Source organism: Erpetoichthys calabaricus, chromosome 16, assembly GCF_900747795.2.
Source record: "Erpetoichthys calabaricus chromosome 16, fErpCal1.3, whole genome shotgun sequence".
Taxonomy (NCBI): domain Eukaryota; kingdom Metazoa; phylum Chordata; class Cladistia; order Polypteriformes; family Polypteridae; genus Erpetoichthys; species Erpetoichthys calabaricus.
The window spans coordinates 99,619,487-99,865,356 of NC_041409.2; the positions used below are offsets into that span (position 1 = coordinate 99,619,487).

Here is a 245,870-nt window from a genome sequence, read left to right on the forward strand (position 1 = left end):
GTAAAGGATTAACACTTAAAAATGTACTTTTAGATTTATTTGATCCTAACCTGTTATTATGAATTTATTTAGTTATTTATGAAACACGTCACTCCCTGAGACTATATTTTATTTCAATAAGAAATATTTATAATAGCCATTTATCCCGACAATCTTTAAACTTAAAATTTATTTCATGCATATAATTCTGAAATTTGTAATTCTAATTAATACACTTAATTCTAAAATATTTAACAATTTACTTTTCTAAAAGTCTGTTTATGATACACATCTATCCTTGATAATTTACAATAATTTTAAAAAATCAAAGTTTATTTGTGCTTCATTTGTATCGCTCAGGGCGGCACGGTGGCGCAGTGGTAGCGCTGCTGCCTCGCAGTAAGGAGACCTGTCTGGGTTCGCTTCCCGGGTCCTCCCTGCGTGGGTTTCCTCCCACAGTCCAAAGACATGCATGTTAGGTGGATTGGCGATTCTAAATTGGCCCTAGTGTGTGCTTGGTGTGTGGGTGTGTTTGTGTGTGTCCTGCGGTGGGTTGGCTCCCTGCCCGGGATTGGTTCCTGCCTTGTGCCCTGTGTTGGCTGGGATTGGCTCCAGCAGACCCCCGTGACCCTGTAGTTAGGATAGAGCGGGTTGGATAATGGATGGATGTATCCCTCATATTGCACTATAGGAACATTTTAGTTTTATTTAATTCACAAAATAAAAAAAAAGTTCATTTATCTATAATTAATATCTATGTCCGATATTGCAAAAACGTGTAAAATTTTACTAAAATGCTATTTTTTGACACACGTCTATCCCTGCCAATTTTCAAAATTAGATTTAAACGTTTACGATTCATTTCTGATATTGTATAATATGAACATTTTAAAATGGACTTTTATTTTCATTTGCATTGACTGTCCACGTCAAACCTATAAAAAAGGACTTTTTACTTATCTGATACAAACCGACCCCTGACTTTGTAAATCACATTAAAATCGTGTCCGCGTGTCCGGTCGTTTCACATTTTCTTCACGATGGCTGCCCAGCCTTCCACCGTCCAGTACACGACGTACAAATGGTGCGCAGCTCTCCCGACATTAAACCTCATCTAAGCGAACTTTGCTCAGGTCAGTCCCTGGTCGTCGGACTTTTTCACGTTGATATTTTATTTCATATTCTGTTGTATTTCAAGTGCAGTCTTCTGCTCGGCTCGTTCTTCTGTTCTTCGTTAAGCCGGCTGCTCTCGCGCGCCCGTCTGGCGCCGCCTTGTGGCTGCGGAGTTTGTTGCAAGCAGCTTCACGCCGCCGAGTCGTTTTTACCTCGAGGTTCTCGCTAGTAATCAGCGGGGATTTTATTTTTTTCTGCATTCAGAAAATGACAGCAATTATTATTTTTCCTTTTTTAAATATGGCTTATTTGTCGCAGCTTTAAAAGTTAAATTTCGTTTGTTTGTTTTCCTTTTTACTTCCATGCAGAAGTTTGGTGATGACGTCAAACATTCGTACCGACTCAAGTTCCGATTGATTTTTGTGCGTCGTCTGTCTGAATTAGAAATCAAAACTGACTTCCATTTCTTAACATTTCAGTTCTCATCGGGAAACTCTGCGATTTTTGCGTTGTGTGGACGACGACTTCTCAGCAAAGACGGAGCCCTTTAAAACAAGCGGCTCCCGAGGCGACCGCTACGAACACACTGAGGACTTGTTAAATAAATAAATGAAATAAAGAAGTAAGTCAAGCCGTCTCCTCTTTGTCACAGAAATCGCCCGGAGTTCGTCCTCTTGGTTTCTGCTGCAGTCCTTCTTGTGCCGCCACTGAGGGGACTTCATTTAACGGTGGGCTTTGCCATCTGCTCCACCGCACGAGTAGTTCATTTGTATTTAAATATCCACGCATGCGCCCACGAACGATAGCGGAGGTCCTGGTTGACCTGGCAGAGCCCGTGCTGGACGATAAAGAGAATGAAATGAATTCATGGCAGATGCCAAGGCAACTGGACTGGCATCCTGACTGGGGCACAAAGAGTGGTCCGGCAGGCTATAATGGAAGGACAGCTTGGAAGGCGCTGCAAACTGGTTGGTGATCCTTAGCCCAGTCAGGGTGAGAAGATAATGAAGGAACTGGGCAAAGATGGACGCCAAATGGCAGTGCACTCCCCACACTGTAGGTGGTAACGCAGAACGTGTAAGTAAAGAGGAGAAACGAAAATATTCTAACAGTGGAGGGCAGGCTGACCACTCAAAGGGGGTCCGGGTGACCCTTCATATTGGCCTTCTTACTGGCTCTGCGTCTATAGCGCCATTCTCACCTATCTGCTTATTTACCGAATATTCCCACAGCTAGAAAACGGACGACATGAGACCGACAGACAGACGGACGTGTATTTGTCCCAAGGGGCAATCAAAACAACCAAGAAGTGCACATAAACGAAGGCGTGCGAGGCGCTATAAAAGGTGCGTGCGTGAAGGACCCCCCAGTCGTGTTTCTGGACACACCTCTGCGCAGAGCCCCCCAAAAGGCCCACGTGTCACCAAACGGCAGGGACAGCGCGGCATTTCCCAACGGCGCCATTCACATCTCACGAGCGTTCCATGAAAACGTTTGGACACCCCGCTCAACTTCTTCGTTCCACTGATGTTTCAAGTAATAATAAAATAAAGAAGTCTGAAGTCCTCCCTCTTCACAGACCGCACTTTGGCTTCCAGTAAAGTCGGCGACGCGCGGAATTAGAAGAACTCGGAGGAGTTGGCGGCGCTTTTGGCCTCGAGGCTCCGCCCCCTGATAACATCCCACGTGTTCTCGCGTTTCTTGCGATAAACTAAGCGGCATTTCAACACGTGAAGACGGCTAAGCACCTAGACTGTATTATGTAGTTTCACCCACTAGAGGGCAGCAGAGCCCACGAGATAAAGACGACTCGCCATTCATTTTCAGTAACAGGAGACGCCGGCAGCCGCTCTCGTCCTCTGAAATCCTCTGCCGAGGACGTGCTGTGGACTGTCGAGGACTCGGATTCTGCGCAGTCACAGGAGGATTTTGAGCTGTCGGAGGAAAGCGACAAGGACAGGGCCGCGGAGAAGCCATTTTGTAAGTTTTATGTGTTTCACAGTCTGGGTAATAAAAAGGACTTTGACCAAACAACAAAAAACATGAAGCCTCCAAAGAGCTGCGATGAGCCGCCTTGATTTTCAGTACATGAAGTTATGTGGTGGACGGCCAAAGCCCTGGCCCGGCTGGGATGCCCCTGTGATTGAAGGATCGGGGGAGAGGCAATACCTCCCCCAGAATACTAGAGGGCAAATCCCCCGGGCTCACAACGGGGCCACGGGGTTGGGGCATAGACGCTCATCCCTGCTGAGGCCTGTGGTCACCACCAGGGGGCACCTGGACGGTTGCTGAGCCCTGCTGGCAGGAGAAGGTCTTGGAGCACTTGTGGGTGCCCTGTAAAAGGGGCACTCCATTCGAGAAGCCAGAGTCAGAAGGAGGTGGGCAAGGAGTGAAGGCGGTAGAGGAAGAGAAGGAGAAGAAGGATAAGAAGAACAAGAAGAAGAGGGGACTGTGTTTTGGTGCTTTTTGTACTGTGCTCTGTAGTGGGGAGTGAAGATAAAGTGCTGCCCCACTTGAAATGAACATGCATGCTGGACAGTAATTGTGCCTGTCTGTGTCGGGTAGGGTGGCTGGTACGCCCTCTGGTGGTCCACAGGTGACGGGGTGGCAAAAGTGTTGAGTGAATATGCTGTGCCAAGGGGGGGGGGCCTAACCCAGCCACGACGACAGCAAACGTTAAAAACGGAATTCTAGGAAAACGTTAACAGACAGTTGCGATGTATTTGATGAAAAAAATGTAAAAAACTTTTAAAAAATGAATGTTAAGGTATCCTTTCATTATGTCTTCCGTTAGTGTGGCTCAGCCCATCACGTGTCGCTCTGGTCAGGAATTGTCTGCTGATAAGCCTCAGAAGTTCTTGGACTCCTCAAACGTTGTGCAACACTGAAGACGACTCCTGCTGGGAGCCTCTCGGTTTTATAGTGGCGGGACCTGAAGGGGCGGAGTCAGCTGCCCTCACTGGGCGGTGGTTCTGGGCTGTGGGTGGAGGAAGAGAGAACATCATCAGCCACAGCGCCCCCTCCTGTCCCAAGGTGGTAGTGCTCACCTGTGACGAGCCCAACAACCGTGGGCTTCACTAAAGAACTGAAAATTCCACAAACCGATGCCTACGAAGCAGGAGAAGACTGCAGAAAGTTCTCAAAGCGTGTCCAGCTAGCCAGGGTGACAATTCAAAAGTGACACTTAAGGGGAATCTTAACTCTCCAGTCACACCATCACCTTCTGGGCTCATCAGAGGTGAGCACTACCACCTCGGGACACGAGGGGGCGCCGAGCCTGACGATGTTCTCTCTTTATGTTGGTGAGGCCAGCAGGGGGCGCTCATCATGTGGTCCCCAATATCCCAGTGACAGGGGACACAGTGCTTTTGAAATGGTGCCGTCCTTCAGATGAAATGTAAAACTGAGGTCCTGACTGCCTGGGCATCCTTCGTATAGAGTAGGGGGTATCCTGATGTCCTGGTCAAACTGCCCACCATTGACTCCCTACTCACCCCCCCTAATTGTCTCCCTTTCTCTCAGCACTTCACCACCTAACAGCTAATGTGTGGTGAGGGTACTGGCACAAACATGGCTGCCATCACATCATCCAGGTGGGTGCTGCACATTGGTGGTGGCTCAGGAGGCTCCTCATTCACTGAAGTGCTATAGAAATGTGAAGACTTATTATTATTAATTATTATTATAATCCACTCAAAGCCTATGCAGTTTCTCCTGCCCCGTTCAGTTTGCTGAATTCGCCTGAAATGCCCCAACATTTCCGTGATTTTCGACCAACTCCCGGTGAGGCGAATTCAGCGGGGTTCACTCATCACTAGAACTGACTCAGTCGGGTGCCCACACAGTTCACATTTATTCTTTATATATTTTTTTCAGTTCATCAAATAAATCACAACCGCACACAAACAGTTTGTTGTTTTAGTGTGCCTGCTGCTTACCAGTTTTCACTCCATATGCAATGTGGCCAGGGATGATGATAAAGATGGAAACATACAAGTGAGGAGAGGGTGATGAGCAGATGGAGAGAGGACTGTGAGAGGCTGATGAATGAAGAGAATGAGACAGAGAAGAGGTTGGATGATGTGGAGATCAGGAAGTGCAACGGATGAGCAAGGAGGACGTAAAGACAGCTATGAAGAGGATGAAGAATGGAAAGGCCGTTGGTCCAGATGACACACCTATGGAAGCATGGAGCAGTTTAGGAGAGATGGCAGTGGAGCTTTTAACCAGATTGTTTAATGGAATCTTGGAAAGTGAGAGGATGATGAGGAGTGGAGAAGAAGTGGACTGGTGGGCCAATATTTAAGAATAAGGGGGATGTGCAGGACTGCAGTAACTACAGGGGGATAAAATTGATGAGCCACAGCATGAAGTTATGGGAGAGAGTAGTGAAAGCTCAGTTAAGAAGTGAGGTGATGATTAGTGAACAGCAGGATGGTTTCATGCCAAGAAAGAGCACCACAGATATGATGTTTGCTCTGAGGATGTTGATGGAGAAGTTTAGAGAAGGCCAGGAGTTGCATTGTGTCTTTGTGGACCTCAAGAAAGCATATGACAGGGTGACTGAGAGGAGCTGTGGTATTGTATGAGGAAGTCAGGAGTGGCAGAGAAGTACATAAGAGTGGTACAGGATATGTACAAGGGAAGTGTGACAGTGGTGAGGTCTGCGGTGGGATTGACGGAGGTGGGATTACATCAGGGATCAGCTCTGAGCCCTTTATTATTTGCAGTGGTGATGGACAGGGTGACAGATGAGATTAGACAGGAGTCACCGTGGACTGTGATGTTTGCTGATGACACTGTGATCTGGAGTGAGAGTAGGGAGCAGGTTGAGGAGACTCTGGAGAGGTGGAGATATGAGAGGAGATGAATGAAGGTGGAAGGAACAAGACAGAATACATGTGTGTGAATGAGAGGGAGGTCAGCGGAATGGTGAGGATGAGGGAGTGGAGTTGGCGAAGGTGGATGAGTTTAAATACTTGGGATCCAACAGTACAGAGTAATGGGGATTGTGGAAGAGAAGTGAAGAAGAGAGTGCAGCCAGGGTGGAGAAGAGTGTCAGGAGTGATTGGTGACAGACTGTTATCAGCAAGAGTGAAAGGGAAGGTCTACAGGATGGTAGTGAGACCAGCTATGTTATATGGGCTGGAGACGGTGGCACAGGAGACACAGCTGGAGGTGGCAGAGTTAAAGATTTGCATTGGGTGTGACGAGGATGTACAGGATTAGAAATGAGGACATTAGAGGGTCAGGTCAAGTTGGACAGTCTGGAGCCGAAGTCAGAGAGGCGAGATTGCTTTGGTTTGGACATGTGCAGAGCAGAGATGAGGGGTATAATGAGAGAAGGGTGCTAAGGATAGAGCTGCCTGGAAAGAGGAAAAGAGGAAGGCCTGAGAGGAGGTTTATGGATGTGGTGAGAGAGGACATGCAGGTGATGGGTGTGACAAAGCAAGATGACGAGGACAAGAAGAGATGGAGAAAGGTGATCTGCTGTGGTGACCCCTAATGGGAGCAGCCAAAAGAAGAAGAAGAAGAATGTAATTTGGCCAGGTGTGTCCAAACGTTTGCATGGCACTGTCATACTGAATAATAAAGGCAGCTCAGGCTGGTAAGGGTTACCGTCAGGCCCACATCGCTTCTTTCCACTCTGTTCCTCCTCCTCCGACTTCCTCCGGGGGTCCTGAGTGAGCTTCAGCTGGTCGTTTCAAGGAGATCCGTGAAGGCCGCGACTGGTTAAGGGGCTAAGAAACAACCAGAGGAGAATTAGACAAACATCTGCAATAGAAGCAGAACTCGAGACCCAGTGAAAGAGGCGAGCCTGGCAACAACAAGACGAGACGTCGACCTCTTAGGATTAATATCTCAAAATCATTTATTTGACTATAATACATAGCATAGGGCCCTAAAATCTGAAGAGTTTGTACATCGTTCTAAATGAGGCAGTTCTTAGTGACAGATTTGTTATAAAAATGAAAAGAAAAAAAAAAAAAAGAAAACCAACATACATGAAGAGTGGGAGAGCAGCTGCAGATTGGGACCCACCATGGACAGACAGAGGGGGCTCAGTGGACGTGAACGAGGACCACAGCGAGGTTCGTCCAAAGTCTCTTTAGAAGCAGCAGCTTTGTACAGCAACGTAAAATGAGAGATGTACCAAATGTAAAAGAAGGGAAAGCAACGAGGCTGTTTTATTGGAACGCGGTGAATTAAGTACACAAGAAATCAATCGTTTAGTACAACAGAGGAACACAGAAAGAAACCGGAATACAAGTTTTACAGGATTATACAGAGAGGCCTACGGAACAGTACCCCACGGTATGTTTATTGCTACATCAGCAACGTTTCAGGGTAACACACAAGCAGACGAAGAAATCCAAAAAGAAGACGTTTCCAGTCCTGGAATAACCCTGATTTCAAAGACATCATTGTGGAGAACAAAATACAAAAAAAAAAAAACAGTGGGAATTATGGGTAAAGAAGAAAAAAAAAAGAACAGTGGGAATTATGGGTAAAGAAAATAAAAGTCAAACAAAACGCGCAACCACGTAACCATTAAAATCACATGTCTGTGCGTATCCCACCACCAAAAACATCTTCCCAGAATGCATTTGGATTTTTAAATAAGCAAACCTGCAGCAACACCTCGACACGCCAAACGTGGCATCAAACAAAGATGAGGAGGAAAAGTCGAGTTAACGTGAACCCCAGGACTTACTGGGACAACCCTGTGGAGCGAGCAGACGGTGCGAAGGTGAGATGGCGCCTTTTTAGACCTCGGACCCCCGCGTAGTAGCAGGGCAGGCCCCACACCCCCTCACCCTCACGGAACTTCGGGTTTGGGAAGAAAAAAAAAAAAAAAAAATCCCCCAAAAGGAGCAAAGACAGCCAAGAAAACAGGCTGCGCCGAGTTTGTAACGTTCACTGCTTCAGCGAAGAGGAGGGCGTCTTAAAAAACAAACCAAAAAGCAGATTCTTAAGTTTCTCTATAAATATGTCATCCACAACAATAAGGAGCTTTAGAAAGTTCCCACAGACAGTTGCCAAGTGATGGACTGAGACTTCATGCAGCAGCAGCAGCCAAACGACATTTTGCAGCCTGCTCTGTTCTCTCCGGCCAACAAGACTTGGGTAGCAGTGTGCAAAGCGACTCCGCGGGATAAATTAGGAAGCACTGCCGGCATGACGGTGCAGCTGCTGTCCAAACAAAAGCTTCTTTTTTATTTTTTGTGTATCTCCCCCCCCCACCCGCCCAAACCACCCCCCCCCCCCCGCACCCCAAACTCTGTGCGACTTCAAATGGTGGGCAGCCATTCTTCAAAATCCACGTCCAGGTTGGAACATTCCCGGCGGCGCGTCTTACTTTATTATACCAAAGGGTCTGCTGGCAGCGGATGAATAAGCTGAGGTTGTAAAGGAGGTGGCAACAATGGCATCAAGGGTTCTACCAAGGGTCCTGAATTGGACATTTGCATGGGTGGGGGTGTGGACACAGTGTTGCACGTTTCGACGATTTCGCCGTTGTAGAAGAAGTACTGGCACTGCTGAATGAAGGACTCGATGACAGACTGATTGAGTTTAGTGGTAGACAACGTGTCCCGGTTTTCAAAGTCGGGTCTCATCAGAGTGGGCCAAAAGCAAATGGAGAGGTTATCCGCCGTCATTAAGTTGGCTTTACTCTGCTGGCTCACCCTGCGGGGAAACAAAAAAGAGAAAGAGGTGAACTACGGGAAGCGAGAGAGAAAAAGAGGAAAGATCACATACAAAAATCAGCAACCCACCATAAGGCAGCCGTCAATCAAACATTCATTTTCCACCATCTTATATGTGAGACCGGGTCACAGGGGCAGCAGCCTTAACAAACAGTGAGGCCCACACATCCCTTTTCCCTCAGCAACACTTGGCAACTCATACTGTGGGGTTGTTCCCAGGCCATCTTGGAGATATAATACTCCCACTGAGCCCAGGGGCTTCTCCCAGCATGTCGTTCCTGTAAAACCTCCACAGTGAGGCATCCCCATCAGATACCCAAAGCACCTCAAAGGGTCAGCAGCTCCACGCCGAGCCTCTCCTGGATGTCTGCACTTCTCACCCTGTCTCTACGGGACAGCCTAGCCGATCTGTGGAGAGAGCTCATTATGACCGCTTGCACCCAAACCTCATGACCATCAACCAGGCTGAAGAAAGCAGCACTGAACTGGCAAACAGCAGACACAGCTTGTTTGGTTTAATTCTGATTTCACGTCAGTACATCTGCAGGCCTTTACCGCTCCACAGTCCTGGTCGTTTGTCTTATATCTGTTAACGTGTTGTCTTTGCTTTTATTGTCAGCCTTGTAAATTTAAAATACACATTTTTATTATTAGGGAAAGTAGCATATCTATATATCTATAAAAACACTGTGTCACATAATTACTTGTGCACTACCCTTGGTATTAATTGAAAGCTTATGACCGACCCGTTCTGATCTTGAAACTCAGAACATTTTAGGTGACGTCGACCTCAGCAGAGAGACTTGCGTTTGTGTGTTTATTATGACAAAAAGAACCAGTGACATGGCAGAAAGAGAAAGAAGAGCGGTGGCATCTGCTGAGTGTCAAGCACATTACTCAAGGCAATTAAGTGACAAAGAACAAGAACGAATATGCGGATGGGACTCTGAAGAACATAAACAAGCAAGAAGTAATCCTGAACACTGCCTGACATGTTTAAGAAATCCAATAAATTTAGATGCCGGCAACCTGGTGGGAACTTTACACTTTATTGTAATAAAGACGCGGACACCACAAGCCCATCCATATTCAAAATCTATCATCAAGTCGAGGTATTGTGTTGATTGCTCATCAAACACCCAACTTTATTACTTTTACATTTTCTGATTAATGACATTGATTCTGCTGTAATTAGTAAACTTGTGAAATTCACAGTTGAAACTAAAATTGGAGGAACGTCAGAGTGGGCTTCTTAGCACACTGTGGTGGAATGAGCCTGTGGCTAAACGTGTTCCACGAGAGGGCGCCTCCTGGAGGGGATTTTTCAAGATGGTGTCCAATTTTGCCACCATTCTCATTTCCACAACCACTTCCAGTGTGTCTGGGGTTCACTCTGTGATGGCGCAGGCCTTCCTGAGAAGTTTGTTCAGGTCATTGTGTTTCTTCTGAGCTCAAGTTACTTCCACAGGAGAACACAATGTAGAATGCCACACAGGCTATTATGGACTGGTAGAACATTTCCAGCAGCTTGCTGCACACGTCAGAAGACCTGAGAATCTCCTCAGCAAGTCCAGTCTGCCGCGGACCCTCTTGTCCAGTGTCACTGTGTTGTCAGACGAGTCCAGTCTGCTGTTTATGTGAACTTTGAAGTTCTTGTAGCTCTGCACCACTTCCACATCCTCTCCCTGAATGGTGGCTGATCTCAGGGGCTGTTTGGCATGCTGAATGTCCACCACCAATCTTGCTGATGCTGGGCTGCAGGTGGTCCTTCCCTGCACCACAAGACAAAGTCCTCCATGACCTTCCTGACTCATCTCCATTATTAATGTAGCCAATGGTGGAAGAAGAAAAAAAAAACTTCTATAGGATGGCAAGGATTGGCACTGTGGTGCGACTTGTGAGATGGGAATGCACGCAGTAGGAATGTGGGACCTTCCAGACCCGGGTACACGTGTGCCCTTCTGGATGACGTTTCATTGTTTCAATCCATTCAGTCTGCCACAGGTGGACTCCAATCAAATTCGAGGAACATCTCAAGGAGAATTAAAGCAAACAGGACCACCTGACCACAGTTTGGATTTGAATACTTCTGGGAAGGAGAAATTTCATTTTGGATTTTCTAATAAATATGCAAACCTTTCTGCAAACACTTGGTCATTATGGGTTACTGAGTGTAGACTGATGCACAAACATGGCAGATGTATCCATTTAAAGCTGATTCGTGTGCAGACGGTGAAGGGGGTCTGCATGTGTTGTATGTGTTCCGGTATTATCTCTGCCACTCCAGATGTGTGTTCCTCAAATACACGTCGACATTTTCTGCTGGCAGTGCGTCATCGTAAAGCACTAAACTGACACTTGTGCTTTTTGCGCATTTAACGATGGTCTTCCTCGGCACCGGTGTTCCGTCTGTGGAGGTGGGCTGAGCAGGTAATCTGTGTGCAGATGTAAGAGATGGCAGCCGAGCCCTAAAGTGACATCCTGCCTCGAGTGAACTGCTGCCTTTCTCAACGGAGCTGAAGCCAGCAGTGGCCACTTTAATGACAGGCTTCGGCCCAAGATGATTACACATGCTAACCAAAATGTTCAAGAAAACATACTTGGTTCAGCTATTTTTAGCACCTTCATTGTTTCCAGGCCAATGTTATGACTTGTAAACACCATTTTAAGTAAGTAATTAACGTTCTTCCTAAAAGATGCACATCTAGCAGAGAAATGTGAATGGGAGACGCCAATCGCCACATTCAGATTCTCATGCTGGAGCTTAAAACAGATGCCCAACAAATGACAGGTTACTGAAGAAAGCTGCAATCCTTCAACCACTAGGTGACACCCTAAGGGCACGAGACCGCCGGATCATGTTCATGGCTGCCCGCCTGCCTGCTGGAGAACAAAACCAAACCTCCTCCAGAAACTTCACATCTGCGACTTTCAGTCACTTCCTTGGGAATGGATGCCTCTCTGCCTCCTCCACATCCTGAAACGACACTTTGTCACATACACTTGTGTTCAGAATAATAGCAATGTGTTTAAAAAAGTGAATAAAGCTCAAAATCCTTATAATAGCTTTTATTTCCATACGCACTAAAGCATTGGGGACTCTTCAAAATCAAAACATGAAGAAAAATTGTATCAAATTTGTGCTATTCCTTTACGGAAAGTGAAGAAAATGGAATGTTAGGCTGTTCAAAAAATAGCAGGGTCCGCATTCTTCTATACAAACTCAGACATTCACTGTATATACTGAAAAATGTTTCAAGATTTGGCTTTCCCTTGAATTGCTGGACTCATATTTCGTTGTTTCTGAGAACGGCTGCACGTCTGTGTTGCATGGAGTCGACCAACTTCTGGCCCCGGGTATTCCAGCCCAGGATGATCGGACTCCATTCCACAACTCTTCTCCATTTCTTGGTTTTGCCTCAGAAACAACACTTTTGATATCACCCCACAAGTTTTCTGTTGGATTAAGGTCCGGGGATTGGGCTGGCCACTCCGTAACGTCAATCTTGTTGGTCTGAAACCAAGATGTTGCTCAGTTACTGGTATGTTTGGGGTCATCATCTTGTTGAAGCCCCCATTTCAAGGGCATTTCCTCTTTGGCATAAGGCAACATGAGCTCTTCAAGGTATTCAAACTGATCCCTGGTATGCGATAAATGGGCCTGACACCATAGGATGAGGAACATCCCCGTATCATGAGTGCTCACGCCACCCTGCTTCACAGAGTACTGTGGCTTGAATTCAGTGTTTGGGGGTCGTCTGCGGTCCCTAGACCCAAAAAGAACAATCTTGCTTTCATCAGTCCACAAAATGTTGCTCCATTTCTCTTTAGTGTGTTCTTTGTAAATTGTAACCTCTTCAGCACACGCGTCTTTTTTCCCCAACAATGGGACTTTGCAGGGGGTTCTTGCCGACAGCTTGGCTTCACACAGGCGTCTTCAAATTCAAACACAGGTATTCACAGTGTCACACACGTGCGCATGGGAGTCAACTAAAGGGTCTAAATGAGAATAATTTCATGCCAGACCAGGGGGTGGCGGAGTGCACTGACCTTTTTCCTCACTTTCCTATAAACTGTTCATGGGAAATTCCTCCTGGCCCTGATGACGTCACTTCCAGTTCTGGACCCTTAGATGACGTCACTTTCGATGAAAAAAACCTATGATCGAAGAGACTTCCGGTTCCGGCCCTTTTGACGACATCACGTCCGGGTCCGAGCCTTTGGAAGAGAACCCTTTTGCTACTGCCCTCGATGACTTCATTTCCCTTTCTGGCCTTTACAGCCGCCATATTTGACTCACCTAATCAGTTCTGTTTTGGACTCCATTCTGAGCACGCCAGTGCTAGCAATTTACTCGTTTGCAGCCATGGAATATTACACAGCTGGCTGCCCCAAACCTTTTCACGACTCTGGTGTCTGTTTATTGTGACAACAGGTAACTTTAGACCACCTTGGATCTTCCTGGAGCTGATCATTGGCACAGTCTTTGCCATTTTGGCTGTTCTTCTATTGATTTGAAAGGCAGTTTTCCATTTTCTTCTTCATCTTTCAGGTTTTGGTTGCCATTTCAATGCATTTGTGATCATTTCAGCTAAGCAGCCTATCATTTTCTGCACTTCTTCATTTGTTTTCCCCTCTCCAGTCAACTTTTTAATCAAAGTACGCCGTTCTTCTGAACAATGTCTGGAACGACCCGTTTAACTCAGATTTTCAGAGAGAGACGCACTCTAAGCAGCATGTACAACATTAGCTGCCTTCCTTCCTTAAATAAGGGCCTAAATTGACACGAATCAATGACCTCACTAATTGGGCTCCACACTGCTGTTATTGTGAATGATTCAATTACACACAATCAGCAGCACATGTCATGACTACTCTACTACACCTACTAGTAAGTTATTTGCCGTGTAGAAATATAATTTTTACCAAAAAGAGTGATCAGGTTAGCGATGTCGGACTGCAATTATTTTGTGTTCAAAAAAAATAACAGTGCGTTTAAGAAAGTGAACTATTTTTCAATTGCTGTTATTTCATATTTCTAATGTAGTAGAAACATTACACGCTCAATTCCAAATCAAAGCACTAACAAATCTGATCAAGTCTGCGTTATTCTTTTACAAGAAGACTAGGAATCTGTTCAAAGAATAGCAGGGTCGCCCTTTTTCTCTTCAAGTTCCTGTGAATGTCTGGGTTTTGCTTCAGAAATGGCCATTTTTAAGGTCACCCCACGGCTTTTCAGTGGGGTTGAGCTGCCCACTCCATTACCTCAATCCTTTTATTTAGTCAGGAACCAAAGTGTCGCTCATGTTAGGTTAGGTTAGGTTTAGGTTTATCCATCCATCCATTTTCCAACCCGCTGAATCCGAACACAGGGTCACGGGGGTCTGCTGGAGCCAATCCCAGCCAACACAGGGCACAAGGCAGGAACCAATCCCGGGCAGGGTGCCAACCCACCACAGGGTTTAGGTTTATTTGTCATATATAGGTTAACACAGGGTCAACATAGTGCTTGGAGGGTCGTCGTCTTGTTGAAATGGCCACTACAGGGGCATATGGCAACATAATCTCTTCAAGTCTTTCAATGTATTCAGACAGATCCAGGATCCCTGGTATATGATAAACAGGCCCAACACCGTAGTGTGAACAACATCCCCTTACCGAGACTTTTGCTTGAATTCAGTACATGGAGATCCTCTAACATTCAGTTAATGACCACAAGGCCTGAAAAGAACAACTTTACTCTCAACATGCCATTTCTCTTTGGGCCAATCAATGTGTTTCTGATTCTGCTCATGCCGTTTTTTCCAACAGTGCTGCTTTATGGGGGCTTCTTGGCTGATAACTTAGCTTCGATCAAATGTCTTCTGACTGTAACGGGTCATTTTAGATCATCTTTGATCTTTCTGGAGGTGATGACTGGCTTCCAGTCTTCAATCTGTTTTAACACGAGTTGCTCGTTTTCTTCTGTGTGTGTTTTGGGGCTTTGTTGCCATTTTAAAGCTTTTGAGATCATTTCAGCTGAGCATCCTATGATTTGCTGCACCTCTTTAAACGTTTTCCCCTCTCCAATTAACTCGTGTCGTTCCTCTGAACAATGTTTGAAAAGGCACATGTTTGTTAGCAATTCAGAAGGGAAGATCTTTTTATCACAATGTGTGAAACATTTGCTTCCCTGACGGCTGTTGTTTTTTTTTTCACAGAATGAATGAATTCTCTAATTTAAGTCCGCACTTATGCTATTATTTTGAAGAATGAATGAGTCAATAACTCTGAACAAGCAGGGTACCTGTCATGACAGTTGGCTCGACTGTTTTTCTACTACACTGCTACATCTATGTACAAGGAAATTATTTGCCGTGCAGAAACATCAGTGCTACTACTAATCCGAGTGCTTCATTAGGTTACTGATGCTTATTCTGGTCTTGTAATTGGGGGGGGGGGGGGGGAAAGAGCCAAACTGGCTGTGAGCAAAGAAATCAGTTTACACAAAAAGAGGAAAATAATGAGCCAGAGCTCTGCCTGATGGGTCCTCGTTAAGATCATTTATGATGAAAACAGAAGGGCATGTGGCAACACGCAAAAAATAAAAAAATGTGTACGGGTGTAACGGCACAGCACACGTGAGTGTAATGATGAGCTGCTGCTATTTAAATAAAGTGACCCCAGGTGTGCAAATGAATGCATCTTAAAGCCGACGTTACACAAGTTCTTATTGGAGGTGTGGCTGCTGGTGAGTAAGGCAGAATCAAGCGCGGGTCACATGCGTGCCGAAAGAAATCTCTCAGTCCAAAAGTTCGTTTTCAAACATTTTGTCAAAATTCAAAGCAAACAGTCCACACAAGAATAACGAAAAATATAAAAAAAAAAAAGTAAGAAAAATGATTTTATTTACTTTAGTTATAAATGCACTAAAAAACAAATTTTTCTTTAACCACAATTTTCGTGGTTGTATGTGACTAAAGAAAATCGTGGGATGCACATCAACTAATTGATTCAAACAATTTGTTTAGCATAGTGGGGAATTACAATGTTGTTGTTGTTTTTTTTTTTGTGCACCAATTCTGAATGAATTTATTTTTGTGCACCAATTCTTGAGTAACAGTGACGCACAGGTGAGAAGAAAGAATAGGCTCTTGAGTTTGGGTTTAGGAATCTCCAGGGGTCTGATAAGTTGTGATCAGTTACAAACTGTGTAATTGTCTTTGCTGTGCCCTGTGGCAGGAGACCCATCTAGGTCTGGATTTCAAACACAATTAAAGTCACCAGCCATTATAATTTTAAGAGTGTCCACATTGGGAATGGATGCAAAAACGTTTCAGATGAAGTCCCTATCATCCATATTGGGTGCGTAGATATTTAATTATATAAAATATATAAATATTTCATTACCCATGACGATCACATATCGCCCTTCAGGATCAGATACTACATCTAATATTACAAATGAGATTCCTCTATCTATAAGAATTCCCACACCTCGAGTTTTCTTTGTAAAGCTGGAATGGAATATTTGGCCAGTTCTGTCTCTGTGCAGCCAAAACTGATCCTTGCTTAATAAGTGGGTCTCCTGTAAAAATACTACTTTAGCGTTTAGATCTGTTAGGTGGGAGAATGCTTTCTTTCTCTTTTATTCGTGATTGAGACCTTTAACATTCCAGCTCACAAAGTTAACTGTTTGGTGATCTTTTGTTGACATTCTGTAGTCTTAATTTAAGTTAGTACATTATTACATAAGACAGCTTTGACTTTTAAGTTCCAATTTTTCCAGGAGTTATTGCCATGAAGCCTATTGTTACATTGGTTCTTACAATTATAAGGATTAAAAGGATAGATAAGAAATAGCTTGCTCTCTTTCTCTCCCCCTCCCCACCCAGTCCCCCTGCCTTCCCATTTTGCCTCCCCAAGTGTGGCTAAACCACACTTCACAAAGTCCCAGTCCTCTGACATACCTACAGCATGGGAAAGGCGCAATATAAATAAAATGTATTATTATTATTATTATTAGACACAGAGCACATCCAAAACACAACTAGCCCCCCAGCAGCAGTGCATGAGGATTAAAATAAAGATATCTATTGATAAAGATATATATCTCCTGACAGTACAGTCTAAATACTATAAGCATAAAATGTAATCTTAAACAGTTTTGAGAGAGTAACCCAGGGAATGATGTTAAACAGTAGACCTGGATAAGCAGATAACGTTTGATAGTAAGCCCTAATACAATAAACCAAGGGTATGATGGTAAACAGTCCACTATGAAGAAAAATAAATTATTTGTAATGAACTGGAAAAGCTTCTTTAAAATTAGGGTTATTATATATATTATTACGTAATATATCTTCTTTGCAGAATGATTTGAAAACTAAAAAAATGTATTTTTTGGTCTCTCTTTTTCTGTTCAGGCTCTTATGGGATTAGCGCTCAGTCAAGTCAAGTTGGGGAGCATGCACTGGTTCAGAGTGTTGCCGCACCCACCACACGACGAAACAACTTGGGATCTTGGTTGGCAACCTCCCAGGCAGACACGCAGACCAGTCCCACCCTCCGGAAATGACCCTCTATCTGCCAGGTGTTACTTGGGCAACCCCTTGGCCTGGTCCAGCCACTCGAGTCCCCAACCATGACGATCCTGTGAGTTGGATCATCCTCGGGGAAACGCGCCACATGGCCGTAATGTCGTAACTGATGCTCCCTCACAATACAGGTCATGTGCCTCATTTGGGACTCCATGAGCAACACAAAGTCAAGCCAGCAGTACCCAAGGATTTTCTGGAGAGAGACAGTACCAAAGGAGTCCAGTCTTCGTCTCAGGTCACTGGATAGCGTCCATGTCTCGCAACCATATAGCAAGACAGGAAGCACCAGGACTCTAAAGACTTGACAACGACAACAGAACGGCAAGTTTACGGCATTACTTCCTCACCATGATCATCAAGGCTACTCCTTCACAAGAGTAAACAAGTAAAGTTGACCCGCGTATTTACCGACTCCACTCACTGCAGAAGGCAAGTGGGGGCAATTGGATGCGTCTCTCACTCGTATGCTCCGATATCGCACTATATTCTCTCTCTGTCATTGTTGTGTGTTCGTTAACTGGAATCGCATAACCATTGATTACAGTGAAATTTGTTACGTAATTGCAACGGTTTTGACGGAATATTGTATTGTCATTGATACTGAACACGTATGCAAAGTTTGAAGAAATTTGCTTTGCCAAATGTGGGTTTAAAATTTGACCCAGACAAGCAAACAGGCAGAGGAGTCAAGTTAAATAATATCGTTTAATTAAAAGGTTGTTACACACGTAGAATAAAAGCCAAAAAAAATTGGAAAAATATCTCTTCTCTAAACTTCGCTTTTCCTGTCAAACTTCAGTTGTTTCTGTATTTAAAGATGCTTTACTTCACCTTCAGTACGCTTAGGGCATACGGCACTGCACGCTCAACAGAGAACATTGTGTTACATTCTATTGGGCATGTTAAAGCCTGGTTTAAAACCATGTGCCCTCCATGCTTTACACACAGCAAGGCAGGTCACTAACTGAGACTGATCTGTAGTCAGAGAGACAAGAAAGTGTTAGAATACACCAATTCAATTCAGGGTGTGGGGGGCTCTAAGAACCTCCCATAGACTATACACTAATATACAGGCAAACACTTAATAGAACTTAATAACTAGTGAATGGCTCTTACAGGAGGGGATGTCAAACGTGACGACTTCAGATGCTGACCTTGTTGCCTGAGGATGTCGAATGACATGACTGCATGACGACTTTCTGGCACAGTTTCACAATTCCGAAGTATCACCCGCTCGCCATTTTTTTCTGACTGAGCTGGGGGTCTGTGTGAAGGGTTTACAGATACGGACAAAATTTCGGCCTTTTCTCCCCATTCTGTCGTGGTACGCAAAACACAAGACATCAGACATACGAGTACCTCTTCTGTTTGTCAGGTCCAAGTCATCCGCATTCCTTATTCCTCGTATTTACATTATACGCATTGCAATTCTGACTGAATGGTCATTGGTTCTCGACTCACACACATACACACACACACACACAGAACCTGCCCCTACGACTTAAGACAAAACCGGACCTGTTTGATTCTGGCGGGTCAAGTCACAGACTGGTTGAATCGAGCGAGTGACTGGGGACGTCTTGCTACACAACTGGTGGTCACGGGAGCTGCCCAAAACCCCACGACTCTGTAAAATTATGTAAATAAAATCGATAATTGAAAGATCCTACTTCTTTCTTATAAGGAACATCAATGGTTCCATCCACTTTATCTTAACTGCCAGAAGTACTTTTTGGCTACCTGTGGCCATGGAACCAAACCCAACATCCTAGCAACTCAAATCAAACTTTGGTTTTGTCTTCAGTCGTAAGGGCAGCTCAAGTGTATGCGAGTGCTGACAACCAATTAGCAACAAAACACATAAAGCATGAAAGAGAAATAAGGAATGACGAGGGTCCAACTGCGGCCTGCAATGCCTGACGAAAGGTCATATAACACCCACAACATCTGTCCTGAAACTCCCTCTGAGTCACATTAGCCTCACACAACCCCGATGGGCATACAACGGGCGTTTCGTGACTGACCTCATAAGTACGGTGAACTGTTGTAAGGAACTCGGCTGTCTTGAATCTCACAAACAGAAGAGAGGCTCGTCTGTCTGATGTTGCGTGTTTTATGTACCACAACAGAATGGAGGGGTGGGATCCAAGGGCTGAGATTGTGTCTCAGCTTGACGCACCTGTAAAGCCTTTGTGGTGGGCACCGACTCTGCGAGGCAGCACGATACTCGGCACGAGCTCATGATGCTTAGAAAATGTAAAACTGTGCTGGAAACTCATCACAGAGGCATCTTAATTTGTCATTGGCTGTGACTTCTAATTGTGTAATCTGACATCCTCAGGGGACTAGATTAGTGAGTGAGGTCGTCAGGTCTGACGCCCCCTTCGAGTAGGAAGTCATGTAATGTGCCACCAGCTTTAGCCAGGGTGCCAACAAGGCCTCTTGCACAACAACTGTCTCTCTTTTTCCGTTGCACACCATGTCCCCCCCTCTGTGTGCAAAAGAACATCTAAGTAGACATCAGGAGAAACCCCATGCGGGCATTCTGCTACAGGGGACATTCATGAGCCATGTGCCAGTCCATTTAAAGTCATCAGTGACCTGTACCTCCACGTCTTTGGGTTGCAGATGTGCAGACATGAGAAGAACATGCAAACTGCACCCAGACAGCAACCTGGAATGTAAACCCAGAACTCCAGGAACTAACAGGCGCCAATGCTGACAGCATTAAGAGTGCCAGCCTGCCAGGCGAGTGTACATGTGATATAAAGATCAATACAAAGGCTCAGAATACAGCGTGGCCTAGAGGTTATGGCTCTGGGCCTAGGACTTCAATTCCCCAAGGCTGTGGGTTCAAATCCTGGTATTAACACAGTGTGACCCTGAACAAATCACTTCACCTGCATGTGAATCCAAGTGAAACACCAAAATCAGCCAAATAAAAATCAGCAAGACGAAAACGGACATAGAAACCTCGGTTTTATGGTCTGAAATACTACGGGAGGTCAACCAGAAGGCAACTCAGCCCACTGTGATCAACGCAATGAGTTCTCAGTAACATCTAGAAGTAAGTCCTTGTTAAGATCAAACAGTTAGACATCTTGTCTTTGCTTTTCATTTGCAGAAGTGTTAGAAATTCCACTTAGTCATTAAAGAGACACATTTATGCTGCATACATTAACACGTGTTGGCAGTGAACTGAACGCACAGCTGTAAACTTGAAGAAATGCACACACACACACGCACACACACACACAGGCATGTGGGTGCATCTTTGTATGGAATTTCAATATCTTGTAGTCACAGTGAACTCTGCTTCGGCAGCTGAATTCAAATGCCCAAAATGCCCAATTATCACATCAATAATTGCATCTATTCTAATACTTTTATTTCTTTTTACATTTGGCATCCACCAGTTACCCTGATATAACCTTCTCCACATGGCTGATGGACACGGTCAACAAAGGGGTTTTTTCAAAAACACAAAGTTAATACTAAATCTGATGCTCTACGCTTCAAACCTTGCTTGTGAACCACTCAATAAAACACAGCAGAACCCCGATGCCCTGAGGTGATGTGGACCGATGCTACAACGGAGAAAATGGACAGCTGTGGCCATTTTGGATTCAGCATTACCAATATAAAACATTTTGGCATGGTATCACTTTTAACACCTTGAAGGTGAGGTACGAGTGAAGTCGTATTTTATTGAGCCCGTCAAGGTGCTCCGTTACAAGAGAACTCGGGAGACCGCCACTATGGACGCCGTCAGCTTGCTGGCGAGATTTGTTGCTGCGTCTCAGTTATTTACTATGGTGCTGCCAACTAGTGGATAGCCATAGACTTTTTTCTTTTTTGGTGTGGCCACAGCTTGCTGAAAATAGTGTTAACAATAGACAGTGTGAGAGTTCTGACCCTTTTGAGACCCTCTCTGATGGGGCGACATGTCGAAATGCGATTGACATGTCCGTCGAGGGCTGCCTGTCCACCACCACAGGTTCACAGCATCAGGAGAGGCAACTGCGAGCTCACTGCCTCCATGCGCAACACGTCTGTCGCCCGATGGGTGATGCAGGGAACGTTATAACTTGGCCACTGACCTGGCCCCGGCCCTGTCTGTGTGTTAGAGTGTTAGCTCCCGCCACAAGAAATAATCTTGCTGTTCCTGTGTCGAGTTGATTAAAGCTGATTTTGTAAAGTACTGGGACTCATCTTTGGGGTGTAAGGCAGCGACTCACACGTCACAACAGTCTGTTGTTATGTTGATGTGAAAAAGACGTAAAGCTGCTGATGGTCTGAAACAACTAGATTTAATGCAAGATGAACATTTTGATGATAAATGGCAGAGACTGTGATAGTGACATTTGATTGGATGATGTGAAACCTGAAGACTCTGAGCCTGATGCAGATCATCATCACAACACTTTCAACTTGTCACAACTGTCAGGACAGCACGACATGGACATTCAGCCACCCACTGAGCACAAATGGACACTAACTTCTAACTATGTTGTGTGCACCAAGCGTGGACAGCGCAAATAAACGCGTTGTATTTAGGGCACGTGTGCTTCAGCGCCCGCACTCTGCGAAGTGCCATACCTTCTAGGACTCTCCTTCATTTATTTATTGCCGCAGTTCACAATACATTTACCTATTTGTGTTGCGTGTCACGTCTGGAGGACACCGGCCATGGCTCATTACCTGTTGTGTAATTTATTTATTTCATTTTGCCTGAAACACTCCTCCACAGTATGAAGCCTGAGCGACAACATTATCAATTCACCTACCTATTCAAGTGAGTGATGACGTATTTAAAAACTTCGTAATTCACAGGTGGGAATTTCTTCACGATTTCCTTGAGTGCCAGCAGTCTCTCCATTTTTTCAGGTATTTCTGCAAAGTGGAAAGAAAAATGAAGAAAAAAAAAATTAAATATCTGCATCATAAAAATCTGACCATGGGCTGCCGACGTTCAAAAATAAGCAGCTGAAGCACACGCCGCACCTCGGGGGGTTAAAACCAATCTGGCCTGCACAAAGAAGCTCACAGGGTGTTGTGTGGCACTGAAAGGCGCTTGATTAAAGTCAGGCCTCCACCAACTGTTAGGATGTGTTTGGAAACATCAGAGAGATAAAGCTGTGAATTTGTAACGCAAAAATGATTTCAAACAGTAAAGGAATGTGATTTACACTTTAGCATCCACTGAGCAAATCACAACACATAAAGCCAGCCTGATCGACTAGGTAAAAAAATCAGGAGTGGTCTCCCCTCGACTTTCTCATAGATCAGATATGGGGATGGATATTTGAGGAGCAACCTGCAAGACAAGGATTATATTCTAATATTCTGTACATTAAAGAACCAGAAAAAAACAAATCAAATCAAATTAATAACATATTGAACAATTATTATAAAAGTAAGTTGAATAAATCGGGTTGTGCAGCTTCATGAATAAACGGTAAAGTACCACTTCTGGTTAGCGGAGATAGCCCAAAAGTTGATAGAAATCTACGTTTTGTACCTCATACTTGTATGCAGAAGTCGGTTGATCTGAGTGAAAGTGTATTCAAGTTATTATGGTTACACACTGTCACACACGTGTGAGTAGGAGGCAGCTAAAGGGCCTGAGTAATGGTAATAAAACATCCAACCAGGGGGCGGCGGAGATTGCCGACGGTCTCTCTCAGTTCCCTACAGATATTTCCTGGTAAATCCTGCATGGCTCCAATCCCTTTGATGATGTCACTTCCGGTCCAGAAGACATCACTTCCAGTGTTAGGCTCTCCATCTTTGTTTCATGTAATCAGTTCTGTTTTAGACTAAGTCTTGTGAACAACTGTTTGAAAATGTACTATATTTGCACCCAGGATACATTATACGGATGGCTGCCCCAAACCAGATAGATAGATAGATAGATAGATAGATAGATAGATAGATAGATAGATAGATAGATAGATAGATAGATAGATAGATAGATAGATAGATAGATAGATAGATAGATAGATAGATAGATAGATAGATAGATAGATAGATACTTTATTAATCCCAAGGGGAAATTCACAAACTCCAGCAGCAGCATACTGATACAAAAAACAATATTAAATTAATGAGTCAGAAAAATGCAGGTAAAAACAGACAATAACTTTGAATAATGTTAACATTTAACCCCCCCGGGTGGAACTGAAGAGTCGCATAGTGTGGGGGAGGAACAATCTCCTCAGTCTGTCAGTGGAGCAGGACGGTGACAGCAGTCTGATTATTTGTGACAATACACACAGACAGACCTAATTTCAAAAATGGTATTTTTGGACTCCGGGAGGTCTAAAACGTTGAGATTCTTCAAAATCTTGAAATCGAATTTTTGGACAATTACAATACTTTCCCTACACTTCGTATAAGAGAAAGTAAAAAAGCAAAGGCCTGCGTGCGCCTGTGTGTTTACAGTCCTTCAAAGCAATCTGATTGGTTCGGTTTGGCGTTGGTGACATGATCAAAAGAGGACGTGCGAATGCGAGACACATGAGGAGAAGAAAAGACGTACGAGGACCACCGAAAGTCGCCTTTGAAATATAAAAGTGGACAGGAGGTGAGCAAGGCGGCTCGAAAATGACAGTCTGAGAAGAAAGGTTTGAGAGATCAGCACCGGGTGAGAGAGTTTCAGACACATGAGGATACCAAGGTAAGGTGCTGAAAGTACGCATAGAATAAATTAAGTAAGTATTTATATTCTCTTACCCTATTACCTGTGGCTAAAAAGAAATAAATGCTTTAAAAACATCAGACTGGCAAAATTAATTTAACTTCCACAATCCATTATTCTGAAGTTTACAAAATGGCACCTCTGCAAAGGACTCTCAAAAAATGTGAGAAACAAAATTTTCTGGTCTGATGAAACCAAAATTGAACAGTTTACTGTCAATTCTGAATGTTACGTCTGCAGGAAACCAGACATGGCTCATCACCTGTGTGATAGCATTCCAAAAGTGAAGCATGGTGGTGGTGGCAGCATCAGGGACTGGGAGACCAGACAGGGTGGAGGGAAAGATGAACAGCTGAAACTTTAGAGGATACCCTTAGAGAAAGCCTCCTCTGAATGCTCTGGACCTCTGACTGGGCCAAAGGTTCACAAAGCAAAGACAACACCAGAGTGGCTTAGGGGACACCTCTGTGAATGTTCAAGAGTGACACAGCCGGCACCCCGACTTGAAGCCAATGACACATCTCTGGAGCTACCTAAAGACAGCCTGCCATCAGCGGTCTCCCCATCCAACCTGACAGAGCTTGAGAGGAGCTGCAGAGTAGAAGGGCTGAGAAATCTCCAAATCCAGGTTGGTGAAGCTCATTGCGTCAGACCCAAGAAGACTCCAGGCTGGAACTGCACTGATGCGATGCCCACTTAATGGGCGCAGTTTGCTTTTGAATTTTCACTTTCACAGTGAAAAAACGACTGCAGCTAATGTTTAACTGCTGCTTATTCTGCAGATCAATGATCACCGGTATCATTGTACTACTCCACCACACTGCACAAACTGGCAAGTCACATACGGCAAGCAAAGTGGGGAGATGAGATGTCACAAGTGAAAATTCACATAAAGTATGAGCACAGCAAATCACTTGCCACAATCATTTCAGACAGACTGACAGATAAACAGACAGGATAGGCACAGAGAGGTAGACAAACAGGAAAGGCACTATATGATAGCTAGACTGACAGACAGATAAGAAAGGGACTAAATAACTGAGATTGATAAATGTGAAAGGCACTATACAATAGACAGACATAAAGATACATGAATACAAAACATGCTATATCACAAGATTATACATACTGTAGCTACGTATGAAAGGCACTATATAAAAGAAAGACAAAGAGATAGACAAATACTTAGATGGGAATGAAAGGCACATTACACATAGGTATGAAAAATGATATACCCAAAATTATAAATATAAAAGGCACTATATAACAGACAGATAGATAGATAGATAGATAGATAGATAGATAGATAGATAGATAGATAGATGGATGAAAGGCACTATATGACAGACAGACAGATAGATAAAAGGCACTATATGACAGACAGACAGATAGATAAAAGGCACTATATAATAGATAGATAGATAGATAGATAGATAGATAGATAGATAGATAGATAGATAGATAGATAGATAGATAGATAGATAGATAGAGTTGTATTTATCCCAAGGGGGAAATTTGGCTTTTTGCAGAAGCTCTTTAAATAAATACACACACCAGAATGGCTATAAAGCAAGAAAATTAAAAACAAAGAATAAAGTTCTGACTTGGTAGTCCCAGTGAGGCTCTATAAAGGTGTATTGCTGTTGGTGTGAAGGACCCCCAGTCGCATTTCTTGACACTCTTTTGTTGAATGGATCGTTGCCTAAAAGTCCCCAGTGTTGGTTTGACACAGATGGGACGTGCAGCATTCTTCATAATGGCACTGAGTTTTGTCTTAGTGCTCTCCTCTTCTACTACTTCCATGGGGACCACAGTGTGTCCCATTAAAGGAGTCTGTCCTTTTAATTAGCTTGATGATTCGGTGGTCCTCTCCTGAAGTGATGTTACCAGCCCAACACACCACACTGGTGATCCCCGAGTTGTAGAAGATGTGAAGGAGGTCACTTCCCACATTAAAGGAGCGCAGTCTCCCAAGGATGACGAGCCTGCCTGCTCTGCCCTGTCTTCTCTAGTTCCTCTGTGTCATCAATGTGGACCCCCCAGGTACTAGCAGAGCACCACCTGCACATCCACTCCCTGAACTCTGACCAGACGTGTCGGCTCTCTGCTGTGGTGAACGTCAGTAAGCAGCTCTTCGGTTTGCTGCTGTTAAGTTGCTGACAATTCTCAAAGTTCTCCCCCCTGACTCCTCTCCCTGTTCTCGTCCCCCTTTATCAACACTCCCCCCCCCCCCCTTTAAGTGCCAAATCATCTGTGAATACCTGCAAGTGACCCGACCTGCTGTTATATTTATAGTCGCAGGTGTCTCCTTTGTTGTTACTCATCTGGATCAAAAAGAAGGCTCTTCAATGGAGTCGCAGTGCATAATAAACGGAGCAAAAAAAACAAGATCTGCAGAAATCATTTTACCAGCATTGTGTAGAAAATTACAGGCCTTCACCCAACTTAAATGAACACCATCATGTCTTTGTGGATTGCAGCATGTAGGTATTACTTTAGAACATGATGACTCCAAAGGAGTAGGGATAAAAGAGACCCTTGTGTTCAGGGAATTGATAATAATAATAAATAAGAAACACTCGACTGTACAGAAATTACAAACCCCGAACATGCAGCCTTAATGATCAGCATTTCCAAAGAAAGAAAAAAAAAATAAGTGGAACTGCTTTCTGAAGTCAAAAGAACGACTTTGTGAATGTCTTTGTAATGTAGTGAGCACTTCACAGCTTCCACAATTCATTTTAAAACAGCAAAGTCCCTCGTGGTGTTTTCACACCAATTCATTTGAATAATTCAGTGACGACTTTAATATCGGAACAGGCGGCGAAATCTCACAGGGTCAGGAACAGCAGCCGCCTCTGAGACAGAGAGAGAGGAGGTCGGGAGCCTGTACCGATACAGCCACCACACCACACCACGGCCCACCTCAGGATCCCAAATTAAGAGCCGAGCGGGTGACGTTGGACACCTCAGCACCACACAAGTTCGACTGGAGTGGAACAGTGCGAGGTTTCTTATGGTGGCTGGAGTGCCAATCTTCACACCAAAGGTTGGAGGACCTGGATGCAGGTTAACAGCTTTGGCTTAGGTGGACCACATTGGTATCCATCTGTGGTCAATTCAGTTGATTGGACTGATCCAGAAAGACACACACCTATCTATCAAAGTTAGAACATCAGAACACTCTAGACGAGGACAGGCTATTCAGCCCAACAAAGCTCGCCACTCCCATCCACTTTTTTCTTCCAAAACAACATCAAGTCGAGTTTTGAAAGTCCCTAAAGTCTTACTGTCTACCACACTACTTGGTAGTTTATTCCAAGTGTCTATCGTTCTGTGTGTAAAGAAAAACTTCCTAATGTTTGAGCAAAATTTACCCTTCACAAGTTTCCAACTGTGTCCCCGTGATCTTGATGAACTCATTTTAAAATAACAGTCTCGACCCACTGGACTAATTCTCTTCATCATTTTAAACACTTCAGTCATGTCTCCTCTTCATCTCTATAAAGGCTCAGCTCTTTTAATCTTTCCTCATCAGTCATCCCCTGTATAGTCCTGGACTCAGCCGAGTCGTTCTTCTCTGGACCACCTCTAGTGCTGCTATGTTCTGTTTGTAGCCTTGAGACCAAAACTGCACCCAGGACTCCAGATGAGGCCTCACCAGTCTTCTTCTATAATACGCTACCGTGGCTGTCCATTTGTCTGTCCAGGATTTTAAATCACCCGTACCTCGCAAACCGTTTGAACTATTGACCTGAAATTTGGTACACATATACTACGTGACGTCTACTGTCCGCTTTCACAGTGATGATTGACCTCCAAGGTTATTCCTCATTTTATTTCTATTGTAGAATCAACTCTCAGCAGTGGCCAGCAGGGCGCCCGTGTGGGCACCGTTCTCATCACTACAACCTTCACCGTCACTTCCCCTACCTCTTCATATCTTAAATCATTCTTGAGGTAGATTGAAGACTTAAGTGTCAACTTACGTGAAAAATTAAGGAAAATATACTAAATAATTGCAACACAAATGCTGACTTAATCGGTTTTAACGTGAAAAGATGCTGACGGGAGAAGAGAAGAAACGGGCCGCTAGGGTGGAGAAGAGAAGAGCTGCATAGGGAGCAACAAACGCATCAACCTCTGAGCAAACGAATGGTAAACGTACAGAGAAAGAGAATGAAAACTAGGAATGCTCAAGTCAAGTGTATTCACTGCACATTATCGTTATAGCAGTGCGCCATTACTGGTGTGTCATAAAGCTCGAGCAGAGCCTCCTGTGACTTGTACTCCACACATCAAGGCGCTATATAACCTGACATTCTGTAGGCCTTCTTAATGGCTTCTGAACACTGCCTGGAAGTCGAGAGCTTACAGTCCACTACGACTCCTAAATCCTTCTCATTAGGTGGACTCTCAATTTTCCGACCGCCCATTGTGTATTCAAACCTAAAAGTTCCTACTATTATTATTTACTTATTTATTTAGTAGACACCTTTATCCAAAGCGACTTACAAATCAAGTAGTCAGCACTTTGCAAACCTGAAGTCCAACCAAAGAAACGAGATCGGAGGTGTGGTACGCAGGACAAAGCAATATTGCAGGTTAAGGGCCTTGCTGAAGGGCCCAGGGCAGCTTACGGGATTCAAACCGGCAACCTTCCAATTGCCAGCACAGATCCCTAGCCTCAGAGCCACCACTTCACCCTCTCTGAGGCAAACAACATAAAAGTCTTCACAATGCCACCCTTAATCAGACTGGGAACCAAAATGTTTTAATACAAACTGACCATTGTGGTCTTCATTCATTTCTTGTGAATTTCCCCTTGGGATTAATAAAGTCTGTCTGTCTGTCTGTCTGTCTTCAAATGTGGAGATGGTTTTCCAGTAGCGTTTCCTTGGACCTGACCGCACGACTAGATGACTAATCCTGAGTAGAAGCATGGAAAGGTAACTTGGACCCTGAAGTACAACGCTGGAAACAGGGACTCAAGAGACTCCAAACTACAAGGGCAAGAAGCCTTTGGAACGACCTGGTCATTAAGTGTCATCTGACCTCCATCTCCATCACAATATGCTTAACCCAAAAACATGCAAACAATTAGAATCGGTCATGTCTTTATTGAACTCTTAAAAAAACTAAATAGAAAAAGCTATCTCTTTTTAAAAGAGGACATCATTCCGTGCCAGGAAACACAAACTCTGCTCAGGAGAGGAGCTGTGAATGCTCCATGAGTTAGGAATCTGACAAAGCGAGCTTCAAGCTGACTCACAATAGGGCTTGAAAAGCGTTGGTTGCCAGTTCTGAACGTTTCTTTCCCCACTTGACTAAAATGGACTTTTATTTTATGTGCGGTTTCAATTCCAGTTGTTTGAATCAATGACTTCCCCCTTTACAGCAACCACTGATTTCTTGTAGAGACCAAAATCACACCAGGAAGACTTCATTGGGCCTTGTTTTTTGACAGCCCCCCAATCCTTGACTCTCAAAGATGACCAGAAACCCCCATAAAAAAAAAAAAAACAATTGTAAGGAAAAACAATGGTAGAAATCTTCTGAAAGGCAATTCAAAGAGAGAACCCCTTCCAGTTAGATTGGGTGTACAAAGGGGGTCACAAAATTGATAAACACAACACAGAACACAAGTAGCCCTCTTCAGAGAGCGAGATGTCCAGTCTGTCATGGCCACCGCAGAAGTTGACTGCATAAATGACTTTTTTCTTGCACTGCACTCCCCACCAAGCGTAGAGGCCCAGAGCACCACGACAACTCCCAAGGGTAAAATGGAAGAATATGTGACAGCACTCACTAAATTCAGAACTACCACGTATGAGGGTACAGATTTGTCAAATACACCAAAAACAAAGAAGAAACGAATGAATATAAATGAAAAAATGGCAACATCTGTACATCAACTAATTTCAGAGCCACAGCGAGATTGTAGAAAAGAGACGAGCCAGACACAGTCAGAGTCCTGGAGACCCCGTCCTAGTAGCCGCATCCCCCCTACTGGCCATTCTACAGCTCTGATGAAAGAAAGGACCCCATAATTCCATGACAGTACTCAGATAAAGGTGTATCTCCACATGCTGTGCTTTATGGGTCTTTTATGACCCGGCTCTAACACCCCTTTTTTAGATGCCCCAGACCCCGATATGGAGTGACAATCTTAACCTGAAGTTCCGACGACCTGAACCTTTACAACTGATCACATTTAGGGTGTTTTTTTATGGGTTCACCAGATGAGACACCTAAGGTGCTTTTACTGATTTTAAAAGTTTGACCTGAAGACATCATATGGGTTAAGAGTAATGGACTCCATTGGCTATTTGTTTCTTCTAAATAATTTCCTCAATTGTTCACTTAGTGTTTTCTTTAGCTCCAAACGTAAAGATTCACAAACAGTCAACTTATGCTCGACATTACCCGGAAGCTCCGATTTTTGTCATCCATTTCTACTAAACATTCATTGCATAATGTCATTTGTACAGTCCTTACTCTCTTAAAGAAATGATAAATATAGAGCATATACAGAATGTCTACTAACCATTAAGCCATTAGCTCAGCCAGTGTGCAGTGCACACAAATGATGAAGACATCTTTCAATTCACCAACCCTCTTCCAGGGATTCTATTAGGCTGACATAAATAAACTCTGCCCTCAGGATGGCGAGGATGTCACATGGATCTTCGTGCAGACTGCTGCCAACACACTCGTCCTGTGCTTAGCTCTTACTGTCTTCTGAGGATGTGGATGTCACTCAACTGTGTCTGGTCACAGGCCACCCGGCTCCAGAACTGAAAGGGGGCCCTCTTTGGTTCAAGTGGTTCAGGGTCAGGTGACCAGTCATCAGCTCCTGCTATCTCACCACACAAGTCCTGTCATTCTTCTTCTCTCCCTCGGGGCCTGCTATGGGTGCTCATTCCTCATGACGGGCTCGATGTGAACTGCATGTTTCCAGAATGCATGATTTAAAGTGCCTGCTGTGTTCAAAGGAATGAACTTCTCAGTAGTTTGAAATCACTTCAGTGTGTTTTGTCCGGTGTGTGAAAACCTCCACTTCTTAGAACAATCTGGACGAGAACAGGCCATTCAGCCCAACAAAGCTCACCAGTCCTATCCACAAGTTGAGTTTTGAAAGTCCCTAAAGTCTTACTGTCCACCACACTACTTGGTCGCGTCTTCCAAGTGTCTATGCTTCTCTGTGTAAATAAAAACTTCCTAATGTTTGTGTGAAATTTACCCTTCACAAGTTTCCAACTGTGTCCCCGTGTTCTTGATGAACTCATTTTCAAGTCACCGTCTCGATCCACTGGATTAATTCCCTATATGACTTTAAACACTTCAGTCAGTTCTCCTCTTCATCTCTGTAAAGGCTCAGCTCTTTTAATCTTTCCTCATAACTCATCCCCTGTAGCTCTGGAATCAGCCCAGTCGCTCTTCTCTGGACCTTCTCTAGTGCTGCTATGTTCTTTTTGTAGCCTGGAGACCCAAACTGCACACAGCAATTAAAACACTGAATGCAGCAGTTTAAGATTGAAATAAGCAATTAAGGTTGGAGAACCTTAACAAGCGAGACCACTAAAATGAAGCATTAAAATGTCACTTAAGCAATATGTGCTTCATCAGCAATAATTGAGTTCTCGTTAAGGAACTGGGTTGGAACAAAAACCTGCACATACTGTGGCACTCCAGGACCGACGTTGCCTACCCCTGTGCTAATCCACCTACCTTGGCATCATCTGTAAACTCAACCAGTTTGTTACTTATATTCCTATCTAAATCATTTATATATTTTAAAAATAGCAGTAGCCCCCACACTGCCCCCTGCTGGTCATAACTTCGGCTAATCCTGATGGTTCCTCACACCATCACCCTCTGCTTCCTGTATCTGAGCCAATTCTGCACCCATCGACACGAATCACCCTGACCTGCCACTTCTTTTAGTTTGATGCCCATCCTCTCATGTGGCACCTTATCAAATGCTTTCTGATGTATCATTTGACTCATCTAGTTATGTAAGACATCAAGCTTTTTGGGGTTTCCCCCCCTATTTTTGGACCCCCTAGTGCCCAAAAACAAACCTTGCTTTTAGGCCATTTTCGGACAACATTTTGTGCAGGAAATGATACCCTTATGTCATCAGCAAAAATGATCACAAGGACGTGAAGTTGTGCAGGCCACATCAACTGATCCCCCTGATGGTATCCAAGGGGTCAAAGTTACTGCTTTACACAAAACTTTGGGGAAAAAATGGGAATAAGTAGTATAAGAATGTGGAGTGTTGATTTATGCTATTTCAAGGTTGCTTGTAATGAATATCATCATATTTTCAATGTTTGTTTCTTATCGGTGGTCCTAGCCCTTTAAGAACCACTCTCAGAAATTGAAAAATGGCCACACATTTTAATATTTCAAATATTTCACGCAACAATCTTATTTATGAAATCAAAAAGTAAAGGTAAGTGTAAAATGATGCAGGAACACCAACATATAGCAATACAAGGCGTCTGCAATGGCTTATGGGTAATTTGAACAGGCACAGTGCAGCGCTCTGCTGTTAGCTGAGTGGAAGCCACAGTCAAATAAACATGGACACTCCCCTGTAGAACAGCACCACTGATGAACAGGGAGATGTCTTTGGGCAGAAGAAGTGAAACCTGCCGAAATTCACCCATGGATGTTGGCTCAGCATGGAAGTGAAAACAGCAGGACTCGACGAAAAGTTTATGAATCGGCAGGAAGGTTTAAAGCGGGAGGAACAAGTGGAACCAACAAAGCTTGATCTGGGTGACCATCAACATCGCGCACACAAGCCCACATCAGCATGGCAAATGCCTTCATCAGAGGTGACTGACGGGTTACGTTATCCGATGCTGCTGCACATTTGGATGTCAGCTATGGATCTGAACACATCATAGTATAAGATAACTTGGGGGTACCGTGAATGTTGTGCAAGATGGCTACCCAAACAGCTTACTGATCTGCTCAAGCCAACACCCTCCTGTGAATTTCAGCAAATTTCACTCCGTCTGCCCAAAGAATGGCATATCGTTCAACAATGGTGCAATCGCTCAGTGCAGCGTCCGTGTTCGTGTGGGCCTTGGGTTCAAACGGCAGAGCAGTGCACTATGGGTGCTCAAACTGCCCATAAGCCATCGCAAATGCATTGCATCAACGTTTATTATCCGTTGTGGTTGCTGCGTACTTTTCAAATTGACTTTACTTTGTGATTTATATCGTATTACTTCTACATCGTGAAGAAAATCATTACATTTCTTATGAACGCCTCAAACTGGGGTGGCATACGCTAATTCAGACTATTTCATTTTTTTTTCTTATTTCAAAGCTAAGACAACCTGGCAATGAAAACCACAAAATCAAGATCTGCGCTGTCACCGACTGTGGCCTGTCAATGGCCTGGTGGTCCTCTCTAGGACAGAAAGGCGCTTTTGCTTTCTAGTATTCAGATTTCAATGAGAACACAACTTTAGGTTATTTTCAGCCACAATATCCTTTCCCGATCTCTTTTCATTATGAATAATTAGATTTGTAGATAATGACATGTCAGACAGCAATTACAGCTAGTCAGGAAAACGCTTTATATATATATATATATATATAATATATATACTGTATATATTTATATATATATGAGCTGCCTGCACTCAAATGGAAGGCAGAAATGGCTAAAAGCTCAAGCACTGATAGAGAAAAATAACCAAAATTCATCACAAGGGTTACAGGAAAATAAAGGGTTAACACCTCGCCGTGTAGCGTCTGCTCAAAAGGCGGGTTTGCCGATCAGCACCGAGTGACCCCGGCAGGGGCCCGCAGTCAGGTGCGCTCAGGTGAACGTCAAGAACAAACAGCAGGTGGGTCTCCATGTCAGCAGGGGGAACTAAAAACCCACCTGCATCGAGGAGGAATTGGAACGTTTTATTTTAGATGGTAGATTTCAAGTGTTACAATCGGTTATGAAACGCGCCGAGGTTTATTGGAACTGATGGTAAGTTTGTCTTTTACATGAACTGCTGCTTGACATGTTACTCTTTCGCGGCTTACTTTGAATTTTTGACAGCCATTGCATGCTCAGCCTACCTGGAAGGGGGGTCTCTCTCTCTCTGAATATTACTTCTATTTTTTTTTCCCTACAAGATTTTTTTTTGGGGGTGGGGGGTTTCTTGTCTTCTTAGGGAGTCAAAGCTGGTTGGCTGTGAAAAGCCCATTGAGGCATTCCTTGTGTGATTCTGGGATATTCAAGAAATACACTGTTGTTGTACACTCACCGGGCACTTTAATAGGTACTCCTTTGCTAGGACCCCCATTTGCCTTCAGAACTGCCGTAATTCTTGGTGGCGTAGATTTAACAAGGTGCTGCAAACATTCCTCAGAGATGTCAGTCCATATCGACGTGATAGCATCACACAGTTGCTGCAGATTTGTCGGCTGCACATCCATGATGCAAATCTCCTGTCCCACCACATCCCAAAGGTGACCTGGTGACTGTGAAGGCTATTTGAGTCCAGTGAAGTCATTGTCATGTTCAAGAAACCGGTTTGTGAGCTTAGTGACATGGCACGTTATCCTGCTGGAAGGAGCCATCAGAAGATGGTGGTCATAAAGGGATGGACATGGTCACCAACAATACTCAGGTAGGCTGTGGCGCTTAAACGATGCTCAATTGGTACTAAGGGACCCAAAGTGTGCCAAGAAAATATCCCCCACACCACCACCAGCCTGAACTGTTGATGCAAGGCAGGATGGATCCAAGCTTTCATGTTGCCAAATTCTGAGCCTATCATCTGAATGTCACAGCAGAAATTGAGACTCATCAGACCAGGCAACGTTTTCCAGACTTTTATTATCCAACTTTGCTGAGCCCATGTGAATTGTAGCCTCAGTCGCCTGTTCTTAGCTGACAGGAGTGTCACCCAGTGTGGTCTCCTGATGCTGTAAGCCCACCTGTTTCAGGGTTTGACATGCTGTGTGTTGTGAGATGCTCACCTCGGTTGTAACAAGTGCTTATTTGAGTTCCTGTTGTCTTTCTATCAGCTTGAACCAGTCTGGCCATTCTCCTCTGACCTCTGGCATCAACAAGGCATTTTCACCCAGAGAACTGCCGCTCAGTTGATATTTTCCCTTTTTCAGACCATTCTCTGTAAACCCTAGAGATGGTTGAGCGTGAAAATCCCAGTAGATCAGCAGTTTCTGAAACACTCAGAGCAGCCCGTCTGGCACGAAGTGGTATGCCACGTTCAAAGTCACTTCAGTCCCCTTTCATCTCCATTCTGATGCTTCAGCAGGTGGTCTTGACGATCTCTAACGAGCCTAAATGCACTGAGTTGGTGCTATGCTGCTATGTGATTGGCTGATTAGATATCTGCATTGTTAAAGAGCTGAACAGGTGTACCTAATGAAGTGGCCGGTGAGTATCTGACATGCATGTTTTTTAATGTTGATCCACAGTTCTATTTGGTGTGTAGTTTTCTTTCACAAAGCTCACTATTTCTGAATAGACTTCTTTTGTGTATTTTTGAGCATTCATTTTCTATAATAGATAAGAACTTCACCCAAGTTCTACTCGAGTTTACATCTCAAAGAGTCGTTTTAGAGAATTGCTATTTTTTTTCAATGATGTCAATTTTAATACTTTTAAAACTTATTTGAAGGCTCGAGCATTGTTTTTATTAAATGGTGGACCTCTGCTACACTGTTACACACAAGCACACAGGAAAGCCGCAAGCCTGCAGTCCTGAAGAAAATACAAACTTTTGAACAATTCTTCAGCCCCTTATTGCTTTATTACTTGTAACATTCTTTTCATGCCCCCAGAAATGCTTCAAACCTCAAATTCCGCTGTTGCCACCACCACAACGCCTCCTGCCTCAGCACACTTGCTAGAATGGGGAAGGCAGAACAGCTAGGTGTCATGGCTGAGGTGTTAAAAGAAGCCACGGCGTGTGGCTGATTAAAACTACGAGATCCAAATCCTGCACGACTAAACCGCAGACCTCAGCCCTGCTTCTGTCTTCTGTACTTTTGTCACGCCACCCACACAACTGATCCAACACTCCAAGGGGAATTCTGCAAAGCGTGTCTACTAAGAATAGCACGGGAATTTTCACAGATCTTTACATGGAAATTATTTTTGTAGCATATCAGACTATTAATGGCACACACACATATTCAAAAGGGGGGCTGCTGCTGCCCAAATGTAATCAGGACCTCACTCCTCACGTAATCGTAAAAAAATCGTTAAAAAACCTTGCAAGGCTTGGAAGGAGACAATACGTGATTTTCTCTGAGACACTTTAACGACCCGCAAGACAAGGCAGTGAGACAAAAGGACAGCTGCTGCACAGGCTTTTAAATGATCGACACGCAGCACGACAGCAGTAAAGACCGCAACGCAGAGGCAAGAACTAAGCTGTCCACTAAAGACATAACGCATCTGATATCACTTTGCCAAAAAACTCACTTTCATTTCAACGGAAAATACTACATTCAAAAAGAAGGCATGCCAATGCTGCGGTGGGTTGGCACCCTGCCCAGGATTGTTTCCTGCCTTGTGCCCTGTGTTGGCTGGGATTGGCTCCAGCAGACCCCCGTGACCCTGTGTTCGGATTCAGCGGGTTGGTCAATGGATGGATGGATGGATGGCATGCCAATGGGATCGCCGTTATCACATATATATATATATATATATATATATATATATATATATACACACACACATTATATATACACACACGCATATTATTTTATATATATATATATATATATATATATATATATATATATATATACATACATACATACATACATACACACACACACACACAAACACATTATATACACACACAAACACACACATTATATATATATATACACACACACACACATTATATATACACACACATATTATTTTATATATATATATATATATATATATATATATATATATATATATATATATATATATATATATATATATATATACATATATATACACACACACACACACATTATATATACACACACACATACTATATTCCTATCCAAGTCATTTATACATATTAAAAATAGCAGCAGCCCCAGCACTAACCCCTCTTAACGTCAGCCAGTTCTTCACACCATCACCCTCTGCTTCCTGTGTCTACACCCATCCACCCTGAGCTCCCACTTGTTTTGTGGCCTTCAGATCCAACATGAACTTTAAGTCACACACACACCAGCCTTCCTGATTGCACATTCAGCTTCCTACCAGTTAGGCTTCTGTCGAAAACAATGGCACTGTTATTATTATCATTTTACTTGTGTGCAGATGTGAGCTTCCGTTTGTTGGGCACCATTTGTACTCATAAGTTGGCTCCGGATAGTAACGTGGCTCTGCCCAGTCCTTCTGGCTGTCACTTGATTCAAACTGCCATCTATGCTTTTCTTTACACCAAACCTGCGCCATACACGACTTACACTAACAGCAGGACATCCACGTGTCACACGGGGAAATATACAAAATCTGTAGGTATGCCGTTTGTAATACCGGTGGTCTCAAACTCCGGTCCTGGAGGGCTTCAGTGGCTGCAGGTTTTCCTTCTAACCCTTTTCTTAATTAGTGACCTGTTTTTGCTGCTATTTAACTCCTTTTCCTTTCATTTTATTTGACTTGCTCTTGAAGACTCAGACCCCTTAATTGTTTCTTTTTCCTTAATTAGCAGCCAAACAATAATGAGATACAAAATGAGCCAAAACAGGACCAGCAAACTGTGACCATCACACAATATCTGAAAATAAAGAAAGGTGAAGGTCTCAGGAATGTTGGTCTGCTCAGGTCACTGGTACTCTTAGAAAAGAGAAGGTCAATAATTTCATAAATGTTTGCTATTTTACAATGAGAGCAGCAACAAGCCATGGAATTAAAGAACAAGTTTAATTAACAATATCAGACAGCGTCTAATTAAGCAACTACTTGGAGTGAAACTGGTTGGAGTTTGAGGCCCTGACTTAGGTGGTCTTCTGTTGGCTCCCTCACTTCACATTTCATTTCTGTTTGGGTGCCATTTAAGGAAAGAAATGAAGCAGTTCAGAGGAACGATGGAGAAAATCAAGGGAACAAATCTTAAAAGAGCAATTCAATTAAAATGAATGGAAAAGGAGTTAATTAGCCACAAAAACTGGTCACTAATTAAGAAAAGGGTTCAAATGAAAACCTGCAGACACTGCGACCCTTCAGTACCAGAGTTGGGGACCCCTGGTTTACACAGGGGGATTTTATAAATACCAGCCAGGCTGCTGTCTGAAGTCTCAAAAAGAAGACATTGTAGAGAATAAGAGGAGGTTTGGTTACCTTTGTGTTTTCATCTATTTATGAATTTACTATTTTTTGATAAAGATATATAAATTTAGGGGAAAAAACAGATTTACTCACAGCTGTGTGATTTTTTTTTTGCCCCCTTATAGATTCTGCTGTTTTAAAAAAAATCCACTTGGGAGCCCAATTTAAGTGCCCTATAAAGAGTAAAGCAGTCGGCAGCTGAATGGAGCCTCAGGAGGGCGTAAGAGAAAGCGGTCGGACACGGGATTGAATTCTGTTACGACTGGCTGGGAGTAGTCAGGAGACGGACTGAAAAATCAGTCCTGTGCAGACCTCCAAAAGGCCACACGCACACGGCAGTGTTGACGTACTTCTGGTGAAATCTCGGCCAGCTCAGTCACGTCCGTTGTCCATACCGCAGTTGTGAGATTTTGTTTAGTGGCCGTTTCAGCATACAGAGAGCTCTACAGCTCAACGTTGTTGTGCACCTTCACGTCGAGCTTCCAGTAAGTACATTTTCAGACATTACCTCCGATGCAGAAACCCGATTGAAACGGAACGCCGCTATCCGAAGAGAGAACTTTAAGGTTATGCTGCCCATACCGGAGTTGAGTTTGTAGCCAGCATTTTAATATAAAAAAAAAAAAAGGAGCCAGGGTCTGAGACGGGGTGGGAGGGCGACAGTTGAAGAAGGGAGCGGTTCCTGTGTTATTTGAGTGGAACAATTTCTCAGTTTGACTTTCAAGATCGGGGATAGAGGATGACACATCAGACGAGGAGGAGGATGATAATATCCTTGAGGACCACAACTACGCTTTAGCTCTGGACCTAGCAGTTGTCGACCTAGTGCTTCATGAACACAGGTCTCTCACAGAGGAGATCCTCCAACAGAGGAAACAAATGGAGACCCCTACAATGAAGCAGTGGTTTGACATTCACCGCTCAGACAGAGACATTTGATTTTTACAAGGTAAGATGCCCAGCAGACACCTGTTATTATGTATTAAGCTTGCATTCATATTCACCTGTCCCTGAATAAAGATTAAAAACTAATTATTGAAACTGTTTTTTTTTTAAAAAAGATGCCTAAAGTAATCACATATTTGACCCATGAAAGTTCTCAGTAGACCATCATGTTTGTAATGCGCCCGGATCTTACTTTAGTAATTGTGGATGTAGCTTGAAACATACAGTTTAGATTGAAGCCCTTCATTGTGACGTTTGGCCCAATGTTTAGATAACGCGACTTGTGTCATTTTTCTATTAGTCTGAGCACGGTGTAAAGCGATCAAATGAAAAAACGCCATAGTTCGTCTGTTTTGATATTAGCACCAGAAGTGCCCTGTACATTGTATTGTATCGAGGATGACTTGTGTTCTGTTCTTTGTGTTGTATTGTATTGACCCCCTTTTCTTTTTGACACCCACTGCATGCCCAACCTACCTAGAAAGGGGTCTCTCTCTGAACTGCCTTTCCCAGGTTTCTTCCACTTCTTCCTTACAAGGGTTTTTTTTTGGGAGTTTTTCCTTGTCTTCTTAGAGAGTTAAGGCTAGGGGTCTGTCAAGAGGCAGGGCCTGTTAAAGCCCATTGCGGTGCTCCTTGTGTGATTTTGGGCTACATAAAACTAAATTGCATTGTCATTGTATTTAGGGGTAATTATTGACTGTGACCTAAATTTTAAATCACATACTAATCAGATTACCAGGACAGCATTTTTTCACTTAAGAAATATAACAAAAGTTAGACCTCTTATAACTTTGTAAGATGCTGAAAAATGAGTTCACGCTTTTGTTTTCAGTCGACTAAATTACTGTAACGCACTCCTCTCAGGACCACCCAAAAAAAGACATCAATCGATTACAACGAGTACAGAATGGAGCTGACAAAATCTTCACTAGGAAAAGAAAATCTGAGCACATCACCCCAGTTTTGATGTCACTACATTGGTTACCTGTGCCATTTAGAATTGACTTTAAAATACTGCTGATGGTTTACAAAGCCTTCAATAATCTGCTCCATCTTATATTTCGGAATGTCTTTCACCTGACACTCCAAATCAAACCTTAGATCTTCAAATAAGCGTCTACTTAGAATTCCAAGACCTAAACTTAAAAGAAGTGGTGAGGTGGGCGGCCTTCTGCTGTTAGGCACCTCAAATCTGGAGTATGACTATACTGATAGAAATTCACCAGGCTGATACGGTGGAGCACTTTAAAAAACTGCTAAAAAACTCATTACTATAACATGGCTTCCACATACAGTAGCTTCGTTTTAGTTTAACCCTGACCTTCTGTATGTGTATTTAATTATCATCGCTATCATTCATGGTGGCTCCACAATCCGTACTAACCCCTCTGCTGTTCTTTTTCCAGTTTTCTGTGATGTGCACAGTGATGTCCCTGCATTGATGGATTAAAGGCCAGATGTCCACATGACCGTCATCATCTAATTCTTCCACATGAAGCCTGAAAACCATGAGGACTGATTGAGATCATTGATGTTAGATAGAATGCCTAGAGGGGGCTGGGTGGTCTTGTGGCCTCGGACCCCCTGCAGATTTTTTTTTTCCTCCAGTACACTGGAGTTTTTTTTGTTTTTTTTTCCTGTCCTCCCTGGCCATCGGACCTTACTTTTATTCTGTGTTACTTAGTATTGCCTAATTTTATTTTTATATTTTGTTCTTTCTTCATCCTGTAAAGCACTTTGAACTACATCACTTGTGTGAAAATATGCTCTAGAAATAAATGTTGCTGTTGTTGTATTGTAATTGTATTATATTGTAAGTGAAACAGCTGGCTGACGTTGAATTCGATAGAGAGTGTACATACAGCCTGAACTTGTCATTGACAAAGACTAATAACTTGTATCAAACACAACACTCATTCTTTAAAAGCAGACTTGAAAGTTTTTCAGATCGAGACTGTTGTCTAAGGACCCTGAAAAGTGAGCTGGACACATAATGAGTGAATAATAAACGAACAATCCAAAGCCTAAACTCGCTGGAAAAACAAACCAAAGCAAATATCTGCCTTCATAAAGGACACACGTCGTAATGCCATTCTTTTAGGTGTTTTTCTTTTTTGACAAAATGGCGGGCCAACACAAACACTCCTTAATCTCAGAAAGCAGATCTGCTGGTGTCGCCTTCATCTTTTAATGGAGCTTCCTCTGGTGTCTTAAGCCTTCCTTACTGTGAAAACCTGCACGATTTATGAAGCAAAGAGGGAAAGGAATTCAATGTGACATAAATCATAAAAACAGAAATGCACACCGTTCATGAATGATGACTGATGAAAAATTGTTAAAAAGCAGCTCAAGAATGTTCAAGGAGCGCACCTGGAGTCAGACTCTGATGCAATTTTAAGTAATAAGCAGTTTAGTAAATTGGGTAGCTCATATTTTAAAAATGTACATTTCAAGTATGTGAAAGCAACCTTAACGTGAACAGGCATGACAAGCCACAACGGTGGTAGAGTAAGAGTTTTGAACTGGGCAGTTCACAATCACAGGGAATATAATAAAAAAGAATATATGTTCTCCGGTCTCCCTGTTTAGCATGCCAGAAACAAACCATTAAAAAATTTCAATCTTCTATTCATCTCCAAGTCCTCTTTTTTTTGTTCGCCTACTTATTAACATCAATAATTTGGTCCTTCAGGTAAGAATAATAATTCTTTACATCTTGCTACTCAAAGTACTTCAGTGAGTGGGGAGCCGCTTGAACCGCCACTAATGTGCAGCACCCACCTGGATGATGCAACGGCAGCCATTTTTGCACCAGTGCACTCACTACACATGAGCTATTAGGTGGTGACCGTGTGTGCCCACCCTGTGATGGACTGGCACCCTTGTCCAGAGTTTGTGCCCCATGCTAACTGGGATAGGCTCCAGCCCCCCACTTGACCCTGGTCTGGATTGAGTGGGTTATTAGACAATAACATGACATTCATGTTAGTCAGTTTGCAGCCGATTTGTTTTACTGTATCTTTGTGTGTGTGCATTATGTCATTTGTAAAGTCTGTTAATGGCGGCGCTCAGTGAAGAGTGCTACACAAAATAAATTTAATCGAATTACATTGAAGAAAAACGTGAAATGATTCAAGATAAACCAGCTGACTTTCAAACATTTTCCAGTCTTTTTGTGAACCCCACATTATATATATATATATATATTTTTTTTTACTTACTAGCTGCTTCCACCAATTCTGGATGAAGGTTGTAGGGAATAAGTGGATCTGGCAGATCAGCGAAGAAAGCTTTAAGGGCCCCTGCGACGGCGTTTACTGCGACATCCATAGACGCAAGATCAACACTGTGGTCTGCAAAACAAAAACAGTAGCCATAAACATTCTCAGAAACAAAATGGACATGCACCATTTAGTAATATCAAATACTGTAGAACGTGTCAAAACACAACCTATACTTAACAATTGGGTTCATTTATATAATAAACTAGCCGTCCCCCGTGGCTCCCCCCGCATAGTAGTGAAACGGGACAGTGAGGAGCGCCCTGCCTGGTTTCTCACTCCTAACATCAGGCTTTCCCCCCTCATCTCGGCTCGCACCCTCTGTCTCGGATTAGCACGAATATATCGCTCCTGCAAGCGAACTATGATTCTTACCGCAATAAGAGAAGTCGCAAAATCAACCGGAATATTTGAGCAAATTCTAGAAAAAAAAAAAACAATCTAAATTCACTAAGCAGGTCTCTCGTTCGTTAGCTAAGCGGAGGTAAGGAACGCCCTGAGGCTGGCGTGTGAGTGAGGAGGGCGCTGCCCCCCACCCCTTGGCCTGCTGCATGTCTCTCAGATTCACGCAAATAAATCGGTACCATAAACAAACTATGATACATAGTGCAATGAGAGAAGTTGCAAAATCAACCGGAATGTTCACACAAATTATAGAAAAAAAAACAGATCTAAATCCGTTAAGTAGTTCTCTCATGAAAAGCGGACAGACAGACGTTGGATTTTATATACTGTATAGAGAGGTTTACATAACGCTGTTCTAGAAACACAAAGAGCTCTACAAAGACAACGGGGAGCCACTTCAAGTGCCATCAAAGGGCAGCATCCACCTGGATGATGGGATGGCAGCCATTCTTGCACTGCTACACTCACCACACATTAGCTATTAGATGGTGAAAGGGTGACAGAGAGATAGACGGGGGTGATTAGGGGGCTGTGATGGGCAGTTTAGTTCAGCCAGGTCATCAGAGAAACAGCCCACTCTTTTCAAAAGATGCCCAGGAATCTTTAATGACCACAGAGAGTCAGGGTTTGGAGTCTCATTCAAAAGATGACACCAAAATGGTCAACACAGTCTCCCTGTCATGGCACTGGGGCATTGGGATACACATAGAGGGCAGGACTAGTGCCCCCCGCAGGGCTCACCTGCACCTCTTCTGGCAGAAATCCAAGTTTTCCTGGTTGATTTCCCATCAAAGAGCTGGCCGGGCACAAACACCTTCAGGATATTCTGAAGTGCAGGGGGTATGGCTGCTGGTTACAAATGTTTAAATGCTCTATGATAGTGTCAAACACCTTTTAATGAAAAGGCGGCTCTGGTGGGAAAAGGAAGTCCTACCTGGAGATGGATCTACAGTGGCTTCAGAAAGCATTGACACCCCCTTCACTTTCTGTACACTTTATTGTCTTCTAGATTTAATGTTAAATGGACACTCAAGCTACACTCAGTTACCCATAATGACAAAGTGACAACATGATTTCAGAAAGGTTTGCAAATTTAGGGTTTTAAACGGAAATCTCTCTCTGCTGCAGCACTTCACATTGTGCTCAGTGCCTCCTGCTTGATTTATCTCTCCTTGAGATGTTTCTATAACTTGATTGGTGTCCACCTTTGGTAAACAGAACTGACTGGACATCATTTAAAGAGGCCCATGTGTACCTGTGTGTAGAGGGTCCCACAATTCTCACTGCATGTCGGGACAAAAACCAAGCAGTGAAGTCCAAGGAACTATCTGTGGAGCAGGACAAGTGGACAAAGCCATATTTAAAGCTTTGAGTGTTCTCTGTAACCATGAAAATGAAGAAACGGAAACGTGGAAGCATCAGGACACTTCCTAGAGTTGGTCAGACTGCATCAGGTTTATAACCAGGATTTTCACGTATTTTGTTACATTCACTTGACCCTCACAACCCTTCTTGGGCCTGCTGCAGAGACGCTTCTCCACAGCCTCATACTGCCACCTCTGTGCTTGGATGGTGTGTTTTTGATAATGTCCAGTGTAACATGGCATTTAGTCTGATGGTGAGAAAGCTCAATCTTCATCTCATCAGACCATGGAATCTTCTTCCAGCTGACTACAGAGATGTCCAGTGTGTTTTCTATCTTTTCCACTATCCTATAAAGCTGTGACTGATGAAGCACAACAGCACAGCTGTCCTCTGCCCAGTCCCTCCAATGTCAGTCACCGCAGCTTGTCACTTCTTCAGAGTTCTCGGAGGTCTCCTCCCTGTCTTGTCTTGTTCAGTTTTTGTGCTCTGGCAGATTTCCAGACTCTTTCCACGTCTTGATGGCTGATTTAACTGGATAATCAAGTGACTTGGACGTTTTCTTCTCTCCGTCCCTGACTTGTCCTTTTCATAGAGTTGATTGAAGTGTTCTTGTGTCTCCAGTGTGTATGTCAGACCACCATACTGAATCACCACTAGCTGGGCCTTCGAGATACAGTCAAGTGAAACCCCAGTATGATCTCTAAAAACTTATTCTGTGACTTCTAAGGCCATCTGGCCACACCAGCAATGACTTAGGGGTGTCACATTAAAGGGGGTGAATTCTAAGGGCAATCGATTATTTGTGTCTTGTACTTGAACTTAATTGAGACCACTGCTGAGTGTCAGTACAGTCAACGCTGGGATTCAATGCTGTGTTACAATAAAATATGAAAAGTTGCTTGGGGAAGAAGACTTTTTACAGGCACCTTAAGTGTTACACATACAGAAAACACCACATGGCACTGATGGGCAGTATGGCGTAGACTGTTGGTTCATATCCCACTACTGACACCATGTGACTGTGAGCAATTCACTTCACCTGCCTGTGCTCCAATCAAATTTTATCTCAAATGTCGTAGGTCACCTTAGACAAAGGCGTCAGCCAACAAACAACATATACATATCTTAAATATAAACGTCTACACATGGAAGTGTGTGTGTCTGTCTGTACGGCCCGGAAGTGCGAGGCTACAGCATGAAGCTCAAAGAGGCGGTAAGGCGGCCCCAAGTTAACAAGTCGGAAGAAGAAAAACGTACAAGGCTACAGAATAAAGTTGAAAGAAAGCAACTCCATCACCAAAGTGAGATCGCTGAGGAAAGACAAGCCGCTGATACATAAGCAAGGTGAGCACATCGGCAAGATGAAACCTCCATGGAGACAGAAGCTCGCTTAGCCGCTGATAGACAAGGGGGGGTGGGGGGGTGTCACGTCCACAAAAACGAAACCGCAGACTCTGCATTTCAATTTTTTTTTTCCTGACGATTTCAATAGTTTCTAGGAGCCCGGACTGCTTACAACACAGGCTTACACAGCTATTATGTGTCTACTCTCTATATATAAAATCCTAAGACTAAAAGTGCAACGATTTTATGTGACGTTTTTATGTAATTTTTTTTGTCACACTTTAAATCGGCTTATTTTAAAACCTACATATACATTTTTGGTATCACTCTTTTCAGAAATTATCGAACTTTAATGTGATGTTGTTAGATTTTCAGATTCTTATTCTGTTTTTAAATTCTAAACTAAAAAATATCAAGAACTCATGCCCCACGAGACGAGACTTTGTGCCAAGAGATTTAAACACGCCCGGGTCCAGAAATAAAAGACAAAGAGTAAGACAGCTGCTGTACAGGCATTTAAATGTTCGAAGCGCCACGCGAGATGAAGATCACGCGGCACAGCAGCAAATCTAGCAGTTGATCGAGCAAAGAGAAGTTTAAAAAAAAAAAAAAAAGTGTGTATTTCCCATTGTATCACCGTTTAAGAGGGGGTCTCAGAGGAGCGACTGCGTCTCCTTGAGGTGCGTTCAGCCCTCCTCTTCACAACGCGAGTGACACGAGACGCGAAGTGGCTGGTGCATAGCGCAGGCCGGAGGGGTTGGCGAGGAAAGTGAGCTGGGTTGAACCACCTAGTATGTGTGTGTGTATATTATATATACACACAGTATATACACATATACACACACATACAGAGGGGCGCTACAGGGCTCTAGTGACTGCAATTCTACCATGGCTCCAGGTGTTGGCGCTGTGCCCTAATGCCCCTCTCTCTGTCTCTCTCTCTCTGCATACTGGTTGATTGATGGATTAGACACCTCTGACATTTCCTCTGGGGTCAGTCCTCCTGGACCCACATCTTCTTGTCAGAAGGGCCCAAAACCAGAAGCTCCACCATCTTGGAATAGTTCTGTCTTGAACTCGCATCTGTAGAGACGACTAGGCAATATTTGTGTTTTTTTTAATCTCACTAGCTCCAGATATACAGGGTGGCTGTCTTGGCAAACCCAAATTTCTATCCTTGTCCTCTCTTTCTGTTACTATATTTATACTGTATGTATATAAAATGCCAAGTGTTGTCTGTCTGTCTGTCACTGTTGGGCCTTAAACTTTGATCTTTTCTTATTCGAGAGCTTATGTTGTAATAGGAATAACACGACCCATGAAATGGACATGTTGGCCACATAATTGGGCTTCAGGTCCTTCTCACAGCAAGAGGCAGTGTGGCGACAGGCATGGCTAAGAGGAAAAGAACATGGGTGACATCTGCTGACAGGGAGGCACATTGCATATGCCAATCAGGCGCATATCAGCTACACACCATGAGTCCACGAGAAGCAACTCAATCTGCGACTTCAGCTCAAAGTCAACCCAAAAGCAGGAGCCGTTTCGCTGAAAACAAACGACACACGATGAGACAGTGGGACAATGCCGGACATACCAAAGCGAGTGGTCAGCTTCAATAGAGAGGCACAGTATAGACGGGAAAAGAAGAAGAACAGCAGCAGCGCCATCTGTTCGGCATTAAGTGCGACATACATAATACAAGTGCTGACAAAGAACGACAACACATTATAATGTCCTCAGATCAAACTACTTACAACACATGTGCAGTATCAACAGCTGTGAGCGTTGCGTGTGTAACGGCAGGCACTTAATACAAGATATGGAATGCAAGGCCGAGAACAACAGAGAGGTGTATGCTGACAGACGAGTGGCACTCTCGACACTTCATGAGCACTACTCAGGAGCGCAAAAGAAAGTCGCACGTGACCAAAGAACTGGAGGTGCGGGCCTCTACCACCACGTGACTGGGCTTCGGGTCTTATGCAAGTCATACACTCTGAACGTAAAAGACCAACATACACACAGTGAGGCCACGAAAAAAGTGGAAATTCTGGGTGTTTTCTAAGACGCATGTAAACTGGCTTTCTTTGAGGGTCAGAGGTCCGAGTGCTTCCTACTATGAAAATACGAAACCAAACAAGAACGAATGTTATAAGCAGTTTAAATACAAACATCACCTTACCAACAGTTAATCAATGGACAAATATCATTGGTTTCCATTTACGTTAATCAGCTTTTTTTTTTGTTTTGCGGTGTGTTTAAACAAATCTTCGTCTTATGTTGCAATTGTGTATTTGGTCATTTGTAAAATGTATACAGTACCTGTATTTTACTGATAACAAATAAAAATACAAAAATAAAGAAATAATAATAATACCTTGGTCAAACTGCTTCTGAATATTGTCCTGATCCGTCTTGTTTCCGCTAACGCGATATAAACCTTCAGCAGACAACCCTAGAGAGAGAAAAGCAAAAACAAAACATCAATTCACAATTAACTTAATTACTTTATAAATTGCTACCATTTTAATCTTGTAGCCTCCATGGTTGTCTTTTTTTTTTTTGAATAAGTACCCCAGGCTCTTCACGAAGCCCCCTGAGTACCCCCTTACTCAGTACACCAGTAGTTTTCTATTCAGTTTTTAAGCTATTGGTTAGTTATCCATTTAGCATACAATTTATTATTTTAATGTAATGCACAGTACTGCACGTCTGAAATGAAAAGGTCCAATTTATAACTGCATTAGCCACATAGGCAGTGCCATTGGACACTCGACAGTAGTGAATCACTCAAGCCAGGCTGACAGCTTGGTGACCTTCGCTCTTCTATCACAACATCCTGGGGTCACTTCCAGCTGAATAAAAGACCTCTTAACACCGTCCTGAAACTCTGATAAGGGTGACTCACTCGGCAGACATCGACACCACTCGGCCACACCAGAGCCGCCCCACCTGCGTCCTTAAAAATAGTGTGGAGTGGCAGACAATGTCGCATTGTATTCGGTATGTGGCACAATCAAGTCGCCACTTCCTGTAAAGCGCACCAACTTGCAAATAAGCTCTTTGCATTTACTGGTAGGAGAGACTGCAAGGTCCTTGGCAGGTGTGCAGGAAGTTTAAGGTCACACATTTAAAAAAGCCAACTAAATTCACATAGAGCTATGTATTTACAAGGTCAGGTTTATTCCATTTTATGTTATTGAGCACAAAGAAGCGTTCAAGGAGCTCTGAATCAGTGGGTGGGGTTTTTACAGTGAGTTGCTGAACACGGCAGAAGCGTGCATTGAAAGAGGAAGAGGACAGCACAGCAGACTTACTTTACGCTGCTGTTTGCTTTCCTTCCAAAATGCCACTGTGGCCTCAATCAGTCTGACAGGTGGGATGTGTCATTAACACCAGTGGGGTACAAATAAAGGGCCTGGGAGAGTTGGGAAAGTAAACAATGTTTATTGTTCTACACTGAACCACAGTGAACTTGTCTGCTTGTGAATTCTTCTGTCGGTTGCTCCTGTTAGGGGTCGCCACAGCAGATCATCTTTTTCCATATCTACCTGTCCTCGTCATCTTGCTCTGTCACACCCATCACCTGCATGTCCTCTCTCAGCACATCCATAAACCTTTGTTTAGGCCTTCCTCTTCTCCTCTTGCCTGGCAGCTCTATCCTTAGCACCCTTCTCTCATTATACCCCTCATCTCTCCTCTGCTCATGTCTAAACCAACGCCATCACGCCTCTCTGACTTTGAGCTGACCCTCTAATGTCCTCATTTCTAATCCTATCCCATCCTAGTCACACCCAATGCAAATCTTAGCATCTATAACTCTGCCACCTCCAGCTCTGTCTCCTGTGCCACCATCTCCAGCCCATATAACAGAGCTGGTATCACTACCGTCCTGTAAAACTTCACTGTCACTCCTGCAGATATCCGTCTGTCACAAATCACTCCTGACACTCTTCTCCACCCACTCCACCCTGCCTGCACTCTCTTCGTCAATTCCCCATTACACTTTATTAATGGCACTGTGCATAGAGGACACAGGAACATTACGATCTCAGGAGATGGACTTGGATCCTTGAGAAGTTAGGGACTCTGCTCTGTTGGACCCTTGAGCAAGGCCCTTAACCTGCAATTGCTGAGATCTTTGAGTAGTGAGAAAAGCGCTATATAAATGCAAAGAATTACTAAGTTCTGTGCTTTTCCACCATTTTGGTTCTCAAACCCTCAGGCAATTCTTTCTTTTGTTCTTTACTCCATGCTCTCAGAGTGGTACACACAGACCCAAAGATTCGATCATTTAAACTGGTTGTAAGTGGGATCTCCATATTGCCAGCACCAGTTACCTGCCACAGTGGATTTTAAATACAAATTAAGGGAGCATCATGTGACTGAAATCTAAATATTTCTTTGTCTCCCAACTGTCCCACCTGAGCCAACCCTCTAATGTTCTCATTTCTAATCCTATCCCATCCTAGTCACACCCAATGTAAATCTTAGCATCTTTAACTCTGTCACCGTCTCCAGCCCATATAACAGAGCTGGCCGCACTACCGTCCTGTAGACCTTCCCTTCCACTCTTGCTGATGACTGATCAACAGAAAAAGACTCTTTAATGTCCAAGAGATAACTGACTTTTGCAATGGGCTCTAAATTAATAACACATTTAAAACACAAAGGAATCGACTGCATTAGCGTTCACCCCCTGCAAGTCTGTGTTGAGCAGATGGCAGCCATGACACCCTCGAGTCGCTGTGTTCACTCCTATAGAAACTCTTCGGGGTTCAAGTTCCACCTGTAACCTTTTTTTTTTTTAACCTGATTCAATTTTGCAGACTAACATCAGTATTTCTAACAGAAAACTTGACGGGGAGCTTACGTATATTTACGGCAAGTCTGACTCACGCGTATGCCACATTTTGGAGAAAGTGGTAAGTGACGACCCCCCTTGAGCAGTCCAGCCAGCCAGATGACGAATTCTTCTCACCGAGCCGTTGACGTGACAAACACATGACACCTCAAAGGTGATGAATATGACGCACAGACCCTGTTTAAGTTCCATTTTTAAAGAGGGCCAATGCTGCGTATTTCCACTGATTTTGTGTCAACCACCTGCTGTCACCTCTCAGGTCAATGGCCGAAAGGCCTGGAATACCTCAGCCAAGCTTCACACCGTCATATCCACTGCACTGGGAAGCCATTAACTCTTTCAGGGCGGGTGTCGACTTATGTTGACGATTGAGGCAGATGTTGGTATTAGTCGACATTCAGGGGTAGAGGGCGGTAGTCAGCTGTAAACGTCGACATGCAATAGCAGACATTTTCTAAAACTGTTGATTTTCTCTTTTCTAAGAGCACTGGGGACCTGAGCAGATCAGCATTCCTGAGACCTTCATCTTTCTTTATTTTCAGATGTTGTGTGATCAAAAATGTTGGTCATGTTTTGCATCTCATTATTGTTTGTCTGCTAATTAAGGAAAAAGCAGTTACTTAGGAGCAAAAACAGGTCACTAATTAAGAAAAGGGGTTAGAATAAAAACCTGCAGCCACTGGGGCCCTCCAGGACTGGAGTTGGGGACCCCTGGGCATCAGAGTGGCAAATATGGTGTCAGACACAGAGGCACAAGCCGCCCGAAACAAGCAGGGGCTGAAGATGGCTGCATTAGAGGCTTGGCAGGGCATCACCAGTGAAGACCCCTCAGCACCTGGTGATGTCTGTGAAGTGCAGGCTTCAAGCAGTCATTCTATGCCAGGCATACAGTATGTGACAAGGTCCCAAATATGACCTGCCACTGCTGTGTCCCAAACATATCGGTGCCCTGACCATACGGGAAAAAGTGTTGTGTGGTTGGAATATGCGCAAGTCCCCTTAAATGAAAGTATGCAGTGTGCACTTTAATCATGATGTCTGAATTGATTGATTACTTTGTCCCAAAAATTGTGGAGGGCCACAGCAAAGGGTCTGAATTCGCCTCCAAGTGAGACATCTCAGTTTGTGATTTTTAATAAATTTGCCAGTCTTTCTGAGAACATGTTTGCATTCTGTCATTATGGGTTATTGAACGTAGATTGTTGGGCAAAAATGACAAATGTATTCATTTAAAATGAAATTACAACACAAAACATGTGCAGAAAGTGAAGGGGATCTGGACCCACTGCATGTTACCACCTCTTATTCATGTCAGATCAGGTACTCCTCACCCACCCGTTACAAAAAAAAAAAGAAAAAGAAAATGACGTGACACTCAAAATAAATAAATAAATAAATAAATAAATAAATAAATAAGCTTCAATGACATGATGGCAGAATTTGCCAATGCAGACAAGCCACACAAAAGCCAGATCAGCCAGCTGCACCATTCAAAGAGAAGCAGTGTGACCCCCACACACAATGTACCACCTGTGCTACCGAAAGGGTCCACAAGGGTAAAGCAGACACAGGCAATGGCACACATCAAAAAGATGCGACATCATTAGAGAAACGGCCCGAGGCGGAGAGGAAACTGGCAGATCAACACAGCTGCCTGGCGCCATGGGCATGGAGCTGAAAACAGCAGCGGCCGAAATCAAACTGCAGCACTACGTCATGTCTGCTGAAAACCGAACGCGGGACGTGCCACATGGGCTCAGGTGCCAGGCTGGTTATTACCAAAAGCTAGCAAAAATCAAGACAACACCTAGAAATAAAGAAAGAAGAGGAACTCATATATATATTATATGGACATAATGAAGATGTTAGAAATAAACTTGAACCATTAGGCTTAAAAGTCAAGACAGAGGTAAAGAATTTAGGGGTAACTATTGACTCTGACCTGAATTTTAAATCACATATTAATCAGATTACTAGGACAGCAGTTTTTCACTTAAGAAATATAACAAAAGTTAGACCTCTTATAACTTTGCAAGATGCTGAGAAATGAGCTCACGTTTTTGTTTTCAGTCGACTAAATTACTGTAACACACTCCTCTCAGGACACCCAAAAAAGACATCAATCGATTACAACAAGTGCAGAATGGAGCTGCCAGAATCTTATCTAGGAAAAGAAAATTCAAGCACATCACCTCAGTCTTGCTACGCTAGCGTTTTACTGTTTATACTTGCATGCGTACTTTACGTAAATTTGGAGGAATCCAGCAGGTGGCAGTGCGAGATATTATCACGGTGAGAACAGGCTCAGCTTCGCTGTATTGTGAATTGCCTGGAACACCCTACAAATTCCGATTACGCCTTACCGCAATATCTCTGAAAAGGATGATTAATGATTAAATCCATCAATCCAGGGATGTGTCCATTACAGCAAGCACTTGGCACGAGGCAGAAACAATGCTTTGACGAGGCATCAGCTAATCGCAAGGTGAATACAAGCACTCACATACACTGGCATCATTTTAGTGTCACCAAATCTGCATATCTTTAGACGGAAACCGGAGCACACTGAGGAAACCCAGCAGAAAAACATGGAAACTCCATACAAATATAATACAATTTATTTTTCTATACCCCAAAATCACACAATGGGCTTTAACAGACCCTGCCTTTAAATAATTCTTTACATTTATATAGCGCTTTTCTCACTACTCAAAGCGCTCAGCAGTTGCAGGTTAAGGGCCTTCCTTGCTCAAGGGCCCAACAGAGCAGAGTCCCTATTGGCATTTACGGAATTCAAACCGGCAACCTTCCGATTGCCAGTGCAGATCCCTAGCCTCAGAGCCACCACTCCGCCTTTTGACAGAAGGGATCAGACTGGAGGAAAGGACCAAAAGGGATGGACAGACAGCCCACTGGGAAAGAAAGATGTTGTGGGAGGTTTTTTATTCCTCCAGCACGCTAGATGGCAGCAGCCCCAGAAGTCCATTATAACCAGAAGCTTGTTTCCCTGCAGCGCCCTCATGTGGCCCCCAGTGACTCCAGCAGGTCTGCTCTACATCTCCCGGCATGCCTTGCAGGTTGCCTACTGGGCATCGACATCCAGGGCTGCCCAGACTTATACGTGGGAGAACTTAAACACGAGTATATATGATAAGTCTACACAATATAGAACATAAAGGGGAAAACAGGGTCACAACACAGGACCCCACACAACTTTTTTTATTTATTAAAACTGGGGTAAAAATACAGTTTTTCCTTTCTTTCTGTTTGTCCGTCTCTCATATAGCACCTTTACTGTCTGTCTATAACTGAACATCTACTATAGTTTCCCAAAAAGCAGTTGGGCCATGGATCAGTATATAAAACAGAGAAAACATGATGGCCCTTTGGGAACTCGAGTGCGCCCCACCACCCCTACAAGCCCATAATGGCCGATGCTTATGCCCCACTCACTGATCAGTCCGGTTAGACTTAAGCAAAATCACAAGCCTGTTAAAATAGGAAAAAAGGTTGAAAACATTGTGAAATGTGACTGACTTCAACTTTAAAAGTCGCGACTGAATGACGTCAGCCCTAAACTGATGCCAACACATTTGTCACTTAGGAATGCGGGCCTATGACCGCTGGGTATTTTCTGGATGTTTGTAATGCTGATTGGAAATTGTCCATTGCCTGGAATTCTTGTCCGGCAGATGTGTGACACTCCCAGCTGTTAACACATGGCACAGATTGCACAAGCAGTCCTGATGACGCGCTGCTCAGAATATTTCCAGCTTATCCTGTTCAGCTGATTTGTTAAAGTCAGAGTTTCATTCTGTTTTCGTTTTCCTCTGCGCTTCCTCACACTACACTGCATGTGGTGCATTCCATCCCATCTGCTAAGACGTGACAAACATAACTCTGCACACACAACCTTCTAACCTTGATTGAACACCCACATGAAACACAGTTCCTTTAGGTCACGTAGGGTATGGGCCAGAACTGTTCTTGAAGGAGAAGAAAGAAAAGGTGTGGAGCAATGAAAAGCTGAGAAGGCTAAAAGTGCTCATTGGTGCTTTAAGGCTTTCCTCTTCCACTAAATCAGGTACATGCAATTTAAATTATAAACAATGATTTACAGAAGCTGATTAATTTCTAAACATACACCATACTGCCAAAAGTATTGGGACGCCTGCCTTTACCCAACACATGAACTTTAATGACGTCCCATTCTTAACACATGGGCTTTAATGTGAGTCGCCCCACCCTTTGCAGCTCTAACAGCTTCAACTCTTCTGGGAAGGCTTTTCCACAAGGTGTAGGAAGGAGTGTGCGTGTTGATGGGAATTTGTGACCAGGAGAGCATCGGTGAGGTCAGGCACTGATGCTGGACGAGAAGGCCTGGCTCACTCGCAGTCTCTACTCGAATTCATCCCAAAGGTGTTCTATCAGGGCTTTGTGCAGGCCAGTCAAGTTCTTCTACACCAAACTCGCTCCTCCATTTCTGTATAGACCTTGCTTTGTGCACTGGTGCCTGCGCAGTCATGTTGCCATCTCACAAACTGTTCCCACAAAGTTGGGAGCATGAAATTGTCCAAAATGACTTTGTATGATGAAGCATTAAGAGTTCCTTTCACTGGAACTAAGGGGCCAAGCCCAACCCCACACCATAATCCCCCCTCCACCGAACTTTCCACTTAGCACAATGTAGTCAGGCGAGTCCCGTTCTCCTGGCCAGACTCATACATCGGATTGTCTGATTTGTCACTCCAGAGGACCCGTCTGCACTGCTCTTGAGTCCAGTGGCAGTGTGGTGGGCTTTACACCAATGCATCCGACACTTTGCATTGCACTTGGTGACGTCAAGCTTGGCTGCAGCTGCTCGGCCATGGAGACCCCATTCATTCCATGAAGCTTTCTCTATACACTGCACTGTTCTTGAGCTTTTGGAGGTCTGTAGCTGTTGACTCTGCAGAAAGTTGGCGACTTCTGCACACCTCAGCATGCGTGGTCCCCGCTCTGTGGCCTACCACTTGGTGGCTGAGTTGCTGTTGCTCCCAATTGCTTCCACTTTGTTGTAATACCGTGGAGTATTTAGTAGAGAGGAAATTTCACGAAAGGACTTATTCCACAGGTGGCGTCCTCTCACGGTGCCACACTTGAATTCACTGAGCTCCTGAGAGTGACCCGTTCTTTTACAAATGTTTGTAGAAGCCGTCTGCATGTCGAGGTGCTCAAGTGGCCATGGAAGTGATTGGAATGCCTGAATTCAATGATTTTGGGGGGGTCCCAATACTTTTGGCAATACAGTGTACATACCTTTAGAAGACTTCAGTGTGGACACACATATAGAACAATCATTAAGCAAACGGTTTGCAAAAACGAATACTTCAAGTTCGCTAAAAATTTCTAGTAATTGTATATGTGTACAGTATATACATTACTCAAATGTGGATAATATACATTCTAGATGGTAGGTGATGTATAATGGATGACATTTGTCTTGCAGCACTGATTTTAAGATAACTGTTATACCATGTCAAACATGGTAGAGGGCGTTTAGCAGGCTCTGTTCAGGTAAGACATGAGTGGAATGGAACGATGGACGGGTAACTTAGTCGTTAACTTCCAGTCAGTTAAAGAGGGAGAGGAAGTCAATGATTATCTTAGAATGGAGGAGGAAGCCCTGGAGAGCCTCTGCCGTCTCTACTGCCCCGGTTGGCTCCACAAGTTCCCCATTTGAGGGCCGCAGAAGACTAGAAGTCTGTCTTCATTTAAGGCCCAGCTACTAGAAAGCAAGAAGCCTTCACATGGGCCGGATGGTCCAGCAAAACAATCAAACCTTCAAACCATTTTGGACCCCAATCCTTTAACTGTCTTCCATTTTAATTTTTATTTATTTTAATCTGGTACATTGAAAATTGTTGGAAAACCTGAGAATACTTTTAAATATAAAACAAAATGTGCAGGGTGGCACAGTGGTGGCACTGCTGCCTCACCCTAAGGAGGCCAGGGTTCATCTCCCAGGTGATCCTTGAGTGGACTGTGTATGTTCTCCCCATCTGTGTGGGATTCCTCCCACAATCCAAAGATAAGCAGGTTGGGTGGTTTTTTGATGCCAAATGGGTCTTTGAGGATTCAAAGTACGCAACCCATCTCCACTTGCCGATGGAGGATTACCATCCTGAGCACATGCAAACAGCTGGTGACTTCCTATCCACACATGCAGTCTGCTGATGTTTCATGAACTTGTATTGGAGATCTGTTTGCTGTCAGTAGCGGCTCTTGGGAGGTAAAAAAGAGGAAAATATACAAGTTGGTATAACCGCAGCCTAGGTAAGACTGAAACAGTAATCTAATTCACAGTTGAATTTGCACAGGACATTTCATTGTTTTACGATAGATGAGCTCACAAATTCACCAGTGCGTTTCAAAGGGAGATTTTGAAATTTTAAAACTGCGTACAGCATGACCTGTTCAAGATAACTCAACGAATTTGAACTGTTTCAACTAATTTCCTTGAAGCATAAGTGTGAACAAAATTGGTTCACAGGGGCCGAAGTTATTTCGTGCAGACAGACGGCTACCGCAATAGGTGCCTTGCACATTACATGCAACACCCAGCCAAAAATAGGTGAATGTGGATGTACGGGTTGGCTCCTGTGCCCTCCCTAATGCTCCAGACACAGCGAGTACAGAGATGATCATTTCTGAGACAAACGTTACCTGGAGTGGGGTGAACATTTCCACAATGAGTTTCATAAATTGTGCTCTACTGCTAATGCACCTAACAATCCCCCCCACCTGAACATAACATTCATCTTCAGCAGAACTACACGACGACTTGAGGCACTGAAGGCCAAATGCTCATTGCTTAAATGCATCTGACTGTGTTGGTTTACAGAAATCCTGACAGCTAATTAAATGTTACGCAACTGAGTGCGGCTCACTTGGAGCTGATCTTCTGTTCACTGCGGACTAAACATTTGTTTCATCTTCAGCTCCCATCTTTTAGCCTGAAGAGAATATGGCTCGACAGAATGTGCTTGCTCATTTGCCTGTGCCAGTGTTGTGAGCCTTATTTTTTTATTTTTTGTTTGGTGGCAGTCGCCCAGTTGAGTCGGATGACTCATCGGCTGTGGAATCTTTTTTAGGTTTGGAGCTGTGACAACAAACCACATTCTTAATCGCTACAGGTCTCTTTTCCTCATTTTTGTGTAGGCAGATTTAAAGTGTGGGTTTTCCAGTGTAGTTCTCATCACCGTGACGCAGTGACAGACTCTCGCTGCTTTCTATACGACGTGCCTTCACTAGAAACGACAAGAACGGTGCGTAGGCTGTGTCTGCAGGGTACGAAGATGTATATTCTCTTAGGAACAAGCACCCCAACTAATTAATCTGACATTCTGAATATGCAAATATTATTAAACCTTAGAATTAAGTGCACGCTTGCAAGCCATTATAAGACGGGATACACGTCTGTAGGCTATGATGATATCAGTGCTTTTACTTAAGAGGCTCCCAGAAGCAAGAAGGGAGCACAGAGCCGACCGTCACAAATGGTGGCAGCGGTGGGATGAGCTGTGACGGTGAGGAACAAAGAGCTGCAGAAGAATCAGCAAGTGGGTTTGGTGCCAGACTGTTTTAAGAACCCACCCACCCGAGCCTGAGGATTATGTTTCAAGATATTGTAAGAGAAGGCCGACAGCTCAGTCCCAGCTGGGACACCCCTGCGATGAAAGGATAAGGGAAGGCAGATTTTCAAGGACACGGCCTCTCCCAAAATGCCAGATGGCAGCTCCCCTGGAGTGTAATGGTGCCCCGGATTCCCACAGGGCATCTTGGGACTTGGAGTTCGGTTGCTCAGCCCTGATGGGTACCGTAGGTGCCGCCAGGAGGAGCTGTGAGAGGACCGGAGGAGTCACGTGGACGGGAGCCCCGAAGTACATTCCGGACTGATTAAAGAATTTTAATTCTTTAAATCCTGACCCAGAAGTGCTGGCAAGTCACACGGACAGAAGAGTAGAAGCACTTCCGGGTCAAGGAATATTTAAAGGACTAGTGGAGACCCAGCAAGTGAGCCAGCCGGAGTTGGGAGGTAGAGAACAGAGCTTGCTGGGAGGTGTAGAGAAGAGATTTGGAGATTTACAGTAAATATTATTGTGTTTATTGGTTTACTCTGCTGGAGGTGCACTATTTATTTAAAGAAAAGAAATTAAACACTTCTTGGTGCTTTTAAAACATGTTGTCAGTGTCTGTGTTGGGTTAAGCGCTGATATAGCGCCATCTAGTGTTACAATATGAACTATTTATTACAGATTTTTTTATTGTCGTTTCAAGTTCTTATTCTTTTAATGTCCTGTTTTTACAAAGGGAGCTTGGGTTTCATTTTATGGGGTTCTTGGTGCGGTGCAGGGCCACCAGTTGCAGTGGGATGGGAGGAGTATGGAGCTCTTGTGGGGGAAGGTGTGAGATAAGTGGTCCGTGGCGTTGTGGAAGATTTAAATAAAAAGGCGTGAACCTGAGAGCATGCAGGCTTGGAATGGGCGTAGGGGTGCGCATGATGGCGCCACGCTGGGGTTAACTATGGTGCCTGGTTGATCACACATTCACAATCAGGTGCCTAATTCATACCTCGGAGTGGGCAGAGCGTCACACCTTGCGTCCAATCACGGTAATGTAAGGAGGAAAGAAAGAAAAAAAGGATTGGAAAGAGAGAACGGAGGTTAAAAGGAGATGAAAGAGAAAGAGAGATGGGAGTGAGAGAGCCAACATGGAACAGAGCGGAGGCAGGAGGTCGGGTGCGAGCATCGGGGCTGAAGAAGGGGCGATTTCCAGGGAGTAGGAGCGGCCCGATATGCGAGGGAATGGTGGCGGGAGACGTGTGCGGCTCGGCACAGTGGCTCATGGTTGTCGAGGGCCTGGCAATGGAAACCCAAGCCAGGAATAGACGGTTAACTGTACCTGTCGGGAGGACGTCTCCTCTGGCTGCAAGAACCCAGTCGGGGTAAGCGGGGGAGACGTCAATTTTAGATGGAACGGTTTTTACTGTCTCAGGGATTTTAACCTCCTTTTTATGAATTTATTTATGGGATTTTTTAATCTCCACAATGGTTTTTATGGATTATTCATTTGTTGAAGAGATGTGATTCACTGCACTATCTGCACTGTTTCTTTTAGGTTTGATTTTAAAATAAAGTACTTGACACCATTTTGCTCCAACCCCTTGCAATATGTGTGTCCTCATTTGCCTGGCTCGTCTCGGTCTGCGACTATTGACAGCTACGGCCTGAAGAAGTTCCCAGAAGTGACAAGAGAGCGTGAAGATGACCCGGAGCATCACAATAGCCGTGCGAAGAATACATTCACACCCTGGGAATTTCTCCCACAAAACTGCCACCATTCCAAATCCTTTGCTCTTCACATTTTTATTTCTATTGTTTGCATTGGAACAAAACAAAAAAAGAGAGAAAACAAACAGTCCACTCTGATGTCATTCCACACAGACCACCAGAAATGGACTGGACACAATTATTAGCTCCCTAAACTTCACAGTCTTCAGATTTCATGATGCCAAGCACACTGACAAGCCACCCATTGCCAGGAGCAGTAAAACAACCCTAACATACCTCTAAACCCCCACCATGTTTGACCGGAGGGGCCGTGTTCTTTACTCTGAAGGCCTCAGTTTGTGTTGTGTAAGCGGTACAAGGATGTGCTTTAGCAAAAAAAAAAAAAAATAAAACTTCTAATTTGGTCTCATTTGTCCACTGGACGTTCTCCCAGAAGGACGCTGGTTTCCTTAGGTACATTTTGGCAAACTCCAGTCTGGCTTTTTTTATGTCTGTGTGTCAGCAGGGGGTCCACCTGGGTCTCTGTTTCATTGAGACGGTGACAGACTCGTAGTGTGAGGTGACACCGTTATACCCCGTGTCTACAGGTCAGCTTGAATTTGTTTGGAAGTTGATTTGGGTTCTTTATCCACCCTTTGCTCAATTTTTCTCTTCCTTCCACGCTACTGTACTTCTTAATGAAGCTGTGATGTGCATAGATGATTTCTTCTTCTGTTGGCTGCTCCTGTTAGGGGCTGCCACAGCAGATCATCTTCTTCCAGATCTTTCTGTCCTCATCATCCTCTTCTGTCACACCCATCACCTGCATGTCCTCTCTCACTCCATCCATAAACCTTCTCTCAGGCCTTCCTCTTCTCCTCTTGCCTGGCAGCTCTATCCTTAGCACCCTTCTCTCATTATACCCCTCATCTCTCCTCTGCACATGTCCAAACCAACGCTATCCTGCCTCTCTGACTTTGTCTCCCAACCTGAGCTGACCCTCTAATGTCCTCATTTCTAATCCTGTCCATCTTCGTCACACTCAATTTAAATCTTAACATCTTTAACTCTGCCACCTCCAGCTCTGTCTCCTATGCCACCGTCTCCAGCCCATATAACATGGCTGGTCTCACTACCGTCCTGTAGACCTTCCCTTTCACTCTTGCTGATACCCGTCTGTCACAAATCACTCCTGACACTCTTCTCCACCCACTCCACTCTGCATGCACTCTCTTCTTCAATCCCTGTCACTCGGTATTAATGACACTGTGCATAGAGGACAATAGGAACATTAAGATCTCAGAAGATGGACTTATAGCCTGGAGAAGTTCTGTGCTTTTCCACCATGTTGGTTCTCAAACCCTTGGACAAATTCTTTCTTCGTTCTTTACTCCATGCTCTCAGTGTGGTACACACAGACACAAAGATTTGGTCATTTAAACTGGTTGCAAGAGGGATTTCCATATTGCCAGCACCAGTTACCTGCCACAGGGGATTTTAAATACAAATTAAGGGAACATCATGTGAGTGAAATCCAAATATTTCTTACGATTTTGAAAAGGTGCCAATACCTGTGCCCAGTCCACTTCTGGAGTTCGGTTTGGAATGACATCAGATTAGACTTTTTTGTGTGTGTGTGCGTGTTGTTCCAGTGCAAACAAAAGAGCAAAGCATTTGGAATGGCAACAGCATTCTGGGAGAGGTGCAGGGGTGCCAAGAGATTTGTCCACAACTGTAAGAACCACAGTGTATTGTCAGTTTGGCTCAAACTCCATTTCCATATTTAAATCAAATGCAAACTTGTCAGAAATTATGCCATCGTGGTGTCTTTACACAGAGTCATTGACTTGTGCCAATTTGTTGTTTCCAGGCGTACGCACTTCTGACACTAAACTCTTAAGATTGTTTATGAGGACTGCTGAGGATGAGCAGCCACCTTCTTTAAGCTTCCTAAATGCACTTTTAACAGACAGCCCCGTCCCCGTCCCCCCCCCCGCCCCACCAAGAGAGGGATTTGCACAGTTTAACGCCTCATCCTTAATGTCGGCTCCAGGCTACGTTATTTGTGTAGTAAGCTAAGCTAAGTGAAGTGAAGGATAGAAAAGCCATTAACATCACCTTTCTGAGCTGCAATTAGCTGGAAAATGGCCTGTTAATTAGAGAGGCAAACAACAGTAACACTGGAGGGGATACGTTACAAATAAAGGCAGATGAATATTCAAGAGAACCAATACACAGAGTCACACCCCTATTTATCTTCCGCAGGCCTCCATTTCATGTTCAGTGGACACGAGATGCAGACATTTGGAGCGCCATGGTCTGAAATGCTAAGTCCGCACGTGTAAAGGACCCGCCATCATTCTTACCCAAACTGTCGCCTGCTCCTGCTAGCGTGGCAAGTCAATGGTGGGGCGCGTTGTGTTTTGTTGTATTTTCACACGTGTAGAGTAGCATTCTGGGCTAAACCCAGGTAACTCAAAGGAATGCCTCCTAAGTACTTCCAGTAAAACCTGTGAGGCTATTGCTGTATTTTTCAATCAAAAAATGAATGATATTAGAAATAACATAGTATATCTCCCCAACACTAAGGATCCTCCTAAGCCCCAGTACTCCGTTACAAACAAATTAAATTCTTTCACCAGGATAGATTTACCTGACTTACATAAAATAATTTCTCAAATGAAACCCTCCACCTGTGCCCTTGACCCAATACCAACAAGTTTTTTCAAAGAAGTATCGGGCGTGCTAATTGATAACATTCTTGACATAGTAAATTCGTCATTAGATACGGGGGTCTTCCCAGACTGTCTTAAGATTGCTGTAGTTAAACCCCTACTTAAGAAAAATAATCTCGACCCCTTTGCTCTTGAAAATTTTAGACCCATCTCTAACCTGCCTTTCTTAAGTAAAATTCTAGAGAAGGCAGTTATTATTATGCAGTTAAATGACCACCTCAATAAACCTGCTATTCGTGATAAATTTCAGTCAGGTTTTAGAACAAATCACAGAACAGAAACTGCACTCGTTAAAGTAGTAAATGACTTGCGGGTAAATGCAGACAGAAGCCATTTATCTGTTCTCATCCGCCTAGATCTGAGTGCCGCATTTGACACCATTGATCATAATATTCTTAGAAATCGCCTTAGTCAATGGGTGGGCCTCTCTGGCAGGGTCTTAAATTGGTTTGAATCTTACCTGGCAGGGAGAAAATTCTTTGTTAGTTGTGGTAATTATAACTCAAAGACCCCTGATATCCTATATGGTGTTCCACAAGGCTCTATCCTGGGTCCGCTGCTCTTCTCAATCTACATGCTTCCATTAGGTCAGATTATCTCAGGGCACAACGTGAGCTACCACAGCTATGCCGATGACACACAGCTGTATTTATCAATAGTGCCTGATGAGCCCGATTCTCTTGATTCACTAACGCAATGTCTTACTTGTATTTCTGAATGGATGAATAGTAACTTTCTAAAGCTAAATAAAGATAAAACTGAAATTTTAGTGATTGGCAATAATGGATACAATGAGGCTATTAGAAACAAACTGGATGCATTAGGATTAAAAGTCAAGATGGAGGTAAAAAGCTTAGGGGTAACTGTTGACTGTAATCTGAATTTTAAATCGCATATTAATCAGATCACTAGGACAGCATTTTTTTCACTTAAGAAACATAGCAAAAGTTAGACCTCTTATATCATTGAAAGATGCTGAGAAATTAGTTCACGCGTTTGTTTTCAGTCGACTAGATTACTATAACGCACTCCTCTCAGGAATACCCAAAAAAGACATAAATCGTTTGCAACTAGTGCAGAATGCAGCTGGTAGCATCCTAACTAGGAAAAGAAAATCCAAGCACATCTCTCCAGTTTAGATGTCACTACACTGGTTACCTGTGTCATTTAGGATTGACTTTAAAATTCTGCTTATGGTTTACAAAGCCTTAAATCATCTCGCTCCATCTTATATATCGGAATGTCTGACACCTTACCAAATCGTAACCTTAGATCCTCAAATGAGTGTCTCCTTAGAATTCCAAGAGCAAAACTTAAAAGAAGTGGTGAGGCGGGCGGGCGCCCTTCTGCTGTTATGCACCTAAAATCTGGAATAGCCTGCCAGTAGGAATTCGCCAGGCTGATACAGTGAAGCACTTCAAATAACTACTGAAAACTTTAACATGGCCTTCTCATAACTTCACTTTAATTTAATCCTGATACTCTGTACATCCAATTCATTATAATAACTATTCATGGTGGATCTAAAATCCGTACTAACCCCTACTCTCTCTTCTGTTTCTTTTTCTGGTTTCTTTGTGGTGGTGGCGCAAAGCACCATGATGTTCCAACACTGATGGATTAAAAGCCAAAAGTCTGCATGACCATCACCATCAAGTCCTTCCGTGAGAACCTTAAACACAAAGAGGACTATTTCATTTATGTTAGGTAGAATGCCCAGAGGGGACTGGGTGGTCTCGTGGCCTGGAACCCCTGCAGATTTTATTTTTTTCTCCAGCCGTCTGTGGAGTTTTTTTTGTAACTCTGTCCTCCCTGGCCATCGGACCTTACTCTTATTCTATGTTAACTAATGTTGTCTTATTTTAATTTCTTATTTTGCCTTATTTTTCTTTTCTTCATTATGTGAAGCACTTTGAGCTACTTTTTTGTATGAAAATGTGCTATATAAATAAATGTTGCTGTTGTTTGGTTAGCACACTTTTATTCTTTTTTTGTTTGCTCCCGTGTCCTGAGGAAGCCTTGACAACTGTGGCAGTATAATGACTTCCTCTTATGGGCGGGTTCAACTGCTTGTTAACCCTTAAACCGCCACGTACTTGGGGGGTTAATGCGCCCCCTGACGCCAAATACTTTTTTTTACAATTCACCAAGAAAAAGTGAAATTTTAATGGAACACATTTTTCTTCATGCAAAGAGTATCACAATTACTGCAACACTGATAACATTTTACACACTGCCAGTGAAGTGTAAAAACTATACACAAAAACTACTGCAACAATCTATTATGATATGTACAAGGTACAAGTGACGCCATTGATGAAATTCAGTAAATCACCGAGCCAACTGCGCTTGAACTGGCTCCACATAAGCACACAGAGGTAAACGCTGATGCCAGCAGGCCAGTCTAGTGCAGCGGCTCAATCCCAGGGATAGTCATGCTGATTCGCTAGGGGGCGCCAGTGGTCACAAGCTGGCTGCTCAACGAATGTACGGCACGGACTGATCAGCTCCGATGTGCTGGCAAGTTCCACTGGGAACCGACGATAGCTGGTTTCAGCGGTTTATGGGATAACACAAATATCTAATCAGCCAATCACATGGCAGCAACTCAATGCATTTCGGCCTGTCAGACAGCATCAAGATGACCTGCTGAAGTTCAAACTGAGCATCAGAATGGAGAAGAAAGGTGACTGAAGTGACTTTGAATGTAGTGTGGTTGTATACATTTGGATTTTTCACTGTTTTTATGGATTATTTATGAACTTTGAGAACTGCACTTTTGGACACAAACTGTTTTGATTTTTTTTTTTTTGTTAATAAAAGCCGTGTTGCACTTTGCACCATCCCGTTGCTTGGAGTGTGTTTTGTCCCCACCTGCCAGATAATCTGGTTACGTTATCAATGATGGCGGGTTCAAGACGCTCCCAAAACTGGAAGGAGGAGCATGGAGCAGGACCCGCACTGTCACAGCCCATCCCTTTATGACCGCAGTGTCCCCATCTTCTGATGGCTCCTTCCGGCAGGATAACGCGCCACTGTCACCAAGCTCAAATCATCTCAAACTGGTTTCTTGCACATGACTGGCCACCACTGTCAGCAGATCTCAATCCCTTAGACATCCCTTTTGGGATGTGGTGGGACGTGAGATTCGCATCATGGATCAAATCTGCAGCAACGGTGTGATGCTAGGACGTCAATGTGGACCAAAATCCCTAAGGAATGTTTCCAGCACCTTGTTGAATGTATGCCATGAAGAATTACGGCAGTTCTGAAGCCAACAGGGGGTCCGACCTGGTACTAACAAGATGTACCTAATAAAGTGGCTGGTTTGTGTATGTTGATGCTGTTGCAGGAGCCAATGCCACACTGGGCCCAAGGCTCAGCTGCTCTCATAAAGTCACCAATTAACTGAACAAGTGTATCTTCATGATGTGGGAGAAACGCTTCGTGCCTTTATACTGACACACAGAGCGCCGTATGAAATCACCATGATGCTTCACCTGGTAAAGACTGCAGCAGATATTTAAGGCCCTCTTCAGAGTGGATCACATCAAAATTCATCTAGCGTTTCCCTTCAATGTGTTCTGCTCAGCGATTTCCACCCGCGTTCTCCCGATGATGCACTCCCGCCTTTGCCGTTTTCACTTCGAGCGCTGTGTCCAAGGCTGTGCTCATTCAGCCGACAACACAAGCCCATTACTCCTAATGCAAGGAGACAGGCGGCGAGCCACGGGCCCCTCCAGCAATGCCAGTGAAGGTGGCTCTGCAGTGCTTTAACAAGCCGGAGTCAATCCACCCTGGAGACCGCACTCGGTGTAACTGCGCCCAGCTGCAGGAGGTGCAAAGACGCTACAAGGAAATCGGTGTCACTCAAGAGAGCGTTCAGTGACGCGCCCTGACAGCCCACCGCTTTACCGACACTCTGATCTAATCCATTATTAGGAGAGCGTATGACCCCGCGAGATACCACGGCCACAGGACGCGAGGAGATTTTACTTTTGCCTCACAAAAAAACTTTGCCAAAATTAAAAAGAACATATTGAAGCGAAGGAATCTCAAAGGACAACACACGTCTGGGGACAACCCGTTAAAAAGTGTGTGGTCGAGAGCGGCGAAACCCTGCGCTCTAAAGGCTCCGCCCACAGGACTTCCTTCTAAAAACCCCGCCCCTCAATTCCTTCGGTATTTGCACTTCAATCTGCCAGGGTGGCAGGGAGAGAGCAAAAAAAAAAAAAAACTGAACAGAAAATACGACGATGAGAGAAAATAAAAAGTTAAGATTACTGTTAATCGTTCAAGAGCTCAGAAACACAAGGGAACTGAAGCTTAATGATCTCCCTGCACGTTGTAATGTGCACACGGCGACCACCACAGCTACTGGGCTCTGTAAGTTACAGAAGAGCCTCCGTCTGCTATGGCACCTTTCTGACACCTTAACTACTGCATCACAGTATGATACAGTGCGCTCCAAAAGGACTGGAATAGCAAGGCCAATGAATTTGCTTTCTGAAGACATTTGTGTGTGTACGGAAGCCGAGAGAGGACGTGCAATATCGTTATTTTTTTATAAATTGTCTCCTCGAGATAACAGACTCATTTTATTGAGATCTTGAGAAAACAAAGTTTGTTTTCTCAAGATTACGGAATAATTTTATCGCAATCTCGAGAAAACAAAACTTAACCTTTGCTCCTGGCATCAGGTTCGCTTAGATCGCGACGCCTATATAGCTGAAGCCTTGCTAACCGTCTTCTTAAATGATGGACACTAACGTCGTTATTTTCTAAACTAAGGCATAAACATATTTCAGCCTGCGTCAGCCCTTGATTGAACAAAAATGTGACGTGCTGATCGAAAGAGGTCTGCTCTTCTGCCCTTTCAAAACAGGACGTGGCTTCAATTAGCTAAACATTAAACGTTAGATACATTCATCCATCCATTATCCATCCTGCTATATCCCAACTACAGGGTCACGGGGGGTCTGCTGGAGCCAATCCCAGCCAACAGAGGGCGCAAGGCAGGAAACAAACCCCGGGCAGGGCGCCAGCCCACCGCAACGTTAGATACAATTATTTCATAATTTCGAGAAAACAAGACCTTTTGTTTTATCAAGATCTCGATAAAATTAGTCTGTTATCTCGAGGAAACAATTAAAAAAAATAATGATATTGCACGTCCTCTCTCGGCTTCTGTAGTGTGTGAGATCAAAAGATGAATATTAGAGAAGAGAGATTCGAGTTTCAAATTTTCTTTCCTGCTATTTCCATCTCGATATGTGAAACAACAGAGAACGGAGCACATTCTGGATTAAACCGCCCAGTCTTTTCAAGCGATCGAAAGTATTGGAACAGAAGGTTTTCAACTAAATTCAAGTCAGAAATACTTTCTAACACCTTGATGATCTGTCACTCGATTAACCGTCAGGCCCAATTAATAAATAAATATTGTGCATGCCAGCGCCTGCCTATTACTGTACTACTACTGCAGTGTGGTAAGCTGCGAGCTCTGTACGCAGTGACGTGTGGTGGGGGTGAGGCATGGACTCCTTCAGACTCAGATTTACAAATATATGAACCCCAGAGAGTCGCTTATTCACTAATCACTTGACAGCCAGCATGCACATCGCCTACTGGTTATGTTTCATATCTCATCAGCATTCTTTACACACACACACGTAAGGCGCATATTCAGCTAAGAAAGAACGTGACATTTATAGTGGAGAGAGAGAGCGGAGAGAGCGCATTTGCTCCTCACCCTCCATGTGTTCTCAATTCGGCGTTGCAATTCCATAATTCATACTCATTCAATACAAATTAAAGTATTGAGTGGTGTACCAAAAAAGCATTCAATTTTGACCGTAATTGAAATATTTAGTTGTTTTTAAAAGCTTTTCATTCTGATGCTTTAATCAATTTTAATACAGAGCGTTCAACAAAAGGATAACAAGAAAAACTAAAGAATATTTTATTTAAGGTCAAAATTTAATTTTTAAATATTGGATTGCTTTTTCTTAGTCTGATTCCATTTTTTATAAAATTGAAGACCGTTTATGATCTAGTCCATGCGCCTATCCTTCACCACGAAAATCTCTGTCACTTTCTTGTAAAAGTCTTCCTTATTTTCCTTTAGTTTTAAAAGTCAGACGGAACAAAAAAATACAAATAAATGGACCGCTGCCATGCACTTGACTTTCTGATGTTGCTAACTTATTGGCACCTCTGCATAAAATAGCAGCAGCAACAAGCACCTGTTGGACTCACATGCGCCCCCTTCAGGGCGGCACGGTACTGTCTGCCTCACCTTCTGCCTTTTCATGTCCGATCAGTAAGACTAAAAATGTCACACACATTCATTAGAGATATTAGCCAGACTGTGGAAGTTTAGGGTGTATAATAGACGTGTCTGCAAACCTTATATTGGCGACATACAGAGAGACAGCGACGGGCATGCACCAACTGTGATGTGAGGGAGAGCGCAGTCCGAGGTGAGGTGAGACTCATCGCTGCTGCCCCTCATGTTTCTCCCGTGTATTTGGACAAGAAATGTGCCAAATCAGCGATTTTGACTATAAAAATGATCAAAATTATTGGAATCACACAGAAAACAAATGTATAGCACAGACCAGTGGACATGTTTATTTGATGTTATCATTATTAGTTTTTTAACATTTCATGACGACCTCCCCTGACCGCACATCCCTGTCTGTATGAAGCGCTAGTGCATAGTGTTCTTTCCCAGCACCACACATCATGCCACATTCTGAAATCACAGTGCCAGTTACATACCTTCAGCTTTAATAGCGTTTTGTAGCTTTTCACTTCTATTGTAATTCATCTACTATACATTTTAATGACCAATAAACCTATGGGTGTGGTGTCGGAATTATCACAAAAAAAAATTGCAATCATTAAACATGTACGAAGTGGCAAACGTGTTTCAAGTGTTGCTTCAATTTACAGAGCACAAAGAACAAGAGTGACCGATATACAGCGTGATGCCGACAAAATCGAAAAAACGTGTCAATTATACTGTTAACGTTCTTCTGCATTGTAATTTTCTTCTTAACTTCTGTTATATTATGTTTTGTCAGCTTGTGATGTGCTGTGTGGGAGCAGAAAGGGTGGAATGAACTCTAAGTGATGGGACTGGGGGAGGGGCGGAGACGTCTGTTAGGTGATGAGTGACAGGAGAAGTCAGGAGGAAAAGGAAGGTGCGGTGGAAGTTTGGAGCAGCGAGTCAGGAGACAACAAGCAGGAGAAAGACACAACAAGAGTGGCAGGAGATAAGCTGATTGGGAGGGAAAGATTTCTTTTGATTGTTTTGGAGTTGTGCTCTGTAACACAGATGAGAGAGGGGACCGTTTGTTATGGAACAAAGAGTCCAAGTAAAACGTACAAAACTCTTACCTCTGAGTTGTACTTGTTTATTAGGCTGATTGTTACAATATTATTTGAATTAATTAATTTTGTTAATACTATATTATAGGTCCCTGCGGTGGGCTGGCGCCCTGCCCGGGGTTTGTTTCCTGCCTTGCGCCCAGTGTTGGCTGGGATTGGCTCCAGCAGACCCCCGTGATCTTGTAGTTAGGATATAGCGGGTTGGATAATGGATGGATGGATATTATAGGTTCTCCCTGTGTGGAGTTTGCATGTTCTCCCCGTGTCTGAGTGGGTTTCCTCCGGGTACTCCGGTTTCCGCCCACAGTCCAAAGACATGCAGGTTAGGTGCATTGGCGATTCTAAAAATTGTTCCTAGTGTGTGCTTGGTGTGTGGGTGAGTACGCCATGCGGTGGGCTGGTGCCCTGCCCGGGGTTTGTCTCCTGCCTTGTGCCCTTTGTAAATACTCGCTTCGCTCGCCAACCCCTTTCCCTCCCGCCAGCACTGTGCACCGTTATGAAGAGGAGAGCTGGACGCACCCCAAGGAGACACGGTCGCTCCTCCGAACCCCCTCTTAAATGGTGATACAATGGGAAACAAAGACAGTTTTATTTAACCTCCTCTTTGCTCGATCAGCTGCTGGCTTGCTGCTGCGTGGTCTGCATTTCGTGCAGTGCTTTGAACGTTTAAAAGCCTGTACAGCAGCTGTCCCTTTGTCTCACTGCCTTGTCTCTCTTGTCCCCCAGACAGCCTCAAACACTCTGCGATCTCTTTTCGCTGTTCCGTTATTTCACCATGTAATATTTTCAGTTTTTTTGCGCTAATGCAATCTTTACTCTCATTTTTTGGAGACTTTCAAATTTTCCTACTTCCATTATCTCTAACCTGCTCTGCATGTGTATCATGGGACTTGCTTCCAAAGGTTGTAAGTATGATGTGACTTGTCCGTCTTGTGGGACATGAAAGTGTCTCTCTTTAAAAGATCACGTCTTGTTGCCAGGAAAAAAGATTTTTTTTTTGTTTTATAATAGAGACACAACTATTCTCTAAACTAGTCTACTGTATATAATTTTTAAAGCATCTGTTCTGTTATCCGTCTTTTCTCCTATCCGTCATGGCCTCGGTCCTGTCCCCTGACAGTAATCACATATCCCCTGCTCGCTCACAACAACTGCATTAAGCCTACGACCCATCGACTCTAGCAAATTTCCTGCTTCTTCATTGGTTGTGCCTTTCCAAGGTTTTCCTTCAGCATCTTTTGGTTGCTGTCGGTCCTGAGGGGTTTCTTCCCTCAGTCTTCTCTTCAGGAGGTGTGCAGTTGGGTTAAGATCTGCGGATTGACTTGGCCAGATCAAAATCTTCCACTTGTTGGCCACAATGCTAAGTGTGGCGTGTGGTGAAACGTGAGAACAGCCCATCGCTTCTAACACCCCCTCCCCACTTCATAACATGGTGGCGACAGCTTAACGTTACATCATGTGGTTGAGTTTCATCATCAGGAACGGAGAGGTTTGTTAAAACAGAGGATCTGCTCCAGTTTCAGATCTGCAAAAAGGGCAGCAATTCGCATTTTATTACGACAACACCCTCCAAAAACAAAGCCAAAGCTGCACTTGAACGGCTTAAAAAGAAGAAGGAGAAACTTCAACAGTCCTGACTGAAATCCCACAGAAGGTGAGACTGCCGAGTATTATCACTGAGCAAATAACATGAAACAATAGGCGCTGTCGTGTAAAGAAGAGTGGCAAAGAGTGAATCAGCAAAATGGGAAAATGGGAAAACAAAACTAAAGACTTGAGGCTCGCAGTAAAATGTCAAAGGCCTAAGTGCTGAACGGGGGGGCAAATGCTTCTCAGGGGCGGGGCTTCACATTACCTTCTGTATCAAGTGAGATTACAGCCAATCAACATTAAAGAATCGTTTTGTTAAGAATGTAAAAAACCCAAATTGAGAGGGAAAGAGAAAGAGAGAAAGAAAAAGAATCCATTCACGTAAATTACTTAGAGCAATTCAAAAAAAGCGCAGCGTCTCCTGAATGCCAGCCATGTACTTATTGACTGATGACAAGAAGATAAACTGATGCTGCTTTTGTGCAGCAGAAAACATTTTTCGTTTCAAAGCGGAGGCGATCGTTATCAGAAGGCGGCTCGAGCACGCGCCAGCAGGGTAATTGGCACTGCGGACTCCTGGCTTTTTTCCATAAATAACGGAACACTCTCCAGTGACTTCGGTACAACAACAGAGTCCAAATGGGGGTGGATGGGGGTCCGGAGGTTTGAGTTACGCCTACCCCAGCAGCACCAGGGTCAGGGCAGAAACAAACCCAGGGTGGCCTCTTACATAAGAAGTTCACTTCAAATGCACAGCCGCAGTGCCTCAGTCTGTCAGCTTACAGAATCCGGAAACCACCTGTAACTGTCGTCTCCAAACGGGTCACAAAACCACAGTGCATCTCTGAGATGAGTGCCAGTCCCTTCTTCAACTTTTTTGTTGTAGCGGGCACTAAATCAGTACTAAAAGAACACACTTTGTATTTCTTTATTGTTAACCACATTGTGAATTGAACAATAAAGTGGGCGACAGCACAAAACTAAACCCAAGCTCTGTAGTCGCAGCTCCTTCACAAGCGCTGCTGTCCTGTTCAGATCTGCACTTTGCAGTACTTCACACTTTCTTTGAGAGTGCAGCCATGACTGCTCCTTAGTAACTCTGTCATTTTACACCGATGAAGACTCAGTTTATTTTGTGACAGACAGACAAGCAGATAAATAGATATGAAAGGAACTATAAGACAAACAGATAGATAGATAGGAAAGGCACTATATAATAGCTAAGACGGGGAGATAGATAAATCAATACAAAAGGCACTATATGATAGACAGACCAACCAACTGATTGGACAGACAGATAATTATGAAAGGAGCCATATGAGAGCTGAATAGAAAGAAGTGAAAGGCACTATATAACAGCTAGCTAGACAGTCAGACAGGAAAGACGCTATATAACAGATAGATACATAGATAGAAACAGGCACTATATGATAGAGTGCCAGACAGACCAACTGACCTTAATTTGCCCCAAAGGGGTAGTTTAGCGTTGTACAGACACTTTAGTAGATAAATATTATTAACAAACAACATCAGCTCCTCTCAAACACACACCAGCATAACTAAAAAGACTTGGCCGTCCCAGTCCCAGTGCCAGTGAGGCACTATACGGGCGTATTGCCATTGGTATAAAGTTGCGTTTCTGTTGACAGTATGATAACCTCTGTGTGCCTACGTGTACCGTCCGTGCCTCTCCTCGGTATTCTGGTGGGTGTGAATGTCTCTTGACCAGCGCTCCCATAAAGCCTGCTTCTCAGAGCCTGTCATTATTTTTGAGGCACATTTCTCACCTCCTGTTGGGTTTTACTCTCACAGTCTTTGAAGGTGACCCACTCAGTGTGTCTCACACTCGCATGTCCTCTTTCGATCGCACCACCGATGCCAAACTGACCAATCAGATTGTGGAGCAGGCAGGACCTGGACACACACACAGACCTCAGTGTTTAATTATACGGTTGACAGAGGTTTAATTCTGCATCTGCTTGCTTGTGTGCAAGTCTTTTGGTTGGCTTTGTATTTACTTCTGCTATTTGGAGAAGACACAATGAACTGAACTAGGTACACGTGACAAAGAAGTTAAATTAAAAATTGAAAAATCAGAACAATATTATTCAAAAATGATAGAATATGTTCAAAAATAAGATATAATCATGCAGCAGCAGAAGGAGGGCAGATATGGGGACAACACACAAGCTCCACACACACCCTGGTCACTGTCCCAACTCAGCACATAAAACAAAAAAAACAATTTAAATTACACACACACATAATGAATCCCCCCCTCCCCCCAGTTCACATTTTGGAGGTCCAAGGGAGGCACAGACCCACCGTCTGCATTCACACAACAAACTGAGTGACCAGTAACCTCCAGGTATCTCCAACAATTGGCCCATGGCTTGTGCTGGGCATGCTGTGCCCATCTGGCCCTTGTCACACACGTCGGTGGTTCGGTTTTAATTAGGATTAGGTGGGCATCACCCTACTGAGCAGCTGCACGTTTCTTTGAGGTGCTTGGAAATCAGAAAACAAACAAATCCCAACTGGACTCATCGATAACACAGACGATGTGTGACTTCAAGTCTCCCTCATCGTGGTGCGGCGGTGCAGACTCTAATCTCGGCCCGCCTCACCTGCTCAGCCTCGGCTAGACGGCAGCACTGAATTTTCATCTTGAATAAATTTTGTTTTTGTCCAGGCAGCGTGTGTGTGTGTGTGTTGTTTCTTTATTTTTGTTGGTGCGCACAGTGTGATAAAACACTGAGTGAGCGATCATAATCACAAAGTAAAATAATATCAAGAGGATAGATCAGCTGCGTAAGGCACCAGTAAAAAATAAGAAAAGAGGAAGAGGAAGGGGGGGCCAAAATAAAACAAGTAGACGTAAAAGAGGGGAAGGAATGGCATCTGGGACACTAATGCTATTACAACAGCTTACATAACAGAGCGCCCCACTACAAAACGCTAACGATATTTGCTGAATGTCAACCGCCCAACAAATGCACCGAACAAAGGCTTGAGCGGACCAAACGCATTAGTGTCATAAGCACAGAATGGCCGTCTGTCAAATGGCCCCAGACCGTTTTTCTCTATTTATAAAATGTACTGAAATGAAAGCATAAGGAAAACCATGGTAACCGTTTTTATTTTTATATATACGATTCTTCAATAGCATAGACAGCAGCACGGACCACCCAATATGGCAACTATCACTCAAAACAAGCAAGTGCAGCGAAAGTACTCGGGGCAAAGGAAATGAACATGGAAGCGCAGGCTCTCTTTACATGTTTTGACATTTCTCACCAGTAGGTTTCCCCATTACTGACTGTGCATCGGGTGTAGTGCCTTTCACCAATGAATTAACTGACAGATTTCAGTGGGCTTCGTTTATGTTATTCACTTTCCAACCACTTTGTTTAAAATAATCTGTGTCTTAATGGGTACTCGCTATATAATTCGTAAGCCATGAATATCCAGTGGGGGGGGGGGGGGGGGGGGGGGGGGGCATGTGACCTCTGGCATTGTTCTGGGCACTCAACTGGACACTTCGACAATCACCATGGCAGTGGGTCGCAGCCAATCTCGGACAACACCTACCACCCACCTCAGTGCTACCAGTGACACTGTCACAGCTGGCCGAATTAAACTGAGTTCAAGCCAATGGTGGGCAAAACAACTAGGCTTTTAGTTATCAGAACATTAGAACACTAGAACACTCTAGACGAGAACAGGCCATTCAGCCCAATAAAGCTCGCCAATCCTATCCACTTATTTCTTTGGTCTGGCCAAATTTTTCACTCTAGCTATACAAAGAAAACCAGAGGTGTGGGAATGTTAATACACAGAACTATCCCATTTGTAGTTCATAGTAGAACAGGACATGCCAACAGACTTAAGTTAATTGGAAAGGCTGGCACTGTTCCGGGCACTCACCTAGACATAGTGGAATAAGAATGATGTTAGCCAAGTTGCTGGCCATGAAGAACATCTCACACGCTCTGTATGACACTCTGGTCAACCAATGATGTCCCTCGATCAAGGCAGATTCTACCATGGTTCTTCCCAACATGGTGAGGGGGTACCATGCTCCCTCTGGTATTGTTCTGGGCACTCACAATCACAGCGGCAGCATCTCAGGTGGATTGTGGCCAACCTTCAGTCAGGTCTCCTCTTCATCTCTGTAAAGGCTCAGCTCTTTTAATCTTTCCTCATAACTCATCCCCTGTAGCCCTGGACTCAGCCGGGTCTATCTTCTCTGGGTGTTTTCTAGAGCTGCTATGTCCTTTTTGTAGCCTGGAGACCCAAACTGCACCCAGGACTCCAGATGAGGCCTCACCAGTGTGTTATAAAGCTTGAGCAGAACCTCCTGTGACTTGTACTCCACACATCAAGGCGCTATATAACCTGACATTCTGTTAGAAGTTGATAGTGATGAGTCCACTACGACTCCTAAATCCTTCTCATAAGGCGGACTCTTGATTTTCCAACCGCCCGTTGTGTATTCAAACCTCACATTTTAACTTCCTATGTGTAATTCTTTACATTTACTGACATTAAATTTCATTGTCCACAAATCTGTCCAAGCCTGTCTGCTATCCAAATTCTTCTGTGATGATATAACGGACTCCAAATTATCTGCTAATCCACCTATCTTGGTATCATCTGCAAACTTCACCAGCTTGTTACTTATATTCCTATCGAAATCATTTATATTTATTGAAAATAGCAGCGGCCCCAGCACTGCCCCCTGCTGGTCACCACTCTTACCACCACCTAATTCTGATGAGGTTCCTTCACACCATCACCCTCTGTTTCCTGTGTCTGAGCCAATTCTACACATCACCTTGAACTGCCACTTCTTTTAATTTGATGCCCACCCTCTCATGTGGCACCTTATCAAATACACTCTGAAAGTCCAGATCAATAATATCATCTGCTCCACTTTGATCGTATCCTTTTGTTGCCTCCTCATTGACCTCCCTCTTCTGATCCCACACTGACTGTTCCTAATAACTCCTGTCCTTGCCCTGTGCTGCTCAATCTTATCCTTAATTATTCCTTCCATTAATTTTCCTGTGATGCATCTTAAGCTTACTGGCCTATAGTTGCTTGGATCTGCCCTGTCACCCTTCTTATATAATGGGATGATATTTGCCATTTTCCAGTCCTCCGGAATCTCTCCAGTGCACAGTGACTTCCTAAAAATATGAGTCAAGAGTTCATATCTGTGTATGATGAATCCACACAGGTGCAAACGGGAACAACTTAGATGGAGAACTGCTGGCTCCTTTTGTCATTTGCATCTTATTGCTAATTAGGGGGATCCCCCCTGCTTGCTTCGCTTGCCCGGACTACACCATGCGCCAGCCATTTCACATCTCTGCCACTCGCATTGTGAAGAGGAGGGCTGAACGCACCCCAAGGAGACACGGTTGCTCCTCTGAAACCCCCCCTTAAATGGTGATACAATAGGAAACAAATCCAGTTTTGCTTTTTACCTCCTCTTTTCTCGATCAGCTGCTGCCGCGCCGTGTGATCTCCATCTCGTGTGACGCTTCAAACATTTAAAAGCCTGTATAGCGAGTTCTTGATATTTTAGTTTGTAATTTAAAAACGGAATAAGAATCTGAAAATCTACCAACATCACATTAAAGTTTGATAAATTCTGAAAAGAATGATACTACACATATATATCTAGGTTTTAAAATAAGCCAGATTTAAAGCATGACAAAAAACGTGACATAAAATCATTGCCCTTTTAGGCTTAGGATTTTATATATATATATATATATATATATATATATATATATATATATATATATATATATATATATATATATATATATATAAATAGAGTAGATAAGGAGCCATTAAAAACAGTGAATGCAGCTATTTAAGACTGAAATAAGCAATGTAAGGGTGGGGAACCTTAACAAGGGAGACCACCAATATGAAGCATCAAAAAGTCACTTGAGTAATAACTGACTTCTCATTAAGAAACTGGGTTGGAACAAAAACTTGCAGCGACTGCGGCCCTTTGTAAGTGCTGGAGGACTCGTATCGAACATCACATTGAGAAATGATAAACTGTATGACACTTCTGCTGCAGTAACTTATGGGGGGTATCCAGGTTTTCATACGAGTTACCCTCACAAATCTGAGACTCCCAGTGAATTTAGGCCCCTGTCAAAACACATCACAGATTAATCAGAACAATGACCACGGAAAAGAATTACCTCCTAACTAATTGAAATTGTGAATCAAGAAAGTATTTGAGCAGACTTTAATAAGATTAATAAGTTGCTATCAAGTCCTATTTCAGTCACGCGCCTTCATCTGGCAAGTACAAGAATCCAAACGCGGCGGCTAAAATGTGCAGCCATTAGCTACAATGAGCAGAGCTTGGAGGGCAGTGTGCTGAAGTGACAGCCCATGGTGGTCCAGTTCAGGCAGTGGTGAAACGCAATTACTGCACTAATTAATCACTGTCAGAGCAATCAGCCTGCGTCTCATCACAATCGCAGAGAAGGCTTCTGTATCATCTCAAAGAGCCATTAGGGATATCAGGCCAGCTTAAATCTTCCTTTCTCTGTGCTACGAATTGCCACGGATTACTTGGCACTCCTGCCTGCCGACATCTCAGGGCATCGGGCACAATTAATGATGGAATCAGACTGGAATTCAAGTAACTATGTGCCTTGGTTGACCAACACAGAAACAAATAACAAAATGGGAACAGCAACAAATAAAAACATGAAAGGAAGTCTGATGGGAGGCTGAAGACCACATAAAGCTTTAGTTTATGCTGAGGATCACCTGCCAGGCTCATTTGAGTGAGGCGATACCTTACCAGGACGAGAGGGGGCGCTGTCACTAACAGTCTCGTCTCCTTTTGTTTCCCTTACAGTGCAAAGAAGACAACCAATCAGGGCTATTAAGACAGAGAAGCCCCGCCCCTTCCAGTCCAGAACTGTATAAAAAGCTGACATCCCCGAAAGGTGGCATCATTTTTATTTTATTTTTTTTAAAACCAGTGCAGAGCTCCCCCAAGCCTGACCCTTCCATTAAAGAGAGTTGTTTCCAGTCTGGGTTTTCGAGGCAGTTGCCCGTAATTTCAGACGCTGCACCCTTGGGTGTTGATTTCGGTTACTGAAATCTGTTTTTGTTCTGAGTCACCTGGCTGACGACTCAGCTCTTCTTTGGGACTGTTGTCAAGTTTGTTTTCCCGATTTAAAAAGGTTTAAGCTTGAAAATGTAAAAAAAAAAAAAAAGACTTTTTTTCATGTCTGACTTTATGTTTTAGTTTTTATTGTTCACAAAAATTAGAAAAAAATGCAAAGATTAAATGAAGAGATTAAGTAGACGTTCACCTACCATAAACCCTATGATGAGCAACCCCACCGCTCCAGGGTCTCGAGCTCAAATTCCAGCTTGGTGTCTGCCTATGTGCGGTTTGCACAGTTTCACCAAGTCACATCGTTTTATTGTGTTATGTGATCACCGGTGACTTGCACCTAAAAACCCGCGTCACATTAGATGACTTTTCCAGTCATTTTCACTTGTGGCCTTCAGTTATTTAAACTAAGTCAGCGGACCTCCCCTGTGAAGTCCATCCATTATCTTAACCCGTAGTACTTGTGATCCAAAGTTTGAGAACATAGGACGCTTCAGAGGTTTTCATGGGTTGTGATCAAACAAACTACCATATATACTCGTGGATAAGTTCTCCCATGGATAAGTCAGGACTTGATTTTACAGTAAAATTTCTAGTATTTTATAATGTCGGTCGTATAAGTCGCATGTGGGAAAACTCCCGCTATTGGTCCAAGAGATGATGATATGCTAACGTCCACCTGAGAGAGTCCACGGAGCACACAGCCTTTTTATTTCTATGTATTGTGCCTACGTGACCACACAGTAATACCCGAACTATTCCGAAGCAACATTTGCACCGTTTTGCGATTTTTGTATCTCACACCCTCGTACACCTTTATCGTAAGAGCATCCCTTATCTACGATGAAGCGTTTGATCAGAAGAAAATACGAAACTGGCTTTAAATTAAACGTTGCTGAAGTAACGAAAGAAATTGGTAACTGCGCTGCTGCAACAAAATTCAATGTGTCTGAGAAACTGGTGCGAGATTGGAGGAGGCAGGAAGATGTTTGTAAGGTTAGTTTCTGGGCATTGGTTGTGCTGGATTTCACATCAGATCCTTCTTTTGGGACCAGGCAAATTTTGAGCCCGTTCTAAAAAGCAGTAAGTTTACCTGCAATATTTAGCCACACAGATCACGTGATCTGGCTTAATCTGCGGGGTGAGCTGAACCCAGCTTCCCTGGGACAGAATTGGCTCGATTTCCATGAGCCCCAATTTACTTTAACAGGATTTGACAGTAATGCTGCTTTCTGGAACAAACCTCTGGTGTACTCCAAATAATGCTATTAAGGGATTAATTGTAAATCCAACACTAATTGACCATCAGCTCTTAGGTATGGCATGGTGTGCACTGCCAGATGATCACTGGGACCACTCGAGGGACCTCTCAATTACAACCTCAGTTAAGGAATGGAATTCAGCTAATCACAAGATGCCTTTCCTTTTTTTTTTTTTTTTTAAAAATCTACGCAAAAGTACGACAATGTGAAACGGCTTGCTGACACAACGATTAACATACCGTATATACTCGTGTTTAAGTTCTCCCATGGATAAATCGGGGCTTGATTTTAACGTATAATTTCTAGTATGTTATAATGTCAGTAGTATAAGTCGAATGCGGAAAACTTCCGCTATTGGTCCAAAAGATTACGATATGCTAACGCCCACCTGAGAGAGGAACCACAGAGCACACAACCTTTTTGTTTTTCTATGTATTGTGCCTACGTGACCACACGGTAATACCGAACTATTCCAAAGTGACGTTTGCGCTGTTTTGTATCTCACACCCTCGTACACCTTTATCGTAAGAGCATCCCTTATCTACGATGGAGCGTTCGATCAGAAGAAAATATGAAGCTGGTTTTAAATTAAATGTCGTTAAAGTAGTGAAAGAAATTGGTAACTGCGCTTCTGCAACAAAATTCGATGAGTCTGAGAAACTGAAACGAGACTGCAGGAGGCAAGATGAGGTTAAAAAAAAAAAATTGGTCTGATTTTATGATCGATTTTTCGGGTTTCAAGACCCGACTTACACACGAGTTTATACAGTACCCAAAATGCAATGTAAAATCCAATAAAGCTAATGGTGGGTCAAAAGTGACCCGAAAGAAATGGCAAGCTGTACAATTTTTTTTAAAAAAGTATAATTTGACGAGAAAAATTCTCAAAGTTTCATCCTGGACAGACTAATCTTAGGGTGGTATTTCTGAGGAGGACTGGAGGAAATCTGACCTGTCAACTTTGTAAACTTTAACAGGGTGTCCACAGAACCTCAGTTCTAAAGTAGGTCTTTCCTAAAGCAGCTTCATCATCCATCGATTAAAGTCACATTTCCTAAATTCCTTCTCCTGCCCCAAAGGAGGGTCACATGACAGTCTCAGAATTGGTCACATAAGGTTTTTACTGGGCGGAGTGGTGGCTCTGAGGTGAGGGATCTGCATTGGCAATCAGAAGGTTGCCGATTCAAATCCCGTAAATGCCAATAGGGACTCTGCTCTGTTGGGCCCTTGAGCAAGGCCCTTAACCTGCAATTGCTAAGCGCTTTGAGTAGTGAGAAAAGTGCTATATAAATGCAAAGAATTATTATTATTATTACATGGACCTGGTTTAGGGTCATCAGGCCCGCACAAGACCCTATTCAGGGATACCAAGTCTAATAATGGACTCCGTTTTTTATTTTGTGTTTTTTTTTAGTTCAGACCACTGTTACAATACATCTGGTTAAGCAGACCCCCCAGATCTTCCGAGTACATTTTTGCAGACACAAACCTTAACAGTCTACTTTTGTTACAAATCCAAACCCAATATTATTATTTCAGACATTAATACCATTTATAAAAGCTGTTTTTAAAAACCACAAAGCTTAAAGCGAAACACAAATCGAGTAGGCTGGCATACGCCGTTGACTAAAAACATCTCAACACACACGTTACAATGCAACCAGACGTGCACTTTCCATAATCCCAAATACCACTTAATGCTTCTGGACATGTCCGATTTTATCGAGATGACAAGTTATACTAATTCAGCAAAAGTGCCTGCGGTCGTTGCTCTAACACATGGAGACGGCGGCTTTCAAGTCAGCACACTGTTGGGAGTAAGAGAAGGTAAGGTAATTGTTGTGCTGACAACACTGAACGATACTCCACTTTATTAAGGAAATAAAGAAATGGCTGATAAAGCAGCTGCTATGAATTATGGGAAATCAAAGGCAATGATCTGCCGCACCATCCAGGATCAGCTCCTGCTTTGTGTCTAAGGCTAACACAATGGGCTCCGTCTTCCTGAGATTATTGCAGGGCTTGACAATGGATGTACAAATAAAAATTATGGGTGTCAAATGCCACTGTACGACTGAAGCTGTGCAATATGCCTGGTGACTTCAGCAAAGAAACACATACACTTCTACTGTCCTGATTGAGATGTCAGGGCTGTGCGTTGGCGACTGTCTCAAGACACGACACACGAAGGATGCATACTAAATGTGCATCAGTACAGCCATGCACACCAGACAGACCTTTCTTACTGTAACCCTAATTCTTCTATTTACATGTTTCTGTTACACGTACACGATTCTAAATGGGGGACACTTAACACACGGGCGATCAACTGGGCAAACACAAGGAGTGCGTCTCAAAGACACTAAAAAGGGCAAGACTGAGTCACAGCCAAATAAAGTTAAGAATCCCTGCCTTAGATGATCACCTCGTTGCCTTAACACCTCACCCTGCGTGCCACCATGCAGATCAGGGTGCCAGTGTATCACAGGACACACCCATAGTCACTCATACCAGGCTGATTTGCAGCCATTAATTAACGTACCCTGCATGTCTGTGTGTGATGTGCAGATCAAGAGAGACAAGGCCTATGACAATGACCATGTCTACAGAGAGAGCACCAGCAGCTGAGGAAAGACCCTCAGGGTACTGCACCTGTGTCCTCGATGGCTACAATCTCACACCTCTGCTTTTAAATCAAGCTGCCATTGCGTATTTGCCAATTTACATCAATCCCTTCCGACGGGTGTCAATGACCTGTTTTCTTGTATGTGATATGCACAGCGACGGGGAGGCCCCGCTACTCACTGAACCTAAAATTATAGAAGGCAGACAACAACAGGATGAAAACAAAGAACATGGCATGGGTTCTGCGGTACCGTTTGAAACTTACACTTCACTGCAAGCTTTAAAGGACAGTGCCAGCCGCATATTTTACTTGCCGAAGCGGCTGAACTCGTGCCTTGCTTTTTCCCCTTTTGTTTTTCTTGCCCCTTTCAAGTCAACTTGTGTTTCAATGTTTTTAGACAAGGAGTCCAAGCAAGACTAACTCGAATTTTCATCACAAGCTCACAAGGCGGCAGATTTAAAGAAGCGGTGCGTGAACCCGGCAACCTGTGCCCGTGTGAAAAATGAAGAGCTGGTCACTCCAGTAGCCGAGGCGCTAAGGGCCACATGATGGTTGCAATGAAGAGGAGGAGTGAGGAGACTGACATGAATCTATTAGCAAATAATCAAAATAAAACCAATCTGTCACTTTTAATTTTTCACTAAATGATATTTTACAGTTCTAAACTTGTCCAGTTTGATGTCATTGTGTGTGTGATTGTGTCTTCTCCTTGTCCAGGACTGGTTTCTAACCTTATGGCCAGTCCTGCCATGACCGTACTCTTGCCTCAGAACATAGAAAAGCAGCGCTGAAAATGGCCGTGTGGATTGATATCAGGTTACACAATGTACTACAGGCCACTTATCCATTTTCCATACCCATTTATTTTGATACTGGGTGGCAGAACAAATCACAGCAGCAAGGGTGTCCTTTACTAAGCTTAATTACTGCCGCCAATCAATACAATTATATAAAGATATATAAAGAGCCGGTCGGAAGGGCTTTGTCATTATGTGCCCTCAGTTAACCCGCAGGCTTCTATCAACATCACACCCACCTGTGACGTCGCTGGTGTGGCTCAAAATAGTCTGCTGCACTCAATCTGCCTCTTTATTTCCACTTATTCATTAAGGGCTGCTTATCTCCTTGTGTAAAAGTTCCTTAGGATGTGGACACTTAACAATGACGTGACTGCGTTTGTGTAAGCCAACTTGGTGGCTCCCAAGGCTGGTGCACACCTGGCACACCCAGTGCTAACTTTCTGTATTCTACTTCTGCAGCGATTCGTGTGTCTGCACCATTAAAACGGGTATATCGTCATATGTGGCTGCAGTACAGAACTGACGTCCTGATTTTTAATTACAAAAGCAAACAACAAAAGAGGCTAAAGTAGAAACTTCAACTCATATAAATAACATAATGGTTATACCAGTGGGCTGCAGGGCAGCCTGGACTGAGGAACACGCTGAGCAGCACAAGGAATGTCAACCCCATATAAATATGGTAATGGTGGCAGAATCAGCAGAAGAAAAAGAACACTGGAGCACCATAACGGACAGGCCGTCTCCTTTACTCTTCACTGCGTACACCTCAGATTATAAACGGAACAGGAGGTCAGGTCACTTGCAGGAAGTCTCAGAGGATTCCGCACTTATGGAGTGTATTAGTGAGGGGGATGAAGCAGAGGAGACGAGTGTTTGTGGGGGGGTGTGTTTAGAGACTTTGAGAATTGTCTACAACTTAACTTCGGCAAAAACTAAGAAATGCTTATTGACTTTCGCCACGTCAAAAAGCCTCTGTGTCCCGTCACTATGTGGTGCACTGCTACAGAATCTTGGGGGTCCAAATCAATGACAGGTTGGACTGGTCTTCTAGCTCGGAGGAGTTATACCTGCATGTCTTTTCTCACCACATCCATAAACCTCCTTTTAGGCCTTCCGCTTCTCTTCTTACCCAGCAGCTCTATCCTTAGCATCCTTCTCTCATTATACCCTCATCTCTCCTCTGCACATGTCCAAACCAACACAATCTCTGACTTTGTCTTTCAACCGTCCAACCTGAGCTGACCCTCTAATGTCCTCATTTCTAATCCTGTCCATCCTCGTCACACCCAATGCAAATCTTAGCATCTTTAACTCTGCCACCTCCAGCTCTGTTTCCTGTGCCACCGTCTCCAGCCCATATAACATAGCTGGTCTCACTACCCTCCTGTAGACCTTCACTGTCACTCTTGCTGATACCTGTCTGTCACCAATCACTCCTGACACTCTTCTCCACCCACTCCACTCTGCCTGCACTCTCTTCTTCACTTCTCTTCCACAATCCCCATTACTCTGTACTGTTGATCCCAAGTATTTAAACTCCTCCACCTTCGCCAACTCTACTCCCCTCATCCTCACCATTCCACTGACCTCCCTCTCATTCACACACATGTATTCTGTCTTGGTGGTCCTACTGACCTTCATTCCTCTCCTCTCATATCTCCACCTCTCCAGGGTCTCCTCAACCTGCACCCTACTCTCGCTACAGAAATTAGGAGCACCAAATTAACAAGCTAATTAAAAGGGCAGGCTCAGTTATGGAACACACTCTGGACCTCCTGGTGGTCGAAGAGGAGAAGAGACTGAAGGCAAACTTGAGTGGCGTTATGTTCAATGCTGCACATCCTCTCTCTGACACATCAACACTGAGGACTTTAATCCAATGAATTATTGAGCAGACACCACTGGGGTCCTTCATACCAACAATATGCCTGTATAGCGCCTCACAGGGACTGGGACTGCCAAGCTAGAAGTTTTCTTTCTTCCTAAATGTTCTTCCTTCTTAATCATTCTGGTGTCTGCGTATTTATTTCTCTATCTATCTATCTATCTATCTATCTAACAGGTTTCTGTAATAAAGGCAAATTTCCACCCGATGACAAATAAAGTTCCACCCGTCTATCGATCTGTCTAATTGGGTATTGATGCACTGTAGGCTGGGAAATGCAGTTCTTGGAGTCGACAATGCAGAAGTGATGCCATTCGTCAACGTCCTTTATTAGCGCAGCTCATCACCAGAGGGGCTGCCACCGCCACTCGCCACTCAATCGCGTCATTTCTCCCGTCTCCGTAAGGCAGGCTGGCCTTTGTAAAATGTGACCTTAAACCGCACGGCACTCAATCAACTGGCCTTCTGTGTTTCCAGTTCAACACCAAGGCCTGCATGCCGCTCAATGCAGACCGCTCGAGCCGAACGTTGCGCTCCGTCAAGCAGAAATCATTATGTTTTGAACGTGTTATTCAATTCCTGCTTTTGTGACTCAAATAAAATTGTGTATTCAGAATTAAGCATCCCCGAGTCTCTTAAAGCGTTCACAACATCGAAAGAATCCGAGCTCCACGGAAGGGCCAGAGTGGACAGAAATCGAACCACAAGATTTTCTTTTCTTTTTTTGTTGTAGCTTTTCCTTCCAGCGTAATCATCTCTTTCTTGGCCTGAAGGGGACTGACAGTCTAAGCTGGATAATGAGGTGCGCCATAGCAACGAGACAGAGCCATGTTGACTGGTCAGTTGCTTCGTCTTCTCCTTCTTAATCCACACAATTTTAATGCACAGAGGGGTTGGGTAGAATGGGGGCTTCCTGGACTCTGGTCAGCAGTTTTGTTTTTTATTTTTACCACTGAATGGTTCACTTCTTTTGTATTACTGAGGCTATTTCTATTTGTCTTTATACAGAATGTCAAACACATTCCTCAAAACACAATTAGTTTTCATATAAACCGTAACGTTTGAATTCACGGTCACATCCTGGTTATGTGAGCTTCAGCAAATTAAAAAATACTGAACCCGGGAGAACAAAATGAAGCGTCAGGTCCCAGGCTGAATGTCCTGCTCTCGCTCAAATTGCTCTGATAGCCTAAATAGATTCTCACAAGTCTGGGGTTGCAGGGGTCATTTATCCCACCCCTGGGTCACCTTTCATGCCAATCATCGCCTTCACATCATGAACACACACGACCCTAACAGACTAAAGCTGATGTCACTTCTAGTCATGGTGTATCTCAGATTTGCCAACCAAAGTCGTCAGACCATCTCAATGTAAATAAATTTAAACAAAATCGCTGCCTACGTCATACTTCGCGATCGCGTGCCAACTGTCCAGCACAGTTAAGTTCACCCCTCTGTCTGACAGCCAATAGTGTGCTGCCTGACAGAGCCGGCACTGTACAAAGGGTTAACAGCTACAGCAACTTCAGCAGCAATCTCTGCACTTTGATTTTCCTTTTTTGCATTCTGTCGTAGTACATAAAACCTGAGACATCAGACAGACGAGCTTCTCTTATAATTTGTGAGGTCCAAAGATGCCCCCAAATCCCGTTTTCCTTGTTCTTTGCCACAAGTCTTTGTATGCAATGCAGTTCCAGATATGCATTCATTAGTGGCCAGCTCTCATGGCCATGGAGACAAAAATCAAACCCTTCGTGGACAAGTTGGAGTGAGTCACTGGACATGTCACATTACTGACTGCCTCTGACCCGATAAGATTATGTAAATCTGAAGCCGTTAAGAAGGCTGACAGAATGTCAGGTTATATAGCGCCTTGATGTGTGGAGTACAAGTCACAGGAGGTTCTGCTGAAGCTTTACAACACACTGGTGAGGCCTTATCTGGAGTCCTGGGTGCAGTGTTGGCTACAAAGAGGACATAGCAGCTCTAGAAAAAAGTAATAGTTGGCAGTCTCCCTAGTCTGCGGCACATGCATGGATACTCGCAGGGCAGGCAGGGAATTGCAGTCCAGTGGGACAGTCTTTTCGAGGTTCTTGGGTGCCACCAGAAGGAGCTGCAGGGGAATGGCTACCCCTACTTCAAGGGACCTCTGTTTCACCCTCCATCAGGCAATGCTCTGGCACCAGAAGTACTCTGGGGTCCGAGATATAAGATGACATCTTACCTGCCACAGGGAATCGGGAGGCAGAGGATGAAGCTAATCGGAGGAGCAGAAAGAATTTATGAATTATCTGTCATTGTGGTACTTTGCTGGGGCTTGACTGTTCTTTAAGGTATTGGGATTAATAAAAGAGACTCTACTTAAACTTTGTTGGGTGTGTTTGTGTCAGGGGTTTGGGGCTCTGTGGTGCCCCCTACTGGCTACAGTGGGCGTAAAGTGCAAAAACTAACCTGTAAAATACTGCAACTCAATGGCAGAATTAGTGAGAGGTAAACAATCCATCATCCTTTTACAGTGGAATGCCAGCTTTAACTTTTGAGTAAGACTTTTTACAAATAAAGTCATTTTATATTTGAATAGTGACGCTCGACCTAGCAGCCCTATTTACATACACCATGACAGTCTCCGTCCGGTGTGAGATTTCATTCATTAGTCATTTACTTTCACTACTAAAGACTATGCAACATACAATGAATGGGGGAAAAAGAAGAACCTTTCAGGATCTTTCAAGTCATCCAGGGTTCAACAAACTCACGACAAACACAGTCCTAAACAGAATAAGGGGCACAAAAAACATCAGGGAAATGAAAAAGAGTGAAGTCTGCTTTTGGGGCGACATGCTGCCAGAAATGGCGCTAGCCTTTTGTGACCCTGGAGAGGACTCGGAAAATGAAGGAATGCGTAAATATTTAGCGCTTAAATCCTCACAAGGGAGCATGAGTTTCTCTGCAGGAATCAATAAATGTCTTTATTTACTGCCAGTAAGTCCAACATCCATGGCGAGCAAACGTATTCATAAATAAGCCACAAATATGCAAAATGACTTGCTTGAGCTTTTCTTTTCCTCTTTGTGCCTTCCAAAAAACCTTTTACTGTAAGTGAGAATAAAATAAAGAAACAAAGAAACAAATACTTTCATAGTGAATTAATAAAATGTCAAGACAGAAGCTACACACTGGCTGTAAGTTACAAGTTCTCTCTTGAGGGAGTGATTTCTGTTAACAAGCACCGAATCATTTTGGGGCTCCTGGCTGTGGACTTCGAACTCAAATGCTGAACACTGACGTGAGAGAACAAAGCACTAAACGAAAATGGAGGAGTAACAGCAGCAAAGGAATGCAGGACTAGCACACTAGACGGTCAAACAACAAAACCTAAGCTTAATTTCCTAAACCTGCGACTACAGAAAAGTATATTCTTCAAGTTGATCTTCTTCTTCTTTGGGCTGCTTCCGTTAGTGATCACCATGGTGGATCATCTTGTTCCATATCCTCCTGTCCTCTCCATCTTGCTCTGTCACACCCACCACCTTCATGTCAACCACATCCATAGACATTCTCTTTGGTCTTCCTCTTCTCTTCTTACCTGGCAGCTCTATCCTTAGCACCCTTCTCTCATTATACCCCTCATCCCTCCTCTGCACATGTCCAAACCAACGCAATATCGCCTCTCTGACTTTGTCTCCCAACTTGAGCTGACCCTCTAATGTCCTAATTTCTAATCCTGTCCATCTTCATCACACCCAATGCAAATCGTAGCATCTTTAACTCTGACACCTCCAGCTCTGTCTCCTGTGCCACCGTCTCCAACCCATATAACATAGCTGGTCGCACTACCGTCCTGTAGGCCTTCCCTGTCACTCTTGCTGATACCCGTCTGTCACAAGTCACTCCTGACATTTTTCTCCACCTACTCCACCCTCCCTACACTCTCTTCTTCATTTCTCTTCCACATTCCCCGTTGTTCTGAACTGTTGATCCCAAGTATTTAAATTCCTCCACTTTCGCCAACTTTCCATAATATTCTTAAAGTTGATGATTTGCATATATTCAAAGAGAATCATGAGCCTATATGAAAGTAAGCCTTATATCTTAGTGCAAGTTATTATCTTCTTTTGGATGCTCCCGTTAGGGGTTGCCACAGCAGATCATCTTCTTCCATCTCTTCCTGTCCTCATCATCTTGTTATGTCACACCCACCACCTGCATGTCCTCTCTCAGCACATCCATAAACCTTCTCTTATGCCTTCCTCTTTTCCTTATACCTGGCAGTTCTATCCTTAGCATCCTTCTCCCAATATACCCCTCATCTCTCCTCTGGACATGTCCAAACCAACACAATCTCGCCCCTCTCTGACTTTGTCTCCCAACCGTCCAACTTGAGCTGACCCTCTAATGTCCTCATTTCTAATCCTATCCATCCTCGTCACACCCAATGCAAATCTTAGCACCTTTAACTCACAAAAAGGCTGGTGCCTTGAGAATTTTTTTATTTTTCTTAGTAAGCTAGAAACCACCAATATTTCATAAGTCAAGGTCAGGTATGTAGAGAGGGGCTGACAGGCAGAACCCCCCCCCAAACCCCCTTCTCTCCAGGTGGTGAACGTGAGCCGACGACTGGAAATAATGGTGGCAGGAACTGGACAGGTACAAGGTGGGGAGAGGGCCTGTCAAGTGACCGTGATGGATAGAACACACTCATTAGGCTGGGAAATACTGGTGGAGCTAATTAAAGGCAGGACCAGCACCATAGGATGCTGGGAGTCAGATGAGGGGGACAAATGAGCTACGTGAGGTAAGAAGTTCTTGATAAGGACTGTAATAAAAGTAAGATGGCCCCACTGCTGATCTGAGTCTGGATGTGCATCAATTCTGCTGCCTGTCCTGAGACTCCGAGTGCTTTCTTTGGGCTAAGGGTGCCCACCTCCGCTTTGACACGGCCCACAATCCACTGGCTCACCTTTAAACGCCAGCGGCACTCATTCTTTGACTTTCCTTTCTCCCTTACTTTGCAGTTACCGTCAACTCCGAGTTCAGTCACACATTTGCTAGAAGGGGCTTTTCACCCCAGCCAGGCCCACAATAGAAACGTTGTAACGAGGTTTCTGTATACCAGGATTGCCAAGTTTGCCCAATAACTGCTTAACGCTAGAATTCCTGAAGCCTAGGAAAAAAACTTGTAATCCTGGCCCACCTTAAATCCCTTCACACCTCCTCATCAGCGTCTTTTGTGTTGAAAATGCGTCGAACAGCAGAAGCAGAAGGCGGCCTGCAATCCCACCCCTCGCCTTGACGGAACTCAGCTCTCCCAGCTCAAGCCAAGGCTCCTGATCTGCGTGTGAGGTGCCTGGAGTTGTGGAGGGTAAATAACACAGCATATCGTTATTTGGAATACATGCATTTCACGTGTGTTCCGTGTCTACAAAGATATGGGTAAGTGCAGGAAATAAATGTGAGAAATGCTGAACACATACCTAAAGCAGAAACTTTTTCCATATTATACTAATAATGACGAGAAGTGTATAATGTGTGAAGACTTAAGTCCAAATATCAAATAAACACGAGCGCTTTTATTCAAGAGTATAACCAAAGTAAAAAATTTACATGTGGCTGTCAATGAGTTAAAAAGTCAACGGAGTTTACACGTATTCTTGAGTGGTGCAGAGGTAAGAACTGCTGCCTTATAACCGAGACCGGGCAGTCTGCGTTTTGAGTAGTGAGCTTCTATTATTATTATTATTATTATTATTATTATTTTGATGATATAATAAAAACATACATTTGATTCGAGTCTGTAACACCCGGTGTAAATTTTGACTACTTGTAAAAGTTAGCACTTGTTTTTGTTTATTATTCAGTTTTATTCTGTCAGTGACGTTCACGTAGTATAATGAACTTGTCGCTCCCTCTCTGAGTTGATGCCATTTATCTCCATTCTTTTCACAAGAGCAGCACTGTGGCCGATACCTGCTCAGAACTGTTTGTTATACCAGCAATCAAAGATACGATGTCCTGTGACCGTTATCAGACTGGACAAAGGCAGAACCATAGCCACAGACAGTTTCTTCTCAGCGCTTTCACCGGCTGATAGACTTCTACACTACAGCGCAACTCTGCTTGGCACCATAAAGTAAAATGGGACTTCCACCCGTAGCTAAAGTCACTTCAGTACGCAAGCAATTCGCCACGCTAATGTTTAGATCTGGCAGTGCCATGCTGATGGTGTATGTGCCCAAAAAGAAGAAACCTTTGATTTCAGTCTGTAACAGCTGGTGTAAAGTTTGGGCACACAATGGTATCACGCGCTGTCAGCAAACAATTTTGCCCAAAGAAAAAATGAAACAGCCCAATGCCTGACACACCTGAAAGTGAAGGGCGGTGTGAAAGCGAGAGGGTTAGGTACATAAAATAGCAAAGCCCGAGTTTGTGGAGGGGATGGCGGTCCCCTTTCTGAGTGATAGAATGGGTATGTACCATCACATGACATGGGACATTGAGAATGGTAAAGAACGTAACACAAGTGCAAATAGAAGGGGAAGGGGTGCCAGATGGATGAAAAATAAGATAAAAATTAATTTTGGTTGAAAAATAGCCCAAAATATCAGTTTTTTTTAAAAAGTAGCTCAATAGACTACAACCTGGCGAAAAACCCATTTTATCCCATGGATGACGATCAAAAACAGCCCAAAAGGGCGAGAAAATCGCAGACCTGGAAACACTGCTGTGGATGAACCTGTGAAAGGGTGATCATCGAGCTTTGAGGGGTAAAAAGTGGGGGGGATGCCCAAATCCACCCCAAGCCGGCCTCCAGCCAGACCCTGACCTCATGTTCCCTATAGGATCAACACTTCAGTATCTGCGGGGACTTTCAAAAGCGTAATCCCGAAGGGTAACAAGAATTGCCCGTCTATGCAGCAACTATTAAATAACCAGATGCACCGAATTTCCTTGTGACGGACCTTTAAGATGTCTGTGATAAACATATAATAAACATTGACGTTGCTTCTTTAGACATAAACTGTCTCTGAATCCGAGTAAAATAAATAAATAAATAAAATAACAACAGAATCTAGTTATCATTGTCTATAAAATAAAGAATGATAAGAGAAAAATTATAAAAAATATTGGCAAAATACGGAAACGCTTTCAGTGGGTAACACAAACAAATACGATTGAAGGATGAGCAGCCTGGCCTAAGGGGGATCGACCGGCTTCCCTGTGCTTCTTCTTCTTCTTTATTGTCAGACACAAGGCAAAGGCTACCTGGGTGTAAAGACGACTTAAGGTGGCAGATGTTCATTACTCACGGCAGATGACAGGACCCATTTTCATGAAATATGCGAGTTAAGTCCAAGTTCCAACACTTAAATCATACAAAAATAAATAAACAAAACTAGAAAGCCACGGCGTAAATTGGGTTTCTGACTTCATGAATGGCCTGGCGTACCCCAGATGATCTTTCTGCTCATTCATCTGGCCTCCTATTTTCTGACTGTGCTTGCGTTTTTTACACTGCCAGCTTAAGAGACACACTGAGGTGCAGCGATCGATTTCCCACTGTGCTCCTGATTAACTGCTTTCTCCTTTTCTAACGTGAAGGCAACAATATCTAATCAGACAGTGAAGACGGATCCACAATTGCAAAAATAAAATCCAATCCCATCACCTCACAAGCTGGCTACTGATAGCTTGGAGAAAGTCAAACACACCGGCAGGTTTCCTGAAGTGCTGAAAATGCCAAGCAAGGGATGAAAATGAAGTCATGTCGTTCTTTACAGATGCAGGTTAGAAGTGCTTCAGCCTCCTGCAGCCCAGAATTTAAGTCTCAATGAGCAGCCTGTGTCACATTAGACGACTTTTCCAAGCCTTCAGTGACATAATCCTAGCCAATTGGAGGCAGTCAGAGGCGATAGCCCAATGTGACATACCCAACGTCAGGCTACGATGAAATCAAACAGGTCTGTTAACATCGTTAGTCTGAGGGGCGGGCTCTTACACGCAGGAGAGCTGACAGACAAATGAACCAATGAAAGCACAATGTGTAGAATGTAGGAACGAGGCAAAAAGAGCACACGTGCTTTGAAAGTCACAAATAGAAGAGACGCTCGCCCATCTCATTGTGTGAATTTTCCCTTGGGATCAATAAAGTATCTCTATCTATCTATCATGCCTCGCACTTTAAATACCATAAGAGAATATTTGAAAGACTTGAGGGGAAAGAATTAATTGATGCTCAGGTCGCTGCAGCTCTTAAACTTATGTAAAATAGGCAGGTCCATCCGGCCACACGCTATTGGCTGTCAGGAAAAGGGGCGGGCACAATTGCACAGGATGATCAGCATTCGGTTGGTAAAGGTGACATGGGCTGCGATTTTCAGTCAGCGACCGCAATCTGATGTGCCTGAGTAGATGAACAAGTGGAAGGGGGGATAGACAGACAGAGGATGAAAGGCACTATATGATAAACAGACAGCCTGGCAGACAGACAAACAGATGTGAAAGGTACAATATACTATAATATAAGTAGATAGAAATGAAAGGCACTATATAATAAGACAGACAGATAGATATGAGAGGCGATAGATAGATAGATAGATAGATAGATAGATAGATAGATAGATAGATAGATAGATAGATAGATATGAAAGGCACTATATGATAGATAGATGGATGGATGAAAGGCACTATATAATAAGACAGACAGATATGAAAGGTACTATATAATAGATGGATGGATTGATGAAAGACACTATAGATAGACAGATAGGAAAGGCACTATATGATTGATAGATAGATGGATGGATGAAAGGCACTATATAATAAGATAGATAGATAGATATGAAAGGTATATATATATATAAGATAGATGGATGGACTGATGAAAGACACTATAGATAGATAGATAGATAGACAGACAGATAGATCTGAAAGGCATATATGATAGATAGATAGATAGATAGATAGATAGATAGATAGATAGATAGATAGATAGATAGATAGATAGATAGATAGATATGAAAAGCACTATATAACAGATAGACAGAAAGATACTTTTTTTGTCCATGTGGATTTTTTATTAGTACAGAAGCTCATTAATAATAATACATTTTAGCTATATAGCACCTTTCCCATGCTCAAGGCATTAGATAATAAATGTAACAAAAGTAAATAAATAAATACACACACGCAGCAGGGTCTCAGAACACCTCTGACATGGCAGTCCCAGTCCCAGCGAGGTGTTGTGCATTAAGCGTGGCTGGCGTGATAACGTGATGCGTATCATTAGGCCACACACTTGAATGGTTCCATAAAAATTCCAGCTGGGCTAAAACAGAACATCTCTTTGTAATTTCTTCAGCAGCAATTGTTCTGTACGGTTATAAAGACGATTGCAGGAAAACATATTTAGTAAAAACTCTATGTGGAAAAAGTGAGTCTAAAGACTGGGGAGCATGGGGAGTTTCAAATGTTACTCACCATTTATACATACAGTGGTGTGAAAAACTATTTGCCCCCTTCCTGATTTCTTATTCTTTTGCATGTTTGTCACACAAAATGTTTCTGATCATCAAACACATTTAACCATTAGTCAAATATAACACAAGTAAACACAAAATGCAGTTTTTAAATGATGGTGTTTATTATTTAGGGAGAAAAAAAATCCAAACCTACATGGCCCTGTGTGAAAAAGTAATTGCCCCCTTGTTAAAAAATAACCTAACTGTGGTGTATCACACCTGAGTTCAATTTCCGTAGCCACCCCCAGGCCTGATTACTGCCACAATCAAGAAATCACTTAAATAGGAGCTGCCTGACACAGAGAAGTAGACCAAAAGCACCTCAAAAGCTAGACATCATGCCAAGATCCAAAGAAATTCAGGAACAAATGAGAACAGAAGTAATTGAGATCTATCAGTCTGGTAAAGGTTATAAAGCCATTTCTAAAGCTTTGGAACTCCAGCGAACCACAGTGAGAGCCATTATCCACAAATGGCAAAAACATGGAACAGTGGTGAACCTTCCCAGGAGTGGCCGGCCGACCAAAATTACCCCAAGAGCGCAGAGACGACTCATCCGAGAGGTCACAAAAGACCCCAGGACAACGTCTAAAGAACTGCAGGCCTCACTTGCCTCAATTAAGGTCAGTGTTCACGACTCCACCATAAGAAAGAGACTGGGCAAAAACGGCCTGCATGGCAGATGTCCAAGACGCAAACCACTGTTAAGCAAAAAGAACATTAGGGCTCGTCTCAATTTTGCTAAGAAACATCTCAATGATTGCCAAGACTTTTGGGAAAATACCTTGTGGACTGATGAATCAAAAGTTGAACTTTTTGGAAGGCAAATGTCCCGTTACATCTGGCGTAAAAGGAACACAGCATTTCAGAAAAAGAACATCATACCAACAGTAAAATATGGTGGTGGTAGTGTGATGGTCTGGGGTTGTTTTGCTGCTTCAGGACCTGGAAGGCTTGCTGTGATAGATGGAACCATGAATTCTACTGTCTACCAAAAAATCCTGAAGGAGAATGTCCGGCCATCTGTTCGTCAACTCAAGCTGAAGCGATCTTGGGTGCTGCAACAGGACAATGACCCAAAACACAGCAGCAAATCCACCTCTGAATGGCTGAAGAAAAACAAAATGAAGACTTTGGAGTGGCCTAGTCAAAGTCCTGACCTGAATCCAATTGAGATGCTATGGCATGACCTTAAAAAGGCGGTTCATGCTAGAAAACCCTCAAATAAAGCTGAATTACAACAATTTTGCAAAGATGAGTGGGTCAAAATTCCTCCAGAGCGCTGTAACAAACTCATTGCAAGTTATCGCAAACGCTTGATTGCAGTTATTGCTGCTAAGGGTGGCCCAACCAGTTATTAGGTTCAGGGGGCAATTACTTTTTCACACAGGGCCATGTAGGTTTGGATTTTTTTCTCTCCCTAAATAATAAAAACCACCATTTACAAACTGCATTTTGTGTTTACTTGTGTTATATTTGACTAATGGTTAAATGTGTTTGATGATCAGAAACATTTTGTGTGACAAACATGCAAAAGAATAAGAAATCAGGAAGGGGGCAAATAGTTTTTCACACCACTGTACGTTGTCATCAAAGAGCAAAGCAAAACAAAACAGCCAGTCCCTTGAGCACAATGAGACCCATCAGTTTATCGAGATCTCTAAACAGGAGGCCAGACAAGGCGTGCGCTCAAGTTATGCAGAATGAGCCTCAGTGCTCGAGTCAAAGCCGCACTCCCTGACAGGTCAGATCAGCAGCCCGCACTTCACACGGCTCGACTATTTGCATTGCTAAGCACAGCTTTGGTGTTTCAGGTTAGACGTCAGAGTAGCCAGCAGTGCCTAAACGATTACACCCTTAATAAGTCACTTTATGAAACACTTATAAAGACATCAGCAGAAATAGCCATCCACATACCGCATGTCGTGTCAACTGAGGCACATTTTAAAGTACTCCATCGTCACTTAGGAAGGTTGAAAATGTCTGATGGGAACTGAAAATTCAAGTGCTTTGTCAATAGCTTGAGGAAAGCAAGCAGGAATCAGGCAGCACAAACATACACAATAGAAAACCACTTAAAAACAAAGGCTAACTCGGATATCAGCGCTAAATGAAGCACCGCAGCAGATGACTGGCTGGTTTGCTTGCGAAAGTAAAGTCATTGAGCAAACATTTAGGTATCAATACAATTATCTAATCAACCAATCATACAGCAGCAGGACAATGCATCAAATCCAGCAGGTCAGGAGCTTCACTTAATATTCACATCAAATACCAGAATGGGACCGTGGAATGATTGCTGGAGCCAGGCAGGCCAGTCCGAGTACTTCTGAAAGTGCTCATCTCCTAGGATTTTGACGCACAACAGTCTTTAGAGTTTAGCCGGAATGGAGTGGAAAAATGAAAAGCATCCAGTAAACGGCAGCTCTGAGAACAGAAGCGCCTTGTCGATGACAGGGGTCAAAGGAGAGTAGGCAGACAGGTCTGAGATGACAGAAAGGCTACGGAAACTTAGAAGACCACTCTGTGCGACTGGGGTGAGCAGAAAAGCATCTGGCAATGCACAACACGTCAAAGCTTGAGGCAGATGGCCTACAATGGCAGAAGACCACGTCAAGATCCTCTCCTGCCAGCCACAAGTAGAAGTGGCACAGGCTCACCTAAACTGGACAGCTGAAGACTGGAACACCATGGCCTGGTCTGATGAATTTCAGTTTCTGCTGAGGCACACAGATGGCAGTCTCCATGCACACAACAATCTAGGTTAATGGTGATGCTGGTGTAAAGGTCAAAGGAATGTTTACTTGGCACACTTTGGGCCATCTCTTGAATGCCAGGGTCTGACTGAGTATTACTGCTGACCATTGAGATTCACAGCGTGAACATGCAACTGACAAACCTACAGAAATTGTCAACGTGGACCCCAATGTTGGTAGCGTGCACTGATACAGCGCATTGCAGCACCCACCACACAAAATGAATGTTACAAATAGAAAACACAAAACAACCAATGACAATAAGAACTCACCCCCCATTAATATAGCACCCATGAATCATTAGTGGGGCCGCCAGCTGACTGGCTTTAGGAGTCCCAGAATGAGTTCAATGGGGGGCACTCACCTGTCTAGGGATTTCAGCTGATTGTCATCTAAATGCACCTTATCTGGAAGGTCCATCTTGTGCGAGTCAGTATAGTGGGGCTGATCTACACCACAAAGACAACAGAACACAACAAGCAACTCCACGGAAAGGGGGCTGAAAAGCACAAGTCGGGATGGAGACGAGAAAATAACCGAGTCAATGAAAATCCAGGTAAGTCAACCGCAAAGAAATGGACAAGAGTGCGGTGGAGCTGGAAATCTGCTACAGCAGGACATCCATAACAAAAATGAGTGACCAGGCAAAATGAGGCCACCAAGAGACCCCTGAGAACGCTGAAAGAGTGACAAGCTACAGTAGGCTGTGGAGAGACTGTTCAGACAACAATTGTTTCACCAGACGCAGCTTTATGGCAGTGTGGCAAAAAGAAAAAAACAAAAATCACAGAACTGAGGCTGCTTTGACAACATAAGGAGGACCTACAGTGGGGGAAACAAGAATATGATCCCCTGCTGAATTTGTAAGTTTGCTCACTTACAAAGACATGAACAGTCTCTAATTTTTATGGTAGTTTCATTTTAATGGAGAGAGACAGAATATCAACCAAAATACACATTACATCAAAGTTATAAACTGATTTGCATGTCATTGAGTGAAATAAGGATTTGATCCGCTACAACCCAGACAGAATTCTGCCTCCCAAAGATTGGCTGTGTGCCCATGTGGTACACAGATTAACATCAATCAATCGATCAATTACAGACACTCCTGATCTCAACTCGTGATGTGTACAAAGCACACCTCTCCACAGAATCCATTTCTTCCATTCCAACCACTCCACCACCATGGGCAACACCAAAGAGCTGTCAAAGGACGTCCAGGACAAGACTGGAATGGGCTACAAGACCACCAGCAAGACGTTTGGTGAGAAGAAGACAACCATTGGTGTGACTAGTCGGAAATGGCAATAACTCCGGGGAAAATTGGAAATTAAGCTCAAAGTGTCTTATCTTAAATTAAGACTACATAATGACAAAAAAAAGTTCAGGAGTAATGACTCCATGACCAAACAGTTAACTTGGTGAGCTGGAATGTTAAAGGTCTCAACCACAAATTAAAGAGAAAGAAAATATTCTCTCACCTAACAGGTCTAAACTCTAAAGTAGTGTTTTTACAGGAGACCCAATTATTAAGTAAGGATCAGTTTCGGCAGCACAGAGACTGGACTGGCCAAATATTCCATTCCAGATTTACAAAGAAAACTCGAGGTGTGGGAACTCTTATACTGTACATAGAAGTCCCTCACTGTACAGGCCCGATATGCACTGGCAAACTTCAGACGGGCCTGTACCTGTGCCTTCCTGAGCAGCGGGACCTTGTGGGCACGGCAAGATTTCAATCCATGACGGCGTAGTGTGTTACCAGTGAACTTCTTGGTGACTGTGGTGGTCCCAACTGCCTTCAGATCATTAACAAGCTCCTTCAGTGTAGTTCAGGGCTGATCCCTCAACCTTTCTCATGATCATCCTCACCCCATGAAGCAAGGCCTTGCATGGAGCTCCAGACCCTGGGCGACTGATGGTCATTTTAAATTTCTTTCATTTCCGAATAATCGCACCAACAGTCGTCACCATCACATCAAGTTTCTTGTTGGTGGTCTTGTAGCCCATTCCAGGCTTGTCCCCGACGTCCTTTGACAGCTCTTTGGTGTTGCCCAATGGTGGTGGAAAGGTTGGAGTGAAAGAAGTTGATTCTGTGGAGAGGTGTGCTTTATACACATTACTAGTTGAGATCAGGAGTATCTGTGATTGATTGATTGATTGCAATCTGTGTGTCACATGGGCACACAGCCAATCTGTGGGAGCCAGAATTCTGGTTGGGTTGTAGGGGTTCAAATCCTTATTTCTCTCATTGACAAGCAAATCAGTTTATAACTTTTATGCACCACCGCGAGTGGCAGCCTTTCCAGCAGCTCCGTGTACGACTTTACCTTTCTACCTGTTTATCTATTTTATACAAAGTTATTGTCTGTTTTACCTGCATTCTTTATCACTCTTTAATTTAATATTGTTTCTTTATCAGTATGCTGCTGTTAGAGTATGTGAATTTCCCCTTGGGATTAATAAAGTATCTATCTATCTACAGTATCTATCTAATATGTTTTTTCTGGATTTCTGGTTGATATTCTGTCTCTCTAAAATGAAACTACCATAAAAATGAGCGACTGTTCTTTCTTTGTAAATAAGCAAACACACAAATTCAGCAGAGGATCGAATACCTGCTTCATTCCACTGTATCTAGTATTGCTCTAGTGGTCTGCACACTTTTCATGGCCTTTGTGTATAAAAACATACCAAATTAGTTGATCATTCTGTTGTGTTTGGAGATTCGCTGCAATTCTGGGATTTGTGACAATTGTAATACAATACAGAATTTAAAATTCTCAAACGTCTTCATGCATCTCAGCATTGCAGCAAGCAGCTCTGGAATGGGGCACCAAACCATCAGAGGAATCAGCAACATCTACACGTCGAGTTAAGAATCGACAATCAACCCGAGATGTATAACTCTGTGGACCCAGGAGGAAAAGCAGACGTTGACATGGGGGAACACACAACTGCCACTTAAGGAACCACCATGTCACTGGATCCATAAGCTGCGAGTGCCAACCACTGCACCAGTGTGCCACCCTTCCATTTTCAGGAAGTTCACTTCAGTTAGATCTTACAGTAGAGTTACTTAGAGACGTGCAGAACGTTTATCTTTGTGGTTCATCTTGAGTGTAATCTTTTGTGTCAGCTGCTGCAACATTATAATCTCCCTGTAGGATCTTCCCCTGTATGATAAATAGCAAAGGGGGTACATCTAATCAGGCAAGGCCCTTATTGCACTAATAATGTAGATTTATGAGGGTGAGGATGGCAATAGAGAAGACAAACTCAATTACATCAGAAGTGATATCACACACAACGGTGGGTTATTTTGTTTTCAATCAGATGAGACCATCGATTGTTAGTTCATGTCCTGTGGTTCAAACAGGAAACCAGCTTATATCAATATCTTCATACTTCAGAAGCTCAAAATGGCACACTCCCAGGCAAATAAACATGCAACATTTTTAACAGGAAATTAGAACAATCTGGACGAGGACAGGCCATTCAGCCCAACAAAGCTCACCAGTCCCGTCCACTTATTTCTCCCAAAAAACATCAAGTCGAGTTCCTAAAGTCTTACTGTCTACCACACTACGTGGTCACATATTCCAAGTGTCTATCGTTCTTTGTGTAAAGTAAAACTTCCTAATGTTTGTACGAAATTTCCCCTTCACAACTTCCCAACTGTGTCCCCGTGTTCTTGATAAGCTCATTTTAAAGTCACTGTCTCGATCCACTGGACTAATCCCCTTCATAATTTTAAACACTTCATTCAGGTCTCCTCTTCATCTTCTTTTGTTTGAACTGTAAAGGCTCAGCTCTTTTAAATCTTTTCTCATAACTCATCCCCAGTCACCATCAAATCAGCCTAGTCGCTCTTCTCTGGACCTTCTCTAGTGCTGTTATGTCCATTTTGTAGCCTACAGACCAAAACTGCACACAGGACTCCAGATGAGGCCTCACCAGTGTGTTATAAAGCTTGAGCAGAGCCTCCTGTGACTTGTACGCCACACGTCAAGGCGCTATATAACCTGACATTCTGTTTGCCTTCTTAATTGCTTCTCATCACTGTCTGGCAGTTGATAGTCGAGTCCACTACAACTCCTAAATCCTTCTCATAAGGTGGACTCTCAATTTTCAGACCTCCCATTGTGTATTCAAGCCTCACATTTTTACTTCCTATGTGTAATTCTTTACATTTACTGATATTAAATTTCATCATCCACAAATCTGTCCTTCTGTGATGATAATGGATTCCAAATTATCTGCTAATCCACCTATCTTGGTATCATCTGCAAACTCAACCAGCTTGTTTCTTATATTCCTAACTAAATCATTTATAGATATTAAAAATAGCAGCGGCCCCAACACTGCCCCTGCTGGTCACCCCTGATGAGGCTCCTCTCACCATCACGCTGCTTCCTGTGTCTGAGCCAATTCTGCACCCATCTACACACCACACCCTGACCTGCCACTTCTTTTAGTTTGATGCCCACCCTCTCATGTGGCGCCTCATCCAAAGCTATCTGATATAATGGTGATGAAGGAAAAAATACATAAAACAATAAAAGAACCTTACCGGTGGCTTCAATGAAGTCCACGCACTTCTCAATAAAGAGTGGTATTGGCTTTTCTTGAGTGACCAAATCCAGAAGCGGTACTCCAAAGTAATTGCTGTCCCAATTCCGTCTAGTCGGTGGATACAAGGGCTTTGTGGACTTTTGTTTTGACTGAAACAAAACAAAGATAAAAGTCACCGTTAGTGTCACGTATGCCCAAGTTTCTTTTTTTTCCAATCAGTAGGCAACTCTTAACCGAAACAGCATAGTACAACAGTACAAGAGGTAGGGAGGTCAGGGAGACTTTTATTATCCCAGAGGGAAATCTGTTTGCAGCAGCAAAGTACAAAACATAAGGCACTGACACGACAGAAACAAGAAATGAAACATGAAAACTGACAAGCAGCGTTATCATGGGCTCACACACTCGGGATTAGTGCAAAGAAGAAGAATTAAATCTTTAACGGCACACAAAGTAATCATCCAGAATTCTGTAACCGAACTCAAAACACTTACAAGCTCTAGGAAATAAAGGAGTCCTTAAATCTGATGTGCTTTATCCTGGGGAACCTAAACGGCAACAGCTGGAATTTAGGAAAAGAAGGACGGCACAGAGTCGGTCACCTTCTTCTTAATCTGTTTGTCATACAGTCGGCTGCAAACCAATATGTGAACTGCTGATCTTACGCTCATGTTAAGGTGGTTTAAATTTTGAATGCTGAGGTTGCTAAACCAACATACAAAAGCAAAAGTAACAACAGCTGCAATAAAAGTGTCATTTGGGGTTACCCCACTTGAAAACAGTTGAGTATCCTAAGAAAGTACAGTAAGTATATAGTAAGTACTTGGGCGTTGTACTGTGTTCGGCCATTATGGACGCAATTACAAGACAAGTAAAATCCATCCATCCATCCATTTTCTAACCCGCTGAATCCGAACACAGGGTCACGGGGGTCTGCTGGAGCCAATCCCAGCCAACACAGGGCACAAGGCAGGAACCAATCTCGGGTAGGGTGCCAACCCACCGCAGGACACACACAAACACACACCAAGCACACACTAAGGCCAATTTAGAATCGCCAATCCCACCTAACCTGCATGTCTTTGGACTGTGGGAGGAAAACGGAGGAGCGCCCAGAGGAAACCCACGCAGACACGGGGAGAACATGCAAACTCCACGCAGGGAGGACCCGGGAAGCGAACCCGGGTCTCCTAACTGCGAGGCAGCAGCGCTACCACTGCGCCACCGTGCCACCCGACAAGTAAAATGACTCCTTTTATTGGCAAACTGAACACATCACAGTGTGCAAGAATTAGAGATACACAGGAAACGTCTTTAGGAAAGTTGAAATGTCTGAAGAAGGGAACTGAGAAAGTCTCCATACTGCACAGCCGTGGCCAGAAGTTTGGAGAAGGACACAAGTGTGTTGCTGAATAAAGAATTGGACCAAAACACCCTCCAAGAACAACTTCTCCCAACCATCCAAGAACAGTTTGGTGACCACCACGATGGAGCACCGGGCCATAAGGCAAAAGTGACAACTAAGTGGCTCAGGGAACAAAACATCGAAATTTTGGAAACTCCCCAGACCTTAATCCCATTGTGGTGAGTCCTCAAGAGGCAGGCGGACAAACAAATACCCACCAATTCTGACAAACTCCAAGCACTGATTATGCAAGGATGGGCTGCTGCCATCAGTCAGGACGTGGCCCAGAAGTTGATTGGCAGACAGCCTGCCATTTGCTCGGCCTGCCATTTTGTTGTAATTTGTTCAGTTAGCCAATAAAAGGGGTCTAGATAGAAGAAATAAATTATATAATACAGATAGACAGACATATATAGTTGTGAAAGGCACTATATGATAGATAGATAGATAGATAGATAGATAGATAGATAGATAGATAGATAGATAGATAGATAGATAGATATTCCTTTGCTCTATTCTCATTTTATTTTCTTTTATTAATGTCTCACTAACTTTATCAGACTATATAGTGACTCAGATCACACTGCTCATTGAACAGCACGGTACAAATACGTGTGCTGCTACGCTCCTTAGTGGCCAATGATGCGCACTTGAATGACACCAGAGCATTTTGACAAAAGGATGAACTCTACAAGATTACTCGCGCATGTAAACACAGATTTTCAAGACGCCAGATTACTGCCTTAATTGAGTTATTTTCCTTAACCCGGTTACGTCTATGCATGTAAAGGCACTGACTGACAGAGTCGCCTGCATATTTCTGGAGACGTCTGTCCTCGTGAAGTTGAGGTGACTCAGTGAGGGTAAACCATGGAGTTAATAAGAATTTCTTTTACATTTCTATACAGCTTTTCTCACCACTCAAAGTGCCTTCCATAGTGAGTCAGGAGCCACTTCACCCACCACTAATATGTAGTATCCACCTGCATGATGTGACGGCAGCCATTTTAGTGCCAGTACGCTCACCACACATTAGGTGTTAGGTGGTGAAGTGGAAAGAGAGAGATAGCCAATTAGAGACAGGGGACAATTACAGGGGCGGCACGGTGGCGCAGTGGGTAGCGCTGCTGCCTCGCAGTTGGGAGATCTGGGGACCCGGGTTCGCTTCCCGGGTCCGCCCTGCGTGGAGTTTGCATGTTCTCCCCGTGTCTGCGTGGGTTTCCTCCGGGCGCTCCGGTTTCCTCCCACAGTCCAAAGACATGCAGGTTAGGTGGATTGGCGATTCTAAATTGGCCCTAGTGTATGTGTGTGTCCTGCGGTGGGTTGGCACCCTGCCCAGGATTGGTTCCCTGCCTTGTGCCCTGTGTTGGCTGGGATTGGCTCCGGCAGACCCCCGTGACCCTGTGTTCGGATTCAGCGGGTTGGAAAATGGATGGATGGATGGACAATTACAGGGCCAGAATGACTAGGCCAGGGTGGGCAATTTAGCCTGGACATTGGGATACACTCTACTCTTTTTGAAGGTTGCCTAGGGATCTTTTACGACCAGAGAGAGTCAGGACCTCAGTTTTGTGTCTCATCCGAAAGACAGTAATTTTTTAAAGCACAGTGTCCCTATCACCGCACTGAGGCATGGGCATTCACATTCAAACCACAGGGTAAGTGCTCACCAACACCTCTGCCAGCAGCAACCCAAGTTTTTCCAAAATGGTCTCCCATCCAAGTACTGGCTGGGCCTGAACAGGCTTAGCTTCAGGTGGATGACCTCTTCTGAAGTGCAGAGGGGCCATGAATTGGTGACAGACAGACAGACCAAAGACCTGCCCACTAGACCACTCTGTGTCCCACAATTTAGAGACACTCTACAATCAATAAAGCAAAACAGAAGGCAAGAGCATCAATTAGAGAAAAGAAAGACGGATGATGTTGCAGTATAACGATACTGAGCACAATTAAGGCAAATGAATTACAGTCGGAATTAGCCATTCACTGACCCTCAGACTATAAGATAATGGTCATATGCAATTAAACAAACCTGCCAAGTAATTATGCCTTCTAATGAAATTGGTTGCTGCAATAATTAACAGTGCAAAGCACAGAAGGCCTGTGCAAGTGCACCACATCTACCGAGACACGCAAAGGACCCTCAAAAACTCCAGATAGAAATCAAGCAGGTTTGCTTCCTAACAGGAAACCGCAAGAAACTGGCAATCAGCAAAGCAATGAGATGAGCAGAGCAATGAGACCCGAGGTGACGCGGCAACACAAAATACACTTCATGCAGCGCTGTGAGGAAATCGGACCGCATGCAAAGCAAATTCTAAAGAAGTGAAAAAATGGAAATTTAAAAAATATTGACACAGCCAAGCAAAGGAAAGAAAAAAGAAAAAAGCGTCAGAGGGCTGATGTTAGTGGGTGTTGTAGATGCCAGGAAAGGAATAGAATCAAAGATACAGCATATATAGGTACATAGTGTGTGTAAATATACAGTACACACAGAGATATTATACGTCTGATAGCACTCACTAACTTTATCAGAGCATAAAAATGTAATGCATGTAAGGTGTGTGGCTAAACTCACAGTATTTACGGACTCAAATCATAATGCTCACTGAGCAATACTGTATATATAGACTCTCTATATATAAAATCCTAAGCGTAAAAGTGCAACGATTTTATGTCACTTTTTTTTGTCACGCTTTAAATCGGGCTTATTTTAAAACCTACATATATATGTTTGTTTGGTATCATTCTTTTCAGAATTTATCAAACTTTAATGTGGTGTTGGTAGATTTTCAGATTGTTATTCCATTTTAAAATTATAAACTAAAATATCAAGAAAGTCGTTCATCGAGCATCGTGGACCTCAGTTTAACAGGAATACTCCAATCGGTAAGAGAGTAAATATTTCATTCTCATTTCATGATTTTTACTCTGTTAAATAATTATTATTATTATTTACATATTTATAGAATTTTGTGATTTTTGACTCCTATAAATAATAATTCTTTTGTACATTTACAGATTTTACTAACTGGGAGTTGGGTGCCAAAAGTGCCAGGGGGGCTAGCCCCTCTAGTGTGTGTGTGTGTGTATATATATATATATATATATATATATATATATATATATATATATATATATTCACGGCATTCGTAGTCTGTGTCACAATCTGATTGTATGGGTGGTTACCTACCAGGTAACGCTGTCAAATAAACGAACCACACGCCGTGGCGCAACGTTAGGGGCATCGCCTCTGACGCTGATGTCCGAGGTTCGATTCCCGAGAGGGAGTGCAGTGGAGTGTGTACACCTGATGAGCCCAAAATGAGGGCGAAACACGTGTCGCGTACTCTTTGCATTTATTTGACAGTAAACTATTTCAACCATATATATATATATATATATATATACACACACATATACACTGTGGCACAAGGCTGGGGGTGCGCCTCCTCTAGACCACGTGGGGGTGACCGCCCTAGTTGTTTGGGGGACCATGGGTACAGAGCTTTGATGCTCAGCCCTGTAGGGGCCCGTGGTCACCACCAGGGGGCACCCCGGACCTCAGGACTTCTGCCACACCCAGAAGTGCTGGGCGGAAGAGGATCGGGGACACCCGAAGTGCTTCCAGGTATACAGCCGGCACTTCCGCCACACTGGGGAGTGCTGGCAGAAGATTATCGGGAGGCACCTGGAGCACATCCGGGTGGCTATAAAAGGGGCCGCCTCCCTCCATTCGGGGGCTGGAGTCGGGAGAGGAGCAGGACAGAGCTCGGAGGAGAAGAGTGGAGGCGGACCTGAAGAGAGGCAGAGTGAAAGAGGCCTGGACTTTGGGGGAGTTTTGGGGGTTTGTGTGCACTTAGTATTGTAAATATTAGTTATAAAATAAATGTGTGGTGGTGCTTAAAACATGTTTACCTGTCTGTGTCCGGGGCTCATTCCACAATATTATATATATATATATATATATATATATATATATATATATATATATGTATATTGTGAGCATGGGTCCGAACACCATCAGACTAACACCAGCACTTTACAAAACACACGTTTATTGAACCAAAAGTCCCACACAGTGCTCCCGCACCAAACACCCTTAACACAGGCCGTCCTCTCAGTGTCCGTGGGCCGCCTTTCCTCTCCTCACGGGAGCTTCGTCCTGCTCCCGCTCCCAACTCTAGCTCGCTGATTGGAGTGAGGCGGCCCCTTTTATTTCCACCCGGGTGTGCTCCAGGTGTCTGATGACGCTCTTCCGGCAGCATTTTCTGGTGCTAAGTCACCCAGGGGCCTGTGGGGGTCTCAAGCTGGGCCTGCCACCACTGTTGCATGAATACAAACTACTGTAAACAAAAGAAATCAAGTATGGCGAGTAATAAGTGAGTAACCTGTGAAGGAGGAGTACAATTTTTGAATAACAGGAAAACCACCTGAAACTCTTTGAGTGTTTGCATGCATCACCATGGAGCAAATATAGAAAAGACTTACTGATAGCTCTGAACTGCCACACCACACTGTAACATCAGACTTTACACGTGTAGTCATGGAACAGAAATTTCTCTTCATCATGTTTTGTATATGACAAAATAGGAATCTACACAATTCCTGCAATAATAAGACTTGTGACAAATGCGCTGAAAATGATTCAACGTGTCACAGTCATGTGTGCTTTACATATGCAGTCCCTATATAAAGTATTCACCCCCTTAGACATTCCACATTTTATTGTTATACATCTTTGAATCACAGTGGACTGGCGTGGCTGTCGGAGCACCTTCCTCCTTGGTGAATCAACATCAATCATCGGTGTTTCTCAACCTTTTTGATTTTGCAACCCAAATGTGTCTTCACCACCCATCAAGAGGGATGGGGGTCCCCCTTAGTAAATCAAGCAGGTGGGGTGGAGTTTCCCCCTTGATGAATCGAGTGCAATTGTCAAGAGCATTAGAGCAAGTAGTAGATCGAACATGATCATCGGAGTGGTGACTCACTTTGCAACCCATTTACCATCATAAACAATTGCATCATGCGACCCACTGGCAGACAAGTCTGCAATCCAAAAATGTGTTATGACCCAGAGGTTGAGAAAAACTGCTACAGTGGTTCAGATGTGTATCACAACAAACTCTTTTAGGGCGGATGTCGACTTTTGTCGACAACGGGGTTGAGGGCAGATGATGACTAAAGTCGACATCCATGGATGGAGGGTGATAATCAGCTCTAAACGTTGACAAAACTCATCATTGCTTTATAGGTAGAACATCCTTGCTAGGAGGAATGTTGAATCCCTACATGTGCATGAGGAGCGTAAACAATCCCTAGAATGGCATCAACATCTGGCGAGAGAGCAAAGCGAATGTGCAAAGCAAAATACTCACTGGGTGACGTTTTACGTATATTTTATTATTTCAAATTGGACTCTGACTTGTCGGACTCCAGTTTTGGTGCAGGTGATCTGGAGATTGAGATCTAAAATGAAAGTGTGGTACCGGCATCAGCTGTGATCTGATCTGCTGACACTGCTGAAATAAGGCATTGCATGCAGCAACAGACGTTTTACATTGATACATGTGAAAAACTATTGCTTTATATGCTTTTCAGAAACTTACGTTTTTTGGAAAAATATTCATATTGGAAAAAAATGAGCCCTAAAAGAGTTGAAAAGATGCGTAAAAGTGCACAAGCGGGAACAACCCTAGTGCAGGGGTGAACACAAACAAACACAGACGTTAGGTCTAATTTCGCATCGTCAATCCAGCAAAAACCAAAACACTGAAAAGAAAAACGGTACAAGTCATGTCCAGAAATGCTTGGAGGTCGAAGTGGAGGAATTTCAGCCCACCACTGCGGGATTTGTGCTCATTAATATAAAAAAAAGCCAAAAGACACACAAGCACAGGCTTTCGTTACTGACACGTTCACCTCATTATGGAGTTAGTCCAGAAATAGATGAGCGACATGAGGTGACCAATCAGATGTGAGTTGTAATCATTTTAACTTTTGTAAGGACGGATGAAATGATGGCGAGATGAATTGCTTAATACCTCGTCCTACTCAGTCCAGTGTCTTTGCATTCACTCTTTCAGTTATTTCATTTTCATCCACTTTTGTCTGATGTCTCAACAAGTACGTTTTTAGCACACACACATTAAACCAGTGAAGTCATAATTGTAAGTGACGAGTGAAAGAAGCAATAAAAGACAGAAACCAAAATAGTATATCTATTATGATTTCGTCCAATCATATTTCGAATCTCTTGGTAGGTACTTCTTAAATTTGAAGTGTTTTAGTCAACACACACACACAAGCACACTGACCACTACTTGTGTGCAACGAGGGAGGTCTAAGCTATTGCTAACACTTTTAAACCTGCTCTATCTAGTAGGGAACCAGAGACAAAAGTACAAAAATATTGCATTTTTTGAAGCAACTTATATATAAATGTCTACGCGTGGGTGTGTGTGTCTGTCTGTCTGGCCCAGAAGTGCAAGGCTACAGAATGAAGCTCAAAGAGCCGGCAAGGCGGCCCCAAGATAACTAGTCGGAAGAAGAAAGTAGTACAAGGCTATAGCATGAAGCTGAAAGAAAGCAACTCTGTCGCCAAAGTGAAACCGCCGAGGAAAGACAAACGAGAGAGAAACTCGCTTAAGCACTAAAACATAAGCGAGGCGAGCACATCGGCAAAATGAAACCTCGGCGTAGAGAGAAACTTGCTTATCCACTGATAGACAAGAGGGCCAAGCACGTCCGCAAAACGAAACGGCCGACTCTGCATTTCAATTTTTTTTCGGACGATTTCACTAGTTTCTATCAAATCAAAATCTTTATTGTCATTGTAGCAATGAGACACCATACAACGAAATTTTAGGTGCAATTTTCCAGTGCAAAAAATAAAATAAAATAAAAAAACACAATTACTCAAGTTAACTCTTTGAGGGCCGAATATTTTTTTCCATAAAACTCAATTTTCTGAAAAGCACACAATGCACTGGTTTCACACATAAATCAACATCAATACGTGCTGTGGCTGCTGTTGGCGCCTGTTTGGCATCTCTGGCAGCAGTGGCTGCGCAGAGGCGGCTTGATGGCCAGCAGGAATGCATGGCGGGCCGGGTACCTCTCTGCCTTCGCACAGCAGGTGGGCGAGAGTGGCAGTCGCTGTGTGACACAATATGGTTTGTACCTCTTGTCTTTTTAAGTGGTGGTCCTCCTAGGCGAACACTGCTGTAAGCATGTCAGCTACATGAACGGGTTCAGCACTACAATTAACTGGGGACCAATAGGCTGATGCTGGTAACTCAATTTCGTTTTTGATCTCCATCTCCAGATCACTTGCATCAAACTCAAGAGTCTGAAAAGTCAGGAGTCTGATTCAGCGATAATATAGAAAAAGTCCATGGAGCATTTTTGCTTTGCACATTTGCTTTAGTCTCCCTAGATGCTGATGCCATTTTTGAGGCTGTTTGCTCTTCGCTACTCCTGCAAGCGCAAGGAATCGAGGTCAAGTCAACAAAGCTACGTAACTTTTCCTTCTAGCAAAGAGAGTCGAACTAAACAAGTAAGGGTGAGTTTTGTCTCAGTTTACAGCTGATTACCGTCCTCTACCCCTGAATTTTGAGAAAAGTCAACATTAGCCCTGAAAGAGTCAAAACTAAAATAAAAAGGGAATAAAATAAGTACCAAAATAGTCCATAACAGCAGAACACTGTTTTCCACTCACACATACGTCATATTGCACTTGTCCCATAGCCAATGTTAACTTAGAGCTGTATTGTAAACATGAAGGTGCGCTCGGTCACATTGACCACTTAGCAGCATTCAGCATGGTGATGGCTGAAGGACAGAAACTGTTTCTCAGTCTATTTGTCTTAGTCTTTATGGATCTGAAATGTCTGCCTGAAGGCAGGCGTTCAAACAATGGGTGTGATGGGTCCTGAAGAATTTTCTTGACGTTCCTGAGGCAATAGGAACTATGTAGTACTTCTAGTGAGGGGAGAGGACGGCCGACTATCTGCTGGGCAACCTTAATGACCCTGTGGAGCTCTTTCTTCTGTGCTACTGTGCAGCTGGAGAGCCCTGCACAGAGACAGTAGGCCAAGGATGCTCGCTACTGTGCAGCGGTAAAAGGACACCAGCAGTTTCTCAGGGATGTTGTTCTTCCTGAGCACCCTCATGAAGTAGAGTCTCTTTTGGGCCTTCTTCACTACCTCAGCAGTGTGTGTTCCCCAGGTCAAGTCCTCCGTAATGGTGACTCCCAAGAAGCGGAAGTCTGAGACCCTCTCCACACAGTGATGATGATGAGCTCCTTGGTCTTGGCTATATTTAGGAGCAAGTTGTTATTCCTACACCACGTTTCCAGCTGCTCCACCTCATCCCCCCTCCAGAGATGAGCCCTACTATCGTGGTATCGTCAGCGAACTTAACAATGGTGTTACTGTAGTGGGCAGGAATGCAATCATGGGTGTAATCACGGGCTTACACAGCTAGTCTTTCATAAAATATGAAGGAGATGTTAGGTCAGGATCATTCCCTGCCTCTCAGTGTGAATATGAAGGCTCATGTTTTGGGGAACGAAAGCGAATCTACATGCCAGACTTGACCGCGTTCTCTCGCCTGCTTCATCCTCCACGCGTTCGTTTTTTGATTTTTCTTGGTTTTGTCTTACGGTAATCACCCATTTATCAACAACTAAATTTTGTTTGATTGTTTAATTATTTTATTTATTTTTATTTTATTAATCCCAAAGGAAATTACTTGGTTTTTCACATGCCCCTTGGGGTCAGAGTGCAGGGTCAGCCATTGTACAGCGCCCCTGGAGCAATTAAAGGTTAAGGGCCTTGCTCAAGGGCCCAGCAGAGTAGCATCTCTTTAGGCAGTGACGGGGATTTGAACCGGCAACCTTCGGGATACCAGCGCAGACCCTTAGCCTCAGAGCCACCACTCCACCAACTGAGGTGGCTTTATTTAGCTATTGAGGTGCAGGTTGCAGCAATGCAAGCCTCCTAAAGCTCCTCTCGTCAGTATACAGAACAAGACTCTCGATTGTAACGCGTACGTCTACACATGTCCGTCCAAGCATCCATCCAGATACAGTTCAAGGTCAAGGGGAAAACCATGCACACTTCCACAGTTACGGATATAGGACTGTGGGGAAACTTCACAACGACAGATTTGACAACAGTTGTAGCCAGTAAAAAGTCTCAAATGAAGCAGCCATTTGGTTCGTCAAAGCCATCGATGAATTGAGCCTCTCCATTTGTTAACATGAATTTTCACTGGTATTGATCTCGAAAATGCAAAAAAAATAACGTGGTACCGTGACATCTCTTGTACACGCATTCATTCATTTTGGATTTTTGTGGTACTCACAGTGACATTAGAATAAATTCCAAGTAACCTGTCAACCTTAAAAACAACCCATTTCAGGCAGCACAGTAAAATATTAGAAATAAAAGAAACGTGACGTACCTTTTTGGGTTCTTTGGTCTTTGGTTGTTTCTTCTTTTTCAGTTTCTTGTCGTCCTGTTCGGGATCAGATGTGATGGCGGGATTATCTATTCCTCCCTTCCACGGATCCACAGGGGAAAGGAGTGGATCCTCTTCACTCCCTCGGTGACCCCGGCCCTTCTTCTTCTTTTGTACCGAAAGTCCAGTCTCTTCATCGCTGGCGTCCGAATGGGTCCTTCGATGATAGGCTCTCGTCTTACTAAAGAGAGTTTTCGACCTATGCTTGTATTTAGATGGCCTCCTCCCGCCCTGCGACCTCGCGATCCGATCAAAACCATTTTCCTCGTCACCCCGTGAGTTGTGCATGCCTCCGATTTTAAACATACGGTACTGACTATCCTCCGGGACCGTGTAAATATCGTCGTTCAACCCTTTCGATTTTAGCAAGGTATCGGCGGGCTCGGCATAGTTATCCGAGGCTTCTAAATCCTCAGAGTGGCTCAAATGAACCCGTGACTGTTTCCTAGGTATTTTCCCAATCCCTGCTTCAATTGTCTTTAGGAGGTTTGGATCCAGTTTTTTGACGTTGGCCTTGGCCATCGCTGGCTTAGGCCTGACAGGGGGAGGCACTTTGTGGTTGCGTTCATGCTCGTGAATGTTAACTGGAGTGCTGTAAATTGGATACTCATTCCCTTCGTTATCTATCCGGCATCTGGCCCTCTCACTTGGCGTTGGAAGCAACTGTACGTCATCTCCTATTGGGCTGTACGGAGGAGGTGCTTCGGTATCGTCATCTGAATCGGGATAGTCGTTGTAGACCGGTGAATTTCCATGTGGTGACTGAGGGAACATATCTTCCCCTGGGTTCATGGAATCTCGTGTTTTGTCAAATATAACCGAACTCTCAATGTTGGCCTTCTTTTCTAGAACTTCACTGAAAAATGGGGTAAAGACTTCCGTCTGCCGATGGTACTGTGACAAAGAATACAACGCGGTAAATTTGGCGGCTATTTCTGTGGCTATGTGCTCGCCCTCTGTCATTAACTCCTTGATGGCCTCGTTCTGAAAAAAGTCAGCCTGACTATCCGTGATGGCCACCATCTGCACCGGGATGACATCCTGCACTTCTGCGAGAAAGGCTCGAAGCATCGCCATGGAGGATTTGCGCTTGGCTGAATAAACCAGGATGTAGCCGTGTACCAATTCGTCCTTCCTAATTCCGATAGAGGAATGATATGAGAGAATAGTGATCTGGATACGCCGTCGACTATCGCCGATTATTTTATCGAGAATCAACGTGTTGTTTTGACCCGGCTGAGCCGCGCTACAGGAATGGGAATCCAAGAAAGGCGAGAGAATGAGGTCTACGCTAAACGGGTCTCCACACATGGCACACATGACGATCCGCAAATCCGTCTCCGACAAGTCCTTAATGGAAGGCAAGGGGCTCATGGTATCAATATTGTGCTTTAGTGCCTCCAGGACTCCGCGCAACGCTTGTTTGATTTGGGTCTCGCTAAACTTACGTGGGAACGTTCCAGAAGGCAGGTCAATAAAAGTGCACTGTAGCTTGTTGGCAAGCTGTTGGCCCTGATGCCTTAAGATGGGCAGGTTTTTACACACATTGTCCCTCTGGTTGGCTAATATTAAAATAAACGGTAAATGAGGTGAGTTTCGATCCCTCCGGTTTTGCATAGCCTCTGCTCTAATTCTTCCGATGCAATCACCCACAAAATTAAGTGACTCAATAGAGCTGAAAACACAAAAACAACCGTGAGGTTTAAAGGAAGAGGTCCATAAATTGCTCAAAAGGAGTGCGGAATTTGCATCAATCGGCCGAAGGTCTAGCTCGTAGATTTTGCCGTCTAGAGTGTACTCGTCATCCGTCGACTGTGCTCGGATTTCATTTGCGAGTTCTTGTGCAAGGCCCTCCCGACCCAAAAGGAAAAGATTAACCTTATCGATGTTGGCACAGTCGTGATAAAGGTTTGACCGCCCGTGGTCTAGCTGAACAAGACTATTGGAGAGGATGTGCTCGACTTTGATGTCAATACAGTTTGGGCCACTGAGGCAAGTCTCCTTAGTGGGATGATAAACAAACCCAATGTGCTTTAGTAGTAAAGACTCCCTGTCCGGCAGCAGCTTCTGCAGTGCCCTGTACCTCGGCTCTTCGTTCAGAACGGTATGAATTTCACTCATTTTATCACAGCTGGGGGTCGCATTCAGGTCCAAGTCATAAAAAAGCTCGGCGTGCTCAAAAAGCATCTCCTGAAACTCTTCTTTGGCCTTTTCCACGATTTCCCGTTGATGCCTACTGTAGACGTCTCTCCGATCGACCTCGCTTATGTACTTGTAGGCCTCATCTTCCATTACGAAACACATGACTTCCTCCCACGGCTGCCCCGGGCTGATAAACTGCACCCGTTCCAACGTTTTCTTGAACCTCTCCTTCATCTCCACCCTTCTTTTCTCTGAAATTAAATGCTGCACGTGATTTTGGTAAATCTTCTCCCCGTCGGGTGTACCGAGGAGGTCAAAGGGAATCCTCCTGTCATTCACTTTGTCTATGTGGTCAGTTTCATTCCACGGGGTGTAATCTAAAATGACAAACCAGTATGGAAACTCGGTCCGACTCTTCAAAAGGTTCTGAGCTTCCGGCCAGCTCAACGGCTCAACCTCCTCCAGGTCACTTAGGAGATTATTGAGAATTTTTGGAAGGGTTGACAAATATTCCTCCTTTTTCTTTCGGATGTGTTCCTGTTTGAGTTGTTCTATGTGTTTGGCGAATGTATTTCGGGCCTTCTTCGTGCCTTCCAAGTTTATGTATTCCTCATAATCGGGATGGTTTTTTAACTTGTTACTAACCGCTTTCCAGCTCGTGTGGTAATCTTTAGCAGACTGCACGATCAGCTTCTCAAACTTGTCCGTCGCGGTCGCAACTAGCTGCCTCTGAATCTTGTATGCATCGAGATAAGGAACCGTTTTAGGTTTTCCTCGGGTTTTATCCATCAGCTGAATCAACGCATGAAAACATGACTCCACATTCACACTGGCACGCGAAGAGGTCTCCACCACAAGGAGATTCTTCTTGTTGGATGCAAAGGCTTGAACCTCCCGCAAGTACTGGTCTACACATTCGTCGCATTTTGTCGCTGCAATTACAATAGATTTTTTGGATTTCGCCAATTGTGCGTGGAGATTATTTATAAATTTCAACTGGTCGTCAAATTTCCTATTGCACCCTTTACTAACATCTACACACAACAGAAAGCCGTCAATGTTAAGCTTCCCGTCCGGCATTTGCTTCTGCTCAAAGTCTTGTTCCAAGCCAAGCTGGTCTGTACAGATGTACATCAACTTCTCCGCCGACTGCAGTTTGGCGGCGGCCGCCCGTTTCGTATACGGTTGTAAATTTGTGCTGCGGTGAGGAAGAAAAGTCTGGTCGTCAATGAACTCAGTCTGCTCAATGACATGAATTTTACACTCAAGGCCATCGTCACCTCTGTGCGTTACCTCACCCCAATACAAAAAGTGATCATTATTAACGACGCGCCCTCCAAAGTCAATTGTGCTCAAGACGGAGGTATGCTCCGGGTAATAATCGTCTGCTTTGGGCCGTATGTATCTATTGCAAAGGCAGGACTTCCCGACTCCACAGTTGCCCTTTTCCTTCTCGGTTCCAGATAGCCCAACCACGCTAATGGCATAGGTTGGGGGGCGCGGCTCCTTGTTTTTTGCCATTATAGTCCCACTGTCATCGTCTTACATTCATCAACGGATTCAAGCCTGCCGATCATTCTTTTTCCATTTCAAGGGGTTATCAATGCCGTACTTTCATTTTGCTTCAAGGGCATGGATCTGCTTTCCCGCAGCTACTTCCATACTTTCATGATTATCCTGTAAAACAAAAGAAACACAAATTAATGATCAATACTCAGGAGTTAAGATACGCTAAACAGATACATGAATCATTCAGGCTAAATCAATTCTCCGAAAACGAATACCATTTACCTGAAACCTGTTAGGGGCGTGAAACACCGGACGCTACGCGACTCGGATGCACGCGGACACTGCCGCTATGCAAGTGGTGCACCGACTGTACTCTCGTGCGTACTTTATGTAAATCTGGAGGACTCCACCAGGTGGCAGTGTGAGAAAACAACAACTCATTTTCGGTGCATTGTGAGTTATGTTGAAGATAAAAATTCTTTGTATTCCGATGCTGTTTGCGAAGGTGAAAACAAAGACGGCAACATCGACACAGAAGATGGTGTGCGAGACTTTTAAATGTATCACGTCGGTACGATGGGGAATGCGCAACGCACAGGAAGGAAAACTTCAACAGGAAAAGTTCAAACAAGAAACCAGCTTATATCAATATCTTCATACTTCAGAAGCTCAAAATGGCACACTCGCGGGCAAATAAACATGCAACATTTTTAACAGGAAATTAGAACAATCTGGACGAGGACAGGCCATTCAGCCCAATAAAGCTCACCAGTCCTGTCCACTTATTTCTCCCAAAAAAACATCAAGTCAAGTTTTGAAAGTCCCTAAAGTCTTACTGTCTACCACACTACTTGGTCGCTTATTCCAAGTGTCTATCGTTCTTTGTGTCAAGAAAAACTTCCTAATGTTTGTATGAAATTTCCCCTTCACAAGTTCCCAACTGTGTCCCTGTGTTCTCTATCCACTGCACTGATTCCCTTCAACATTTTAAACATTCCAGTTAGGTCTCCTCTTCATCTCTGCAAAGGCTCAGCTCTTTTAATCTTTCCTCATCACTCACCCCCTGTATCCCTGGACTCAGCCTAGTCGCTCTTCTCTGGACCTTCTCTTGTGCTGCTGTGTCCTTTTTGTAGCCTGGAGACCCAAACCGCACCCAGGACTCCAGATGAGGTCTCACCAGTGTGTCATAAAGCTTCAGCGTCACCTCCTTGGACTTGTACTCCACACGGCAGGGCGCTATATAACCTGACATTCTGTTAACCTTCTTAATGGCTTCTGAACACAATCTGGATGAAGATAATGACAAGTCCACTGTGACTCCCAGGTCCTTCTCTTGAGGTGTGCTTTCAGACTTCCCATTGTCTATTCAGATCTTACATTTTTACTTCCTCATGTAATTCTTTACATTTACTGACATTAAATTTTATCGTCCATAAATCTGCCCAACCTGTCTGCTCACCAAGCCCCTCTGTGATTATTCAATGGTTTTGAGATGAGCTGCCAATCCACCTATCTTGGTATCTCCTGCAAACTTGACCAGCTTGTTCTTTACAATCCTATCCAAATCATGTGTAGATATTAAAAATAGCAGCAGCCCCGGCACTCACCAACCATTAGCCCCCCCCCCCCACGCTGGTCACCACTCTTAACATCACCCAATCCTGATGAGGTTCCTCCCATCATCATCCTCCACTTCCTGTGTCTGAGCCAATTATGCATCATCTACACACCACACCCTGAGCTGCCACTTCTTTTAGTTTGATGCCCACCCTCTCATGTGGCACCTCATCAGATGCTTTCTGAAAGTCCACATCAATAATCTCATCTGCTCCACTCTGGTCGTATCCTTATGTTGCTTCCTCTTAGAATTCCTGCTTGTTGGTAAAACACGACCTTCCTCGTCTGAGCCCATGCCGACTGTTCAGTAAATCTCCTGTACTTGCCAGGTGTTGCTCAATCTTATCTTATACTGTATATAAACGTCTATGCGTGGAAGTGTGTGTGTGCGCGGCCCGGAAGAGAGACGTGGAGTCGGGGTAAGAGCTCTGCCTCCGAGGAAACAGAAAACTCGCTTAGCCGCTAAGAACACAAGTGAGGGCAGCACGTCGGCAAAACGAAACCTTGGAAGAAAGGCAAAGTCGCTTAGCCGCTAACATCCTTTTCCTCCCGCTGCTAATGCACAAGCGAGGCGAGCGCGTCGGCCAAACGAATCCTCCCAGATGAGAGTCGTTCCTTTCAATTACCTGACATCTCTACATTTCAGTTTGTTTTCTGACAAGTTCAATAGTTTCTAGGACCCCCGGCTCTTTACACAGCTAGTCCTTAATAATCCCTTCCATTAATGTTCAGTTCTCCGTCTAACGTGTTTCTACTCACGCCTGTGTGTATTCATCAGGAACCGTCTGGTGTATTAAAATGTACAGAAGGAAAACTGGGGAGAGGTGAAGGACTGGGAAGGGCTCGTCTGTTTTAGGCTTCAGCTCATTTGTATGAAAAGATTAAAACAATACAAGAAGTGACCTGACAAGTCAAGAAATTAAATAAGATCCGCTACTGGCATGGACTGGTGTCTAATTAAGCAATGGGGATGCAACAAAAACCTGCAGCCGCTGCGGCTCACCGGGCCTGCCGTTGGCTCACTCAAACCGGTTAAACGTCTAAACGTTTTTAACTCGCACCCTGAGTCTATGACACTGATCGTCTGTAAACTGAATTAAAAATTGGAGACCCTCTGCACAGGACAGGTAGCCTTGTGCTGTTTTGCATGTTTCTGGTGGTCTAGTCTGAATAGCAACACTCGCTACAGTACAAAAGCCACAAACGACAAATAAAGCAAACGCATTTATTACTGATTATTATTCCCCTTTTGCTCAGGCGGTTTCAAAATGTTGCTAAGAGTTACTGTAATAGCGCAATGCCCAACGACACTTGGATAAGCAGCACCTAGAAAGCCAAGTCCACCTCAGGTTAAAGGGGGTGTTAGCCTCACATTACCGGAGGACCCCCTCAATTCAGCCACCAATTCTCTTTATCCCCCCAGCCTTCAGTGGCCCCACGAGGCTGAATCCATTTCAGAGGTCCCACGTATGAGAATACGAGCTGGTGGGAGGACACACAAACTACAAAGTGGGCCGCGGAGCTGCTGACGCGTCTCTGGCCCGTGGGAGGCAGCCCGGTGTGAACGTGGAGATAACGAGCAAACTCCACACAAAAGGCAGCACAGCTGGGTCTCCCGCCGGGCTCCTATGGCCACGATGCGCCAATTCTGCTGTCTGTGTCTTCATACGGACCCCCTACCGAGTAATTTGATATAAATTATGCATTAGGCCTATAGCTAAGTAAACAAATATCTGAAAATAGCATCCACTCAGGCTTTAGTGTTTATATACTAATAAAAAAAATGAGAACATTTCCCGGAGTTCGAGAGTTAGCAGCTTTTGTACTTTGACAAACAGTTGCCATTGAAAAAGCAATTTGACAAACAGACAAAAAGCTCGTTAAGTACCCCACAAGGTCGAGGAGAAACGGCCAAACCAAGACAAAGGCCACCAGAAACGAGGGAGAGGGACACTGCCACACCACAGGCAGGAATGTCACATGCCAGTGGGGTCAGACGCTACGGATGAAGCCACTCCACCACTTCTGTACTGCTGTCGGGGGTTCAGCAGAATGGCAGGACAGATGACCACCCAAAATCTGGTTGTGTTCGAGTGGCCGCCCCAGAGCAGGACTGACAACATCAGACTGGACCACCTGAGGATGTGCCGCCCATGCTGCCGCTGCTGTTTAAACTGCTGGCAGACGCAATGCCCACATAAGTGACAGAGCCACAGCCTGTCAGAGGGTCTCTGTTCATGCCACTCGGATGTCTGACCGTACAATACCTGGACCGATACAACTGCTGTGGGGGACTGTGTGCAGGTCCGGCCTTGGCCTGCCATCCCTTCTGTCGCCCTGCACCACAATATTTGGAAAGACTAAAAACTACACACACTTGATATAAGTGACCGAGTAGTATGGCGGACAGCAGGACTTTAGGGACCTTCAAAACTCAACTGGATACTACTTTAGAGGAATTAACTGGACAGAACCGGCCAGCTTTGTTGGCCTGAATGGTCTGTCCTTGTCAAAAGTATGGAGTGGAGACGTGAACAATTAGCCGGTGGTCAAATAATTTACATCAGGGGTTCCCAGCAGGGATTGAGCTACATTGTTTGTATAAAAATATGCTATAAATGCTGTTGTTGTCATTTGGTTTGCAATTTTTAAAAGCAATATTATTGTTTGTGATGCGCCCCCTGTTGGAATGGAGAATCCAATGTACTTTATTACTACAAATGTTTATGATGCGCCATCTATTGGAATGACAAATCTCTGTTATATGCAATTTGGTATGGGATTTATAGTTTAAGAAGTGACATTGTCATTGTTTATACATGTCTTAAGCAACTATTATCATACACTGGTAATTTCTAAATGATCTATATCATTTATTATTTATTTATATTACGTATCTATTGACTATATTTATGTATCTAGATTGCAAATACCATACATTGCATCAACGTTAATATTGCTAACTACACGTCAATGTTGCTGCTACTTCTTTGTGTTGTCTTTGCACAATGTCCTGTTTGTGTTTTAATTTTAAATTTAAATTTTAATTCTATTTTTAATTTATTATTTGCACTTCATGTTGTTACACTGTGGACCCTGAGCTTTGCAATTTCGTCTCTCCTTATACTTGTATATGGTTGAGATGACAATAAAGTTCCCTTTGACTTTGACCTGTTGGACTGAAGCATGCAGTAACATGAGGTCTCTGTTATATTCCAGCTAGTATACAATTTGTAAAAGCAGTGTTAACGTTTGTGATGTGCCACCTGTTGGAATGACACAAGACGTAGCAACTGGACAGGCACACAATCAGACACCTATTAAGGTGGATACTCTTACTGATTCTTTTTTAGACCATTAGAACCATTTTGGCAACAATTCAGTCCAACAAGCTTGCCAATCCCATCCACTTATTTTGTCCAAAGTAACAACAAGTCGAGTCTTGAGGGTCCTTAACGTGGCCGCCCACTCTACTTAACTTATTCCACGTGCCTGTGGTTTAATGTATTTCAGGTTTGAAATTTTCCCCTTGACAAGCCTGCATGTGTCCCCGTTTTCTTGGAGAAGTCCAGTGCCTGTTCCTTGACGTGACCCTCTGCCTGCCATATGGCCCACAGCTTTGCCAGGCCTTTCTGCAGGTCTCAGATGACATCCCACAACAGCAGACCGTGAGGCTCTCTGGAAGTGTCGAGCAGTGGTGGCGGCCACAGGTGCTTCACCGAGACGTGAAGGACTACAATACGACTCTTGTTAATGACGACAGCTGGTTTGATTTTCCTGTTGTGCCATTTTGGTTTCCGGTTATTCTCATTTGTTTATTGTTAGCTTTGGCACGGGGTGCTGAAACTTCACTCTAACAATGCGGACTCTGTGTCGTGTTTTCATCAGTAAATGCAGTGCCTGTAAAACAAAGAAAAGTCTTCACCCCCTCGGACATTTTCACATTTAATTTTTTTACAACATTAAAATCCCAGTGGATTTCATTTGCCTTTTATGACGCTGACCAACAGAAAAAAAATACTTTTTAATGTCAGAGTGAAAACACATTTCTCCAAAGTAATCAAAATGAATGACAAATATAAAACACAAAAGAACTGATGGCTTTAATATGACACACTACTGGGGCAGGCCACTGGTTTTTAGAAGTCCCAGCTCATTACTTCAATGGAGGGCACCAATCTGGAAGACTTGTGGTCAGTCAGTATGGTGGCCTCACCTGCACAATGAAGGCAGAAGAACACAACAAGCAACCCCATGAATATCAGGGGATGGAGACGAGAAAATCGCCAAATTGGTCGAATGAAATCAAATCGTAAAGAAATGTGAAGAGTCGGGCAGAGCTGGAAATCTGTTAGCGCGGGCCGTCCACAAAAACTCAAGTAGATGAGTGAGGAAGGCCATTAAGAGACACCTGAGAACTCTGAAGAAGGAGTTACAAGCTACAGTGAGTCAGAGTGGAGATAATGGGACAAATAACGACTGTACCCGAGTTTTTATGTTGGCAATTTGCATCGACTCCAGAATGTTCTGACGAACAAATCAGATGAATTGCAATGATTTGCCAAGTCTCTCTTTGCCACAAAAATGAACTTCCATCGCAAAAAAACACTGCATGTCAGCCCTGCCACCAAAGGACCTGCGGACGTCACTTCAGTGATCCTCTCGTTCACACGGGTGAGAGTGATGAGGACGAGCCTGGAGGTCACTTTGTCACGCTGATGGAGTTACAATAGAGAGGTGAAGAAGGTGTCAGGGCACCCAAGAAAGTCCAGCAAGCGCCAGGCTCATCTAAAGTTGATCCAGCTGTGGGCACCACCAAGCAAGAGCTAGCTCAGAAATGGCAGCAGGCAGGTGGGAGAGAGGTGAAGGCTTTTGGACGATGGCCTGCTGGGTGTCAAGAAGGGCAGCAGAGAAGCCATCAGGGGCAGACTGATATTCTGGGATTGGACTGCTGGGGGAAAGTCATTGTCTCTGATGAATCCCCTGTTTGGGGCATCCGGAAAAAAGAAAAGGTGAGCAGCACTGCCATCAGTCCTGTGTCATGCCAACAGTCAAGCATACTGAGACCATTCATGTCAGCCAAGGGAGTGCAGGCCTCACTCACCATATGGCCTAAGAACACCGCCATGAATAAAGAATGGGACCAAAACATCAACCGAGAGCAACCTCTGCCAGTTTGGTGACCAACATGATGGAGCACCAGGCCATAAGGCAAAAGTGACATCTGAGTGGCTCAGGGAACAAAACATCAAAATTTTAGGTCCATAGCCAGGAAACTCACCAGACCTTTAATCCCATTGAGAACTTGGGGTCAAGAGGCGGGTGGGCAAACAAAAACCCACCAATTCTGACAAACTCCAAGCATTGATTATATAAGAATGGGCAGCTGCCATCAGTCAGGATTTGCCCCAGAAGTTGATTGCCAGCCAGCCAGGGTGAATTGCAAAGGTCTTGAAAAAAAAAGAAGGGCCAACACTGCCGATAAACGTCATGTCATTGTCAATAAAAGCCTGAACTGCTTGTCATTCTACTTCAGTACACCACAGAAACATCTGACCAAAGTGATCTAAAAACACTGAAGCAGCAGACTTGGTGAACACCAACACTTGGGTCCTTCTCCAAACTTCTGGCCATGACTGCACTTCACCAGCTGCCGAGGAGACCACATAAATAATAAATAAATGCATGGCTAGAGTTTGGCAAACGGCATGTGGGAGACCCTGACGTCAGCTAGCCTGGTGAGGCCAACACTAACCAATGGCACCCAGGACTGTGTGTAGAGTGGTCAACAGTAAGCAGCTTGTGTGAACTCATCATCTTAGATAGTATATATATATATATATTGTATACAGAAGAGTACTTAGTTAGGCAGAACTTGTGACACATATAAAGCATTAACGGCACTACAACTGAGACGGCCAGTTATTCCAAAAAACAGGAGTGGAAGACAACAATCAGGCTGCAGTCGACATTTCTTCAATCACACGCCTCGTCCATTCAACAGTCCACTCCAGTGTTTCTTAAATTCTTTTCCTTGGGACCTAATCTCGCCCATTCTTAGTGTCTTTGGGACCCCAGTCAAAGAAAACCGCCCCATCCATGAAGGGGTCCGCCTTTGAGAATCTTTGGAAAATGAGGGGCCCACAGATTAAGAACCTCCGGTCTAGTTGAGTGGCCCTTAAACGTTTTTGTGTCTTGTGACCCAGTGTTGCCAAGTGTGTGTCTTCGTGACCCGTTAATCACTGCAAAACAGCAGCTGAGCACTTATGGTGTTCCCCCCCCAAACATCTTTTACATGTCCCACTTAGGGAATCACCGCCAACTGCCATCCTTGTTGGTCCCCCACTTGGAGAATCGCCGCCGAGCACTTTTCCAAACTTGGAGAATCAGCAGGGCATGTCGTCCAGATTCTCCCTTGAGAGGGATCTGCCCATGAACAGGGTCTGCGGGTTGTTTCAGTGGGCCGGGGTTGATGTCAAGCAACCACAATTCTTTAGGCCAACCACTCACGAAACCCTTCAATTGAAAGTGTGACCCAAGTAGAGATTAGAGACAGCTTAAGAAACAAACCCTCAGTCAGGTCTGCGTGCGCCACAGAGCCTTGAGCATGGGAAAGGCGCTATATAAATAAAATGTATTATTATTATTATACACTCTGGCATATAAGGCCTGGCTGCCATGCAACTGTCTGCCTGGAGAAGCAGACTCTTTGAATCGACTCTCTTAGGGCGGATCACAAGGGGTAGAGGAACGTTGAGCTGACATCAAATTCCCTGAGTAGCATAGAGAATACCACGTCTAGAATGGCAGAGACATCGGACGAGAGGGCAAAGTGAATGCACAAAGCAAAACACTCTGTGCGTATTTATTTATAATCTCACCCAGTGATGTAGCTAGGGGTGGGCAGAGGGGGCGGTCCACACATTTTTGGGGGCGGCATTATTGGCCAAAAGGCTCAATACAATTTATGTGTAAGCAGCAGGGCATGGAAAAATATCACTCATGAATGAAAAAAGTCGAAGTCTTCGATTTTTATCCACAAATGGTTCAAAAATAATTTTCAGACTGTCTTTGTGCGACGGCATCAGACACAGGAGTTGAAATTTAGGAGGAAATAACAAAAATAAACCTAAACATGACACCGAAACCACTCATTTACAATTTAGAATTTCATTGCGTTATCGCTCTGAATGAGTTCTTGCTCATCCCCACCTCTCACTTGTACACTACACTGGTTCTGGTTTTCGCAGCGTAATTATATTAAACTAATAATTAGAATACGGCTTATCAGTGCAGCGTCTATACTATATTCTAGTCTAGTTCATGCTTATAAATAATTAAATGTGAAAAATGATTGCTGTTTCTTAATATATGAATAAGTCTATGCAAAAATGTATCTTAATTCGTCATTTTAATTTTCTATTTAAATAGGATAACATATTCAGATATGTTGGAGGGTGGCAAATTGAAGCACCGCCTGCCCCGAGTGGCACTGATCTTGCCCTCCACACCTGTCCGACCTTCTTCATGTTGCCATTCCCTCCTGTAACCTTCGATCCTCCTCCTCCTCCTCCGCCCACCTGACCGCCCCCCTCGCCCGCCTCACCACCAATGGGAGCGGAGTATTCAGCTGCTCTGGAACTCACTACCTACTGAGCTCAGAAACACTGAATCATTCTCGACTTTCAAATGTAAACCTAAAACCCATCTGCTCAAAATGGCATTTTCTTGATGACTAAAGTGGCTTTGTTTGGTTTTAACTTTGACATTTTCTGATGTTTTAAGTTTTGTTTCTAATGTGCTTTTTTATTTATTTTTGTATTCAGTGTCCTTGAGATGCTTAGAAAGGTGCCTTTGTATAAATAAAACGTATTATTATTATTAAAATTACATATTGCAGAGGCTCACGGAACATAAAACAGAGTGATATTTGTCAAAAATAAGTATTTTATGTTGATTTCTGAATGATTTTAGAAAAATATTCAGCCCTGGGACAGAAGAGAAAAAAAATAAATAATTAGCCCTAGAAGAGTTAATGACGAGGTGAACCTAATAATACGGCCACTGAGTGTGTGTGTGTGTTACAAGGTAGAACAACACAAGGCCAGCAGCTGGCAATCTGAGGAAGACTGACATATTAACATATAAAAAGAACTCAAAGCTCTCAAGCTCTGATCTTTGCCTTTAATTCCCATCAATCTAAACCACCACACACAGTATAACAAAGTGAACGAGCTCCTCTTCTTCACCGATATGCTGTGCCCAGTAACACCCAATCAAAGGACACTCAACAACACAGAGCACTCCATTTGTTTCTACACCCCCTAAGCACACAGGTAAAGAATGAGCTGCACGGCTCTCTGGGTTGCTTGGTGCTGCTGCCACTCCCTGGGCGTGTTGAAAGAAGTCGGGCGAAACCGAGGAACTGAAAGTGAAAAGGCTGGGAGGCAAACATCAACCAGATAAAAGAGAAAAAAAAATGCAAGAGGTCGGCAGGTAAAGCCTAACAAGCACAGCGCGCACGCAGAGCGCATGCGGTGAAAGGACTTCTGTGTTTACAGCTAAAATCTCAAGGTCATGAGATGCCGACACCAGCCTTCAGTTTTATGATGCCATTTATCATCGCTGTTTCCTCTACGCTGCGCGAGATGGCACTGCTTTCACTCTGAATCCAAGCTTCACATCCCACTTCAGGATTAGGCAAAGCCCAGAGACATTTTGTGTTTATAAGAAACCATCTGAACCACAAAATTTTTAGTCCACCTTAATAAAAGAAGTGTCTCTTTCTATGTCTCCGTCATTCCAACAGATGGCGCATCATAAACATTCACATCACTTTTTATAAATTTCATACCAAATGGCATATAACAGAGATAGAGGCATTGTATTTGTCGTTCCAACAGATGGTGCATCACAAACAGCAACACTACTTATTACAAATCCCATACCAAGCAGCATATAACAGACACACAGGCATTGCATTGTGTGCTGCAAACATTAGCACTGTGGTCTGCGTTGATTACTTATTAGACTTTAACCCGTCTTAAACGAGGGGCACTGCTAACTCCATATAAACTGCAAAATGCCTCTGCTCTGATGTCACATACCTGATCTGACTTAACCAAAGGACAGGTGTCTGTGTGTTTGACCAGTTCCTTGTCTCTCTCATTCCAACAGAAGATGCATCACAGATATTTGCAGCAATAAAATGCACTGCATTTGTCACTCCAACAGATGGCGCATCACAAACATTAGCATCACTTTTACTAGTCCGATACCAAATGGCATATAATTGAGATATGTGTATTGCATCTGTCATTCCAACAGACGGTGCATCACAAACCTCTGTAGTAAAAAGAGTCCTATACCAAACAGCATATAACTGAGACATAGGCATTGCACATCACAAACATTTGTAGTATTTAAGAATTCCAAACCAAAGGGCATATAACAGAGATACACTGTACGTACTGCACTCATCATTCCAACAGATGGCACATCACAAACCTTTGTAGTATTTAAGAATTCCATGACAAATGGCATATAACAGAGACATTCTGTACATATTGCATTTATCATTCCAACAGATGGCACATCACAAACATTAGCGCTTTTACTAGTCCCATACCAAATGGCATATGATTGAGACATATGTATTGCATTTGTCATTCCAACAGATGGTGCATCACAAACGTTTCTAGTATTTAAGAATTCCATACCAAATGGCATATAACAAAGACACACTGTACATATTGCACTCATCATTCCAACAGGTGGCACATTACAAACCTTTGTAGTAAAATGAGTCCCATAACAAATGGCAGAGACATACAGAGACATAGGCATTGTGTTCTTCATTCCAACAGATGGCACATCACAAACATTTGTAATAATGCATTTTATTACTACAAATATTTGTGATGCACCCTTTGTTGGAATGACAAATGCAATGCATTTTATTACTACAAATGTTTGTGGTGTGCCATCTGTTGGAATGACAAATGCAATGGCAAAGTTTTTTATTATTATATTTCATTACTGCTACATACTACATTACAACAAAAGAGACTGTAATCTAAGGTTGCATGTTTATTATGTGTGACTATCATTTTACTGTCCACTGATATCTTTACAAACACCCTCACTGATGTCCCATTATTAATATAGTTGGCCTGCCTTATCTGTAGGTTTGACCCACCACGGTACAAAATTATTTAAAAAATAAATCAAAAATATTCTTGTAAAAGAACAAGTGCTGGCCACTAACAGCATGCGCGGGCTGATGCCCCTCAGACACGGCGTACCCAAGCCCAGCTAACCCTCAGTGCCGCTCTCTCTCAGCCCTCACGGTCGCTTCATGCACACAACTGTTTTTATGCTTTTATTTAAATCCTGAGCATCCGCGGGGGGTCCTGTGACCGTACAGTATACCCCGCCCAGCAGGGTTACTTGCATGCATTTTTTAAAACACATTTGATTTAATGGACATTTCAGCAATAACAGACATCCCCTTCCTTCCAATCATGCTGTTAAATCGAGGGTCTTTGATATGTAATAATTCATTACATTTATATAGCGCTTTTCTCAGTACTCAAAGCGCTATCCACACATTTAAGTAGAAAAGTGAGTGTGCCATAAATCCACCATCCAAGTTTGGGTTTGTAGAATCTTCAGCAAAAACTCAAGAGTGGCTTCTGCAGACATTAGTTTTAGAGTGGCCAGCGACCAACTGAATAAAGAGTCCAGCATTAACTGGATTTCCTAATAAATTACTGAAAATCCATCCCACCTTTCAGCTCCCTGGTCTCTTCAGCTTCTTCATTCCCACACCACCCAATGATTTTACCAAATTCCCTTTGGAAATGTAAAGACTTAACGATCCCAGCCTCATACCAGTCACCCCAGGCATTTCTCCACCAGAGCTAAGGCACTAAAGCAGACACTTCTCTGTCCCCACAAGGAGCCAAAAAACTAACATGGCGACAGAAACGGCAAAAGCAAAGCAGAAACTAACAATCAAGTCTGAGTGGCACTGATGCAGGCCGAGATAACAGCCATCATCACAACATAAAATGAAGGAGCGGCTTTATAGTGATGGCTATTTATATTGAGTAAGTAAAGCTGGGAAGAAATATTTTTGTGTGCGTTTTCATTTAAGGCTGTAAAGCAAAAATAAATGGGAATATTTCGAGGGGGGGGGGATTCTTTTCTATACCCACTGTATAACCAGATTTTGGAAGAAAACCTTCAAGCATCAGTACTGAAATTGGGACTCGGACAACGCTAGCACTTTCAGCAGGACAATGACCTGAAACACTGTGCCAAAGTAACCCAAGCATGGTTTGGCAAAACGCACATCCTGGTCTTGCAGTGGCTTAGCCAGAGTCCGGATCAGAATCCGATTGAAAATTTGTGGTGTGATCTCAAAATTGCAGTTCACAAACGAAAGCCTTCAAACTTTGCCCAGCTGGAGTAGTTCTGCAAGGAAGAATGGGAGGAATCCAGATGTGCTGAGCTTGTAGATGGCTATCCAAAGCGATTTGCAAACAGTTACTGGTGCTGCTACCAAGTATTGACTGGCTGTCATGTGAAAGGGTCCATTACTTTTTCAACAGCGTTTTTCACAACATGACTGTCAATTTGCATTTGTTGAGTTCACCGAGCTCTAAATGTGTCAAAATATGTACAGAGAGAAATAAAAGTTCACTCTGATACTCAGCATGTGTGATTTTTATAGGTTGTAATGATGTAAGATGGAAATACGGTGGCTTTCTAGAGGGGGTCGGATACCGTATTTATTATACAGTACAGCACATGTATCCACTCTATTCTTCACCATAGTTAGTCTATTTTAATAAATGTTTTATTGTGTTTGACCAGGCTAGTAGGGGTAACTTTTACGACTGACATGTTGCACTCCAATTAAGTGCACGTGGCGATCTCGTCCAGAGGCCGTGCACTTACACAGAGTCAACTGGATTTCTCTTTCAGGTCATTAAACCAAAAACGATCTGTAAGTGCTGAGTGAAAGTAAATGCCACGCTGTCACCGACGTGTACTTTGGAGTTCAGCTACAATGGCTGCATCTCTACTGGAAATGTGAAGACTAATTCTCGCCTGTCATTATTGCCTAAACAATGCAGCGCAACAACATTTACATGGCATTTGCATTATTTTCGTAACAGCAGTCAAGCCAAATGACCCCTTTAATTGGCTAACTAAAAAGATTACAATATGAAAGCTTTCTTCGGCCCCTTCTTCAGGCATTACAACCTGCATTACACTACAGCCTGCCTGCCTGCCTGAAGAAGGAGTCGGAGTCGCCTTGAAAGCTTGCATATTGTAATCATTTGTAGTCCTTTTGCTTGACTTCTCGCTACGTCCATAATGACTAACATGGTACAACACTCTAGTACTTTGTAACAGAAGTGATCTAAAGATATACAGGAGGATGTGCAAAGGTTTTTGGATCAATACTACACCATTTTATATAAGGGATTTGAGCACCCAGTACCCATAGGGGGCCCTGGCATCCATCGCTTGTGGATACTGAGGGACAACTGTACCTGATGTGCTGAAAGTTCACATTTTAAATATGCAGGGCTATTAAAGCTGCACACACCTCCTCTCAATGCCTAAACAATTTAAAGGACACGTTTGGGATCTTCCAAGTCCAAGTTATTTTTTCACAAACAAGGCACACATGTGCATTAGCCACGTAAAATTACGTTTTAAAGTTAAGTGGTTTCTATACATCTTCCCCTCGCCTGTGTTTTACAATGAGAGCTAACAGAACATGGAGGAACCCTGGCTGAAACTTGACACTCAGACTGGGGTGACAGTTCAGTGACTTGAAGCAGGCAGCCAATACAATGTCATACATGGGGACAAGTCCTGGAGTGGCCCAGTCACAAACCTCAAAGAACATGTGCAGAGGGACCTGAAGATGGCAGCTTACAGACGATCAGTCTAAGGGAGCATGAAAGGATCTGCCAAGGAGAATGGGATCAGCTGCTCAAATCCAGGTGTGCAAAGCTTGTAGAGACGTACACAAAGTGACTTCTATAAAATACTGAATTAAGGGTCCGAATACTTCAAGCAATGAGAGAGATCGGTGTTTTGATTTGTAATAAATATGCAATCCTTTAAGAAGCTGTCTGAAAACTTTCTGAATGCATTGTATATCTTTATATACAGTCATATGAAAAAGTTTGGGAACCCCTCTTAATTCTTTGGATTTTTGTTTCTCTTTGGCTGAGCTTTCAAAGTAGCAACTTCCTTTTAATATCTGACATGCCTTATGGACACAGAAGGATTTCAGCAGTGACATTAAGTTTATTGGATTAACAGAAAAAATGCAATATGCATCATAATAAAATTAGACAGGTGCAGAAATATGGGCCCCCCAACAGAGATATGACATCAATACTTAGTTGAGCCTCCTTTTGGCCTCTAGACGCTGTCCTCCTATAGCCTTTGATGAGTGTCTGATTCTGGATGGAGGTATTGTTGTGCATTCTTCATACAAAATCTCTCTAGTTTAGTTCAGTTTGATGTACAGCCTTCTTCAAATCATCCCATTGATTTTCGATGATATTCAAGTCAGGGGACTGTGACGGCCATTCCAGAACATTGGACTTCTCCCTCTGCATGAATGTCTTTGTAGATTTCCAACTGTGTTTTGGGTCATTGTCTTGTTGGAATATCCAACCCCTGCGTAACTCCAACTTGGTGACTAATGCTTGAACATTATCCTGAAGAATTTGTTGCTATTGGGTTGAATTCATCTGACCCTCGACTTTAACAAGGGCCCCAGTCCCTGAACTGGCCACACAGCCCCACAACATGATGGAACCTCCACCTAATTTGACAGTAGGTAGCAGGTGTTCTTCTCGGAATGCGGTGTTCTTCTTCCGCCATGCAAAGCGCTTTTTATTATTACTAAATAACTCAATTTTTGTCTAAAATTTGTTCCAAAATGAATCTGGCTTGTCTAAATGAACATTGGCATACAACAAGCGACTCTGTTTGTGGCGTGAGTGCAGAAAGGGCTTCTTTCTCATCACCCTGCCATACAGATATCTGAACTGTAGAACGATGTACAGATACACCATCTGCAGCCAGATGTTCTTGCAGGTCTTTGGAGGCGATCTGTGGTTGTCTGTCACCATTCTCACAATCCTGCTCATATGCTGCTCTTGTATTTTTCTTGGCCTGCCAGACCTGCTGGTTTAACAGCAACTGTGCCTGTGGCCTTCCATTTCCTGATGACATTCCTTACAGTTACAGAAACTGACAGTTTAAACCTCTGAGATGGCTTTTTGTAGCCTTTCCCTAAACCATGAGACTGAACAATCTTTGTTTTCAGATCTCTGGAGAGTTGCTTTGAGGATCCCATGCTGTCTGTCACTCTTCAGCGGAGAGTCAAAGGGAAGGAAGCCCAACTTGTAACTGACCACCTTAAATACCTTTATATCTCATGATTGGACACACCTGTCTATGAAGTTCAAGGCGTAACGAGCTCATCAACCAATCAGCATTGAGCAGTGACAGACATTCAAATCAGCACAATGACAAGGGGACCCACATTTGTGCACAGCCAGTTTTTCACATTTGATTTAATTTCATAAAACTAAATACTGCGTCACTAGAAATCTTTATTTGGCAAACACAGCAGTACTCCTAGGAAATGAAGGACATGCCACTGTTATCTTTATTGTTGAAAGGAGAGTCAATTATTATGCAGGCTGAGAGGGTTCACAAATGTTTTCATATGACTGTATAATACGCCAGGGGTCGCCAACTCCAGTCCTGGAGGACCACCCTGGCTGCAGGTTTTTATTCTAACCCTTTTTTTAATGAGTGCCCTGTTTGTGCTGCTAATTAACTTCTTGTGAATTCATTTTAATGGACTTGTTTTTTAAGATTTGTTCCCCTGTATTTCTTCATCGTTCTCCTGAATTTCTTCATTGCTTTCCTTAAATGGCACCCAAACAGAAATGAAATGTGAAGTGAGGGAGCCAACAGAAGTAAGAGCCTCAAACTCCAACCAGCTGCTTAATGAGGTGCCAATTCTTGTCGTTAATTGAACCCGTTCTTTAATTCCATGGCTTGTTGCTGCTCTTGTGGTGCAAATTATTGCTTGGCGGCTAATTAAAGAAAAAGAAACAATTAAGGGGTCTGAGTCTTCAAGAGCAGGTCAATCAAAAAGAAGATAATAAGCAGCAAAAATAGGCCACTCATTAAGAAAAGGGTTAGAATGAAAACCTGCAGCCACTGTGGTCCTTCAGGACTGGAGTTGGCGACCCCTGTAATATTCTACCGTGGCTGTCCGTTTGTCTATCCAGGATTTTAAATCACCTGCAGCTCGCAAACCGTTTGTCAATTGACTTGAAATTTGGTACGCATATACTACGTGACGTCTGCTGTCCGCTTTTGGGGTGATGATTTTTATTCCTCTTTTTATTTTTATTTAATTGTAGAGTGGGCAGCAGGGTGGCCATGTGTACGGGCGCCGTTCTCTTCCCTACCACCTGCACCATCACTTCCTCTACCTCTTCATATCTTAAATCATTCTTGAGGCAGATTGAAGACTTAAGAGTGCCAACTTTAATGAAAAAATAAGGAAAACATACTAAGTAATTGCAACACAAACGCTGACTTCATCAGTTTTAACGCGAAGAGATGCTGATGAAAGGAGAGAAGAAGCGGGCGGCTCGGGTGGAGATAAGAAGATCTGCTCAGGAAGCAGCAAGCGCATCAATCTCTGAGTAAACAAATGCTAAACGTACAGAGAAAAAGACTAAAACTAAGAATGATCAAGTCAAGTGGATTCACTGCATGTTATCGTACAGTACGCCATTACTGGTTTCTGATATTAACTCTTTGAGGGCTGAATATTTTTTTCCAAACAACTTAAGTTTTCTGAAAAGCACACAAAACAATTGTTTCACACATAAATCAACATAAAACGTCTCTCGCTGCCTGTTCGCTGTTTCTGCAGGCCGTGTGGGGCGGCAGGCTGGCTTTCTAGCTGTCTTCACGTGGCGGTGGCAGCCACAGTGCAACGCAATTTGGTTTGTGCCTCTTGTCATTGTTAAGTGATGGGCCCTCCCGGGTGAACGTTGCCATAGGCGCATCAGCTACACGAGCAAATTCAGCACCACAGTCAGCTGGGGACCGGTCAGCTGATGCCGCTACCTCACTTACGTTTTCGATCTCCATCTGCAGATCACTTGCATCAAAATCGGAGGCTGGCAAGTCAGAGTTTCGATTCAACGACAATACGTAAAATGTCGCCCACAGAGTATTTTGCTTTGCACGTTGACTGGTCTCTCGTCAGATGCCGATGCCATTTTAGAGGTTGTTTGCTCTTCACTTCTCATGCATGTGCAGGTAATCGAGGTCAAATCAACCAAACCACCTTTCCTTCAAACAAAACAGAGTCAAACTAAAACATAAGAGCGAGTTTTGTTGCCATTTACAGACGATTACTGTCCTCTACCTCTGAATTTCAATAAAAGTCGACATCTGCCCTAAAAGAGTTAAATATTACAACTAACGTTAAGAAGGCTCAGAGAATGCCAGGTTATATATGTGGAGTGCAAGAACAAGAAGGAGGTGACGCTGAAGCTTTACAACACACTGGCGAGGCCTCATCTGGGGTCCTGAGTGACCAGGCTTGGTCAGAGTTGTGGCAGATGAAGTTTAATTTCAGTAAATGGAAAGTGTTACGTGTAGGAAACTAAAATGTGAGGTTTGAATTCACAACGGGAGGTCTGAAAATCCAAAGTCCGGCTCATGAGAAGGGTTTAGGACTATCAACTGCCAGACAGTGTTCAGAAGCCATTAAGAAGGCTCACAGAATGTCAGGTTATATAGCACCTTGATGTGTGGAGTACAAGTCACAGGAGGTTCTGCTCAAGCTTTATAACACACTGGTGAGACCTCATCTGGAGTCTTGGGTGCAGTTTTGGTCTCCATAAAGACATAACAGCACTGGAGAAAGTCCAGAGAAGAGCGACTAGGCTGATTCAGGGCTACAGGGGATGAGTTATGAGGAAAGATTAAAAGAGCTGAGCCTTTACAGAGATGAAGAGGAGACCTGACTGAAGTGTTTAAAATGATGAAGGGAATTAGTGCAGTGGATCGAGACGGTGACTTTAAAATGAGTTCATCAAGAACACGGGGTCACAGTTGGAAACCTGTGAAGGGGAAAATTTCATACAAACTTGAGGAAATAGAGAAGACACTTGGAATAAGTGACCAAGCAGTGGGGCAGACAGTAGGACTTTAGGGACCATCAGAACTCGCCTGTGTGTTACTTTAGAAGAATTAAGTGGACAGGACTGGTGAGCTTTCTTGGGCTGAATGGCATGTCCTCGTCCAGATGTTCTAGTGGTCTGAAGCATGTTGTTCTGGCACATTCTGCTTTCCCGATTTTGGTATCAACATGCACCAACTGTGCTCTTCTCTAGCTCTCGTCCTCATTTTGCAGATCCAGCACACACACACACGCACATATGTCTGCTCTGTGCAGATGTCTGTGCGCTCTTCCTCCTCAAATATTTTTGAAAGTTATGACGCAGCACTTTCCCCCCTGAGTCATCCCGTCTGTCTATATGATTTCCCTTGACCCGCTGCTGTTTCATTTCGCTTTTTCTAATTGCTTCTCTATTTTATTTTATCGAAAGTTTGCCATTTCTTCAAAATTATTTGGCAACAGCACTTCTCTTTCCACTTTCTTTTTCATATTCTTTGCGTGGGTTTTCATGTCTTGAACTAGTAAGTTTGTTTAAAGCAGCGGTTCCCAACCTTTTTCTTGGCCATGCCCCACCTAGGTCTCTCTAAAATCACGATGTCCCCCACTGTAACATACACCTTATTCTTATTATTACCAATTCAGAAGTGAACTCCTACTCACGTTGAGGAAGCCCATAATGTCATTAATTTGGTCTAAACAAGAACATGGAAACAAAAGAGGGAAAGGACAGTCGAAGAAGTACCGGCAAAAAGATATAATATGAAGTAATATGAAAATACAGCAAATACAGTTTTGAAAACATATAATAAGAGACGTGATATTCATAAATATAAAATAACTTTAATGACAGCTTTTTCTGTAATATTTTGATCATTTTATATTTTTGTTATATTGCAAAATTTTACAATCATTGTTACAATTCATATTATTTTAATGGTAAAAACGATTTAATAATAATAATAATTAATTATTTGCATTTATATAGCGCTTTTCTCACTATTCAAAGCGCTCAGCAATTGCAGGTTAAGGACTTTGCTCAAGGGCCTAACAGAGCAGAGTCCCTATTGGCATTTAGGGGAATAAATTAAAGGATTCTTCACCATCCCTTCTATGTTTATATAAATACCAGCTGAAATACCTGGCGTTGCCCAGGAAGAAAATAAAGTTTGTTTTTATTTTTTTTTCAATTGTTTGAGAACAATATAACAAAAAAAAAAAACATAACTTTAAAAATAAACATAAATTAACAAACAATGAAGACTCACTAATGTGTTTGTCTTGCGGTCTTGTGTGTATGTTATAATCCAGTTGACGCTTGGAACTGGCCAACTCTATTTAATTTCAAAAACACCAGGCGGGCACGGTGGCGATACCCACAAAAAGAATGCTGGCAGTCACCTCGAGTTCGCCCCCTGGTGGTCATTCTGAGTGTCAACTGGATGATAACCCTACCCAGAAGGAGGTGGGTTAGGGCTGATTTCACACTACAGTATTTTAAGTCGACCGATGAGAAACATGTGTACCAAGTGCCATGAAAATCGCTCCAGCCGTTCGGAAGTGATGCTGGGACACACACACACACACACATACGCTGACTTAATGAAACAGGACAAACTGTAAAAATCAATAGACGTTGGCACCGTATCTGATCGTGTTTAGCTCTGACGGGAAAGCGTTTCCCAAGTGGGGAGAAAAGCACATGGCCATGATATCTCTGGCGATCACCAGCTACCCTCTAAAACACACGTAGCTCTGATCTCTCTCTCTCAAAAATGTCAAACGTTACTCCTTAACAATCTGCAGATGATAATGTCTGTTGAACAAACAGGTATCGCTAGCTAAACGGAGGCGAGGTGCACTCCAACACGTGGTGACACGGCAAAATCAACCGGAAAGTTCAAACAAATTATAGAAAACAACCAGATCTAAATCCGTTAAGTAATTCTCTCGTGAAAAGCGGACACACATAGAGACAGAACGCGCTTGGACCATGACATTTTTTAACCGTTTTTTAGCGAGCACCTATGGGCCAAGGGTAACCTACATTCCAAATTTCAAGTCCTCATGGTTCGGGAGATTTTGTGATGAGTGAATCAGTGGTATTTGGCTTTTCTATATATATATATATATATATATATATATATATATATATATATATATATATATATATATATATAGATTTATGACAGCACGGGATCCTAGAAAGTACTGAAATCGTCAGAACTACTCTGGGCATCTCTCTCCTAGGAGGATTCGTGTTGCCGACGTGCTTGCTTCGTTTGTGCATTAGCAGCTAAGCGACTGTCTTTCTTCGGAGGCCTCGTCTGCGTATCCTTGGAGCTGGAGCCCTTACCCCAAGTTTACCTGTCACTTCCACAAAATCACTTCAGGCTTCACACTCAGGACAGATAGAGACACACACTTCCACACGTAGACGTTAATATATAAGGTATATATATGGCTGTTTGAGTCACAAAGACAAAATGAGTCCCAAAAATAGTTGGGATGCCAAACCAGCCAACTCTATTTAATTTCAAAAGCAATACGCGGGCGCAGTGGTGATACTCAAGCATAAAGAATGCTGGCAGTCACCTCGACTTCGCCCTCTGGTGGTCGTTCCGAGTGTCAACTGGATGATAACGTGCATACAAGACCACAAGATCACCCCCCACCCTACCCAGAAGGAGGTGGGTTAGGGTTGATTTCCCCCGATGGTATTTTTAGTCAACCAGTGAGAAACATGTGTACCAAGTTTCATGGAAATCGCTCCAGCCGTTCAGAAGTGATGCTGGAACATACATATATATTATGTATATAAATGTCTATGTAAAAAATAAAAATAAAAATAATTTTTTTCTATCATTTTTAACAGTGAATTTCTGTTTTTTCATTTTAAATATTGTTTAACATACCTAAATTCTCGAATTGCTCCCATAGAAAATCAAAGTGCACCCCACGTTGGGAATCACCGGTTTAGAGGCTCGCTGTACAAAGGGTCGCTTCTGGATTTTCCTAGTTTGAGGTCAACGTAAAGATTTGTACCCAGAACTAAAAAGATGACATAATACAAGAAAATCCTCTTGAAAACACGCTGCGGGATGTCTCAATTACTGTTAACTCAGAAGACGCTACAAGGAGTTTTTAAATCTGCTTGGACAGACAGACCAACCAATAGGGAGAACGTGATTGGTCCCCAAGAGGACAATGTGGCTTTTTACAGAAGTTCAATAACTAAATAAATATTATTATAACAAACAATGCCCCCCAACAAAAATACACACTAGGAGGTTGGGAGCCTGCACTGATTACTGTGCGTTGCAGCCGTGTGACGGGTGACACCTCAGCAAAATGATTAAAAAACTTCAGACTTGGCTAAAGACACAAAGTGCGGTCAACCGTCCCAGCGAGGCATCGGCGAGGCCCCGTTGCTCTTTACAGTATGTGTGTGTGTAAGAGCTGTCAGGTCATACATTGCAATTTAAGTATTAAAAACAAAACAAAGAGGTCTTATTCAAAGGCAAAGATGGCCACTGGATTATCAAAGTGCACTCGTTTTGGCATCGTGTTACTTCAGAGCTGCAGTGTTTTTGCACTTCCCTTCCATGATCAGCCATTTTGAATGGTTAGCTCATTTACCTGCATTAGTGAAATGTACATCTGGACCCCTTTAAAACGTCACTTTTCATCTTTTTAATCCCACTACTCGGCCCTTTGATCTACAAGTGTACAGAGAGCAGTTTTTCTACACGCTTTTCCAGCCATTTTGCGCCTCCTTCGGTCTCGGTCACTCTTACACCGAGGACCCCTGACTGCTGTTTCATGCTAAGAGCTTCTCATTAAAGCAAAGGGCACATAACTAAGTGTCCTAAGTCCTGATTTTCCGCTTATCACAACACTTTAAATCCTTCATTTGAAGAATCTTGTCAGTCAACACACTTAAGTGTGCGCTTCATGTGGCTGCTGCTTTGACACATAATGCCTAAAAAAAATTAAATGTATTTGGCCACCTTTATTAAAATATTGCTTCATCTGTAGACAGACTGTGTGGACCCTGACTTGATACTGTGACATCTGTGCTTTGCCAGGTGAGTCTACAGATGCCAGCCAGCTTCTTTTCTGGAATGGTGTGATATGAAGGGTATGCTGCTGCCGGCCACTGGATAATAAAACATGGCCGCCTGCCTCTTCTCAGCTCTTGTACTTCGCTTGCTATTCTCATCCCCCTGATTGTGCCTGTTTGGCACCAAAACACTAGTCTTCATCCCTGGAACCCACTTTGAAAGAGTTGTACCCTCACAAGATGGGGTTCTCCTGGGCTACACTTCAACTCTGCGTTTCACTCCTCACAGCACCAAGCATGACGTTTGCTGAATGTAACAAATGTGACCCTCATAACATCATCAAAAAATGTAAAAAAATATAAGTATTAATAACGGCGACGTGAAGTGCAGTGCCAGCGTGTCCAAGGCTCCTTTCCATGGCAGCTTTTAAGCTCACTGTCCCGAGAAGGACTTGAGCATCCGGCCATCACTACAGGACTGAAAGAAATACGGCAGAGCAGACACTCAGAATTTTAATGCCTCTTATATTTAAGGAACAGTTGCCTGACTACTGCTAGAAATGTTTGCGACTGTAGTTTGTTATTCTTTCTAATTTTAATGTCACTGCAGGCGTTATCATAATAATAAAGGATTAAAAAAGCACATACAGATGAACATTCAACATCCACAGTCACTGAGCGGAGTTCAAATATGCAGACTCACTTTTTAATGAGAATATTCAAACCTTATTTTAGGGCCAATCTGACAGACGTAATGATGCGTTAATCCTAAAGGGTTTAGTGATTGGCAGGAGGGACGACTGGACTCCCAGGGATCAACAAACGGGGTCTGCGGGATTTTACTTACTCTGTGTGTGTGTGTGTGTGTGTGTGTGTGCGTGCAGGTTCTGTTGGGTGCTTGTAGGAGAAACATCACTTCAAACCCTTAGCATTACATTACAGTATTGTCTCAAAAAATACAAAAGCCTGGCATTCAAAATAATATTTCTATTAAATCTCATCCTTCTACTGTAAAAGGTACAAAACATTAAAACTATAAAGTCAGAAGTGTAAACAGGAGAATAATGATACAAATAATAATGATGATGATGAATAATAATAATAACAATAGGAAATGTGAAAATAATAATATAAAATGTGTAATAATGAATAATAACAAAATGTGTAATAACAATAATAATGAATAATAATAATATGAAATGTGAAATATATGTAATAATAATGATGATGAATAATAATAATATACAATATGTAATAATAATAATATGAAATGTGTAATAATGATGATGAATAATAATACGAAATGTGTAATAATGATGATGAATAATAATAATAACATAAAATGTGTAATAACAATAATGATGAATAATAATAATATGAAATGTGAAATAATATAAAATGAGTAATAATATGAAATGTGAAATAATATAAAATATGTTATAATAATGATGATGAATAATAATATTATTCATCATCGTTATTACACATTTCATATTATTTTTACATAAAATGTGTAACAACAATAATGAATAATGATAATCATAATATGAAATGTGTAATAATGATGAATAATAATAATGAAATATGTAATAATGAATAATAATAATATGAAATTATTATGAATAATAATATACAATATGTAATAATGAATAATAAAAATATGAAATGTGTAATAATAATGAATAATAATAACATGAAATGTGTAATAATAATGATAATATGAAATGTGTAATAATGATAATATGAAATATGTAATGATGATTAATAATATGAAATGTGAAATAATAATGAATAATAAAAACATGAAATGTGTAATAATAATGATAATAATATGAAATGTGTAATAATGATAATAATATGAAATGTGAAATAATGATGATGATGAATAATCATAAAATGCAATGAATAATAATAATAATAATAATAATAATAATATGAAATGTGTAATCTTTCTATTATAATAAAAAAATCTTGGAAGGAGACGAGACTTTGATCTTTTTCAGAGAGACACTCTCACGTCCCGCAAGACGAGACTTTGTGCCAAGAGATTTAACTGCACCCGAGGCCGGAAATAAAAGACAAAGAGTAGGACAGCTGCTGTACAGACTTTAAATGTTCCAAGTGCCGTGTGAGAAGTAGATCACAATCCAGCGGCTGATCAAGCAAAGTGGAGGTAAAAAAAAAAAAAAAAACGGTACAGGCAGTCCCCGGGTTACGTACGAGATAGGGACTGTAGGTTTGTACTTAAGTTGAATTTGTATGTCGGAACAGGTCCATTATTTTAATAAATGCTATTGTTGACCGACTGTAACCAAGTGCTCTGCCAATGAATGATGGAGTTTCAGCTCTCTCTGACCTTTTTATTATTTTGACTTTATTTTATATGTTGATGGTTTTTCTCTTCTTTACTGTATCACCAGCACTTGCATCAGATTTATGTTTCAGAGACATTGTTGAAGGGTGAAGACAAAAGGTTAAGATGAGCTCTTCTGCACAGCACTGGACACGCTATCACAGCAGGAAGGCACCCCTCGCCAGCACGTCTGGCATACTGAACAAGAGACAACTTCCTGCTATGTACATAACAGTACAAGCAGGCTTGCTATTGAGAATGAATGGGGGTGATGAGAGGCGATTCACCACCCGCCCACCAAACAGTCCCCTCCACTTGCATACAGTATGCTGCCTGCAGGATCTGCCCACCAAGAATGAACAGGGTGCGGCCAAAGGTGAGTAGTGAATCACCCACCACCACCCCCATTCAATAGGCAGCCACCTGAAGCACACTACAATGCTACCCTCCGCCGCCCCATTCACCCTCAATGGCCTCCGTTCGGCCACAACCGGGTCACCGCTTGCAGCATTACCAGCCCCCCACCGAGAACGAACAGGGCAGCCGTGTGTAGTGGATGGGCAGTGAAACGCCCCCCTCCGCTCCATCGAGCCTGCGTCCAGTCAGGAGCAGTAGCTGCAGCGGCGTAGTGGGCAGAGAGCAAACCGCCCCATCAAGCCTCCGTCCTGCACACGAGCGATAGCTGTGGCCCCGGTGACTAAGGACCACGGATCACTGCTTGCCGCCGGGAGCCGCCCGAGGGACACTACACTGCGCGAGCAGCGAAATCACCCCCCTCCAGCCACTGCTTGCAGCATCCCCAGGCCAAAGATGATGGAGCGGCAGTTAATGAGGCGCATGCGTCACAGCTGCGGCCACGTTCGTAAGTCGTAGGTCGGATGTCCGTAACCTGGGGACTACCTGTATTTGTTTCCTGTTGTATCACCATATAAGAGGGGGTTTTGGAGGAGCGACTGCATCTCCTTGGGGTGCGATCAGCCCGCAACCCCCCCCTTCACAATGGCACGACAGAGACACAAAGTGGCTGGTGCATAGTGCAGGCCGGGGGGTTTGCAAGTAAAGCAACCAGGGGGCAAACCCCCTAGTGTGTGAAAATATATATATATATATGGTTGAAATAGTTTACTGTCAAATAAATGCAAAGAGTACACGACACGTGTTTCGTCCGAGGTTCGATTCCCGAGAGAGAGTGCAGTGGAGTGTGTACACCTGATGAGCCCAGAATGAGGGCGAAACAGGTGTCGCGTACTCTTTGCATTTATTTGACAGTATAAACTATTTCAACCATTCTATGATCTGCTCCTCACAAACTGAGGGCACCGTGGCGGATGTTAGCAGATTGCTGGCCAACCACAAGCGTTACCTGGTAGGTAACCACCCATACAATCAGATTGTGACACAGACTTCGAATGCCGTGAATATATATGTAGGGGCGGCACAGTGGCGGAGTGGGTAGCGCTGTTGGGAGACCCGGGTCCTCCCTGCATGGAGTTTGCATGTTCTCCCCGTGTCTGCGTGGGTTTCCTCCCACAGTCCAAAGACATGCAGGTTAGGTGGATTGGTGATTCTAAATTGGCCCTAGTGTGTGCTTGGTGTGTGTTTGTGTGTGTCCTGCGGTGGGTTGGCACCCTGCCCGGGATTGGTTCCTGCCTTGTGCCCTGTGTTGGCTGGGATTGGCTCCAGCAGACCCCCATGACCCTGTGTTTGGATTCAGCGGGTTGGAAAATGGATGGATGGATGGATTTATATTATATATATATATATATACATACACACACACCCAGGGTAGCACATATTTGACGTTTTGGTGGCTGTAGCATTTAAACTACTGCGTGAAAAGTATCGAAAATGGCATCACTATGTAGCCTGAGAAGGGGAGTAACAATGACCGGACATTGATGATCTGTGGTGGCAGCAAGATGGGGCACCACCACACTCCGCCATACCAGTGCGACAGTGGTTGAACAAAACATTCCCACAACATTGGATTGGCCGACGCAGGCCTGTGGAATGGCTCTCTCCCGATTTGGCCCCACCAGACTTTTTTCCTGTGGGGTTACCTAAAAAACGAAGTGTATCAACATCGCATGCACAATGTGGCTGAGCTACGTGTAGCTATCACAGAAGAAGTTCAAAGGATGCCAGTACAGATGTGCCAAGTCTGCCTGTGGCAACGTTGCAGTTCATCTTCAGGTGTGTATCGATCTGGATGGCGATCTTGGTGGGCCACGTCAAGGAGAACAGGGGAAAAAAAAACATGTAAGGTTCTTAATGTTCATGTTCCATTATGTTACTTGATGGTAACACTGGTAGTTTCCTGACAATAGCGCCTTTTCAATCATACACATAAATATAGGCCACCCTGTGTATATATGAGAGAGAGAGAGATCTGACTATTTATGTATTTATTAATTTAAAGAGCTTCTGTAAAAAAGCCAAGTAAAGGACACAGTAAACTTTGTTCTGTCTATCCATCTATCTATCTATCTATTTAATAAAGCCTCACTTTCCATTTTAATCACTGAGGGTACCAATATTGGCAGAGGGTGGAGGTCGGGGGCTTCATTCTTTCGATCTTTCTTGTCCGCTCACGTTTTCTGTTGAGCAGCACTTGGCTCTTTGAGGTTTGAGGACTGACAGATTATTGCCATGTGGTTATCCTGCATCTGGCACTCGTAACGTTTTAGGTCAGAGAGCAGAGCGCACAGTAGAGGGGTTAATGACATTTCATTTTCTGGCCCCGTTAGCTTGAGTGTTTTCGTCTGCCTGTGCAGATCCAATCTGAAGAGGGCCGAGTGGATTTTTCTGATATGGACGTCGACTCACACACACACATCATTAACAATATATTCTGTGTGGTTTGGTATCTACCCATTTCACCCCCATAACATGAGGTCTTCTTTTAATGTTGCTTGGAAACTTCCACATTTGTTTTAAACCTCAAGACGTTTTACAAGCCCCAGCAAGTACCTAAAAATAGAAAAGAATTTCTGAAGAATCAAACTAATTTGAAACTTCCCTTCTGCCACTGCCAGACCAACTCTGTAGTTAAATGAACGAATAACAGCCCACTAATAGGAGTTTCCAGCAAGTCTTCCACTAATGGGACTGAGAAGGAGCCAAACCACAGCAGACCCCCACCCCCGCCGCCGACTAAGTACCAAGGTGCACAAAAACCAAAGTGGGCCACGAGAAAGGTGCAACATCCGCAGAGACGCCAACCTGCTGGAGACCTGGAGCTCGGCTGTCGAAGACATGATGGCGTGCTAGACACACACAAACTCCTAAAAAGGTTCATTGGGTCCGTAACGTCACGTGTGCAGGCTCCAGTGAAATTCCGCACTTGTTTGTGCTCGTCAACGTGCCACATGTCACCGCTCTCTGGTGCCAGAACTACGTTGTCGCACAATAAAAAAAACAAGTCCCTTGGAGAAGAAATGACAAACACCCTGGCCAGATGAACCACAGGGTCAACAAGGAGCTGGCGCCTGCCCCAACAGCACTGGACACAAGGCAGGAAGCCCTTGGTTCAACAACATTACCATTCATTTCTGTAAGCACATTTCCATACAAATGGCGCAGCTCAAAGTGTTTTACAATATCATAAGATTAGACAATACTAAGCAACAAATAATAAGGCAAGGACAGAAAAAATAAAAACAAAATCTGCAGGGGTTCCAAGGCCAACAGACCACCCAGCCTCCACTGGGCATGTCAAGTTAAATCTTACACAGACAAAGAGATGTAGCAGCCATAAAAAGAATAATATTTAAGTATCCCAGTAACGTTTCAGAATAATAATAAGTTTAATGACCCAGACATGGACACAAAGGCCCAAATCGTGCGTTGGACTACCTGCCCGCTCAAGGAGTTCTCACCATGGGGTCCTCTGCATCCCAAAAATGTGCAGCTTTGGAAAACACAAGGCCGGGAGAATGCCTCCTGCTTTTGGATAACCAGGAGAAAAGATGGAGGTGCAGAGTCAAAAACCAGATCATCACTTAAACAAGACACGCGTCACGAAGAGTAGAGTTTGTAGCACAACGGCACGTAAACACGAAGTGTTGCATCAGGAGACCTTTCAACTCCGGCTACAAGGCGTCCCTTACCCACCGAAAGGGAAAATGGCGACACCCATGATGAGCCTAAAGGCCCAAAATAAAAGTACAAAATGTAAACAAGGCACAGAATCTTAAATCTCACAAGAACGATGGATTCTTTGACCTCAAAAATCCGGAAAAAGTGTTTCTGTTGACAGGCAGGAGCACAAAAAGTTCAAAATAAGCAGCGCAAAAAACAGAAAGGGAGTGTGTGCTGAGGTGACACCCCTCTCGGCTATTCTCAGATTAAGCCAACGTCAGATTACAAAGGGATGTCACGATTGACGACTGCGGTTCAGGTCTCATTGCCCGCCTAGAAATCGCTGTGGATGCCAAATGACTCGACTGCATGACGACTTTCCAGCATGGTTTCCCAGAGTTGCGCTCGTCCTTTTCTCTGCCACCAGCGAATAACACACTCGCCTGGCGGAGCTGGAAGTTGTACAAAGGGGTTTACAGGTTCAGCTGCAATCACGCCCCTTTTTAATTTTTAATTCTTCCATTCTGATGTGGTGTGTAAAACACGAGACATCAGACAGACGGGCCTCTCTTCTGTTTGTGAGCTCCAAAACACCCGCACTTCTTATTTCTTGTTGCTGCTCGACAGAACGTTAGTCAGCTACATTTATATAGCGCCTTCCTAACCGCCTCAAAGTGCAAGGGAACAACGTCAACCGTAAAAAGCGTGTAACATCCACCTGGATGATGAGACGGCAGCCATTATAGAAAAATGTATTCTTAAAATTGGTAATCTCTACGTATTAGAAAAGTATTATAAGCACAAAAGAACACCCTAATATTTTACTAGGCCTTAAGATATAAGAGTTAGGATTAAAAAGATTTAGGCCTACATATACTGTTATTATGTTGTAAGAGCTGGAGACCCCCAATAGTTCATTACGCCAAAGGTTAGACGAGCTGGAGAAGGATGGGCCCCTCGCTTAGAGAGGGAATGTGAACTCTTTGGCTATAAATAAAGGTAGCAAGCGCCAAGCTAGTAGGGACTACAGATAGGCCAGAGTGGGGTCTGACACAAGAAATATTGGTAGAATGAATTAGAGGCAAGATCAGAGCACAAAAAGAGTTGGAGATAAATGAGAGAGTAAAGGGAAGGACTGTGAAGTGCAAATCTGTCCACAAAACACAAGGATGACTAACATATTGAAACACCCACTTATTAAAACTTCCTTAATGGTAACCGTGGCTAAGTCCGGCCGTTGTGATCACGTCACGCGTTTACGAAGCTCCGTTCATCAGATTAGGCCTCACATCCCTCTTTTGTTGTACGTCTTGTTGCCTTTTCTCATGAGAATTTTTTTTTTGTTCTTTATTTCGCCTTATAACAATTTCCCATATTAGGAATTTGTTAGTTTTCGCATACCCCTTGGGGTCAGAGCGCAGGGTCAGCCATTGTACAGCCAGCGCCCCTGGAGCAATTGCAGGTTAAGGGTCTTGCTCAAGGGCCCAGCAGAGTAGGATCTCTTTTGGCAGTGACGGGGATTCAAACAGGTAACCTTCTGGATACCAGCGCAGATCCTTAGCCTCAGAGCCACCACTCCGCCCCTAAACTTTCTAACACTTGCATCTCTCTCTGTTCGAGTGTCTTGTTGCCGGACAACGTGATGCACACTTAATTATTTTATGTCAGCCATATGCTTTTCTTCATCAGACAATCATTCCCTCTTGTGGGTGCCGGAGAACATTACGCATGGGCACGGATGCGGATGCTGGACGTCTTATCCACCTTGGAAGTGTCTGTTCGGTTGCCATGTCCGTTTAATTGCAAAAGATGGTGCATCACAAACACTTTTGGCAATAGAATGCATTGTATTTGTCATTCCAACAGATGGTGCATCACGAATATTAACACTGCTTTTACAATTCCTATGCAAAGTGACATGTAACAGACAAATGTATTGTATGGTGCACTGCAAACGTTAAAACGCCGAGGTCTCAGTTGATTTTTTAGATTTCAACCCATCTTAGACACCTAGCATAGCTAGTCACTTTATATCTATACCAGTAACGGCGTACTGCTATAACGATAACGTGCAGTGAATGCACTTGACTCGAGTATTCCTAGTTTTCATGCTCTTTCTCTGTACGTTTATCACTCGTTTGCTCAGAGGTTGATGTACTTGTTGCTTCCTGAGCAGCTCTTCTTATCTCCACCCAGGCGGCCTACTTCTTCTCTTCTTCCGTTGCCATCTTTTCACGTTAAACCTGATTAAGTCCGTGTTTGTGTTGCAGTTACTTAGTACGTTTTCTTTAATTTTTCATTTAAGCTGGCACTTAAGTCTTCAATCTGCCTCAAGAATCATTTAAGATATGAAGAGGCAGAGGAAGTGACAGCGAAGATGGTAGGGATAAGAACGGCACCCGTACACATGCACCGCACCGCTGCCCTGCTGGCCACTGACGAGAGTTGATTCTACAATAAAATAAAATAAAATAAAAAAAAAGAGGAATAACCATGGAGGTCAATCATCATCCTGAAAGCGGACAGTAGACGTCACGTAGTGTATGTGTACCAAATTTCAGGTCAAACGGTTTGCGAGCTACAGGTGATTTAAAATTCTGGACAGACAAACAGACAGCCACGGTAGAGTATTATATATAAAGATACTAGGGGCTTCGCTCGCCAACCCCCCAGGCCTGCACTATGCGCCTGTCACTCGCCTTGTGAAGAGGGTGGCTGAATGCACCCCGAGGAGACGCGGTTGCTCCTCCGACACCCCCTCTTAAACGTTGATATAATAGGAAACAAATACAGTTGTTTTTTTTTTTTTTACCTCCTCTTTGCTCAATCAGCTGCTGGCTTGTTGCTGCTGGGCTGCGTGATCTGCATCTCGCGCCGCTGTGCTACCTTTCTAAGACAGGATGAAATCTATATAATCAACACAGACATTATCGTTTGCACCACACCATGCAATGCCTATGTCTCTGTTACATGCCATTTTGTGTGGGAACTGTACGGTCAGTACTAATGTTTGTGATGCACCATCTGTTGGAATGAGAAATCCAATGCCTTTTGGGGATTATATGCAATTATGGGAGTCGTAAGAGCAGTGTTAAGATTTGCGATGTACCATGTGTTGGAATGACAAATGCAATGCATTTTACTACCACAGCTGTTTATCACCATGCCATCACACCATTTCACGTTATCACATATTGTCATGACAGACATGTGCCTTTTTATTAAATTGGATGACTTACCCTTTAAAGATGGATTGAAATCCAAGCAATCAATGTAGAACTAATCGTTAACATTTGCAGTGCACCATTTACTGGAAAGTATTTTGTAATGCTTGTAAGTAATACAATGAATTGCATTTGTCATTCCAACACATGGCGCCTCACACACACTTGTAGTAATAAAATGCGTCACTGCAAATGTTTGCGATTCGCCACCTGCTGGAATGACAAATCCACTGCATATGTCTGTTATAATTCATTTGGGGATTACATGCCACTGTGGGAGTTGTAAAAGCAGTGTTAATATTTTGTGATGCACCATGTGTTGGAGTGACAAAATGCAACACTGTTTGTTACATGCCATCTGTTGGCATGACATAGCAATTGGATGGACACACAGACACTTATCCCTTTATTAAGGTGCACAGAGATATTCACAGAAGTGGAAACCCCAGCATTTAATTCGGATTTATCCGGGAGGAATGAAAAGACTAACAAGCCATATACTGAAATGCCAAGTGTTATTGTAAGTATGGTCTGTCTTCCAATTAGAAAATGTGGTTGGACTGAAAACCTGGAGCCACTGTGAGACGTTGACGGTGGACCCCTGCACTTGGGTGAACAAAAAGCAGACATCAGTTGCAAAATAAAAAAAAAATGTAAAATGTAATTTCTATTGAATATTACAGAGGGCTTGATTTGCCCAACAGATGGATATATTCTGGGATTTTGGGGCTGGTCCAACTAGTGACCACCTTTAGACACTTTTGAGCCCAACAATAAATAAAAAAGTGATTTTAAGAGACAAATGCCACATAAACAGACCCAGCCTTGAAAATGGCAGAAACAGGACGTCACTGCAGGCGCCGTTGGCACACATCAGAAAGGACGGCTACAGAGTGCGCAAGAAGAGCAGCTGACGCGACGCCCTGGAATGTCAAACTGAATCCAGGGAATCGGCAGAATGAAGGACAAGAGACACAATTCGGTTGCACAAAATGATTTTTTTTCTCTTTTGCCGTCAGACATTTCGGTGAATGTATTTTCTTATTTTCTTGACCTTGGAGCACAAAACTGAAATATGCTGAATATGAGAAAGTGAGGACAATGAAATCTTAAGGGCGAACTACGGCTCTCGGCTCAGCCACCAAGTGCACTGTCACTCTTACAATCACATCAGAGCGCATACATCACTGTGGCGACTTCCTTAAATAACACGCCGTAAAGGAAATTACTGTACACACTTAAAGCAACGGCACAAAGTACGATTTGCTTAAATGTCTGCTTTGGATAAAATTGCAATCAGTCCATGGGTGATGCTGAATTCAATGGGCAGAACTGCATACTTCACCAGAAAAGAAAAGGGGGTTAAGGGGACAAAAATACATTTCTTCTTTACAATGTCCGCGTACTGAATGATTATAAACTACTCAAAAAAAATAAATGACCACTTTGAAAACACATCAGATGTCAATGGGGAAAAAAATAAAATCCTACTGGCCATCTCTACTGCTATGGACTGATATGGTGATGTGTGAGGAACAAAAGGATGGAAATGAAAACGATCAACCGACAGAGGGACACCCCGAAAATCAAAGGGAACAACATGTGGCGGCAGGCAGGTAGGCAAGTCCATTTGGCCAAAATTTCACTGCAGCAACTCCAAATGGTGTCCCCTAGCTTGACAACGTCCTAATGAGATGACAGATGGTGTCCTGGGGGATCTCCTCCCAGATCTGGACTGGGGCATCACTGAGCTCCTGGACAGACTGAGGCGTCGGATGGACTGAAACATAATGTCCCACCCAGAGGTGTTGTATTAGATTGAGGTCAAGCGAATGAGCGTGTGGGGGGGGCCCCAGTCAATGGGATCAATTCCTTCATCCTCTCGCCACATGAGGCCGGGCATTGTCATGCACCAGGAGGAACCAGCATGGGGTCTGACAATGGGTCCAAGGATTTCATCCTGATACTTAATGGCAGTCAAGGTGCCCACTGTTGTCTAGCCTGTCGAGGTCTATGCGTCCCTCCATGGATATGCCTCCCTCCTCAGACCACCAGACCGGTCACGATGTCACAGGCAGCATAACGTTCTCCACGGCTTCTCCAGACCCTTTCACATCTGTCATGTGCTCAGGGTGAACCTGCTCTCATCTCTGAAAAGCACAGGGCGCCCGCCAGTGGTGGACCTGCCAATTCTGGTATTCTATGGCAAATGCCGATCAAGTTCCACGGTGTCCACTAGAGGATGTTGGCCCTCATGCCACCCTCATGAAGTCTGTTTCTGATTGTTTGCTCAGAGACATTCACACCGGTGGCCTGCCTGCCTGCCTGCTGGAGGTCATTTTGTAGGCTCTGCCAGTGCTCATCCTGTTCCTTGTTGCCCAAAGGAGCAGATACTGGCGGGTCCTGCTGATGGGTTAAGGACCTTCTACGAGGGGTCCTGTCCAGCTCTCCTAGAGGAACTGCCTGCCTGTCTCCTGGAATCTCCTCCATGCTCTTGAGACTGTGCTGGGAGACAGCAAACCTTCTGGCAATGCCACATATTGACGTGCCTGCCATCCTGGAGAAGTAGGACTACCTGTGCCAGCTCTGTAGGGTCCGGGTATGGCCTCATGCTACCAGCAGTGACACTGACCGTAGCCAAATGTGAAACGAGCGACAAAACAGATGAGCAGGAAAAAATGTCAGTGGCCTCCCTCCACCTGTTAAACCATTCATTCCTGTTTTGGGGGTCGTCTCATTGTTGCCCCCCTCTAGTGCACCAAAGCAGCTGAAACTGATGAACAAGCCCCTCTGCTACTTCACTGAGCAGATCAATAACCCACAAGTGTCATTGACTTGATGCCAGACTCGGATTAAAAAGTCTTCCTTTCATTTTTTGGATCAGTTTATATTAGGTATGTAATGTGGCGATGCAAAGCGGTGGTCCGCAGCTCACTCCCAATCTCACAGCTTCCTTCCTCTATTATGTTGTTAGCATACTAAATCGGAGACCGCACTCTGCCTTTGTGCCTACTGTAGCTTGACCCTCGCCACTTTACAGCCCTAATGTAATCAGATCTTGGGTGATCTTCATTAAGGTGGATGTCGATGTTTGTCTGCCGTTGACAAAAGTCGACATCCAGGGCTAGCGGGCAACGATCAGCTGTAAACGTTGACAAAACTTGCCGTTACGTTTCAGGTGAACTCTTCTTTGCTTGGAGGAATGTTTGACTCGCTGACTTGACATCTAAACCCTGCATGCGTGTGTGTGTGTGTGAGCAGCATAAACAACGTCCAGAATGGCATCGACATCTGGCGAGGCAGCGAAGAGAATGCACAAAGCAAAATACTCAGCTCATATTATTCATTTATTCCTTTTTGCATATTATTGCTGAAACAGACTCGGACATATTGAACTCCGATTTTGATGCCAGTGATCTGGAGACTCAAAACGAAGGTCAGGGATTTGCATCAGCTGATCGGTCCCCAGCTAACGCGTCTACAGCAACGTTCACCCTTGGAGGACGACAGAGACCGAGATCTGTGGGAGGCAAGCTGGCGACTGGACTTGATCAGACGACGCAGCCTGCTGGTGGACATTACGGATTACCAGCCACTCGATGACCTCAAGCTGTTTCCCCCCCAATCCCCCCCACCCAAGAAAGTGTCTTTTAGCTTATGAGTGACGAGACAAACCAGTATAGAATGAGTATGTGAATGTACATACTGCAGAGGCTCATGGGACATATGACATTTGTCATAAAGAACTATTTTATGTTGATTTACGTTTGAGACCACTGTTTTGTGTGCTTTGCAGAAAATTGAATTGTCTGGAAACAATGTTCAGCCCTGAGCCAAAAAGGAAAAAAAAAAAATTAAACTTAAGAGTCAACATACAGTGGGCTCAGAAGTACTGAGACCGCTTCGCAAAATGTCCATTTCATAAACCATCTAGTGGGCCCTGGCAAAGGTGGCACAGTGACACCCACTCCTGGGAAAAGTTCTAGAAGTGATTTGTGGCTACTTACAGCAGATTCAGAAAACACTGAGACTCCTTCACTTTCTGCACAAATTGTGTTGTAGGTTTCATTTTAAATGAATACATTTGCCATGGTGCAGTGGGTAGCACTGCTGCCCCGCGGTAAGGAGACCTGGGTTCGCTTCCCGGGTCCTCCCTGTGTGGAGTTTTCCTGCCACAGTCCAAAGGCATGCAGGTTAGGTGCATTGGCGATCCTAAAATTGTCCCTAGTGTGTGCTTGTTGTGTGGGTGTGTGCGCCCTGCGGTGGGGCTGGCGCCATGCCCGGTACTTGTTTCTGCCTTGTGCCCTGTGCTGGCTGGGATTGGATCCAGCAGACCCCAGTAACCCTGTGTTACGATATAGCGGGTTGGAGAATGAATGACTGACTGACTGACTGACATTTGCCATGGTTGCCCATCCATCCCCAATCAATCTCAATAACCTAAAATGACAAAGTGAAGACGTATCCTCAGAAAGGTCTGCAAATGTATTAAAAAAAAAATATCAAAGAATGAAATCTAAACATTCAGACCCTTAGTTCAGCGCTTGGTAGAAGCCCCTTTGGAAGCAATTACAGTTTCAGGTCTCTACAAGCTTTGCACACCCTGGGTTAGAGCAGTTTATGCCACTCGTCCTGACAGATCATCTCAAGCTGCGTGGGAAGCGTCTGTAAAGTGCCATCTTCCAGGCCTCTCCACACGTGTTCTGGGCCACTCAAGGACATTCTGAGAGACTTGGACCCAAAGCCACTCCAGCACTGGTCACCGTCATGGTGGAAGGTCTAAGGAGGTGCGAACTGTGAAGCAGGTTTCCTTCAAGGACCACTCTGCTTTTGTTGGCATTCATCTTTCCCTCAATTGTGACCAGTCTCCCCCACACCCCCAAGATCATGAGGCTGCCATCACCCTGATGGTGTTAGGCAGATGATGAGCAGTTCCTGGTCTTCACCAGACACAGAGATTGGAATTCTGCCTAAAACATTCAATTTTTGTCTCGTCAGACCAGAGAATCTATTTCTTTATGCACTAAGAGTCCTTTAAACTGTTAGAAGACACGCAGAAAAAGTGTCACTTGTACACAGTGTGACCTGAAAAGAATGCAAATACTCTCAAATGGAAGTGTGCAATGTGCTCTTTAATCGCAACATCTGAATTGTGTGATGTGAACTTTAAAGTGTGGAACGAGGCGGGGGAATCGAGAAAAAAAAAATGGGTCTTAAGGGGGGCACAGTAGATACAGTGGATATTAGCTATTGTTAGTCATTAGAACTAAAACATAACTAATATGTTTTCACTTTACAGGCTTCCACTGGGATCTCTCATTAGATGTTCATCTTCACTTGTACGCAGATGACACCCAGTTCTACTTTTCTTTTAGATCAAATGAATCTTCTCCAATGTTGTCATTAATTAGTTGTGTTAGTAAATTAAAGGAGTGGATGGATGAGAATTACTTGTCTTTAAACACCAATAAAACAGAGATGTTAATTACAGGAGGGAGTGATGCTGATCATAACAATATTCTGTCATCATTTAACCCTGTTGGAATCTCCATTAATTTTACTGAATCAGCCCGCTTTGACTCTAGCAGGTCATTTAAAAGTACAAAGTTGTCCAAATCAGGTTTCTTCCATCTTAAAAACGTTGGGAAATTAAGGTGCTTTCTAAATAAGCATATTTCTGAGAAATTCGTTCCTGCATTTATTTCTAGTAGGATTGACGACTGCAATGCGGTGTTCACTGGATGTTCAAACTGTTCTTTATTCAGCCTCCAGTTAATCCAAAATGCTGCTGCAAGAATTATTACAAGAACAAGAAAATACGAACACATAACTCCAGTTCTCTCATCCTTACACTGGCTCCCGGTTAAGTTTAGGGCAGATTTCAAAATCCTCCTTTTAACATATAAAGCAATAAATGGCTGAGGTCCGGCTTACTTGTCTGAATTTATCATGTCTTACAAACCTGAGCGCACATTAAGACCTCAAGATGCCGGTCTTCTTAGGATTCCAAAGTTTAATAAAATAACAGTGGGAGGTCGAGCTTTTAGTTACAGGACCCCCTAAACTGTGGAGTGGTCTGCCTGCTACTATAAGAGATGCCCCTTTGGTCTCAGCTTTCAAACCCGGGCTGAAGACTCACGACTTCAGTTTAGCACACCCTGACTAGAGCTGCTGATTAACTGTGCAGACTGTCATTAGCACTAAAACAGAAGTAATATGACAGTTCTAATTTGTTCCTAACCCTCACCTGTTCGGTTTCTCTTCTCGGTACTCAAATGTGCCACTTGGTGCCACTGCTCACCTGCCTGCCTACGGTAAAGTCATCTCTGATTCGCAGGAATCATTAAGTCGACGGGTCCTTTCATCTGATTGGCTAGCCCAGCGCTGTCTCAGCTGTGGAATGGCCAATAGGGGGAGGCAGCTTGATGGCCAAGGTCTCCAGGACTCTGAACAAACCCAAATCCTATTATGGGATATCATCTCCTGTTGAATTCTGCTCTGTACTTGTAATATTTCTATTGCACTATTATACTGTATTGAGGATGACTTGTGTTCTGTTCTGTGTATTGTGTTGTATTGACGCCCACTGCATGCCCGACCTCTTTGAAATGCCTCTCCCAAGGTTTCTTCCATTTTTTTTCCCTACTAGGGTTTTTCCATTGTCTTCTTAGAGCGTCAAGGCTGGGCCAGTAAAAGCCCATTGCGGCCCTCCTTGTGTGATTTGGGGCTATACAAAAATAAATTGTATTGTATTGTAGGATTGTGGAGCCCTGGACGTCAGCACTTCTGCCACACTCAGAAGTGCTGATGGAAGGAATTCCAGTGACTCCCGGAGTGCTTCCGGGTGCTCATGCGGCACTTCCGCCACATCAGGCAGAGCCGCCAGAAGCTCGCCATGGCTTCGTTATGACCTGTGCCAGCAATTCTCCAAGGGGCGGAGTGACGGCGATTCTGGGCGTCAAAGACACAAAAATGGCAAAAATCAGGTCAGGAGAAGTCCATTTCAAAAGGCCTAAAAGAACCATCCACGTGAAGGTTCTAGAAAGCACCTTCATTTATTTTGATCCATTACAGGCCCCCATAAGTAACCATGAACAGATAAGAGCCTTGTGAAATGCTAGTGGGTTCACTGCACACAATAACGGGTTTGATTGATCTGCGGACTATACATTGACGATTTCTATTTTGTCCACATATTAGGAGCCTTCTCAAAGCCTAAAAATCAAATTCAAACACTAAGAACCCAACACAGGCTAAAATGGTTCTTTGAGATGCGATGGTTCTGCAAGGAACCACACAAGCCAGTACAGTGGCATTACAGACAAGAGCGTACATTTGAAACCCTGAGCTACAACATTCTACAGCGAGGGACGTCAAACTCCTGTGCGTACAGTATGTGGATATTTAGACACTGCTCATAAAAAATGAAGGGAACACTTCAATCACACATCGGATCTCAATGAGTGAAATATTCAAGTGGAAATCTTTACTGAGTAACGCTCTATAATTCAATGAGGACAAAATTATGCCACAAAGGTCAATGGAAACCAAAATCACCAACCCACTGGGGGGCCGACTCAAAATCACACCAAAACTCAAAGTCAACAACTGAAATCCCAGGCCAATCCAGCTGGTCTGAATTTCATCACAGCCACTCCTCACGTGACTCAGTAGTGGGTGTGTGTGGCCCTCACATGTCTGTATGGACCCCCAACCACATCTGGACATCCTCCTGATGAGAGACAGCGGATAGCGTCCTAAGGGATCTCCTGCCAGACCTGGATCAGGGCATCTGTGAGCTGCTGGACAGCCTGTGGCGCTACTTGGTGGCATCAGATACACTGATACATAACGTCCCACAGAGGATCTCACTTGGATTCAGGACTGGGCGAACATGCAGGCCAGTCAATGACATCAATGCCTTTGCCAACTGCTTACACACTCTGGCCATGTGAGGCCTGGTATTGTCCTGCACCAGGAGGAATGCAGGGCCCACCGCACCAGCATAGGGTCTGACAATGGCTCGGAGGATTTCATCCCGATATCTAACAACAATCCGGGTACCACTGCCTAGCATGTGGAGGTCCATGCAACCCTCCAAGGATATGCCTCCTCCAAACCAACACTGACCCACTGCCAAACTGGTCATGTTGGGTGATGTTGCAGGCAACATAATGTTCACCAATGCATCTTGGGAACTCTTTCAAGTCTGTCACATGTGCTCAGTGAGAGCCTGCTGTCATTTGTGAAGAGGACAGGGTGCCAATGGCAGAGCTGTCAATTGTGTATTCTCTGGAGAATGCCAATCAATTTGTACGGTGATGGGCTGTGAGCACAGGACCCACTAGAGCAGGCATGTCAAACTCACTACCATTGGTGGGCCGCTTCGACTGCCATATGTGCGTCAGCGGGCCGCACTGTAACAAATACTATTATACTATTATACAAAGTTACTGTAGCTTTCTTTCCAATACTGAAAACTTTAAAAAATGTAACACTTAAAGTTTAAAGAAAAGCAATTTATTTCCATACAGTCTCCATACAACAGTGTAGAATTAGAGTCTTAGCCTCTTAGCTAGGTCCTTATTATATTCATTATATTATATTCATTGCTTATATAGGAGCCTTACAGTGTGAGATTTATTTCTTTTGTCCTGACACTTGGCATCTCTTGTTAGTAACCAGTTCGTCAATCTCAGGCTTGAAATCTTGTGCAGCTGCAACTTTTATGAGGGATGAAAGGTGCTCGACGGTAAGTCTTGAGCGATGTGGGGTTTGGTAGCTTTCATTAACGAAAACAATTGCTCACAAAGGTAAGTGCTTCCGAACATTGACAGTACTCTCGATGCCAACTTACGGATCTGTACATGCGAGGGTGGCAGGTAAGCATACAAGCCTGGCACACCAACTTCGTTGTATTTTGCCTTCAGAATAGAATCTGACTGCACTTCAATCAATTCCATTTGGATATTCTCAGGCGCATTCTTAACATTGTAAGAGATCAGCGCAATGCCCTGTTGGTGTGAACTGAAATCACGAAAATGCTCACTGAATTCATTGCTCAGTAATTCAAGTTGGAAAACAAATCCTCCAAAAATCAAATTTTACTTTCCTAAGTTTACTTCAAGTTTATATTGTAAAATAAGCCGATATGCAAAAAGCCACCTGACCTACAATAATTTTATAAACTCAAAATCACAAAAATATGTTAATAAACAACTCACCAACTTCTCGTGTCCACTTCAGATCTTCAGCTGGAGTCTGCACTAACTGTTCGTTACAATACTAGCACAAAATGACATGAAACTAGAGCAAAAAAACGTGAAAATATGCGGGCTATTACTACTCGTGATGGTCAGTTCTGCCAGTGGCCAGTCTCAGCAGCCCAGCCAGTAGTGTAGCCTTAGCAGGGGCGGCTCTAGGCTCGTGGCGGCCCTGGGCAGAGAAAGAATCGGTGGCCCCTACACCTGGCAATGTCAATACGGTATCTTATGCACGGTGGATGGCCACGTCAGTTGCGGACACTGCATAGCCGCCTCATGCTCATGACGTGCTTCTATATGCACGTGTCCGTAACTTGAAAACCAAGTGGCGGCCCATGATATTCTCATTACGGCAGAACGTTATAATACTACATATAGCTTACTGCTCCGACTCTAGCGACATATGTAAATACAGTGTACTAATTAACAAGAAACACAATGTTTTTCGGCCACATTGCCGTCAGCTGTGTCATTATTTTCTCTTTCTGTTTTATATTCAATATATATTGGCGTGGCGGCCCTTAGGATTTGGCGGCACTGTGCAGGTGCAGAGTTTGCACATGCCTAAGGCCACCCCTGCTGCCCGCTGCTTCAGCCTAGCACTTCAGTTGTGACGCTGCGGCTCATTAACTTTGGTCAAGGCTCGTGGCTATACTAGCAGATGACGTTTCCAGTACCGTAATGCCATGGGAAAACGTGCTTTTGTCAGAAGACAGAAGTAAGAAAAGTCAATAAGTAACACCGAAGATGCAGAACGATTCAATCACAAACGATAGTAATCATTTTATACAAGTTCAGTGCTAACTAGGATCTGTCATGCGGGCCGCATGTTTGACATGCCTGCACTAGAGGACAGGCCCTCATGCCACTCTCAAGGCATCTGTCTGTGACAGTTTGGTCAGAAATATGCACACCAGTAGCCAGCTGCAGGTCATGTTGTATGGCGCTAGCAGTGCCCCTCCTGTTCCTCCTCATACAAAGGAGAACACAGCGGGGTCCTGCTACTGGATTGATGCCCTTCTACGGCCCTGTCCATCTCTCCTGGTGTAATGGCCCGTCTCCTGATATCTCCTCCATGCCCTTGGGTCCTTCTTGTGACAGCATGTATGGATGTGCCATCCAGGAGGAACTGGGCCACCTGTGCCACCTGAATGAGCTGCAGGTACCACTTCATGCTACCAGTAGTGACAAAGACATGAGCAAAACACCAAACTAGAGAAGACTCAGTCAGGAAGAATACGGAGAGAGCAACGGTCTGTGGCCACCAGCGGATAGCGGCCTGGGAGATATCCTGCCAGACCTGGATCAGGGCATCAATGAACTGCTGGACAGTCTGTGGCGCTACTTGGTGGCATCAGATACACTGTTACATAACGTCAAACAGAGGATCTCACTTGGATTCAGGACTGGGCGAACATGCAGGCCAGTCAGTTACATCAATGCCTTTGCCAGCTGCTTACACACTCTGGCCACGTGAGGCCTGGCATTGTCCTGCAGGGACTCCTGGAGGGCCGTGGCGGCTGCAGGCTTTCACTCCAACCACTTTAACTATTAGAGGGCCGAAAATATTTCCCAAAAAACTCAGCTTTCTGAAAATCACACAAAGCAATGGCAAAACATCTGTCGCTGTGTGCTGTTGCCACCTATTTGCGGTTTCTCCCGACTGCGCAGGGGCAGCTCAATGGCCAGCAGGAATTCGTGGCTACTCAGCTACCTGGCTGTCTTCATGCAGCGGGTATCAGTTGCACTGCAAAGCGATCTGGTTTACACCTTTTGTCATCGTAAGTGTCCCGACGGGCGAACACTGCCATAAGAGCATCAGCTACACAAACGTGTTCGGTATCACGATCAGCCGGGGACCGTTCAGCTGATATCAGCACCTCGTTTTCCATCTTCATCTCCAGATCACTTGCGTCAAAATCAGAGTCTGATAAGTCCGATTCAGCAATAATGCACAAAGCATCGTCCACGTGGTATTTTGTTTAGTGCATTCGCCTTGAACTCTTGCTGGATGTTAGCGCATTTTAGAGGTTGTTTGCTCTTCGCTACTCGTGCACGGCACAGGGAATCGAGGTCCCCGCAGCAAAGCTAACTTTCCTTCTAGCAAAGAGAGTCAAACGAAAATGGAAAGGGGAGTTTTGTCGCTGTTTACAGCTGATTACCGTCCTCTATCCGTGAACTTTGACAAAAGTCGACATCCGCCCTAAAAGAGTTAATTAGCGACCAATTACTGCTGCTAGTGGAACGACCTCCTTTGACTTGAATTTCAGATGACTTGTTTTTATTTTGTATATTTTAAGCCTTTAACTGTTTTCTTTTCCTCAACCAGCTGACAAACAATAATGACATACAAAAGTGAGCCAACAGACGACCAGCTAGTCAATCAAATATGTGAAACCAAACAGAAAAGATCAGAGAAACGTTCATCAGCTCTGGTCCATAAAACATGTTGATGGTGCCCTCGAAAAAGAAAAAGTCAACAGCTTTGGAAATGTGTGGCGTTGTAGAATGAGCTCCAACTGGCAACAGAATGACATAACAGGCTTCATTAACAGCAAAAATAAACGCGCTTTTAATTAAGAAACTGGCTGGAGCAAAAACGATGTCCTTCTAAGAACTGAACTTGAGACCCCCAGAGAGAGCTGGTTAAGGAAATTAAAAGGAAAGCACGTCACTTAAAGTACGGTATGTAAATGTAAAGATGTAAATTCTGTTAAGGCCACGTCACTTCATTCAGATAATCTTAGCAAGTCGGAGGCAGTTGTGGTGTACTGCTGTTACCAGCCGTCGTCTAGTCTGACGTTCCCAGCAACGCCAACTGGGCTCTCGCTCTGCCCAACGCTCTTTTAGGTAGCTCACCTTCATTAAAATGGCCGCACAAGTGGGAATTCTTTTGAGACTTTGTCTGGTTTGCCGGCTTTTAAGGGTCCCCCAGAGCCCCTCATTTGGTTTGAAGGAATGTCAGCTCATACGACTTGTCGGCAGTGTTTCAATATTTTTTGATTCACCACCCATTTCCCCAAACCTGCTTATCCTGGGCAGAGTCGCAGAGCAGCTGGAGCCGACCCTTGTGATCTTATATTTTACATAACATACAGTGGGTACGGAAAGTATTCAGACCCCCTTCAATTTTTCACTCTTTGTCATATTGCAGCCATTTGCTAAAATCATTTAAATTAATTTTTTTTCCTCATTAATGTACACAGCACCCCATACTGACAGACAAAAAAAAAAGAATTTTTGAAATTGATTTATTAAAAAAGAAAAACTGAAATATCACATGGTCCTAAGTATTCAGACCCTTTGCTCAGTATTTAGTAGAAGCCCCCTTTTAAGCTAATACAGCCATGAGTCTTCTTGGGAAAGATGCAACAAGTTTTTCACACCTGGATTTGGGGATCCTCTGCCATTCCTCCTTGCAGATCCTCTCCAGTTCTGTCAGGTTGGATGGTAAACGTTGGTGGACAGCCATTTTTAGGTCTCTCCAGAGATGCTCAATTGGGTTTAAGTCAGGGCTCTGGCTGGGCCATTCAAGAACAGTCACAGAGTTGTTGTGAAGCCACTCCATTATTTTAGCTGTGTGCTTAGGGTTATTGTCTTGTTGGAAGGTAAACCTTCGACCCAGTCTGAGGTCCATAGCACTCTGGAGAAGGTTTTTGTCCAGGATATCCCTGTACTTGGCCGCATTCATCTTTCCCTCGATTGCAACCAGTCGTCCTGTCCCTGCAGCTGAAAAACACCCCCACAGCATGATGCTGCCACCGCCATGCTTCACTGTGGGGACTGTATTGGATAAGTGATGAGCAGTGCCTGGTTGTCTCCACACATACCGCTTAGAATTAAGGCCAAAAAGTTCTATCTTGGTCTCATCAGACCAGAGAATCTTATTTCTCACCATCTCAGAATCCTTCAGGTGTCTTTTAGCAAACTCCATGCGGGCTGTCATGTGTCTTGCACTGAGGTATGTGTGGAGACAACCAGGCACTGCTCATCACTTGTCCAATGGCAGGAATGGCAGAGGATCCCCAAATCCAGGTTTGAAAAACTTGTTGCATCTTTCCCAAGAAGACTCATGGCTGTATTAGCTCAAAAGGGTGCTTCTACTAAATACTGAGCAAAGGGTCTGAATACTTAGGACCATGTGATATTTCAGTTTTTCTTTTTTTAATAAATCTGCAACAATTTCAAAAATTCTTTTTTTTGTCTGTCTATATGGGGTGCTGTGTGTACATTAATGAGGGAAAAAATTAATTTAAATGATTTTAGCAAATGGCTGCAATATGACAAAGAGTGAAAAATTGAAGGGGGTCTGAATACTTTCCGTACCCACTGTATGCAGTGAGACGTTTGCTTACCTCGGCAATGACATTCACATCTCTGGTGAATCTTCCTTTGAAGTCACATGGGGGGGTCATGAGGTCGCTGGAAAGGAGTGTGTGGTGCTCCTGATATCTGCAAAAGGACAAAGGTCCAAGTCTTTAGAGTCCTGGTGCTTCCTGTATGTGAGACATGGACGCTACCCAGTGACCCGACACGAAGACTGGACCCCTTTGGTGTCTCTTCAGAGAATCCTTGGGGTCCTGCTGGTTTGACTTTGTGTTGCTCACAGAGCCCCGAATGAGGCACATGACCTGCATTGTGAGGGAGCGTCAGTTACGGCACTATGGCCATGTGGCACAATTACCCGAGGGTGATCCTCATTACTGAGGACCTGAGTGGCTGGACCAGGCCAAGAAGACACCCACGTGACACCTGGCTTGCCGCAGATAGTGAGGGTCCTTTCCGGAGTGGGGGACCCGACCGCGTGTCTGCCTGGGGGGTGGGTTGGTTGCCAACCAGGATCCCAAGCTGTTTTGTAAGTGCAGTGGGTGCGGCAACACACTGTACCAGGGCATGCCACCCAACCTGACCTGATCTGTATGTGTGTGTTTAGACACTGCTCAAAAAAATAAAGGGAACACTTCAATCACAAATCGGATTTCAATGAGTGAAATATTCAAGTGGAAAACCTTTACTGAGTAACGCTCTGTAATTCATTGAGAACAAAATGATGCCACAACGGTCAATGGAAACCAAAATCACCAACCCACTGGGGGGCTGACTCAAAATCACACCAAAAATCAAAGTCAACAACTGAAATCCCAGGCCGATCCAACTGGCCTGAATTTCATCACAGCCACTCCTAATGTGACTCAGTAGTGTGTGTGTGTGTGTGTGTGGCCCTCACGTGTTTGTATGGACCCCCAACCACATCTGGACATCCTCCTGATGAGACAGCGGATAGCGTCCTGGGGGATCTCCTGCCAGACCTGGATCAGGGCATCAGCGAGCTGATGGACAGCCTGTGGCGCTACTTGGTGGCATCAGATACATAACGTCCCAGAGGTTCTCACTTGGATTCAGGACTGGGTGAACATGCAGGCCAGTCAATGACATCAATGCCTTTGCCAACTGCTTACACACACTGGCCACATGAGGCCTGGGATTGTCCTGCAGCAGGAGGAATGCAGGGCCCACCGCACCAGCATAGGATCTGACAATGGCTCAGAGGATTTCATCCCGATATCTAACAGCAGTCAGGGTACCACTGCCTAGCATGTGGAGGTCTGACCCACTGCCAAACCGGTCATGCTGCATGATGTTGTAGGCAGCATAATGTTCACCACGGCATCTCCAGACTCTTTCACGTCTGTCACATGTGCTCAGTGTGACCCTGCTGTCATCTGTGAAGAGGACAGAGCGCCAATGGTAGAGCTGTCGATTGTGCATTCTCTGGAGAATGCCAATCGAGTTGTACGGTGATGGGCTGTGAGCACAGGACCCACTAGAGGACAGGCCCTCATGCCACTCTCAAGGCGTCTGTCTGTGACAGTTTGGTAAGAAACATGCACACCAGTAGCCAGCAGCAGGTCATGTTGTAGGGCTCTGGCAGTGCCCCTCCTTCTATGGCCCCGTCCAGCTCTCCTCATGTAAAGGCCCATCCCCTGGTATCTCCTCCATGCTCTTGGGACCTTCTTGTGACAGCACATATGGATGTGACAGCACGAATGGATGTGCCATCCAGGAGGAGCTGGACCACCTGTGCCACCTGAATGAGCTGCAGGTACCACTTCATGCTACCAATAGTGACAAAGACATGAACAAAACACCAAACTAGAGAAGAATCAGTCAGGAAGAATAAGGAGAGAGCAACGGTCTGTGGCCCCCATTCCCTATTTGGAGGGTGTCTTGCTGGTGCCTCTCCAGGGGCCTCATGTATAACGCCGTGCGTAGAACTCACACTATAACATGGCGTAAGCACAAAAGCGGGATTGTGCGTATGCACAGAAAAATCCAGATGCAAGAATCTGTGCGCACGCATACTTTCACGTTCTTCCACTACATAAATCCCGATTTGCGTGAAAAGTAACGCACGTGCACGCGCCTTCTGTCCCGCCCCAACTCCTCCCAGAATTACGCCTCTTTCAATATGCAAATCAATATAAATAGCCTTCTGTGAAAAGACAATGGGAAAAGCACAGGGGAAAATATAAGAATTTCAGCGAATACCAAGTGGAGGCAAAGGAAAAACGTACTATTTGTTGGTTTAAACAGTGGTATAATCAACAAAAGAAAGCTGATCGAGTGACAGAGTGTCGGAAAAACTCGAAAGATCAAATTCACAAAGTCGCACAGTGCCCAAAATAAAAAAGAAATCACATATCAAAGTCGCTGTGAAAAGGCGAGTCGTAGCCCACCGCCTGAGTGTCATATGAAAGCGTATTAGGGTACAGAGAAAAAAAAACAGGCACACAGTGGGAAAAAAGCACGAAACTTTAATCTCGAAATTTCCACTTTAATCACGTAGTTTATTTTGCCATTAAAGTAGAGCATCATAAACTTCATCTTAAAATCGTTTATTTTACTAGTTTCTCAAGTAGCATGTTAAAGTCTTTGTTCTGTATTTGATCTTCTATGTGCTCTATGTGTGTGAATCACTACGTGCTTCCGTTCTTTCTCTTTCTCCGACAGGACACAGAATGCATTACATTCGAGATATTACAGCTCTCTGAATAATTAAAATACTGAGATGTATACGTGATATCATGTTCATGATGATAGGAATGAAAGCGTGTTATTAAACATGGGAACACGGTGGCGCAGTGATTGTTCATATCTCACGCAAGAGGCTTGCGGTGCCATGTGCGACCTTCGATGAAATAATTTATTACAGAAGTACTGTCTCTTTCAAACGTACTAACCTCCAATTCTTGTCCATACTTTTCTTTCTCCAATCGCCACACAATCAGCTCTGTAATAGACGTTAAGCCATATGTAAGCTTAGAACGCCGATTCTTCAAAACTTTTAAGGAACACTGAAATATCTTCGTAGTACATGTTTAATTATTCTATTCGTCTATCCTTCCAGTGTCGCGTCAGCACCAGCAAGAATACAGCGCAAGGCAGGAGCTATCCTTGAACTATACGCTGCGGCACCGTGTCCTCACATGTTTAATTATTAACAATACAGATTATTTAAATGAAGTTAAAGTTTTACCTGTATACTATAAGCAACATATTTTGCTGCATTTCATCTTAAAAATGATATTGTCATCATACGCGCTTTATAAAGTAGCGCAGGTTGTGCAATATTATAACTGTAGTGCAAGTTTACAGTGAGGTGATTGTACTTATAAGTACAAACAGTTCTACAAGGAGCACTTGATGGACTGATTGAGTGCGTTTAGAGTTATTGGGATGAAACTGTTTCTGAAACGCGAGGTCCGTACAGGAAAGGCTTTGACGCTTTTTGCCGTGGTTGAGGTACAGTATGTACTTGAAACTGTATACCGATAATTCTCTTTCCGATCATCTGCTGCTGTGATTCACACTCAGATACAGTGATATAAATACTCCGAGTGGTGCAGTGAGAGTAATATGGAAAAAGATGATCCGCAGTGGCAACCCTTAACGGGAGCAGCAAAAAGAAGAACAAGACGCAGTGAGCGTAACAACGCTAAAGCAGTTATGGTATTTGGAATACTATGGCTATTCCCTGGCCCATTATATTGCTACAGGTTAATTACAATCAGATGCATTAAATTTATGAACGATATGCGGTTAATTTCAGTGTATTTGATAAAGCCGCCGCCGTGGATGTGGATCTAAGAAAGGGTAACCATACAGGAACAGTAGCACTGCTTTGACGCTGGGTGCCGCCAGTCTGCAAAACCAAGGGGAGAAATTGCGTACGCCAAGGTATGAGTTACCGTGGAAATGTGCGTGGCTTTACGCCAAGTTTAGGTTTTATACATCGCGATTTGAGCGTGGAAAGGTTCGTACGCAACATTTCTGTGCGTACGCACCGTTTATACATGAGGCCCCAGGTCACCTGTTGTCACAGTCATTTGCACCAAAGCAGGTGACGTTGATTCACAATCGCTTTTGCTTCCTTATTGGATATTCCTGGAGCTTCACTGACTTGGTATTAGACTGGCATGATTACATGTTCCCTTCGTTTTTTTTGGAACAGGGTATACATATAAAAATACACACATATACATACAGTACATACACTCTATTGACCAAAGTATTGGGACCCCCCCTTCAAATCACTGAATTCAGGCATTCCAATCACTTCCATGGCCACTCGAGCCCCTCAGCATGCAGACGGCTTCTACAAACATTTGTAAAAGAACGGGTCGCTCTCAGGAGCTCAGTGAATTCAAGCCTGGTACATTCATGAAATTTCCTGGCTACTAAATATTCCATGTGGTATAACAAAGTGGAGCAATTGGGAACAACAGCAACTCTGCCACAAAGTGGGAGGCCACAGATCGGGGACAGCGCATGCTGCGGTGTGCAGAAGTCGCCAACTTTCTGCCGAGTCGATAGCGACAGACCTCCAAAAGCTCAGGAACAGTGCAGCTTCAGAGAATGAATAGCTCGCCAGGACTTAGCAGCCGCAATGCAAAGCGTCGGATGCAGTGGTGTAAAGCCCACCACACCGCCACTGGACTCGAGAGCAGTGCAGACGTGTCCTCTGGAGTGACGACTCACGCAATCCGATGGGCGAGTCTGGGTTTGGTGGTACTCGCCTGACTGCATTGTGCCAAGTGTAAAGTTTGGATTATGGTGTCGGGTTGTTTTGTAGGCTTTGGGTTCGGCCCTTTAGTTCCAGTGGAAGGAACTCTTAATGCTTCAGCATATGAAACATTATCCAACCTGCTATTTCCTAACTACAGGGTCACAGGGGTCTGCTAGAGCCAATGCCAGCCAACACAGGGCACAAGGCAGGAAACAAACCCCGGACAGGGCACCAGCCCACCACAGGGCACAAACACACACAGCTCCAGACACCAAGCACACACTGGGGACAATTTAGGATCGCCAATGCACCTAACCTGCATGTCTTTGGACTGTGGGAGGAAACCCACGCAGACACGGGGAGAACATGCAAACTCCACACAGGGAGGACCTGGGAAGCGAACCACAGGTCTTCTAACTGCAAGGCAGCAGCGCTACCACTGCGCCACCCTGCATATGAAGCCATTTTGGACAATTTCATGCTCCCAACTTTGTACAGAACGGTTTTGGGTGGCAACATGACTGCACACACACACCAGTGCACAAAGCAAGGCCTATAAAGAAATGGAGGAGCGAGTTTGGTGCGGAGGAACTTGACTGTCCCACACAGCGCCCCGATTCCCATCAACACACTCCTAACACCTTGTGGAAAGCCTTCCCAGAAGAGCTGTAGCTGTTAGAGCTGCAAAGGGTGGGCCGACTCCATATTAAGGCCGATGTGTTAAGAAAGGGATGGCATTAAATTTGATGTGTGAGTAAAGACAGGTGTCCCAATACTTTTGGCAACGTAGTGTACTTTTAAAAACTGTGCCCTCATAAACTTGAAAGAATAGGAAAAACATGAAGTATATCGAATTGAACAACTCAACAATACTCTTTATAAAATCATCCACCGTAAAAGAAGTGTAATGAACACAAACGGAGGTCACACACACACACACACACACAGTTGGTCAGATCCCCATATTGTCCTCCGGAAGATGGAACCCTTCACATACATTTATTAGAGGATCCGTTTAGACAAAGCAACCTTAAAGAATAATAGGACACCAGTCTCCATAGTTGTATGGTGGGAGCACTTGCACATTAAAAGACTTGCTCAGGGTCAATAATTCAGTCCAAACCCATAAATGAGAGCTTAACACTCAACTTAGCTCACCCCACCAGGCCTTACGGCTTATTGATGGCAGTTGATAAAGTTCATTTTAATGTCTCACTATGTTGAATCATTGATTCTCGAGTCATATTAAGCACAAGTATTATTTTCCTATAAATCAAGCTACACAGTCAAAGACCCCAGTGTGCTGCTATATACATTACCAAAGGGTAAATTCAAAAGATCAAGTGCTGCTCAATACCACATCCATCAACGCAACGCTCACCTCCCCCACATGAAGCTGGTGGTCTGCCCAGTATGCGATTCTGTACGCTGCATCCTACAGGCCCTCACCTAGACTTTCAAAATGGCAGTGCAGCCTTTCAGTCTCATGGAAATTGGCTTTTAAAAATATGACCTTTTTTTTTTTGTTGCTAACAATCAGCCTGCCCAGATCAAATAAGCATGTTGTATAAAGTTCACCAAACCTCCACCCCAAGCGTGATGCCATGGGTCGGACTGTTGATCCTGACCATCACCTCTGCACATTTGTTACCATTCTATATACATACATACATACATTGTGGGACTGGCCACCAGTTCAGGCCTTCTGGTCTGCTCTTGCCAATTTTCAGTCCTCCATTCTTTCTACTATTGCACCTCCTTTTGATGGATCTTTATCTCTTCCTCTTAATGTTATTCTCTTTAGAAACAACTGCTGCAAAAACAATCTTAGCATCTCACTGGAAATCCCCTGACTTCCCACTGCTTTACCTTTCTGGAACTCTTCCTTCTATAAGCTACTCTTACTTGAGCTCTACGCCGCACAGATCAACGGGTCATCTGGCCCCTCCATTGAAACATGGGAGCCGCACGATATTCCAGTACCGAAAAACCCACATTTTATTAAAACAGAACGGTACCAGCATTTTGGGCTTTCCGTCCCATCCATTTCCCTCGACATTCGCTATCACAGTTCAGAACGTCACAAAACACAAGTACATGCTTTGACGTGATCTGAACTTAACAGACACCAAACTCTTTTGCTTCAACACGATCGCACCTTCACAGGGGATCCTTCCTAATTTCTTAGGTAGACTGAGGTGTTCTTCACACAACACGACTCGTGCGCCTGTGGACGCTACTGCTATGCAAGCAGTGTACTGTTTATGCTTCATGTAATTCTGGAGGATTCCACCAGGTGACAGTGTGAGATATCATCACGGTGAGAAAACAACGAGCAGCTTCGTTGCGTTGTGAATGGCCTGAAACATCCACTAAATTCCCATGACACCTTGCCACAACAATATATCTCTGAAACAGATGGATGTTTAGTAATTATGTTCATCAATCCAGGGAGGCGCCCATTCCAGTAGGCATCGGGCACGAGGCAGACTTTTGATAAAAATGTAGTGTCTTTTTTTCATTCTGTAAGCTTAGTCTTATATTTAATGTCACTCGGTGTTTGTAAGCCACAGTGGCCTCATTACAACCTCTAAACCTGAACTTTAAAAGGTTAGCATGCTAAAACGCAGCCTGATGGTTCACAATGGCAGTGACAAATGGCCTTGTGTGTTGTGTGCTTTCAATCAACGCAGTAAATGTAGGAGTTTAATTACAAACCGAGGAGACGGAGACGGTGGTACCAGGAATTGAGGAGTCAGAGTGAAAGGTTTTGTACAGCAACTCCACAGCTCATCACAAGGGGAATACAAGCACAAACACACACACACACACACACACACACACACACACACACAATAGAATCATTTTAGCATCTCCAAACCTGCATGTCCTTGGAAGGAAACCCACCAGGAAAACATGCAAACTCCAGGCAGGGAACACCAGAGACACGACTTGCTGCAAGGCAGCAGAGCTACCACACCGCCACCGTGCCACGCAAACATGAATTAATCATTTAAAAGAAGTTAACGATTTATCAGTAAAAAGTAACATACATGCATTAACACATTTCATCATGAAAGTGATATCAAGTAGAAATCTAAGGATTCCAAATATGTAGAGAGCTGGAATATCATAAATTTAATGTGTTCTGCGTGGCTATTGCTGCCTGCCGCTGCTGTCGGTGCAGGAGGAAGCCCCAGAAGCACAAAGCGATTAACAACTGGTTCGATTGTAAGATGACATTTACAACATTCTACTTTAAGGATAAAATAAGCAATGATATTAAAGTTGAAATTTTTACTTTAATCATGAAACAGACCTTTTTTTCTTCCCTGCGTCCCTAACTTCTTGTGGCTCATATACGCTACTGTAAAAAAAAAAAAAAAAAAAAAAAACAACAGAAGATGGTATGTGAGATGCGAGACCTTTAAATGTATCACATCATTAAGATGGGGGATATGCAATGCTTGTATTTCCTATACAAGAAAGCACCATGAATACATTTGCACGTCAGAATTTAAGTTTGATGATTTGCTTCACCACATCGAACCATTCATCACACATCGAAGCACGCACGTTCATCCTGTAGGACAGTAGTTTGCTCTCACATGTTGATAATAAACAGACTCAGATGTCACGTTCCAACTTGAACACACTACGCACCCTGGTTTCTTTGCTGGTACAGCAACTTGCACACGTGTTGCGTTAAAGTATCTATCTATCTGTCTAATTGCGGACATGTCAAATGAACATGCGTTCTGAGTGTGAAGTTTAAACTGGTCCTTAGAAGTGATCGCAACTTCATAGGAGGACCCTGACTAATCGCTTCAACGTGATCGCAGCTTCACAGGGGACTCTCCCTGATTGTTTTAGTGCGATCTGAGGCTTTACACGGGACCCTCCCTAATTGCTTCAACGCAATCCGAGACTTCACTGCTTCAAGAAGGACAAAGTGCCAAATGCAGCACGGTGGTGTATCGGGAAGGCCTGCAATGGTGTGATGTATCAGTGAGGCAGGAGTAAGGAGGAGTCCTTTAATTGCTGGTACTGAACTCTGAAAGCTGGTATTGACACCAAAGCCCAAATTTTAGGACCAGTGTGACACTAGCGATGAAGCGGATTCAAGATGGAGTGGTGGGTACCCAGGTGCACTGACCTTGCATACTCTTAATATATGAATTTTTCCATTTTTAACCTCCCTATGGAGCCTGACTGTGGATGATGCCCCTCTCTCTGGGTAGCTCAGGCAAACTCAATCTGCTTGATTGGTTTCTTTACCAGGCTGAGTTGGTTTGGGAGGGGGGCACTAATCATTGGTATTTAATTGTTAATAAAAGTTTATCACACACACAAAAAAGTAAAGGCTACCCATCCCTCAAACTCACAAACAGACAAACAGGACTTGTCATCCACTGGTCAAGGGTCCTGTCTTCAATTCAACAGCTCAGTCTCGTCTGAAAGCATTTCCTGTTCATGAATTACTCTGGCTTTCCAGAAGCATTAAATTAACAATATTATAGTAAAAATGCCTAAGCTTCGGTACGAATGGACAACTTGACAAGTGGATCATTTGACACAAGATTTTTATTTTTCTATGGACATTTTAATGTTGTTCAATATTTTCACAATAAAGTACGATTTAGTTCCATAAGGCATGCCAAGTCGCATTTTACATTCGGAAGATGGTAGAAACAGAACAACTGGGGACGCCGTATTTGACCGAGTAAAAGTAACTTCTGGTTTCCTGTTGGTAGGCATTTATTCAAATCTATTTTAGGATGAGGTAAATCTAATTTAAGAGTTTTGTACCAATGTGATATTGTAGCATTTTTAAATCACCTTGCAACAAATCACCTTTGAATTATCGTAATAACTTAACTGAAAACTGGTGCCTGTGCTGAGCTGCAGCAATCCATGAGACAACAAAAACTACCACATCCCGAGCTAAAACGTCCGCGCGCCAATACCCCACTGGCCAGTGAAGATGCATTCCGCAGTACACGGGTAAAGCAGCTAATTATTTGTAATCCAAGCACAAAACAATGATATCTAACATCACTGATGTTTTGAAATGACGATGAGAACTTTTAAAACATCATATAGCCCTAAAGTGCAATGTAGATAAAGCAGCAATGAAGAATACGGAGCGCGGGTGTTGTGGACCTCGCCAACAGAAGACAAGCGTGTCTGTATGATGTCTCATGTTTTAATGCGGTCGTCTAATTTGACACACTCTGGTTTTTTTTAAATTATGTAATACATGATCAGATGACGAGATTTGCAGTCGTGCAGACCCCTTTTGTAATGGGACATCAGCTTAACGTGACTGCTTTTATGAAAACCTATTCAGTCTTCTTAATGCTCCGAATGCACAGTCGAGAATAAACTTTACTCCTCTAAATTCGGGCCGGTATCTCTACTGCTTCTTCATTACACTCCATCTAATTTTTATGTACTTCTGCTCATTGTCTGTACTGTAGGCACCTGCGTCCGACAAAGACTGATGATAAAAACCCACGGAAGCTCAATGGATCAGTCAAACTACAATTAAAACGTTTTCAATTTAAACCTGATTGCTTATGTTTAACATGTGCCCCACAACCCAAGCAGATACAAAAAGGCAATGGATGGACTTTACTTATCTGACAGATTCACCCTCCCATACTGAACATTTTTTTTTTTTTTTTTTAAGAATAAGCAAATAATTAAAGTTAGACTTAATAAAAAATCAGCACACTCATTTGGGAATTCTGTCAAGCTGTTGCCAGGAAAAAAGCAAAGGAGAAAAACAGGGAGATGAAGTGCTCCAAGATGGAGATGGAGGGGATAAAACCAGGAGGGAGACCAAAGACAAGGTGGGAGAAAAGCATCGGATGATTTGGAACGTACAGGTCTCACCCCAAAGGATGCCCAGGGAAAAAAAAAAACGTAAGCTAATCAAGTCAGACCCAGAAAATGTCTTAAGATGGCAAGATCTTCCACTTCCAATGCAGTTGCTTCAGTTGGCCGCAGTCTACTAATTCACAGGTAGACACTGAAACCTACTTTGGATTCATTCATGTGAGTTTTATATATTTTGGGGTGCTGAATTCAAAAATCAAACCCATTTTTTTTCCATTGTGCAACTTTGATCACAAAACACATTTTTAATTGTCAATCTATTGTCTTTGCACTGAAAACAACAAAGCTACATGTACCTGGGGGAAGAATGAAAGAAAGCCCAAGATGGTGGAGAGTGATGGGAATTAAGGCCACAAATAGCTAACTTGGGCAAACCAGGATGATGGCCTTGTGGTGCAGGGACCTGCAACTCAACATCAGCAAGACAAAAGAGCTGGTGATGGACTTCTGATGTGCCAAGAAGCCTCTGAGACCAGTCACCATCCAGGAGGATGACGTGGAAGTGGTGCAGAGCTACAAGGACCACCAAACTGGACTGCTCTGAAAACACAGAGGCGGAGGACAAGAAGGACCAAAGCAGACTGGACTTGCTAAGGAGACTCGGGTCTTTTGAGGTGTGCAGTAAGCTGCTGGAAATGTTCCACCAGTCCATAGTAGCCTGTGTGGCATTCCATGCTGTGGTCTACAGGGGAAGCATCTTGAGCTTAACAGAAGCACAATACCTGAATAAACTTATCAAGAAAGTCTGCTCCATCCCAGGGGGCACCGTAGACACAATGGAAGCTGTTATGGAAAAGAAGATGATGGCATATTTGGATGCCATCCTGAAAACTCCCCTCCGGAAGGCTCTCTCTTGGAGCACAGTGTGCTAAAAAGAGCCTCTGGGGGACTTGTCTACCCACTGCTATAAGGAAATTCAACGCTTCCACTCGATGTATTTGTCAAGTTTATTTTTATTCATTTATATACGTATCAATTCACTGATTGGCTGGCTGTATTGTCTGTATCCTTGTTTTTTGTGTCTCTACTGCTCTGTGAATCTGATTATCCCCATGGGGTTGGTAAAGTTTATCTAATTTTATCTGTGATTCTCAGTATTCTATTTTAATGATTTGAATGTAATATTTTCTAATATTAAGATCAATGTTTAAAGCAGCAGAACAGTTATTTTAATTTTCAGACTAGCTGTCCCTCGCGGCTCCACCCGTGTAGTAGTGAAACAGGACAAAATTTAAAAATCAATAATAAAAAATAATAATTTGTATTGAGAAGAATTTATATTGATAGCTTTCGTATCCGAGGGCCTCTTGATATACAATATTTTTGGTTTTGTTATCGGGGCGAGAATGAAGAATGGGATCTCTTTGCCAAAAATGTAAAAAGTTGGGAAGGTATCTCTAGCCAAGCGAAAGGTAGGTACGCTCCAACGTTAGACGTTGGCACTGCATCTGTGTTCAGCTCTGACGGGAGAGTGTCCCCCCGCCTGGGGAGAAGAACACATGGCTGTGATATCTCTGCCAATCAGCAGGTACCCTCTAAAACACACATAGCTGTGATCTCTCTCTCAAAAACATCAAACGTTACTCTTTAACAAACAGCAGAGAGGTAGAGCGATTTGAATGGAGGCTGGCACGCGAATGAGGAGGGCCCCACCTGGCTCCCTACACCGGAGGTCCCACATGCCCCTGCCCTCGGCCTGCAGCCTTTCTCTTGGAATCGTGCAAATAAATCGGTACTGCAACCGAACTGTAATAATTAGCGCAATAAGAGAAGACGCAAAATCAACCGGAATGTTCAAGCAAATTACAGAAAAAACCCAATCTAAATCCGTTAAGTAGTTCGCTCGTGAAAAGTGGACGGAGAGAAGTTGGATTTTATATATACACACACACACACACTCATATATATATATATATATATATATATATATATATATATATATATATATATATATATATATATATATATATATATATATATATATATATATATATATATATAGATAGGGACAGAACTACAATGAGCACCGACAATTCAAGTTCTATGCGTCTTACTGGGTTGGCAGTCAGGTCAAACATAACTCCCAGTAGGACAAGAAAGCCAAGATTTGACACTGGGATCAGAAGGAATGGCCAGCTAGGAAAAAAGCTACAGCTCAGTGCCACAACCATCATCAGACCAGAGCCTGGTGGATGCAGACAATGTGCTGCCACCATCGCTTCACATCACGCAGGGATTAATGCAGCAGTTGATCAAAGTCCTATCCAAAGATGTTAAATGGATTTGTCTCAGACGTTTCCAGGGTTGCCCGAGGATAAATTGAAAGAGATACCAGAAAACGCATTCCTGATGCAGCATTTGATGTTGCAATGAGCGACTGGGAAAGAGAGGCTCGAGTATCACTCACAGAAGTCATGTCTACGTTTTTAAAGTAACAATAAAGATCCAAATCACAAAGGTGTTGTGAAAAATGTAAGTTGGATGAAATGGATTGCAACACAAGTCTCAATATTCACTTTTTACTTTCTCGTATACGAAGTATAGGGAAAGTACTGGAACCGTCCAAAGATTCAATTTCGAGATTTTGATGAATCTCGATGTTTTAGACTTGCCTGACTTTCTCGTATATGTAGTGTAGTTCTCAGTATTGGAATCCTCCAAAGATTCAATTTCAAGATTTTGATGAATCTCGACTTTTTAGAACTCCCTATGTTTGAAAATACCATTTTTGGAATTATGTCTGTGTGTTTGTCTGTGTGTGTGTAAACATGATAACGTGAGTACGCTTTCAGTTCAGTGAACCAAATTTTGCATACAAGTATGAGGTACAAAACGTAGATTTCTATTAACTTTTCGGTTATTTCTGCTAACTGTAAGTGGTACTTTACCTTTAATTCATGCAGCTGCAGAATCCGATTTATTCAACTTTACTTTTATAATAATTGTTTTATAATATATTATTAATTTGGTTTTTTTTTCTTTACTGTGCATAATATAACAATATAAAACCTTGTCTTGCGGTTTACTCCTCAAATATCCATCCCCATATCTGAGTATACGAGAAAGTCGAAGGGAGAGCACTCCCAATTTTCGGATTTGCATTTGTAATTTTTCCCTGAAACTCTTAGAGCGGGGCATGAAGGGCCGGAGGAAAAGAATATCAAGTGCTTGGAAAGAAGGGACGTTAGGATGTCAGGATGATGGCGGACTACTGCTGGATGATTCACAGGGACGCACCAGAAAAGGAGGACAAAAGGCAGGTCGCCAAACGAGAAAACAAGAATAGTTCTGGGGAAGTCAAAGAATATGCAATGTTGTCTTTACAAATATTTTTAAAATATTAGATTGACTAAATGTTTTCATATCAAATTGATTTCGAGCAATACTGTATAACTGAACTGTGCGATTTGTTAAATTTTAATTCCGTTTCATTTCAAATTTATACTTAAATGGCACGCGGTGAAAACATTCTGATTATATTTCTTTTATTGTATTCATGAATGCAAATAAAAATAACTCTTCACAATTCAAACCCTGCTTTTTATGAGCTTAATTTTGCAGGCCTGTGATTTATTCCATTTCCAATCAGAATTATTCCCAAATGACTTAAAACAGTCGTGGGTTGAAAAGGTGGTGCAACCGCTACACGTGGGCCGTGTGTGCAAGTCTAAGGAAATTCCCAAATCGACCGGAGACGTTAATGTTTGATTTAATTAGGTGAGTGAGGCAGGGAGTCATAAATTTGCACTTCCCACTACAAAACAAGACAGACAGCAGATGAGCTGACCGCTTCAGTTTGAGGAGCGCAGCTCCAGCCCCCCTGAACAAGTGCAGGCAGCGTCTGATTGCAGCATGCAGGACGTGTCGGAGCAGGCAGCCTTCTCGAAAGCCGCCATTCTCTAACCACTTCCTCATTTTAGGCACCACATAAGAGGAATGCTCAAGGTGTTTGATGGAGCCATATATATATATATATATATATAAAAATGCATACTGCTTTCTCTAAAGCAACAGAGAGCTTCAACCAAAATATATGCGACATTAGTGAAAATCTGAAAGGGTCTCAAAGTTTGTTCATTTTTACGTAAAAAGACAAAATACAACTGCAAGTTAAACTGCTGTCAGTCTGCCCTGAAATAAGTGAATACTCTTATCTACTCTGCCTGCTGCTAAGCTACTTAAAAATAAGTCAAGCAGTCATCTCCTAACCCGCTTAGGCCTGAACGGGGGGGTGCTGGAGCCTATCCCAGCAAATACAGAAGGCAAGGCAGGAACAAACTCCTGGATTGGTCTCGTCTGTTACGGGAGATGGACGTCTGAGATGGAACTCCGCTAGGTGTGGTGTAATTTTACCTTTTTTGTGTTATCATCCCGAGGTATCCTGTATTAACTCAACCCGAGGGACTTTGATTACAGCATATACAAGTATATATAAGTAGGACTGGCAGAAAGAAACGGAAAAGACAGCTAAAGCTTCATCTAAGTCGAAACAGGCCTCAAGTTCAAGTTCAAGATACGGCCTGATAGAGAGTGACCTGGAGCAGATAGGCGAAAGAATGGATCTCCGGGTACCTGACACCGCAGCAGCGCCTCCGGCTGAGAGCGAAAATGGGAGCGAGTCAGGCTGGGAGACCTCGTCGATTCCAGAAGGTTCATCGAAACTGAAAATGGTCTTTTTTTCTGCGCTGTCAACTACCCACCACGGGCCAGAGCCACCAACTCTGACTGGGCTTGCTACTTCACCTGCGGAGCTCAGAGAAGGAACAAACTCTGGATAGGGTGCCAGTTCATTGCAGGGCCATCATACACACACACCCCCCAAAATTACACACTAGGGCCAATTTAGGATCACCGATTCACCTAACCCGCATGTCACGGGACTGTAAGTTTTCAAATAAGGCAAGTGTGGACCACATGTCATGTAAGTAAAAGACTACAAATACCTAAGTACCGTTCATTCAGTCAAAATGTCCTTATTACAGTACAAAGATCCATGGCTATCCCAGCAGTCACCAACCCAAGCTGAGGAGACTGCTGATTGCAGAGCACACACACACACACTCTTAATGTAAAAATCAAAAGTCTCCAATGAGTCGAACTTGCATGTCTTCAGAAACCATGAAAACACAAGCAGAATAATCTCCACATGGACAACAAGCAGCTGTGCATTTTGAACTTGGTGCCTACCAGGGCTGCATGGGTGCCAGAATAGGACTGAAAACCCCAACTTTTAAAATGGTATAGTATCACCATTTTCGGAGATTTTTAGTAGCGGAAGTAAACATCAGGTTTCCTCGTAATCACCCATCCCATCTCTCCCATTCCCACAACATTCGCTTTTGCAGTTGTGGAAAAACATCAGAACCATCTGGATGAGGTCAGGCCATTCAGCCCAACACAGCTCACCAGTCCTGTCCACTTAATTCTTACAAGTTTTGAAGATTCCTAAAGTCCTACCATCTACCGCACTACTTGGTCACGTATTTCAGCTGCATGTGGTTCTCTGTGTGAAGAAAAACTTCCTAAGGTTTGTGTGAAATTTACCATACATAGGTTTCCAACTGTGGCCCCATGTTCTTGATGAATTCATTTTAAACTCACTGTCTCGATCCACTGCACTAATTCCCTTCATCATTTTAAACACTTCAGTCAGGTCTCCTCTTCATCTCTGTGCTCTTTTAATCTTTCCTCATCACTCATCCCCCTAGTTGCTCTTCTCTGGACCTTCTCTAGTGGTGCTATGTCTTTATGGAGACCCAAACTGCACCCAGGACTCCAGATGAGGCCACACCAGTGAGTTATAAAGCTTGAGCAGACGCTCCTGTGACTTGTACTCCACACATCAAGGCGCTATATAACCTGACATTCTGTGAGCCTTCTTAATGGCTTCTCAACACTGTCTGGCAGTTGATAGTCCACTGTGACTTCTAAATCCTTCTCATGAGGCGGATTTTCAATTTCTTCTTATTTTAAAGTCACCGTCTCGATCCACTTCACTAATTCCCTTCATCATTTTGAACACTTCAGTCAGGTCTCCTCTTCATCTCTGTAAAGGCTCAGCTCTTTTAATCTTTCCTCATAACTCACCCCCTGTAGCCCTGACTTGGCCTAGTCGCTCTTCTCTGAACCTTTTCTAGTGCTGTTGTGTCTTTATGGAGACTAAAACTCACCAGTGTGTTATAAAGCTTGAGCATAACCTCCTGTGACTTGTACTCCACATATTAAGGCGCTATATAACCTGACATTCTGTTAACCTTCTTAATGGCTTCTGAACACAGCCTGGCAGTTGATAGTCAAGTCCACTACGACTCCTAAATCCTTCTCATAAGGTGGACTCTCGATTTTCCGACCACCCATTGTGTATTCAAACCTCACAGTTTTTCTTCCTACATGTAATCCTTCATATTTACTGACATTAAACTTCATCGCCTACAATTCAGGCCAAGCCTTTGTAACAATTCAACAAGTTTGAGATTATCAGCCAATCCACCTAAGCTTGGTATCATCTGCAAACTTCACCAGTTTATCATGTATACACTTATTCAAATTATTTATAAATATTACGAACAGCAGCAGCACTGTTACAGACTTAAATCCCAAACTTGAACAGGTTTGGGTACTAAAAAGGAGCCCGATGATTACCTCTGGCAATGATGAAGTGCCTTGTATCTCGTACGTTGAGAGCTTTCAATCAACACATTAAATACACGAGTCTAATTACAAACAGAGGAGTCGGAGTCACCAGAAATTGAGGAGTTCAAGATTTTCTGTACCGACTCCAGAGCTCTGGCACAAGGGAGGAGAGTAATTATGTGGCACACCAGGTAGGCTGGTGTTACACTGGGGGGGGGGGGGGGGTATGGAATTATTTCTTATTTGCTTCTGAACCGTTTTAATAATAATAATACATTTTATTTATATAGCGGCTTTCCCATGCTCAAGGCGCTTCAGGAGGCCTGAAAGCTGGTATCGATGCTGAAGTACCAATCCAACCCTACACTCCACAGCTCTGTTGTCAAACTGCTTAACTGTCCATGAGAAGATCACCTCTATCCATTGTCTATGTGAAGGACTTTGAGTAGTGAGAAAAGCGCTAGATAAATGTAAAGAATTATTCTAATCATCATGACCTCAGATGCTGGGAGCACTGGGTTTGGTGGTCAGACTGGACGGCCCAGCACAGGCTCTACTACAGAATGCCGAGGAGTTGGCGGAGGTCCCCCGGAGTGCGACTGAGCCACACTTTCTTTGTCTTTGACTTCCTCCGTTTTAACTGACTGTGGACCATCCAAAACCCCCCAAGATGCGTGCGAGCGATTGCTCACTGTTGGTCGGTTAGGACTCTGGAGTGGTGATGCTGCGGCACTTATCACCCCAACAGCAGCATGAGCACAGTTTACACTGGCCGTGTTACAAAACTGCAGCCGTAGCGTGTCCATACACAACTTGATGCGGATTTTCCTGCATTATAAATATTTCTTTCACCATCGATGAACGACCCCGCTCCACAAACCCCCACTCTGAGCTCAACTGCTTTTTAGGTTTAGCGGAGGTCACTTTCTCAAAAAAATGACTTTATAAGAGCTTGGCATTTCAAAATCTGGGCCAGACGGAGGTCTTTAATGGTTCTCCCTGCATTTATGTTGGCTTCCTAACACAGTCGATCAAACTGGGAGTAGAAATAAAAAGGAGAGAATGAAAACTAATCATGAACAACGCTCTGTCCGACACACTAAAGGTCATGCATGTCACATTGTGTAGCCTCTATTTACATAATCTTAACAATTCTGAGGGGCACATTTAGTGAATCCAGTCGTGTAATGTGACGTGCCTAAGGCCTCACTCCAACTAGTTGCAAGTTCATCCTTATTTGTACGGGCGGCTCCGTGTGAATGACAGCTGACCTGATAACCAATTAATGCTCATCCAGAAGTACAACACAGTGACACCCAGGAGTTTTTGACTTTACAAATAGGAGAGAACCACGTCTGTCTGACGTCCCACGTTTTATGCACCACAACAGAACAGAAAAAAGAATTTCAGTGATTGCAGCTGAACTCGTTGTACCCGCTCTAACCCTTCATACAGCGCCAGCTCCATCAGAGAGCTTGTTGGCTGTCACGACATATGACAGACAACATGTCACATGCTGGAAAGTCGTCATGCAGTCACTAAATACGACATGCCCAGTGATTTTCAGCCAAGTAAACCGACATGGCCTGGTAACTAAACCGGCAAGTCTGACATACCCAACAACTACAAGTGACGTGATGAGACATCAGCTTAACACGGAGGACTTGCGGCCAACAAAATTATTCAGCAGACGCGCGATAAGAAACATTCCATCATACCAACGGCAATACACGACTTACACCAAACACATTTTAGTCACTGTCGAAATACTCCCCTCGAGATGCAATACACTTGACCCAGCACTTCCACCAATGTTTTTCTTACAATTTCCACCGCCTCCCGCGATTTTTTTTCCTGAATTTCTTCCATGTGTAGAAAAATTGCGTTCCCTTCAGTTTCGATTTTTATTTCCAGAACAAAAAGAAGTCCAGCCGCAGAGAGATCTAGTGAATGTGGGGGTTGCGTAAAAGAACAACCACAAAAGCTTTTGGTCAGAAACTCTTGAACTGACAACGTGATGTGGGCAGGTGGTTTCAAAATGTAGTTTTTACGAGCGCCACATCGCTCCACACGTTTCTGACTGATGCGTCCCGCGTACGCCTCGGCAGTCCAGTGAAACATTGCTAGTTAACCGTCTGTTCACGGGGTAACAATTAACAAGTTTGCCAAAAAAAAAGGGATCACCGTTGTTTCGATGTTCAGTATGACCTGGCGACTGTAGACTAAATGTCCGAAATACGCACTCGATCAACTTGGCACGGTTCCACTTGGCAGATGGATTATCAAGATTGTAGGCATCCGGTACCTACAGTCACCCACAGTCGATAACTACGCCTTAATCCCATTCCATTGACAGATTCCAGGATGCTTTTGAGTGCCCCCTTGCTGAATGCCCCGATGTGATTGGGACAGCCAAGTCAGGCGTTTTATTTCTTTATCATCATACTTTGAGAGGGCGTTGCTGGTTTGTCAATATAATAATATTTATTACGCTTCTATAAAAAGTTAAATCTCCCCCTAACCTGTCTGATGAAGGGGCCTGTGCTGCCTCGTGTATTGTAATCTGTTTATTTAGCCAATAAAAGGGGTCATTTTTGCTTCCTTCCAAAATATGACAGACTGGCTGGGCCTGGTGTTGTACCCAACTCAATACCACCCTGTGCTGGAGAAATTATACGGGGTGATTCAAAAAGCGCCATATTTTTACAACCGTGAGCCGCCTAGGAACCAATCACATACCAAAGAAGGGGTCATAGAGTTTCTGACTGTCACCAGAAGATGGCTCCCTCCCTCACCGCTGGATTGGCTGTACAGAAGCCCCCCCTGATTTGGCCCCCCAAGATCACCACATCTCACGCTGTTGTCATCGGGGTACATTAAGGATTCTGTTTACCTGCCACCACTCCCAACATCACTGGATGATCTCCGAAATCGCATTGAAAGAGCCGTCCCAAGTACAGTGACACCCGACATGCTCAGTCGAGTACGGGATGAATTTGACTATTCGCATATGGAGGTCAATTGTCAAATGACATCATAAACTTTACGCTCACCTAAACCATTTAACAATGTACTGCACTGCTCTGTAATGATTTACAAGTGGGATAAATCATTTCGAAATCTTTTTGAATCCCCCTGTATGAAAAAATAAATATATTAAAAAAAAAATGAAGAATCAGGCTTGAAAAATTGATAAAGGGGAAAGTTATGAGACCTGAAAAATCAATGCAAGGGTGAAGGGTAAAGCGTACAAAGTTGTGGTCAGATCGGCAGCGTCGTATGGATCAGACACCTGCGCGGTTAAAAAGGTGCGTGAAAGGAAACAGAAATGAGGAGGCAGTGATGTGCTTTAGTTACCCCGCTAGTCACAGAAGCCTGCTTTCTGAAATGCCACGTAAAGTGTTACTCCGGATAGAGAACCCAGGTTAACAGGTGTAGATCTCTCTGTGAATAACCTGGCTATGTGGCCATGTAAACCCTTAATCAGGTTACACTTAAGGATTTGGTAGTCTGCGCATGTTTGCTGCACTCTTATTACCTTCGCACACGCTTTCAAAAGCCACGGGCAGAAGCGTCCACAACCTAAATTTCCTGAGGCAAACGCTCGAGTGATTGCATTATTCTGTCTCCCGGTTGAAATAATCGGTTTCAATATTTCAGAAATCGCCAACATTTATGGTGATGAGCTGAACGCACAGTGCTGAGCACAGCAGCACAATCTCAGGGACAGCGTTAGTGGTAACAGGTTAATAGTCAACATGCATTACGTAGTCTGATCACATGTTAAACTAACCTAACGCAATACTGTACTTATTTAAGGAAAAATACCTGCGTTATTCATATCCCAACAGCACTGGATGTAAGGCAAGATGCACACATACAGGTACGCCGCTCCTTTTTAGGGCTCAATCGTACAGCCAAGCAGAAAAGCGCGTGCCGCGTGCAGTCTGGTAAGACACACAAATTAGTAACGTGTCACTTTAGTCCGAGTCCACCCGTTTGCTACAGTGATGTTGAAACAGTGGGGTTTGGTGACGCAGCGGCTAGTGGTCATACCGGTCGGGGGATATAAAAGAGTAATGAATGTGTTTAACAGCACATGAAGAACATAAGAGATTTGAAAAACAAGAGGAGATCACCAGAGGCGGATTGGCCATTAGGGCATTTGGGCAATGCTCGGTGGGCCGCAGACTCTGGTCTGGTCATGGGCCGGCTATTTCATGAAATAAATTTTATGTTACTGTTTGACATTAAAATTATTTTCTAAACTACTAAACATTATCTGTCCAGTACTGCGATTTATATAGTCCTATATACCATATTACATCATCAAGTTGTTTAAGTTGTCAGTACACAACGTTTCTGCAAAAAACTTTCGATCCCGCTACATTTTGGTTAGCACACACATTACAAGGTGCTACTCCGGGTGAAGCTCTTAACTGATCCTTACAAGAGCATTGGACTCGCCTACAAGCTCCTGCTAACTCACAGGTGGCACAGTGCTAGTGCTGCTGCGTTGTAGTAAGGAGACTGTGGAAGATTGTGGGTTCACTTCCGGTTCCTCCCTGTGTGGATAGTGCTTTGAGTGCTGAGAAAAGCGCTATATGAATGTAATGAACTATTACTATAATTAACGCTGCCTGTGTCGCAAGTGCAGGGTGAAAGATCATTCTCTGCGTTGAAGAGAATCAAAAGCCGCCAGAGAAGCACAACACCACAAGAACATCTTGAGGCTTTCATGTTGATGTCGGTGGAGAAAAGTATCCTACAGCCAAACTAGACACTAACGGTAATTTCCCCTTGGGATTAATAAAGTATCTATCTATCTACTGTTAATGATGTGGCTGCTAAAAGCAGCGAACTGCGTAAGTTACTAGGGTACTGGCACTTGGACATGACATTGACATTTGACATGTACTCTAATATAATGTGTAAGCCGTGTTACTACGTTTTTATTTTTCATTAAATGTTATTTCTAGGCATGTCATCAAATTTGAAGCTGTGTCTAAACAACAGTGTGCAGATTAAGTTTGGCAGCAGTTTAGATTGAGTTCATATCATAGCAAGTAGCGAGCCGCGTACTCATCACAAATTTTAAGAAAATGACAATGAATAATGGGCCAAGTGGGTCAAACTCGTCACCCGGTTTTGAGACCCAGTCCGCTCCTGGAGACCACTCAATCCGTCAAGCCCTAATAGCTAAGCTGTCTGAATATGTCACCCAGATTCTTCTTGATGGACTAAAGGCCCATAAAATAAAGGACTAAACAATTTATAAAACACAAGAAAATGACCACAGGCTTTGTGCCCGTTTCCACACTCATGGTGGTGGATGTTGACATTTAACTTTCTTTTTTGCTGAAAGAAGGGGCCTGAGTTGCCTCAAAAGCTTCATATTGTAATCTTTTTAGTTAGCCAATAACAGGTGTCACTTTGGCTTGGCTTTGCCGAAAGGAGAACTCCAGAAGTGTACCTGCACAGGTAAACAGGGATATTTAAGAAAGCCGCTTTCTGTCTTAACCAGGTTACTCACTCGTGAAGACATTATGTGTGGAGTTGCAAAGCTTGGGAGAATCAAGAGTTACAATTAAAGTTGGGGAAGTCGCAAAAGAAAATATAGGAAAGAAGCTTAAGTATATAATGAGAAGGATCATGGATATGGAGGAGATGAGGACGACCAAAGAATACGAGGATGGACTGTGTGAAGCAGGGGACCTAAGAGAGAAAGGGGTGTCAAGCGAGAGAAGTGTACAATCCGGGAGACTGGATGGTTAAACGTAGCGACCCCACATGCACAAGAATAAACGATAATCAATTAATGAGCAGAAGTGTGACGTTTGTATCGTTATTGTACGCACACATCAGGTGATGTAACGTCGTCCCGTCCAGAGTACGTTCAAGCTTGCCCTGCTCTCCTCACGGCTAAATTGTAAAGAAAAAAATGCAACAATGAAAAGAAAAATTATATACATATATCTATATGATCTCCTATTCGGGATGTGAAAGAAAAACTGAACTTCCAGGAGCCACCGAATGCCCGGCGCTCGCCCGATCCACACTGGAATCCACAAGTCCAAGTGGGCTCCCCCCTTCACGAGGTGTGTCGCCGTTCGAGCTCTTAAAATTCCACACTTGCCCCCCGAGGTTTATTTTCTTTCTGCATTCATGTATTTATTATTTTATGGCTTGGGTCTTCGCTCAAGTACTGCCCGCCTTACTTCATGGGAGGCTGCACAATAACGTGTGACGCTGGAGTTTTGTTTAGGATCAGTCAATTCGTTTTAAAAAAAAAAAAATAAATCTCGCCTCACAAAATCACCACTCGCAGAAGAGAGGGGGGGGGGGGTGAGAAGACGGGTTCGGCTTCGGTCAAGTAGCCGCCGAGCTTTCTGGATTTTTTTAAATGTATTTATTTATTTATTTGCTATTCGCCCCTGTGGGCCTGCTTTGCATCATCACCTGGCCGGACAGGCTCGACTAGCAATCTGCAGCCTAAAGAGAGAGGCACACGGCGGGCGCACCTATCTGTCTGGCCGGCCGGTCCCTCGCTCGGCCGCGTCAGTCCGTCCGCACGCCCGCCTCAAGTCTACGGTACGTCCGTGTGCGTCTCTGCTGTCTGTCCCCTCAAACCTGTCAACGTCTGCTGTTCCGAATACACCGTGAAACGGCCGGGGAGGCGCCTTACTGACAGCACCTGGCTAACCAGACTGGTTCCAGCCAGTCCCCATAATGTATTCCTATCCCATTCCATTGAGTAGCAAAGTCTTCACAGTTTGATCCTGAAAAGAAGGGGGGAAAAAAATCTCTCCTACCTAACATGGTCGCTCCCAGCTTCTCCGACGCGAACGAGCGGCGGCATTCCTCGCGCTTTTCCTATTTCCCAGTCAGCCCGGTATAGTCTCTTCTCCTCGGCGTTCAAAACATCCTCGAGTGGTGTACAGATAATCCCTGAACGATTCCGTTAAGTTTTTTCGGGTGATTCCTTTTTTTACGGTACGCGTAACCCGAGCCACTCTCTCTCTCTCTCTCACTCACACACACACACTCACTCACTCACACGCTCGCTCGCTCACCCCCTCTCTCTCTCTCTCCGCTCCCTCCCCTCTCGCTCCACTTCGGTAATGGCGGCGAATCCTGAGCCCGCTCTCTCTCTCTCTCTCTCTCTGTCGCTCGCGCGCGCACACTTCTTTCACCCGCGCGCTCTCTCACGGTCCTTAACTTTTCTGTTTGGCTTTAGGATACGCGCTGACAAGCGCGCGGCTCGTAACCAGTATCGCTCCGAGTACGCGCGTCAAGAAAAAAAAAATAAAGAGGCGCTGCGCACGGAGGAATGTGTTCAGGCGCGCGCGCACACACGCGAGCGCTCCCTCGCTGGCTGGCCGGCTACCTACTAGCTAGTTAGCTAGCTGGTGATCGAGGTGAGCACGACGTGAACTTAGCCCCCGCATAAATTAAACAAATAAATTATGACTCACAAGAGTTGGCGAGCTAGGGCGTACCAGACCCGATTCTTCGCTCCTCCTGCCTCCTTGTAAAATAGTTGCTATTCCCTTCTTCTTTTTTTTTCATTCCCTTGTGCTTCGCTCCAAGTTCCTATTCGTCACGGTTACGTTGCAAGGCCGGTGTGAGTGCGGCTGGACTCCTCCGTGTTTTACGGTTTATTATCTCGTGTCTCCTACGACCCTGAAGTTAGCAGCTTATTCTCGAGCAGCCACCATTTATTCGCAAGACTTATGCAAACCAAAACTTTTTATTCGGTTGCAATAAGACAACATATTCTACAACGTATATGCCCATTTGCTTAATAGATAGATAGCTACTTTATTAATCCCAAGGGGAAATAAGTTTGATTCTGTACTTGTAAAAAAAAAAAAAAAATGCACAGTCTGCACCCACATGGGTACAAAAGAGCTATATCATGTTGGACCACCCTAATTTTCACAGTTTTGGATCAATCAGACTGGCAAAGTTGGCATATCCAAATATTTAATGAATGTGATTTACTGGGATGTTTAACGGGACATGTTTACAGTTAAATGGAGTTGGCAAGTACCTGCATCAAATGGACTGGCAAAGTTGGCATATGGGTACTTGTGTGACATGGGCAGGCAAAGCTGGCATAGCCCCATATCTAAAGAATGGGGTTAACTGCCCGTGAGTGAATCTCGTTTCTTTGTCTCTACACCAACTGTGTCTGCCAATAGCATTCACACAAATGAGAGACGATTGACCCTGTGGGCGTGGCTGTAAACGTTTTAGATGTGGGCGGGACTTTGCCAAATCTCTTTGCATAAAGTCTTGTCTCGCGGGGCTTGAAATTTTCTCTCACGGGATTTCACTTTCACCAAACCACAAATCTTTTAATTCTCGCCGATACGCCTCTTCATTGGGAAGAAACGCTACTGATGGCAACACGAATTAGACGATCTACAAGTCTCCGACTTAAAGTTTAAATCTGAACAATATATTTGATCTCTTTTCGCTGTTCCGTTATTCCACCGAGAAATAATTTCCGTTTGTTTGCGCTAATGCGATCTTTACTATCATTTTTTCAAGACTTTTGAATTTTAGTACTTCCATTATCTCTAACCTGCTCTGCGTGTGTTTCACGCCAACATTTTTGAATTCTTTACGACGTTCTACTTTGTTGTCTACTCTACTCTTTGTCTTTTATTTCCTGGTTAAATCTCTTGGCACAAAGTCTTGTCTCGTGGGACTTGAAAATATCTCTCTGAGAAAATCCCAGGATTTTTTTATTATAATAGAGAGACATTAGATGGATCAATGTTAAAAATAAATAAATGCTAATTTATTTCAGTTTCGACATGTATTGTTTGAAATGTCACCCTTCACGAAAGTGAATTTTTCAGAGACTGCGTCACACACGCACGATTAGGGGACAGCCAACGGGCCCGGCAGAGCGTGAAAAGACGTGGGATGGGAGTGCAGGACAGCTTTTAATGCCTTTCTCTCTTCCTCAACAGAAAGCACAAAGACCGACCCGGAGTCCTAAAATGTATAATTGAACATACTACAGACGACCTCCCGACCATGAAGCCCAACGCACTTCCGCACCCACTAACAGTCCTCCCGTGATGACTTCATTTCTGGTCCCTCTCTGATGTCCTCAGTTCCGACTCCCGACGATGACGTCACCTCCGCTCCACTCCGTTCTCGTCACCCTCATTTCCTCTACGTCTGTTATCCTTCCGGTTCCGACTCCATAAAACCTGTCAGCAATTCACTGTCTTGTGTGTACTTTGTATGCAATGACCGGTACCTCTGAGCCGTGTTTACACCTTGAGCGCTACGCGGTATACGGGGACTGGTACCTCAACTCTTAATCGATTCTGTCTGTGCTTTGTACTTCACAACTGTCTTCTAATCAGACTTTGCTGCAAGTAATCAAATGTCCCCCTGGACATCCTCAAATTGTAAATGCACTCTTTTGTATCCCAGCCCTCCATATGTGGCTCTCCTCTTTCATGTCTCTTGGTTTGTATGCACAGTCTGGCGGTGATGATTTCCACAGAGAGCAAACGGGGCAGTGGAATGGGTGCAGTGTATAGCTTCACCCATGAGCCGGCCCTGGCAGTTGGCATGTACTCCCCATATCAGCGTGGGTTTCCTCCCACAGTCCAAAGATGTGCTGGTCAAGTGGATTGGCAATGCTAAATTGGCCTGTTTGTGGGTTCACGCTGCAATGGACTGGCACCATGTCCAGGGATTGCTCCTGTCTTGCGCCCAATGCTTGCTAGGATGGGTCTCAGCTTCCTCGCAACCCTGCTTAGGATGAAGTGCAAGATGGATGGACAGATGGACATTTGTGACATGAAGTGGCATTTCCAAAGGTTCATAGGTTCACAAGTCAATATTGTTTGGTGGAATACTTACTTGTTGAATGGAAGTATCATAACCTAAGGTAGCCATGTTGACCCGAAGATTTGAATTCCTCTTGACTGACTGCTCTTAGTGAGATTTATTTGAAGTATTTTGTGTGGAAACAAATCCAGTGCTGTTGATCCAAATAACGTAAAGGGTTTATTTTCATTAACGACGCCACTCGTTATCATCATAAGTTTGACGACTGGTAGAGTTGGGGTTCCATGTCCCCATTCCCTCAGTATCTGGAGCACATGCCCCTTCAATTTCACAAATGGTGTCCCTTTTTACAGATTCCACGGACTTTATGGAGTGTGCCTGACCCTTCGTAAATGGAATGTGTGCACTTTTACTTTCATAAAATGACAACTTTGCCCACTTAGCATCGTCAGAGTTTGACAACTTGGGTGGGAGGGTCCCCATGTGGGAGGGTCCCTGGGGTGGGAGGTCCCCCTTAGGTTTACTTTCCTTAACGACACCCACTTAGTATCGTCAGAGTTTGACAGTTTGGGTGGGAGGGTCCCCGGGTAGGAGGGTCCCCAGGGTGGGAGGTCCCTGGGTGGGAGGGTCCCCGGGTGGGAGGTGTCCCTCAGGTTTATTTTCATTAATGACACCCACTTAGCATCGTCAGAGTTTGACAACTTGGCTGGGAAGGTCCCCGGGTGGGAGGGTCCCCGGGGTGGGAGGTGCCCCTCAGGTTTACTTTCCTTAGCGACACCCACTTAGTATCATCAGAGTTTGACAGTTTGGGTAGGAGGGTCCCCAGGTGGGAGGTCCCCGGGTAGGAGGGTCCCCTGGGTGGGAGGGTCCCCAGGTGGGAGGGTCCCTGGGGTGGGAGGTCCCACTCAGATTTATTTTCAATAACGACACCCACTTAGTATCGTCAGAGTTTGACAGTTTGGGTAGGAGGGTCCCCGGGTGGGAGGTGTCCCTCAGGTTTATTTTCATTAATGACACCCACTTAGCATCGTCAGAGTTTGACAACTTGGGTGGGAAGGTCCCCGGGTGGGAGGGTCCCCAGGTGGGAGGGTCCCCGGGGTGGGAGGTGCCCCTCAGGTTTACTTTCCTTAGCGACACCCACTTAGTATCATCAGAGTTTGACAGTTTGGGTGGGAGGGTCCCCGGGGTGGGAGGTCCCCTCAGGTTTACTTTCCTTAGCGACACCCACTTAGTATCATCAGAGTTTGACAGTTTGGGTGGGAGGGTCCCCAGGTAGGAGGGTCCCCGGGGTGGGAGGGTCCCCAGGTGGGAGGGTCCCTGGGGTGGGAGGTCCCCCTCAGGTTTATTTTCATTAACGACACCCACTTAGTATCGTCAGAGTTTGACAGTTTGGGTGGGAGGGTCCCCAGATGGGAGGTCCCCTCAGGTTTACTTTCCTTAACGACACCCATTTATCTTCAGAGTTTGATGTGCAGGTGGAAGGGGACGGCCCCCTCATTGTCCAGAGTAAACACCCCTTAACTTTCATAAATGGCTGCCCTCAGATGACGGCGCCCTAGGCGCTCACATATTTTGCCTAATAGATTTACAATCTCCAGGCAGACTGATTTTTACAACATCCATCTTTATTACAAATTTTTAAAAAATGAGAAATTTAGATGAGAAGTTTAAATTTATTGTGGGTTTTCTGAAACCATCACAGGGTCAAAATTACACACACCAGGTCCAGACTATCCATGCCACGCACCTCACATTTGGTTCCGTGCCCCTTAGCACGTGTAAACCCCAATGAGATGCGTCTGGTAGCCCTCTGGTCGGATATCTGACTACTCTTCCTGGTAGAGGTCAACCCAATTTATTGGTTCCCTGACACGGTCCTGACTTTTAAGTACTGTTCACGCATTTTCAGTAGGATTTGGGGTCCGGATATTTGGGGGGCCAATCCGACTGTTTCATGTTAGCCTGATTCAGCCATTCCAACACCAGCTTTGGCGGACATGTGTTTAAGGTCCTTGTCCTGCTGAGACACCCAGGTGTGTCCAAGTTTCAACCTTCTAGCTGATAGTCTGAGGTTATCCTGAAGAATTCCAAGGTAATCCTCCTTCTTCATTATCTCATCCACTGGCAGAGCAACAGCTTGAGGGCATGGTGCCACTACCATGCTTAACAGTTGGCACAGTGTTCCTTGGGGGTTAAGTGGCTCATCCAACCATCCAAATGTCCTCCAGAAGGCTTTTTCTTTGTCTACCTTGAAGGTGCCCATTTTGGAGCAGGGGCTTCTTTCATGGATGGCAGGTTCTGAGCGCGTGGCAAAGTAAAATTCGTTGGACTGGTGGACAGTGGCATCGGTTGGAGTTCCAGAGGCTTAAACATCATGGTAGACGTGCCTCTTGCTGGTTCTTGGGTTGATCATGTGGACCAATTTCCTGTCAGCTCGGGGTGACAGTTTGGGCCATATTCTTCTATGGTGCCAAGAGACGTCCTCTAAACCTCTTTGTCACGTCGACACTGAGATCCTTGGCCTTTCCCCGTCGTAATGTGTGTTGGTCAATCCAGTGAGTGGTCAAACAAGCCCAACACAGTGAAGCTACCAGCTGTGCCCAGTCATGACCACTACTGGGCATTTAAGAGGCACCAAGTTCAAGCACATTTCAGCACCACTTCGTAAGTAGATGGATGGATATTTGGGATATTTTGGACCTGCTGTGTATAATTCTCATCCTGTGATGGTTACAGAAAATCCTCAATAGAATAAAATGTTGTGACCACCAGGGGGTGCCAACGAACCCCAACACCAGACCCAACTCCAGCACAGGACAGTTCCACGATCGACTCGATGATAATTTATTAGCACTAGTACTGTACTGTACTGTACCTCCTCAGGCTGGGATCAGACCAACGCAGAACAACACCAAAGCTTCCATAAACATCTGTGTCCCCCGGACCTTCTCTTATACGGCCTTCCCAAAACGAATCGAGGCTCAGCCTGGCCGGGTTGCACCTCCACTCCTGTGGTCCTTCCATTATGGCATCCTGGCCGGAGTGGCACCATCCTCTGTGGTATTTACGATGTAAGCACTAAATCTGGGATTTTATTTTTGGTTATGATGATGGACATTGTACAATCATTCTGCCCCAGAAGAAGAACGGCTGAAGAAATCCTTGAAAGTCCAACTCCTGTCCTGACATGCAGGTCCGTTTTAGGAGGCAATGGAAACTTTAGTCCACAACTGTATTTTAATAAAGGACGGCTGTTATTTTTGGCCCTCCGGTTCCACTTGTCTGTGCATCTCATTTTCTTACTGGTCGTGAACTACAAGATTCCAGGGATTTAATATGTGCCAGGGTCTGAGGGCACAGGGCATGACAGACTGTCACGTCTGAGGTTGCATGTTAACTGAGAACTTGTGACTGCGCTCTGTGCCAACACTCAGCAAAAATCAACTGAACGGAATTCATGGATGGGCCTACCGGGTCCTAATGTCTTATCTCCTCGCCTTCCTTTTAGGGTAACATCACGCCTGTGCCACTGAGGGTCGTCGTTCTGGTCTCGATGGAGGTAAGCGATACCACTCCAGTGCGAGAGGTGGCGCTGTCACTGACGGTATATTCTCTTCCTCCTGCAGCCCTGAGAAGACAACCATTTTGAGGGCACCCTAGCCTGGCCAGCTGGCCCCACCCCATCCACTCGGGACGCCCTAAAACACGACGGCCCAGGAAGGTGGCGATGGCCTCACGACCAGGAGCAGACACTGAAGGAACTGACGTGCAAAATCGCAGATGTTGTGTGGGCTGATTTTGGGTGCACCCCTTTTCCTTTGAAATGAGGATACCAGGTTGGCACCCCAACAGTTTCTGCTGTCCTGCTCAGGTGTGTCCATCGGTCACAGTAACTCTGACTGAAGGGTCAAGTGGGGCCCAGGACAAGTTGGGGACGGGTGTTGTGGGCTTTGTGTGTGGCGTGGCAGTGGCATGGAGCAGCTGAGAAGGGATTTTCAGGTGCCCCCCACTAACTTCCACGTTGTCGAGATCCCCACCCTGTCCTGTTCTTCTTCACTCCTGGTTTTTACAATGAACCGGAGCCTTCAAGTGACGCATTTACATCTTCAGTCTTCCTTATTTCCGTTTTCACTTTGACGCCCCCACTGTAGTGAGGTGGCACCATTTTCCTCCAGCTAAGCCAGTTTCGATATGCCACACTCTGCGTGTAGTGCGGGATGGACATCGTGGACGTGCCTCCAGTTTCAGAATGAGGGTTGTTCTGTCACCCATTTGAGATTTTATCAGGAGTTTAGTGTGTCACTTTATTAAAAATATTTAAACGTGGTGACCGATGAACAAATCAAGGGCAACAAAAAGCGAGCACTCTGGTGCCAGCCGGGTCACCCCTTTTTAACATATTCCTAAAATAGTGTGGGCACAAACAAAATAGGCCATCTGTTCTTCAAAGTCCCTCTTGTGTGTTTGGGGCGCCGTCTCCCGGTGGGCTCGGGTCTGAATGAATAAACTGGGGTGGTAGTGATGTGGCCAGCTCAGCATGGCCTCATATCGATGGTCTTTATGACAAAACTGGAGTCGGGGATAGAGAAGCGAGTGCTGGCGACAGCGCCCCCTCGTGTCCTGGAGCGGTACGGTGGTCCCTAGGCACACATGTAAGTATTTATGTTTTCATGGGTGTGTTGAGGATTATGGAGTGGAGTGGGTGTGGCTGGCATGAGAGCCCCCCCACCCCACCCCTGAGCGCGGAGCTCAAGTGATCGAAATCTGTGACTCCGTCACACGACACATTGCAGATGAGCTGTTAACGACTTTATTTTCATCAAATCGTTTTAGATCTGCGCCTGAAGCAAACGATAAACTAAGCTTCACGCACAAAGCGGCCTTCTTATCTCACACGGCGGCATTTATGAGAAGTCAAAGCGCACATCAGGGCTTTGCCAGTGACGTGAAGATAAGCATCACCAGGGGGGCCCCACAGGAAGTCGTCGGCACGCGGACCCCCAGATTCGGGCACATCAAGGCGGCACCGTGGCTACCCAGTTTATAGCGCCTTCTGCAAGCTCTTCACATTCTGTGATATTGAAGCCTTGTGCTGAAATCGTTTCAATTTGTTTTGTCCCTCATTGTTGCAGCACTCAATACCCCAGAATGACAGAGCGAGAACAGGACTTTAGACATTTTACAAATTTATTAAAAATAAAAATTAAAAAAAACTGAAACATCCCACAAGTTTACTCGACACTCCGTCGATTCCAGCTGGGAGTCTTCTTGGGCTTCACAACGACAAGATCTCCTGCCCCTTCTTATTTGGAGACCCTCTCAAGCTCTGCCAGGGTGGAATGGAGACCATCAGTGGAGGACGGCTGTCCTCAGGTCTCTCCAGTCCTGGATCTGGACGGGCCGCTCAAGAACCTTCCCAGAGTTGTCCCTCCTGTGTTGTCTTTGCTTTGTGTTCTGTCCAAAGGTGAACCTTTGGCCCGCTCTGAGGTACCATGGGCAGGTCTTCATGAAGGCTACCTCCATACTTTGCTCTGTTTAGTTTTCCATCAACCCTGACTAGGTCACCCTCTCCCTGATGGTACCACCACCGGGCTTCATCATTGAATTGGCACAGGGGATGAGCGGTGCCAGGCTTCCTTCAGACAAGCCACTCACAACTGAGGCCTAACAGTTCATCTTGGTTTCATCAGACCAGAGAGTCTTGTTCCTCCCAGTTGTCAGACACGTGCCCATGGGGTAAGTCCACGCCAGACCAGGGAGTGGCAGAGGGCACTAACCGTTTCTCTCTTTCCTTTGCAGACCAGTTATGGGAATTTCTGCGTGCCCCTGTTGACATCACTTCCAGTTCCTTTGGGTTGGGGTTTGGGCTCCGATGAAGCCACTTCCAGACCTGATGACGTCACTTCCGGGTCTGTTGGGGGGCTGGTTTGTCTTTTTCGGGGCAGCACACTTGTTGACTCCAATGGCGGTTTTCCCAGACCCAATGATGTCACTTCCGGTTCTGAGTCCGCTGACCTCACGTCCTTTCCTTGAACATCAAACCGCCATTTTGTTTCCTGCGAGTCACTTCTGTTTTGAACTCGGTGACCACAATCGCTCATATCGTTTGCATTTTTGAAGCCAACCTCCATTACATGGGGCGGCTACCCCAAACCTTTATGTGGCGTTTTGTCCGTTCATTTGACGCAGTCTATGAGTTCTTTAGGTGCCTTTCTGAAAACTCCAAGGGGGCTTTCATGTGTTGACCCCCTCTGCGCTGGTGCTGGTCCTTCTGGAAGTTTCTCCCATCTTCACACAGGTTCTGTGTCGCTCATCCAGAGTGACCATCTGATTTTTTTTTTTGGCCACCTCTCTCACCAAGGCCCTTCTCTTATGGTGACTCCAAATCATGGAGGACATCTTCAATATTCCAGCCTTTCTCCAGCCTCATCACAATCCTGTCTCTAAGCTCTGAAGACAGTCCCTTCGGCCTCATGGCTTGGGTTTTGCTCAACGGGTGGTCCTCCTCTTGACAGATGCGGGCCTCTTCTGGGCAGTTGAGTTGTCCCTAAGCCACTCCTGTGTTGGAAGTTGAGTTCCAGGGGGCTCCAGAGCAGATTTGTATTACGGACTTCTCTGTACTTTGCTCTGTTCACTTTTCCCTCAACCCTGGTTAGACCCCCTCAGATGTTGCCGCCACCATTCTTCACCTTTGAAATGGCATTGCGCAGGTGATGAGCGGTGCCAGCTTTCAACCAGACGTGACTCTTAGTATTGAGGTCAAACTGGTCCATCTTGGTTCCATCAGACCTGAGAATCGTGTTTCTTATAGTGTGGGGGTCCTGTAGGTGCCTTTTCTGCCAACTGCAAGTGGGCTTCCTTGATTGTTCTGCCATAAAGCCCATCTCCACCCTTGGCTTCTTGGTCACCTCTCTTACCGAGGGCCCTTCTCAGATGATTGCTCAGGTTGGCCAACTCTAAGTAGACTTGTGGTTGCTCCCAATTCCATTTAAGAATGAAGGGGGGGCTACACTACTCTTGGTAACCTTCAAGATTGTGTGTGTGTGTGTGTGTGTGGGGGGGGGGGGGGGGGGGTTGGAAGGGATGTCCCTGTAATAAAATGACAGACTCAAAGATTTGGGGCACAGCAGAAAGAACAGAAGTGAGGTCTTTACAGACTTGAGTCCAAAAAAGAAAAAATGGCTGCCATATACGGCCTATAAAATTGGTGCAGAAGAAGTGACATAATGGAAAGTGGCATTCTGGGACCGGACGTGACATCAGCAGGAGGCGGGATCTTGAGGACCAGAACAGGAAGTGATGTTGTGCTTGTCATCTGACGACCGGAAGTGATTGTGAAGTTGCGGGTTCGTTGGTTGTTCTGCAGGAAGAGAGGAGGAAGAGTTAGAGGGCAGCGCCAACCCCCTGGTGCATTGACTTGAGCCCGTAAACTGTCCCCTACTGTCACCAATGCAGGGCCTCGCCTGTAGCTCTGGGTGGCTCCTCCTCAGATTTCCTTAAGTCAGCCGTTAGCTCAGACGCACACGTAGACCACGGTGGCACGCTGTCAGTGACCAAAACGCATTTCTCTTCGCGGCGGTCCGTCCGATCATCGTGTCCCCTTCTGGCCAGTGTCACATGCCCAACCACTGCACAAGTCTTCACAGGACTGTTCCACAAATGGTGGCTACACGCGACGAGACCCTGCTGATGGAGAAAGAGCCGAGTCTGGAATTTGTGGGGTTTACCGAAGTGGGGGGGACCACCCGCCCGACTCATTTCAAATAGGTGGGATATTCGCATCTCATCTCATCCCCTTGAGCTCATCTTTCCCTCTTCGTTTGCTGTTTGGTTTTGACGAATTTCTCCCCTCAAATTTTTCTTACATGCGTCTTCATTTCCGCAGTTTCCTCCTACAAATTTGTTGTCATCTGAGCTTCTTTGGGGTCTTGGAGTGACGACCCATCCAGGCGAGTCTTATACCCCCTTGCTTCCGCCACCGGACTCTTGTCAGAAAGTCGCCATTTTGGAATATGTGACGCCCCATTCGGGAGGACAAATTCTGTGCGAAAACACAGAGTGCCCGAGCCGTGCTGGGGGGGATGTGACTCTGTGTATGACGTCATGTGTGCGGTGTGGCCCTCGTGACCTGCACGGACATGTCAAGTACAAACCGGGCCTTACGCTCTGTCAGTACCTACTGGGTTAAGCTGGCACCGGCTGGGCAACAATTAGCTGTTCCATTGAAGTTTTGTGCAGTTCAGAACAAAGTAAGGTCGGGGGGGGGGGGTTGTCCTAATTGTAGTTTTGCTGCTCAGTTCAATGACGGTCTGGGGGGGTCCTCACTCATTTCAATGATCACTAAAGTAAGGTTGGTGGAGCGGGGGGGTTGGCTGGCTTCTGAATTGGGTGGTCCAGGCCACCCCAGTAGCTTCACTTCTGGCTTCCCCGTAGACTGCGATGCATAGAGCGCACGGTCAGCGCCCCTCACACACATTTCCACCTGTGGCGGCCCCTTTGATTGGCGTGTCGATGTCCTCCTAGTCAGCAGGGGGCAGCGTTTGCTCATCATGTCAGTAGAGTCCAGCTGCAGACCTCCAGAGCTCCGCTCCGTTTGGGGGGTCGTCGCTTTGCGTTCTACGTCGGTGATGTTCCATGATGCACCACGCTTAAGATGAGGATCGTGGGAGAAGAAGTCAGACACAAGTCAAAAGTGTGAATCTCAGAGATGCGGTGGTCTGCCGCTGGGCACGTCTCGAGAGACGGCCATGATCGACGAGACTCTGCTGATGGAAGACACGACTTTAAGGGGGAAAATGAGAGAAGGTGGTGTTGTGATGGACCACCGGCAGGATTTTTAAAACAGGAGAGAGACAGAGAGATGCAAAAACGGGAAAGAGCCGACACCAGGAGATCGATGTGAGCTGAAACAACGACGAGAATGGAGGTCAGAAGGACAAAACGGAAGTCGGGGACTCAAACGATCAAATCAGAAAAAGCAAGAAAGGTTTAGCAAAGGTTTTCTTTTTATACTTCGAGATAAAACACCAGGAGAAGGTGCCTGTCAACAGGGCTGCTGGGGAGAGAGTAAGACCCCCCTTGGCTTCAGTGGCTGCTACTGCCCCCGTCTTGTAGCCGTTTTTTGCATAACCGCCCAGCAGTCCCTGACATCGACTCGGTGACATTGATGCCCACTCCTCCATGCCACATTCCTTCCGTTGTGAGATGTTTGCGGGTTTTCCTGCACGCCCATCTTGTTTCAATGGGATTCAAATCAGGACTTTGGCTCGCCAGGCCATTTCTTTGTTTTGAGCCATTCCCTGGTGGATTTGCTGGGGCGTTTCGGATCGTCATCGCCATTTGCTGTTCAACCTCACCTTTTGGAGTGATGGCCTCCCATTCTCCCCAAGCCCACTTTGATGTGACACAGAATTCGTGGAGGACTCGATGACTCCCAGCTGCCCAGGACTCCCGAGGCCACAGAGCGACCCCCAAATCAGAACATGGCCACCACTAAGCTTTGTCAAACATGTCCTGGGGAAACGCAGCAAGTTAAGTGACCCGTTACCCCCCTTCACTAAATCAATCCGTGAATACGCTGAACGTGAATCAGGCCATCTCACATATAGCGCCTTACACCAGGACTCCAGCGAGCAACAGGAGACTCAGTTGGACTTCCTGCCCTGTGGCCCGTGCTGTTGGGACAGGCGCCCGCTCCCCCTACCCACGACTCACGGTATGGCAGCTCTTGGCAGACTGGCGTCATTCCACCATGAATTACAAAAGTGAAAGTGCTGAAAAACAAACGTTAAGGTTAAAGCAGATGTCAGGGTCACGGGGGGGTGAAAAGGGTGACCTGAGGTGTGCGCCGGTCCTCATCTATCAGCCCAACTGCACCATCAATATGGCGGGCGCTCACGTCTCCCGAGCCTCACTTGGTTCATGTGCTCAAAGAATCGGAAATCGATGAATAATCAGAGCAACGTGCTGCCACACACGGGCGCCTGGGAGACGGGTTAGAAGCTCAAATGGTGTCCTCTCTCAGTCGGCCCAGGGGCTGGCGCTGTCACCTCATCCTTTCGTCCCTCTGCAGACGCCCCTCAGTGACATCAGCACCGGTTCACCCTCTGATGACGTCACTTCCGGTACCCAGAATCCTGTGTCCTGCCACATCAGTTTCTGTTCCGGCCCCCACGACTCCCCCTCTTCCTCCGTTTGGCTCATATTTACAGAGCAGACTACAACCTGCTAGTCAGTTCGGTTTTGAACTCCGCCTTGTGAGGACATGTTTTCTTTAATTTACGGATTTTTCAGTATACGGGGTGGCCATCCCCAAACCTTTTTATTACAGGTGGGGGCCGCCCTAACCGGCCATGTCGATCTGGACGGTACCAGAACTGCACGAGACAAGCTGTCCTCGTCCCGCTGGATCGCTCTTTGGCACAGTCAGTCCCCAGATCCTCCTCGGCACTAGAACTGCCCTCAGGTGGTTTGTGTCCTCACCAGGAATCTGTGCTGGTCCTCTTCCTCTTCTCTTGATGCTCTTCCTCACTTAGACGCACCGACATTCACAGTGCACTGTGTACTCCAGTGACTACAATCAAGCTTAGCTGCTTTCTTAAACAGTTTAGACATCACATCTGACCTACGGGAGAGCCCAAAAACTGAACAACCTCACAAAATCCTGCCGACTACGCCAAATGTTTGTGATAGAGACTGACATGCAAGAAAAGCAAAACCGGGAATTGAGAATATAAATGCACAGCACGCCGAGTTACCCAAACACAGATAGCAAAACTCATGTCACAGCGGTCTATGATGTCATACGTCATATCATGCAAAACCACACCCCTGGCAACCGGGACTGGCACCTTGATGACAGATTCACAAAATGGCAGTGTGCCTCGAAAACAAAACGGTGATGTGGTACATAAAGTACATAGCGAAAAATAAAATAAATCTTTCACTTTACATAGAGAATAATTACAGCACTGCAAACCTACCGTACTTCATAGAAGAAAAATCAAATTTCCAAAAGAAAAAACTGCAAATCCAAAACATAATATGACGTAACACTAAATGGGTGACAATCAGTGAGCTTTAGTAGGATTAGCACTTCTTCTTTCAGCCTTTTTTATTTCCTATCATTTATTTCTATATCAAATTTCTTTTATTAGATTATCATTTCAGTCATATGTGCCATCTGTTGAAATGAAAAATGCAACATCCATTATTGGTACACCGACCAACACCTTTGAACGGGCGTATCGAGAATGATGACCTCAGATGAGCGCAAGGCAAGAGACATATGGCGGACCGCACTTCCCTTTCAATGAGATTATACTTCTGATTTAAGTGTTGGACTAACAGTCTGTGACGGACATGGCCAGGGTCAACTAGTTCTTCATAAGAGGCCATGGTGGTCTGCTAAGAAAGATCAGAAGCCCTAAGTTACCAGGCCTCAATCCGGTCCTGAAGATGTTGAGCGGCAGTTGATGTTACTCCGCCTGGTTTGTGGGTGGTGCCCCAGGAGGCGGGGCCACCCAGACCTCACTGATACAGGCTCCTCCCTCTCACTATAAAGGGCTGAGAACTGCGAGCTCCAGTAGCGGATGACCGACTTCATTTTTCCTGTGGATTTACTGCTTACTCTGTCTTTTGTCGCGTTGGATATTTTCTGTAATTTTTTCTTAATTCTCTTTGCGTTTGTAAGTTGTGTTACGCGAGTTTTGTAGGAGGCGGAGTTCATACTCAGAAGATCCATTTCTGTCATTAGCTTCTCGTTATTTAAATGCTTTGGAATTTTTAGCGTCGGTCTCAATGCCATCTTGGTTTGGGATGTTCCAGTCACCTGTTTCTATGGAAACAATGCCCATAATGCATTGGGACAGCACAGCAATGACTTCACTGGGGCACCAACTTAAAGGTCACCCCAGCCGATCCTTGATATCCAAGATTCAATAAAAATGTTTGTTCTATTAATTTTTCAGAGGCCTCACCCCAGTCACCTCTGCAATTGGCGTATAACCCTTGGAGGAATTACTTCACCTATTTAGACTCAAGAATGTGATGGCGCGTCGTTTGTGAGGCGGCGAGCACAACGTAAATCTCGCGGAATTCTTTCACAAGTGTGTTGAGCAAATAACAGCACAGATGATTCAAACCAAACATCATGGAAGCCCATCGTGAAGGTCAGTCAGTCAGTACAGTCGTTTATGTGGTTTGTGCCATCGGTGGGATACGTTTAGCGGTTGAATTCTAAAAGAACGTGGCATCGACAACTAAACACTTACGTGGACGTCACTTGTCAGGACTTCTACTCAAACTTCATGACTCCAGACGCTGATCGTGTCACCCGCATATGTCACACTACATGACAGGCTTTCACAGGGCATGTCAGATCAGACGATGCCTCACAGTTTTCGATTTCCATTTCCAGTCTTATGTGCTCGGCCTTCGGTCTCAAAGCCAACGACTCATTGCCTGGCACAGCTGCTGCCCATGCAAAGGGTTTACAAGTATGAGGCGTTCAGCCACACTCCGGACCCCGTGTCTTTGTCTTATCTCCAGTCTGGTGTTGTACGTGAAACACAAGACATTAGACAGACGAGCTTCTCCTCTCTCTGCGAGGTCCACGACAGCCCCGCTCCTTGGTCTCCACCATGCAGAGGACCTCCGGGCAAACTTCTCCAGCTCTCATGCACCATGCCAGCCTCTGTGACCCATTTGAGTTCATCACGGTGAGTGGCAGACTGGTTGGACTGAGTTGCTGGGGGTGTCAGATTCCATGACCGGAATTTGACAGGAGTGCACTGCGACTTTCACCAACTCCCTAAGATTACGAAAATGAAGTCAGAAATGTCGTGTGCAGTGACGGGGTCTTGTATTTGGACCACCCGTGTGAAATGTTGGGGTTCCTTTACAGCAGCTGCTCGGACTCTGCCACGGCTACAAGTGCCACTCTCTGCACCAACGGGGTGAACACGAGGCAGGGCTGGCAATATCCGTGATCTCGGACGCTCTCCACCGTGGCAAAATCAGAAACGCAGACGTTTGAATGTTGAGAAGTTTCACTTCCCTCTTATAGGGTCTCAGTTCTTAATAGTGGACATGGACTGATATATAGTGCCTTTCACACAAATATAGGGCCTATATATAGCGCCTTTTATATCTTTCTGTCTGTTATGTAGTGCCTTTCAATTTCACATCTAGATCAATCTATTGTGACCGAAGCACAGACTTACATGAGTCGCTCTGAAAGGTCGGGGCACAAACTGGGTTTAATAAAATAAAATGAAACAAAATCTGAGCCCGATGGCCCAACAAAACGACGCCATAAGAGCTGCGTGTAAGCGTAAAGGCAGCAATCACACCGGGACCCACCCTCCAGGGACCCTCTGGACTTACAGAGCAGCTCTGGGCACTGTGGCCGGGTCAGTTGCCTTCACTCGGTGACTTCTTGGAGGTGCTGATGGAAAAGTAGAGACAGTTAGTGTGAGTGCCCCCTCTCGTCCCGGAGTGGTATCACTTACCTCAGCTGAGCCAGGAAGAAGATCCCCAAGGTCCATGTGTGTCACATATATATCGATTTATCAACTATATAGTGCCTTTCATATCTATCTGCTATATGGTGCCTTGCATATTGTTCTATTATATAGTGCCTTTCTCTTTCACGTCTGTATCCATCTTCTGTAACAGATGAAGAGGCTGGTCACGGGAGTGGCTGTTTGGTGGGTCACATGGTCATCACGGGTACCACAATCACTGGTGGGCTGTTCATCAACATGTCAGGTTTGTGCCAAGCACAGCGTCCTCCCCTGGCGCCTTTCTCTTTTCAGCCTAACTTTGCCAGAGCTGTCCGTGACATAAACAAGATGGATGAAGACGAGGAGAAGGAGGGAAGAACTTAAGTGGCCATCACTCACTAGAAAACCAAACCACAACAAAAAACAAAAATGCCCCTGGGTGACCAAAACGGCCACTGTGCCTTGTGTGACCAGATGTGGTGACCACTGCTGGACGCCTTTCTTTTTACCTAAGCGGCCACAATTTGCCCTTCCTCAGGGACCAGATGGAGCTCTACTTGCTGACCACTGGTAGATGTTGATGGTTGCTGGTCCAGATGCTCCTTTGCAGGTTGTGTTGACCACTTCTGGACAGCAGTGGGGTGCTGGCCCAGATGTGCTGAGCACTGCTGGACATCTTTCTCTTTTCCTATATTGCCTAATCCAGAGGACCAGCTGGAACTTCACTGCCAACTGACGCTGGTCCAAATGCTCTTTTTGGGGTTCTGATGTGCACTGCTGGACACCAATAGAGGTGCTGGTCTGGATGTGGTGACCATTGCTGGATGCCTTTCTCTTTTCCTAAGTGGCCTGATCCACAGCTGCTCCTTCCCAGGAACACTGACAGAGCTCCATTTGCTGACCACTGGTGGTGTTGGTCCAGATGTTTCTGGCGAGGTTCAGCTGACCAGTTCTGGATGCTGGTCCACATGTGGTGACCACTGCTGGACACCATTCTCTTTTCCTAAGTGGCCTGATCCACAGCTGCGTCCTCCCCAGAACAGGATGGTCTCACAGTTGGCCCCGCTGACCGGGTGTCCCGTCTCCCAGCTAAGTGAAGCTCGTGGGCAGTTTTCTCCATCATTGGTGGCCCCTCATTTGTTCTCCATGTGCCCCTCACTCCGCTTTTCATTTTTTTGTGTCTCCACAGACCACTAAGAAGCCATCATCTGAGTTGATGAAAAGACCCTCAAAGTGAAAGCAGCTGCTCAGCCTGAGAGTTGGAGAATCCAACAGTCAGCATGGCTACCACTAGAGGGCGCCAATTGTGCCAGGCCGGTACTTTGCCTTTCTGAGGCCCCCAGAAGTTTGTGTTAAGAAAGTCAAATCAAGGGGGGCTGCCGGCAAGAGGAAGGCCTCCTGGGCCTCGGGCAGGCCACCCCACTGGCTCAAGGCGGCCGTTGGCGTCAGAAGGCGAGCAGCGGTCCGCTGCAATTGGAAACAGCTGGCGGCATCTGCCATCCAAAGACCCCCAAGCTGAGGCAGCCTGGGAAAACCACAGAGCAGCGGAGAGAAGAATATAAACAAACAAAAATAAAATGAAAAAAAAAGAAAAGAGGTCACTTAGGAGGGAAAGTCATCAGACCTCAAGTTATATAGTGCCTTTCACAGTCCGGAGACCTCCTTGGAATCTGGAGAAAGGGAGAAAATCTTAACACCCTGTGCTGCCTTGGGGGGGCGCCTTTCGTTATTAGCACCCCCTACAGCTGGCCTGATGTAGCCCAGTGGACACCCATTCAAATCCCACCTTCCACCCACGTGGGCAGCATGTGGCAGCGCCTTGGGATGGCATTTACTACAGAAAGGTGCTATATAAGCTGTGTTTGTATAATTTAAAGTGATTACCTGTCCCAAATAATGTATGACTGTCCCTACAGGGTCACCAATGACATGAGGCATGTCAGGTCAGCGTCCACCACTAGGTGGCAGTAAAGGCCATTAGGCGTAGCTGGGGTCTTCAGAGAGCAGCCTGCCAGGTGGAAAGTCAGCATCTCCACCTCAGGGTTACTGTCACTTAGTGGACACGCTGTGTGGGACCACCGGTGTCACAGTGTCACAGCCACGTGGTTAACAACTCCTCCATAAATACTCGGACCACCCTACATATTCATAAAGGGAATAAGCCCACTTGAGCAAATTCAGGGTTTGGGGGGGGGGGGCTGAAGCCTATCCCAGCAGCACTCAGTGCAAGGCAGGAGACTCCTCTGAACTGGGCACACACCCACTAATGACCCCAAAGTGCCAATCATTCACTCTTAATGGGCTTTACTGCCATCTAGTGGTGGCTCACACACCACACACACACAAACTCGAGAAGCCAACTGAGAGCCACCCAATCACCTACACTGCTATTGTTTGGGGACACTGGGAGAGCATGCAATGCCCACACAGACAGTGACTGGCGCAGGGTTTGAACCTCGATCTGTGAGGTGCCAGTTCTAACTGTTGTGCCACCATGCCACCCCCAATGTAAAGCGTCTCCAGGATGTTGTCCATGTGGCGTTTGCACGTTCTCCCCGTGTTCAAATCCCACAGACCTTCTAAACTGGCCTCAGGTGGGTATGGATGTGAGACACCACTAGGGGGCAGTGGAGCCCATTAGGAATGAATGACTGGCTCTTCAGGGTCATCAATGACAAGAGGCACATGACGCCAATGTCCACCACTAGATGGCAGTAAAGCCCATTAGGGTTAGTCAGGGTCTTCAGAGAGCAACTGCCAGGTGCAAAGCCAGCAAGTCCACCTCAGAGTTACTGTCACTTAGCTGTGTGGGACCACCAGTCGTTATCTGGACAAAGCAACACAGCCACGTGGTTAACAACTCCTCCATCAATACTCAGACCACTCTGTATATTCATAGAGGGGATTACCTCCACAAACCCACTCGAGTATATTCAGGGTCTTCTGGAGCCTATCGCAGCAGCACTCGGTGCAAGGCAGGAAACTCCTGTGACCTGGGCACACACCCACTGACGACCCAAGGAGCCGGTTATTCATTCTTAATGGGCTTTACTGTCATCTAGTGGTGGCTCACTCACACACACACACACACACACTCAAGAAGCCAACACAGAGCCACACGTTAACTTAAACTGCTCACTGGGAGAACATGCAACGCCCACACCGACAGTGACTGGCGCAGGGTTTGAACCTCGATCTGTGAGGTGCCAGTTCTAACTGTTGTGCCACCATGCCACCCCCAATGTAAAGCGTCTCCAGGATGATGTCCATGTGGCGTTTGCACGTTCTCCCCGTGTTCAAATCCCACAGACCTTCTAAACTGGCCTCAGGTGGGTATGGATGTGAGACACCACTAGAGGGCAGTAGAGCCCATTAAGAATGAATGACTGGCTCTTCAGGGTCATCAATGTCAAGAGGCACATGAGGCCAATGTCCACCACTAGATGGCAGTAAAGCCCATTAGGGTTAGTCGGGGTCTTCAGAGAGCAGCCGCCTGGTGCAAAGCCAGCATTTGTAATAAAATTACGAGAAGCCCCTCAGGGTTATTGTCACTTCGTGGTCACCCTGAGTGTGGCCACCACTGATCACCTGTGAAACTCGGAAATGAGTGACCCAGCCATTTGATTGACAGCTCCTCCATAAATACAAAACCAGCCCTCACATACATATATAAAACCATTTCACTCATTTCAGGGTCTGGGTGGCTGGAGCCCATCCCAGCAGCACTGGGTGCAAAGCAGAAAACACCGGCCTAACCTGGCCGCTCTTTGAAGACCCCACTAATTTGAACGGGCTTACTTCCCATCTAGTGGTGGACATTGGCCCCCCATGCCACTTCTCATTGATGACCCTGTCGGCCAGTCATTCATGTCTTATGAGCTCTACTGCCATCTAGTGGTGGAGGACAGTCACACCCACAAAAGGACAATTTAACTGGCCACTCTAAACTGGCCTTCTGTGGGTGTTTATGGGAGCCACCACTAGATGGCAGTAACATTAGAAATGAATGAATGAATGACTGTCTCCTCAGTGAGATGATGTGTGAGGTCACTGATCCTCCACTAGATGGCAGTAAAGCCCTTTAGGGTTAGTCGGGGGTCTTTAAAGAGCAGCCTGCCAGGTTCAAAGATGTTAGTGGGCAGCCCCCCTCAGGGTCACTGTTACTTAGTGAATATCCAGCGTGGGGCCACCGGTCATCGCCCGCCTGTAGAACTCAGGACTGAGTTACTTAACCCACCCCCCCCCCCACCATACACAAAGGGAACAGGATAACCACAAACTCACTTAATTCAATTCAGGGTCTCAGGGGGGCTTCAGCCTATCCCAGAAGGACCCTCAGAAGGCAGGGAACACACCCAGAAGGTACCAATTTGAACCCAAGGTGCTAGGTTAGACTATCGTGCCACCCCACTCTGAATGGTCTCCCCCCGATTCCAGCTTGTTGGGCTCATTAGCGACTCTAAACTGGCCTTGTGTGGGTGTGAACATGAGCCACCACTAGGTGGCATTAAATCCCATCAGCAACGGCTGACCTGCTCTTATTGGTCAGCATTGAGAAGAGCTGTGTGAGGGCACTGATTCACCACTAGATGGCACTACACACAAGAATTACAGTAGTTGGGGTCTTCAGAGAGCAACCTGCCTGCCCGCCAGCCTACCGTGCCAGCCCACTCTGAATGTTCTCCTGGATGTTGGCTGTGTGGAGTTGGCATGTTCTCCACGTGTCCACTTGGGGTTTTTTTGTCCACATCCCAAAAACTGTGCCTGGTGACTCTAAATTGCCTGTGTGTGTGATGGACTAGCGCCCTGTCCAGGGTTTGTGCCCACTTTGTGCCAAGTGCTACGGGGTCTGCCTAAGACCCTCATCTGAGAGAATGGAGAATGTGATGTGAACGATGTCATTTGTTTTACCGCTGTGGGCGCAGCTGCCTGAGTTGTGGTGAGGGTACAATGCCCGCTTGGGCAGGTGATGTCCAGTCAGAAGTGCAGCTTTTGAGTGGCCTGCTGCGATGTGGACTGGACGGGTCAGCTGGGCTCATTCCCCACACCTGTGTGTTGTCTGCATGCTCTGTGGTGCCCATGTACGGTGTTGGGGGTCGCTCCCATTTTTCTTCTCTAAATTGCCAAACCCTGTGAGGACTGGCATCCCTTCTGGGCTTTGTTCCTGCTTTACACCTGGGACCCTGACAGACGGATGACTTAAAGCAGACAGAGTGACCAGTGAGGGGTCAGCGATAGGTGGGCACCTCCAAGACGCAGTGAGCGGGCACAGGCATCTGCTTCCATGGTGCTGTTGTGTAAACATGTCGCTGGCACCGGATCAGCTGTGAAGCCTAACTGGCAGACGGCACACTGGCGTGCCTGGCAGCCAAGCGCTCTCTTCACGGTTTTGTTGTGCTAAATTCCCACTTTTAACATTACAGCCCCCCCCCCCCCCAGGACTGATCCATGGATTCAAGTTAAGCATACGGGTAGTGTGGCGTGGCGGTCGAGGCCCTGGACTGTAAATCACGATGATGCCAGTTCAGTGCCAGCTGTGACCTTCAGCACGTCACCCCACCATCGAGCTACAGGGCGGTGCGGGTGAAGTGCCTTGCCGTGTGTGTGCACCCCAGAAAGACGCTACATACGATGAAGGGGGGCCTGAAGTGGCACTGGCCTCAAAATCATAAAGACGGCAGAAGGCAGCTCCAGATTGAAGGGTAGCAAAGTAGATTGGGGGGGGGGTTCCTGCCATGTAAAGGCGCTATATAAAATCAAGAGGAGTCTGAAATGGCACTGGATGTCAGCTCAGCCATCATTCCTTACTTACCTGCCTGTGGTTTGGGCGTAAACACATTCAAGGAGGTGGGGGGTGTGGGGGGGCGCCGTGCTAAGCATCCTGCCATGGTGTCTATTATAGAAAGGCGCTATATGAAATAAAGACGGGCCATTTACAAAGTGGCACTGACTTATACATCTCAAAGATGTCAGTTCAGTCTTCACCCGCCTCTGATTTGGGTGTTAACAATATACATGGTGGTCCTGCTATGTAAAGGCGCTATATAATCTAAAGAGATGGCACTGGATGTCAGCCCAGTCATCGTTGCCAAGCACAGCAAGTTACTTCACCTGCTCCTGATTCAGGTGTATAAAGATACAAGGGGGCCATTGTACTGCATGTGTCAAGCGTCTGGCCATGGCATCTACTACAGAAAAGGCACTATATAAAATAAAGACCAGCCATTTATGAGTCTGAAATGGCACTGACCTAAAAATCATAAAGACGTCCACTCAGTCGTCACGCCACAGCACAGCCTCTGATTCGGGTGTAATAAAGTAGATGTCACGTGTGGCGGATGGCCAGGGGCCTTGCCTGGTCGGGATGCCCTTCTGATGACAGGACATGTCAACAGCAGCACCTACCCCCCCGGAACATGAGAGGGCAGCCCCCTGGATGGTATCGGGGCCATGGGCTTGGAAGCTCAACCCTGCTGGGGCTTGTGGTCACCACCAGGGGGCGTCTGGACAGCCACACTCGGAAGTGCTGCCGGGAGACCACCAAGGAGCACCTCTGGGGGCCATATAAAAGAGGCCACCTCACTCCATTCGAGGAGCCAGAGTCGGGAGGTGGAGGACAGAGCTGGCAAAGGGAGAAGAAAGAAAGAAAGAAAGAAAGAAAGAAAGAAAGAAAGAAAAAGAAGACAAGGACTGAGCCTATTTTGGTGACTTGTGTGCTGTGCAGGAAAAAGGAATGAAAAGCGCCAGTTTTTCAAGTGTGCCTCTCGTGTCTGTCTGTGTCGGGTGGGGTGGCTGGCACACCCCCTACAGGTGTCACACATGTAAAGGCGCTATATAAAATAAAGATTGTCCTTTTATGAAGGAGTCAGAAGCGGCACTGGATGCCAGCTCAGTTATCGTTGCGCAGCGCAGCAAGTTACTTCACCTACCTCCAATTCAGGTATATAAAGATACATGGGGGCCGGTGTACCGTATCTGCCAAGCGTCTGGCCACGGTGTCTGCTGTACAAAGGCGCTATATAAAATAAAGATTGTCTGTTTATAAAAGAGTCAGAAATGGCCTCTAAATCATAAAGATATCTGTTTGATCTCCATCGGACAATGCAGCTTCTGATTTGCCCATAAAACACATAGGGGCCCGGCCATTGTATGTGCTATAGAAAGGCGCTATATAAAATAAGGATTGGCTGTTTAATGAAGGGCCCTGCAATGTGACTTGAACCTCATCACATCTAATATCAGCCTCCACTACACACAGGGTGGTATTAAAGTGGGCATCGGTTTCAGCCTCCCAGGTCTGTTTCTATCCACTCAACCCTCAGTGTCTAACATTGAAGCCAATTCGTTTAATCATATCACGTGATCTAAAGCTCCACCCCCCCGCCATATACCCAGTCACTGGGGGTTCTGCAGTCACCCTAACTACCTTCTGACGTTTAGATCACAGGATAACAAGATCAAAAGGCACTGAGAAACGCAGGTAAAGTCAATGCAGAGGGAGACAAGTCCCAAAAATGACAATCCCAAGGACGTTCAAAAGACAGAACGCGGTGGTCAATGATGTAAAAAAACAAAAAATAGACGCAATAAACTCCAACGCCAGGCAAACTCAATGAACCGCAAGGGACTGCAGTTTTTCCTCAGCTTTTATAATGCAGGCGGCTGTCTCTTGATGGTGATGGGCAGGTGGCCCCGCCTCTTGGGGGACCACCCATAAAACACAAGGCACACAGGGAAAGAAACATAATTACTATATATACTCGAGTATAAGTTGGGTATTGAAACCCAAATAATCAACCATAAAAATCAGACCCCAACTTATACACCCGTTCAAAAATGCAACACTTATTATTTTTTATATCTTCTTGCCTCCTCCAATTTAATTTCAAACCAGCCTCATATTTCCTTCTGATCGTAGATATGGGATGCTCTTACGATAAAGGTGTACGAGGGTGCGAGATACAAAAAACACAAAACAGTGCAAGCATCACTTGAGAATGGTGTGGGTATCACCGTGTGGTCACGCAGGCACAATAGAGAGAGCGAGGCGAGGAGCACACGCGGATACAGTGCATGGCCACACCCACATAGAATAAAAAGGCGGTGTGCTCCGTGGTTCCTCTCTCAGGTGGGCGGACTTTAGCATATCAGAATCTCTTGGACCAATAGTGCGAGTTTTCCGCATTCCACTTATACGACGACATTATAAAACACCAGAAACTATACGTTAAAATCAAGTCCTGACTTATCCGCAAGTAGATACGGTAAACTAAATTATGAACAAGAAAGAATCAAACATAAATGAGAAACGTGAACCCTGGCTGAAACTTCACAGCGTGTTGATTGCCACATGCGGGTCCGAATTTCACTGGACGCTGGACATGTGACCCATAAGGCACCTTTACATCCACAAGAGAAGAACTTGAGTTAAGGCGGATTTCTACTTCTGCGCCGAGCTTACGCCGTAGCTATATATGCTCGCACGCTACAGTGTCAAATTTAGACTTCTGCGCCGCGCCACTAGGAGGCGATGTCTGTGGTGCACAAGAAAATCAAATGGTCAAATCGACCATTCTTGCTCTCCGGGATCACCGCCCCTCTCGCCACACGTTTTCTTCCACAGGGGACCGTATTTGTCCCTCCCGTTTTATGACTTTCGCCGACTCCCAAACCGATGTTAGCCGATATTTCGCGCCGCTGTCTGGGATGAGGTGTCATTTACTTTGTATATTCTCTATCCACTTCGACAAGTCTTTTCTCGATCTTTTGTATTTTCACGTCAGAATAGCGGATGACGAACACAAACCTGTTTCAGGAAATCCGTATTTACCAAACTGGCCAATCAGTCGTACGTCGCCGTGACCCGTAGTCACTTTTCTGAGGAGGTGGATGTCAGGGTACGCCGTGGACTCAGCACAGCCATATAAATGAGCGTTCAGTGAAGGAGTCCAACCTCAGAACATGAGGCCACCTGCTTCCGGTGCTGCAATCTGATAAGACGCAGTTCTACGCCGACTGCGGAAGTTTAATTATACGAATGTTCAAGGGACATCGGCGAGATGAGCAGTGAGCGTCTGCAGCCGTCGCCTCGTAAACTGCAACCGTGTTACGTCAGGCGGCTCAGGCTACGACACACAGCTGTGCTTTGACTCTCTGTGCTGTGCTCTGAGCCGACACTGTTGTGAGGGGCGCTATAAAATGTCCCCAAAAACCACATTAACTTCAGAGCACGGCGGGGCCTGAGCCTAACCTGACAGCTTTGGACATGAGGCAGGAACCAACAGCGGAGGCTCTGCCAAGCCACACCCTCAACCAATTGGAATCACTAGGGGTGTGGGTGGAGAAACTCACAATGACACTGGAAGAAGGGACAACGAGTGGCCGTGGGTTTGGGTCCATAGGACGACAACACAAAGCACTGGGCTGCCCTTTTCATCCGTCAGTCATTTAAGAAATAACTGTGAGGGGCTCCGTCAGGGCCGTCCTTTGTCACCGGTCCCGTTCACTGAATTTGTAGACACAGCCGCGGGTTAAAGGGGGTCCAGTTCGGTGACCTCGGGATCTCGTCTTTTTTTTTTTTTTGCAGAGGATGTTGTCCGGGTTATGTCATCGGCTGGCAACCACAGCATGACAGTCAGTGATGGTCTGGGGAGACACGTCCTTGGAGGGTCACACAGACCTCCAGATGCTAGGCAGTTGTTAGGTATTGGGATGAAATGCTCTGAGCCATCGAGACCTTACGTTGGTGCAGGACAATGACTGGTCTCATGTGGGCAGAGATTGTAGGCAGTTGCTGGATGGCATTGATGTCACTGACTGGCCGACACGTCCCCCAGACCTGGATACAACAGAGGACCTCTGGGACGTCACGTGTTGGTGCATCTGATGCCACCAAGTAGCCTAACAGACTGTCCAGGAGCTCATTGATGCAGGTCTGGGAGGAGACCCCCAGGACGCCATCTGCTGTCTCATCCGGAGCATGTCGAGACGTCATCGGGGGTCCACACACACACACACACACACACTACTGGGGAGTCACGTTAGAGGAGGTGCTGTGATGAAATTCACACCCGTTGGATCAGCCTGGGATTTCAAATTTTGACTTTCATTTTCGGTGTTGGTTGGTCATTTTGGTGTCTATTGACTGTTGTGACATCATGTTGATCTCAATGATGATTTTATTTATATATAGCGCCTTTCCCATACTTGAGGAGCTTAACTGATAATTAACTATGTTTAAAAATTCATTTTTCAAATCCCACATTATTATGGGGTCCTCCTGGGTGGCCGTCTCATTGATTAATAATCATCACAAATCCTACGGTGCCCCCTCCAGGTTGGTGGGGAGGTGCCGAATCAAGCGGAGGACCTTTAAGTATTTTGGAGTCCTGTTCACGAGCGAGCGGAGGGAAGATTGACAGGCAGACTGGAGTATGTGGACACTGCACTGCTACGTCGTGGTGAAGAAAGAGCAGAGCTGAACGGTAAAGCCCTCACTTTATCGCTTGATCGACATTCCTACCCTCATTTTAGGAGGGGTGACTAAAAAAACTCAATCGAGGATACAAGCGGCCGAAATGAGCTTCCTCTGCAGAACATCTGGGCTCAGCCCTTAGACATTCAGGAGGAGCTCAAAGTATGGCCGCTGCCCCTCCACAACTACAGGTGAAGTGTTGCAGGCATCTGATTAGAACGTCCCCCTGTAGAAGTGTCTTTGGGGGTCTGTCCGACCGAGAGGACATGCTGGAGAGATCAGATCTCTCAAATGGTGTGAAGTCCGGGCACGTAGAGCCAACACAGACGTGCAGGGCACAGGTTCACCACACAACACACACCTTTATTCTTCTCCGGAATATACAAATAATGTTCACCATGACAGCCCAGTCCTTCCGCCTCCAGTCCTCCACACAGGCCTTGTCCTCCTTCCTCCCGACTCTGGCCCCCTTTTATCAACGACCTTCTTCCGGCACCACTTCCTGGTGTGGCGGGAGTGCTGCCAAACGTCCAGGCGTCCCCTGGCGGTGGCCACAGGCCCCGGCCGAGTTGAGCTCCTATGCTCCAACCCCGTGGTCCCGCTGCAGGCCGTCCAGGGAAGACAATGTCCTGAACAAGCTCTCTTCCCCCAGTCCTTCCAGTGTCAGGCCCTCTGCCACACTGGGCACAGAGGAGGTGGGCAGGGACAAGGGGCATCTTTTACTTACACTGCCGCCCCCCACAACCTGAATCATAAAAGCAATACAAAATAAATGGACGGATAAAACCACAATGGACGAATACCTGAGGCCAGTCAAAAGCGTGGGAAGCTGGAAATCCTCTTCTTCCGAGCAGGACCTGAGTGGGCGACGCCACCGGAGTCGTCTTATTCTTCATACGACCACATTTAGCCAAGATGGGGTTTCGGGGGAAAAATGAACAGCAGATTTTTTGGGGTCCACACCGAGGTTTCACAGCACAGAGCAACACATATTCCAACGCGTCTTATTTATTCCAAACACACTCCGGCCATCTTGAAGAGTAAAAGACAGAGAGCTCTGACGTGTGCTGCGTTAGACAGGAATGGCACTAAATAACTTGGGCCCTCCCGCTCTACAGCTAAACGTTTGCTTGCGCTTTGCCCACCGATCGGAGAATTCAAATAAATGTCCAAGTCCTCTCTTCCCACACTGCACCTGTACTTTTAACCCTTCAATGACTGCTTCAACTGCTGCAAATTAACGTTGACAGACGTGCGCTTTACTGCTGTGGATTTGCAGGCCCCGCTTTCTCGCTGGTGCTTTCTCATCTTGTGCTGCTTCAATGGACAAATGGATGCTTCTCAAAGTGCCTCATGATGCTGATTTACTGCAAAAGGCACTGTACCAGCTGTGCATGGCACTCTAAAATAAAGATGGCTGTCTGACTGATGGATGTAGAGCGCCATACCGCTCTCTGCCTCCACCCAAAAACACCCCGACGCGTTTAACGCATCTCGCCACTACATCCTCCGACTTAGTGGTTTAAACGCCACAGTTTGGCGTGTGAATTTCTTCAGTCCAGGGGGTGCCCTCAGTCACCCCATCAAAAGCATTCCCCCCCGTATTTACTGCGGCTTCACTTCTGGTGACGAGTGTTGCAAGAGACAAATCCAAGAAAAAGAAGAAGAGCGTAAACCAGCATCGGGTGAGTCTGAGGAGAGAACACAGATGTGCCAACGCACAAGATGGCAGGAGAGGTGGCACCCCTCACACCGCTGGTCCTTGCTGCGCTCAGTCCGTTGGCGCCGGAAGTCGCTCGATCACTTTGGCAGCAACTCTCAAGTAGGCGATGGCCTGAAATAAAGCAGAGACTCGGTCAGTCCTTCCGGCCCAGCGCATTTGGAATCTTTACAATGAAGACTTATCAATACAGACGAGGTGAAAAGATTCCATCCACCTCAGCCAAAGACTTTCAAATTCCAGGTTTCTCAGCTCAACCACACGTCATCGTGTCACCACTCAATCCCTCTGTTGTCACTTTAGGGTCTCTACTTTAGTGGTGATGTCACAATAATAGCTAAGAGAAAGATCAGATCAGATTTTCAACGTATCAAAAGTTTACATATGCCAAGATGAACGTCTGCTGCCGCCAACAGGGGGCACCACTAAGCCCTACCCCTCAGACAAAGTGCTTTTATTATCAACAGTTCCTTTTTTACAGGCTCTTATAACAAGTAAGCACAATGCCACCCGTTCTTCCCTCTTCCTTTACTTCTCTGGCAAATGTCTTCTTTTGCCCGACTCCGACCTGCTGAGTAAGATAAGGTGGCGCCTTCTTTTATTCTGCCATGGCATTACAACCAGGAAGCACTTCCAGGTCAGGCTGAAGCTCTATGGAGCAGTGATGTCCAGTTGCACCCCTGAGGAGCCCAATCAGGTCATGTTTCTGAACAACAAGTCCCACAAAGTCCAACTGGACGCAGCCCTGGAGAACACTGCCACCGAATGTACTGGAGAAATGACTTCTTTGTGTGCCATGTCTTCCACACCATTCATTATATCCTCAACCTGACAGGGAAAGGGAACAGAAACTATCCTGGAACAAAAATGATCCCGTTTTTGCCTTTGGTAGTCCCCTGGAGTTTCATTTTCATTGAACCTTTTATTTTATAAAGATGCTGCGCTTGCCCTTATATCTGTCATAAGCACGACAAAAGTGACACAAAAACGTTTGTGGCAGCCATCTGTATATTATTCCTGGCTACAAAGTGGATACTATAATAATGTACAGAGGTGTACAGACTGGAGTTCACAACAGAACTGATTCGATAGCTCAAAGATGGCAACTTTAAGGGCGAGCAGAGGAAGTGACGTCATCAGTAAGGCAGGAACCGAAAGTGGTCGTCATTGGGGCCAGAAATGACGTCAACAGATATGGCGGGGTGTTGGGAGACCAGAGAGCAGCAACACTGGCCCTGGAATCGGAAGTGATGTCATCAGTGGGGGCGTTTGGAGAAACCCATAAGTGGCGCCACTGGTCCCCAGAAGTGACATCATCAGTGGGGCTGGAAAAAAGTAGAAGTGGCATCATTGGGGTCTGAGGCAATTTCCCGTAACTGGTCTGCAGAGAAATGAGAGAAAAAGTTAGTGCACTCCGCCACCCCCCCCCCCCCATCATCCATGGAATTACTGTCATTCAGGCCCTTTGCTGCCTCCCATGCGCACGTGTGGAACATATGAAATAAAGTTCTTTCTGTCTGGCTAGCTATCTAACTGGGGTTTGAGAGTAAATCCCCACCTAGTGGGAACTCTGGAGAACTGCAGGACTCTCTTTGCGCTCTGAAACTCCAAGTTCATAACATCTCTCTGTGTGCATGAGAACGGACAACTAATTAGTGCTCTTCCGCAAGTGCAATGCATAGACATGAAGCTACGAGGAATAAGAAACTTGAGTGTTTTGGAATTTGCAATCAGAAGAGAAGCTCGTCTGTCTGATGTCTCGTGTTTTAGACACCACGACAGAATGAAAGAAACAGGAAACAGGGCTGAGATTATGGCTGAAGTCTCAGTACCTGTAAACCCTTTGTACAGCACCGGCTCTGTCAGGCAGCACGTTATTGGCGGTCACAGAAAGTGGTCAACACGATTGTGCTGGAAGGTCAGCAATCGATGACTAAATGTGCCATGCCCAGACAATCGCCCCCTTTAAGGCCATACGGCATTAGGCGACTTTTCCAATGATTTTTCAAACGTTGCCTTCATTTACATAATCCTTGCAAGTCGGAGGCAGTCATTTAGCCGCAAGCTCCTGTGAAGGCCAGTCGTCTAGTCAGACACACCCAGCAACTCACGCCATGTAATCTGCTGTCAGAAAAATCGGGAGTGGTCTCCCCTCGAATTTCTCGTATACTCAGATATGGGGATGGATATTTGAGAAGTAAACCACAGGACAATGATTGCATTTTTATATTATGTACATTAAAGAACCATCAACAACAAATCAAATCAATATATTGAACAATTATTATATAAGTAAAAGTTGAATAAATTGGTAAGTAAAAAGGTAAAGTACCACTTCCAGTTAGCGGAAATAGCCCAAAAGTTGACAGAAATGCACATTTTGTACCTAATACTTGTATGCAAAATTTGGTTGACCGAAGTGAAAATGAACTTAAATTATCATGTTTACACACACACACACACACACACACACACACACACACACACACACACACACACACACACAATCCCAAAAATGGTATTTTCAGACTCAGTGAAGTCTAAAATTTTGAGATTCATCAAAATCTTGAAATCGAATTTTTGGACGATCACAATACTTGTCCTATATGAGAAAACTAGGGAGGTCTAAATGTCTAAATGTACACGAGAAAATAAAATGGGGGCACGCAGTGCTCAGTTTGACCTACCCAGCGATTTTTAATCTTTGAACCCGACATGGTCCTGCAATGAGATCAGCAACTGAAATCAGCAGGACTGACCTAGAAGTTGCATAATGTAGAATCAGCTGTAAAGACAACAAGGTGAAAGTACTGGAGGGGCCATCACAAAGCCCTGACCTGAATCACACACAGGGGTGTCTGAGTGAAGGGTCTCACAAACTTTAACTGACTTTCACCAGTTCTGTCAGGAGGGGTGGGCAAAAAGTCCTGCTGTGGAAGGCAACACCCAAGTGTTTGATCCAAGTGGCCCACTGAAAATCTGACATAAATGTGTTATATTCGCTATTATTGTGACATGGCTAATTTTAGAAACAAAGTCGATACCCGAACTGAGTGAACACAGAGAACATGTGGCAACATGACGTGTGGAGTCGAGAAACACAGAGTTTGAAAAGTTGTCACACACGTGTGCATGGGAGGCAGCTAAAGGGCTCAAAAGGAGGTTAATTCCACCCCAGGCCAGGGGGAGGCAGAGTGCAATAATCCTCTCTCTTTTATCCCTGCAGACCAAACACAAGAAATTCTACCTGGACCCGATGAGGTAATTTCTAGTAGGCGCAATGATGTCATTTCTGGGCTCGAGAACATCACTTCTGTTTTTTTGGGCCTGATGGCATCACTTCCGGTTCCCGTCCCAATGATGTCACTTCTGTTTCTGGACCCGATGACATCACTCCCATTTTTTCCAGGCCCAATGACATCACTTCCCCTGACTGACCTTCAAAACCCACCATCTTCCTTCTGTTAGTCAGTTCCATTTTGGACTCGAATCTGTAAACAACCCTGCATCTTGTTACCTATTTCTGCAGCCTTATTTCAAGTATACGGGTGGCCGCCCCAAACCTTTTTCTTCTACAAAGTGTTTAGCTGAGGTGGATGGAAACTTTAATCCTCAACTGAACAAGCAAAGTTTATGAGCATTAAAAACATGAAACGCCTCGTCTTTGTTCCGTTTTCAATAAAATATGGGGAACTGAGCATTTACAAATCACTACACTTTATATCCTAATCAAACATTTTTAGAAATTCAGGCTTCACACAAGGCACTTTATACATTAGGAGGAGTTGACTGATTATTCTTTTTGTATAGTGCCTTTTACAGCAAAAACAATCAACAACAAAACTGTTATGTCACAGGCAGGCTTAAAAGCATTAATAAAATGCACGATTTTGTAAAGAGTATGGATTTTGTTTCATGTTCTGTTGTATGTATTGTGTGTTGATGAACATTTTATTACTGACTAGACAATAACAGGTAACAGAACACATTTCAAAATATTTGATATTTCTTACCCGGTGTGTACCTTCAGTGTTTCTCGCCAGCCTCGCATGCCTGAACCACTCATGACCGGCGCTCGGGTGCGTTTTCATTAAGCCTGCTTCTCAGACTCTCGTTATTTCAAGGTGTCGTTCTCACCTCCTGTCCGCTTTTATATTTCCTGTCTTTGAAGGAGACTCTCAGGGTGGTTCCTATCCCTTTACTCCTTCTACTGAGTTTCACACTCTGACTTCCTCTTCCGATTGCATCACCAAATCCAAACTGACCAATCACACCAACACCAAACTGACCAATCAGACTGCTTGTAGGAACTGAACACACTCATACACAGACCATAGCATCTATTATATAATATGATAGGCCCTTTAGCAAAGGCGCCTAACCTGAAAATTGCTCCAGGGTTACTGTGCACTGGCTGTCCCTGCGCTCTAACCGCCTCTCAAAAAGTCACATGAAAAGACAAATTTCCCAGAGGGGATTAATAAAGTATATCAAATAAATTAAATAATTAAAAAAAATGCATTTATGTATTAGGTCAGTTTTGTTGTGTCTAGTTTTTTAAATGTATGTTGCTTGTATTATGTTTGTGGAGCCGAGGGGGTCAGGACCACCTGACAATGCTGCAGGAGGACTGCCCCCAGGGATATTTAGGAAGAAGATGCAACTTGCAAAAGTCAAATCCAGGGAGGTAAACGAAGCCCAATACGCGATCAAAAATTCCAAGTCTAGAAACTTAACAAAAGGTCTCAATACTGAAGGTTCCAAAAGAGGCGGCTCCTCATTCACATCCATAAGCTTGGGGCACGTGTGGCGGTTGCTTAAATAATGTCACACAAAGGAACCTCTGAGGCCACACCCCCTAATGAAGGCTGATGCATTATGGGAATAAATTCACAAAACAGCAACACACAATAAAAACAAAAACAATATGGTGCCACAGGAATTACAAAGAAGTCTGGAGCATGTGCGGATTACAGCGCGTCGACGCACCCACCACACGATGAACCACCTGGACTGAGATCCGAGTGCAGCCGTGCAACGGGTTATACCTCAGCACCACAGTGACGATGAGTGTGAGGTTTTCTTTTACAGTGGCTAGAGTGCCAATCCTACCACCAACCCCCTGGTTTTCCCTGCAAGTTGGAGGACCTGCTTGCAGGACTGGACGCAAATTAACGTCATACCCAGGACGGAGGAAATTGCAGATTAAGGGACTTGCACAAGGGCCTAACGGAGCAGAGTCACTTCTGCCATTTTACGGGATTCGTACAAATCCCTTTCCTCAAAGCCACCACTCCGCCTCTAAAATTACAAAAACTTACACATAAAATAACAATCTCAAAAACAAAAGTGAAACTAAATTAACCTCTCTGGAATTTACCTGAAGCCTAAATTCTATGTAAGAATGGTTAACCCTGAGTGTCTCTTGGGTAAGGTTGCACGGTATGCCGGCACTGAAAAACGCAAATTTTAGAATGGTATGGTCACTAGTATTTTGGGATTTTTGGTATTGGAAGTAAATATAAGCTTTCCTCTCAACCCCACCAAGCACCCTCAACACACAGTACTTGTTCATTTTGTAGACTTCATGAAACAGTAGTACACACAATTAATGCAATTGCAATCGCACAGCTGTCAAGAAGGAAGCAGTGCGTAGTGCCACATGGTGCCCCAGAAAGGCAAGCAAGACGGGGTATTGGAGTGATCCATGATTTGCTTTGTATTTCGGTACCACTACTGGGGTCCAAAAGCTGGTATCGATACCGAAGTCAAAATGTTAGTACCAATCCAACACTACTGTTGGGTTAAAGTGGTTATGATCCAACGTACAGTGTTAAGCCTGAATGACATCTAGAGGATGAAATAACATTACGCTGAATATTTCTATGCCTTTTGCCACTCCAAGGTGACTCATTAATATTCATGAAGGAGGCGGAGCATTCAACCAAACCACACAATGGGGATTAAACCTAGAAAAGGTCATACAGGGCTGTGATTCACAATTTTGTGTGGGATTCTGTAATTTTCCCTCACTCCCTTGATTTTGGGAATACTTGACTCAAATGTCTCTAACTGATCTGTTGAAGCTTTGCAAGTGTGAAACACTCTTCTCTGGAATTACATCGTTGCTGCCTGGAAAACCAATTGTGATGTTAACGTCTGTAAAAGGCACTATATACAATAAGAATGTACTAATTCACAATATCAAAACATAAAAATGGAATTAATCCAACCTCAGGGCTTTCAGGATCTGACACGACCACTGGTTGTCCTTTGTCCGACTTCTCCCTTATATTAAGGTGCAGTGGGATGTCCCCTAAAATTAAAAAACAGAGATCAGGTCTTCATGATTTCTGAGAATTAGGTGAACTTCATGTACAGGGCCTTCAGAAAGTATTCGGACCGCTTCACTTTTTCCTATTGTACGTACCAGAGAGGAGGGTCTGGCATTTCAACAGGGGCTTGAGGAAGATTCCTTACCTGGCTGGGTTGATATAATGGAAGGACTACTTTAGTGGAGATGCAGCCCAAGTGAGCTGAGCCCCAATTCATATCAGGGATGAGTAATGGAACGACCAGGGGAGATGGCTTTGCATGGACAATTCGCCTCCTAGCACAAGAGGTGGTAGTGTTCCTGTGACTGGCTACCATATCAGACACCTGGGAGTTGAAGTCCGGGAAGATGACCCTGTACGGGTCCTTGGCTGCCACTAGAGGGCGCCATTAAAAAGCAGCTTGCAGCTTCCATGCAACCCGGAAGTGTTTCCACAGGTTAACACCTCAATCCCGGAAGCACTCCTGGGTTCGAGATTAAAGGGATGCCATCTCAAGGGGTCAGGGAGCCAGAGTTGACAGGGAGTGACACGACGCTGGAGGAGGAAGAGGAGGACAGGAAGGAGACAAAAGATATTAGTGTGCTATCGGATGATTGTTGGATTAATGCCTTAAAAGGTACTGTTGTTAACAAAGCACTGTTTAATTGAACATGGGACTGTCTGTGGTCATTGTGTCTGGTGTTGGGGCACTGAAGCATCCCCTGGTGGTCACACTATATTGAAGCCTTATGCTAAAATCATTTATATTATCTTTTGTCCCCCTCATCCTTCAATCAATACCCCAGAATGATAAAATAAAAACAGGATTTTAGAAACTTTTGCAAATTTAGTATAAAAAAGCCCTGAAATATCACATTGACAAAATCCTTAGCTGAAGCCCCTTTAGTAGAAATTCAATTCTGGGGTCATCTTGGGTCTGACTTGACAAGCTTCACCCTCTTGGACTTTGGGGATTTTTCTGCCAAGTTCTCTGCAGATCCTCTCAAGCTCTGTCAGGTTGGATGGAGATTGTCGGTGAACAGCAATTTTCAGGTCTCCCCAGAGATGTTTGACTGGGTTCAAGTCCAGGGTCTGGCTGGGCCACCCAAGGAATTTCCCCAGAGTTGTTCCTAAGCCAGCTGTCTTTGTTTAGGTGGAAAGTGACCTTTCTGCCCTGTCTGAGGCCCAGAGTGCTCTGGAGCAGGTTTCCATTATGGATATCTCTATACTTTGTTCAACCCAGACTAGTCTCCCAGTCCATGATGATGCCACCAGCAGGCTTCACCACTGGAATGGTATTGCACAGGTGATGAGTGGTGCCTGGTTTCCTCCAGACATGCCTCTAATCTTCAACAGGATCCATGATCACTTGCTCACCTACCAGCAACCGGAGCAGTCCTATTTTACATCTAAGAAATCCACCATTGACTGCATCATGGAATTGAGGGTTCTCATGTAGTGCAAACGCAAATGTCGGCAGAGTTTCTTTGCAGCCAATTTTTGTAAAGCATTTGACTCAGATGATCGAGCTGCCCTGTGGGACAACCTGAGACTTTGTGTGATCCCTCCAAAGTTGCTGGACGTCATGGTCGGCCCGTATACCTGTACTGTGAGTGTTGTGCAGAGTGGAGGCAGACCCTCTGCGTTTTTCCCACCTGATTCTGGGGTCCGTCAGTGGTGTATTCTGCTCCTGCTCTTGCATGGACTGGGTGTTGGCAGAGTCGTGGGGTCCAGTGGCTGTGGGGTATCTGTTAATGAAGAGAGATTCACTGATCTTCACTTTATTGACAATGCTGTGATCTTTGCAGAGTCAATGAAGGCTCTGATTGGGGGTCTCGAGAAACTGAGTGAGGAGTCCAAGTGTCTCAATCCTGCGAGTCTCCTAATAAAAACCAACAGCCAGGCTTTTAATGACCTCTTGGACATGGCCATCAGCAGTGTGTCTGTCTGTGGAGAGAGTGTCAACCTCATCGAGAGGTTTACTGACCTCAGCAGTGACATTCATTTCTCTGACGACTCTCCTTATGAAGTCAGTAGACGGATTGGGAGAGTATGGGGGGTCATGAGGTCTCTGGAAAGGGGTGTGTAGCGCTCCCGATGTCTATGTAAAAGGACAAAGGTCCAAGTCTTTAGAGTCCTGGTGCTCTTTGTTTGTGAGACATGGATGCTTATACATTGACCTGAGACGAAGACTGGGCTCCTTGGGTGCTGCATCTCTTCCGAGAACCCTTGGGTACTGCTGGTTTGATTATGTGTTGCTCACGGAGTCCCGAATGAGGCACATTACCTGCGTTGGTAAGGAGTGTCAGTTACGGCACCATGACTATGTGGCATGATTCCCCGAGGATGATCTGGCTCACAGGATCCTCGCTGTTGAGGACCTGAGTGGCTAGACCAGGCCAAGGGGTTCGCCCACGTAACACCTGGCTGCAGCCGATAGAGGGTCATTTCTGAAGGGTGGGACTGGACCGCACGTCTGCCCAGGGGGTGGCCAACTTGGTTCCTTAGCTTTTTCGCAGTGTGGTAGGTGCGGCAATGTGCTGTACCAGTGCAAGCTCCCCAACCTGACCGAACGGTCTGAGAGTCCTTCAGGTGCCTTTTTGTAAACTCAAAGCGGGCTTCCATGTGTCTTTTACTAAGGATAGGCTCATAAAGCCAAGATGTGGGCAGCTTTGAAGTGATGGTTGTCCTTCTGGAAGTTTGCCCCATTTCCACACAGGTTCTCCTGAGCTATGCCATAGTCATTTTCAGGTTCCTGGTCACCTCCCTTACTAAGGCCCTTCTCCCATGACTGCTTAGTTTGGCCAAGCAGCCAGCTTTAAAAAGAACTGTGGCTGTTCCAAACATCTTCCATTTACGAATTATGGAGGCCACATTGTTCTTGGGAACCTTCAATACTGGAGGAAATTTTTGTACCCTTCCCCAGAGGAGCACCTCGACACAGTTCCATCTCTGCAGGCAATTCCTTTGAGCTTATGGCTTGGTTTATTATATATTATGAGGCCTTCTGTAGAGAGGTGTGTGCCTTTCCTCAACAGGTCCAATCTACTGAATTGACCACAGGTGTAGAAACATCACCATGATGATCAATAAAATGAGACGCACCAAGCTTCAAGTGTCATATGATTTGATTACTTGTGTCAGTATGGTATTTCAGTTTTTTTAGTATTTGTTTGAGGGCAAATCAAAAAGGAATAGCAATTTAAAAATTACATGGTAACTGCAGCAGATAGAAGCTGGTGCAATAACAACGTGTTTGTGGTGGCATATTGGTAGTTTGGATAAGCACAGTGCAGGGCCAAGGTCAAACGAATATGGATGCTCTGCTGTGGAATTGCACTATTGTTGAACAATGCACCATAGTGAGATTTCTTTGGGTGGAAGGAGAGAAACCTGCTGAAAGTCACCAAAGGATGTTGGCTCAGTACAGAAATGAAAACAGAAGGACTCAACAAAAATTAAACGAATGGGTAGAAAGGTTCAAAGCATAATGAACAAGTGTAACCAACGAAGCTTGATCTGGTTGACCATCAACATGGTGCACATCGATACAGCGAATGCCTTCATCAGAGAAGACCAACAGATCACATTGTCCACTAATTTGGATATCAGCTGTGGATCTGCACCTGTTGTAGTGCTTGATGACTTGGGGCACCCAAACAGCTTATTAATCTGCACAAGCAACAGCATACGGAGGTTGTGACTCAACTCCTAAAACATTATGAAGAAGATCCGAGTGTTTTGGAGAGGATTGACATGGATGATGAGACACGGGCCCATCACAGTGAGCCAGAAAGCAAGAGACAAAGCATGCAGCGGAAACACCCATCTTTTCCAGTAAAGAAGAAAACTCAAACGACAGCCCTCCATTAATCAGGATGATCTTCTTTTGGGACATGAAGGGTTCAATTCTGGCACATTTCGAAGGAAGATGGACAATCCGTGAAAAATGCAACATAATGTGCTAAGCTTACAACAGAGAGAAAATGAAACCTGAAATTTGCAGCAAAAGAAGAGGACTGCGGTCAAGAACAGTCTTGCTGCTCTGTGACAACGCAAGTCCCCATGCAGTGGCCGCAGTGGTGGAGGGGACACAACAGCTACTGTTTGAATGTCTTCCACGTCCCCTTTACAACCCTGCTCTGTTGCATCTTTTGTCCAGTTAAAGAGGCTCTAGGTGGTCGTAGGTTCACCTTGGATGTTGAGGTAAAACAAGAGATGGAGACCTGGAATTGAGAGCAGCCAAAAAACATCTTCTCCCAAGGAATAAAGAAGTTAGTGGACCAATACAAGAAGTGCACTGACCTACAGGGGATGATGTGGAGAAGTGACAGGACTGTTATGTTAGTCTGCTCACAGTTACTGGTATTAAAGTCTAAGCTGCCCTCACTATTTGATTCTCCTTTGTAAAAACATCTCAAGTTCTGCTTTCGTTGTTTTGATGAGGGACAAAATGAATTGAAATGATTTTAGTAAAAGACTGCAACAGAACAAAATGTGCAAAGAGTGACAGGATCTGAACACTTTCTGAATTCACTGTATTTCTCAAATTATTTTGTTATGCGATTATAAGATGGTTAATATTTAGTGACAGGACTGCAAGTAGCCAGCAGCCAGCCTTGGATGAAGTGCCAGTCTAACTAAAACAGGGAATACATCAATACCTATGCCATCTTACAAATAGTCACCAAGTCCACCCTAAAGAACACAAATGGAAAAACCTTCCAATTTCACACAGCTGAATCCCAGCTCAGAGATGAACCGAGACAGCCCTATGCACTGCCCCACCGTGCCATCTTTCTCGATGACATGAACAACTCTCTATTACTCTCTTTTCCTTACCCAAAATTTCCACATCCAAGTCCAGAGCCAGCTGCTGTGCGCCATCCTCTCCGAATATGTGAGTTTCATGGTGGCACTTGGGACACCTGAAGACATTCATGTTTTGCACTAGCCCCAAGACCTAGAAGTAAGAGGACAGTCATCATTAAAGGATTAAGACAAACAGAAGACACACACAACTAAGGGAACTGCATGGATGGCAGGCCGCTATTGTGTCATATTGTTCCAAATCCTGGGTAAAAGATGTGACAACTAAAGAAACAGAACAACTCATTTTAAAATCAAGACATCATTACTATGAACATAGAGAGAAAGATCTTAGCTCAACAAATCCACAAGCAGGAAACAAACAGCAAACAGATGGAGACAAAATCATTGACCATAAAAAAACATAATGCACGCATTTAGAGAATACTACAAGTCCTTATATTCTACTCAGTTTAAAGAAGACAAGACACAATGTAATGCATTTTTGGATGCATTACAGATACCACAATTAGATACTCTCGGGGCAGAGGAATTGGATAAACCTCTGGCACTATCAGAATTACTAGATGCTATAAACTCACTTCAGAATGGGAAAGCAGCAGGCCCTGATGGCAACCCTGCTGAATTTTATAAAAAAAATATCAATTAAGTTAGCTCCCCTCTTATTAGCAACATTTACGGAATCTAGAGATAATAAAATTCTACCTCAACCTTTTCGCCAAGCATTAATTACCGTCTTTCCTAAGCAAAATAAGGGCTTATAACAATGTGCATGATACAGACCAATCTCACTTTTGAATAATGATGTTAAGATACTCTCCAAAATCCTAGCTAGAAGGATCGAGAAAGTGCTTCCTTCAGTAATATCACAAGACCAAACCGGATTTATTAAACACAGACATTTGGCTTCCAATCTTCAATGTTCAACGCCTGTTTAATGTAATATTTTCACCCACAAAGTCTAACATCCATCCATCCATTTTCCAACCCGCTGAATCCAAACACAGGGTCACGGGGGTCTGCTGGAGCCAATCCCAGCCAACACAGGGCACAAGGCAGGGAACCAATCCTGGGCAGGGTGCCAAACCACCGCAGCAAAGTCTAACACACCAGAGATAATATTATAGGTGAGGGTTGATTTATTTCAAACCTAGTTTTGTAAAACTTGACTTGCTTGTACGGAATGTTATTGGATTTTAATATATTCAATAAAATTTTAAAAATAAATAAAAATAAAAAAAGAAGGTGTGCCAATACCAGGTTGGTAACCACCAGCATATGCTCATGCAGAGCTGTGTCATCACGGTCACTCTCCCCTGCTGGACTTCACTCTCCACATTGGGATGACCAACATCATCTTGTACACCTAAAAACCAAACCGATTACGAGTTTGTCCACCAATGGAGTCTGAGCTTGCCCCCCCCCAGCCCATGAACTAATCAAAGGGGGGTGCCTAATCCATATGTCACTGGACATATAGAGTTGCCAGCAGTGACAAAACAGCGAGAAACGATGCGGCCATCTTCAAGAAATCACCAGAGAAGTGTGGACCAGTGATGTTACTGCTCTGTTGAGCTAGCAGAAGAGCTCAAAATCCCAAGAATGAATGCAGCGGAGTGAACTTGGCTCTGTATGGCCAGCCCGTCTTCTAGTCACTCCATTGCTTCTCGAGGTTTGAGTTCCACCAGCTCAATACCAGACCAGGGAGGTCGCCGGTCAGCTCTTCTCTGGTGATTTACATGAAAATGGCCATACCATTCACAGTGCAATTTTTTCAAAGCACCATCACGAAAGACTGTTTCTTGCTATTAAAAGAAAGAAAAATGTAACTGTTCCCTTTTAAATGGGTGTTTCCCATCTATAACTCGCGGGTATACAGTGTTAAATCTTCAATGAAACACTAGCACGCCAACAATGAATAAATAAATAAATCGCAACAAGTAGAACATGGCCAAGTCCCCCAAGAGAAGTGAAGTGTAACAGTGAAGAGTTAAGCTGCTTCATCTACTTGGACAATAAATTCACAATTTCAGGCTTTAGCCCACTAAATCGGTGAGTAATCCCCAAAACGCTCCACGTCACGCTTGGTTTGGGCTCCACTGTTACGTGGCGTCTCGCTCAGACTTCTCCTTCGTCATCTGCCACAAAGCACTGGGCACAGTCACACAGACTCTGCACACTGGGCTCTGGATTAGCGGTCACATCCTGCCTGCGCTGATATCCAAGCTAATCTGGAGAGGCTATGAGGATATGATTTTTATATGATGTCATTTGCGCTAAGCGCTATTACAAAGACAACCACAGGATACAATAATTATCACAATAACAAGATAGGAGTAATGATAAAAAGGTGTAATATTCTACATAAGATGAAACAATGAAAAACTGGCTTTGTGCAAAAGTCTAGGCACCCAGTCAGAATATCACGTAAGGCTTTAAAAGAAAAAAATAAAATAATGAGTATGAGCAGGGTGTTCAACTGTTTAGGAGTCTAATGGGTGGCACTCGGTGGGAGAAAGTTGCTGGTGCAAAAAGAACTGTCTGTCTCTTAACATCAGCAAGACCAAGGAACTGCTTATTGACTTTCGCCACACCAAAATGCCTCTATCTCTAGCCACCATTCGGGGAGAGGATGAAAAGATGGTGCACTCCTACAAGTATTTGGGGGAACCACATCAATGACAGGGTGGACTGGTCTCATAACACAGAGAAACTGTATAAGAAATGACAGAACAGCCTCTTTTTTCTTAGGAGACCATGTTCCTTTAATGTGGGAACTGACATCCATCACATCTTCTACAACTCTGTGATCACCAGTGTGACATGCTGGGCTGATAACATCACTTCAAGAGAGGCCCACCGGATTTTTTTTTCGCCTGCACAAGAGCAAAAGTAGCTGGGTGTTTAGAGGTGTGCTTGGAAAAGTTATCTGTACTTGTACATGTACTCGTTCTTGTTATCTGTATCTGAACTAACATCGAGGAGGTAGGATAGAAAGCAGCAGTAACCGATATCAGCATTTGTAAGCAAATAACCACACAGTAACCGATTCCTGCCACGGTGCTGACTTCAAAGCAGTAAAGGGGAAGGCTCAGCAGTGCGCCGGTAAGCGGCCAGCGTTAAGACGCCCTATCGGCCACAAGGGGCTGTAGGAGCAGATAAGATAGTAAAGTTTTATTCATTTACTTATTTTAGATTGAGCAGTTCTTAAGCGGTCAAGAGGTAGAACAGTTAAAAGTGGGCGACAGCGTAAAAGTTCATTAATACGGGGGAATACAAACAGTGTGAGTGGACAGCTTTTAAGCATATCGTCTCTCTCTGACACACCACCAAATCATTGTGACCATGTTTGATCCAAAAAACAATAAGTATGGCATTGCTACGTCATTGGTGCCAACTTTGATAGATGCTCTGCTGGATTAAGGTTACTGTGTATCCACGGACAATTTTTATACTTTGCCAGAGCTATTTGACATCTTGCTGTAAAGAAAGACTGACGCATATGAAACAGTGTGTCCCAACCGTCATGGCATGTCTGAAGACTTGGGCGGTGCGCTGGTAGCTTGGCAAAAGGGTAAAGTGCTTTTGCTGAAATGGAAGGACAAGAAAGAAGTTTTTTCTCCTTAGCACCATACATAATGCAGGTACAGTCACTGGGCAGGCAACAAGCAGGTTATGAAGCCTTGTGCTGTGGTCGACTACAGTAGCACGATGGGCGGCATAAATCGTGTGGATCAAGAATTGACTTTCTATCCCGTTATATGAAGCAACAAGAGAAAGATTACAAAGAGATATGTCGTCATCTGGTGTAAGAGTGCATTTAGAATGCATCCGTGTTATTCAAACAGAAAGCTGGTGAAACGGAGTCTCGTGCAGACTTTACATGGCAGCTTGTAGAACACATCACTGCCGTCCAAGACTACCGCTAAAGAGACGTGGCCAATGCAGCACATCGCATATCAATCCAGAGCGTCTTATTGGTAGACATTTAATAATTATAAATCTCAACAGAAAAAAACAGAGTCCTACTCATACCTGTGCAGTTTGCTGTTCAAAAACAGATAAATCTGGAAAGAAACACGCAATTATTGTCCTGACTGTGGCGTTGGATTGTGTCTTTCACCGTGCTTTAAGATTTACCACAAAAAGGACTCATTTTGAAATTATATACAGTAATCCCTCGCTACTTCGCGGTTCACTTTTCGCGGATTCACGACTTCGCGGATTTTATATGTAAGCATATCTAAATATATAACGCGGATTTTTCGCTGCTTCCCGGGTTTCTGCGGACAATGCGTCTTTTTACTTCTGGTATTTGCTTCCTCAGTTGGTTTGCCCAGTTGATTTCATACAAGAGATGCTATTGGCGGATGGCTGAGAAGCTACCCAATCAGAGCACGCAGTTAAGTTCCTGTGTGCTGCTGATTGGCTCAGCGACGGAGTGCTGCATTAACCAGGAAGTCTCATCTCACTCATTCAACATTAACGTGCTCTTGCTACTGCATTCAGGGGATTATCACCTTCATCGTCATCATTTTTACTGCGCAGCATATTCATCACCATCATCACGTCATATATAGCTACGTGTACTTCGCTATACAGTAAGTGTAAACTTATCTATCGATTTCATATTGCTTAGCAGTTGTCCCTGTTATTAATAGAGTAAAGGGTGGGTTGTAAACAATACAGGGAGGGTTTAAAAACGTCCAAATACACGTTAAATAATTAAATAAATATGGTGTCCCTACTTCGCGGAAATTCAGTTATCGCGGTCGGCCTCGGAACCTATCTCCCGCGATAAGTGAGGGATTACTGTACTGCTTTCGCATCATTAGTAGTATTATTATTACTGTTATATTGTTCATTTCATATTATTATTTTTATTCATCATTACTATTATTATTTGTATTATTATACTTTTGAGATTTAATAAAAATGTAACTTTTCATGGCAAAAAATGCAACACTTTTTTACTTTTTATTATATGAAATATAGGGAACTTATTGCAATCATCCAAAAACTCAGTGTTGAGATTTTGATGAATCTCGACGTTTTAGACCTAGTATAATCAAACAGGTTTGCCTGGTAGACCAAACGACCACAGCAGCTGCCCATCAGAGCCACAGTCACGTTAAGTGTTAATATGGCCTGGTGTTAAATACCAAATGGAGACGGACATCTTCATTATATCAGTTGATCACACCCTTAAGCAAAATCAAATCAGACAAAACAAAACAACTGGTCAAAGAGTGACACCTGGACAAGACAAGCGGCAACCACTAAGTTGGCACAGATGCCACATTGATTTGTGAGTCTATTAAAAAGCACAATAACGTATAATAAATAAAGCATAATAAAGCAAAGTTAAAAAAAGAAAGCCATTTGTTAAGTGTGGGCTGACAGAGGGGGTACCCTTACCCTCCACATGGCATCACTGTGCGCTCAACTGCACACTATTCACAAATGCCATCCTATTGGCACTGTTAAAGACCTCAGAGGCAACAAGCTGTGAACAACATGATGAAGAGCGAATACAAAGAAGAGGGAGGGAGCAAACCAGCGCAATGATTTTTGGGATGTTTTGATGATATTTTTTTTTTTCATTTGTAATTCTTATTATGTATTATTAGAGTTCTAATTTGGAAATTGATTATTGTTTGGCTGCCACATTATGGATTAGTTTTGGAGTTGGTGGCTCTTTTTTGGTTAGCAACTCGTCCAATAGAGTCCACCAGCTGAGCTCTCTGCTCAGTGGATGAGCCAATCAAATTGCACAGTTTAGCAGCCTTTGCTTTACACGTCGTTCATGCTACCCAATATGTCCAGTCATTTGTGTCTTTCCAAAAGCACACCTTTCAAGATGCACCTCACACGCCGTTCTCATAAATATCCTTTCACTGTGGTTAATATGGGGGTTACCTCAAGTACTTGTGCCATGAAACTGGATTGTCATGCAGTGCTTCGGGCCGCAGTCCTTCAAGTTTTCATTGTGTACATCATGTGACATAAGCTTGCAATCCGATTGGCTGCTCAGTTCTGCACTGCTAGTTTTGAGTCGATTTTTTTAATCTATGATTCTGTATTATGCACGCAGTTTCAAAGTTTAATCTTATTTTTGCATGTATATTTTAATCCTTAGGTCTTTTACTTTTTGCATCAAAATTAAAAAAAGATACAATTTTATGGTCTTACTTTTCATTATTCACATAACGTCTTGGTACTGGTCATGTGACCGCCTTTTCAAACTTGTGATGTCACGTAATGTTACATATAAAAATGGCAAAAATCTCACTTTTAGATTGTGGATAAAAATGTTGGAGTAACCCGTTTAGAAAGAAATCAGACTAAAGAACAAAAAAACAAAACCTAAGTAAGTAGTCCCTGTAGAACAGAAATTGCTAGGAGGAGGACAATGGCGCTCTGTTGGGGGGGAAATGAATACTGAGAACAAGCTGTGTGCCCAGACTCCTCCCTTTAAGAGACACCCTGCTTAGTGGCATTACACTTTTTATCTTGGCCAAGTGGAAGAGGCGGGACTTGAGGAGGATATGATGTCAGGTGTCTTCCTGCTGGTATTCTTCCAATCAAAGGAGGGAAACAGATATTGTGAGGGAAGTTCATCTGCCTGTCATCATGTTACCTTAAGACAAGTCGGTGTGGGTGGCTCCCAATGCCTGCATGCATGCATAACAAGGTGGTCCTGTGGTGGATACTAAATGGACTCTCTTTTCATTATTAGAATTAGTTATCTTCAAAATCAGCTTCTGATCTTTTGGTTTTGAACTCTCTGTTCTTTGAGTCTCGATCTTTTTCCTTGTCCCTTTGGTTTTGGTTGCTCAATTTCATTTTGATTCATTGAGGTTTGTCCCTTGCCTTCCATTTTTTACTTTATTAATCCCAAGGGGAAATTCCCATACTCCCATACTGATAAAAACAATATTAAATTAAAGAGTGATAACAATGCAGGTATGCAGACAGACAATAACTTTGTATAATGTTAACGTTTACCCCCCCCCCCCGGGTGGAATTGAAGAGTTGCATAGTGTGGGGGAGGAACGATCTCCTCAGTCTGTCAGTGGAGCAGGACAGTGACAGCAGTCTGTCGCTAAAGCTGCTCCTCTGTCTGGAGATGATCCTGTTCAGTGGATGCAGTGGATTCTCCATGATTGACAGGAGTCTGCTCAGCGCCCGTCGCTCTGCCACAGATGTCAAACTGTCCAGATCCGTGCCTACAATAGAGCCTGCCTTCCTCACCAGTTTATCCAGGCATGATTATTGTCTCGTCATCTCCTGCTCCTTCTTCTCACAATAACCTTGAGCATCATATCAGATTCTTCTTTGGATACCCTGGTTTTGAAAACTGCTTCAAGGATTTTCAGGCAACAAATCATTCAGCAGAACTGTGTCAAACACACACCACTGGGGGGTCCGTGATCCCAAGAGCAATACACCTGTAGATCGTACAACTGGGACTGCCAAGCCAGAAGTTCTTTCTTGTTAGTAGTCTTCCTTTTTTAGTCCTTCTGTTGTGTATTCGCGCCATAGTGTGTATGTATACAGTACCAGTCAAACATTTTAGAACACCTCAGTCTTTCTTTAAATGTAATCAATTGAAATACAATGAATGACCTAAAATAGTGAAAATGTAAGCAGTAAACTGCCAGTGGGTTAAAGTTAAAGTTTAGGTTAGCAAAAACTGTTAAAAAACAAAAAAAAAAAAACAAAAAAAAAAACGAAATGTCCGCATATTACAAATGGGCCTTCTTCATGGTATGACTAATAGGTTACAAACTACAGGTGCCCTGCAGAAGTTCAAGTAAATGAAGCCTTGCCCACAATTTGCACCGGTGTCCCAACTCCTGATGATTACTTCAAAACCCTCTGTATGTGTTAAAGCAGAGTTAGAACAGATTGTGTTACTATATACTCTTAAGTACTACTGGGACAATATGCCAGTGATAATGGCAAAAAAATGGCAACTAACAAATGAAATGGGACAGAGGATTATTACCGTTAGAAGTATAGGCTTATCATTTAGAGAACTTGCAAAAACAATCCAAGTGTCACCGAGTCCAGTGGTGTCCTACACAATCTAAAGGCAATTAGAAACTAGAAGAAACTTGGATAGGAGGAGATCTGGCAGAGCCAAAGTCACCAGCCAATCAGAAGACAAGTTTCTTGAGTGACCGGCACCTCACAGCACAACAGTTGAACAGTCTCAGTTTGTACTGTGAAGTAGGCAGCAGTCCACAGCTGGTATTTCAAGGCCCTATTTTGTCCTTTCAGGAATGGCTTTCGTACTGCCACTTGCCCTGTCAAACCTGCAGCACTAAGTCTCCATTAGTTACCTATTTACGTATTTACTTATGTATTTGTGTGTTAGTTTATCTGTAAAAAGCCAAATTTCCCCAGTGGAAGAATAAAGTTTTATCTATATCTAAAATCCCCCTAATTTGTTGTTACATCTGTTATCATAAAAGAAATTCAAGTCCTAAATATGCATATCAGACAAAAGGTGCGCCCAGTGGCCACCCGCTCCTCACAAATTAAACAATGATATAAATAATCAAAAAAAAAAAATACTATCAACGCAATGGAGTAGAAGATGCTAGCCGATAAAAGTAACTATATGATGGCTACCTGTATAGTTTTAAGGGCCGCATTTTCCATCAGACATAAAGCTCTTGTGGGCAGGCAGCCCCACATGCCTTCACTAGCCCTCATCAAGCTGTGCCAGGCTTGGGATGCACAAAGCAGAAGGACTCGCTGAAGCAACGCAAATGTAAACCGACTTTCAGATGTCTGAATTAGGACTGGATGAGCGCCTTCAGAAATGTGTGTTCATAAAATGCGAGATGGAAAAATAAATTTAGAGGGTCTACTAATCCACATTCCACAGACGGACGGGTATGCCTGGCCGATTAACAACTCGAAATTAGTCCTGTGTGGGTGAGTGAGTGTGCCCCATAATAAGACTGGCACCTTGTCAAGAGTCGGTTTCGACCTCTCCTATACTGAATTAGGTGGGTTCATGAAATGGATGGAAATATGGAGGAATATTAACCCCTTGTCTAAATTCACATCACTCACTCTGTTCTGCCAGAAAGTGAATGGTTGAGTGTATACGCTAAAGTATGTGAGATTGAAGGGGTTATCTGTGTTACAGTGGCGTGTGGCCTAAAGAGTACTGGCACTGAGAAAATACTGCATGTCCACAGGTCAAATCTATTGTGACAGTTACATGAACAGTCCAGTGAAATTCTTTCTCACATATGTTAATCACGAAGTCACACACCATGATTAGTGAGCAGAACCTCCTGACCTTGAAACAAGCAGCTTTCTGCAGTGCGCATGACTTCTGTAATGCAACTGCTTACACATACAGTCATGTCAAATAAGTAAGGACATCGGATGGAAATGGTTGACTTCTTCAACATAGCTGAACAGGCCAACATTAGATCTTCATGCAAATGGTGCCTACAGATAAAGGTGCACACACTTCAACAAATGACAGATAAAATTGTTAAGGTGACTCATTCTCATAATCTAAAGTGCCAAAATGCAGACTTATTATGTGAAAACTGTAAGTCCACCACTTTACATTCATTAGATTAGAATCAGGTGTTCCAGATGAGGTGCCAATGATTAGAACCCCCTTAGGTAACAAGCAAGTAGGCCCAGTCTTTTTTAAATTGCTGATATCGAGGTGTGTGGTGTTCTCTTTGCTATCGATATGGAGTGTTACCATCATGCCAAGGTCAAAAGAACTCTCAGAGACCTCCAAAAAAAAAAGAAGATTGCAGATGTCTGGCAAAGGATTTAGGGGTCTTCTTTATAATAACAGCTATACACCTGTACAGCACCTCAATGGGACTGGGACTGCTAAGTCAGAAGTTTTCTTCCTATTTAGTCATTCTGGAGTGTATTGAGGCCAGTGTGCGTGTGTGTGTGTGTGTGTGTGTGTGTGTGTGTGTGTGTGTGTGTAGCGTGTGGTGTGGTGTCATTATGCCAAGATCAAAAGAACTCTCCGAGACCCTCAAAAAGAAGATTGCAGATGCCTGGAAAGGGTTTAGGGGCCTCCTTTGTATAGATCTCTGGTTTGCCTGTTTATGTTGAAAAACTCCACAATTTGCTGGACTACAGTGCATCCGGAAAGTATTCCCAGCGCATCACTTTCTCCACATTTTGTTATGTTACAGCCTTATTCCAAAATGGATTAAATTCATTTTTTTCCTCAGAATTCTACACACAACACCCCATAATGACAACGTGAAAAAAGTTTCCTTGAGGTTTTTGCAAATTTATTAAAAATAAAAAAACTGAGAAATCCCATGTACATAAGTATTCACAGCCTTTGCCGTGAAGCTCCAAATTGAGCTCAGGTGCCTCCTGTTTCCCCTGATCATCCTTGAGATGTTTCTGCAACTTCATTGGAGTCCACCTGTGGTAAATTCAGTTGACTGGACATGATTTGGAAAGGCACACACCTGTCTGTATAAGGTCCCACAGTTGACAGTTCATGTCAGAGCACAAACCAAGCATGAAGTCAAAGGAATTGTCTGTATACCTCCGAGACAGGATTGTCTCGAGGCACAAATCTGGGGAAGGTTACAGAAAAATTTCTGCTGCTTTGAAGGTCCCAATGAGCACAGTGGCCTCCATCATCCGTAAGTGGAAGAAGTTCAAAACCACCAGGACTCTTCCTAGAGCTGGCCAGCCATCTAAAGTGAGCGATCGGGGGAGAAGGGCCTTAGTCAGGGAGGTGACCAAGAACCCGATGGTCACTGTCAGAGCTCCAGAGGTCCTCTGTGGAGAGAGGAGAACCTTCCAGAAGGACAACCATCTCTGCAGCAATCCACCAATCAGGCCTGTATGGTAGAGTGGCCAGACGGAAGCCACTCCTTAGTAAAAGGCACATGGCAGCCCGCCTGGAGTTTGCCAAAAGGCACCTGAAGGACTCTCAGACCATGAGAAAGAAAATTCTCTGGTCTGATGAGACAAAGATTGAACTCTTTGGTGTGAATGCCAGGCGTCACGTTTGGAGGAAACCTGGCACTGCTCATCACCAGGCCAATACCATCCCTACAGTGAAGCATGGTGGTGGCAGCATCATGCTGTGGGGAACTGGGAGACTAGTCAGGATAAAGGGAAAGATGACTGCAGCAATGTACAGAGACATCCTGGATGAAAACCTGCTCCAGAGCGCTCTTGACCTCAGACTGGGGCGACGGTTCATCTTTCAGCAGGACAACGACCCTAAGCACACAGCCAAGATATCAAAGGAGTGGCTTCAGGACAACTCTGTGAATGTCCTTGAGTGGCCCAGCCAGAGCCCAGACTTGAATCTGATTGAACATCTCTGGAGAGATCTTAAAATGGCTGTGCACCGACGCTTCCCATCCAACCTGATGGAGTTTGAGAGGTGCTGCAAAGAGGAATGGGCGAAACTGGCCAAGGATAGGTGTGCCAAGCTTGTGGCATCATATTCAACAAGAGTTGAGGTTGGAATTGCTGCCAAAGGTGTGTCAACAAAGTATTGAGCAAAGGCTGTGACTACTTATGTACATGTGCTTTCTCAAGTTTTTTTATTTTTAATACATTTGCAAAAATCTCAAGTAACCTTTTTTCACGTTGTCATTATGGGGTGTTGTGTGTAGAATTCTGAGGAAAAAAATGAATTTAATCTTTTTTGGAATAAGGCTGTAACATAACAAAATGTGGAAAAAGTGATGCGCTGTGAATACTTTCTGGATGCACTGCATATACAGTTATTCTTACACTGACAGGTTAGACCTCTCTCTTGTTTTGGGGTCACACTGGTAGTCAGTGGCTAGAACTACAGAAGATACAAAGACTATGAACTCCAAATTTCCTCATGAATGAAAAAGGAAAAGTCAAAATGTGAGAATTACTTACAGGCACGTTTACCTTCTTGAACATTTCTGCTCCTCTGCGTGCGTCGATGAGGGCGAGATCTTGAGGAGTGGTCACGATCACGGCCCCTGCGGCAGACAACACAACAGTAAGTGTGAGGCTTGTAATTAAATTTTAATCAACAAGTCCACTTGATATAGACAAGAAAACATGAAAGCCTTTTCCTTTTAATATTATTAACAGAATAAAAACAACAAAAAACATCCAAAATGTCAGAGTGGTGGCTCTGTGGCTAAGCATATAGAAGGCTGCAGGTTCAAATCCTGTTACTGCCAGAAGGTATCCTACTCCATTGGCCCCTTAACCTGACAATTGCTCCAGGTGCCCTGTACCCAAAAGGTCATGCAAAAAGACAATCTCCCCTTGGGAATTAACAAAATATATCAAATCAAAACATACACCCTACATCCACCACTGCCGCGGTCTTGAAAACTGGTAAAAGTTAATTGACGGAAACAACAACAGAAGACGACAGCCACCCAACAGTAAGATAACAAATACAGAAGACTGAAGAACAATGAAAAATGGTGACGAAACAGGATAATAGGACAAACCCCACAACAGAACTGCACTGAGCCATCATGGAGGAGTTATGGATCCGTGAAGAAGAATGTTCCAGATTGGCTGGGTTAAAAGAAGGATGACTTCCTGTGACCCTGAAGCTCTGGTACCCCTCTGATTGAACATCTTACTTGCATTTTAAAATTAGTAATATCCTCAAACTAAACAGGGAAAAACAGAAATTTTATGCGTTGGCAGAAATGAAAACATGAGGGTCTTAGAAGTAAATTGGATCACTTAGTGTTACAAGTCAAGACGCAAGTTAAAAATTTAGCCTTTATTATGGACTCCAACCTTAAAAGCAAATTGCACATTACAAACACAGGGCGAGTCAAAATTACGTTAACACTAATGGTACTGCTATGGATATACTTATATACAATTTTTGAGGACAATTTATGTGCCACATATGGTCCATGTGTTGATCATGACGGCAGACAGATTGAGACATTCCTGTAAATCATCTTGCACATAAGAAGTGTGTTTTGTGAATAAATTTTGACTCACCCGGTATTATTAGAATGAAAAAATCACTGCAAAAGTTAGACCTCTATTAACATCTCAAGATACTGAAAAATAAATGTACACTTTTGTTTTTAGCGGACTAGATTATTGTATCGCACTCCTAATGGAACTACCTAAGAATGAAATCCATTGGCTAAAGTCGGCTTGGAATGCAACAGCAAGAAGTTTAATGTGTAAAAGAAAATCTGAGTACATCTCGCCAGTCATGGCGTCATTACATTGGTTACCAGTATGCTTTAGAACAGATTCTAAAATATCAGAACTTGCACATGTGCTTTAAACGTCTAAACGAAAGAGGCGGACGGCATCACAGGTGCGCTTTAGCGTTCCCATGGAGCTCTGCTGAATCCACTTGTTTGTGCTTGCAAATCGATTCCCACGATTCACTAAAAAGAGTCGCTCAAAAAGAACAAATCACTCGCAAATCACCTGTCACTACACCTGACCATAGCATCAAACTTATTGTGACAATCATTAGAAAAATAGAATCCGTAACTCCATTAGTGTACTAGTTATTCTGTGTTACGTAAGTACATATTGATTAATTCTTATTTATTAATTCTGGTATTTTATTACGGGCAGCATGGTGGCACAATGCTATTGCGGCGGCCTTGCATTAAAGAGACCAGGATTCGCATCCTGGGTCCTCCATGCGTGGAGTTCACCTGTTCTCTCCGTGCTTATGTGGGTTTCCTCCACGTGCCATCACCCACCCACCAATCCAAAAATAGGCAGGTAACGGGTACTGGCCCAAGGGTGTGTATGGTGTGTGTGTCCACCCTGCGATGGCATTGCTCCCTGTGTTGGCTGTGATAGGCACACCCCACGACCCTTTTTAGGCCTAAGCAAGTTAGAAACTGACTGGTATTTCTTTTAGTTATATATTTTTCTTTTTAACACTTCGAGGTACATGTTATATGAAAATTTGATGTAGGAATTAAATGTTATTCAAACAGAATATGGTAAAGAATTAATGAATGCATGTACATTGTAGCAGAGGGCTGGGATGCTTCCCTAGCTGGGAATGCCTGGAGAGTGGAAGGACCGGGAGAGAAGCGATATCTTCCCCGGGACACAAGAGGGCAGCCGCCCTGGATGGCATTAGGACCGCGGGAGCAGAGCTTGGCAGCTCAACCCTATGGGTGCCCGTGGCCACCACCAGTGGGCGTCTGGACAATCCCAGAATACCAAGAAGTGCTGCCAGAAGATCGTCAAGGGAGCACCTGCAGCACATCGGGGTCTGACATAAAAGGAGCCACCTCACTCCTTTGGGGGAGCCAGAGTCGGGAGGCAGAGGACAGAACTTGTGAGTGGAGGAGTGAGGGCAGCAGAGAAGAAGACAGACAAAGAGAAAAGGAAAAAGAGGGAAAAGGACTGAGCTGTGATTATTGGCGATTGTGGACGGTGCTGTGTAGAGGCAAAAGAGAAATAAACGTGTGCTTTGGGACTTGTGAGTCTGCGTCTCTGTTTGTGTCCGGGCTGATCCTCCACAACGTATATGTGGTACATATCAATGTAAGGAAGGTCACACATTGGACACAGCAGATACTTCCAATCTTTTTTAATTTAGGATATGAAAAACACCAAAGGATGAGACGTATTGTGGCTCTGAATTGATGAGTCACCTCAGGCCTTTCAGCAGGCATAGCTGTGACTCAGGGCAAGAATCTTCTACCACAGCATGGCATCTGCTCTGAGTGGTTGCCGAGTTAACATCAAGTTTATTTTGAGGCCAAGAGATGTATTAAGCAATTACACATTTGGCCCATACTGACCATAGCAGCCCTGGGGTCAAACACACACAATCCCTGCCTTGTATCACAAAATAGGGACTAGGATAAACCTCATGCTGAAACACGAGTCAGCAGCACTCCGAGAAAACTAAAACTCACCCAACAGTTCCGGCTTTGTGTTTTTGCTATGAAAGGCAGTCAGCAGATTTGAGACGTTGGCATTTAGAGAACAATTCAGCATATGCTCATTTAGACTCTGGGGATGCTTTTTATGAAGGCACAATACACAAAATGACAGCACCATAGACACATTTCTCATTGACATCTCCGTCAGATCCCGTAGACGACAGCACACACCCCAAACCCCCCCGCCCCGACGAGGACTTTTGAGGTTTTTCTCTGTGGTCTTAGTGCCCCCTTGTGGTCAAATCATTCCAAAAGCTCAATCTGTGACAAATTCTGCATAGAACATACCAGATACAATCAACCCTCATTACCCGAAAACAGTTCAGGAAATGAAAAGTGGGATAATGAAATGCTATTATTTAAACCTCTTTATTTAAAATGGCAAGACTAATAAAGAACTCCCTGCCTGCTTGAACCCCCCCCCCCCCCCCCCAATCCATTTCCTTAAATAGCACTAAAACACATTTAAACACACACAGCACCTTCACAAAGTATTCGGGCCCCTTCACCTTTTCACATTTTGTTATGCTGTAGCCACAGACATTTCAATTCTTTTTTTCCCCCTCAAAAACCCAAAATGAAAGCAAAAAGAGGATTTTAGGAATTTTTGCAAACTTCATAAAAAATAATAATCATGGCATTGTTTTTGAAAGACTTTATAACATTTTTTTCAAACTGCCTGAGACTTCTCCCCTGTACTACTTACATACAGTGCTGTGTAAAAGTCTGGGCCCCCTCTAAGGTTGGGTGATAATCAGAGAAGATCACAGCAATGTGCCATTTTTAAACTACAGAAATGTAGACATAGGGATGTTTATCAGACCAAAATTCTCAGTGTAGCATTACTGAGTTGTATGAAATAAAATGTAAAAAAAAAAAAGGGATGTGCAAAAGTTTGGGCCCCCTTTAATTGCATTCATTTGAAGACCTGTAATGCAGCACAGAGCTGCTCTGATTAGCTCATTAGACCTTAAACTACAAAGACAGATGCCACCAATCATGGAAACACACTGTAGGTAACTGCTAGTTGTGCTTGTCCTTGGCTCTCTCTTAGAGAGTGGCAACATGGGAACCTCTAAAGAACTCTCTACTGACCTAAAAACTAAGATAATTCATCATTATGAATTAGGAGAAGGGTACAAGATATAACCACAAAGGTTTGGACCGTCTGTCTCCACAGTCAGAAATGTACTTAGGAAATGGAAGGCCACAGGAACAGTCCTTGTGAAGGAAAGATGTGGTAGGCCAAGAAAAATATCTGAAAGGCACAGCCGATGGCCAGTTAGACAAACCACAGACCACCACCTTCAGAGAGCTACAAGAACATCAGGCTGCTGATGGTGTCATTGTACGTCGTTCAGCGCACTTTGCACAAGGTGATGTGCAAAAAGCATTTTCTGAGTCCTCACCACAAGAAGAGTCACATGAGGTATGCAAAAGCACATCTGGACATGCAGGAAACATTTTGGAAAAAAATACTATGGACAGATGAGACTAAGGTGGAGTTATCTGGTCACAACCAGAGGCGCTATGCACAGCAAAAAGAAACACACAGCATTCCAGGAGAAGAACTTGCTGCCTCCTGTAAAATGTGGTGGAGGGTCCATCATGTTATGGGGCTCTGAGGCTAACACAGTTACTGGAAAACTTGTTAAAGTTGAGGGCCGTATGAGTTCCTCCCAGTATCGGCAGATTCTTGACGAATCCTGAGAATGTTCAAGAGTCAGTCACAGGATGTTTTGCTCCAGAATGTCTTGATGGTCTTCAGATTTCACTTTTTCCTTCACAGGCTCAAGGCACATCATGCCAGATGCAGAAAAGCAGCCCCAAAATATAAGCAAGTCTCCTCCATGTTTCACAGTAGCTATAATGTTGTTTTCCTTAAAAAAGGTTCATTTTCTCGTCTGTGGACATTGAGCTGATGGGACCTGCCAAAAGGCTCCAGTATTGTCTCATCTGTCTAAAGGAGTTTCTCCCAGAAGCATGGTGTCTTGTCAACATGCATTTCAGCAAATTCCAGTCTGGCTTTTTTAAGTGGAGCTCTGCTGGTCTTCCGCTGAGCCCACCATCACTCAAAAAGTGATAAGATGGTGTGTTTAGACACGGATGGACCCTGACCAGGGAGTTCGGCTTGGATCTCTTTGGAAGTCGTCCTTGGCTTTTTGTCTACTATTCTCACTATCCTTTCTGCCCATTCCGGGGTCGATTTTCCTTTTTGTTGTCACGGCCAGGGAGGTTGGCTACAGTCCAGTGGGCCTTAAACTTCTTCATAATATTTGCAAGTGTTGTCACAGGAACATCACGCTGCTTGCAGATGGTCTTCTAGCCTTTGCCTCTAACATGCTTATCTGTCATTGTCTTTATGATCTCCTCAGACAAATCTCTGCTTTGCTTTCTGTCGTTCATTCAGTGTGAGAGACACGATGACACCAAACAGCAGAGTGACGTCTTTTCTCCATTTAAATCAATTGAATGACTGACTGCACGATTGGAGATGTGACACGAATTCAGGAAAACAGCAAATCACTCAAAACCACTTATTTAGGGTCTTAACTAGGGGTCCCAACAATTGTACCCAGGCCATGTTAGAAGATCTTTGTAGAATAAGCCACACTTGATTTCTTGTCACAATTGCTTTGCTTTGCTAGCTGACATGTGCAGGTACACAGGTGACAATGGCTTTTCATTTAATCAGTTTTCAGGAGGCAGATGGCACTTTTTAAATGAGCTGTAAGGGGACGAACAAACTTGTCCACACACACACACACTGTGGATTCATAAAGCATTCAAACTTCTTCACTTTCAGCACACTTTCTTGTGTTGTAAATTGAATTTTAAATGGATACATTTGCGAGTTTTGACTAAAAAGCAAGCCATGCAGTCAGTACTCTGTGATTAAACTGTAGTGAGGCACTGCTCATGATCACTACAGAGAAGAATGATGATGGCAGCCATCATGCTACGGGGTGGGCTTCTCAGCAGAAGGCATGTGGAGACTGGACAGAACTGAGGGAAGGAAGAATACAGCCAAACACAGAAAGAGAGGTCTTTGAGGAAAACCTGCTTCAGAGTGCACACCACCTCAGACCTTTTAGTATGACAATGACCGGAAGCAAACAACACTCAGGTGGAGTGGTGGCTCTGAGGCTAAGGATCTGCGCTGGTATCCAGATGGTAGCTTGTTCAAATCCCCATCACTGCCAAAAGAGATCCTGTTCTGCTTGGCCTTTCAGCAAGACCCTTAACCTACAATTGCTACAGGGGCGCTGTACAAAGCACTCTGACCCCAAGGGGTATGCGAAAATGAACAAATTTCTAATACAAGATTCCTAATAAGGCAAAATAAAGAACAAAGAAAAAAAAAAAGTCAAGACAAGGCCAGGGTGGCCTTGAGACAAATCTCTGAGTGTCCTCAAGTGGCCCAGCCAAAGCAGAGACTTAAACCCAACAGACCACGTGTAGTGACCTTGGGCCTCATTTACTGTATATACTCATGTATAAGTCAGGTCTTGAAACCCGAAAAATCAATCATAAAAATCAGACCCTGACTTATGCGCCTGCTCGAAAATACGACACTTAACTTTTTTTTTTTTTATATATATAACATAACATCTTCTGGCCTCCTCCAGTCTCGGTTCAGTTTCTCAGATGCATCGAATTTTGTTGCAGCAGCGCAGTTACCAATTTCTTTTGCTACTTCGATGATGTTTAATTTAAAACCAGCTTCATATTTTCTTCTGATCAAACGCTCCATCGTAGATAAGGGATGCTCTTATAATAAAGATGTATGAGGGTGTGAGATACAAAAAAACACAAATCAGTGCAAATGTCGCTTCAGAGTATTTTGGGTATCACCGTGTGGTCACGTAGGCGCAAAAGGCCGTGTGCTCCGTGGTTCCCCTCTCAGGTGGGTCTTAGCGTATCATAATCTCTTGGACTAATAGCGTGGGTTTTCTGCATTCGACT

General features: G+C 44.4%; 2 protein-coding genes across 2 annotated transcripts in view; both read right to left on the reverse strand.

Annotated features, from left to right (window-relative positions):
* Positions 1-8,350: 8,350 nt before the first annotated feature.
* arhgap5 (Rho GTPase activating protein 5) lies at positions 8,351-187,511 on the reverse strand. Its single transcript, XM_028821580.2, has 7 exons — positions 187,113-187,511; positions 113,132-117,007; positions 102,251-102,401; positions 48,139-48,216; positions 42,585-42,716; positions 22,168-22,273; positions 8,351-8,781 (listed from the first exon to the last, which is right to left on the reverse strand). Exons 2-7 carry the CDS (start codon positions 116,849-116,851, stop codon positions 8,457-8,459), a joined length of 4,512 nt encoding a protein of 1,503 aa, XP_028677413.1. The 5' UTR covers positions 116,852-117,007; positions 187,113-187,511; the 3' UTR covers positions 8,351-8,456.
* Positions 187,512-215,533: 28,022 nt separating this feature from the next.
* nubpl (nucleotide binding protein-like) overlaps positions 215,534-245,870 on the reverse strand; it is a 59,096-nt gene continuing 28,759 nt past the window's right edge. Inside the window, exons 8-11 of the mRNA XM_028821886.2 lie at positions 238,882-238,967; positions 226,978-227,098; positions 222,055-222,137; positions 215,534-215,935 (exon numbers count right to left, since the gene is read on the reverse strand). Of these exons, the coding sequence (XP_028677719.1) occupies positions 215,873-215,935; positions 222,055-222,137; positions 226,978-227,098; positions 238,882-238,967 (353 nt within the window). The 3' untranslated portion in view covers positions 215,534-215,872. The remainder of the gene's footprint in view (positions 215,936-222,054; positions 222,138-226,977; positions 227,099-238,881; positions 238,968-245,870) is intronic.

Coding starts and splice junctions, on each gene's coding strand:
- arhgap5 (XM_028821580.2), bottom strand. CDS start 116,851: ATGGCAAAAAACAAGGAGCCGCGCCCCCCAACCTATGCCATTAGCGTG. Junction 42,717..48,138: donor TCAGAAGCAGTTTGACCAAG/GTATTATTATTA, acceptor TTTGTTTTGCAG/ACCACAGTGTTGATCTTGCG. Junction 8,782..22,167: donor GTCATCACTCACTTGAATAG/GTAGGTGAATTG, acceptor GTTTCCCCGCAG/GGTGAGCCAGCAGAGTAAAG.